We start from the raw sequence: 236,208 nt of genomic DNA on the forward strand, positions 1-236,208 counted from the left end.
ACCCGTTAGGCCCCTTGCATTGAAATAACTGCAGTTTAATTTATTAGTCCTACCTTGTCCCTGCCTGCCCTGACTGTTTGACTCTCTTCTGGTCTCAACTGTACCAGTGTCAGATTGATCTCTTTCCTCACTATCTCCCTTCCTCACCCCCTCCACCCCCCCCCTCCCCCACTTACTAGTTTAAATCCTTCCAAGCAGCTTTAGCAAATCTCCCTGCCAGTATATTAGTCCCCTACTCCAAAAGAGATTCCAATGATCCAAAAATTGTGAATCCTTCTCCCATACACCAGTTCCTCAGCCATGCATCCATTTGCTCTATCCTCCTATTCCTGCCCTTGCTAGCTCATCGCACCAGGAGTAATCCAGATATTACTACTTTCGAGGGCCTCCTTTTTAAATTCCTGCCTAACTCTTTGTAATCACCCTTCAGAATCTCAACTTTTTCCCTTCCTTTGTTGTTGGTTCCAATGTAGACATGACCTCTTGCTGGTCCCTCTCCCCTTTGAGAACATTCTGCACCCTCTCTGAGACATCCTTGATACCAATACCAGCGAAGCAACACACCATTCTGATTTTTCGCTGCTGGCCACAGATACGTCTGTCTGTACCTCGGACAAGAGAATCCCCTAACACAATTGATCTCTTGGAAGCTGACGTACCCCTCATTGCATTAGAGCCAGTCTCAATACCAGAAACATGGCTGTTCATGCTACGTTCCCCTGAGAATCCATCACCCCCTACATTTTCCAAAACAGCATACCTGTTTGAAATGGGTATATCCACAAAAGACTCCTGCACTAGCTGCCTACCTCTCTTACCTTTCCTGTTTGTTAATTTTCCCAGACGCACTCCAATGTCGAGCAATACATGAATTCAAACAGTAAAGGCAGTACCCTGGTCAGTTTCTTTCTCTCTCTCTCCTGCATTTTCTTTAATTATAAGAGATTGGATTGTGTAGATGTGCACAAAGACGTGGGTAACTTCAACAGTAAGTCACTGATGATGCAGCAAAAATAGGAAGTCAAAAAGTGTGGCACTGGAAAAGCACAGCCAGCCAGGTAGCATCCGAGGAACAGGAGAGTCGACAGTTTGAGCATCAGCTCTTCATCAGGAATGACTGATGAAGAGCTTATGCTCGAAACGTCGATTTTCCTGCTGCTCAGATACTGCCAGACTGGCTGTGCTTTTCCAGTGCCACATGTTCTGACTCTGATCTCTAGTATCTGCAGTCCTTACTTTCTCCGAGCAAAAATAGGAAAGCGAGTTATAGGCGGATTTGGGTACAGGAATGGTGAAGGTGTTGGTTCAATTGCGCAGGAGTTTGGTTAGATCGTACCTGGGGTACTGTGTGCAGTTTTAGTCTCCTTTTCTCAGGAAAGATGTTATTCTCAGAGAAGAACTGCGACAAAAGTTCACCAGACTTGTTCCTGGGATGGAAAGACTGTCCTATGAAGAGACATTAGACAAACTGTGTTCTCTCTAATCTCAAAGATTGTGGGTGATTAAAACTTGTAAAATACTTAAAGTGATAGGCGGGGTAATTGCAGGTAAGCTATTTTTCATTGTTGGGAATCTAGAACCAACCATTTTTTATGAAAAGGTCTAAGATGAGAATTTGTTTTACTCAGAGGATTGTGCATTTTTGGAATTCTCCACCGTGGAGGGCTGTGGAAGTTTAGTCTTTGAGTATGTTCGCGGTAGAGATTGATTGATTTCTGATCATCAATGGCATTCAGACTTATGGAAATAAGGTAGATAAGAGGCGTTGAAATTGTTGATCAGCCATGATCATATTAAATTAGAGACAATAAACTGCAGATGCTAGAATCCAAAGTAGACAATCAGGAGGCTGGGAGAACACAGCAAGCCAGGCAGCAGCAGGAGGTGCAGAAGGACCTGAAGAAGGATTACACCCGAAACATCAACTTCTGCACCTCCTGATGCTTCCTGGCTTGCTGTGTTCTCCCAGCCTCCTGCATGGTCATATTAAATGGCAAGGAAGGCACAATGGGCTGAATGGTCTAGTCCAGTTCCTACATTCCTATAATCAGATCCCTCATCTACCTGGCCTCTAAATGCCCTTAATCACATTCCCAAGTGAAATTCTCTTTCTTCACCTATTCTTAGAGACAATTATTGCTTTCTTACCATAATCACACCAGAAAATTTACAACAGTAAAATGAGAGAGCAGGTCATTCATGATGCTTGGTTGTATCCCATCTACATTATTTCAGAAAGTCACATGATGTTTTTACAGAATGACCCTAGGATGTTGCTGAAATGAAAGGGAAGTTTTATGATATATATAACTAGTTCACATTCATGACAGTGAAAGGATACATCAAAAAATAATGGCTGTTAAAATACAGATTTCAAATGTTTTTTTTATTTTTGCAGGGACAGCTGTTCTAATCAGGTCAGAAAATGCAAATACGCAATGCACTCAGGGTAGACAGAAACTGTCAGAAATTCGCAAATGCAAATCCAAGTGACTTCTCCCTTCTGTCAGCACATAAACAAAGAAGGAGGTAGCAAAACATAGAAATATTTCACAGATATTTTAAAAATTATGATAATGTTATCAAAGATTGTAACAAAATCCTTGGCATTTTATTTTGGAATCTTATCACACTGAAGGAGGACACTTGACCCTTGCAATCTGTTTTGGCAATTTAAAAGAGCTGTCTGATTATGAAAATCCCACTTTCCTGCTCTTTCCCCATCGCCCTGCAATTTTCATCATTCAAATATTTATCCAGCTCCCTTTGGAACTTAATGTTGAACCTGCTTCCATCAATTTTCAGTCAATGCATTCCTGATCACAATGACTTGCTGTGTAGGGAAATTTCTCCTGAACTCAATTATGTCAATTTGTCAATTATTATAGTTCCATGCTGTTGTTATTAACTCTTCTTTCACTGGGAACAGTTTCCCTTTCATTAGTCTGTCAAAATCCTTTATAATTTGTTAAAGTATTAACTAATTATAAAAGGGAGGTATCTGATTGAAGGCATTCATGTATGTCACTTAAAGGCCAGGCTAGAGAAGAGCAGAAGATTTCCTTTCCAGTCAATTTATCTGGTAGAATTCATAATCTTTCTTTCACATTTGGCCCCAACAATTAGCAGATTTATTGAACAAATGTTACCATGGAGAAATTCGATAGCACAACCTCTGGGTTTTTAGTTGATGCAAAAAGGCTAGGAGGAACTTCATTTCCACACTCTCCCACATTCCTGCTATTTGTGCATTAATGATGGACAGAACCTCATCAGTGACAATACAAAAATAGATTTTAAAAATTCCTCAAGTTTCAGAAAGGTGAAACCAGACTTTTCATTTATAGTAATCACGATTTGGAGATGTCGGTGTTGGACTGGGGTGTACAAAATTAAAAATCACACAGCACCAGGTTATAGTCCAACAGATTTATTTGGAAGCACACTAGCTTCCAGAGCGCTGTTCTTTCATCAGGTGGTTGATGAAGGAGCAGCGCTCCGAAAGCTAGTGCTTCCAAATAAACCTGTTGGACTATAACCTGGTGCTGTGTGATTTTTAACTTTTATTTATGCCTTTGACTCTTTTAGCAAGAAACAATGGAGCTAACTGGAAATGTGAGGAATGTTGGTTTGCTGTGTTGCTGATTACAGCTGTCGGGCTCCTACACTGCCTGGCAAATTGGTGGAATGCTGGACTGGGAAGGTATGAATCAGGACTTGACTTGCACAATCTCAGGTACATTAATGCTGTCTCATTTACCTTATATTGCTGCTACCAACCACCATGTCACAAGTTAAAGTGAAATTATGGTTAAAATTAGAGAATAAATTAGAGAAAATATATGGTTGGTGGCCTATGGAAAGTTCAACATTACAGATAACTGATACTAAGTGAGAGTTCCTGGATCCAAAGGAAAATATACAATTAGCCATTCCCTACAGCTCATTATAAAAGGAGAGTATAGTGCCAGCAACAAAGTGGGTGAAAAAATCAATAATATGGAACACCAGTTGGGTTAGAGTGGCAGAGTGCTTGGTTTGCTTTGAGGTGAAATAGTCACGATGTTCTCAGACTGTTAACTAATGGAACTCATCATCATAATTAGTAGGTTTAATATCCATTCTCAGTAGCACTTATCCTAATATCCATGGTGATACAAAATGAATCCTTCCATCACAGTGCTGCTCAAATGCATGATCTCATTTTTATTTAAATAGTAACATTTGTCAGGTCTTTTCAAAAATGAGGGAAAACAAGTCAATACAATGGCAGCGTTTTAAATAATAAAGCCATTTTAAACATTAAAGAAAAATCTGGATCAAAGTTGAAACTTGCAGTACAGGTCTTTAAGTTTACTGCCTATCTGATTAAATTTCTAATGATCAAAGTTAAAAAAATCAACAAAATTGACCCCATTTATGTCCTGTGCTATTGTACTGGTGGGGGTTTTGTGGCAGTATCCCTATCTCTGGGCTAGAAGGCGCAGGTTCATGTCCCACCTGCTTCAAGCATATGTTGTAACATGTCTCAACAGGCTGTTTATAAACTAATTGTGTTGTGCTGCTCCATAGCACCTAATAGACCAAGAAGAAACACTTGTGCATCTCACCTCTACCCCATCCCTCCCCACCCCACCACCACCTGAATATCTAACTCCATACACCTCCTCCTTTTTCAATGCTTCTAATGCTGTGCCTGTATACTCTAAACCAAAATGGAATGGAAATTCTGACCTCCAGCTCAGAAAGGCATCAATTAGGCCCAGTAGCAGTTGAGTTGCTCAAATGCAGGACTGCTTCACCCAAGATCAGCTGACAGCAAGTTGTTGTTAAGGAGAATATCGATGGAGAGGAGCAGCTGGCAGTGAAATAGAAGCAGAATACATTGCACTAAAAAAGGTAAATGCATTCTAGTGAGGGAGATAGAGAAACAAGATGGAAGGAGGAAATCATTGATCAGATCCAACATGATTTCAAGTTTTAGTGAAGGTACTAGTTAGAGGAAGCTGGTAATGGGGCACTCTGTGACAAAGGAAAACAAGTATGGATCTGGAAAATGACGTCGGCGTAAAAAGATAATTGTTTCAACTGTGGGAATATCATGTTTCAGTATGTCTACAATCAGGGACTGGTGATGAGGTTGAATTCCTGCTTTGATTAAAGAATAATTGTTATTGGCTCTTGAAGGAGTAGAAGATCACATCAGCAGTTGTATAGGCAGCTTGAAGGTCCTTTTCCTTGAATTACAAATAAACTCCGTCAGAATAAAAAAAGTAGGGACGCGTGGAGTGGGTTTGTGTGCACTTTACAGTATTGCATATAATCCTTGAATTGATACAAGTATTTTAATTGCTGTTTGCTAGCTCCACTGGGGAGAATTGAGCAAAACAGGAGCATTCATGTCACCCTGCTCCTTCTGCTGGTCTTCTTGCAATTGGTGTTATTTAGAACCATTTATTCATTTAATGATAATCTTGCACACTTCAGCAGCACCATAGCATTTACTTCCTCTTCAATACCAGATTTGCATTGAAGTAGAGTGGTAATACATCAAATGGCATCCTTGCTTTATCTACAGGAGCACCAAGTACAAAAGCAAGGAAGTTATGTGAGACTTGTCTAAAACAGTCATTCTTAAGGAAGAGGAGCAGTAGTGGACCATTAAGCCCCTTGAGCCACTCTGCCATTCAGCTAGAGTATGGCCAATCTTCCACCTCAATGCTATTTTCCTGCAGTATCCCTTGATAATTTTAATATCTAAAAACCTAAGAGGTAGTGAGGACTGCAGATGCCGGAGAGTCAGAGTTGATAAAATGTGGCGTTGGAAAAAACACAGCAGGTCAAGCAGCATCCAAGAAGCAGGAGAATCAAGGTTTCAGGCAGAACCGTTCATCAGGACTGGGGAGGGGGAAGAGGGCTGAGAAATAGTTGGTGGGGTGGAGATGGGGGAAAGGGAGGTGGGATGGCGATAGGTGGATGCCGGTAGGAGGTTGTGATAGGTCGGTGGGAATTGTGGAGCAGATAGATGGGAAGAAACATGGACACATAGGTCAGGTCAAAAGGGTGGAGCTGAGTCAGAGGATTGGATCTGGGATGGGGTCAGGGTGGGGGGCGGGGGGGGGCAGGAGATTTGGAAGCTGGTGAATTCAATGTTGAGGCCATCTGGTTGTAGGCTCCTGAGGCAGAAGATGAGTTGTTCCTCCTCCAGTTTGAGGGTGGCCTTGTTTAGGTGGTGGAGGAGGCCCAGAACACACATGTTATTGGGGGACTTGAAATGGTTGGCCACCAGAAGGTGGGGTTGATTGGTGTTTATGGTCTAGAGATGTTCCTTGAACCATTCTGCGATTTTGCCCTCCGTCTCCCCGATGTAAAGGAGACCACATTGAGAATAACAGATGCAATAAATGAAGTTTGAAGATATGCAAGTAAATCTGTGCTGGATTTGGAATTCCTACCCTTTGGACCAACTTTTAATCTGATTGGCTGCCAACTGGGAGAAAAAGATTCAATGAAATCCTGCCATTAAATTCAGCGATATCTCTGTTGTACCTTGATTTCCAGCACAATTCCACAATAAGGGCGCCAAAGAGCCTGATAACATAATTAGTGAAGTAAAGAATAGAGGATTGTGTGAGAAGAGCTGTGTCAGGCTATGATGGACTGTGTACCATGAATCTTATTTCACAATACCCTTCAACTAAAAATAGGAAAATTCAACCCTTAGGCATTATGAACCTGTGCCTCCAATCCCTGGGTCTTAGATTAGTCAGAAGTCTTCCAAATAGGTAAAAAGGTTTAACAGACTACATCCAAACAGAAACTCTGCTGATAAGGATTTACCAGCAATTTGGTCTGGCAATTTATTCTCAAGGAAGTACATTCCTCTGCCTTACTACTGTATCTCTTAACTCCTTCACTGCTACTAAATTAACAGGTGACTTGTAAGGCATCCAGGTCTGAATGAGAAGAAATTTCTTCAAATTAAATATCGGGAAGAACAAAGTTATTGTTTTCTATCCCCACTCCAATTCCATTCCCTAACTACCGACTCCATCCCTCTGACTGGCAACAATTGTAGATAAAACCACACTGTTCCCAACCTCAGTGACACATTTAAATCTGAGATGAACTTCTAAGACATATTCATGCCATTTCTAATACCACTTATTTCCATCTCCACAACACCTTTTGACCACGTCCTTGTTTTAATTCATTTGTTCATTGTCTTTGTCACTTCTATACTTGATAACTCTAACGTACCCTTGATTGGTGTCCCGTATAAATCTGAGTCATCCAAATCTCTGCTGCCCATGTCTTAACATGCAACAAGTATCATTCTCTTATCACTTATTTACTCATTGACATATATTGGCTCCAGCTCAACAATGTCTTAATTTAAAAATCCTTAATTGCATTTTCAGATCACTCCATGTCTTTGTCACTCCTTGTCTTTGCAATACCTATGATCCTCTAACATCAGCATTTTTGTGCATTCCCAATTATAATTGCTTCAGTTACCAAGAACACAAAATTTGGAGTTCTGTCCTTACATCTCTCCAACTCACCACCTCACTTTTCTCTTTTAAGGCAGTTCTTAAAATTTAGCTCTTTTACCAAACGTTTGGCCACCTAGTCTAATACCACCTCTGTGGCATGGTGTTTTACTTTATATTATGAATGCATTGGAAGGTTTCATTTCGTTGAAGGCACTATAACAATATATATTGTATATATAATATATATTATAATTTATCAGAACTTTTTGCATTTAGCAGTATATTCACATGCATTTATTTATAAGTATTGCTTATATGCTGTTGCACCTTTCAATTAAATTGTTCTTGTCGAGGCATGCTTTAATTTCTCTAAAATGTTTGCACCATTATCCTGACACCAAGACCTTGCTTGATCTCTGGCTCAGTTAGGCCTCATTATTAAGTGTGGAGAACCTGAATACTAGTAATTATGTTTTTGAGGTCATTTCCAAAACTACTTACCTTAACAATTTAACACTGCACACTCCCAAACAAAAAAAAATGTTTTCTAATTTACAATAGATTTAGAAGTGAGTAAATTTATGCTAAAATTCTTAGGTGCAGCAGAATCTTAAGGCACTATTGTTTCATACTGATTTATTATTTTGCTTATCAAAAGTAATCACTTTATTGAGACATGTATTGCATTTCCAAATCTTTAATTTAAGAAGAAATCATTAAAAACAGGAAAGCTTTACAGTATATCTTATAAATATACATGTAATGTGCATAAATGATGAATGATGGTTTTAAACTTTAATTTCATAACTCCAGTTATATAAAGACAGACTAAAAGAAACCAAATGGTATGCATTGTGCAGTTTGCACTCTGGAGATTATCTGTGGAATGGTTTCTGTTGTAATATGCAGATGAGGACATTGGATGAGGGCTGAATTGTGATTGGTTGTGATATCCTCCCAGGTTAAAGCATATGCCAACACTCATACTCCAAGCCCACACAGAAAGAATTTTTAATTGAGACAGTTACAGGAGGCGCACTCAAATTCTATGTAAACGGTCATTCTACAGAAATCCTCAAAAATTCGCAAGTGAAGTGTTTTTATGTTGTTGCTGTCTCTAGAGCAGAATAAAATTAACTTTGAAAGACAAAGTTAGTACAATTTTCTCTTAGTGGGCTGTTTGTCTAATTCCACTTTCTGATGATTTTCTGTTTGATTTGACCTTCTACCCTGTTCATGACCCAATCAGTTTTCAAGTAACTCATGGGATTTATGTGCAAAATGTGGCTTTGTCCTGAGAATGTTGATCGTATCAAGATCACAAAGATATCCATGAAGCAAACCTTCTGCATAGACCTTCCCATTAAATTCATAACTTTCCCTCATTTTGATCACTAATATAAGAGGAAGTGGGGGACATAGTGGTAATGTCACTAGACTGGTAGATCCAGGCTAATGTTCTGGGGACATGTGTTGAAATCCCATCATGACAGTTTCTTGTAGAAAAAGTTGGTCTAATGGTAATCACAAAATCACTGTTGTTTTTAATTTAAAAACCTATCTGGCTGACCTTTGTGCCTTAGGCAAGGAATTCTGCATTCTTCACCTGGTCTTCCCTACATGATTGTAAATACTGACCCAGCCAGCAATTCCCACATGAAAGAATTCTTTGAAAAATCTTTCAGGAAAGAAAATCTGCTGTGATTACTGAGTCTAGTCTAATTGTGACTCCAGATTCACAGCAATATAGTTGACTCCTGAAAGGCTATCTGAAAACATCTGGTAAGTTTATCATACTGCTAGAACAAAGAATAAAACCAGATGAACCACACAGGCAGCAGATTTGGATCTGATGAAAATATACCCAGCTCAATCGACCCCAGAAAGTCCTTCTCATGAACATCATGGAACCTGTGCAAAAATGTCCCAACTGTCCCAAAGCTGTCTGTCACACCAGTAAAAGAGTACAATAGCAGGCTTCTCTCAGTGTCATGCTGCAAGAGGACTCAGTGGAGTCTGAGAACTTTATACCATTCGGTCATACACCATGTTACAATGATGACACCTTCAGCATACCTCGTATAAAGATTCCGTACTCAGAAACAGATTTGACAGAGGAGCCTTGAACTTTCCTGCTAGCCGTTTGTACAGTGGGACTGGAAGAAGCTTGCGGCAATGCACCTGCCTAATATTTCAAGAGAACAACTGTAATTACATATGGATGCGCAAACATCCCCCTGAAGTAACTCTAGATCCAAACAGGATTAAGAATTCTATCTGATATTTTGTTTACTCTAATATCGTGTCCCACTATTATCCAGCACATAACAGCTGATCAGCAGCAGGTCTCCCTTCTCCATACCACTTATGTTGTCCAAGGGAAGGGCAGGGCCTATACAGCTTGGCACTAGTGTCATCGCAGGAGTTGCCAGAATGAGGTTAAAGACAACATCGGACTGCCTTAGGGACTCCAGCTCCAGATTTGTCCTCAGGGTTTACTCGCGAAGCCTTTCCCATGAGTGGGTATGAGCAGCGGAGGTTTGAAATCAGAGTCTTCTCTGTCTTAGATGGACTGCCTTCCCAGGTTGATGAGTTCCATCTACCCAATTATAAGCCTGCACTCAATTGGCATAGAGCAAGGCGCCAGGGGTTGCTTTCCACGGAGGGAGAGGCCATCGCGCCTCACTGGATAGCTACCACTTGCCTCAAGCTGGGCAGCCCCAGCCAACTAGTGCTGTCCCACCACAGTCTGCCCGCTCCACTGGGTGTGTTGGGCTTCGGCATACAAGTGGCCCGAGCTGCTGACTATAAGTACTGCACCAAGTACAACAAGAAGACAAAGAAAGAAGCCAGCACTCAGACTAGGATGCTGGAATATACAGACCATGACCACTGGTTTATCGGATGATCTTTGGGAGATCAGCGACACACACAAGACAGCAGAGATTAACAATAAATTGCTGAGACTCCAAGTGGACATTGCAACGCTCCAAGAGACACACCTCACAGAATCGGGAATCCTGTGTGAGAGAGAGTATACCTTTTTCTCGCAGGGGAAGGGCTCAAACAAGACCGGAGAGCATGGTGTTGACTTTGCCGTGAAGAACTCGCTGCTGAAGATGGTAGAGTCTCATGAGAAAGGCATGGAACATGTTTTCTCACTTTGACTCCACACATCCAATGGGCCTGTCAACCTTGTCAGTGCCTATGCCCCAAACCCCTACTCTACACAAGATGCAAAGGAGGAGTTCTACGACCAGCCCTCAATGATAATACAGGGGATCCCAAGTCAGGCATAGTTGCTACTACTTGGCAACTTCAACGCCAGAATCGGCGCTGACCATGACTCCTGGCTAAACTACCTGGGGCGGTATGGGTTAGCCAGTATGAATAACAATGGGCAACAACTGCTCAAGCTTTGCACGCTCCACGAATTGTGTGTTACCAACACTTACTTCCAGATCAAAGCTCAGCACAAAGTGTCTTGCTGCATGGGCAACTGCCAGTCTTGCATACAACTTTGCCCAGGCCTGCACCCTCGAGAGGACACTCCGGTGTCACATCACCGCGATGGCTCAACACAGAAAGTAGCCCCTGCTTACTTTCAGACATTCCCATCCAGTTGAATAAACGTGTGTTTGTGTGTATGTGGTTGTTAGGTTGAAATCTCAGTGTGTCATAACAGCAAGAATTCTGCCCCCTCCACCCACCACCCCATTGACAAGCACGACAAATGGTCTGTCGGTGTTTCTGCACTTCAGAGCACATCAATACAGTAGTACTAATAGCCTTCACACTTTGGCTGAATAGTGAACATGCTAACTGGTGTGGTACAGCTTGGCAAGGCATGAACTCAGTGGATATGAAGTAGGCTCTAAGTTAACAATGGCAAAAAGAGCAAGCAAGCAGTCCTGTGATGCAGTCTGTCCAACCTGTGAGCTGGGTGCCTGTTCCTGTGCACAAACTGTCCTTTCAGTGGCCTTTCAATGCTAGTTGCTGGTGCGCCCTTTAGTGCACTGTCTTTCCTAAGTGAGCAACAAATGGATTGGAGAGCTGCCATGAGGATCCTGACAGGTGGGGAATTCTCATGAATGTCGGATGCATGTGGTATGTGCTCATTAATCATGTGCTGAGATGGTAGTAAACAACACAGAGGCTCCTTCCAGCAAACGGCAAGCTGAAGTTACCAGGTATCCATTCTGACCTCCATGTCAAGACTTTTTGGAGTCTACTTTGCCCACGGTGGGTGGTAGGATGGGAAGTTAAATATTACTGAGATAAGCTATGAGTTTCTTCTGTGTAACGATGGAAAAATTAGGCAGAGTTTTCATTCCTGACCCCTATCCAGTTACTGTCATTCAACTCTATTTTGTACATTCTATTCAGCTGAACAATGCTGCATGTAAGGTTAGCAGACATTCATCTGAAATTAGTATTTACTGTTATAACTGCTGTTGTCAAACAACATCACAGCATCTAATTAAGTTAGATACATAAACTGCTGTGAATCACTCTTGAATAAAGATGTTTTAGCTTCTGTGCTTTTGTGTAAAGAAGCACTGAAAAACAAAAAAATGTTGATTGAGTACACTATGAATTATAGATATCATTAAAATAATTTCTAATGGATGTATAGCTCACTAGTATTTATCATCTAACTTACAAATGACATATATAACCATTTCAACAAGATAGCAAAGTTTAACCTGTGTCTATTCAAAAAAATGCATTTATATAGCACTTTGACAATCTCAGGCCAGCTCAAATTACTTTGTAACCAATGAAATACTTTCAAATGTGGTCACTGTTGTTATGTTAGCAGCGCAGAACAGTAAGACTCCACAAACAGCAATGTAATAATAACCAAATAATATAGTGATAATGATTAGTTGAGATATCATGAGAATCTCCCCTGATCTAATACCTGGAATCTTTTACTTGTATCTTAAAGGGAAGACAAGACCTCAGTTCAGTGTCTCAACTAAATGACTGCATCTCTTCAATATTGCATTGGAGTGGCAGCTTGGTTTTGTGTTTGAAAACCGTGATTTGAAACCAGATCCTTCAGACTCAGAGGAAAGACTGTTGTCACTGAATCACAACTAACCTATGGAAAATAATCCAATGTGAGTCACCACCTTTCCTGTGAGGGAAAACTAAGGCAAGAAAAACTTATTCTCATTTTGCTTTTATTATCTTATTATTATCTTATCTTCTGTTGTTATTATCTCAGCTTTATCAAATTTGAATACGTTCTATCAGATTTCCGTTGTGTAGCTAAAGGTAAGGCAATATCAGTGGTAATTTCATTATTCTAAAGGAATTGATCTTTGGTAGTATTTCATATTCTCAGAGGTTAAGCTGTTGTGGGAGCAAAAAAAAATGAAATAGTTGATACTGAAAGGTGTCAACATTAGGTCTCCATTAACACACTTAGAAAGCAGCACAGTAAGAAGTACTAGTACATTATAGTCTATTTTGGTACATTTATGGTCATTTTTCATATTATTATGCATTAATTTGCAATGTGCAATTCAAATAAAGCTGCACAAGAGTCATTTTTCACATAATTTAAAATCAAATTTTGTACATTCAAGTGAAGAAATTAGATCACAAAATATTCTATTTCAGTGTGTATAATAATATAGTCTATGTCAGATCCAAGAAGAAAACTTGTTCCAGTCTCTGCATGAGTACGTTGTTAATGTGTTCCCAGAGATATCTTCTGTTTGACACTTCTAGAGAAACTGAAAACACTTTTAAAAAGATTTTGAAATGTTACTACCCTATAGTTTGACACATGGAGTGTAAAAGCCATAAAGTAATGTAATCCACTTCAACAGCACAGAAACCATTACAGAATATTGAAGTGGGAAAAGAGCTTGTCTGGAAAAGAGCAAGTCAGGGTTATATAGAATTTATAGAACAAAAACAGGCCATTCAATATTCTGCACCACAATCCTCCAGTTCTATTTACATCAGCTGTCGCTCCTGCCAGGTCCTTCTGTTCCTTAAAGACCATAAAATCATAAGATGGAGAAGCCGAAGTAGACCAGTCAGCCTATTGAGTTTGCTCCACTATTCAATACAGTCATGATTAATCTTCAACTTGACTTTTCTGCCTATTTCTCATAGCTCTTGAAACCCTGTCTGATTTTAAAAAAGCCTCAACAGCCCTCTTAGTAAAGAATTCCACAGATTCACTTCGCTTTGAAACAAGAAATTCTTCCTCACCACTGTCTTGAAGCAATGACCTCTTATTCTGAAATTATGCCTCTGATCCTAGACTCCCTTACAAGGGGAAACAACCTTTTTTCATCTATCCTGTCAAGCCCCCTAAGGATCATGTATGTCTCAATAAGATCACCCCTCATTCTTCGAAATTCCAATGAGTACAGGCTTAAATTACTCTCCTCATGAGACAATCCCTCCATACCTGGGATCAGCCTAGTGAATCTTCTCTGGACTGCTGCCACTGCCATTTTATCTTTGCTTAGCTAAAGGGCCCAGAGATGTTCACAATATTCAGCTGCGGTCTGGTTAGTTGCCTTCATGTATGTTTTAAGTTACCTTAAATGCATCATTGTTGAAGTCAGTATTCTCTAAACCCTAGTTGCTGTGGTGAAAGCATCATAACTTAAACATCAAGCCGCCAGAGATGACTAATAAAAATGGAAGAAAAGATTCATAGTCTGTGGTTAAGATTAGTTAACCTTGTGGACCTGCCATTATTCCTGCAAAACTTTCCTTAAGTAGATTTAATAACAGCAGAAATGACCCATGGTTACATAGGGTTGTACATGATGTCTGGAGAAAGTAGGTTCTATCTTCTGTATTTAATGCTTTGTTACGTTTTTATGTTTCTTTGCATTGCAGTGCTGTTATACATTTGATATCTTGCAAGCCTGCGCTATTAACCAAGTTAACATTTTCAAGTCCAATTTGATCTTCTTCAGAATGAAAGCAGCGTCATTTGGATTTGAAACATTAACGTTATTTGTCTCTTCACTGTTGTTGCCAGCCTTTTCAGTTTGTTCAACACCTTCTCCTTCTTATTCAGGTATCCACCTTCCACGGTCTCTACTTTAGTTTCACTATTTATAGGTTATCTTAAGCTTTATCTTGCGATGACAGTCAGTACATAACTGAGAACCAACATGCAGTAGCTCAAAGCTCTGCATTAGCACAATATGTAAACAGTGCTCATGTACTTGATCATTCGCTCTCTTGATTTAAAAGAAGTTTGCTGGAAAATATTTGTTCAGTTACAGGCTTAGACACAATTCTATGGATGCATCAGTGAAGGTTCTGCGAAAGCACTACTGTGAAGTAATTGCTGCTCCTTTTTAATCTCTGTTGGATCACCTTGACAATTTTCATCTTGTCAGAATCTTTGTAAAAATATCAGCTGAATAGACTCACGCAGGTAGTCACCGTGCCCTTTCAAATTATTTGGTGAGGGAACTCAAAATTCAAACACCAATGCAATGGCTGGGTTTAAAAACCACTGACAAACAAGCTGCTGGTGTTTGCGGATTTCTCGCCTACTACTGGACACCTCCCCACTGCTAGCGTGTCAAACAGTTAAAATCAAGCCCACAAGGATTTTCCTCTCAATAGAGTCAACTGCACAAATCCCCAGCTCACTGCTCCTATAACTGTGTTCTGTTCTGCACAAAATTACCCACAACGTTAACCTTAATTTTGGATTAGGAGATGCCAGTGTTGGACTGGGGTGTACAAAGTTAAAAATCACACAACACCAGGTTATAGTCCAACAGGTTTATTTGGAAGCACTAGTTTTCGGAGCACTGCTCCTTCATAAGGTGGTTGTCAGAACGACAGCCACCTGATGAAGGAGCAGCGCTCCAAAAGCTAGTGCTTCCAAATAAACCTGTTGGACTATAACCTGGTGTTGTGTGATTTTTAACTAAATTTTGATCTTCACTAAAAGGCAAACAGTAAAATAAATAAACAAATGAAAAGAAGCAAAAATAATCGCATTTTTATCTAGCATATTTCATTTCTGGATGAAATTACAGCCAGTTAAGTACTTAAAGTCTAGTCACTATAGGAAAAATGGTGGTCAATTTGTAGACAGTAAACTTTCACAGACAGCAATGAGATTTTGATCAGATAATCCATTTTTGCATTTTATTATCTGTTTATGAAATATGATTGTTGGTGGTTGGCCATGGTGGTTGATTTAATGATATTAATTGAATAAAATTGGTCAGGATACATGGATAACTTCCTTATTCTTCTTTGAAATACAGCCATGATAACTTTTGTTGCCATTTGAGTAGGTATGTAGGGCCCCTGTTTAGTATCTCATCTCAAAGACAGAACTTTAGGCAAACCATTGTTCCTTCAGTACTGCACTGGAACAAAAACTGAAATTGCTGGTGAAACTCAGCACGCCTGGCAGCATATGTGGAGAGCAAGCAGAGTTAGTGTTTCGAGTCAGACCGCATGAAAAGTCAGCAATGAAGAATCAAAAGCATCAGTCATATATTTATGAATTCTGGTTAAAAAAAATGTGACTTTATCATCATAAACCAAAGGTCTTGAGAATATATTGTATGGTGCGAGTGCTCTGCCCAAAGGCGAAAGCCTAGGCTCATTGATGGGCCTGAACCATGATTTAGGCAGTTTTTTGTCAGAAGAAATTTTCTGTAGCCTTCCATTCTTGGGTGCAGCTCAACACTACAGGTCCCAATGTCTCCCTAAGTTAGATCAGGAGCTGAAGCCATGCTGCTGGTATTACAGTCGGTTCTGCTATAACGCATAGAGTCATAGAGATGTACTGTTTCTTCAACGCGAATTGGCTTTAACAAGGTTGAAAAATTTAGACCGTAATGTATAGAATGTGAACCTTCCTGACTTGTATTGGCCATAACACGATTCTGACACCATTAGTTCAAATGGAGTGGTTATTGCGTGATTTTTTTATAACGTGAGATTGCACTAGAATGGAACTGCCATGTTACATCAGAACCAACTGTATTTTTTAGCAACGGTAGCCATCTGACCAACTGAACTAACTGGTCCCATATTGTACATTACATGGCAAAATACATTATTTGACTGACCATGGTTAACACCATTCCTAATTCATTGTATTATGCACTTTAGATTTTTGGTAATGCTCTGCAGCAAATCAATTATTAACTTGCAATAATTAGTGCCTAGTCATCATTCTCAGGATGTCATTGTGCCTCACCTTCCTGAAGGAATCAGTGTGTAACAAGGCACCACCATCAAACATGTAAATGGGTGCAGTTTGAGACTTCCAGGTAATATGATACAACTAGCAGTAGTAAACAGTTTACAACTTATGTTCTCAACTTTATTTAGAATAACCCATTCTCTCTCTAGCTACAATTAAATATCATTTGATAGTATCTGCATTCCATACTCTGGAAATTTTCATTCATTTGCCCTATTGTCTTCACTTTTCTATTGAATCTCAATTCACTATTTGTTCTAATTTAGATTAAAGCAAACTATTTTGTCATCTGCTTAATAATAAAGATATCGATAGACACCAAAAAGTTCTGTCAGCACCTAACCAGTGTCATGCATTGAAGTGCGTCCTATTATATCCATATATTTTTAACTTATTAGAATTATTTATTGTGGGCAAGACAAAGCTGTTCAAAGTAATACAGGATACACCCACAAATTGAGAAACTGAAGGTAAAACACTGACAACAATAAAATGGAAAGTTTGTATCATTGTGTGAATTAGGTTACTGAAGGCTAAATTATATTGTTTACCCTAAAACACAAAGTAGGCAGAGAATGTCAATCTGTTTTGCATAAATGTCCAATCAATTTTGAAGTCTTTTTTGACGTTCCTGTGGGTTATTTAAGGATGAGTGAGAATTCGAAAAGGTCAATGAGTAGTCAGTATTAAAATATGAGTATCAGTGATGGGTGTGAACCCTAACAACGTTGAATGTTCTTCTGAATTATTATTAGTTGTTAGCTCCACTTCTTTCTTTAAAAAATAGCTTTTAGACTAGATAACAATTATATGAAGTGAAAGTTGTTGGTTGCAGATATATGTCGGGAACTTTGAGGAAAAGAAGTCTTGACATTTTATTAGTTTATTTACCACAAGATTTCAGAAGAGGAACACAAAATGAAGTGAAGAAGGCGTTTGGTATGCTTTCCTTTATTGGTCAGAGTATTGAGTACAGGAGTTGGGAGGTCATGTTGCGGCTATATAGGACATTGGTTAGGCCGCTGTTGGAACATTGTGTGCAATGCTGGTCTCCTTCCTATCGGAAAGATGTTGTGAAACTTGAATGGGTTCAGAAAAGATTTACAGGGATGTTGCCAGGGTTGGAGGATTTGAGCTATAGGGAGAGGCTGAGCAGGCTGGGGCTGTTTTCCCTGGAGTGTCGGAGGCTGAGGGGTAACCTTATCGAGGTTTACAAAATTATGAATGGCATGGATAGGGTAAACAGGCAAAGTCTTTTCCCTGGGATTGGGGAGTCCTGAACTAGAGAGCATAGGTTTAGGGTGAGAGGAGAAAGAGACCCTAAAAGAGACCTAAGGGCAACTTTTTCACACAGAGGTTGGTACATGTATGAATGAGCTGCTAGAGGAAGTGGTGGTAGCTGGTACAATTGCAACATTTAAGAGGCATTTGGATGGATATATGAATAGAAAGGGTTTGGAGGGATATGGGCCGGTTGCGGCAGGTGGATCTAGATTGGGTTGGGATAGCTGGTCGGCATGGACGGGTTGGACCGAAGGGTCTGTCTCCATGCTGTACAACTCTGTGACTCTATGTATCTTTGGCATTTGTAAATTTTTTTCACAATCCCTTAGTGAACTCATCAAGATCACAAAGCATTTCACACATGGAGTGATTATCCATAACACAAAAATAGCAGCTATGTATACACAGATGTAGTCCCTGATATCAGTTAGCAGCAACAGGCCACAGTAATCATTTGTGCATGAATTGCTGATGGCACCAGGTTGGAGGTGGGGTTGGGAGGGTGGGGGATTGGTGGGAGGAGGGGAGCTGAGGTAGAGGCAGGCACTGATGATGTACAGCTTCCTCTTCCTGGGGCGTCTGGGGAGTAGGTCTCCTCAGCCCGCCCTTCTCTGTTCTCGCCCTGACACTTGGCCCTCTCAAGCCCTGTGCTGTCTGAAGAGGGATCCTGCCCCTAGCTGGAAGGCCATGCCTGGGGAGGGGATAGGGCTGCTGCTGCACTTGATGCACTCACAACCTATAGCTTTCCTTACTTTCACTGTCAAAGAAGGAATGATCCACCTTCTGTTCCTGGTTTGTGTTGCTATCCTAGGAATGCCACTCTAACAGTGACAATATCAGGCTTCAGTGTTGGACCTGCCTTTTGAAGGCCTCACAATTTGACACTCATCACTGATAATCAATGCAGGAAATGATTCAGGCTGCTAAGTCTTAAATTCTTCTTTTGATTGTACACACTTCAGGCAGCTGTTTGAGAGTGGCTGTTGCTTTCCACTGCTCCTGAGTTTAGACCATTAAATATTGCTCATAGTACTGCAGATGTAATCTCACCAGCACCTTGTATGGTTGCAGTAAGATTTCTCTACTCTTATACTCCAACTATCTTAAAATAAGGGCCAACATTAGCCTTCCTGAATACTTTCTCCTTTCCAAAATGAGTAACTTCAGATGTTTGTATCACTCTTACAAGCTGCCTTTCCACCTTTGTGGTGTCTGCAAATTTACTTACAGTACATTCGCTTCCTTCCTCCAACTCATTAATCGATATGGTTAACAGTTGCAATCCCATCCCTGTGGAACCCCATTGGTCACAGATCACCAGTATGAAAAGGAACATTTATCCACATTACTTGTTTCCTGCCATTAGCCCATTCTCTATCTATGTAAATATACTACCTCTAATACACTACCTCTTCACACATATGTGTTCAATGCATCACCAAGAGGTTGCATTTTCAGCAATTATAGCCTTTTGAATATTCTTTTTCCAAATGGCATGATGCTCACCAACCACAACTTACGCATGTATTCCAGCCATCAGTCTTGCTAGCCACAATGTGAACGTTTCATACCAGTTTCATTCATGATATTAAGCCAGAGTTTTGTTGACAAGATAATGGCTGATGGTGCTCAGTGCCATTTATGCTTCATTTGTACAGAAATTTAACTAAGAAGATGAGTGGTCAAATGCAAATATCCTACAGTTGCATTGTTCTATCAATACCTTTTTTATGAATGACAGTGTGTTCTCTATTTCACCGCTGAAATACTTTTGAATGTGAAATTTGCACCACAGAAGCAAATAAATCCATCACAGGTATTTAGGGCTTGTAATTAGCAGTGCAACTATGCATTGATGTAGTTAATTATGATCACTTTGTTCATCATCAACTACTTCAAGTATGTAGGCTTGTTCATTCAGATTTTGGAGTTTTTGAGGGAAATTCTAAAAATGTCAAATTTAAACTTTTTTTTAGAGCTATTCCTCTTGTTTCATTTTATTCTCAATTCAATCTTCTTTCTCCCTAAATATTTCTCTTTTTCTACCTGATTTAATTTTAAATACGACCTTTTAATTTACCCTCCTGCTTAGTTATTCTGCTTTATTGATTAAACCTCATTGATTTTGTAGAGACCTTTATAGATCTCAGATCCCAGTTGTTCTGTTACCTTCACTGCACTATTGCAGGTTCACACATTAAATAACTTTGTGGATTAAATTCTCTGAGCTAGAAGTTAAAGGGAAATGTCTACCCAATAGAACACGCTGTTTGATGTATATTACAGTGATATTTAGTCCATTATCTGCTCAGAAACACTGACTATTTCCACAGGGAAATGGAAAATCTTCTTCAAGCACATTGAAAGTAACACATGGGGATTTCCACAAAAAAATTAAATGTGACTGAGTTGTGCTGTTTTCGTAACCTTTTCTTTCAACAAAATGTTATTCAGAAGGCTATTATTTTGCATCTTGTGAAGTCCTCTCATGTTTAAAATTTAGTAAGTGCATAACTAAGGGCAAACTCAAGTAGTTGATTTATGTCAATTTTTTTTTACCTTGTAATCAAAAAAAGTAAAAAAAAAAAAATTGTCACAGGCAAATATTGCATAAAGTAGTGGTTCTTGATGGGTTGATGTTCAAGTTGCATTGACTCCACACATTTTATTGAAGTCTCTTTTTGAATGTGAAATTTGCACCACAGAAGCAAATAAATCCATCACAGGTATTTAGGGCTTGTAATTAGTAGTGAAACTATGCATTGACAGTAGTAAATAAGGAGTTCTGCTTGAGATTTTGCAGGGAGAAGATGTATCTATACCAATTCCCTAAAGTCCTCGTAATCGTGTCCAACTAAATATAGTTGTACTTATTGCAATCATGCAACAAATCTTCTTAGTAACTAAGGATAGTGTAGCACTGCATGGTGACATATATCCCACTGCTAATCATAAAATGAGCACAATTTAAAACAAGGACAAACAGTGAGCTACACCTGTATCCACCATCACTAAAGAGGTGTCAAGTGGTACCAGGTACCAGGAGTGATTATCTTGAAAATGTGACATCTTTGCAGTGATGTGAATCTGACCCCCATTAGAAGGAGAAGAACTCCAGAAGATGCAGAAAGGAAAGAAAATCAGCATGTACATTTAACACTTTAAGAGTGTTATTGCTTTAAGAAGAGTTAGATGGTCAGTCAGCAGCTGAAATATGATTACTGACAGAGACAGACTGCAGCAGCCATGAAAGTCGTAAAACAGCAAGTTCAGCACTCCAAATACAAAGTTTCACCAATAATTTTGCAAAGGGGACAGACTAAAAGACAGTGTATTTGGGAAAGACAGAAAAGCCAGCCCCCCCATAGGAAAAATCAGAGGCTGATTTTTATTCATTTGCGGGATGTGGACATTTATGACTAGGTCAGCGTTTATTGCGCTTACCTAATTGCTGTTGAGAAGGTGGTGGTAAGCTGCCTTCTTAAATCACTGCAGCACATTTGCTGTAAGTACACCCACAATGCAATAAAGGAGAGAGTTTTAAGATTTTTGACCTAATAACAATTAAAGAACCCCGATATAGTTCCAAGACGATGATGTGGAGATGTATCATTGTAGAAAAGACTGTTGTTACTCTATTGCTGCTTTACTTAAGTGGTGCACAAGGACATTGTGGATTGATTAGCTTTGCACTTTTACTGCTTCATTGTATCTCAGTTAAATATCTGTTTTTAAAGCCCAATAATTCATCATGTGTGAAAGCTGTTACAACTAGTCCATGGGCAAGGATCCTCAATTCATTATGGTTTTAGATGACACACCCCAGAAATGATTATGCTCCCAGGTTAAGCAGGAGGTACTAGATCTCCTTCTTTATCCAGATACATCCCACTCATTTCAGTTAGTCATAACCAAGCTAACTTAACACATAAATCCCTTCCCACATGGATAAATTTCCAAATTTCATTGTATTTATACTTTGAAAGGAACCAATTTAACCAAGCTCCTGAGGTTTAAAGATGGATAGTTTATTAGGTACTAAAATGTACCGATGAATAATAAAAAAACAACAAACTTGCATATGGATTAGAAATGAGAAGTGAGACAACACATAGCAGTTAAGATAAAAAGATATACAAATCAGTCTTTGGGTTCTGTGTGAGGAATAGAGGGCGGATCATAGTTGAGTTAAGTTGGGTGATTTTGGTAGCTCTGATTTCAACAATTGAGCTGTTTGTCTGGATCTTACTGGTTCTGCAAGTTAGCAAAAGGGAGTTGTCCTGTTTCCTTTTCAACAGTGCTTTGTTGGTTTATGACTTGCTTCTTGCAAGCAGCAAGAGAAACTTTCTTCTTCTACCTTTGCCAGAGCAGAGGTGCATATTAAATGATCTTAGCAGCTGTAACCTTTGAAGCTTACACTAGCCCATAGAGCACCGTACTATCACATCAACGCCAAGACTGCAGTTGTATATTTTAACCTCTTCTCATGTGTATTCCTGGAAATGGAAAATGCAAACATATCTTTCACAGAAATTGTTTCTTTCACCTCATATCATGTCCACTGTCTGGGACATAATTCTCAGGAGATAGTATTTGCTGAGGTGATAATCGACCTCCATTATTTCTGCAACAGTAGGACATGATACTTCCGTTTTTGAATTGTGACTCTTCCTTTGAGGTGTTTCTGCCTGAAGTTCATTGACACTTTCTAGGTGCGACATTCGATACATTCTCTCAGGACTGAATATAATCCTGCTGGAATTTTCCCGATAGTCACAGAATTATAGAATTATATTCTCAGAATTTACATTCCATGCCACTTTGGCTTGTAGTCCTTTACATTATGCTCTTTCACAGAAAGATCATCTTACTTACAAGTTCAGCATGTCTGTCAGTAATTCCAGGCCTGCTGTTGTGACAAACAAAATAGATGTGTGAGCTAATCTTCTACAATAATGGAGCTGCAAAATACACAATGCATTATGCTACCAGTTTTTATTTTGATATATTTAATATAGAATCCCGACAGTATAGAAACAGACAATTCAGCTCATTGACTCCACACCTACCATTCAAAGAGCATTACACCCAGACCCAACCCATCCCTGTATTTCCCATGGCTAAAAACCTAACGTGTACATCTTTGGACTCCAGGAGGAATCTGGAGCACCCAGAGGAAACAAACACAGACTCTGGAGAATGTGCAAAGTCACCCAAGGGTGGAATCGAGCGCAGGTCCCTGGCACTGACAATGCTAACCACTGAGCCACCATGGCACCCAATATGTGGAAGTAATGCTTGTCCAAGAGCTTAATGCACCTACGTAATAGCAAAATGAATACTGTAATTAATACAAAGAAATGAGGAAAACATTCTCCACAAATAAGATGCCATAAGTAACAGCCTCAGGAATTGTTGTTAAATTTGGTATTCTCTGGAGGTAAACTTTGAGGAAGTGATGTTGTCTGTGATACTAGGTAAACTACATTAATACTCTCTGGCATGTCAACCTTGATTATGAACTTAAGCATTTTATGGAGCTTAGACACACACATAAAAATGCTCCAACCCATGTTGACTTGACATACAAGAAAATTGTGTGGCATGGCAGACACAATATAAATGACAAAGAAATGGGCATATCTGGTTAAATTTAGCTTTCCCCTGATGGCTAACCAAATGAACAGCCTAGCTCATGGGTGAAATGAAGACACTAGTGGATAAAGGCCCTAACAAGAACCCTTGTGAATGACAGATCACAAATTGGGAAGAAAAGGGATCAACAATTGGGATTCAGTAAGGAAGCAATTGGTTGGGGTGGTTGTGGTGAAATTTGCAAAAAAGAAGAGGATGAACAGTCAACAATTAGGATGGAAAGGAAGAATTAAACTCATTAGGAATTGGAAGAGCTGGATGGAGGAGAAGATTAGCAGTCAGCAAAGTAATTATTCAAGACATTTGCAATCAGGTGGTCTCAGAGTAGATTAGAGATCAGAACTGGGGGAAGTCAAAAGCTTTCTTGGGGGCTGTGGAGGGGGAGAAGTCCTGTTCCACCGGGCCCACACAGAGTGGTGAAAAAGATACTTACATTTTGAAGCCAAAATTTCCCACTTGACTTCACTGTTCACAGCCAACTTCAAATTAGAACTCTAGCTGCACTGGATGAGGCTAATTTAAAAAATGAGTGTCTCGCCTCTAAGGAACACTTAGATGCTCTGACAAACAGAGGAGGAGGTGCCGGATGTCTTGAAATGTATAAAAGTGGATAAGTCCCCAGTACCTGATCAGGTGTAGCTAAAGAAAAGATTGTTGGACCCCTTGCTGAGATATTTGTATCTTCGATAGTCATAGGTGAGGTGCCGAAAGACTGGAGGTTGGCTAACGTGGTACTACTACTTAAGAAAGGTGGTAAGGAAAAGCCAGGGAGCTATAGACTGGTGAGCCTGACGTTGGTGGGGGAAAGTTGTTGGAGGGAATCCTGAGGGACAGGATTCACATGTATCTGGAAAAGCAAGGACTGATTAGGGATAGTCAGCATGGCTTTGTGTGTGGAAAATCATGTCTCATGAACTTGATTGAGTTTTTTGAAAAAGTAGCAAAGAGGATTGATGAGGGCAGAGTGGTGGACATGACTTCAGTAAGGCATTCGCCAAGGTTCCCCATGGGAGACTGATTAGCAAGGTTAGATCTCATGGAATACAGAGAGAACTAGCCATTTGGACTAGAGGGTGGTGGTGGAGGGTTGCTTTTCACATTGGAGGCCTGTGACCAGTAGAGTGCCACAAAGATCAGTGTTAGGTCCACATCTTTTTGTTATTTATATAAATGATTTGGATGTGAACATAGGAGGTACAGTTAGTAAGTTTGCAGATGACACCAAAGTAGGAGGTGTAGTAGACAGCGAAGAATGTTACCTCAATGTACAATGGGATCTTGATCAGATGGGCCAATGGGCTGAGGAGTGGCAGATGGAGTTTAATTTTGATAAATGTGAGCTGCTGCATTTTGGAAAAGCAAATCATAGCAGGACTTATACACTTAATGGTAATGTTGCTGAACAAAGAGACTTTGGAGTGCAGGTTCAGAGTTCCTTGAAAGTAGAGTCGCAGGTTGATAGATAGTGAAGAAGGCATTTGGTGTGCTGTCCTTTATTGGTCAGAGTATTGAGTTCAGGAGTTGGGAGGTAATGTTGAGGCTGTACAGGACATTGGTTAGACCACTTCTGGAATATTGTGTGCAATTCTGATCTCCTTCCTATTGCAAGGATGTTGTGAAGCTTGAAAGGGTTCAGAAAGGATTTACAAGGATGTTGGTTGAAACTTTATTGCTGGAACAGCACAGCAGGTCAGGCAGCATCCAGGGAACAGGAGATTCGACGTTTCGGGCACAGGCCCTTCTTCAGGACCTGTGCCCGAAACGTCGAATCTCCTGTTCCCTGGATGCTGCCTGACCTGCTGTGCTGTTCCAGCAATAAAGTTTCAACTTTGATCTCCAGCATCTGCAGACCTCACTTTCTCCTTTACAAGGATGTTGCCAGGGTTGGAGGATTTGGGCTATAGGGAGAGGCTGAATAGGCTGGGACTGTTTACCCTGGCATGTCGGAGGTTGAGGGTTGACCTTATAGAGGTTTATAAAATCATGACAGGCATGGATAGGATCGATAGACAAAGTCTTTTCCCTGGTGTGGGGGAGTCCAGAACTAGAGGGCATAGGTTTAGGGTGAGAGGGGAAAGATATAAAAGAGACCTAAGGGGCAACTTTTTCACACAGAGGGTGGTGCGTGTATGGAATGAGCTGCCAGAGGAAGTGGTGGAGGCTGGTACCATTGCAAAATTTAAAGGGCATCTGCATGAGTATATGAATAGGAAGGGCTTGGAGGGATATGGGCCAGGTGCTGGCAAATGGGTCTAGATTGGGTTAGTATATCTGGTCAGCATGGACAAGTTGGACTGAAGGGTCTGTTTCCATGCTGTACTTCTCTATGACTCTATTCACCTCAGTAACCATGACTGGTGAGGTAGAGTATTGGAGTCATGTTTCAAGCTGTTCAATTTAGAATGCCTCACTGATTCTTTCTCTCACCTACCTTGAGAAATAACCAAGTGACCCTTATCTCTCATGGGTATTCTCCAACGCTGTCCATTCCATTCTTTATTTTAAGCTTTTGAAGTTCAGTTGTGGCTTCTTCTCATTGCTACTTTCTGATTTTCATCCTTTTTCACTTAGGTAACTTTGCCGATTGCTTTATGAAACTTGACACTTCACCTTGATTATCATAATGTAAGGAAAGGAAGAAACTATCCTCAAGTTATCAATGCTGCAATAATAGGTGAATTGCTTTTAAACGTAGAAAGTATTTGAACAGGAAGGGATCCATGTTAATCTGAAGAAGTGACCAGGTTATAAGCAACAGTTGGTTTGTTAAATGAGAATTCTCTGAGGAAGTAATCAGCTAGATAAAGTGAATAATCTAATGGGTGGAATTTACATCAACCTTTGGAAGACAATTGCTAGAGCTCCACCATTTAGAGTTTTTGGGCTATTTAGGCTCCTGGAATTGATGGCAAGGCTTACAATGCATTCGGATAGTGCACTGGAAACAAAGTCCTGGTCTTCTTGGAGTAATCACAAAAGTCCAATCTATCTGATTTCTGTACTGCAAATTACTATTTATCACAAGGAATTAGAATTTGGCTACAGGTAAAATGTTATATACTGTCAGCATATAACACTTAATTAAAGCTCTACTACATTTATAGATGCCCCTTACATACAGACAAACAAACAGATAGGTTATGGTTAAAGGGGAAAGACTGGAAAGATAGTTCAGTGGTGTTTGTTCCCAAGTTCTATTGTTAAGGTGATCCATATGACACTTCCATTGGCTAGCGCATTGCCTCATCGTCTTTCTCCAGATGTTTCCACTGGTTGATAAGAGACACAAGGTGGCCAATTCACTTGTGAAAAGTCTCTGACTCATTAGGTTTACAATGAGCTTTTATAGCTGAGAACAAGGAAATCGCTCCCAGTCTGGACAAAGTCAGAAGTCATACAACACCAGGTTATAGTCCAACAGATGTAGTGTGATTGGTGTTGTGTGACTTCTGAGTTTGTCCACCCTAGTCCAGTAGTGGCATCTCCACGATCTAGGGAAGAGTTGAACACTTCTCTCTTTCTCTCCCTCTCTCTCGCTCTCTCTCTCTCGCTCTGTCATTCCCAGCTCCAATCAATTCAATGGTGTGAGAACCAATCACACAGTGTTTGGCAGGCAAAACATCTCTGTCATTGACAACTGGTCACTAGTCCATACATCAGTCAATTGCTATTCCAGCAAAGGCTGCATCTGAACATCCGCTCAGCTTGAAATCATCTGCACCTCAAAATCCAATTACTGCTATTCAAATAGTTGTTGGAATGATGCCTGTCATTAGTGTTAAATTATTTGCTTTCAAAACTGCAGTCAATCATTCTAAAAATGCTTTTTTAAATATTTTTTTCATTTCAATCCACACTCTTAAAAACACAAAAGGAATAGACATAGTCCATACACAAGTTAGTTAGGTCAATTGTAACTAGTTTAATAGAAGTGGTAGGAAAATCTATCATTGAAGAAGCAGTAACTAAAATATTCTTTACTAATTATTAGAAGTCTTTCAGAACTGACTAAATAAGGATAATGCATTAGGTGTAAAGGTCCTGCATTCTTTAGAACTTCCTTGATTTCATTCTATTGAATTCAACAGAATTAAAATAAGGTGAGAAGGATAAAGGATATGTGATCAAGTCACATTACCATCCAAACTGTGTAAATGGAAATCTTCCGAGAGGCTTAATTGAATTCAAACAAATGTTTCACAGATTTCCTCATTTCAAGCAGACTAGCAAGGGAGCATAAAATTCAGAGCGGATAATTTGGCTGAATAGATTGAGGTCTAGCATGACACTAGATGACAGGGTGCGAGCCCTGGGAAACATCACTATAAACCACCCTCGGGCTACCAACAGCAACCATTAACTACTCCTGTCTATTTCCTGTCACTCAGCCAGTTTTGTATCCATTTTGTTACTGTCCCATTTATTCTATGAATTCTAACTTTTCTCACAAATCTGTGGTGTGGTCTGGTATCAAATGCCTTGTAGGATTCCATGCATACCCCATCAACAGCCTCATATCAACCCACTGTTACCTTGTCAAAATACTCAAGTAAGTTACTTAAACATCATTTCCCCTTATCAAATCCATGAAATTTCCTGAATGAATCTAAATTTGTCCACATGACTATTAATATTGTCCTAAATTATTGTTTCTAGAAGTCGTTGTATCACCTGATCCTGGGCCCTTGTTATATTAACTTAACCCACGCAGTAGGATTTTATAATCTGCCAGTTTTACGTCCCAGCTGACTGAATTCTGCATTGTAGATTATGTTATAACTACACCCAATGGTAGCTTGTTTAATTCCCATTCTTAAATGTCGGTAAGTAATAAAAGAACACAGTTTATCTTTCAAGACACTTGAATCATTCAGATGGGAAGAAATTTGTGGCTGCATTAATGCAGTGATATGTTTTTGGGCAAGGACAAGGTTAGCTGTCAAGTTTAAATGATAAGGCATCACGACTGGATAAGATGTATCCCAAGTATAATGAGAATGGTAGATGGGAAATTACAGAGACACATTTTCCTTAGATTTAATTGTGTCGGAGGTAAACTGCAAACATTACAAAGTTAATAAGCACCTCTTCCACAGGACATTTAGCAAGTGGAATAAACTCCCAACAGAAAAAGAAATTGGAATGACATGCATTGAGAATCAGTATAGATGGTCATGGAGATATTTAACAACATTACTTTTCTTATTTTTCTCACTGGAAGTTGGGAAACGTAAATTAAAGATCTCTCAAGCAAAGGATCAAGAGATGGTGGAAAGGAAGTCCATGATCGAGCAACTGTAGAAGAATTCTTATCGAACACACTTGCATCAGGTTTTGCATGGCTTTGTATATTTTTGATACTTTTGTACATTGTTTGACTGATGTCTTGAGAAAGTAGAGGTTCCCACCCATATTTCCCTATCAAAGATTATCTGGGAAATGGAGCTTTGTCTTTGCTTCCAAATCCATACAACTCTGTGGCTGATCTTTAGAATTATCTGGAAGAATATACAGTTGGCAGTTTACAAGCCATATATCGGATTTCACCAATATTAGCCTGAGATCAGAAACAACAAGATAACTGAAATACTAGATCTTGAGAACTGAGGTTCAAAGTGACACAGCCTCTTTCAAAATAAAGATTACAGGAAACATTTTCCACTTTTATTAATTATTAAATCTCAAGAGGAATATTTGTATCTTCTAATAATTAACTCCTTCATGAAGGAAGGGCATAAATTTTAGGTTGGGAATGGAATCAATCTAAGCAAAAAACTTTCTGGAATGTGGTCATTCTTGTCATGCTATGATGAAGGAAGATGGTCTAAAGAGAATAGTTTGTTAAAATCAATGGTGAACATATAGAGATTAAAAGGATTTTTGGCTTTTTAAAAATGTTTTTGGAGATTGGGGAATGTTTACAAGAAGTTGTCCCTTGAGAAATTAAATTGACAAGATAGACTGCATATGGTCAATGGAAAGAGTTATTTTGATGGGTCTATTGCTTTTGCCATTATGCTTTTTTCTTAACTCTTCAAAGGTGTTAGCCTAGAAATGCTATAGTGCTATACCCTATTTTCAGATGTTCCATGTGTACCTATGTCTTCAATAAAGTGGGCAGCAAATGTTATTATAAAATTGGAACCATGAAATCTGTCATATTAATATAGGCAACCACCACAAATCTGAAACAGATATTATTCCCTTTGTATATTAGAATAAGAATAAGGGGCCTAATACCTGCTTAAGTTTTCACCCATACTCTCTCACACCTCACATATCAGCACTGGAGAAAACTAGCTCTGTGGGCAATCTCTGGGAATAGATAACCAGTTGCAAGTTTGTTTGTCTTTGAACCACAGTGACTCTACAATCATGTTTACATCTAGTCTTGCATCTCTTTGGAGATAGCAATGAGTTTTACCTAATGCCAAAGTAAGGACTTAAACTAATGTAACACATTAGTGCCAGCTATTTATATCCCTCCACTTATATGCCTTCACTATCATGACTGTCACACTCTCCCAATAACCACCACAAATATCCTTGATAATTCTCTACACTACTCATCCTCCTGGTCACTCAATTCCTCTTTTTGAGGACTTAATTGAGGGTTGAGACCAGTGATGCAAAAAATCAAATATTTGAGGCCTTTCCTTTGACAAGCTTCCTTGAAGTCTGTCCTATTAATGTCTGCGATTTGCTAGATCAAAATGATAATGAGGGCTGCCGCCCAACATAAGGGTGTGCCTTGGACTTAGCTTTTTAGACTGGTCTCCCTGCTATAGGAAGGATGTTCTGAAACTTGAAAGGGTTCAGAAAGGATTTACAAGGATGTTGCCAGGATTGAAGGGTTTGAGTTATAGGGAGAGACTGAAAAGACTGGGGCTATTTTCCCTGGAGTGTCGGACACTGAGGGGTGGCCTTACCGAGGTTTATAAAGGGTAAATAAACAAGGCCTTTTCCAAGGGGTGAGGAAGTCCAAAACTGGATGGCATAGGTTTAAGGTGAGAGGGGAAAGATTTCAAAGGGATTTAAGCGACAACTTATTCACACAGAAGGTGGTGCAAGTATGGAATGAGCTGCCTGCGTAAGTGTGGAGGCTGATACCATTACAACATATAAAAGGCATCTGGATAGGTATATGAAGAGAAAGGGTTTAGGGGCCAAATGCTGGCAAATTGGACTAGATTTATTAGGATATTTGGTTGGCATGAACAAGTTGGACTGAAGGGTCTGTTTTCATGTTGTACTTCTCTATGAATCTATGACTCTACACACCTCCATATATGCTTATTTTGCACTTGTGCTATCTGTTACTTCTCTGTATACTTTCTTCATCCTAATACTCCTAGTAATTTCACAGCTATACAAATGATCAATCTGAGTCAGTTTAGATTAGAATAAGTTTTAAACAACGGAAAAATTGCTGTGGAAAACAAATGGATTTGTTTAATGTAAAACTTCAAATTCATTTCAATGCCAATAATGTATAATTTTGATTACAGGCATTAATTCAAAAGTCTGGATATTATACATAATCAAGAAACCTAAATATTATTTTGATTAAGCTACAGCTACTGCAAACTACATAAATTTTCACCTCCTATTCTGCCATTTACTAAATACCATTTGTAATTTTACCATTGGTGGCAAATTTTAAATTTATATATTCTGAGTCTATGAAAAATGACAACTAAAAGAACACTTACAAATTGGTAATTTTTTTGCAGACTACCTGAGGTTAATGTCCCTTGTAATTATCATTCCATTTCCATGCGTAATGTCAGCAAACATTATTCCCTTTGCTTGTTACAGCATGTTAAAGGTATGGCAGTGTTTTATTTGCATACAAGATTAGAAATAGGCAGACTTTACAAAGACTAGCAAACACTTCTGCCCCTTCAGACCAGCAGCTACTTCCTGGCTGCGGGGATGATAAAATCTCAGAACACCGGTCGGAAAGTTGCATCACTCTTAAATTTCCTTTGAAGACACATTAGCAACAGCATTGGCAGAGGATTCAGTTGTTGCACAAGCAGCATGAGATGAACTTCATTTTATTGTTTGCACTATTGCATGAGCGATGAGATACCAACAAAATGCAACATTTCAGCCCACGGATAATATGGGAACATTAGAGGGATTCAAAAAAACTCGGTGAGTTAAAATTAGCTTGTACTTCCTTATCTTGCAATCGTATTTGTAGCTATTTTAATCCCACAGCTCAAGAAAAAGTTAAAAATCACACAACACCAGGTTATAGTCCAATAGGTTTATTTGGAAGCACTAGCTTTCAGAGTGCTGCTCCTTCATCGGGTGGTTCTGGAGAATAAGATCATAAGACACTGAATTTAAAGCAAACGTTACAGCGTAATGCAACTAAAATTACATATTGAAAAAGATCTGGATTGTTTGTCAAGTCTTTCATCTTTTAGAATGAACATGTTGGTTTCAGTTCTTTCATATGTAAATCCCAGAACTTTTTTTAAAGTTACATTCTCAAGTGAAATTTAACAATAGATGCCATGTGGTCTCAGATAATGCACTGATGATGTGAGGTGCCCTGCGTGAGGTTTAATGTGCCTCAATGTTCAGACTGACTCTATTTCTAAAAAAGGGATTTACAGAATCTTACATGGATTCATGCAGTTTTGAGCAAAATAAAATATTATTCTGCAAGTACAAATTCACCCCACAAACTTATATGTGTGTGTTGCATGTTGATGTGTGTGTGGGGGGCAGTTTAAGTGTCTATGAGAGAGTGTGTATATGTGTATATGTGTATGTATGTGAGTGTAAAGGGGTAAAAGTCTGTGAGGTGAGTATGTGTGTGTGAGAGAGAGTGAGGGAGACAGTGTGTAGTGCAGTGGGGTAACCTTGACATGAACCCAAGGTCCCATGGGTACCAAACTCGGCTATCAGCCTCTGCTCGGCCACTTTGCATTTCTGGAAAAGGGTTATCTTTGTTATGGCTAGTTTTACTCTTTGATGATGATAACATTCTTGAACTGCTTCAAATTGCATTTCATCTTTTCATTTTGTCACATAAGTAGAATTTTTATTCTACAACAATATTCCTGTTGTAGACTTTTCATTTAATTTCATTAATTGCAGTCAAAAACAGTTTTCATCTAATGTAGAAACAGGAATAGGCCATTTTGCCCATCAAGCCTATTTATTAAACCATGGTTTCACTGTATCATGATAAAAACTACATCTCCTTGGTTCCATAACTCTTAACACCCTTGCCCAACAAAAATGGATCAATTTCAATTTTGAATTTTGCAATTGTGCTAGTGTCAGCAGCTTTTTTAGGACGGGCATTCTGTGTATCTTGATAATTTAATGGTTCAGAAAATGCAAATGCTGCAAAGAATTTTATGTTGTTTACTATTTTAATCCACTGCATACCTGAAAGGCTGACATAGAGAGTTATGCTGAGAGGCTAAACTCAAATCAGACAATTTGCCATATTCAGAATTATTAGAATAGTTTTTTAGGGATGTGGAATTTACATTGATTTTAAAGGAGCCTGAACTGCAAATGACTTGTCCCCAATCCCCTTACCTCAAAAGAGAGACTCGTGGGAGTTTTCCCATTTTGAGATAGAACAATTGTGGATTTGGAGGTACAGTGATTTGCAGACTACACAACTGGACTTATTTTTAAATACTGTTTCAGCCTTATAACCTCAGTTGCTTGAGATTAAAACATTTTTAAAGTAACTCTACCTTTAATAGTATAAAGTATTCCTGCAAGTGGCGGCTCCGTAACTGAGTTTTCACAACCTGCTGATATTTGAAAACTTTATATTTTCACCAATTTAAACTTCTGAACCTTAAAATCAATGTTTATTCTTGGGGTCACTCAACATTAGGAAGTACTGTTTGATATGAATTATGTTCTTAAACTTATATAGAGGCATGTTTCATATCAATGAACATTCTAATGATTGGCCACTGACCTGAAACATTAACTCATTTATTCTCTCCGCAAATGCTACCAGACCTGTTGATTATGTCCAGCATTTTCTGTCTTTAGTTTAAAACAAATTCATTTCTGAGTGTTAATAAGATCAATGCTTTTCTCATTGTTAGTATGTGGTTGACTTTGCTAATTTACATACTATTTCAGTGTTGTAATCAGAGTTCAGCCTTCATTATAAAACATCTTGCTAAACTTGTTTGGTAGTTTCATTTTCTCTGGAATTGACGTAAATGATGTCCACAGTGTATTCTTCAAATCTATACCTTAACTAACAGGTGGTGTTTTGCGAGGGCACCAGTTTTTCCACAAGTCTATCATAAATAATTCTTTCACATGTTACTGCAAACAATGTGAACTGTATCTTCAATCAATACATTTAAAATTAGGCCAAGGGTTTTTCCCATCTCCTTTCCAACCCCATCTGTATTCTTTCCTGATGTTTAATGCCTATAAGTGAAATGGAGCTCATCAGTGCAGGTGCCGACAGAACTTTAATTTCATTTTTTAATTTTTGAATCCAAACTGAAACTGACAAAAAGCAAAGGTTACAAACTGATAGTAGGAGTTATTTTGGAGATTGTGATGTGTTCCTTGCTTTACTGTTCATATATTTTCCGAGGATCTGGGGGAGGTTGCTTCTTAAATTGCTAATGTAACTATGTACATATTTGGGGATCTGGACCAATTAATTAAATGAGCTAACAAATTGTGTCGATTTGACAGGTTAGGAGATATGTGAAGAGTGAAGCCATTGGATTTATGGAAGTCATTTTATTTTAACTACGTAACACTTTTGCAAAGTCAACCACATTCTAACAATGAGAAAAGCATTTATGTTATTAACACTCAGAAATGAATCTTTTCTAAACTAACGACAGAAAATGCAGGACATAATCAACAGGTCTGGTAGCATTTACAGAGAGAATGAACAGTTTAATGTTTCAGGTCAGTGGCCAGTCATCAGAATGTTCATTGATATGAAACATGCCTCTATGTAGGTGCAGACCTGCCGAGTATTTTCATCATTTTCTATTTGCATTTGTGATTTACAGCATCTACAGTACTTTTCTGTTGTATTAATGAAGCTGTCTCCACTGGGCCTTAAATATGGAAGCATTAACAATGTAGACAAACACAAGTGTTTACCTTGGGTTGCTAGCACAGAATAACATTATAAAATTAGCAATTGCTTTGCAAGTAACAAATCTGTGGATAGACTCGAGGTAAATGTAATTACTGTTGCATCACATAGCTCTTTTTTAATGATTAATGAACTAGGCATCTGGTATGATTGTGACTGAACAAAATAAAGATAGATAAAAATAGATATCCTCTAATCCTTTAGAAGAACACAGCAGTTGGTAACTTTACGCTGTAATAGTAGATGAGGAAGACCATTTGGTTCAGCACAATGAATCCATCCAAAGAACTTCTAATTTTTGGCACATTTCTAAAACAAAATTCCAATGTTTTTACTTTCTCTGCTTTAGCTACAAGTTTCTTCATGTAGATCACTCATCATGTGAAGAAATACCTGATAACTATTTTAAAAGTGTCCTTCTCCGTTTAAACTTGTGCTTATTAAATCTAACGTTGCATCGTTTAGCCCACATACATAACCTATCCAGTTCAGTCTGCATTTTATAAGTTGCTTCTTCTAATTGGATGGCATCTACAATTTTGAAGATCTAGAGCAAATATGATTATTTTTCATAACATTTATGAATCCAGTTCATTTATGTAAATTAGAAATAGTACTGGTCACAGCAGCCAGGCCTAATACATGATTCCCCAACTATAGCAAAACTCACTAATGAATATTTCTTTCCTATTCTTTAAGTAGCTTCTAATTTGTTATCAGGGTTTTCCACAAGCCAGTGATACACAAGAAGCCATAACTGGGTGAGTGCAGATATCTTCAGGGTTGAAAGGTTGAAAGAGTTTGTAAGAGAAAAGCAAAGGATGAGGCCAAGGAAAAATTTGAAAGCAAATATGAGAAGTTTTAAATCTCCTATATAATTAATTTGATTTAGTTTTCACTCATTTCTTGAAATTTAACTCTGTTGTTATACACAAAGCTCCTGATCTCCACATCATGCTGACATTTATAAGTCTGTGATTGTGCAACAGTGGTACATTTTCCATTTCCTGGGTTACTTACAAATACTAAATCAAAGCTAACATTGTCTGTTATGGCTTTTTCTTCACACACTGGGTTATGAAGTAAGGGGGATCTTTTAAATTCTTTTATTATTGAAACCTAGTTGTTATAAACTGATGGTACATGTTAAACAAATACTTTGAAAGTTTATTGCTCATCTTTGGAGAACAAGAACAAACTTGCAGAACCTCATGCAATTAAGTAAGTTGGGGCATGGTCCAGGCTTATGAAAGCATACATAGTCTGGAAACAAAGTACACCTGAAAGTGTTTTCAACCTTCCTTATTCCATGTATTCATATTTCTTTACCATCTGTTCCTCACACTGAGGAATACGTGTTCATAGATGTAAATGTTACTGGCAGTTAATACAAGCTTTTGTCTAAGGACAGTACTGCCCCTGGTGTTTGACTAACAGAATAGAAAATAAGAACGTTTCAGCATGCCTAAAACATTGAAATAAAATAAGAAATTCAGTTGTTAAACATCTGAAACAAAAACAGATGAAACATTTTCTCCCCACAGATGCTGTCAGATCTGCTGTGTTCCTCCAGCAATTTCTGTTTTTGCCTAAAAGGTCAATTGTTTTGGAAGTGGAAACCCAAAGCTATACCATTGACAGAATGTGACATTTCTCTATTGAAATGTTTTGGATGACAGGTCGGGCTTCAATCTTCTACACTTGCAGTGTACTACAGTGCTACCACTGGTCTTTGTTCCACTTTCAGTTAGAGGCGTCAAAGCTCCAGGTTAAATCCAGGGCACTGCTTTCAGAAATCCTGGAGAAATATGTTTGCCATTTCAATATAAGAAGGTTATTTCAATTTTATTTGTAAGCTTTCACTTTTTCAGATGTAAACATTTTGAATATGGTTACATAGGATGTTTGTCTGACCAAAAATACATTCTATCTGGTAACAGCTTCTTCACTTTCTAATTGGTGAGATAGACAATGTGTCATTCGGATAGATCTTGTTGGCAACCAGCTGTTGGAGTTGTAGGACAGACAGTCATGTGATGATATCTGCAGCAGTAGGTCCAGTCCAAATTGGGAACCCTAGTTTCAGCAATAATGGATGAACTACTGCCTTTGAGGACAATGTCCTTTACCCCCTATCCCATCTACCCATGCACCCAATCCCCATCATCCCATGATTACAAAAGGCCAACTTAGAAATGCAAACCATTAGTCTTTCTGCTGCAAGTAGGCTGGGCTCATCCACCATCATTGGCTTGCATGTGGCCTTGCCCAGCCAGACTGAAGTCAGTTTTGAGAAATGAAGGCTGTTGTTGAAAATCATGCACACAAATTAACCCACGACATTCCCATCTCTGAAATCTCCTCTCATCCACAAGATTCCAAGTGCCTGCATATCTATTTCTGGCTTCATCAGCCTCTCTGATGCTAACCGCTCAACCATTACATAACTGCAAACCTCATGGAGATGGTTAATAACGATGTTTGACAAAAAATGTTCTACCTGGTAACAGCATCTTTACTTTCTAATGGGAGAGAAAGACAGTGTGCCATTAGGGTAGGTGTTGCTGGCAACCAGCTGTTGGAGTAGCTGTGAAGTTCTTGTGCATAGGGAGCATCCCTGCCTCTGCATTGGAAGCCTGTGACTTAAATTCCAGTTCCAAGATTGGTTCACCACAGAAAGACCATTCCTGACACAGTTCAAACAGGTTGATAATCAGCCAGTTAACCCTTATTACACTTGCCCACTATTTCCCAAAGCGAAAAAAGTTCACATGAAGATACAGTACAAATTGGTCACTGTTGCCTCTGACCTAAGCTCTGGAATTCCCTCTGCAAACCTCTCCAACTCTCAGTCTCTTTTCTTTCTTGAACCTCCTTTAAAACTCCCTGACCAAACTTTTGGTAATTTACTTTGATTTCTCTTTATGCGTTTTGATGTTAAATTTTATTTGATAATGCTCCTATAAAGTATTTTGCAACATTTTGCTACAGGTGTTACATAAATACAATTTTTTTTTGTTATTGAAATGTTGAAACTGTAATATTAGTTACTTTTAAACAAAAGCAACATGTTGCAGAAGTCTGAAATAAAAACATGGCATATTGGAAGTTTTAGCAGGGCAGGCAACATTCATGACGAATGATGACTGTCAGAATTGATTATGCTTCTCTGCCTTTAGAGGCTGCCTGTCCTGCTAAGAGCTTTCATCAATTTTATGTTTTTAATTTTTTTTAAATCTCTTTTCGCATTTCTTTAAGGATAGTACAGATATGAGACTGTAGAGCAGTGTTTCCCAAATATTTTCCCACTGTGAGCTATTTTAATGCCTCAGACTTTATATGGCCCCACAGTAATAATTTGTAGGGTATGCGAATAATAAAGCAGGAGATGACGAGGATGGTAGATAATAAAAACGATCTTTTGTGGGCTTTTTATGCAGCAGCTATTGGGCCTATGAGCAGTGTACTAGTTTACACCCTTCAACAAGAAAGCAAGGATTTAAACGCGATTTGCAGTTGTCAGAAACCAGTTCAAGCTCTAAGGCAATCGTTGTTACCTCTGAAGTCACAACCCCAATATCTTGTCTTGCCATTTCACTAGAGGTTGTGACCCACAGTTCAGGGAGCTCTGTTGTTCAAAATCTTATTATTCTAAATATTAATTCCAATGCTGAGCACAAATAAAGGTAAAAGGGCTAATAAAATGACATTTCTTGATTTTGGTACACTTTATCATTAGTTTTAAAGCTATAGCTATATGCACTAAGTATTAGCTGCCCATTTTTAAAACAGGTAACTAATCAAGAGATGCAAATATGTCTGTTCTTTGATGTGCCTCTATATAGGTTCATAGAGATGTACAGCACGCAAACAGACCCTTTGGTCCAATTCATCCATGCTGACTAGATATCCTAAATTAATCTAGTCTCATTTGCCAGCACTTGGCCCATATACCTGTAAACCCTTCCCATTCACACCCATCCAGATGCCTTTTAAATGTTGTAATTGTACCAGCCTCCACCACTTCCTCTGGCAGCTCATTCCATACATGCACCAGACTTTGCGTGAGTAAGTTGTCCCTTAGGTCTCTTTTATATCTGGCCCCTCTCACCCTAAACCTGTGCCCTCTAGTTCTGGACTCCCCCACCTCAGGGAAAAGACCTTGTCTATTTACCCTATCCATACCCCTCAAGATTTTATAAACCTCTATAAGGTCACCCCTCAGCCTCCAACATTCCAGGGAAAATGCTTCAGTTGTTAGAGGGTGCATCTGACTATAAATTTGGTATTTAGCAAATTTAAAGGGGTTGAAATTTGACTTCGGTAGGAATGCAACATGAGGGATATTGCGTCTGCCATTCATTATATGCCCTGCACAATATTTAATTCTATTGATGTCAATGATTTCTCATGGAGCCATGACTACTTGTAGAAATGTTGACTTTCCCAAGTAACATACAGCTCCCAAAGTACCTGAAAACTTTTGAGGGAGAAATTTGTCTGCATGGCATTGCTAGACTACCTTGATTCTGCCATGGTTCACAAAGATAGGTCTATGGTACCGCTAACTTCATGGAATTGAGATAAGTCTGCATAGCATCACTAGAAGCACGAATACATGGGCAAATGTCTACTGCTTGACATGGAAAATTTAGTTCAGTACTCATTACTTATTCATGTCATAAATATATGAACATTTGAACTGAAGAAATAGGAGCATGGGTTGGCCTTTCAGCTCTTTGAGCCTGTTCCACCATTCAATGAGATCCTGGCTGATCTTCGAATGCAACATTATTTTCCTGCGCTATACCCGTATCCCTTCATGGCTTTAGTATGTAGAAAGCTGATTAGAGTTCTTAGTCCTGAATATAGTCAATGATTGAGCCTCTGCAGCCTGATGGAGCAGAAAATTCAAACAATTTATCACCCTATAAGTAAAGAATTTCCTCTTTATCTCAATCTTAAATGCACTGCTCTTTATTCTAAATCTGTGACCCATCATTCTCTATCCCCAGCCAGGGGAAATATCCTTTTTATATCTATCTTGCTGATCCTTGTTAGAATTTTGTATGTTTGAATGAGTACACCTCTCAATCTATTAAACCCCAGAGAAAAGAGGCTCAGTCTGTTAAATTGTTTCTCATAGCACAATTCCTTTATCCCAGGAATTACTTGTTAAACCTTTGTTGTACTCCCTCTATGCAAAGTATATCTTTCGTTAAGTAAGACAATCAAAACTGCACACAGCACTCCGGGTGTGATCTCACCAAGACTCTCTATAATTATATATGGTACACAGCTTTATATATACTCAAATTCTCCTGTATTACAATGATGAAAGATTGTGTTGGTTATGAAAGAATTCTCAGCTAATATTGTCAATGTCCACATTTAAATCTAGGATTTACAAACATGTACTACCTAACATATCAAAGGTATTATGTAAATTTTGCATCTTAAACACTGGTCAAAATATCGGAATATCAATTTAGAACCTTTAACGTGAATTTGAACACTTAATAAATAAAGATTTCCAAAAAACGTTGTTGTAAACTATATATTGTGAATTCCTTTAAATCAGCAATTCCAGTTCTGCATCTTAAAATGTACAATGCATATAAAATCATTTATACAAATTACATATGTATTTAAAAAAAATTTAAATTAACATCTGTTAATTTTTAAAAGTGGCATTGGACACTGTCTCTCTTGTACATTCTGTAGGAATATTAAATTCCAGCTAACAAAGAAAACTTTATAATTTAGCTGAATTGTAAAAATCAGTTCCATGCCATGAATCATTTACATCAAAAATATATGTTTTTTAGATAGTAAATTCTGCAAGTAATTAATGTAATTATACAGTAAATAAGGGTCTCTTCTATATAATCATGTGCATTGTGGGTGTGAGACATATCATTCTATCTTTTCCATGGCCATTTGGTTTGAAACAACATGCCTGTGTTCACAGGCTACAGTGAACTTTTTTTCCAAAGAGGTTGTATTTGCATATGAAATGCTGCCTCCACAATGTGTGTTATTTGCTTCAGTTGCCAATGGATGATGGCTCCTACCAGTCCACCTCGAGGGGGTTTTGCTTTAATACTCTGTGCTGTGCCCTGATGGTATACTCATGTGAGATTCAGCTGAGCAATCTGACACTTCTCCAACTGCTGTTTCATCTTCCAGGAAATCCCAACAAGAATGCACAAACCTTGAAGTTGCCACTGTTCCTAGGCAGAGAAACTACAGCATATCTGGCCTAAACCTTGCTCAGGTCACTCGGGTGAGCGTAATGATGTCCCTGGGACATCTAGCTAAAGGGGCTAGCCTGGACGACCTAATTGAGACCTGCATTCAGTCCTTTGGTAAGATTTTCTTTCCTTACTGTAGAGTACATTGTTGTAGATTGGAACCTCACGGTAGGTCTTTTCCCTCAATAACAGCTATAGCAGCTATTTTTCATTTAACAATTGTTTCATCATTTTGCTGAGTTACACATTTAAATAAGCATGTTTTTACTTTGTGATTTTGACAGGTTTCGTCTCAGTTTTCTGAATATGCTACCCATCACAAAATGTTTAACAATTTTGACAGAACAGCTGCATAGTGATTATAAAATGCCATAATGTAATTTTAAGACACAATTTTAATTGTAGAAGACCTGGAATTATCACATCTAGTTAACACAGAATGACTGCATAATATGGGGAGTTTTAAAAAATACGTTAGTGGGCAAAATACTTAACTGCATGGATGCATGGTGAAAATGTTTTTTTAATTCTAAACAATAGGAACAACTAGAATGCTTAAAAATACATCTTTAAAACCAGAACATAATTATTTCACCTTATTCAAAGATTGCAGTAAAAAAGGTTTATTATCAATATTCCTTCTGTGCTATCACGTTTTAATAAATTATTTTCGATATGCAGGGTTGTAATTGACAGCTCATGAGACTCAAACAATTTATGTTGCTTGAGACCTGTGAATGCATTGTGCAGTGACAAAATTCATCTTTATTTCTGAGGAAAGTAATACGAACTGGTACTGCTCAGAAAATAAATCCACATGTATCTTCCTTCACCTTTGTAAATACCTGGATGAGAGAATAAGGTTGACCAGACTGAAGCTGGTGTGTGCCACGAGTCTGAGGAAATACAGTATTCTCTTTGACTAACTTGCAGAGTTCATCTTTCACATTCATTTTGCAGAGGTCTGTCAACTCAATCAGCTTCCTGTCACTGTTAATAATGGGCTAGCCTTAAATAGATTAGCCGCGGAAAAATACACGCATAAGTAATTATCAAACATCTTGTCCATAGATTTTCTGCAGGGCATTGTAAAGCAGTTTATTTCCACTAGCCTCAATGATGGCCATTAAGCCTCAAATCTTTTATAAGAACACTACACAGGATAGTATTAATTGTTCCAGACTTTGTTGACGAGTTTAATTGTACCTGAAAATCACATGATGAGTTGTATGTATTCTATCTTATTTAAATATTCTTTTATATGAAAACCTTGTCTCGTTGTCTCTGAATAATACCTCCAGTCTCAATGGTTAGATGAAGCAGAAGGTGTCAACTTCTAGTGCGGAGTTTGGATTACACAACCAGGGTTTGGAAACAATCCAATACCGATTTTGTGTCTGTAAACCGTTAACATTTGCGCTACTGCTCTGCCAAGAAAAAGATTACAAGATCTTGCTGTTACTGAATTATCTTATTTCAAGCCTCTCATCTATATCAATCTTGGTACATATATTTTGCTGTGCAAATAAAGTTAAAGAATATTGATCCTTTATTCAATCTTTATTATAAACCTCTCAGTTTAATGGAAAGTTTTAAAAAAACACTGAAAATACCTTGCATTTTAAATTATTTCATGGTTTGATAGATTCATGTACATGTATGCAAGATGTTACCAGTATCTTAACTATATAACATAAGTTATTTCCTTGTACTGCTTGAATGTTAATACAAGTTATATTCATCATCTTTCTAATGTGTCGAGACTATTTCATAGACCGTCAGCATATGTGAAACAAAATCAAATTTCTGAAATAGCCATCATGTTCAAGTTGCTGGTTAGTATCAGGTTGTAATACCCTTCATACAATAACAATATCAGTTGTGAATTACTTTTTCGAAGCCAACACATTTCAATGCCTTTTTTCAAGCATCCTCAGGATGTAACATTGATGTATAGTAGGTTTATAGTTGTGCTTTGTCAATTACATACATACTGCTTCACATCAGATTGTCAGGAACCACTGTCACCTAGATTGCTTTCTCTACACTAAAATTATTTCTGTTTATGATGTTTACAATTTTTGGAGAAGCCATCCTTCTCCAATATCCCTCTCTGTTTATGTAATCGGCAGGTTACTGCCAAACTATTTTGGCCAACTATGGCTATTGCCTCTCCTTCAACTACAATAGGCTGGTTACACCATCATATGTTACAAGTTCTCAAAAATCCTTTGATTTCCCTTGGTATGGACTTGTTCAAAGAGGAAAATTTGGCTTTGGCGAAAGAGACTGCAAAGCACAGGGAATATCAAATGCTATGTTATGTAGCTATTATCACTTTCAATAGGATGGCACTCTTCAATTGCCCACTTGCCCTCCTCTTCCTCCTTCCACCATTGTGGCATCCAAACTCACCTTGGAAGACAGGATTAAATTCCATCCAAAAATTCAACCCAACTAGTGTTCATGCTTCACATGGACCTCATCCCATTTAGTTATCCGTCCTCACTTTAACTTCATATTACACTATTCTCTTCTTCCCTCCTTTGCATCAATTCTTGCTTTAAATATACCAATTGTGACTGCATGCAACTTTCTAAATGGCAACTAGCTCCACATTCTGTGGTTCTCTATGTAAATGCTATTGTTTATTCAATCCATTAGTCAATATTTTAAATTTATAATCCCTTCTTTGGGTTAACTCACAAATTGTATCAATTTCTATGGATATACCGAACTGAGTTCCTTCATTAGTTTTAACACTTCGTCCAGATATCATCTTCTATGATCTGTGATAGAATCTGTGCTTTCAAATTTTGTAAGTCTTGAGACAGACCTGAAATGAAAACAGAAATTGAAAAGACAAACAGAGAAGGGAACATAACCTCCCATGCATCTAAGAAAAAAAACTGAAATTTAGATTTGGAAACCAAAACTTCCAGACAGATTGAAACTGGTTGAGAATATGTAAGCCATCCAAGCTTGGTCATAGCAAGTGATGAGTCCTCTGGTGCAGTCCAAGTAAGCTGAAGAAGACAGAGTCAACAGTAAGAAACTGAGACTAAGTTGGTGTAGCTGATTCTGTTACTTGAAAATAACATTGATGGATGTACACCATCCAAGATGTGTTGAGGTTCTAGAGATGTCTGCCATTTGTGGTAGAGATCATTCCCATGGAAGCTAAGTTGGTTGTGTGCTGTTGTTGTCTTGAAACCAGGCTCCACTGTGGAAAAATAACTTAATTCACAGAAACATAGAATCCGTACAGTGTGGAAGCAGGCCATTTGGCCCATTGAATCAACACAAGCCATCCGAGGAGCATCCCACCAAGACTCAACCCATCCACACAACCTCACATTTATCATGGCTAATGCACATAGCCTGCACATCAATGGGCACTGTGGCCAATCTACCTAACCTGAGCACCTTTGGACTATGGGAGGAAACACACATAGACACAGGGAGAACATGAAAACTCCACACAGACAATCGCCCAAGGGCGTAATTGAATCCAGATCACTGGTGCTGTGAGGCAGCAGTGCTAATCACTGAGCCACCATGCCACTGTGATTCCTCACAAGGAAGACAGAGTTTGAAGAAATTGTGACTGAACAAATTATATATTTGCTTTGTGGACCTCTGATCATTTGTAAGATCTGACATAGTTACATTTCCCATTTAGTGTGTAATTTATAGTTTATAATTGACCATAATTCACCGTTAATTCATGTTTAACTTCTGTTTATTCCAGGTTTTAGAGCATAGGTTTTATTTCATCTTCATTCATGGCATGTGTGTGACACTGGCTAGGCCAAAATTACTACCTATTCTGAGAGGCCCTTGAGAAGGTGGTGGTATGCTGTTTTATTGAACCACTACAATCCATTTGCTGTAGGTAAAGCCACAGAGGGAGTTCCAGGATTTTGAACAAATGACACTGAAGCAAGTTTGTAGATATGACATCAGTGAAGTGAATTGCTTTGTCCTGGATCATGTCAAGCTCCTTGAGTGTTGTTGGAGTTGCACTCATCCTGGCACCTCCTGATTTGTGCCTTGTACATTATTGGGAGTCAAGGGGGAGTTACTAGGTGCAGGATTCACAGCTCTGACCTGCTCTTGCAGCAACAGCACTTAGAAAGCAGATTCGCTTCAGTTTCTGATCAATGATAACCCTACGATTTGATCGTAGAGGATTCAATGCCACTGAATGTTAAGCAGTGATAGTTAAATTATCCCTTATTAGGAATGGTCGTTGCTTGGCATTTTTATGATGTGAATGTCACTTGCCACTTGACAGTCTAAGCATACACATTGTCCACATGTTGTGCATTTGGACATGGACTGCTTCAGTGTCAGAGGTGTCACAAATTGTATTAAACATTGCACAGTCATCAGCAAAAATCCTCACTTCTGACCTTATGATGGAGGGAAAGTTATTGATGAAGCAGCTGAAGATGTTGGGCCTAGGACACTACCCTGAAGAACTCTTGCAGAAATGTCCTTGAGGTGAGATGACTGGCTTCCAACAACCACAGTTATCTTCCAATGTGCCAGCTACGACCCCAATCAGTGGGGAGTTTTCCCATTGAATCCAGTTTTGCTAGGGTTCCTTGGTGCGACATTTGATCAAATACAGCCTTAATGTCAAGGGCAGTTGCTCTCACCTTACCTCTGGAAGTCAGCTGTTTTGTCCATGTTTGAACCAAGGCTGTCATGAGGCCAGGAGCTGAGTGACCCTCGCAGAACTCAAACTGAGCATTAAAAGAGCAGGCTGCTGCTAAACAAGTTCTGCTTCATAGCACTGTTTGATATACCTTCCATCACTTTACTGATGAGTGAAGGTAGACTAATTGATCAGAGAGCGTGGTGCTGGAAAAGCACAGCAGGTCAGGCAGCATCCGAGGAGCAGGAGAGTCAACATTTCGGGCAAATGCCCTTCATCAAAAGCCTTTCCTGATGAAGGACTTTTGCCCGAATCATAGACTCTCCTACTCCTCGGATGCTGCCCGACCTGCTGTGCTTTTCCAGCACCATGCTGTCAACTCTAGTCTCCAGCATCTGCAGTCCTCACTTTCTCCTGGCAATTAATCAGGTCATATTTGTTCTGCTTTTTGTGTACAGGAAATATCTAGGAAATGTTCCAAACTGTTGAGTGGATACTAGTGTTGTTGCTGTACTGGAACAGTTTGGAGCACATGCCTTCAATCCTATTGCCAGAATGTTGTTGGGGTCCATTGCGTTTACAATATCTGATACTTTAGCCAATTCTTGTTGTCACATGGAGTGAATAGACGATTGTAAGATTGGCATCACTATTGCCTCTGTAGGATAGTATTTAGAGTTTGTATTGTTTGTCTTTTGTGTAGTATCATAAAAATTCTTCTGTTTTAAGCCATGATATCTTGTGATTTCATTCTTTTAGTAAATAAAACTGGGATTCTGGATTTCATTTTTCTAAAAGTTGCTTCTGCTGTAATCATAGCAATTCAGAGAATGATGCAGCATAGGAGACCACTCACATTGGTGCTGATTCCTCATAATCCTGAAAATGTTTACCCTTCAATTTTTTGTCAAGTTCTTATTATTATTATTGCATCTAATTCCATCACTCTTGCAAGACATTCTAGATTAAGACAACTCTTTTTTTAAGCAAGCAATCTTCTCATCTTGCATCTGGATGTATTATCAATCCTTAAATTAGTTTGTCTTCTTTTCCATAGACAAATCCCAGTTGGTTTACTGCTCAAAGCTTACTGATAGCTGCATTCTTTCAGATCTCATAGCATCTTTGTAAATCCTTTTCGTAAATCCTTTCCAGTGCTTCAATATCTTGCGTTTTTAATTACCAGTTAGTTCTTTCTAATGAAAATAATTCTTAGTCAGCTCTTTTAAAATCAAGTCGGAATATTAAAAAAACTAAATTATATTATATATAAAAGCATGCAGCTCTGTTCAGCTTAAAACAACAATGCAACCATTGCCGGTATGAATTGAGAATTCTGGAGATTCATCAAAGTACTGTATATCTGAAAGTCTTTTCTTTTCGAAAAGAACCATAACCATATTAATTACATTATTTACATTGTTAAACTGATAAAAACATAATTCATAATTACACCACAACAAGAAATGCTCCAGCAGGAATCTGCTATAAATGTCAATAGAAGTTTTGCATGACCTTGAATCATATTGTTTAAATTATCAAAGATAAGCTAACAATCCTACTTTCTTGTTCAAAAATAAGAAAGCTTGTGCTTTATGCTTAGTTTTGTTTGAAGTTGCAATTTCTTCAAGCTTAAATAATAACATTTCTAAAGTCGTGATTCTACCGTTAGCAACCATTAAACTATGGGTGTGATTTGTTGATTATTTCTCCCCTTCCCACCTGAAAATAACAGGACTTTACAGTAAAATTGTAATAAGTCAAATTCAGATCACCCAAAACTCTGGTTATGATGAAGTTGTCAGCATTCCTCCAGTACGATATGAAATCCAATGGAAAATTCCCAAGATCAGCTGTCATTCTGGACAAGGAACCTATAGATTAGCTGCACTCACTCGTGCCTAACATATGACCACACTACTCAACTGGAATGAGTTAGGTCACATGAAAGTACAAAATCAGCAAGTATCGATTAACATGTGAGAAAGGTAAAAATGTGTTGATCAGAGACAAAGTTGGGTTAATACATAGTTCAATGCAAAGTTTAATTGCTATGCTCCAACCTATAGCTTGTCTTAACTCTGCACAGCTGAGCATTATTTTAAACTGCACCACCAGTAATAATTGAAAAGGTGTATGAATTACTTCCTGGTTACTGACTGGATTATTTCTTCCAGATACTGGTGTAATGTTAGCCATTTCTAAAGCTTCAGTTATATAGGTAAAGAACAAATGTTGAAGTTGCATTAAGCTCTGCCCATTCTTGATATATCTTTAAATCAAGAATCAGGTCTAGTTTGAAGGTCCTAATGGTGAATGATACGTCATTTCTCGCTCATAATAGCCTTAAGAGATCATGCCTAACTAACTAGTAAGTTCTATCTGCTGCTGTCATGCAATAAACTGTCTCTTGTTATGTGAGGCAAATGGCTCTTCTTGTTAGGACTCACCAATAGTCCATCCTCTGTCATTGATAATTAGATAGGCTCTTAGACTCAGCATAGAAAATTGCTGGGGTGCTGAGTGCTCACAGAGGGAAGATGAGGTTAAGATGGCTATTTTGTCAGAGCAATCTTCTTAGTTCATCTTCTGTGAGAGTTAAAATATGAGAAATCTTTGCTTTATTGTCGTGACTGAAATCTGTCAGCTGCTGTAACATCAAAACATGGTAAGGTTTGTAATTTCCAAAGCTGTCAAGATGACTGTGGCTCTTAACCTTTTGTGTTTTTGACTTCTAGACTGCTGCTAGAGATGTAAGCAGTATATTGTAGTTGCAGTACATTGATGCATAAAGGGGGTCACTGAGGTTCTATTTACAAACAGAAATAGCTTCATATGATTCCTTTTTGACGGAGATACAAAGAGAGTGAACATAAGGATTTTGAATAAATTCAAGGCTTCTCCGTTGTGCAATTATCTGTGTGTACATTGTCCTCCAGATGCCTCATGTCAATTCTGCCATTTCCTGAACTGAGACGAACTACATTCCTTCATTGTGTAACTGCTGGGTGAATACAGCAAATAATCATGTGGGTGAATATCTGTTGTATCCTGGCAGTAGTCACGATTTCTTCATATCATGGCTGCCCTCTACATCAATGGTATTTAACCATTACAGCATGATAAAAGGTGGCTAACTGGGTCAAGAGATGCCATGGAACATGATTCTGGCCTGGAACTCATGTAGTTTTGTACAATGCACCTACAATGGAAACCATGCCGTAACAAGTGGGATTATAAAGGATCACTCAATGCTTCTACTGTTTGGATCATTCTGATTCTTGCAGCACTCAGGAGAGATAAAATCATGGTTTGCATTATTACATTGCACAACCTGCCCATTCAGTGGAATAACCCTTGATGAGTGTATGAAAACACTGACCTTCTTATTACAGTGTTAGGCATTCCTCCAAGCGGCTGGGACTGCACATATCCAGGTGGCAAACCTGGGCCAGGCTAGCATGGTCTGCTGTTGTGGCCTCCAGTGCTGCTACTGAGATCTAAGGGGCAACTTTTTCATACACAGGGTGGTACAGGTATGGAATGAGCTGCCAGAGGAAGTGGTGGAGGCTAGTACAATTGCAATATTTAAGAGGCATTTGGATGGGTATATGAATAGGAAGGATTTTGAGGGATATGGGCCAGGTGCTAGCAGATGGGACTAGATTGGGTTGGGATATCTGGTCGGCATGGACAGGTTGGGCCAAAGGATCTGTTTCCATGCTGTACCTCTCTATGATTCTATGACTCTATTTAGCCCAGTATATGTCAATGTGTCTTTCACGATATTCATATTCATTCAAACTCATGATATCTTTGTACCTGACATCCAGGCATAAAGGTGTCAGATACCTTTTTACTTAGGATCATTTGAAGTATGACGTGCTAGAAGCATGCCCTTCTGCTATAGCCACATAATCAATTGCCAGTCGAGACGCTGATGTGCCTGTTAATATTGTGTCTGTGTACAGTAGCTATCTGTAATGAACATCTGTTGAACCTTTCAACACCATGTTGTTTACATCTAGTTTCCTACGTTACATAAACATTGTCACATCGGATAAAGACACATTGTGGGAAGCAAAACCAACATGAACTTAACAATGAAAGATAGCAAAAATATCAATTTGGAGGAAATGGTGTCCCAGCATCCTATCTGGTAGTATGACCCTCTCCCAAAACCTCATACTCAACTGAGGCGGAGTGTCCAGAATATATTCACACTTCTAAAATATCCCATCATACTCACATTCAAAAGAGGAAACTTATCAATGATCATACAGCCACCATGGGTGGCACGGTGGCACAGTGGTTAGCACTGCTGCCTCACAGCGCCTGAGACCCGGGTTCAATTCCCACCTCAGGCAACTCTCTGTGTGGAGTTTGCATATTCTCCACGTGTCTGCGTGGGTTTCCTCCGGGTGCTCCGGTTTCCTTCCACAGTCCAAAAATACCTAGTTTAGGTGAATTGGCCATGCCAAATTGCCCGTAGTGTTAGGTGAAGGGGTAAATGTAGGAGAATGGGTCTGGGTGGGTTACGCTTCGGCGAGTTGGTGTGGACTTGTTGGGCCGAAGGACCTGTTTCCACACTGTAAGTAATCTAATCAAATGGCTTCAAGAAAGGTCTTTTACCCAAGGTAGGGAAGTCCAGAATTAGTGGGCATAGATTTAAGGTGACAGGAGAAAGATTTAAAAGGGCCGAGGATGGTGTATGTATGGAATGAGCTGCCAGAGGAGATAGTGGAGGCTGTTTCAGTTACAATATTTAAAAGGTATATGAATTGGAAAGGTTTAAGAGAGATATAAGCCAAGTGCTGGCAAATGGGACTGGATCAATTTAGGATATCTGGTCAGCATGGACAATTGGAATGAAGGGTCTTTTTCCATGCTGTACATCTCTGTAACTCTAAGTCATTAAATTTAATGCATATATGAAATATTGCCGAGCAAATAGCGCGTATATGAATAAATCAAATGGCAGACTATTTAGTAGAAACATAAAAGCTTACAAAACTTGTAGAAAAGGGAAAGACCATTCTGCCACTGTGTCTGTGCTAGCTAACCTCAGCTATCCATTCTAATTCCATTTTCTAGTCGCTTTATAGGATAAAATAATTCAAACGTATATCATATTTTAAATACAATGCTTGTTTCTCCCTCTACCACCTTTTCAGACAGTCCAATCTCTGAAATCTAAACATGCACCTCTTTCTGTAGCATGGCAGAATAATATTGGCAATAGCTTAGCCTCAGGTCCAAAAATTAATTGGAAAATTTTAAAAAGAGAAGAAACTGCCTAGTGTTGCTACCTCCTCATATTACAATTAAGTCAGCAATTTGAAGCTGTAGAATTAGCACAGCGTCTGTCAATAAATATGTCCAATAGTTCACACCTTCGAGAAAAGGACATAATCCTTAATTGTTGACACAGTGAGTTGTAGTACTTAATTGAGGAGCTGAGTGAGGTCAGGTCGATTCTCTCCTTAAATTGGGGGAGAGGCCTTTGCCATAACTGGCCTTAAATCTGGTTTAAGATTGAAATGTAACATCAAATTAAGATGTAATAAAATTGTTCTTTTATATCCAGAATATCGAAGTGTGCTGTGTCATTGCATTAACTAATACTGTGTTACTACATTCTTGATTTTGATTACTGTTAATATCACGCAATATATGTTTATTTAAGCTTGCAAGTTGAAAGTTGAATATCAAAGATTGGTTTTAATGAGGTCAGGAGCTGAACTGAGCACTGTTGAACAGGTTGTTGATGTAAAAGTGCTGCTATATTGACAGCTCTATCAATGGTATCTTCCGTCCATTTGCTAATGATTGAGAATATAATTTGCCACATTGCTTTTGTCTCACTTTTGGTGGATAGCATATACTTGCAAAATGTTCCACATTTTCAAGTAGATATGGCATAGCTAGGTCTGGAGCCCAGGTTTTAAAGACCTATAGCTTTTGCAGTATCCAATGCCTTCAAACATTTCAGATCATGTGGAGTGAATCAAAATGACTGTAGGATGGCATCTGTGATGATGGGCACCTCAAGAGGAGACCAAGATGGTTTATCCACTTGGTACTTTTTGCTGAAGGTGGTTGAAAGTTCCTCAGTCTTGTATTTTAAATTGATATGCTTGGCTTCACTGATCATTGACGTCGAGATATTTGTAGAATCAGTTGTTCACAATTAAATATGGTTTGATCTGCTTCATTAATTTTGGAGCTGCTTACCTTTGTCTATAGCATACTGCTTCCATTGTTTTGCACTGTATAAGCTATGTTGTACCAGCCACTCTATTTTAGGTGGGCCTCATGTTGTTCCTGACATGCTCTCCTGCATTCCTCATGGAATAAGAATTGAGTGCTGGCTTGAAGGTAACAGTGAAATGAAGGCTATGCCATGTGATTACCAATCATGGTTGAAAACATTTCTGTTCCTGATGATGGCCTCCAGCATCTCATTGATGCCCAGATAAGAACTATAAGAAAATGGGTACTGCAGATGCTGGAATTTAGAGTCAAGATTAGAGTGGTGCTGGAAAAGCACAACAGGTCAGGGAGCATCTGAGGAGCAGAAAAATTGACATTTCAGGCAAAAGCCCTTCCTGATGAAGGGCTTTTGCCCGAAACTTTGATTTTCCTGTTCATCAGATTCTGCCTGCCCTGCTGTGCTTTTCCAGCACCACTCTAATCTTGACTCATTTAAATTGGACTTAGTCTTCACAAGATTCTGCAGTATTCACCCCTACCGATACAGTCATAGCCATCATAGTTGTGTTTTTACTCATTCATGGAATATGGGCAATGTTGACTAGACCACCAGCTACTGTTGATTCCTAAATGTATCATGGTGAGCCATTTTCTTGAATTACACAGTCCTTGGATATAGATATACCACATTGCTGTTAGGAATGGATTCTAGGATTTTACTAAGCGACTATGCAGGAATGATGATATGGTCCCAAGTGAGGATGGTGTGTGGCTTTCAGGGGAACTTGTAGGTGGTAAGGTCTCCATAAACCTGCTGTCCTTGTCCTTCTTGGTTACATGTTTGGAAGGTGATATTAAAGGTCCCTTGCTGAGTTTCTGCAATACGTCTTGAAGGTGGAATACACTGCCAACAGTTCTGAAAGGAGCGAATTCTGACAGTGGTGAATAGGATGCCAATCGAGCGAGCTGCTTTGTCCCAGATGGTGTCAAGCTTCTTGAGTGTTGTTGGAGCCACATTCATCAAGGAAGTGGGGAATATTCCAACAGATTACTGACTTCTCCCTTGTAGATGGTGAACAGGCTCGGGAGTCAGGAGGTGAGTTACTTGCCTCAGGATTCTTACGGTCTGATCTTCTCTTACAACAAGACTTGGACAATATCAAGGCTTGGGCTGACAAGTGCCAAGTAACATTGGCACTACCCAAGTGCTGCCTGACCTGCTGTGCTTTTCCAGTACCACACTCTCGACTCTGATCTCCAGCATCTGCAGTCCTCATTCTCTCCTAAATGCCAGGCCATGACCATCATGAGTAGATCACAATCTAACCACCAGGCCTTGACATTCAATGGTGTTACCATCAATGAATCAACCACTATCAACTTCCTGGGGTGTACCAATGACCAGAAACTCACATAAACACAGTAGCTACAATAGCAGGTCAGAGGCTAGGAATACTGCGGTGAGTGACTCACCTCGTGACTCCCCAAAAGCCCATCCATCAAGGCACAAGTCAGGAGTGTGATAGAATACTCCCCACCTGCCCAGATGGGTACAATTCCAACAACACTCAAGAAACTTGACACTATTCGGACAAAGCAGCCCACTCCATTGGTACTACATGCACAAGCAGCCACTCCTTCCATCACCGATGCTCAGTAGCTGCAGTTTGTATTATCTATAAGATGCACTGCAGAATTCACCAAAGATTCTCAGACATCACCTTCCAAACCCACAGCCACTCCCATCGAGAAGGACAACAGCAGCAGACACATGGAAACATGGGAACATGACACCTTCAACATTCCCTCCAAGCCACTGATCATCCTAACTTGCAAATGTATCGCTATTCCTTCACTGTCGCTGGGTTAAAATCCTGGAATTCCTTCCTTAAAGGCATTATGGGTCAACTCACAGCAGGTGGACTGCAGCTGTTCAAGAAAGCAGTTTACCACCATCTTCTCAAGAGCAACTAGGGACAGGCAATAAATGCTAGCCAGCCAGCAATGCTCACATCTCATAAATGAATAATAATTTTAAAAAAGCCTCCATATTTCTTTCTTTCTGGTCAATGGTAACTCACAATATGTTAATAGTGGGGGAATTCAATGATGCCTTGAATGTTAAGGGGTGAAGCTTAGATTCTATTTTGTTGAACATGGTCATTGTCTGGCACCTTTGTGATGCAAGTACCACTTGCCACTTATCAAACCAAACCTGGGTGCTGTCCAGGTCTTACTGCATTTGGCCATAGACTGCTTCAGTATCTGAGGAATTACAAATGGTGCTGAACATTGTGCAATCATTACAAACATCCCCATTTCTGACCTGATGAGGAGGGAGGGTCATTGATGAAGCAGCTGAAAAAGATTGGGCTTAGGACGCTTTCCTGAGGAACTCCTGCAGAGGTATCCCGAAGCTAAGATGATTAACTTCCAATAACTCCAACTTCTTTTGTGCAAAGTATGACTTCAACCAGCAGGGAATTTCCTCCTGTTTCCTGGTAGCTCCAGTTTTTGAAGGGTCCTTGATAGCATACATGCAGCCTTGATATCAAGGGCAGCTATTCTGACACATCTGCTGTAGTTCAACTCTTTTCTCCAAGGCTGTAAAGAGGTCAGGAGCTGACTGGCACAGGCAGGACCCAAATTGAATATCAGTGGTCAGATCATTGCTCAGCAAGTGTCGCTTGATAACACTATCAATTACCCTTCCATCACCTTGCTGATGATTGAGAGTTGACTAAAGGGGTAGCAGTTGGACTGGTTGAATTTGACCTCCTTTCCATGTCTAGAACATGCCTGGAATATGTTTCATATTAGTCGGTAGATGCCAATGTTGTAGCAGTGCTGGAAGTGCTCGGCTAGGGGTGTAGCTAGTTCTGGAGCACAAGTGTTCAATGCAATTTATGTTGCAATGTTTTTGGAATGTAAAAGCTTTGTAATTCATGTCCTTTATCCATTTCTAGATGTCAATTAGAGTTAATTGAATTGGTTGAAAACTAATACCTCTGATGCTGGGGATCTTTGGAAGAGGTAGAAATGAATCATCTAATCAGCACTTCTGGCTGAAGGTGGATGCAAGTTCTTCAGCCTTGTCTCTTGCACTAATTTGCTGGGCTCACCCATCATTTAGAATGGAAGTATTTGTGTAATTTAATTCCTTCTGTTAGTTGTATAATTGTCTACAAACAGTGGGAACCTTAAATGGCAGGATTTCAAATCTTACATCTGATTTGTTTACCCTTGACTTTTACATATTTGTTCCATTGTTTCATATGTAAATAGACCTGTACTGTAACTTCACCAGGTTGGTACCCCTTTTATCAATGAGCAGGGCCCTAACCTAATAATGCCCTCTTGCACACTCCCCGAACTAGACTTGATCTTCTGGTGTCGTGGAAATGACAGAGAAGAGGATATGCCAGTTAAAAGCTTAGATATTGTGGTTGAATACAATGCTTGTTTAACGGATGGCCCACAGTGCCCCGTGGATGCCCAGTTTGGAATCACTAGATGTGTTTAAGATCTGTGCTATTTAGCACAGTAGTAGTGGCATCCTGATGGAGGATGTCCTCAATATGATGATAGAACATTTTCTGCAATAGGACTATGATCACTCCTGTCAATATGGACATGCAGATTTGTAAACATGAGATCAAGTAGATTTTTTTGCCTCTTATTTGTTCCCACACCACCTTCCACGGACCCAAGTCCAACAGCTATGTCCTTTAGGACTCCATTAGTCCAGTCACTTCTAGTCCTATCGAGATACTCATGGTTATGGATTTTAAAATCAATCACATAGATTACATTCTGTTTCTTTGCTAAGCTAAGTGCTTCATCCAGCTGCAGTTCAACATGAGGATCACTGATTCATTAGCTGAAGGGTGGGCCAGATGGGTAGTCTGTGGTACTCAACAAGAGGTTTCCTTGTTCATATTTGAGCTGATACAATTTTACAGGGTTCAGAGTGAATGTTGAGGACTCCCAGGACAATTCCTGCCTGATTGAATATCACTTGCTGTCACTTCTAATGCCCTGATGGTGGGACAGGACATCAAATGATGATGTGGGCGTCTAGGACAATATACATAAGATATGATTTCATGAGTATTACTGTATCAGGCTGTTGGTTGACTCATCTGTTCAATCATTCTCATGATTTTGGCACAGCCCCAGGTATAAGTTAGGAGTACTTTGCACGGTTGAATGCCTAAATTTGCCATTATTGTGTCTGGTGACTAGATTGATGCTCGATAACCTGTCAAATTTAATTCCTTCCTTTAGACTTTGTATCAGTTTGATACAACTGAGTGGATTGCTAGGCCACATCAGAAGTCATTTAAGAGTCAATCACATAGATGTGGGTCTAGAGGTAAGCTTAGCAGATTTCCTCCTCTAAGGGACAGATGAGCTTTTACAACAATTTACAAAGTCTAAATGGTCGTCATTAAGCTAATATTAATCTCGGATTTTTATTGAATCCCCGGACACTATGGACAATTTTAGCATGGTAATTTCCACCTAATCTGCATATCTTTGGATTGTGGGAGGAAACCCATGCATACACAGGGAGAACATGCAAACTGCACATGGACAGACACCCAAGGGCTAGAATCGAACCTGGCTCCTTGGTGCTGTGAGGCAGCAGTGCTAACCACCGAGCCATCATTTCAACCCACCCATGGGGTCAGTTAAGTTTTTCCCACCTGTTGGCTCTCTCACCACCTGCTATAGACCCAGTCTTTCAGATGCATCCTTTCGGACTCAGTCAGCTGAGTCAGCAATGCTACTAAGCTAGTGGTGATGGCCATTGAAGTTCCCCAACCAGAATACATTCTGTGCCCATATTATCTTCAGTGCTTCTTCTAAGTGGTGCTCAACATGGAAGAATTTTGATTCATCAGCTATGAGGTGGTGCAAAGTGGCATTCAGTGGGATCCATATTTGACTTTTGGAATGAGAATTCATGGGGACGAGAATCAATGTTGAAGATTCCCAGAGTAATTCCTTCCACTAAATACCAGTGTGCTACTATTTGTGCAGGTTATCCTGTCACTGAGACAGAATACTCCCAGGCATGACAATGATGATGTCTGAATGGTTTGGTATGAATGTAAGGAATGGTTTGGTTAGTGTGACTACGTCAGGCAGTTCGTTAACTAGTCTGCTGGACAGCTCTTCTCCAATTTTGGGACAAGCCTCCATAAGGTTAATAGGACTTTGTTGACAGGGTTGACAATGTTGACAGCATTGGTGTGTTGTTCTTGTTTCTGGTGCTTAAAGTTATAGAGTGACAGAAACAGACTCTTCAATCCAATTCATCCGTGTCGATCAGACATCCCAATCTGATGTAGTCCCATTTGCCAGCATTTGTCCAATATCCCTCTATATCTTTCCTATCCATGTACCCATCCAAATTTCTTTTAAATGTTGTAATTCTACACAGTTCAACCTCTGATAACTTGTTCCATACACGCACCACCCTCTGTGTGCAAAAGTTGTAAATTCCACCAGCCTTGGTGAACCTGTGTCTCCAGAGGATTAAACTGGGTCGTTGGATTATTACAACTAATGAGCTGGCTAGCTCATCTGGCCAGATGGCTAGTGTCTGCAGATATGATTTCAATTCCATCCAAGGTGGATGAGGGCTGTACCTTCTTGTCCTGTTTCTAGAAGTAGAAAGCACTGATGAACCACCATTGAAATGACCAACAAACTAAATCAGGATGATATGTCAATAAGTCAAGGGAATTACCCTTAGACAAAGTACACATAACATGAATATTATTGCTACACCGCCATCCCATCAAATATATCTGGCAAAGGCTTTAAATAACTCATCGCTAACATACAAAGGAATCATGGTGCTGGGCATTGGATGATATTAAGACCTGCGTGTTTGATCATAATTAGTTAATTCTGCCAACACATTGCCAAAATTCACAAGCCGCCTCATTGTGTGATGTAGATGAATTTTCCAATGAAATGCAAAAGCGTGTGATCTTAATGGTGTCATAAACTATTGGGAGTGAAAGATCTATTAAGAACACTCATGTATTTTCTTTTTATATTCAGTTTGTGTTACTAAAGTCAGATTGGCTCTTTGTGCACCACAGAACCCTGCTGCAGCATGCATTTTCTTGTCATTTCAGTTTCATAGTTTAAAATGTGTAATGTAGATAGAAAGATAAAAAGCTTCTATCACGAGCATTTTACAGACTTGCAAGATTGTTTATCTCACGAGCAGTTCATAACTGATCTGCAAATTGTTTTGCTGTGATTTTGCAGTCAGTTTTAACAGTAGTAAAAGCAGTTTATAACCAGCACTACCTCTTCAACATTTATCTCTTCCCGTATCTCTCTCTTACTGGTTATATGCTGTCAAACTGCTTGTCTAATGTTCAACTCGGGGATGAGTTGCAATTCTTTAGCAAACTTTTGGGAAGACTGAAATCATCTTTAGCTCTTACCACAAAAAATTGAAGCATTCTGGGATTACTTAGGACAATGTGGAATCTTAAATCCCAAAGTCACCCTTTTGTTTCAGGCACATCAATAAGAAGGAGCTGGGAAATGCTGACATTAGTCTCTATGATGACCTCCAGATGAATGCAAAATAAGTGTTTCATCTATTTTTGCACATCCACAGCAAACCCCAAATATATATGCAAATGGATCTTCCAGACGTGCTTTAGTATTCTGAGTAGCACCCATTAAAGGAGCAATACAATTGTAAGTTGCTGTTGCTCTTGGCCAAGTGTCAGTGGCACTTTTAATGAAATCAAGATAAATTGAATTTAAGTGAAACATAGAACTTAAATCTAGTCCATCACTTGAACTATCTGGGAACAATGCTTTGAAGAGCCTTAGTTGATAAGGGTAAAGAGTTAAGGAGAAACAAAATGACTGACTGATAAATACATAGATTTGAAGAGGAAAGCTTTCCTGCTGTGCTGCTACACATCAGAGCTACCCTTAGAAGTCCTGGGTTCAAGCCACCTTTGGAAATTGAGACGTACACAGGTTCCAGTCGCTACTTATTTGTGGGAATAATGCACTACTTGGCCTAACACACGCAGAGCCTAAATGTCACATCTCCAAATGAAGCTTCTGAGTAGTGTACCCTGCTTTGATGTATCCAGCTCTTTGAGAGGAGGGATCAATAATGTTTGACAGAAGAGACCTACATCACGCACACTCTGAACTTTAACAGCAAGTTGATGATTGCATACATTTTGGCCATTAGAATGCCAAGACTATCTTTGTTTAAAACGTAAGAGTAAACCATACAGTGTAATGAACAAGCCTTTAGATCTTTAACAGTAAACTTGAATTCTCGTTTTAGTGCATTCTGCTTTCTGCATGAGTAATTTTCATGGGTAAGCCAATCTAGCCACAGACAGCAGCTATTTATTCTATCTATATTTTAGTGGTTTATTTGACAGAACATGTGGCTTAGTTCCAATTACTAAGTGCAGGTATAAATTCATTAAGACACACAAAATTGTTCATATATGTACCGAAATTTAAACAAGTGTTGTCTCATCTAAAAATGCCATTGCATGTAACAAAACTATATTAAGCAACCAAAAAAAGAAATATATTCCTACGCCCAGTTCATGCTGTTTCTGTTTGTTCAGCCAAGCAAAAACGAAATTTTACATCTTCCTTTCCCCATGTTTAGCTGTTTCGGTGCAGTCCCCAGCATACCATATTTTGTGAACAACTAATGTTGCTGCTCCACTCAGCACACCCCAGAGCGTTTTGGTAATAATTTTGAGGGATTGGCTGACAATAACTTATATTGCAATCCCACAACGGACTAAATGATAATTATTGTTGACAATAATGCTCCTGTCATGTAATGTTGGGGAGAAAATAATATATTTCCCCTCAAAAGAAACATATCTCAAATTTTTCTTCATATATTTTGATTAGCATGGTGGAAGATTATAAAGAAACAGTATTGGGGTGTCTGTGCATGCCTGACTGTGCCTGCACGTGCACTTATGTGGAAAAACTGGGAATATTGTATCGGTAAAAAACAGCAAGTTACTGTGCAATGTGTATCATTCACAGACAGCAGTGTCCAAATTAGAATGGAGAGACCAGTGATTAAGACAGTTGCCGAACAACTCCCAGCATATCGGATTTTCTCCATTTTGAGCATTTACTATTTAGATGTAGCAGAGACTTCTGCCAAAGTGAGACAGGGAAAAGACCTGCATATTAGAGGCCTATGTTGAAATTAAGAGCATGATACAATTTAATTACAAGATATTTTAGTATCATTAATTGTCAGAGTGCTAACCTTCAATCATGTTTCTGGGCTAGAAAAATGCATTGAAAATGAAGTAATTTTTCCATTTTTGATATCGTTTACTAACAACAAGGAACAAAAATGTTTCCTTAGATTCCATGAGGAACCTTTGGACCAACATTATACAGGGTAGTATAATTCAATACAACAGAGGAACAGGCTCTTTGGCCCACCTACTCCTTATTTAGACCTGCTACTTATTGCCCATGCACAGTTTCTATTCCTCTTTTGCCTATTATTGATGTGACTATCAAGATACGCTTTAAACATTGCTAATGGGTTTTAAGCCTACTGCACCTGATATTCATAGGCTGTCTCCCATCCAAGTACTAACCAGGTGTAAGTCTGCTTAGCTTCTAAGGTGAGACAAGATCGAGAGTTCTTTTTCAGATTAATATGACTGTATGCATTGCCTTACATTTCCAACTCATCCTTCTGAAGAACATAACTGTCTGACAGGAGCAATTCGTTTTTGTCCTTGATGCTGACCTTGGGTCACCCAAAGCTAGCATCTGTCACCGAGCACCAGCTCAGACAGGATATGGGCCCATTCCAGGGCAAATCTGGCCAGAGCTGGTTTCCCTTGACCTTGGACATCACCCATCTGACTTCTGCCAGGTGTTAAAGTCAGGCCAGTTCAAAATAACCCCATAATTGCTCTATCCCCACCTATGAGATGTAACTGGAGTCAGGATAATTCACTGTTAGATATATGCTGCATTTGGTCAAGCTGTCCAAGCGAATACTATCATATTTGTAATTGCTGCAGACATGGCCTTGTTCATTCTACTGGAGGAGAAAGTGAGGTCTGCAGATGCTGGAGATCAGAGATGGAAATGTGTTGCTGGAAAAGCGCAGCAGGTCAGGCAGCATCTAGGGAACAGGAGAATCGACGTTTCGGGCATTAGCCCTTCTTCAGGAAGGGCTAATGCCCGAAACGTCGATTCTCCTGTTCCCTAGATGCTGCCTGACCTGCTGCGCTTTTCCAGCAACACATTTCCATCTCATTCTACTGGAGAGCAAGCCCTCAAGCATCTTATTACTATTCGGAAAAAGTGACACTGCATATCAAATGGGGTTAAGATTGTTTGTGGTATATGTCAGTTAGAACACAGGACTTATACAATTAATAGTAGGACCCTGGGGAGTGTTGCCGAACAAAGAGACCTAGATAATTCCCTGAAAGTGAAGTCACAGGTAGACAGGGTGGTGAAAAAAGCATTTGGCACACTTGCCTTTGTTGGTCAGAACATTGAATGTAGATGTTGGGATACCATGTTGTGGCTGAAAAGGACATTGGTGAGACGACTTTTAGAATACTGCGTACAATTCTGGTCACTCTTCTATAGGAATGATGTTGGTAAACTTGTTTGCAGAAAAGATTTACAATGATGTTACCAAGACTGGAGAGTTTGTGTTATATGAAGAGGCTGAATAGGCTGGGGCTTTTTTCTCTGGAGCATTGGAGTGAAGGATGAGTTTATAGAAGTTTATAAAATCATGGGGGGGCATAGAAAAGGTAAATAACCAAGGTCTTTTCCCCAGGTATAGGGGAAACCTAAAGAGCATAGATTTAAGTGAGAGGGGAAAGATTTAAAAGGGACCTGACAGGTAACTTCTTCATACAGAGGGCGGTCTGTGTGTAGAATGAGCTGCCAGAGGAAGTGATGGAAACAGGTATAATTACAATATTTAAAAGTCATCTGGATTGCTATACAAAGAGGAAGGGTTCAGAGGGAGATGGACCAAATGCTGGCAAATGGGTCTAGGTCAGATTGCAATGTCTCATTGGCGCGGATGAGCTGGACCAAAGGGTCTGTTTCCATGCTGTATGATTTTATGACTCCAAGACTGATAAGTTTGCCTGGAATTAATAAAGTATGATGCAAATTCAAATATTTTCCTCCACGTCACACAAATCAGACATCTCCCCATGACCAACAAATACATACTTGCAAGCTGTCACTGCATTGCCAGCTTTGTGTAGTCATTAGCCAATTGAAGCCTTTAAATACCATAAAGGACAACTATCCCATGCTGCAAGACGTTTTCCCTGTATAGGCAAATCCTTGCACATCCTTGACCTGACCAAATCAAGTATACTATCTTCCTTGATTTATGTGGTGTCTAATCTCAGCCTTTGTGTGCCAATAATCCAATGTGCAAAATTTACCCTCTGAAATTTCTTTGTAACATAGTTATACCATTTATTGGGTGTTTTGTAGACATGTCTGTTTCTCTGATTGAAAACAAAAGTTAACAACACGAACATTAACAAATATTTTCTCATAAAATGCTTACCTTTATGAAATCCTTTCCTTTGCAAACATTTTATTGAATAATGACTTTTTGGCAAATTGGCAATCAATTCCCAAGAAGGTCTGAAAAATGTTGTTGATTAGTCAAGCCTTGCTGTATCAAAGTTTCCAAAATTAACTTTGATCCTATTTCTAAATATTTTGAACATTATTTTGTTGGCATTTCTGGAAGAAAAGAAAACAACTGTTTCAATTGCTGATTAATGTTATTTCTTGTTTGTAAAACACTGAGAAAGTAACAAAAATAGTCAAGAGTTTCAAAAGGGATCCAGAATCTAAAGAATTTAAATTCTATTAAGTGGTGTTTTAAGTACATAGCTATATGCTCTATGTTTACACAGTTGTTTATTTTAAGTAGATTAATTTAAGTAAATTACCTCAGGGAGAACATTTATGCAAGTATGTTAATCAGTGCACTCAAAACCATATTCAGCAAAATGGCCAGCTTATAAGTATGCAAAGTCAACTTCCCTCCGAACACAGAATTGGGTGTGACTCTTAGTGGTTGAAATGGCAACTGGGGCTCAGTGAAGAGAATTGGATTAGGCACTGGGATAAGGTGCTATCACTATCCAGAAAGCATGACCCCATGATCACAACACCTTCGAAAGAAGAAGCAGTGAGGAAAGAAAATGAAAATTAGTGAAGAAACTTACAAATTTAAATCTGTAGATTTGAAAACAGCTTGAATACATTTGAATTTGATATAAAATGATATACTGAATAAAAAAATGGTGACAATCAGGCATTGTTCAAGCTGATGTTATATAACAAAGGCAGAAATTATTTGTAATATACTTGTACTTTAAAATGTTATATTATAATCACATGAGATTTCCCATTACAAAGTACACGATTTATGTCTTGGTACCTGAAAAACATTCACTGTCCAGTCATTATACCAATCGCACTGATGTGTTCCTAAATGGTGTTCAAAAACAATTTTATCTGCACATCGATTGTCAGTACACTGATGAGATAACTACCTTCACAATCTATGGTCTATAAATGTAAACTAGCATACACTTTCAGATTTAATTCTGAGCAAAATGCATCCTAAGTGGCACATTGACAATAGTTCTGGTTACCATAGCAGCTTGTTTTTTTTGTGTGACTACAATACTTGAGAATGCAAAGTGCTTTACACAATTGCAGTTCTTTCAAATTTTCAGCAACAGCCTCAGCTGAATTACACCAAAGTTCAGCTTCTATGAACCTGGAAAGACATGGGGAGAGTTTGCGTGCCTTTTGCGGAACTGCAAGTCCCACACCAATGTTCAGAACAGGAGCCAGCTAGAAGTTTCATCTGAATGATGAGAGGGGAACAAAATGGCAATTGGTAAATGTTACCATGGTAATAAAAAGCAGCCATTCAAGCAACACACTGTGGCCTATACCATTACAGAGAATGTTATTCAGAACAACAAAAAATGAAATTGAAATTTCAAGAGGGAAAAAACTAAATTTGCATATCCATCCCTTGCACCAAATTGTGAGCTTTGCTATTCAATAGAATTATAGAAGTGGTTTTGAATAGACACTGTTTTATTAAAAAGGGGACTATTTGGAGCATTTGCCACTAATGGAACATTCCCATCTTTTCGTAATAGCAGCTTTTTAAAAATCACTCACAGCAGTACAAGATAATAAAGAGCATATAGGTCATCACATGAACAGTTTAGCATTTTATTTTGCTTCCAAGCATAAAATCAATTATGTTTTTGTTTATTGTTTTATTTTGCTGCACTTGGCACTAGTTTTATATTTTATGTACTGGGACTTTATGAAAAATGGGTTCACAATTAGTGTTCTAAGTTTGTCCCTTGGTTACTTCTGTTCAAAAGAAACCAAGTATCAAATTATAGTGCTCAACTGTCTTTAGCAACCATTGGCAGACTTTGAGGAAGACTGGCCCCCTGTAGGCTCTGAGGAATAACGGAGCCATGTAGACCAACAAGTTTCAGAATTAGTTCCTTGGTCTGCACCAAAATAATTGATTGTAGTCAAGGAATAGTGATGGGAGAGTTTGCACGTGTGCGACAATACCCGAAAAAATGACTTGCTTGTACTCATCATCAAATGGTACAAATTAATTATAAAAACTTGCATCTCAGCAAGAGTCAGCATTTTAAGAAAGGAAGGCGAATCTAACCTGAAGCAGCAATTGCTATGCATAAGTTATTGCACTTAGTAATAATAACATCAGTGGTTATTCACAGCTCTTTCCCTCATTACTGTCATTCCTTTATTGAATACCGAGATGATATTAACTTGGTCTGGCACTGGGTAATAATGTTCACGTTAATGTTAATAGCATGGGTTCATTCCCATTCTGGCTAAGGTAGACTCAAGTCCTGCCTCCTTACCCTGCCCTGGGGAGTGGAAGGCACAGGCAAACCACTGCTGAAAAAACTTGCCAATTATTGGGGTCAGGACAAAGCAGGAGCCAGAAATGAACCAAAGACCGACCTTCAGGCAAAGCGTTCATGAAATGGAATTAACTTGCTCAGACTGGTGACAAAATTGTAAGAGACACCCTGATCAGCATAAAAATGACAATATATATTTGTTTTTATCACACATGAGGCCAGTTGGGATGACAGCTAGTTTCTTTTTTGCTGATATCAGACCTACTGGATTTCAGACATCAGCCAGAAAAGCTGTCGTTGGGAACATTATTCCAAATATGGATGATTACTCTTCACTGCAGAGATCAAAGAAAACATTCTCACAACCAGACACAATCACTAATCAGTTGGTGACTGTTTCAACAGTAATTCCTTTTCAAAATTGCTTTCCCTGATTACTACAGGGGTGAACATGGCCATTGATTTCAAAATGGTGGCTATGATGTGTCTGCATACTCCTGGTGCAAGTTGTGCCAGCCATCATTAGCACCCTCAGAGGGAATATGGCAGAAAAATGCAGAGAAGGGAGACCATTATGTCAATCAGTATTTACTGTACTGCCATTATGGAATTCAATATTCCAGCAAACACCCTGTATTTAATCACACAATGCTGAACATAGGTAGAACACCCAACTCCAGCTATTTAAAGGAAGCATCATTGTTTTTTTCCAGATTTGTCGCTGATTGATTTCTTCTGGCTGTTGCAACAATTGTGCAAATGTTTGATGCTTTTCAGTGTCATTTAAAGTTATTGAAAGTCTACTGGGAGTGAAGTGGCAGGTGCTGAAGAATCTGACCCTGATCTTAATGCTTCTGTAGAAACTAATTGTTCCAAAATACGGCTGTAGGAGTATGTATTGCTTTCGGAATACAGCATGACAGGGAAAATGAGCAGATGCTGGACAGAGTGGCAAAAACCACTGGAAGAGAAAGGAGGAGAACAGAGAAGGAGGAGAAGACGGGTTCTCACTAGGAGACACAGGGATTCTCCTACCTAAGCAATAACAAGAAATCATGTGAGATATGTGTATAGACATCCTCTGATCTATGGGTCACAATTACACTCTAGAGAAGGGGAAAAAAACTCAGTCAGTGAATAATTATGCAGTGTGTTCCTTCCAGCCTGGAAATATTTGTAGCATCTCCAAATTTTTTGTCCACCAGTGGATAAGGGAGGCCAACATTGATCTCTATTCAAAGAAAGCCAAGTTCATTTCGCTTTTCCTTGTCAGGGAACAGCTAGTAGGGTGATCAGACAGCTTCATGAAGACTTCCCCATTGATAAACTGCACATCACTTTGTGGGGGCAGAACTTAAATCTGAATGCCAAAGGGCCTTCACTCCCGGTTGGTGTCTGGCCATGCATAGTAAATCGGCTAGCTCAGTGCCTGTTACATGGCAGCAGTGTTGTCTGCGGTAGTCCACTGTGCCATCTATTTTCAAGGTACCATGGCAGACCAAAGGGTGGTCACTGGATAGCAAGGATATCAGTTCACCATGAAGATTGTTCATGTGCATTCCATGGAAAGCCAAGCTGTCACATGAAGTGTGCTAGAGTGAATCACTAGGAAGATAAAATACCATTTCTGCTGCCTGGGTTGTCTGGGAGGAGCAGTGCAGTGTCTGACAGCATAGGTGTTAAAATTTAATGGTCTGTTGTTTGCTGTACAACATCATCATCTGGACAATATAACCCCTGCCACCAGCTATATAGCAAGCAGCTTAAGAGCGGCAGAAATTCAGCACAGCTAGATTGTCCATGAACAACTCTACTGACTTTATGCCAGTGACATGCCCTCTAATTCCCTATTTGCCAACATGCACACACTTTATCTTCCCTAAATCACTGGTCATCATAGCATCAATGTAGTGACAATGCAAAAATAAAAGTCAACTTCAAATCAAATCTATAAATTGAATCACTTTGCATAAAGAGATGCACTTAATGACAGGTAATAGCATAAATAGTAGGAAAGCGTCATGAAAATAGCCACTATTTCCACTGCTGGAGAAGCTGGACCCCAAATTCAATGCAAAGCCCATTACCAAATTAGCGCCAATATTACTTGACATTGTAGGCTTCCTCGTAAGCCAACTTATACATAAAGCATGTTGTCGTGTGTGGCCACCATCCTTCTGAGTTCTGAAGAAAAGTTATGTTGGAGTCAAAATATTGACTTTGTTCCTGTTTCCACAAATGCTGTCAGACTTGCTGAATTTTTCCAAAACTTTATATTTTTATTTCAGATCTTGAGCATCCTCAGTGTTTTGCTTCTATTATCCTTCTTCTGTATTCTGCCCCAATGAGTGTCTATGTTCTCTGCAGCAGAACTTGTGTGCCACTCCTGACAAATTACTGGCCATATGGCCCTTTCTATCCTTTCCACATTCCCCAGCCAGCCTCCTAGGTGCCCTATGTCTCACTACATACAGATACCACCTCAAGGTTATCCTGTAAAGTATTTGCAGTGTCAATATCAGAGGAGATGGTCAGTGTGATGGTGAATGACTGACAGTATTTCTTCAACTTCCCTACCTTTCTGCTCTCCCACTACTGCAACAGATGCAGATTAATCCTGTAATCCAATTCGAGCACCTAGTTTCGACAGGTCCTAAATTTACCCACAGAAATCTTTAAAATTCTATAAAACTATTCCCCATGTATTTCAGCATTACATTTACAATGGGAGAGCAATCAATCATGGTTAGTTGGTTAACAGTAAATTACATGTAATAACATTACCAATTAGAAATTTAAAATATTGTATTAAACAAATGACAAGTTGCAATGACCTTTATAAAGCTGCGGTATTCTATCCTCTTCTCAGTTCTTACTTCAATTATGTTCCATTTCTTAAAGGCAGGCTATGGAGAATAACATCAGAAAATTCCTGGAACTTATCGAGCAAAACTATTTATGAAAGTATGCAAAATTGACATTTGGCCGATTCCCAGTAAAGTTCAGCCCAATGTATCCACTAATGAGGGATTTGGAATGTTCTTTAATTGTCTGACATTTGGAAATTTGAAGAAACAATCAGTGACTGGGATGATGTCATCTCCATTCCTGGTGATTTTGGATTGGGGAACTGAAAAGTTGCTCAGAAGGGAAGGGGGGATAGGAGTAGAGCATTCGTCATGGGAGACTCCATTGTTAGGGGGACAGATAGGAGATTCTGTGGGAATGTGAGAGGTTCACAGTTGGTATATTGCCTCCCAGGTGCCAGGGTCCGCAATGCCTCAGATCGTGTTTTCAGGGTCCTTAACGGGAAGGGGAGCAGCTCCAAGTGGTGGTCCACATAGGTACCAATGTCATAGGTAGGAAAAGGGATGGGGATGTAAGGCAGAAATTCAGGGAGCTTGGGTGGAAGCTTAGAGATAGAACAAACAGAGTTGTTATCTCTGGTTTGTTTCCCGTGCCTTGTGTGAGCCAGGCGAGGAATAGGGAGAGAGAGCAGTTGAATACATAGGATGGTGCAGGAGGGAGGGATTCAGATACCTGGATAATTGGGGCTCAATCTGGGGTAGTTTGGACCTCTACAAATGGGATGGTCTACACCTGAACCAGAGGGGTACCAATATCCTGGAGAGAAATTTGCTAATGCGCTTTGGGAGAGTTTAAACTAATTCAGCAGGTGTCTGGGAACCTGAAGTGTAGCTCCAGTGTACAGGAGGTTGAGAGTGGTGAGGTCATAAATATGGCTTCAAGATCGCAGGAGCGCACCAGCAGACAGGAAGGTGGTTTGAAGTGTTTCTACGTCAATGCCAGGAGCATCAGGAATAAGGTGGATGAATTTGCAGCATGGGTTGATACCTGGGACTTTGATGTTGTGGCCATTTCAAAGACATGGATAAAGAAGGGGCAGGAATGGTTGTTCTAGGTTCCGGGATTTAGATGTTTCAGTAAGAACAGAGAAGGTAGTAAAAGAGGACAGTATTACAGTGGCAGAAAGGGCGTTTGATGAGGACTTGTCCACTGAGGTAGTATGGGCTAAGGTTAGAAACAGGAAAGGAGAGGTCACCTTGTTGGGGGCTTTCCATAGGCCTCCAAATAGTTCCAGAGATGTGGAGGAAAGGATTGCAAAGATGTTTCAGGATAGGAGCAAGAGTAACAGGGTAGTTGTTATGGGGGACTTTAACCTTCCAAATATTGACTGGAGACGCTATGGTTTGAGTACTTTAGATGAGTAAGTTTTTGTCCAGTGTGTGCAGGAAGGTTTCCTGACACAGTATGTAGATAGGCCAACAAGAGGCAAGGCCACATTGGATTTAGTACTGGGTAATGAACCAGGCCAGGTTTTAGATTTGGAGCTAGGTGAGCACTTTGGTGATAGTGACACAATTCAGTTACGTTTACTTTAGTGATGGAAAGGGATAGGTATATACCACAGGACAAGAGTTATAGCTGGGGGAAAGACAATTATGATGCGATTAGGCAAGATTTAGGATGCATGGGATGGGGAAGGAAACTGCAGGGGATGGGCACGAGTGAAATGTGGAACTTGTTCAAGGAACAGCTACTGCATGCCCTTGATAAGTACGTACCTGTCAGGTCGAGAGGAAATGGTCGAGCAAGGGAACTGTGGTTTACTAAAGAAGTTGAATCTCTTTTCAAGGTGAAGAAAGAGGCTTCTGTAAAGAGAGATGTGAAGGCTCTGTTAGGGTATTTGAGAGTTACAAGTTAGCCAGAAGGACCTAAAGAGAGAGCTAAGAAGAGCCAGACAGGAACATGAGAAGTCTTTGACAGGTAGGATTAAGGAAAACCCTAAAGCTTTCCATAGGTATGTCAGGAATAAAAGAATAACTCGGGTAGGATTAGGGCCAGTCAAGGACAGTAGTGGGAAATTGTGCATGGAGACCAAGGAGATAGGAGAGATGCTAAATGAATATTTTTTGTCAGTATTCACAGAGGCAAAAAACAATGTTGTCAAGGAGAATACTGAGATACAGGCTATTAGACTGGACAGGATTAAGGTTCATAAGGAGGATTTGTTAGCAATTGTGGAAAGTATGAAAATAGATAAGTCCCCTGGGCTGGATTCTCTGGGAAGCTAGGGAGGAGATTGCAGAGCCTTGGCTTTCATCTTTATGTCGTCATTGTCTACAGGAATAGTGCCAGAAGACTGGAGGATATCAAATGTTGTCCCCGTGTTCAAGAAGGGGAGTTGAGATGATCCGAGTAATTATAGACCAGTGAGCCTTACATCAGTTGTGATTAAAGTTTTGGAAAGGATTGTAAGAGATAGGATTTATAATCATCTATAAAAGAATAATTTGATTAGGGATAGACAACATGGTTTTGAGAAGGGTAGGTCGTGATTCACAAACCTCACTGAGTTCTTTGAGAAGGTAACTAAACAGGTGGATGAGGGTAAAGCGGATGGTGTGATGTGTATGTATTTCAGTAAAGCGTTCGATACGGTTCCCCATGGTAGGCTATTGCAGAAAATACAGAGGCATGGGATTGAGGGTGATTTAGCAGTTTGGATCAGAAATTGGCTAGCTGTAAGAAGACAGAGGGGTGGTGGTTGATCGGAAATGTTCATCCTGGAGTTCAGTTACTAGTGGTGTACCGCAAAGATCTGTTTTGTTGCCACTGCTGTTTGTCATTTTTATAAATGACCTGGATGAGGACATAAAAGTCTGAGTTAGTAAATTTGCAGATGAAACAAAAGTCAGTGAGTTGTGAACAGTGAGGAAGGATTTTGCAGGTTACAGAGGGACATAGATAAACTACAGAGCTGGGCTGAGAGGTGGCAAATAGAGTTTAATGCAGAAAAGTGTAAGGTAATTCACTTTGGAAGGAGTAACAGGAATACAGAGTACTGGGCTAATGGTAAGATTCTTGGTAGTGTGGATGAACAGAGAGATCTCGGTGTCCATGTGCATAGATCCCTGAAAGTTGCTACCCTGGTTGATAGGGATGGTAAGAAGGCATATGATATGTTAACTTTTATTGATAGAGGGATTGAGTTTTGCAGCCACAATGTCATGCTGCAGCTGTACAAAACTCTGGTGCGGCCGCACTTGGAGTATTGCGTAAACAGGTAGTTCTGGTCACTACATTATCGGAAAGATGAGGAAGCATTGGAAAGGGTGCAGAGGAGATTTACCAGGATGTTGTCTGGTACGGAGGGAAGGTCTTATGAGGAAAGGCTGAGTGACTTAATGCTGTTTTCGTTAGAGAAAAGAAGGTCAAGAGGTGTCTTATTAGAGACATACAAGATGATCAGAGAGTTAGATAGGATGGGCAGTGAGAACCTTTTCCCTCGGATGATCATGGCTGGCACAAGGGGACATAGCTTTAAATTGAGGGGTCATAGATATAGGACAGATAACGGAGATAGTTTCTTTACTCAGAGAGTAGTAAGGGCATGGAGCGCCCTGCCTGCAACAGTAGACTCACTAATTTTAAAGGTAAATAAATGGTTATTGGATAAATATATGGATGATCATGAAATAGTGTAGGTTAGATTGGTTTCACAGGTCGGTGCAACATCAAGGGCTGAAGGACATGTACTGTGCTGTACTGTTTTATGTTCTATGAAAGATCACATGTAGAGCAGCAGCTCATCTGGGAGGCCTCACCTTCAGCGCAAGATGGGCCAGATGAATCAAAGTCAGATCAGTGCTTTTAGTTCAATTAATTCAGTCAAATAATTAATTTGCCTTGATTTAGGCAAAGTTGAAGACGTAAGATAAATGTCATACACATCTTCACTAACGTTTCAATACCACCATTAATCTTTGGCCAGTAGATCAAATCATGTGTGAATTGTTTCATTTGCTCTAAGTTCAAATTGTTGCAACTATACCAAGAATCCATGTCCTGGAAAACAGCTTCAGGAACAAATACTTCTGATAATATGAAGGTAATGTTTCTCAAGGTACTAAGCTCCTTTATTGGTCAGAGTATTGAGTACAGGAGTTGGGAGGTCATGTTGTGGCTATACAGAACATTGGTTAGGCCACTTTTGGAATATTGCATGCAATTCTGGTCTCCTTCCTGTGTTGTGAAACTTGAAAGGATGTTGTGAAACTTGAAAGGGTTCAGAAAAGATTTACAAGGATGTTGCCAAGGTTGGTGAATATGAGCTATAGGGAGAGTTTGAATAAGCTGGAGGCTGAGCATTGGAGCTGAGGGGTGACCTTATAGAGGTTTATAAAATCATGAGGGGCATGGATAGGATAAATAGACAAAGTCTTTTTTTTTGGTGGAGTCCAGGTCTAGAAGGCATAGGTTTAGGGTGAGAGGAGAAACATATAAAAGAGATCTAAGGAGCAACTTTCTCATGCAGAGGGTGGTATTTGTATGGAATGAGCTGCCAGTGGAAGTGGTGGAGTACAATTGCAGCATTTAAAAGGAATCTGGATGGGTATATGAATAGGAAGGGTTTGGAAGGATATGGGGTGGGTGCTGGCAGGTGGGACTAGATTGGGTTGGAATATCTGGTCGGCATGGACAAGTTGGACCTAAAGGTCTGTTTCTGTGCTGTACATCTCTATGACTCTCTGACTCTATTACTCTGCACAAGTCAGAACAGATTCTGAAAACTGAATATATAGCACTAGAAAAATGGCCTAACCATCATTCACCTGGCATTACTTGCTGTTGAAAATTAAACCTTTCAGATGAGATAGTCATTGGTGACTGAAGGTTCTGATTATGCTCTTCTTTGGTTCTGTCTGTTGCCACTACAGTAATTCCAGTGGCAATATGTGTGCACTGAGGCACACTTCCGGTCATTTTTCCGTAAGCTGTTCGAAAAAAGGTTAATTGAATGATAGCTTCTGAAAACAGTTATTTAATAGCATTCTGAAGGGGTAAATTCCAGGATACCCTGGCTAGTGCATATTCATGTTTGGTGTTCATCTTAGAGAAGAAATGTGAACTCAGGATCCAATTGCTCCCGTGTTCGAATCTTATGTGGGCAATTATTTAGAGAGAGAGGTTTAGACATCTCAGATTTAGACATCGCCTAATTGTATCATCTTGTTTAGTATGCATGTATACCCGTTTGTTTGGACGATGCCATTGTGTTCCATGCCATCCACCTAGCATTTAAGCTTTTCTTGTATGTGGTCGCAACACTTTCTGTTTTTTAAAGGAATATTATTGTGGAAGAATCACTAAATACTCTATTAAAAATTTACCAGGAGACGCCGAAAATCCTTCATGAAATTAAACTTTAATCTTGCAAAATCAAAGCTGCGGGAGCCAGCAAAATGTCTGCCTGACTGCCCACAATCTCTTTGTTCTTCTGCAATTTATAGAGTTATTCTTCCTGCGCTTATCTGATGGCATTACCATACCCAATCATGCTGGCTCGCTTTGCCTTTCTAAACTAGTCTGTCACACTAGTTTCCTCGATCATATTTAACCTATCACATTACAACACCATCATCTTCAGCATTAGCTCATCTCCCAGTGGTTTAACTAACCCATCACAGTGCACTACCATTATCTGTTACTGGATCCCTGTAACATGATCCCGGGCATGCATTGCAACACTAAGTTAACCACATAACTGCCAGGATAACTTCCATAATATCATCTCTATGAGGGCAATGTGGCATTGCCTTTAAAACTTCCTATGGCATTTAACCTATCTCACTACTATTGTTACAAAGTCTGACTGACTCAATGTCCATATTTTTGGATTCTTCTGATGTATTGAGTACTTTGGTGATCTCACAGATCATCAAAATATTGATATCCATGCATGCTGGAGGACCTGACTCTGCTGGTCTGCTTTGTGTCAATTATATGTTTCTGGTTTCCATGCTGAATTGCTACAGCTGAACTGCAGTGTTAGTCTACCAAAGCAATGGCGGATGATACATAGCATGCAGTTAATTTAGCAGCTAACAGATGCATAATGATCCTGTTAGAAATCCTTCAAAATTTTCCATTCTGAAGAAGTCATACTAGATTCGAAACATTAACTCTATTTCTCTCCATAGATGCTGCCAGACCTGCTGAGTTTCTCCAGCATTCTACATGAGTAGTTGCTGCAAAATTATGCAGATATTTGCACTAGCTCCTTTGTCAATCTTGGCTTTGAGTCTACATTTGCCAATTTTCTTTAGGTGAATGATGTTGATTGTGGAAAAGTTTATTGTTGGTTGTCTTTCTCCAAATAATGTGATATTTTCACAATGTGGAAGGCCTGTTTGATCTCTAGTTGGAAGTTGCTACACACTAGGTTTTGACTCATCTGTTTTGCTGTGAACTTTGTATATTGCCTTATGTTTACACAATTGTCTGGTGCATTCCTTGCTGCAGTTCTGCTTTGCCTCTACCCTGTTGAGATCTGTTGTAGTCTCTGGTTATGTCTTTGCAGCCAGATTTCTTGCAACAGTAGATCTAATGACTTTTTGTATCCTCCTTGCAAAGATGTTGAAATGCATGAGAACTTTGTGGTCAATGCAACAGAGTTTGCTTGCTTTTTGTGGCCAGGCTAATGTGTCAATACTGTACCTGCACCTAATGCTTACAGATACTCTTGTCTGACTACAATGACTTTGTATTTTCTGTTATCTGCTAGTGGTAAATTAATGCAGGCCTTTTGTTTTCTTTCTCCACAAGGTCTTAGGGCAATGTTTCAAAATCAGCATTAAGACCATCACCAACTCCATTACCCACTACATATCGACACAGACATCAAGTTGCTGCAGATATGCAAGAAAGTAGATGTGTGATTCTTAACTTTGTCCACCCCAGTCCAACACCGGCTCCTCCACATACATCATCATTACCCACTCTGACAGTTCAGCATTTGAAAAATCACTTTCAATGCCCTAGTTACAGCACCTGCTCACAATTGATTTGTAGTCTTATGGGGTGCGGTTGAAAACATCAGTTTTTTTTGAACAGCACAAATAGATGCTATCAACAGTGAAGCAAAACAATACTGTATGTAAAGCACATATAACTTGCATTAACAAAACTGTTGATCTTTAAAAGCAGAAGCATGACAACTAGGATAATTATAATCATGCACTTACGAGGATATTTTTCTTATTGCTTTAGAACAGACCTGCAGTTTTGAGAGAAATCTGTATGACTTTTTAAGTTACTAATCTGTTCTTGAACACTAATTACAGAGTAAAGCCGAGTATTTAGAATTGGAAAAATGTACTGTCCTTTATTTTCAGGTACCTCAGATGTTAAAAACAAAAACAAAAAAGTGTGTTAATTTTAATAAAATCCTAGGCACTGCACTCTTCAGTTTGATTGCAAAAAGAGAAATACCATGTCCTACCACAAGTCACGTGGCATCACTTATGCAACAGTGACAACCAATTCACTCCCACACTGTGATACGCAGGTTTCCACTAACTCTCCATTAAGCTGTGCAAACAGTATCCTAGCCAACTTGACAAAAGCAGCAAGTTTTATTTATACTTTTATATAGATGAACCACCAGTAGTCAGCTTCAAGACTCTAAACACTTTAAATTTCAAATAATGTTCAACAATGACACAATTCTACATATAATGGCTTTTTTTGCTGCACTCCATAACTCTTTTATATCTTGTGTGTGGCAATATAAGATAGCCATTTTTTGCATTTATTGACAACTTCCAGTTACCCTGAGGGAATTAATATTCACATTGGAGAGATTGAAGTGTTATTACACCTGCGAATTGAACCTAGGCCTTCTGGCTCAGAGAAGGGATGTTACCATTGTGCCACAAGAGCCCGTTGCAACATCTTTGTATACTGAATAAGACTGTTAACTAATTATTGCAAATTGAGACCATGCCAATCAATTCATCACTGTTCTCATACTGATCCAATTAATTTACCTTGACATTTTAAACATATACTTTGTTGTTACAGTGCTGAAAGGACAATAATTTTATGAAATAATATTTGTTATGTATTTAGTTAAGAGTTTCACACAGAGTGGTGGTGCGTGAATGGAACGTGTTGCCAGAGGAAGTGGTGGAGGCTGGTATAAGTGTAACATTTAAAAGGCACATGGATAGATACATGAATTAGAACATGTTTAGAGGAACATGGACCAAATGCTAGCAAATGGGCATAGGTCAGTTTAAGATATCTGATCAGCACGAAGGAGTTGGACCGAAGGGTCTTTTTTCCATGCTGTGTAACTCTACGACTCTAAATATACAATCTGATGTTGGAAACCTAAAGAAAATCTTGTTACTGGTACTTACACGTGGCATGAACATGATGGAGATGCTTCACAACTTTTCTTGCTCCCCAAGTAAAAACGTCTCTCAAAGTTCCTCAAAACGGTTATAATTAGATTGCCTACTTGATAATTGCTGAGGTCAAGCATGCACGCCTAGATTGATATACCCCCCCGCAACACCCAATCAAAGAAATCACCATCAATCAATGTCCTTTGGTTCTTGATCTTTCTGCCAACCACTTTTTCCCCAAGGAGAACATTCCTGGATTCTACAATCTGTTTTTGCGAACCAAAGTTTCTCATCCCTTGAATCGTTCCTTAAATCCTTTCTGCATCCACTCCAAAAACCACACATTTTTCCTGTAGTGGCTAAGACTGGACACAGCATGCTAGGTTGTGGCTGAAACAGTGTTTGTAAAAGTTCATCATAACTTCCTTCCTTCCTTTTGTACTCTGTGCCTCTATTTAAAAGCCCCAAGTTCCTCTTCATCATTCTCTTCTGTTGCCCTGCTACCTTCAATAATTTGCACATATGTACCCTCAAGTTCCTCTTCTTCTGGAGCTCCTTTTGTATTTCCTGTACTTTATATTACATTTGTGTGGCGTGAATGATGAAAGGCACCAGTTCACATTTCTCTGCAGAACCTATAGTTACCATATATCCACTCATTACAATTCTGTTTTTGACTTTTTGAAATCTATCAATATGTTCATAGATGTTTACAGCATAGAAGGAGGCCAATCAACCCATCATGTCTACCTTAATCAATAAAAATCTGACTAAATTAATTCCATTTTTCAGTTTTTGGCACATTGCCCTGGAGGCTATGGCAATGCAAGTAAATATCTAAATATCGCTTAAATGTTATGAGAGTTTCTGACTCAACCATTCTTTCAGGCAATGAGTTCCAGACTCCACTATCTGAGTGAAAAAACTTTCTTTTCATCTCTCCTTTTGCCTCTTACCTTAAATCTATGCCGCCTAGTTATTGACCCCTCTACTAATGGGGAAAATGCCTTCCTATCCATACCATCAATATCTCTCATGATCTTATACAGTTCTATCAGATCCCTTCTCAGCCTTCACTGCTCCAAGGAAAGCAACTCCAATCTATCCAATCTTTCTTCATAGCAACATTCTGGTAAATCTTCTCTGCACCCTCTCTGGTGCAGTCACATTGTCTTATAATATGGCAACCAGAACTGCACACAGCACTTCACTTGTCGCCTAACCAGCATTTCATACAGTTCCGGCATAATCTATTCCTGTATTTTGCATTCTCATATTGGCTGATAAAGAAAGTATCCATGATCCCTTCTTAACCATCTTATCTACCTGTCCTGTTACCTTCAGGGATCTCTGGGTTGCACATCAATGTCCTTCTGATCTTCAATACTTTCGAGGGTCTTAACTTCAAAATATAATCCCTCATCATGTTAGGCCTTATCCAAATGCATTACTTCACAGTTTTCGACATTGAATTCAATTTGCTACTGCTCTGCCCAGCTAACCAATCCAGTAAAATGCTCCTACACTTTGAGCACATACGTTTTAAAGATCAAGTAAACGCTGATCAGCTCGGTAATGCTCTGAGGCTGTGTCTGTAAATTATCTGATCAACTTTATTTGGAGGGATTTAATTATTAGGCCAGGAAGTGTTTTTTCCTGAAAGTAGTGGCAGCAAATATGCTTAGGAAACTCAAATTACAGTGCAGACAATGGCTAATTCTTTCAGAATGGAATCATTAACTAAAAGAACATCAGGGAATATAATTACTGGATGAACCTATGAAGTTGAATTGGTGCATTGAGATAAATGCAGAAATGCTAAACTATTGCTACTTTAGAGTTTCTTGCAATGGGATTGAAAATGTTTGAACATTGACAAAAGGCATCACTTAAGCATTCCTTTGTACTTTTGGCATATTAAACTTCCTGAATACATGTTGATAATGAGGACAGGACTTGTACACTTAATGGTAAGGACTGGAGAGTGTTGCTGAACAAAGAGACCTTGAGTGCAGGTTCGTAGTTCTTTGAAAGTGGAGTTGCAGTTGGATAGGATAGTGAAGAAGGCATTTGGTATGCTTGCCATTATGTGCAATTCTGGTCTCCCTCCTCTTGGAAGTATGTTGTGAAACATGAAAGGGTTCAGAAAAAATTTACAAGGATGTCGCCAGGGTTGGAGGACTTGAACTATGCGAAGAGGCTGAATAGCTCGGGCTGTTTTTCCCTGGAGTGACAGAGACTTAGGGATGATCTTATAGAGGTTTATAAAATCATGAAGCGTATAGATAGGTTTACAGTGAGAGGGGAAAGATTCAAAAGGGACTTAAGCATCACACAGAGTGTGGTGTGTGTATGGAATGAACTGCCTGAGGAAGTGGTGGAGGCTGGTACAATTACAACATTTAAAAGGTATCTGGATGGGTATATGAATAAGCAGGCTTTAGAGGGATATGGGCCAAGTGCTGACAAATGGGACTAGATTAATTTAGGAGATCTGGTCAGCATGGATTAGTTGGACTGAAGAATCTGTCTATGTGCTATACATTTCTATGACTCTATAACTCTTCTTTTGGGCATTAGGCAATTGCCATAAAGTTTTTCCATTCATTCATGTATTTGGTGACCCAACAGAGAGCCCCTGGCATGGATTGAGGATTGGCTGTCTGACAGAAGGCAGAGAATTGGGATAAAAGATTCTTTTTCAGAATGGCAGCCGGTGACAAGCGGTGTCCCGTAGGGTCCAGTGTTGGGCTGCAGCTGTTCACTTTATGTATTAATAATCTGGATGAAGAGATTGGGGGGATTCTGGTGAAGTTTGCCGATGATACGAAGTTAGGTGGACAGGCAGGTAGTACTGAGGAGGTGGGGAGGCTGCAGAAAGATTTAGACAATTTAGGAGAGTGGTCCAGGAAACGGCTGATGAAATTCAATGTGAGCAAGAGCGAGTTCTTGCACTTTGGAAAAAGGAATACAGGCATGGACTATTTTCTAAACGGTGAGAAAATTCATAAAGCCAAAGTACAAAGGGACCTGGGAGTGCCAGTCCAGGATTCTCTAAAGGTTAACTTGTAGGCTGAGTCCATGATTAAGAAAGCGAATGTAATGTTGTCAGTTATCTCAAGAGGGTTGGAATATAAAAGCAGCAATGTGCTTCTGACACTTTATAAGGCTCTAATTAGGCCCCATTTAGAATACTATGTCCAGTTTTGGGCCCCACACCTCAGGAAGGACATACTGGCACTGGAGCATGTCCAGCGGAGATTCACATAGATGATCCCTGGAATAGTAGGCCTAACATACGATGAATGGTTCAGGATCCTTGGATTGTATTCATTAGAGTTTAGAAAGTTGAGGGCAGATCTAATAGAAACTTACAAGATAATGCATGGCTTAGAAAGGGTGGGCGCTGGGAAATTGTTTCCGTGAGATTGGGCTATTAGCCTTAGAATTAGAGAGGGTCAATTTCAAATGGAAATGGGGATACATTTCTTCAGCCAGAGAGTGGTGGGCCTGTGGAATTCATTGCCACAGAGCGCAGTGGAGGCCAGGATGTTAAATGTCTTCAAGGCAGAGGTTGATAAATTCTTGAACTCGCAAGGAATTAAAGGCTGCAAGAGAGTGCGCGTAATTGTGGAGTTGAAATGCCCATCAGCAATGATTATATGGTGGAATGGACTTGATGGGCCAAATGGCCTTACTTCCACTCCTATGTCTTATGGTCTTATTAAAATACAGTTTTAATATATGATTTGTGAAATTATTTCTTAAGTATAATGCTTGTACAATACCTTACAAATCTGTATTATTAATTATCAATTCAAGACTGCATGTCTTTCCACAATCGCAGCAGCTACTAGGAGGCAAATACAGAAGGGAACTATGAGGGGTTCATTTGCTTGCTCATCCCTTTCCAGTTAACTGGGTTGGAAAAAGCACCACTTAATGATATGCCTGGTCACGGAGGACAGCCAGCACTGGCTATTTCATGTGACAAGTCAACCCATGGGACATAAGCACATGATGCTTATGTATATGTTGTGTAACAACAATTGTCTGAGTGACTAGTATAACATTCGAATTTCACAGCTGAACATTTGCTTCCCTAATACATATTCTATATAATCATGTGAAATTCATGGTTAACCCTTACTCTGCCAAATTACAAAGTGTCCCATGTTATTTAATGCACAGAAGCAAGCCATTTGGCCCACCTAGAAAAGCATAATAAGACTTGTGAATGGTGCATATTGGTCCAACTCATCTTGTATACCCCAAAATGGCACTCTGGTACAACCAGTATGTCATTTTCAAAGTATTGCTGCCTTTTATTTCCCTCTTGTTAAGTTGCTTATACTATACACAAGTTTCCTCCCATCCTTCTTTGTTTAATCCCATCAGTTGTTATAAATAAACTGGACCATTATAAATTCACCATAGAAATTACCTTTAAACTAAATTTGGAGTAATTAACCACCTTCTAAAATATTATTGAAGATACTGTAAAACTCACTTCACAAATTGCAACTTAACACATGTATTGAGTTTTTACATAACTGTGATATATTGGTCAACTGATCTGTTATCCAACCTCTTCTCATGTCTAGCCTTCCCTCTCCTCCCTGCCTCCTTGACTGGACCTAATCAGTCCATCTCCCTTCTCACCTATCTGCTCCACTGTTTCCACTGACTAACTGTAACAACCATCAAACCTCATTCACCTTTCATCATCTCACCTACCTTTCTCCCAGCCCCCATTTATCTCTCAGCTCCACTCCCCCTCCACAGTCCTGAAGAAAGGTCCCGACTGAAATGTCGACTTTCCTGCTCTTCCGATGCTGCATGAGCTGCTGTGCCTTTCCACTTTTTATCGACTTTTATCCAACCAGCTGGTCAGTCGTGTTCTACTGACTTTGTTAGAAGTTCTAACTTTTTTAACAATACAGGAAGATTTGTTTGGTCAGATAATTCATCACATAAACCAAGCGGTGCTTTTTAAAGAACATTTTGCTACTATTGATTTGATCTTATATTTTACATTGGACAAAGCTACACTCAGTTGGATTGGCCCTTGATATGGTACTTTTGTGCCAGCTCTAATAAATTGTTTAAATTCTGCAAGTTAAAACTATTCAAATGAGTCAATGTAGTCAACATTCAACTCCTGTGCCATCTCCAGATCTTGCATCTGTGCCAAAGCAGCAAAGCAGACTATTTGATGACATGGTGTTGTGCCAATATTTAAGAAAACATATATTTTTAAAAATTGATAGACAAGGGGATCAAAGGTTATGGTTGGAGGATGGGTGGTATGGACATAGACAGAAAAGTAGGAATTGAGTGTACAACCAAATCAGATGTGATCTTATTGAATGACTGAGCAGTTTTGAAGGGCTGACTGCCCTAATTCTGCTCACAGGTCCTATGTTCCTCTGTTTAATAGCGTTAAAATAGTGTAAAACAAGATGCCAATTCATTGCCTGACTGTTTTGTCCTACCGGCATTGATTGGTTCTCACCTCTGACTGCTGAGCTTGGCAAATAAAATGTTTCACTATTGAAAAGTGCAACATTCTCCAAACTGCTTCTACATGAAATCATTAGAATGTACTGAGTCTTGAAAAAAATCAGCCAAATGCACGCGGTTAAATTCCAAGACATTACTACTTCAGGTAAATAGAAGTATTTGCCAAAGTAAGTTTTTTTAAGTCAGAGGTTAACAATTGGTATCCAATTCCTGTAACTTTCTTCCTTCTGACAGATGCAGATGGGAACCTATGTCGAAGCAGCTACTTGTTGCAAGTTATACTGACTATGCATCGCTTCAATGTGTCGTCCACAGAGCTGCTGCAGAAACTCATCACACTATATCCTTTTGCTACAATATCACTTTATGTGTCACCACTGAAATGTAACAAAATGTCTGGATGGTAAGCCAGTCATGTCATACAGGAAACTGGGTAACAGAATAAGATAAAATAAAAAATCTGTTGGTAAATACACTTTTCAAAACAAAATAAAAACAAACTGTTACCTCGTTGCTTGATGATGTACAATACAAGAGCCACTTGATAGTGAAAGTTCAATTTCATTAGTTGGTTTGTGTTTTACTCGTATCACTTTTAAATGTTGTTCTAGTGCATCTGTATTGAAATAACGCTATTAATGTTTTATGTTAAGGCATTTTTTCAAAAATAATCATTAATTTTATCTTTGTGTTGATGAAAATTATATGAGTTTATGTTTAAGGATTTTATGTAAATGTTTTCTGTGTTTGGTAGAAAAGCAAATTTTCTTAGTAGATTAACAAAAGTTAAAATAAAAACAATAAAAAAAGAGTTATGCAGTCATGTTAAACCAATATGAAAAATTCTGTCCTAAAATAAAACAAAGAACTGCGAATGCTGGAAATCTGAGACAGAGCAGAAATTGCTGGAGAAACTCAGCAGGTCTGGCAGCATCTGTGGAAAGAAAGTAGAGTCAATGATTCAGGTTCAGAGACCATTCTTCAAATCCACAGATCAGTAGTTTTAAAGAAGGGTCACTGGATCTGAATCATTGACTCTGCTTTCTTGGTACAGATGCTGCCGGACCTGTTGAGTTTCTCCAGCAATTTCTGTTTTTGTCATAATACTTACATGTGATCTCGTCAATGGTCTATGCAAATTTAATAAAATATCTTGCATCTCAATTCTATCCTTGTGGAACTGGAGCTTGGGGCTGAATTTTGCCAGAAAATCAGCTGTCATTTTTGTCCCATTACACCGAGGGTTTCTCTCACTGTAACCTAGCAAGGTTTTCATGTTATCATCCCAAACTCACCTTATTAATAAAGTAACGCACTCCAATGGTGCTCTGCTTGTCTGATATTAACTTGATTCTCCCTGTCAGTGTAGACAGAATTACTTGACATTTCTGGGTGAAATAGCTGCACAGAGGCCAGTCTCCTGTCACCAGGTCACACTTTATTGACATATGGAAAGTCCTTGACACTGATCTAGTTCGCTCAGAGCTAACTCTCAGGGTAAACTGAATCTCTGACAATCCTGTTTATATCTGTCAGTCAGGGCTTCCTTATGTACCAGATTAAGAATGCCGATCAGTACACTGGGAACTCCCAGGACTCCAGTGCAAATGCCATATTTAAAAGGCCACTGTTCAAACCCAGTCAAGCACTGGCAGGCTCGTGCTGGCCTGCATGGTTTGTGACGTTTGCCCTGGACACAACAGATAATGCGAAAATGGCATCCTGTTTTGTGAGCACAGACTTTGGAAGTCCTGCTAGACTGGATGGTGCAGAGCAGGGCCATCCTATTCCCCCAAGACTGACTAAGGAGGTCACAACACCAGACCCTGCCAGGCTGTTCTGGGCTTTCCACCTGGGTCGGTGTGGTCTCAACCATTCACCAGGAATGTCCAGCAATGCTGCAAAAATATCAGTGACCTTCTGTAATCCATCAGGGTAAGTGGCAATCAATATCTTCTCTTTGTGACCTGACACTCTCACTACCTCTGTGACACTGCACTCAGCTCCTACTGAGGCTCATGCCCTACCACTCTCAACAAATACCAGCCCAGCAGTATTGCAGTGAGGAGTGCCTGTGCTTCAAAGTGCAGCACTGACATATGAACGTGTGCTGGAAGTGGTTCACAGATGTGCTATGATAAGGCAGTGAGGCATGTACCTGTCACATGGCAAAGTCTGTGGATGTGGCCTGCATGCAGCCACTGCTGACAAAGTGTGCCCTGAGATGTTGATGCCTTGTGTCCAAGATGAAGTTCCAGAGGAGCAGGTGGAGAGCTGGAATCCTGCCAGTTACTGCTGTAACTTTCATGTCACAAATTCTTGGCATCTAGTTTCTGTTCTTTGGTAGAATGAGAAACTGCGTATTAAAGTGACATATTCAGTTAATGAGTGATCATCTACAGTAATAGCACTCTCCCTGTTCACTATTGGGAATCTTATTTCAACATTCAACACTTGGTTGGAAAATGGGACTTTTTAATCTCCATACCTAGAAAGGCCTCGCTGGATATCTCATCCGATTTTCCCATGCTTCTCACGATAGCCCCTGTTGGTCAGGGACTGAGAAGATTCTGTCCTTCTCATTTGTTTCATTTGCTTTAACTTAACCAGAGGGGCAACCAGAGTGAACTGCATATCTGCACTCCAAAATCTCTTTTTATTCCTTTACCCTATTCTGGCACCCTATTCCACAGAGTATGTGGCCTCTTTATTCTACCTATCGAAGTATATAATCTTATATTTATCAAAGTGGAAATTAATTTGCGAACTGCAAGGATATTACTGGCTTCTTGTAATTTGTCATAGCCTTCTTCAGTTGTAATTAAACCTCCCAGTCTCCACAATTTGGTATAATCTACAAAATGTTAAGTTGTATTTCTAATTCCCAAGTCAAATAATTTGTGTGAATTTAAAACAGCAATGATCCCTGCACAAATCTACTTGTAACATCATTTCCATCATCTGCCAGACAAAATCTGAAAAGTTTTATTTTCTGTTTTTTACCCCTTTTACTTCCCAGAATTTTGCTTCTCCCTGATCATGTGCTTTGAGCTTCATCATGTTTGTCATATGTAATGTTTTGTCAAAGTCTTCTTATATTTTCATAGTTGCACATGAAGTCAGTTCATGATGACTGTCTTTCTGCTGGTTCCAGTATAGCTTTGATGTTGTCAGTTCCAGAAATTCCTCTATTCTTTAAGTTTGTATCATTCATTGTAACATAAATGTTATATGAAATACAGGAAAAAATAGATAATGCAGAGGTTTATAATTCAATCTGTTCACCTCTGAGATCGTGCTTTGAATGACCTAACCAATAGGATTAAAACCATCACTCGTCAAGCGTATTATTAAGGATGAGATTGTAGAGTACTTGGAAGTGCAGGGTAAAACAGGGCTGAGTCAGCACAGCTTCATCAAAGGGAGGTCGTGCCTGAAAATCTGTTTGAATTCTTTGAGGAGGTAATGAGCAAGTTGGACAAAGGACACCCTGTGGACGTAATCTATTTGGATTTCCAGAAGGCTTTTGACAAGGTGGCATAGAGGAAGTTGCTAAATAAGATGAGGCCATGGTGTTAGGGGCAAGATTCCAGGTTGGATGGAGAATTGCCTTGACTGGCAGAAGACAGAGAGTGAGGGATAAAGGGATCTTTGTTTCAGGATGGCCTAGTGGAGTTCCGCTGAGGTCAGTTTTGGGACCACTACTATTCACATTACATATTAATGATCTGGATGAAGGAACTGAGGCCATTGTTGCTAAGATTAAGCTAACACAATTGAGGAAGTGGACAGGTTGCAGAAGGACTTGAAGAGTGGGTAAAGAAGTGGTAGATAGAATACAATATGGGAAAGTGTGAAGTTATGCACTTTGATAGGAAGAATAGAGGCATAGACTATTTTCCAAATGGGGTAAAGCTTTGGAAATCTGAAGCCCAAAGTGACCTGGGAGTCCTAGTTCATGATCCTGTTAATATTAACATGCAGATTCAGTTGACAGTTAGGAAGATAAATACAATATTAGCATTCATTTCAAGAGGGCTAGAATACAAGAGCAGAGATGTACTGCTGAGGCTGTATAGGCTCTGATCAGATGTCATTTGGAATATTGTGAGCAGTTTTAGGCTCCGTATCTAAGGAAGGATGCGCTGACATTGGAGGAGGTTCAAAGGATCATTACCAGCATGAAGGGCTTGTCATATGCAGAACAGATGGTTACTCTCCATCTGGTTTTTAGAATGATGAGGGGAATCTTATTGAAACTTAAAGAATACTGGAAGGCCTAGATAGAATAGATGTGGAGAACACGTTTCCACTAATAAGAGAGACCAGGTCTCAAGGGCACAGCCCCAGAGTAAAAGGACGATCCTTGAGAACTGATATGAGAAGGAATTTCTTCAGTCAGACGGTAGTTAATCTGTTGAATATATTGCTGCAAAAGGCTGCGACCAAGTCATTGAGTGTATTTAAGACAGAAAGGTTCTTGATCAATAAGGGATCAAGGGTTACGGGGAGAAGGCAGGAGAATGGAGTTGAGAAGTATATCAGTCATGATCGACTGGCAGAGCAGACTTGTTGGGCTGAATGATCTAATTCTGTTACTAGATCTTATGGTTTTATAGCTCTGTGTGGACTGCAAAACGTTTCACATGAAAACAGTTCACTCGGTCTCCATCCAGTTCATTGTACATGTATTCGGACTGAAAGCACATATGCAACCATGTTCAAGTTAATATTAAACTTTCAATTGTGTCAGAGAAATAAGAGGGATATTAGTCTCAGCTCAAGATAATGAGAGCCTTATAGATCATTTGATCCATTCTATAGTGATAATGAGATCTGACATAATTAAATGGGGGAGAAAACACCTAATAATAAAAAACAACCGAATGTGTCTGGTTTCAATTTTAGAAACTTCTAAACACCTCACTCAAATATCGGCCTGCCTCTGCCAAATCTGTCTGGGTGACAATTCGACAGAAGCCTCACAATGGAGGCAGCAGTGTTAAAATCTTCATATTGTGAAAATTATATTGTGTCGTAATATTTCTGACTGTGAGTAATAGAGGATTTTTAACATGCACTTGCCAGAAGGATATCCATTATCACTAACTCCTGTTTCTGTAAACTCTTAAATGAGTACATACATATTCTGCAATGTTTCTCATTTCTGGCCAGTTGAAACCTTGTTCAAAAATAGACCATAATCAATGAAATAACCCAATGGTTAAAATAACCTAGGCAACAAAAGCCACTTCAGAAGACCATGAGCCATTATGATAATCAGTCTGCAATCCCTCAGAATGAATAGCAGGCTTGTAGTGAGATGAAAAGCTCCACAGATACTTGAAGAGGACACAGCCATGAACCAATTAATAATGAAGTGTTTAGTATGAGCAATAGCACAGGATATTAATTTAAATTACACACATCATGTTAAAAACAGATATTGATTTCCCTGTTGTTCTCTTTCTCAGTTACAAGGGGAAATAAACTCACAGTGCAGATATTTTCAACTGTCCTAGAAGACATACAAAATCTTAATCTATTTTTGTCCCTATAGGTAATGTGATTTAGTCAAATTATTGGATTGTTTTGTGATATTGTACTTTCATCATTGTAATATCTTAAACTTCTGAAGGCAAATCTTAGAACCCCCAGTTTTTGTCAACCCCATTTCCCCACACCTCAACTGCAGCATTTTAAGCTTTTGTGATTCTCCTATGACTAATATCTCCCTCCAATCACACACAAGTGATTCTTACTGTTTTTGAGTCTGCACAACACCATGAACATCAGCCAAGGTAGTACTATAGCACCTTTACCATATTCCTTTACGCCCAATGTCCAAAAATGGACACATGTCATTTGAGACTCCCATTGTGATCACACAGACAGTAACACAAACTCGACAAACTTAATCCTAACGCTAACCAAATTGATCATCAACTCCTTTTCAGCTTAGAGACACAAGGTTAGTTCCACCATTGCCCAGTTGAAACCCAGCTCACACCATAACTGGAGCCTTCCTGTTCTATTGAACTTAGCTTGGCAATGCTTTTGCCTATTAAATAGAGTCATACAGCATGGAAACAGACCCTTCAGTCCAACTTGTCTGCGCTGACCAGACATCCCAATCTGTCCTAATCACATTTGCCAGCATTTGGCGCATATTCCTCTAAAGCTTTCCCATTCATATACCCATCCAGTATGTCATCATTTTACCTGCCTCCACCACTTTATGACAATACTTTGACTTTAAGAGGTGTATTTTGTTTGTTTTTTTTCATAAAGAAAGGTTGAAACAGAGGTGTTAAGCAGTCTTCTCAAAGCAGTTTTTTTAGATTACTTACAGTGTGGAAACAGGCCCTTTGGCCCAACAAGTCGACATCAACCCACCGGAGCGCAACCCACCCAGACCCATTCCCCTACATTTACCCCTTCACCTAACACTATGGGCAATTTAGCATGGCCAATTCACCTAACCTGCACAATTTTGGACTGTGGGAGGAAACCAGAGCAAATCCACGCAGACACGGGGAGAATGTGCAAAGTCCACACAGACAGTCGCCTGAGGTGGGAATTGAACCCAGGTCTCTGGCACTATGAGGCAGCAGTGCTAACCACTGAGCCACCATGCCGCCCATTTTGTGAGGCTTTGGGTTTTTTTTTTTAAGTTGAAACAATAGAAGCAGCCTGATGGATGGGAACAAGTTCCCACAGAACCAGGATTTTTATTTTAGCTTTCTGCTGTTGCTGGAGTCTTTAAACTGGCCGCGGAAGCTCTTATTCCTCTCTCTAATACAGCTAAAAGCTGGGGTACCCTTCCTGCTGCTAGAATTGACTGTGAGACAATGTATTTGCCTTTGCCAAGGGTGTGTTTATGGGATGTTGCTATATTGGAACAGTTAATTAGTAGTAGTTTAAATATATATATGTATATATATAAATTTGTTAAGCATTTCGGTAAAGTTACAATTAAAACAATTCTTTTCTTTTACTTTTCTTTAATGTATTTTAATGAAGTGTAAAAATAAAGTGTGTTTTGCCTAAAGTTAAAAAGTTTGCCCAATCAAATTGCACCTGGAACACAATGCCTTGCACTTACTTTTAAATTAAGACAAAGTTAAGGTCTAGGCTATCTTCTTAATATATTTTTGAGGGGGTTTGATCTGGTGCGTAACAACTTCCTCTGGCAGCTCTTTCTATAGACACAGCACCCTCTGCATGGAAAATCTTATCTGTCAGGTCCGTTCTAAATCTCTATCTCTTACCTTAAACTACGCTGTCTAGTTTTGGACTCCCCAACCATAGGAAAAAGAACTTGTCTGCCCACCCTATCTGTGCCCCTCATGATTTTTAGAAACCTCCATAAGGCCAGCTGTCAGCTTCCAACAACCAGGGAAAACAGCCCCTGCCTATTTAGCGTCTTCCTATAACTCAAACCTTTCAACCCTGACAACGTCCTTGCAAATCTTTTCTGCACCCTATCAAGTTTAACAACATTCTTCCTATAGAGGGGCAACCAGGATTGTATGCAGTATTCCAAAAGTATTTACCAAAAAACTGAATAGGGCAGCTTAAAAATATAATCCATCATGAACAACAAAAATTAAAGGTAAGCTGCTTGCTTAGGCCATGAAAACTAGTTTGTAAATAGGAAAGTTTACCAATGCTAGTAATGAGCAAGCCTCATTCTGAGTGAATATTTAAATAGTGTTCAAAGCAAATTTTAGTAATTTGGGTGTATAATACAAGAGTTTGCGATATTTCTGGCATTGGCATTTGTTGTGCTTTTCTTGCTTGAAGATGTTTTGCACCCTAATGCTCCACTTAATTCTAGATGAGATGTTGCAATAATGACTTATTGCTCAACTTCCTGACCAACAAGGCAGGGGGAAAGCAGATCAAATGCACCACTGAATAAAAATAAAGTCTTAAAGACAAATTCAATCTGACCAACTATGCAAGTAAATAAATGCCGCACTCTCATTAGACTTCATGAATTTTTGATCAGCATGTATAACTGATAATGGTACATGATTTCTGCCAGATCTGCCATTGCTACCTGGTAAAATATTGTATTTTGTTTAATGACTGTTTTAAGTACATCTTAAAATTACAAATAATTGCTTCTACTACATTCACCATTGGAGACCTGAAACTGCACTATAGCTCATGGATGGTTATGATAATGTAATCTATAGTAAACAATAAATTGTTATATTATTCAGCAATGACCCTACAGAAGTCATTCATATTGGACTCAGCTGAATATAAATAACAATTGTTGGACACTCAGATGAAAACACTTTTCCTTAATGGTGACCTACATATCAGAATGCTTTAGAGCAAAACTGTGCTGCAGCTTGCCTGAAGGTCTGTTACTTTATAAGGTGAGGCTTTTCCTGGAAGTAGTAACCACATCTATGAAAAGACAAGAAGCAAAGTGACTACCTGCAGAAGCGGCACAGCTCATTTTCGACTCAGTTGGAAATAATGTGGTTTAGTTTTGCAAATGCTTTATTGAAAATAAGCGAAGCTGTTTTTCTGTATGTGCAGTCTAAACTTTCATGTTTTTTTTAATTTGAAGTTTACTTGAGAAATGTTATTTTAATGTAGGTGCAACGTAGCACTAATATCACATGACAGACCAGCAAGTAGTCTTAAAAGTGTAAGAGCTAAAAACCTAGTTGATCAGTTTCAAGTTGTCCTTATAGGTATATGTGTGAGGAAGGTTGCAAGTGTTAAACTGATGTTTGATCACGGAATCATATAATTTACAGTGCACTTAGAGGTCATTAGGCTCATCATTCTCTTTGAAGATGCAAATAATTGCTCTTTCTTTTTGCTTTAAGTATAAAGTATATGCTGGAAAGCTGCAAGGTATAATTTTCAAATTCACGTTTCCCAGTTAATAACACTACAACTCTGTTGAGGGTTGTTTTTGTGAATGCTCCAAGAGACTTCATTTAGAAGCTGCATTGCTTGGTGCTTTGTGCATTTGCTGGAAATTAAGTTATTTAAGATTGCAGCAGGCACTTAATATTAAGTGTATTACAGATAATGAAATATGTTGAATAACATCAATAAAGCACATTTTTCATGAGGAAATGAGCCCAATATAATCAACGGGCTATTGAAAAAAAGGAAAATGCAATCTTATCTCCAGTTAGCAATACTTTCATATAACGATTTTGTTGCCACAGAAAATGCGTGCAATAATAAGCAGGTACAAATTCCTTTCAGATTTTAAGTAGATCTAAATTAGGTCAGACAGCTGTATTCAGACTATGAACTGCAGTTCTGCTTGTTTCAAACACAGCCACAAATGCTATGCCATGTAATATCTGAGGCAGACTGCAGAATCAATGGCCTGATTAAGTAATTCAAATTAATGTCCCAAAGTGTGGAGGCTAGAGGCACATTCTTAATAGTGAAAGGATGACATAGTAATTTGTGTAAAAGATGGTTTATATATAAAAACATCAAAAATCAGCTTAGCGTCTGACTCCAAACCACACTCAAATGCAAAAACTGTCTGATACTACAACCACTGTGTTATTCACATCATGTCAGTCGTTGTGTAACACCTGTTTAATTTTATGTCAAGTTAAAGACGTTCAGTTAGGTGAGAGTAATGTGGTGCTGGCAATATTAACCTTTTCTTCAGTCCTGTATCACACAATGTAGGCAATATTCAGAAAAATAATGCTGGTGATGTTCTAGACTAGAATCTGAAATATACTTGGACTCATAAAGCCGATGTTGCAGAGTTATTTTCTGGTATAAATTAGATTAGATTAGATTAGATTAGATTAGATTAGATTACTTACAGTGTGGAAACAGGCCCTTCGGCCCAACAAGTCCACACCGACCCTCCGAAGAACAACCCATCCAGACCCATTCCCCTACATTTATCCCTTCACCTAACACTACGGGCAATTTAGCATGGCCAATTCACCTAGCCTGCACATCTTTAGATCGTGGGAGGAAACCGGAGCACCCGGAGGAATCCCACGCAGACACGGGGAGAATGTGCAAACTCCACACAGGCAGTTGCCCGAGGCAGGATTTGAACCAGGTCTCAGGCGCTATGAGGCAGCAGTGGTATTGTTTTTAGTGAGAGGTGTTTCAATAGGACACATCAAAGAAACACTCTACACATTGGTAAAAGAATCCATATATTTGATTATATGATGACTTAATGAGAAGAGTTTTCTGATAGTCAGGGCCTACTATTCCACAAGAGGACAAAATGTATAAATATATAAAATCTCAGAGATGACCAAAATGTTCAATGACCCTGACTGACTGCTGCTCAGGACAGAAGTAATCACACCATGTTACTTCAGTTATGAGAAATCAAATAAAAATCACAATTTATTGTAACACATGTAACATTAACAGAAACATAAAAGGGAAGGACTTCTAATTCATGCAACTTAAAATAAACTCCTTCAAAACCCCAAACACAAACACACTTACACATGCACACACATACTTTCTCACTCTCTTTCTCTTTCTCTTTTTCTCTCTCTCTCTCTCACACACACACACACTTTAATCACATTTAAAACAGACAATAGAAAACAGTTTAACACATATACTGTGGGTGGAAAGGAATATAGATATATACTATATGGAACAAAATTTGAAAAAAATTATAAGTCCAGACCACAAAGTGGAACATTTTTACTCACACTGCTCAAGATTTTTATAATGAAGAGATGGTATTATCTGGAAATAGATACTTGTCCTCCGATTTGATGATTGATCAGGTGGATATTTTTGTTTTCTTTGAAGCATTTTTCAGTTTTCTGTTTATTTTCCTAGCACAGTTGGGAGTGGGGTGGTTGGTGGAGGAGCGGGCTGTGATTGGCAAGAAGAGGAGAGAGAGAGAGAGAGAAAAGGATGCTTTCAGTCTGCAGGCACTGGACATTGTCCACTTTCTTCTGTTCTTGGCATGTACAGCTGTTTTTAACAAACTGAAATTCAACAGATCAGCGGGCTGTTTAACTCAAAGATTCTTCGTGCCATTCAGTCTCAAATGGTTCCTCTTTTTGCATTCAAAATGAAACATAGTATTGCACAGCTCAACAATATGAAACAATTGATTTTCAATTTGCAAAATGTACTTTTTTTTCAGTTATGGCAGTCCAGCTTCCATTTCAGCTTACAGTTCCAAAAAATGAAAATATGTGACCTCACAATACAGTAAACAAATTCTTATTTCCGTTATATTGAAAGTTGCATGGTTTATTTTGCAGATACTGGATAAAAGAGTTCTGGATAATGTTTAAAATGGACAAAGCTCTTTCAGAAACAATGGAAAGCTTTCAGGAACTGGTCAGAAGGAATGGCGAAGAGTCACATTCCCAGTTCATTGACACATCACAAATGTAAGAAAAGAAGTTTGCATTCAATTTCTCTAAGACATAAGTACATTAGAAGGACTGTTCTAATTAGCACTCGAAGAATTATGTTTGTTTTAAGAATATTTGTACATGAATGGAGGTGAGGCATGAGGGAACATTTGGGGAAAATTTCAATGCAATCTTTTTCAAACATAGGCTCAGGTTTATGCCAGAATTGAGTGCCTCTCTGTTGTGGTGAAAGTAACTGGACTTGGCTTGGAATTTGAGCATGTACAGTTTACAGAGGTAGCTCACACTACTCCTGGTCAGGCAGGTGTCTGAAGTGTGCAAATAATATCAGGTGAAAGCAGTGCTGAAAGCTTGTGCATTTTACTGGATTGCTAATATTTTGGACAGGTATAACATCTAGGGTGTAGGTTTGCTCGCTGAGCTGTAGGTTTGATATCCAGATTTTCCATTACCTAGCTAGGTAACATCATCAGTGGCGACCTCCAAGTGAGGCGAAGCTGTTGTCTCCTGCTTTCTATTTATATCTTTCTCCTGGATGGGGTTCCTGGGGTTTGTGGTGATGTCATTTCCTGTTCGTTTTTTGAGGGGTTGATAGATGGCATCTAGATCTATGTGTTTGTTTATGGCGTTGTGGTTGGAGTGCCAGGCCTCTAGGAATTCTCTGGCATGTCTTTGCTTAGCCTGTCCCAGGATAGATGTGTTGTCCCAGTCGAAATGGTGGTTTTTTTCATCCGTGTGTAGGGCTATGAGGGAGAGAGGGTCGTGTCTTTTTGTGGCTAGCTGGTGTTCATGTATCCTGGTGGCTAACTTTCTTCCTGTTTGTCCTACGTAGTGTTTGTGGCAGTCCTTGCATGGTATAACATCTCTTTAGATCTTGTCCTGGGACAACTTTGGGAGAGATAAGCTGTTATTCAGAGGAGATAAAGCATCCTTTAGAAGCGGTGAGGCACTTCTTTGAGAGATCACTATGCTTTGGTTTAATAACTCACCCAAAAAATTATACTTCAGAGAATGTCCATACCGTCAGTACTGCACTATCACATATTTAGGGATTTAGTCTATGTTCTCAATTTAGTTGTTTATTTGATGTAATAAAGATATGGAAATAGTGATGGATTATAATGTACAGATCTCTTAACAGTAATCATTTTCATTGTTAAAGAATTCATGAAGTCACCTATTAATGATGAGAAGTGACTTGAGCTAAGACTGATGATTCCATGTGCTATGCTGCTCTTATGGACTAAAGCCTGCATTATTCTGCCCTCATGGAGTCTATCTATCATAGATTGATACTCTTCTCTGTAGCCTTCAGACTTAGCCCCGAAGGCTAAGTTGCTTTCCCAGTTAAGGACATCTCTCTAGGGCTGGAGAGGAAATAGGAGAGGATGGGCAGGATTGTTGTTATACACATTGATACCAACTACATTGATATGATTAGAAAGGAAATTCTGTTGAAAAATTTGAACAGTTAGGATTTAAAAGGTTGAACAGTTAGGATTTAAAAGGTGGCCTTCCAATGTAATAATTTCTGGATCAGCACTTGAGCCATGGACAAGCTGGTATTGGGCAAGTAAAGACAAGGAGTTAAATGCATTGCTCAGACTGTTATAGGGAGGAATGGACTTGAGCACATGCAGCACTTGCACTCATACTGTGGTAGATGGGAGACGTTGACCAGATGTAATTTGAACTGTGATGGGATCAGTGTCCTGGTGAATTGGTTAAATAGAACTGCAGAGAAGGCTTTAAACTAATTGGAGGTAAGGGGAAAGAAGTCCTGAAGGTATTTAATTACTGATACTTAGAGTGGGACAAGAAGTGATAGAGTGTAGAAACATTTTAAAAAGCGGTCAAAGGAGAAAAAATGTTTTTTTTAAAAAAAGAGGCAAAATTAATGGCTCTCTATTGAAATGTTTTAGTATTTGGAGCAAAATAAATGAATTAATAGCACAAATAGAGGTTAATGAGTATGACTTTATAGCCATTATGGAGTTAAAGCTAGGAACTAAATAATCAGGGATATATCACTTTTCAAAAGGATAGACAGGAAGCGAAAGTTAATGGGCTTGCTTTGTTAGATGAAATAGATATAATAGCAAGATCTGATGCAATAGCAAGGTAAGGAAGATTAGAAACCATATGGGCAGAGATAAGAAATAACAAGGGGAAGAAGACACTGTTGGAAATGGTCCATATGCCTCTAAACAGTAGCTATGTTGTAGAGCTTTTCCTATGGCGGTTGTTCGGCGAAAAGGTTTAGCTTATACAGTAGTTCTCTCACTCTCTCATAAACAGTGGTGTTACAGTAGTCACTTCCCAATCTATAAAAACCATTCCAGAATCTGTGAAACTTTAAAGGACTCCTCATACACTACTACTGGTAGCAGTGATATGAAAAACACAACAAGGTGGTCAGAGATCTACAGATATCAATGTAGATATTTCAATGGAACAAAATACGATATTGATCTAAGAAATGGGGAGAAGAGACAAAGGTATTTCAGTAACGTAGTGCTGATAAGAGAACAGATTCTTGAAACCACATAACAGGTAATGGGACACTCCAATACGTGTCTCATCCTGTTTGACAAATATGTTTGAATGGACTGTCTGGACATCTTTACATTTATTTGGCAGCAATACACGTGATTGGTCACGGAAAATCACACAACGGATAAAACCAAACTGTAGCAAAAAGCGAAAAGTTTCTCTCCTGTTTGATCACTTGGAGCCAGGAGAGCTGGCTGAACACCTAACCTACCTCGAGTTCAAGTCCTTCCGGAGGATCTCTGTAAGTATGCCATTAACTGTATTGAGATATTGGAGGGAAAGTACTCAGATCAGAATACTGTCTTAAAATGATCTCTCTATTTTACATTACTGAGTGAGATAAAACACTTCTTCAATTTACTCATTTAAGACTCAAACACTTACAGATAAATTGCAAAGTAGAAAATTGTGATGGATACTGAAATGATTGATGATGTGTGGGAAATCATTAAATTCTGACAAAGCAGACAACACCAGCGCAGCAGTAAGAGAAATGATCCTGGACTTCCATTTATCATGCATTCAAATTCAATCAATCACACTAGGAAAGTACCTCTTCCTAACTTATATTTGAATTTCAAGGATTGATTCATAGTGGGGTTTCTAAATTCCAACCTGAATGTCCAGTGACCATTTCACCTTTATGAATTTGTGTTGATAATGTATTTGTCCAAAACAGTTTGAGTAATACTAAAATAGTTAAAAATTCATCCAGAAAATACAATGTTATCATGGCATTTTTGTTTTGCTTCCCCCAAACCCCGAATACGTTTCTCCTTATAGAATGCAATCAGCTACATTTGGGAGAATCTTCGGTCCATTGTGTTCATGTCGGGTCTCAGGAAAAACAATTCAGCTCATCCATGCCTCTTTCTTTTCCCTGATTCTTTTCTCTATTCATTTCAATATCCAGTTACCAGTGAAAAGTCAGAATGGAATTTGTCCTCACCCCATTGCCTTTATTCACTGAATGGCAGGTGGAACTCTGACATTGTATTCTGAGATGTATAGGTTAGATTTGACGCTACCATGTACTGGGCATTCCACACTTGAATCTGCAAATGAAATCAATCTGACATTGGCACTAATTACACAACGCCTTTCATGTTCTTGCCTTACTGTGACTCTAAAAGTAGCTTTGGGATATTGAAAGTTGCCATTGTCCTCGAGGACAATTGTCTGCTCTCTTATTAAAAAGAGACAACTGTGGTGTGTCTAAACTAAGGATCACCACACTTCAGACAAGGGGGTGAGACTGAGAAGATGGAACCCATGCTGTCTGTATCATTCAACCTTGCAAAACAACTAACTGATCCCTGACACTCATCCAAGAATGATTTTGCCTTTCATGTCCTCAGGTCAACCCAAAACAATGGCAGCCAATCAAGTAATTTCTCATTTAATTGTTCTAATGTAGGAGCCATGGTAGTTAACCTGTGCATGTTAAGATCTGCAAACAATAAAGGAATAAATGACCAACTCTTTCACGTATTGCTGAGAGAGAAATGTGAGGCAGGACTTTGGGAGAATTCCCCACCTGTTCTTTAAGCAAAGCCTTAGGAACTTTCATGTTCGCCTGAGAGTTAGCAGATGGTTTCACATCTCATTTGAAAAACAGTCCTCTAGTACTGCACTGAAACAGTCTATTACATTTTGTGTTTAGGGCTTACAAATCTCTTAAATGGAGCTTGTACCTGCAGCCTTTTGAGTCAATGCTCTATTGCTGCCACTGAACAACAGTGGACACTTAGCATATTACACTTGTCCCTCCATAACAACATAGAAATGCTATTACATGCAAGGCATCACTTATACCTTCAGTACTGCCTTTGGAGGTAGTTTATGGTGCATTATTGGTGACAGTCTCTCCCTAATAAAAAAGATAACAGAGGCAAAGGTGCTGGACATCTTTTTTTTCTCATTGCTGGTTGTAAGAGAGCTCAAGCATTTAATTATTGTATCTTTTAAATATTCTTGAGCTGTATAGATCTGTTTGTCACATACAGGACCATCCCTCTATCATAAGTCAGAAGTGCTGAAGATTGCACAATGTTCATGTCCAAGTACAACAAGACATGACAATATCCAGGCTTGCGCTGATAAGTGGCAAATAATGTTTGTGCTACACAAATGTCAGACATTGACCATCTCCAATGAAAGAGAATTTAGCCATCATCCCTTAGCATTCAATGGTACCACCATCACCAACAACACCCTAGGGGTTACCATTAATCAGAAACAAAACCGGTCTAGCCATATAAAATTAATGCCTTTAAGGGCAGTTTGGAGGCTAAGAATCTTGCATTTAGTAACTGATATTCTGACTCCCTCAAACCAATCCACAAGGCCAAAGGCAGGAGTGTGATCAAATCTTCACCAATTGCCTGAATAGGTACAACTTCAACAACACTCAAGAAGCTTGGCACAATCCTGGATAAAGTAGCATACTTGACCAGCACCACATCCTGCGACATCTACTCCCTCAACCACTGATGCTCAGTAGCGTCAGTGTGTACCATCTATGAGATGTACTGCAGAAGTGCACCATGGGTCCTTGGAGAGCACCTTCCAAATCCATGATTACTACCATTTCGATAGCAGATACATGGGAACTCCACCCACCTGAAATTTTCTGTCCAAGCCATTCACCCTTCAGATTTGTAAGTATATCACCATCTCTTCAGTACCATTGGTCAAAATCCTACAACTCATTCCTAATAGTTCTGTGGGTCTACATACACCAAATTAACTGCAGCAATTCGAAAAGGCAGCTCACCATCACCTTGCCAAAGGCAACTAGGGATGGGCAATAAATGCTGGCTCAGTCAGCAATGCCATACATTCTATAAATTAATTAAAGCATACAGAAAGATCTATTGTCAACCAAATTGATGTGAATTCAATAATTGTGCAATTCAATTAAAAGCTGTTCTGCAACATAAAGGCAGCTTAAGGTGAACCAGGAAATTAATGAATAGAAAATAGAGTATAACCAGGACTTATTTTATCCAGTTTTCAGATTATCAGAATTATGTGTTGACTGGCTGTGTAAAGGACAATCCCACGATGGAACGTTCTGTTGCTTTGTGTAATGGCATTTCACAGTGGGTCCAGCTTATGGTTCTCAGCAGACCAACACCACAGTTACGGGCTGAAGTCTTCACCAAGTTTATTTGTGTGGCTCAGGTACGGATGGCACTAGTTCCTCTTGACAAATAGGCAGCTTGTGTTGTTTGGTCATCTTTATTGTCATAGTAAATTTGAAGCAGAAGAATTAAAATTTGCTTTATCCGTATTTTGGCCATATATCACATAGTCTGACATAGTGTAATGTTTCAATTACAGCTGCAATGTTACTCAATGTCATTTGTTCTAATTTTTGGAATAAATTGGCGATTCACACTGAATCAGAAACCCGTGCAACTTTAAGAACCAAGTACAAAATGTAAAATTATAAAAAAATTCTGTCCAAACAAAGATTTCAACAAAAAGATAAAAGATTAAATTGTCACTGGGTCATAATTATAACTTAGCAAGGGAATTTTTCTTTAAGATTACACACTCAGGGAAATATGTACTCTTAAGTATTTCAATAGATTATATATTTTAGTGTTTTGAATCCAGGTGGAGGTGTTAATTATGGGTTGCAATGCAGTAGATTTGAATCTTATTGTTGTGCCATTATTCTTGTTTGATTTAGAAGGCATTGTCATCTTACCTTCTCTACAGAAACTCCAGCAGCTTCAGAACTTTAATACACTAATGGCAGTGGTTGGAGGTTTGTGTCATAGCTCAATTTCCAGACTCAAAGAAACAAGCACCTGTGTCCCTCATGATGTTCATAAGGTTAGTGTTTTCCTTCAGTGTTATAAACTGATCTTCTTGTGACATTGTAAGGCTTCATGCAACTGTTTTGCGGAACATTGCAAATCTGACTGCCACAACATAATTCCCCTAAATCTCTTTTGCTCAACTGTGACTCAAGCTGGGGTGTAGTTCCATAGGCAGCAGCGCTCTTCGGTATTTTGAGGTTGTGTTCATGTATGAGCCAAACAATGCATACAGTGGGGAACTGGACTGTGGGAGGCATTTCCAACAAGCTCAATGACATTGTCCCCAAATACCCATAGACATGGAGCTTCCAGATGCAGTCACTAAACAATGATCAGGAGTAGGGGGTACTGCCTAATTTTCACCTTCCGGCTCAGAGTTATGGAGGTCAATTTTTGTGGTCTCTACTGTCACCCAAGGTGACATTTCTTCAATATCATGGAAATGAAATTTCAGGAGGCCAACAACTTTTTTTCAAAGGAAAACAAGAACAGCAAATATTCTGGCCCTCTGTAGTTGTCAGGTTCCCATCTGTGGCAAGTGTAATATCGTTGGTCCATTTTGGCATAAAATAATATTCCACAGCCTGTATATGTCTTAGAAGCTGTCAGTCAGTTGGAAACAAATAAGCAAAGCAAGAACTAAGAAACAAAGATTGTATCTTGATTTGAATGCACAGTTTGGCTGTTCTAGGTAATATATAGAGTACAAACAGCATTATATATGGAATCAATGTGTAGGTGAAAAGATAGATTCAATGATCTTTCTGTGTTTTTCTGTGCAATTAAACTTTAGTATGTGTAAAAACAATCATCAAATCATATATCCTCTATGAAAACTGATATTTAAGATTTAGTGGTATTCATTTTCTATGATTTACAGTTTCAAGCCATCCCTTTTCAACAGGACATTACAATATAGATTGAAGAATAAAAAATGACACTCACAATGAAGGCAACTTGATTTTTATTTTATTCAAATGATTACTATGTATTCAGAAAAGGTTCCCTTACTAGCTACCTCCCCAAATGGTAGGCAGAATTTAATGTAATTGACATGATTTCAGCACATGGATTGGAGAGCCAGTGGGAAATCCTGCCTCACTTCTGAGGGGTAGGCCTGACCTCTCAGATATTTAACGGGATTCGGAATCCTATGGATGTAAATGCTGCTCACTAAAAGAGGCCAGAAACCAAACATAACGGACAGTGCCTTTGGCAGTAGTGTGTGCTCTTGGTTTTGAACTGAGGGAGACTGTCAGAATCAGCAAAAGACATAGTTCACAATTGAGTAAGGGTGGGAAGAGGTCATGAGAATAGGGTGCATGGAAATCAGAGATAAGGGCAAGGAGCAACCACTATCCCACCTTACGCTATCTTTCATGATTGAACACTAAGTGCTGAGGAACCCTTGTTATCTCCCTTTGCCTCCCCAAAACAGCGGATTCTTGCAGGATGAAAGCCAAAACCTGTTTGGCAGAGTTACATGGGCCCACAATCAACAGAAAAGGTATAAAATACCAACTTAACATGGTGCTGGCTAAATGCTGATGACTTATATGATAATGAATTTCCATGCCTTTATTTAATTCTATGTTTTCATTGGGCATGTATACTCTACAGCTGTCAAAAGGAAACTTAGTTGGAAGATAAATGATTCATTTTAAGCAAAAACATTCAGAAGCGCTTGTCTGTAACTTTGGGTTTTTCCAATGTAGGTGATGAATGAAATGACTGAGCTGCTCTCGTCCAGTGGAAACTACAACAACTACCGACGTGTGTACAGTGAATGCACAGACTTCAAGATCCCTATTCTGGGTGTCCACCTGAAAGATCTTATCTCACTACACGAAGCCTTGCCAGATTGTGTTGAAGACAACAAAATTAATGTACACAAATTGCAGACTCTCTACAATCACATCAACGAGCTTGTGCAGCTTCAGAACACTGCACCCCCATTAGATGCGAACAAGGACCTAGTGCACTTGCTCACAGTATGTCTGCCTGTACTCTGATAGTTGTTTGTCTCAGTTTTCGATTCCTAAGGGCAACCATTGGTAGAAGCGTGAAAGTGGCACCCCAAATGTTGGGGCATTTAGGTCTCAGAAATGGCAGGAAAACTGTAGCTAAAGCATACACAAGTGACATGAATTCAGCACCTTGACACAGTTTACAACAAAAAGCATCCTTTCATAAATGCAAGCTGCTTTTGAAAATGCTGAATAATACTATTTCTACAGACAGTATGAAAGAATGGTTCTAGAAAAAGTACAAATAATGCTGATTTATTAAGAGAAGCCCACAATTTGGATAAAATAGTTCCAATCCTCAAAAACAAAATATAAATCTACCATTTCCAGTATCTTATTCTGTACGAATCCTGAGATTGATGCCAATATATTGATGCTAGACCATACATTCATATTATAAAATATCAACATTGTGATTAGTCAGACTGATCACAAGCCCAGCAGAAATGAAACTCTTGATCAACCTACTGTTTTCATTATTAGAAAACTTCTGTCTGGATTTCTAAATTGCCCATCTCTTTGTATGATAGTCCCACATTAAGGTGTGCAAACTAAAATTTTAAGGAGGTGTCATCTTCAGACAATTCCTTTTATTTAACTATTTGAGAGGATAAAATTAAATTTTACAACTCAAATTAAAGCAAGTTAGCAAGTCACTTTCACAATCAACATGAGGAAATATTGATGAACTTGTTAAAATCAGAAAACCATTTCCTTCTGTGATCTGTGTAAAGTGCTTGACAAACAATAAATTGAATATTTTAAGAAAAACAACTCTATTATAATATAGAATAAATGCAATTTAACCTCACTACATTATTTCCCTTGTGCTTCTATACACTGTATTTAATTGAAGAGGAACTCTGGAAAGGTGCTCCCTGAAAGTTGGTGAAATTAAATTGATAAGCATTAATCTGAATACACTATTCCAGCAAACATTATTTTCAGTAGGTTCACTTAACCTGCAACCCCATCCTTTGTACTGGCGCCTCCATTCATTGGAGGTTTCATGATTGAATTTGAAGCAGAGATCTTGTGAAATCTGCCAGAAGCCTGTTATAAAGTCATTATTAGGTGAAATTATAAAAATTCAAATAGTGTTCTTCATCTGCAGAGTCTTATTAGAGATTATTACCCTCTGGGCAGCCTCATTAGGACATGCACAATAGAATGCATGTAGTGACAATAAATCAAAATATTCGCTAATGCCCAAACACTTCAGACTAGGACCAAGGTAAATTGTACTTTGAAAATTAATATTCAAAGCATAATTTATCAATGTTACCTGTCTATTAATTGACAAAAATCAATATTAAGTACATTATGATAGTCATGCTTATAAAGTCAATATTTTGTGGAATAACTTCTCCTGTCACAAAGTGTTGATCAAAGCTCGGGCACCACTTTCCAAGGTGAAGGTAAACATGAGAATATAAGCTGTCACCAGACATCTGTACATATCTTGGCTGTCTGCTCAATTGCAGCATTGCTGTGAAGTTGGGTGGTGTCACTACTTGCCTGTTTACATGGTGCACAGTTCTGGGATGGGGTGGGAGCAAGAGGAGAAAGAAATGGATGCTCATTCATGTCTGGATACTATGAGAAAATTGCTCATGGTGAATAATGTAACAAGTGACAGTTTAGCTTTCTCACAGGGATTAAGAATATAAGACATAGGAGCAGGAAAATGCTGCTTGGACCTTCAAATATGCCCCACTGATCATGGCTGGTATGCCCCAGGTCTCAACTCCTATTTCATGCCAACTCTTCATGGCCCTCAACTCCCTGATATATCAAAAATCTATCACCTCTTTAAATGTTTTGAGTGATCTAGCCTCCAAAACTCCTTGGGGAAAAGAATTCCATACATTTGCTAACTTCTAAGAGATCAAATTCCTTTGCATGTCAGTTTTAAGTGAATGTTCCCTAATTCCCCTACTAGTGGAAATATCTTCTCAACATCCACTCTGTGAAGCCACTTCAGAACCTGGTATATTTCAATAAGATTACCACTCATTCTGCTGAATGGTAATGAATAAAAGTCTAACCAGTGTGCTCCCTGATGTTTTTTGGCTGTGTGGACCTTGGAGGTCAATGCACAACAGTGACACCTGAATCAGGAATTCAAAGCCACATTTGCCATAACTGGACCCTTGGAGTGGCTGCAAGAATGCAGCTTAGATGGAATGCTGGTCCTAACCTGTTTAGCTACTCTTGATAACAGCCTCTCACAAATCAACATAGTGGATTGCGTTTGAACTGCCTCCAATGCCAAGTAAATCCTTTTTTAATTATGGGGCGCAAGACTGTACAGTACTTCAGATGCAGCCTCACCAACACCCTGGTAGCAAGACTTTACTATTTTTATCTCCAAACAATAAAGGCCAAAATTCCATTTGCTTCCTGAATTAGTTGACTTTTCATGCACAAGGACACTCAGACCCCTTTGTGCAGGAACTTTTTTGGAGTCTCTCACCATTTAAAGAAGAGCCTGCCCTTTTAGATTTTTCCAAGCAAAGTGCATGACTTCACACTTCTATGCATTAAACTCTATCTGCCAAATTCATGCCCCCTCACTCAACCTATCTATATCAGATTCCTCATGTCCTCATCACAATATGCCACTCCACACATTTTTGTATCATCAGCAAATTGGGATACATTGAAAGGATATTGGAGCGGGAGGGGGAGGATCCAGTTGTTGTGGTCCACGTTGGTACCAACAACATAGGCAAGACTAGGGTGGAGGACCTGTTTGGGCATTACGAAGCACTAGGCAGGAAATTGAAGCACAGGTCCTCAAGGGTCATAATCTCCGGATTACTGCCCGAGCCACGTGGCAACTGGCATAGGGACAAGAAAATTAGGCAAGTAAACACGTGGCTAAGGGATTGGTGTGGGAAAGAGGGATTCCACTTCATGGGGCATTGGCATCAGTTTTGGAACAGGGGGGATCTGTACCGTTGGGACGGTCTCCACCTGAACCGATCAGGTACCAATGTTCTAGCGAAGAGGATAAATAGGGTGGTCAGTAGGACCTTAAACTTCTGAGTTGGGGGGAAGGGAAAGTGAAAGCGACAGGGAGTATGGAGGTAAATGGCAAGATAAGCAGCAGGATAGCATGTTTCCAGGCGGATTTAAAATTGAGGCAGACTGAGAATGCAGTAAAAAGCAAGGATAACTTAGGACATATGACTTCCAACATCTCTAATGATAAGGAAGTTAGCATTAAGGCACTTTACCTGAATGCTCGTAGCATTCATAACAAAGCCGATGAACTAATGGCACAGATAATAGTGAATGATTATGATGTAGTAGGCATCACAGAGACTTGGTTACAGGGGGGGTCAGGACTGGCAGTTAAACCTCCATGGTTTTTCAACTTATCGAAAAGACAGAGAGGTGGGCAGAGGGGGGTTGCCTTGTTAGTTAAGAACAAAATTAAATCTATGGTATTGAATGACATAGCGTCGGATGATGTGGAGTCTGTGTGGGTGGAATTGAGGAACCACAAAGGCAAAAAAAACATAATTGGAGTTGTGTATAGACCTCCTAACAGTGGTCAGGACCAGGGACGCAACATGTACCGGGAAATAGAGAAGGCATGTCAGAAAGGCAAGGTTACATTGATCATGGGAGACTTCAATATGCAGGTGGACTGGGTAAATAATGTTGCTAGTGGATCTAAAGAAAGGGAATTCATGGAATGCTTACAGGATGGCTTTTTGGAACAGCTTGTCATGGAGCCCACAAGAGAGCAGGCTATTCTGGACCTAGTGCTTTGCAATGAACCAGACTCTATAAAAGATCTTAAAGTAAGGGAACCCTTAGGAAGTAGCGACCATAATATGATAGAGTTCAGTCTGGAGTTTGAAAGGGAGAAGGCAAAATCAGATGTAATGGTGTTACAGTTGAATAAAGGTAATTATGCGGGCATGAGAGAGGAACTGACTAAAATAGACTGGAAGCAGAGGCTAACCGGGAAGACAGTAGAGCAAAAATGGCAGGAGTTTGTAGGTATAATTGAGGACACTGTACAGAGGTTCATTCCCAAGAAAAGAAAGATTAACCGGGGAGGGATTAGACAACCTTGGCTGACAAAGGAAGTCAGGAAATGCATTAAAGGAAAAGAGAGATCCTATAAAGTGGCTAAGAACAGTGGGAAATCAGAAGATTGGGAAGGATACAAAAGCAAACAGAGGATAACAAAGAGTGTAATAAGAAATGAGAGGATCAAATATGAAGGTAGGCTAGCCAGTAATATTAGAAATAATAGTAAAAGTTTCTTTCAGTACATAAGAAACAAACGACAGGCAAAAGTAGACATTGGGCCACTTCAAACTGATGCAGGAAGCCTAGTGATGGGAGATAAGGAAATAGCAGGAGAACTTAACAAGTACTTTGCGTCAGTTTTCACAGTGGAAGACATGAGCAATATCCCAAAAATTAAAGGGTGTCACGGGGCTGAGTTGAGTATGGTTGCCATTACGAAAGAAATAGTGCTAGAAAAGTTAAAAAGTCTTAAAATTGATAAATCTCCTGGCCCCGATGGGATACACCCTAGAGTTCTGAGAGAGGTGGCTGAGGAAATAGCAGAGGCAATGGTTGAGATCTTTCAAGAGTCACTGGAGTCAGGAAAGGTCCCGGATGATTGGAAGATGGCTGTTGTAACCCCCTTGTTCAAGTAAGGATCAAGGCAAAAGATGGAAAATTATAGGCCAATCAGCTTAACCTCGGTTGTTGGTAAAATTCTAGAATCCATCATTAAGGATGAGGTTTCTAAATTCTTGGAAGAGCAGAGTCTGATTAGAACAAGTCAACATGGATTTAGTAAAGGGAGGTCATGCCTGACAAACCTGTTGGAATTTTTTGAAGAGGTAACAAGTAGGTTAGACCAGGGAAACCCAGTGGATGTGGTCTATCTAGACTTTCAAAAGGCCTTTGATAAGGTGCCACACGGGAGGCTGCTGAGCAAGGTGAGGGCCCATGGTGTTCGAGGTGAGCTGCTGGGATGGATTGAGGATTGGCTGTCTAACAGAAGGCAGAGAGTTGGGATAAAAGGTTCTTTTTCAGAATGGCAGCCGGTGACGAGCGGTGTCCCGCAGGGTTCGGTGCTGGGGCCACAGCTGTTCGCATTATATATTAATGATTTGGATGAGGGAACCGGGGGCATTCTAGCGAAGTTTGCCGATGATACGAAGTTAGGTGGACAGGCAGGTAGTACTGAGGAAGTGGGGAGGCTACAGAAGGATCTAGACAGGTTGGGAGAGTGGTCCAGGAAATGGCTGCTAGAATTTAACGTGAGCAAGTGCGAGGTCTTGCACTTTGGCAAAAAGAATAAAAGCATAGACTACTTTCTAAATGGTGAGAAAATTAATAAAGCCAAAGCACAAAGAGATCTGGGAGTGCTAGTCGAGGATTCTCTAAAGGTAAACATGCAGGTTGAGTCCGTGATTAAGAAAGCGAATGCAATGTTGTCTCTTATCTCAAGAGGGTTGGAATATAAAAGCAGAGATGTACTACTAAGACTTTATAAAGCTCTGGTTAGGCCCCATTTGGAGTACTGTGTCCAGTTTTGGTCCCCACACCTCAGGAAGGACACACTGGCACTGGAACGTGTCCAGCGGAGATTCACACGGATGATCCCTGGAATGACAGGTCTAACATATGAGGAACGGCTGAGGATACTGGGATTGTATTCATTGGAGTTTAGAAGATTAAGGGGAGACTTAATAGAGACGTACAAAATAATACATGGCTTGGAAAAGGTGGATGCTAGGAAATTGTTTCAGTTAAACGAGGAGACTAGGACCCGTGGACACAGCCTTAGAATTAGAGGGGGTCATTTCAGAACAGAAATGCGGAGACATTTCTTCAGCCAGAGAGTGGTGGGCCTGTGGAATTCATTGCCACGGAGTGCAGTGGAAGCCGGGACGCTAAATGTCTTCAAGGCCGAGATTGATAGATTCTTGTTGTCTAGAGGAATTAAGGGCTACGGGGAGAACGCTGGTAAGTGGAGCTGAAATGCGCATCAGCCATGATTGAATGGCGGAGTGGACTCGATGGGCCGAATGGCCTTACTTCCACTCCTATGTCTTATGGTCTTATGGTCTAACCCTCTCTATTGGAGAACAGTCACATACCTAACAGCTATTGTGCAATAAGCACTTGTTAACCAGTAAAGTTATTGCATACTCATACTGGACAATAATTTACTGTTTGCTTTGTCTGCTTATGATGTGTTTTACCAGTGATCCATCAGGAATATTTTCATGCTAAACACAATGTCTCTAGTCATTTAAAAGTCGTGAGGGACCATGCCAATGGCCAGAGTCTAATCTCCACTTCTGAACTCATTCCTTGCTAATTTCAAGTGGTATAGCAATAGAGTCAGTACAATTGGCTGCTCAACTTCTGAATTCGGAAACGGTATTCTATCAGTCATGGTCTTGAACCCCTGCATTTGTGAATAGTGCTGAAGAAAGGATAAGGCATTCCTGCAGTCAGCCCATTGACCCTCCATTGTCACTACTCATATGAATAATACTCACAAGGGTAAGTTTCTAATGACTTTGGACAAAATGTCTTTGAAGCCATACTCCAATGAGGTAGTAATAAGAGAAATGAGAAGATTGTAAGAGAATCAAAGGTTTCACCCTGATTGAGATCTATTTCTGAAAAATTCCGCATCTAGATTCTATAAAAAAGGAGCATTTGGTGCAGTCAATTGAAGCGTGACTCCAACAACGATCATTCTATCATAAGCCATCAGTAACCACGGTTACTGGTGTTTTCTGTCGTTATTCAGTATGATTGGAGTAATTGGTAATCATTAAGTCATTAATTAAAATGAACAAGTATAACATTTCTAAATTAGTAGATCTGTCAGTTTACAATAAAAGGTTCATGTCAAAAATGAGTCATTTATAGAGTGAAGTGAGTTAGGACTAAAACATGTGTTTGAAACTGCTTATGTAACAACATATGTAATTTACGTATTCTGCATTATTTCAGCTTTCTTTGGACCTCTACTATTCAGAAGATGAGATTTATGAGCTTTCGTATGCCCGTGAGCCAAGGAATAACAAAGTTCCTGTAAGGCAGTTTTTTCAAACTATTGCTATCGCATGACCCTGATTTTCCCACTAAATGCCATGTTATGTCATCCATTATTGCTGTCTGGAACTGTGATCACTTTGTCAGAATAATCAATTACATTTCATTAAAAAGTGCAGATGGAAAAATTTTAAAAGACGATGAAATTCGGTTACACTCAAATCAAATGGCCTCTGGTTCCGAAGAAGTTAGTAATTGATTTCTGTATGAATGCAATTTTTAAGTATCCAAGATCTTTAAATGTAAGAAAAGTCATACAGTTTGGAAGTTGAACTAAAACTTAGAACACAAACTCATCTCAGCATTTATAAATATTATTTTGTCAGAAATAATCCCAACTGATACGCTAACATGGTCTTAACTGAGCCATTTTAGATTTATCTGCAAAATATTTGAATTTAACAAAATATAGAGTGAATCATTTTAACTTTGAATAGTATTCAAAGTTATCAGTATTACAAGTGACTAATAGCATAAAACAGACAATATCCTATCAGTCAATGGTAAGGTTACTCACAGATAACTTAAACATCAGATGGTCTGACTGTACATAATGCCACAATACGATGGGCCTTCTGTGTGATGTGCAACATGTTTTCCTGTCCTTTATGGTTGCTCCACATTAAGCCTTTTTAGGACAATTCACCAACTCTCTGTTTTGAAATGTGTCGTCTACAAAGCAAAATGGAATGATCATGTGCGGAAATGGTTTTGCATAACTATCTGACAGTTTATCCTCTTCCTTAGAAATTTTCTCCTTGATGTAATTATTGGTATAACTGATGTGCAAAGGTAATACTAGATATGTTTTAGATATGTTTTGTATTAAAAGGATCAGCTATGGGTGTATGGGGAAACAGTTGCAAAAGTCCACTAACGATGCTGATCCTTTGAGTCTTTGTGTGGGGTATTTATATGCATAGCTTCCCCATCTGGTTGGGAGGTGAGCAATAAATCATATCACAAGGAACTAATGTTGAGTCCTGTATTCTGCTAGTTTTATTGCAAATTAATTTTGAGACCGTCTGTTGAATAATATATGTGCGTCTATTAGTGCAGTGGCCTCAGTTCCAGAACTTATGAAATGAAATCCCAGTATTTTGCCCTTACTTATTGGCCTTATTCAGCTGTGTTATTACTTTTAGTGATTTGTATATCCCTACCTTCGATCTCTCTGCTTCTCTACCCTACCTCAACACATTTTCAAAGGAGTTGTGACCGCCATTCTCTTCCAATCAAAATGTATCACTTCACGATCATCTGTTGAAAGCTTGTATCAATTCCATGTTCATTCTGCAAAGCTCTTTGTGTCTTCCTGCACTTTTCACTGTATTCCTCTGCATTTATTACACACTTCAATTTGGTATTGTCCATGAATTTTGAAGTTTTATTTGACACCCCAATTCCAAATCACCTAAATAAATATCTACTTTTTGCAAGCCTACTGCCAGTTTTCTGTTTAGTAGCTAGCTTGCTCTCTGAACTGCTTCTTGTCCCCAATTCCAAGGATCTGACCTTTGTCATCAGTTTACATTATGAAACCTTATTAAATTCCTTCTGAAAATTCAAATATTATGTCCACAGTATTAGACTTATATACCCTTTTGTTACTTATTCAAATAAATTAGATAATTCAATATTTGTTCAAGTTCAAACTTCCATTTAGAAGCTGTCTCCTTGTTCTTGTATTTTCACTTGGTGAATGTTTTCCTATTATAATGTAAAAAAAATTGAAAGAACTGAGGATGCTGGAAATCAGAAACAAAAACAAATTTCTGGAAAAATTCAGCAGGTCCAGCAGCATCTGTGAAGAGAAAGCAGAGTTAAGGTTTCAGGTCCAGTGACCTTTCTTAAAAACTGAGCCAATGTAAAAATTCAAGGCACATGTGTATCTTTAGCTGCAAAGAAAGACTTCTTTGAAAACATGCCATGAACCTTTGTAACATGTAATTTCAAGAATAGCCACAAATAACTGTCTATATCCACAGCAAAGCAACATATAATATGTCTATTTCCCTTGTAAATGTTGAGGCAAAGCAATTATTCAATACTTCCAGCATTTCAAAGCGATTACCTATGAATTGATCATTTATAGAGTCATAGAAAAGTGCAGAACAAAAACAGACCCTTCGGTCCAACTCGTCCATGCCAACCAGATATCCCAACTGAATCTATTCTCACTCGCCAGCACCCAGCCCATATCCAAACAAATCTTTCCTATTCATATACCCATCCAGATGCCTTTTAAATGTTTCAATTGTACCAGCCTCCACCACTTCCTCTGGCAGCTCATCCCGTACCATACCACCCTATGCGTGAAAAGGTTGCCTCTAAGGTCTCTTTTATATCTTTCCCCTCTCACCCTCAACCTATGCCCCCTAGTTCTGGACTCCCCTACCCCAGGGAAAAGACTGTGTCTATTTATTCTATCCACGCACCTCAACATTTTATAAAATTCTATGAGGTCACCCCTCAGCCTCTGACGCTCCAGGGAAAACAGCCCAGCCTGTTCAGCCTCTCCCTAAAGCTCAAATCCTCCAATCCAGGCAACATCCTTGTAAATCTTTTCTGAACCTTTTCAAGTTTCACAATAACTTTCCGATAGGAAGGAGACCAGAAGTGCATGCAATGTTCCAGAAGTGGCCTCGCCAATGTCCTGTACAGCCACAACATGACATCCCAACTCCTGTACTCAATACTGTGACCAATAAAGGAAAGCATACCAAACGCCTTCTTCACTATCCTATCTACCTGTGACTCCACTTTCAAGGAGCTATGAACCTGCACTCCAAGGTCTCTTTGTTCAGCAATACTCCCTAGGACCTTACCATTAAGTTATTAAGTCCTGCTTGTAACTAAAAGTAAACTTGTTCTTGTCCAGATTTTCTCTTGTTACTTATGTATAGAAGAATAATTTACCTTCTTTTCACATTCCTTGATAATAATTTCTTTATTAAATTAGAAACTATTGCAAGATAAATATAACTAAAATATGATGTGTATTGTATGAAGGAAAATCTGCTTTTTTTATTCAATGAATGTCTTAACCCAGTTAGAATAGGCAAGTCACAATAAGCTGTGCAGCTTGGCACAAGTGACTTAAATTAGGTTCTTATTCAGTTACTAATGCAGAAAACAAATTGTGTTCAAAATTCTATTGATTGTATAAATTGCTGACTGACTAAAGTATCCAACTGCAATATCAACATTTGAAAATAATGTGTTTTACTCATGGATGGAAGTAACCAATTGCTGTTTATGATTGTACCATTTAGCCAGCAACTCCTTGTAAGCCACCTGTAGTAGCAGACTGGGCCTCTGGAGTCTCAACAAAGCCTGATCCCAAGACGATCAGTAAGCATGTTCAACGCATGGTTGACGTAAGTTTTTTCCTGCTGTCAATACTGTGTCATATATTTAATTCTAGCTTTCTTTTCATTTTATTGCAACCAGCGAGAAAACCCTCCATTATATTTCTTCACAAGCATTTATCCTCCAAAAGTGTTAGATTTTTATTAACAGAGCATATTGAACAGAAAGAATGTTTAAGATTTATAGAGTCATAGAGTCATAGAGATGTACAGCACAGAAACAGACCCCTTGGTCCAACTCTTCCATGCTAACCAGATATCCCAACCCAATCTCGTCCCACCTGCCAGCACCCGGCCCATATCCCTCCAAACTCTTCCTATTCACATACCCATCCTTTTAAATGCCTTTTAAATGTTGCAATTGTACCAGCCTCCACCACTTTCTCTGGCAGCTCATTCCATACACGTACCACCCTCTGCGTGAAAATGTTGCCCCTTTGTTCTCTTTTATATCTTTCCCCTCTCACTCTAAACCTATGCCCTCTAGTTCTGGATTCCCCGACCCCAGGGAAAAGACTTTGCCTATTTACCCTATCCATGCCCTTCATAATTTTGTAAACCTCTATAAGGTCACCCCTCAGCCTCCGACGCTCCAGAGAAAACAGCCCCAGCCTGTTCAGCCTCTCCCCATAGCTCAAATCCTCCAACCCTGGCAACATCCTTGTAGATCTTTTCTGAACCCTTTCAAGTTTGACAACATCTTTCCGATAGGAAGGACACCAGAATTGCACACAATATTCCAACAGTGGCCTAACCAACGTCCTGTATAGCCGCAACATGACCTCTTGCAGTCTAAGGATGCACTGAGCATTACAGAAGAAGAAACAGACCATGAATTCTAAACATCTGAAGCTTGATTTTCCTGTAGACTTTTGAACTCAACTGGCAAACTCAAATGAGTAGATGCACTGTGTGAGAAATAATCACTCATTATGATTTACCCAATGCAGCCGATTAATGACCAGAGTGTGGGCATGCCATACAATTAAGAAATACAAGTGGACTTTAGAGGCTGACTAGACATTCCAACTTGAAAGAAGTGGTAGGTTTCCATGCTATATGAAGCTGGGCCACTGCTTCATGTAGTGGAGGGTGCCCTACAATAGATGTTACACACAGTTAGGCTTGTAAGCATACCTGAAGCTTCTGACCTCTGACCTGTTGCATGGAGGTCCAATCAGCTAAATTGCCCCCACTGTTGCAGAAGCTAGAGGCCCTTACTGAGCTGGATTGGTTATACCCAGTGTGTGTAAGGGGCAGCTATGCCTTCCTTCATCACCCTCCAGGAAAGCACATTTATATTTGATATTGTTATCACCTGCGTGTCTCTGCTTCTGCCCCCGTGGTTGTTGAAACTTTACATGAAACTCAAATTTTTATCACACTTTCATGCTTTGCTTGGAAAAGGGTAGGAATTTGTGGAAGGATTCAATGTAATGATACAAGCCTTCCTTTTATAGATACATATGCTGGAGAATTTTAATGTGTTGGTATGCATTTGTTGTAGAGAACAACCATATTCACTGAACACAAGGATTCTGCTGGATGCCAATCCAGAATTCATTTAATTGCTTCTGTATCTATTGATTGTGTTTTTTTTTAAAAATCAAGCTTTTCTACAAGAATAAAAAAAATGCACTTTTGATTTTGGTTTTGACAAAAGCAAATGGCTATTGGCTGAACACTTCACTCCACTGCCATTGCATAAAAATTGTACAATACAGTCCCTAGCAAGAATACTACTTATGTATCTATAGATATATATGTTATATGTTCACTACATATATAACAAATATATCTAGAAAGCTACAGTGAGAAGTGTTTTATCACCAAAATTCAGCGCCATTTTGAGTTTCAAAAAGAATAAAAAGTAATACATAAATAGAGTTAATCTTGTACCAATAACTAAACTTCAAAACAGCAAGGTACATAGTAATTATCTCTAACACAGTGGATTTGCAACAATGAGCAATTAAGGATAGGCTTTAGCCACTTTTTGATGTTTGAAAGCTGAATGTATGATAACATTTACTTCAACAAAAGCTCTGTATTTGTTCAAGTGATTGACTTCACTACATTCTAAACAAAAAGTTTAAACATTTTAATTTTGCAAGAAGTATGTGAGAAGGTGGTACATTAATGCTTCTTGATGTGATCTGTCATGAGTTTTCAGTGGAATCCCCACCCTCAATGAGTTACATCGGAGTTAGTAATTTGAAGTCAGGTGGAGTACAAATAGCAACAGAATATTATGGTTCAGAAGTACAGGGCCTTATGACACTCAATAGTTCAGAGATATCTTGATGAAATTAGATACCAATTTTCAAAGGGAAATTAGTGTAATAGGGACAGAATTAGATAAGGCGAAAGTGAGGACTGCAGATGCTGGAGATCAGAGTCAAGATTAGAGTAGTGCTGGAAAAGCCCAGCAGGTCAGGCAGCATCCGAGGAGCAGGAAAGTTGATGTTTCGGGCAAAAACCCTTCATCAGGAATGATGCAGGGAGCCTCCGGGGTGGAGAGATAGATGTGCATCCTTTCTAATTTACATGAACATAATTACTAGTACAACTCATGAACCCATTTCTGTTGTTTGACCATTTGTTATGTTATTCATTTGCTTATCCAATGCAGTCTGTCTTTAAAAATTACGACCATGATCAGGATGGCTATATTTCCCAAGAGGAGTTTGAAAAGATCGCTGCAAGTTTTCCATTTTCCTTCTGCGTTATGGACAAAGATTGGTGAGTACAGCAATGTCAGTCAGGGCAGTACAAAATATTTCAATGAAGCAACAGCAAGTAGCAGAACAGACTATAAGTAAATATGCATCTTGGATTGAAGGGCATTGAGAAAGACACTGCCACCTCGCTGGTTTAAATTTATTTGTTTCCTACACACAGTGAAATCATATGGAACAGAGAAGGCCATTTTGCCCAGTAAGCCTTTGCCATGAATTATTTATCTAATTAGACATATTCCCTCGCTCTTTTCCTAAGAGCTCTGCCGATTCCCTTTTGAAAATTGGACCTGAGTTTCTGGCTTAATCTTTTCTTTTCTTCCCTTTGTTTTGCCTTTCATGTCAAATGTAGCATAACGTTTTTATTTATTTTCTCTACCTAAGGTTTGCACCTATGATGATGCTATATTAGATTAGATTCCCTACAGTGTGGAAACAGGCCGGTTGACCCAACAAATCCACACCAGCCCTCCCACACAGACACGGGGAGAATGCGCAAACTGCACATAGACAGTCAGCCAAGGCTGGAATCAAACCCGTGTCCCTGGTGCTGTGAGGCAGCAGTGCTAACCACTGAACCACTGTGCCACCCAAGATGTTTGCAACATTGTACATTTTTCACTGTCCTCCTGTTCTTTTGCAACTTCAGGGCATGTGACAAAAAATTTAAATTCCACTTCTAATTTCAAGTTTGATTCTAATTTACTTTATCTCCCCCTCCATTGTAATTGTTAATTTTTAATCCTTAAATTTCACTGTTGAACAGGATAGAGTCCAGTATGCATCCCAATCCCAGTTGCCCCATTGTAAATTTACACATGTAGCAATTTGAAGTGTAAGCATAGCTTAAAACTGAATGAGGAAGGAAAAGCAACCAACTCACAGACCATGCCATGAAATCCTCCCTCTGCAAATTCTATCCCATTGAAACCAACTACATACATCCCAGATCATAGCTTGCTGAGTTAAATTCTCCTCTAATACCTGCCTGAAACATAACTCTGTTTCTCTTCTGCCCTGCTGAACATTTCCAGCATTTTGTATTTTTAATCTCCTCTTTCTCCCACGTGTGCTTTTGTCAATTGCAATACATGCATGCAGTTTTGGTCACCTTATCTGAGGAAGGATATTCTGGCTAGTGAAGGAGTGCAAGAAAGGTTTACCATACTGACTCCTGGGATTACAGGACTAACGTATGAAGAGAGACTGGATTGGTTGGGTCTGTATTCACTGGAGATTCAAAAATTTCATAGAAATGTATAAGGTTCTAAGGCCAAGACAGTGTAAACACAGGAAGAATGTTCCCAAAAGAGTCTAGAAACAAGGCTCACGAACAAAGGATATGGATAGGCCATTCTGGACTGAAATGAGGAAAGATTTCTTCAATCAGAGAGTGGTGAGCATGTGGAATTCTCTGCCACAGAAAGCGGTTCAGGCCAAAACTTTGAATGTTTTCAAGAAGAAGTTAAATGTAGCTCTTAGAGCTGAAGGATTAGAGGGCATGAGACAAAGATGGAAACAGGGTACTGAATTGGAAGATCAGCCATGATCACGTTAAAAGGTGCAGCAGGCTCCAAAGGCTGCTCCTATCCTCCAACTTTCTATAGAATCGTTCATCCTTAGTGTGGCAGCAGGTTATTCAGCCCATCGAGTCCACCCCGACCTTTTAAGAGCATCCCACCCAGACCCACCCCATACCCCATCCCTATTACCCTACATTTTCCATGGCTAATGCACCTAGTCTGCATGGCCCCAGACACTATGGACAATTTAGCATGGCCATTCCACCCTAACCTGCACAGCTTTGGACTGTGGAAGGAAACAAGGATCTGGAGGAAAAGCACACAGATACAGGGAGAATGCGCAAGCTCCACACAAACTGTCACCTGACAGAGAATCAAACCCGGGTCCCTGGTGCTGTGAGGCAGTAGTGCTGGCTACGGAGTCACCATGCCACCCTGTGTACCTTCTGGGTATTGACTTGCTTGCCAGTGGAAACTATTTTTCCCTAACTCCTGATCAACATTCTTCATAACTTTGAATACTTTTATGAATACTTACATAAAATCTCCCCTTTGCTCTGTTTCTTCTAAGGAAAACAATCACAGTTTATTTATGCTTTCCATCCTTGTAGTTAGTTCTAAGTTTGTTGTGCTCGAACATCTAAAATTGAGATGATTTATGCATCTGATCCTTCTGTCATTTTCTGCTCCACAAAATTACAAAGTATTAACTTCAAAAAAAACCACAGATATAGACATGACTCATCAATTCCACAAACTTTGCTGCAAATAATTCTTAGTCTACAAAAATGAACCAATTTATATGCATAGCAACAGAAAGACATACTAAATTAACAAAGGTCTAGTTGACTAGTTAACATCAACCAACTCATACATCGCAGAGGATAGAATATTTTGCAGGGGCACATTTCTTATTGGTTTGTAATTGTAATGCTTAACACTAGAGAAATATACTATAGTTAGCAGAATGTTCTGTGCTCATACATCGATTATTAGTCTAAGAACAAAGACATTCTCTTTTATTTGGCACCAGTGAAAGAAAAATATATCTGGCAGAAAATCTTTAAAACGTATTTCAAGTTGTAATCAGTCAACAAATCATCACTGCACAGACCAATGTAATCAAAAGTGCACTTAAAAGGATTTTCTAATATTCTCTTTATGTAGATGTACCTCTTGCGGCAGCTCCCTCAATGCGTTCCCTAGTGTCCGAGAACATAGCCCATTCACAATGTATGAGCAGCTGTTGAAAAGGCAGTACAGATTTGTGCTGCAGACATTGTCAGTTTTGGAGGAGGAACTGTGCGGGTTAACATTGCTCATAAAAGCCAGCAATGTTGTTATTGTAATCTGAAATCTAAGTCTACCCATGGCCAGGCACCATACCAATATGTTATATATGCACTTTTGTTTGCTACCAATGATGTTGCACCTCCATCACTGTTGGAGGATAACATAAAACTCCTGAGGTGGAACTCCAAGCTCCTTGGGCACAAGTATGATTTCATTCATTTTACACAGCACCCTTCAAAGTTAGGTGAAAGTGGGGACTGCCGATGCTGGAGGTCAGAGTCAAAAAGTGTGGTGCTGGAAAAGCACAACAGGTCAGGCAGCATCCAAGGAGCAGGAGAGTTGATGTTTTAAGCAAGACATTCCTGATGAAGAGCTTATACTGAAAACATCGATTCTCCTGCTCCTTGGATACTGCCTGGCTGGCTGTCCTTTTCCAGCACCACACTTTTCACCCATCAAAGTTAGTAATGACTGTACCAATGAAAGTTACAAATGTAACTGAAGTTTCTTTGCTATCATAAAAGAACATCTGAAATATAGAATATAGAACATTACAGCGCAGTACAGGCCCTTCAGCCCTCGATGTTGCACTGATCTGTGAAACCAATCTGAAGCTCATCTAACCTACGCTATTCCATTTTCATTCATATATATATCCAATGGCCATTTAAATGCCCTTAAAGTTGGCAAGTCTGTTACTGTTGCAGGCTATGCGTTCCACACTCATACTACTCTCTGAGTAAAGAAACTACCTCTGACATCTGTCCTATACCTATATAGTCGCCTCAAGTCCCTCAGCTTTTCCTCGTAAGACTTCCACTCCATACCAGGCAACATCCTGGTAAATCTCCTCTGAACCCTTTCCAAAGCGTCCCCATCCTTCCTATAATGTGGTGACCAGAACTGCACGCCAAGTGCAGCTGCACCAGAACTTTGTACAGCTGCAGCATGACCTCATGGTTCCGAAATTCAATCCCTCTATTAATAAAAGCTAACAAACTGCATACCTTCTTAAAATGCAATATTGAAGTGCATATCTTTGATATTTACTGAGATTGTCCTAAAATCACTAGTGTGCAGTGCTTGAATATCATAATAAACCGTCACTAAATTACAGATTTGCCCAAGGAAGAATTGTTTGATTGTATTCACTACTGATATGAATTTGTTAAAATGTTATGTAAAATAGTGTGTAGTGATCTCTGCAGAATAAATTATTTATGTTTCCATTAATGAATGATAAAGATAATAAAGATTTAAATGGTAACCTATTCTCTATCAGTTACCAATTTACCTGAATATGTTTTATAGAGTTCCTATTGTATTTATGTCATTCCAAGTTTGTATAAGATCTTTAGCAATGAAGGATTCTCATTTTACAGTGAAGGTCTAATAAGCAGAGAAGAAATTACAGCCTACTTCATGAGATCCAGCTCCATCTTCTCGAAATCAGTCCTCGGCTTTCTGCATAATTTCCAGGAGACAACATATCTGAAACCAACTTTCTGTGACAACTGTGCTGGATTTGTAAGTTGATTTAACCTATAGTCTCCCAGCTTGTAAGATGTCACTGAGCAACTGTTGATGACTGAAAAAAATGCTATAAATATTTTATCTGAATGTAGTCTGAAAAATAATAAGGAGTTATAGATGATAGCTTTACTATTCATTGGTGTAATGGCCATAATAGGTTATTGTCTGTGCTACTGTCCTAGTAATCCAGAGGTCAAATCACACCATGACATCGAGTCATCAAATCATACAGCATGGAAACAGACCCTTCGGTCCAGCCAGTCCATGCCAAATATAATCCCAAACTAAACAAGTCCCACCTGCCTGCTCCTGGCCCATACCCTTCCAAACCTTTCCTATTCATGTATCTATCCAAATGTCTTTATAACATTGTTATTGTACCCACATCCACTACTTTCTCGGGAAGTTCATCCACATGTGAACCACCCCCATGTAAAAAATTTGCCTCTTACGTCTTTTTAAAATCTCTCTCCTTTCACTTTAAAAATTTGCCTTCTACTCTTGATATTCCCCATCCTAGAGAAAAGACAACTACCATTAATACTGCATTATTTTATAAACTTTTATCAGATTGCCTGTCAACCTCCTACACTCTAGTGAAAAAAGTGCCAGCCTATCCAGTCTTTCTTTACAACTCAAACCTTCCATACCTGGCATCTCTTCTGAACCCTTCCCAGCTGGGTAATAGCCTTCCTATAACTGGGCAACCAGAATTGGTCACAGTATTCCAGAAGAGGTCTCATCAATGTTCTGTACAACCTCAACATGACTTCCAAACTCCTCTACTCAAAGCATTGAGCAATGAAGGCAAGCATGCCAAATACCTTTTTAACCACCTTGTCTATTTGTGATGCAAACTTCAAAGAATTATGTACCTGGATCCCTAGATCCGTCTGTTCTACAACATGATCCAAGGTCCTACCACTAATTGTATAAGCCCTAACCTTGTTTGCTGTACCAAAATGCAATACCTCACATTTATTCAGATTGAACGCCATCTGCCATTTTTCAGCCCATTGACCCATTTGATCAAGATCCGTTTGTAATCTTAGAAAACCTTCTTCACTGTCTACAATGCTACCAATTTTGGTGTCAGTCCGAAAATTTATGAACAATGCCTTCTATGTTCTCATCCAAACCATTCATATAAATGAGAAACAAAAGTGGATCCAGAACCGATCCCTGTGGAACACCACTGGTGACAAGTCTCCAGTCTAAAAAGCAACCCTCCACCACCACTTTCTGTCTCCTGCCATTTATGTATCCAGTTGGCAAGTTTACCCTGAATCCCATGTGACCTAACTTAACAATTAGCCAACCATGTGGAACCTTGTCAAAGGCTTTTCCAAAATCCAAATAAATAACGTCTATTGCTCTGCCATCATCAATCATTTTAGTAACTTTTTCAAAAAACTAACTCAAGTTTGTGAGACACGATTTTCCTCACGCAAAACCATGCTGACTATCTTTAATGAATTTTTGCCTCTCTAAGTGTCCATAAATCCCATCTTTTATTGTCGCCTCCACAATTTACCCACAACCGATGTCAGACTCACAGGTCTAAAGTTCCCCACTTTTTCCTTACAAACTTTCTTAAACAAAGGTACAACACTAGCCACCCTCCAGTCAGCAGGTACCTCACCCGTAGTTATAGATGATGCAAATATTTCTGCAAGAGGTCTTGTAATTTCCTCTCTTACTTCCCACAATGTTCTGAGGTACATTAGATCAGGTCCAAGAGATTTATCCACTTTTATATTCTCTAAATTCTCCGAACTTTCTCCTGTGTAATGTGAACTGTTTTTAAAACATCAAAGTTTATTTCTCTCCATTTCTTTCTGCACAGTAAAAATTAGTGCTAAATATTCATTTAGTATCTTTCCCATCTCCTGGGGTTCAACACAAAGATGACCTCCTTGATCTTTAAGAAGCCCTACCCTCTGTCTAGTTATCCTCTTGCTCTTAGTGTATTTGTAGAATCTCTTTGGATTATCCTTAACTTTATCTGCAGTGCTATCTCATTTCCCTTCTTTGCCTTCCTAATTTCTCTCTTAAGAATGCCCCTACATTCTTTATATTGATAAGAAATTCAATTGAACCAAGTTGTCTATTTCTAAAATAAGACTTTCTTTTCTTGACTAGAACCTCAATATTTTTATTCATCAATTTTGTTCCTTTATCTTACTAGCCATACCCTTCACTCTAACATGAACAAAATGCCTCTGAACTCTCATCATCACATTCTTGAATACCTCCCACTTGTCAGACATTTTTTTTAACCTGTGAACAGTCTACTCCAATCAACTTTTGAAAGTTCTTATCTCATACCATTAAAAGTTACCTTACTCCAATTAGGGAATTGAACTGAATAAATCTGGTAATTTGTGGATATCATTTGACAATGATCAGAAGAGCTGCCTGATTGTTGGATAAACCCAACTGGATGAACTTCAGGGTAGGAAATTGTCCATCTCTACCCTTTAGGTTCTTGCGCCAAAGCTATAATTTTGAGATTTAATGTCCTCAGAGTCAACAGGGATGGGCAAAGCATCACTTCAAGAACAACAAGCCTTTCAGTTTCTTTTTATTTTTCTGAAAAATGTTAAATGTGCTCAAGTCTGTCAAATTGTATACTTTCAAAATTAAAATAATGTCCTTTTTTTCAGATCTGGGGTGTTATAAAACAAGGGTACAGATGCAGAGGTAAATGGTGTTATAAAATAATTATATTTAATAACTGTATTAATTGTTATCATACGTTTGGTAAACTAATTTAGATAGATCAGTGAATTTGCTAGATTAATGGATTTACAATTGCAATTATACAAACTCATTTTTACTATTTCTGATAGCTTTATACAGTTAATAGTATGTGCTTTATCACCTAATCCAGATTGTATCTAAATGATGTTCATCCAGAAATCAACATTTTGCTTAAGAACTTATTGAAACCAAACAATGTGCAACTTCTAACCTTTTGCATACTTTTAAACAGGTGTAAATAATGAGAAGTGGTGATCATGATCTAACCATAATGCGTAGTCTGTTAACCAACAACTTAATATAAACACTCAACTACCAAACATTAAAATGTTTCCTTAATCAGATTTGTTTCATTTGTGAAATTATAAATAACTTAAGACTCTTAAAAAGGTATTTAAAAGCCATTTAAGACTTTCAATGAATTGAATAGTGAATTTTAAGTTAGAAAGCGTATGTCTTTTACACTCCTATTATTCTAGGCTGAATACATTCAGCTAATCGTTTGAAAATCCTTCCTTTGTTTATGTATGTGAAGAATATAACAATTTGGATGAGTGGCCAAACAAAGTACATTGACCTAAGAGAAATCATAGAGATGCTGTAAATGTTGGCATAAGAGCTTGTGGTGGTGGGCTGTAAAAATATTAAAATGTATGTTCACACTGATGTATTTTGAAAACATTGTTTACATTATAGCATTAGGAGTCAGCAACCCATAACAGACTGATGAGATGAAAGTATTTTTCTGTTATCTGAAAAGATCCCATGTAAAATAAGATTATGTGGTCTCAACCCAATTCCTAAAATGTGTGACTTTACTGTGTAGAACCATTTCCATTAATGCACTTAACAAGATGTTAACAACACTTAAGGCTGGGAAGTCAATGGAGAAGCCAGCTAGCAACTAATGTGTGAAAGACATCCTAATAATGCTCTGAAAATAATTTTGGAAGGAGCCTTCTTTACAAGGCTTCAACATTCAAGAGGGCATGAGAGATTAAAAAATTAGAGACATACTTTTGGGAGGGAGTTTGTATGTAAAAAGGATTACAAGCTTACAGATGTTGAGATTGTGAAATTATCTTTAAATTAGCATGTAAACCATCTGAAGTAGAACAATTAATTTACAAAAAATGCAATAATCTTTTCTAAAGTTGTATGCAATGTTATGGGACTAGAAGAACCATTTATATTGTTATATTTGCTCAGGTTAACACATCAAGCTTTACAAAGATCAAACTGCTCTTTTCTACCACCTGAGAATGAAAGATTGGAATTGCTGCATTAAATCTTCCAATTGCTGAATATTTTAATACACAAAATTTTAACCGTATTTCAACCTTATTGCACAGAGCATTTTGTGAGTTACCACTGATGTCAAATTTGATAGCCATTTCATTTTGATGCCCACAATATGATGCATTTCTGATTGCAGATTGTGGTATGAACTGTCACAAACAGTGTCGAGACTTGGTGGTGCTGGAATGCAAAAATAAAGCCAAGACCACAGATGCCAGTCAAACCTCAAGCTCCTCTGCTCCTGCACTTTGCTCTGCAGAAACCAAAGGCCTAAATATTGGTAATATTACTCTTTCCATTGAATTGTACTGTTAAACTTTTTGAAAATTGTAACCTTTTCTAAATATTAATATATTGAGGATAAAAAACATTAACATTGATTGAAATATTAGATGCATATCTTTGAGTACTGATTATTCCTGGTGCTTGACAGAATTTAAGTACTTTCGTTTGTTAAACACTTTCAAAAAATATTTGAGAAGGTTTAAATGATGGATATTATATAGAAGATAAAAAGCAATCATCTTTCTTATTATTTTCTTTCTTGTTATGTTTTATATTATCTTTGAAATTATTTGAGTAATCTAACATATAAGTTAATATATATCAATATATGTATAATTTATATAATCTTAATGGCTTTTCTGTCTATCTTGCCCTTCCAAAACACAAACTAGCACTAGCCAAGAAAATAAGTTTGTGGGTGTCTTACTCCTAGTTCTCTGTCCGTGTCATTAAGAACCCAGTTTCTATGAGATAGATAAAATTGATTATTTTCCTAGTCTAATTTTACTTCCTATTTTACTTACCTAAACATTTAAAAGATCACTGCAGCAATGCAACAGGCTTTGGGAATCTATCAGTATTGTAAAGGCAGCATGAGCCTCTTTTATTTATCTTGTCATCATGTACATCTGAGTACTCTGAGGGGTACGAGATAGAATCACCCTTCAACAATTGCCCATAGTTATGGTTCAGTGAACGGTAGAGATAATGGCTTGAGATAATGCTCACAAATTTGAGACTTCTTATCTCATAAATTGTCAACAAATGTGAGAGAACAGCATCTTTACCACCCTCTCAACCAGTTTGGGAAAACTCCTTCCTTATTACAGGAACAAAGAAATTGCTGAATCAGAAAAGACCAAAGCCAAACTAGTTGACCTTTTATTGTCCTGTTAGATGAATGATACAACAATAATGCAATTGCTGATTAACCAAATCTATACCACAAATGAAAACAGACCACAGATAACAAATTTCAACACATTGGAGTATTTTGTGGAAATGATTTTTGCACTATATCTGTACTTTTTCAGAACTAATCAGCCTAAGAGCGCTTTTTTTGTTCTTAATTTGAGTGTGGATAATCTTGGAATTGTCGAGCAATAGTAACATGAATCAGTGAAAGTTAAGCTTCAATAGTCAAAATGGAGTATGAAAGAACTGCACATATATGATGCCCTCTTTTATTTACTCTTAGGATGTGAATGTTGTTGGCTGTGCCAGTATTTATTCCACATCCCTAACAGATAATGTTGAGCTGCCTTCTTGAACTCTACATATTCATCCACTCCTGCTAGAGATGGAGTTGCAGGATTTTGATCCAGTGACAGTAAAGCAACAGTAATATAACTCCAAATCAGGATGGTATGTGAGTTGGAGAGGTCATGACGTTTCTATTATCTGCTATATTTGCCCTTCTAGATGGTAGTGTTCATGGGTTTAGAAGGTGCTGACAAAGGAGCCTTGGTAGCTTACTGCAGTAGGTGTTGTAGCTGGGATGTACTGCTGCAACTATGTATTGGTGATGCACAGAGTGAAGTTTGAGAGTGGTGAATAGGGAACTGATCAAGTGGGATGCTTTATCCTGGATTGTTGTTGGAGATGTGTTTATTCAGGTAAATGGAGAGTATTTAATTGTAGTCTTGACTTGTACGTTGTAGATGATGGACAGACATTGGAACATCAGGAGGTGGGTTACTTGCCATAGAATTCCCAATATTCTTGTATCCACAGGATTTATATGGCTGGTCCTGTTCAATGTCTGGTCAATGGTAAACCATAGAATGTTGACAATGGGAAATTTTTTGGTACTAGTGACGTTGAATTTCAGGGGAAGATGGTTAGATTTCCTTTTCTTGGAGGGGCCATTGCCTGGAATTAGTGTGGCACAAATTTACTTGCCTTGTACTATGCCCAACCCTAAATGCTGTCCAGATCTTTATGCATACAGACTCGATCTGCCTCAGCATCTAAGGTGTTGCAAAACATTTTTGAAAGGCTTTGAAATCATCCACAAACATGCACACTTTTGACATTATTTTTGAAGGAAAGTCATGCATACAAAATGCTAAAGGTGTTTTGCATAAGGCATTACCTGGACTGATATCCCAGGGATTGTGATAATTAACTTCCAACAACAATAACCATACTCCTTTGTGTTTGATATGACCTGTAGAATCCTGAAGAAGGGTCCTCCCCGAAACATCGACTCTCTTGTTCCTCGGATACTGCCTGACCTGCTGTGCCTTCTCCAGCACCATGCTTTATCAACTCTGATATGACCTCTGGAGAGTTTTCCCCCCCAATTCCCATTAACCTCAAATTTATTATGGTTTCTTGTTCCATATTTGATCAAATGCTAAATTGATGTCAAGGACAACATACTATTGTTACTAATGAAAGTTCATTCTTTTGATTTTTGGATCAAGATAATAATGAGGTCTGCCCAGCAGAACACAAACTGAGCATCAGTGAGCAGGGTTATTGCTGAATGATAGTGCTATTAATGATATGTTCCATCACTTCATTGTAGATTGTGAGTAGAGTTGGACTTGTTAAAAGGCATTTGTCTTAATCACAGTCAATTGATCTATACTATAAAATGGTTGACATGGGAAGGGGGGTAATGGTGGGCATTTCATTTTTATTTTAAATGTGTTTTTGCATGGGGGCACCCCTGAGAAGATAATATCCTTCATAATTTATTCACCCATACTACAAAAACCATCCTCTTTGTCTCCTTCCGGCTCCCCTTCCTGAGGTGCCAAAATATCTCAGCCCAAAACTACCCAATTTAGCTCACTATGAAATCTATCAGGCCTCCATTGTGGGCTTGCATGGACTGTATGAGCTGCCAACCAGAAGGCAGGACTTCCTCTAGAAGTAGAGTCTCTATGTTATGTCTGTGGTTTGGTTAATTTCTGGGCCTGTCAGCCAACTGTCAACTTTCTTCTAACAGTGGCTTGGCAGTGAGCTGTTTATATTTTTCCCCAGAACTCTATGCACCTTGCCTTTTGCACTAATATGCTGCATTCTTCCATCGTTGGAGATAAGCATGTTTTTGGAGCATCCTCCTCCAGTTACCTGTCCACAACCATTCACTACTAGATTTGACAGAATTGCAGAGTTCTGATGTGATTCTTTGTGTGAGAAATTATTTAACTGCCTAGAGCATGTTGCATCCACAGTTTAACTTATTTGTAGTCCTGTATGCATCTCATCTTCAGGTATGCCTGGTGCTGCTCCTGCCATGCTGTCCTACACTGTTCCTTGAATCAAGGCTGATCCTCTGGTTTGATGGTAATAGCACAGTGGCTGAAAACAAGCATACATACAGCATACAAATGAAACGCAGGAGTAGGTCATATGACTCCTCGTGCCTGGTCCACCATTCAATAAGGTCATGGCTGATCAGATTGTGGCCTCAATTCTACCTTTCTGCCTGCCCCTACTATTCTTAAACATCCTTGTTAGTTCGATCTCCATATTAGTTAGATCTATCTACCTCTGCCTTAAAAAATATTCAATGGCCTTCCATCTACCACACTGTGGGAAAAAAGTTCCAAAGACTCATGTATGACCTTGGGATAAAAATCTTGTTGTTGCATCTTAAATTAGGAATTCCTTATTTTAAAGAATGTCCCTTGTTCTAGTTTCTCCCACAAAGGGAAACATCTTTTCAGCATTTACTCTGTCATGCCCCTTCAGGATCTTATGTGTTTCACTAAGATCATCTCACATTCTTCTTATCCCTAGTGAATACACACAAACTTCCCTCATAAGATAGCTCCTCATCAGCAAAGTAAAACATCTTTGAACTATCTCTACAGCGATTATGACCTTTCTTAAATAAGTCCAAAACTGTGTAGAGTTATACAATTCTGCTGCTGATGGCCCATGGATGCAATTCATTGATTTTCAGGTTTTAAGTTACAATAGGGAGGTGCTGTCCTGTCTTTACAGTGAGGTCATGCTCTCTTGTATGTGGTACTACCACCATGCTAAATGTTATAGGCACAGAACAGATGATCTATCAACTTAAAACTGAATTAAAAATCACACACCACAAGATTATAGTCCAACAGGGTTATTTGGAAGTACAAGCTTTCGAAGCACTGTTCCTTCGTCAGGTAGCTAGTGACGAAGGAGCAGCACTCTGAAAGCTTGTACTTCCCAAATAAACCTGTTGGACTATAACCTGGTGTTGTGTGATTTTTAATTCAGTTTTAAGTTGATAGATCATCTGTTCTGTGCCTATAACATTTAGCATGGTGGTAGTACCACATACAAGAGAGCATGACCTCACTGTAAAGACAGGACATCATCTCCACAAGGATTACACAGTGTTTAGATCTGCCAATGCTATCATGGATAGATGGATCTGTGATAGGTACAGTGGAGAGGATAAGGTCAAATAAGTTTCTCCCATCACGTTGGTTCCTTAATGACCCGCCATTGACTTAGATTTCCTTTAAGACTTGACAAGTAGTGGTGCTATTGATCTACTTTTGGTGATATGCATTAAACCTGCACACCTCGAGTACGTTGTGCCTTTGACACTCTTAGCGCTTGTTCTAAGTGGTGTTCATCCTGGAGGAGCACAAATTCATCAACTGAGGAAGGCCGGTAGGTGATGATCAGCAAGAGGGGTTGAACCTGATTCCATGAGATATGATGAAGTTCAGAGCCAATGTTGAGGCCTGCCAGGGATACTCCCTCCTGACTGTATGTCACTGTGCTGCCACCTCTGGTGGAACAGGGACATATGCATATGATGGCAATGTCTGAACTTAATCATACTCATGGAATAATATCTAGTAGACAATATCAGGCTGTTAATTGATTAGCCCAAGGGACAGCTCTCCCAATTTTGGCACGAGCCCACGGATGTCAGGAAGATTTTTCAGAGTCAACTGGGGCAGATGCATCTTTAGTAAAGCAAAGAGCTATGGATCATGGAAATCTGAAACAAAAACAAGAAGTGCTGTAGAAAATCGGCATGTCTAGCCGCATCTGTGGAGAGAAAAGCAGAGTTAAGTCAACAGGCCCTTTGTCAGAATGGCTCTGAAGAAAGATCACCAGACTGAAAATGTTAATTCTGCTTTCTCTCCACGGATGCTGCCAAACCTACTAATTTTCTCTAGCACTTTCTGTTTTTGTTCCAGATGTGTTTTGTTGTTTCTGGCACCTAAGCTGATGTCAATATTATTTGATTTTTCTGAACTGTGTGATGCAACTGAGTGCCATACTGGGCCACTTCTGAGGGCAGTTGACTGTCAGTCACAGTGCTGTGGGTCTGGAGTCACATGTAAACTATGTCAGGTAGCGGTTGTAGATTTCTTCCCCCTGAAGGACATTAGTTTCTAACAATTGGATAATTTAATGATCATTATTATTGAAACTAGTATTTTATTCTAGATTCATCATTCAATTGAATTTAAATTCAATGACTGGTTGTAATGGCAGGATTTTAACTTCAACTTACAAGTGCGCTCCCTAGGATTAGCGCAAAACCAGACATCTAATTCCAAACCAACATTTAATTAAGGAGGGAAGATGGAGTAAATACATCACAGGGAAAATCAACAGAGCTTCTCTTGTTGGATTCATCCATTTGGAATTTGGCATACACTTTGCCTCCACTCACCCACCTTGAACTGCCCACCTGCATCCGTCTCTGGAGTCCATACTGAGAGTGTTATTTCATAAAATTATCCCATAGCGTGAAAGTGTTCAGCTCTGAGTCATAGGATTGTGGGTTCAAATATCACTCCAAGACATCACAGAATTGAATCTGTTACTCAGCGTGATACTGAGGGAGTGTTGCATTGATGGCATGTAGTGACGTCCATAAGAAAATAAGGAACAGGAGATGTCAGCTACACAGTTCCACAAGCCTGTTTTCTGCTGTTCAATAAAATCATGGTGCATCTTTTGCCAAAGTAAAGTACTATAAAGGCTGTGGGTAGATGAAATATAAACAGAAAACATTGTAAATAATAATGAATTCTGACAATATTCACGATGCTTCAGGTCAAAGAACTTTGATTGGAATTAGAAAATGTTAGATGTATAACAGGTTTTAAGCAGGTGAAGAGGAAGCTAAATAGTTGGGGTTAAGTAATCAAATAAATGATAACAGTCAAAGGCAGGAAAGATTAAACGATAAAAAGAAAAGCAAAACAAGGTCATAATAAGACAAGTAGAGTCATGGGTTTGAAAGCAACTTGCCAAGGAGCCTTGATTAATTTCTGCACTGCATCTTGTATATGATACACACTGCTGTCACTGTTGGTGATGAAGTAGGGGAGTATTGAAGGTGGTGGAAGGAGCTCCAGGGTTGTGGGCTGTGTTGTCCCAGATGGTATCAGCGTTCTTGAGCATTGCTGGAGCTTGATTCATTCGGGCAAGTGGGGTTTTTCCATCACATTCCTGACTTGTATGTTGTAAATACTCAACAGACAACAGGGAAGCAGGAGGTGAGTTACTCACTGCAAAGTTAAGACCATAAGACCATAGGTTATAGGAGCAGAACCAAGTTATATGGCCCATCAAGTCTATCCCAATATTCAATCATGGCTGATATATTTCTCAACCCCAGTCTCCTGCCTGCTTCCCATCATCCTTGATCCTCTTACCAATCAAGAAATTATCTATCTCTGTCTTAAATATACGCAATGACTTAGCCTCCATAGCCTTCTGTGGCAATGGGTTCCACAGATTCACCACCCTCTATTCCTCGCCTCTTACTTGCTCGTGTATACATGGCTGGTTAGGTCAGTTCCTGATCAATAGAAAGCTCTAATGATGTTAACACTGGGGAATTCAGCCATTGAAAATGAAGGGGCAATGGTTAGATTCTCTCATGGAATTGTTTGTTGCCAGGTATTTGTGTAGTATCAACCTGGTCTGAATATTGTCCTGTTGCATATGGATATAGACTGTTTCGGTGTTGAAGGTGACAGGTTTGGTGCTAAACATTCCAATCATCAGTGAACATCCCACCCCTGACCTTATGATGGAGGGAAGGGCATCGTTGGAGCAGCTGAAGATGGTTGTGCTGAGGATGCCACATCTGAGTAACTCCTACAGGGATGTCCTGAGACTGTAATGATTAACTGCCAACAACTACAGCCACCTTACTTTGTATTAGGTATGACTCCAACCAGCAGATAACCTTCACCCCAATTTCCATTGATTCCAGTTTTGTTTGGGCTTTTAGATGACATGCTCTTTTAAATATTGCCTTGAAACCAAGGGTAGTCATTCTCACCATTTCAGTTCCACTCTTTTGTCCATGTAATGAGGTGAGGAGCTGACCCTCTCAGAACCCAAAATGAGCATTAGACAGCAAGTTATTCCTTTGAAAGTGCCACTTGATAGTCCTGTTGACAATCTTTCCCATAACTTCACTAATGATTGAGTGTAGACTGACAGGGCAGAAATTTCCGTTTGTACTGTTTTAAGTACAGAGGATATACCTGGGTAAATTTCCACCTTGGTGATTAAAACCTGGTATTGTCACTATGTGGGAATAGCCAGGACACAGGTAATTGTGGAGTATAAGTCTTCAATACTGTTGCTGAAATATTATTGGGACCCTCAGCCTTTGCAGCAACCAGTGCATTCAACTGTTTCTTGATATCATTTGGAATGAATCTGGTTGAAACTTGGCACCTGTCACACTGGGAATCTCTGAATGAGGCCAAAAAGGATCATCCACTCACCACTTCTGGCTGAAGATGAATGCAAATATACAGCCTTTTTTTCTGCACTGAGATGACGGACTCCCCCAAGGATGAGCATGCCGTACTTGTGAAGTCATAGTGTCTACTACCTAGATGATGCACTGCAGAAATACACCAAATCCTTAGACACTTCCTCCCAAGCCCACAAACACTTCCATCTAGAAGGACAAAGGCAACAGGTACATGGCAATACTACTACCTGCAAGTTCCCCTCCAAGCCATTCACCATCATGACTTGCAAATACATTGACATTCCTTTACTGTCACTGGGACAAAATCCTGCACTTGGCTCCCTCAGGTCATTGTGGGTCTCCCTACAGCATGAACTGCAGTGGTTCAGGAAGGCAACTCACCACCACTTTCAAGGGCAACAAGCAATTGGCAATAAAGGCTGGCTCAGCCATTGACACCCACGTCCCACAAGTGAATACAAAATGTGCTGTGACCATGATTTTAGAATAAGAGATCAAAGTAAATACAACCCACTGAGAATGGGTTAAGAGTCAGGTGACTATTCTCAGGTGAAGGTTGCTTCACTCGAGTGAGGGGAAGCTGCAGTGCTCAGATGAGGGATGGGGTTGCAGTGCTCAGGTGAAGGGCAGGGTGAGATATTTGGGCCAGGAGCAGTACTGGGGTCTGTGACCTCTGTCCTTGCCCTTAACTATGAGTAGCAGATTCACAAAAGCTGAGCAGTGGTGTTCCACAAGGATCAGTATTGCAATCGTTATCATTCAACATTTACACCAATGGCGGACTCAAGGATTGGCAGCACATTCCCAAAATTAGGAAATGACACCAAGTTTGTTAGAAAAGTGCGGATGTCATGACAAAATGCAAAACACTGTTAATAAACTTGCAGAACAATTCTCTACATAGATATGTTCAGGGTCATTTAAATTGATAAGAAAAATAAGCAGACCACATTCTGCTTATAAAATAAGAACATTTGATTGGAAAATGGCAGAGAACTAGGCGAGAGATGTACAAATTATTAACCAGCATCACAAGATCATGAGGCCATAAAAAAAATTCAAATAAAGAAAGGTAATTTCTATAGAAGTTGGAACTTGTCTCAAGCCACTAAAGCTCATTACCACCTCCTCACAGCTATGTAGGGATGGGCAATGACATTGGAAAGAACTAAAGTATCGTGCACAATATTAGAAGGTGCAATAAAGATTTAAAAGGATAATACTAGAATGCTCAAGGAGACAATGATGACACTGCACTAGTATCCATAACCCCAAACTAATTTTCTGGCGATATGCCAGATAATACATTTTTAATTCAAAGAAAATCTGGAATAAAATGCTGTCCTAATAGCAACCATGCAACCATCTTATGCCATTTCGGGAAGGATATCTGCCATTCTTACCTAGTCTAATCTACGTGTGACTCCAGATGCACAGGAATGTGTTTGATTCTTAAGTGTCCTCTATGCAATTAGTGATGGGTAATACTGGATGGTCGAGACAACAACACCCACATCTTATGAACTTTTTTAAAAAAAATCTATCAGCAAATTCAACAGATTATTTCCTCTAGAAAACTTTAAGACTGAAGGGTCACCTTTAAGAGGTAGTTCGAGTTATGAAAGGCTAGATTTAGACAAGGTGTTTCCACATGTTAAGAGACCAAAACTAGGCTCCATATATAGTCATTAATAAATCCAACATGAAATTCAGCATAAATATCTCTACTCAGATATTTCTTTGAATGGTACTTATAAGTAGTCAAGGTACAAAGATGCATTTCTGAGGAAGCTAGATAAGCAGACAATGAAAAAAGTAACAGAAAATAATGCTGATAAAATGTTGGGGAGAGGTTTGAGGAGACTCATGTAGACCGTAAACAGTGACAAAGATCAGTTAGGCTGAATGGCTTGTTCCTTTGCTGTACAATTTAAATAATTCAATGCAATCCATACCTTGTCTTTTCTAAATTGGATACCCATCAAGGTCACTTATCTCCTGGAAACTATACATGTGATAATAAAAAGATTTATTTGCAGTAATCACTTGTAGTTCATACATTTTATATTTCAGTTAGTTGAGAAATGTTCTCACAATGTTCACATTAATATTTTTGCAGGAAATGAAGATGGACCATTTACATACTTCAATGAGGAAGTGCATAATGATACTGAACGCAAAGACCGCACTATTGTACTAATGGGGGGCTCAGCCCAGAAGATCTCAGTAAGATTGAAGCCTGTTGTAATGCACAAGGCCACACAGACTGATATAACTGGCTCAGACACAGATACCACTGGAAATCAAGCAACATCTTTGGGAAGAATGAAGACATCAGATACATCCCTGTTATCCCCAAACATACTTCCATTGTGTCCAAGTCCTCTTCCAACTCGTAGAAGACCCTGTGTGAAATGGGAAAATATGGCATCATTTCACAAACCTAAAAATGACGACTTTAGCAAGGAGCATCGATTATATCAACTAGAAAAGGTACAAATCCAGTTTCATTTTAGAGCATTAATCACAGGGGACAATACAATAGGCACTTAAAAGACAAAGTAAAATCTGGATGATGTTTTGCTTTATGTGGCATATTGTTTTTAAAGTTATATTGTTAAATATAAACCTCAATATTTACATCTAAAACACTATTTTTAAAAAACAAAATCAGAAGACCAGCAAGTCATTGCATGGATTTCAGTGACCTGGAGAGGATAATATATCCTGGAGCAGCTCTAAGGGCTGGCAAACATGGGAGCCAATCCACTGGAAAATATATAGTAGGAGCTGGGAACAACATTTTTCTTTATTCTTTCATTGGATGTGGGTGTTAAAGGCAAGGCCAGCATTTGTCGTCTGTTCTTAATTGACCTTGACGTGAGAGACTAGCTTGGCCATTTCAGAAGGCAGTTAAGAGTCAACCACATTACTGTGGGATTGCAGTCACGTATAGAACAGACTAAGAAGGATTGCAGTTTTCCTTCCCTAAAGGGCAATAGTGAAACAAGTGGGCTTTTAACAGAATTGGTGATACATTCATGAGACTTCATGGTTGAGACTACCTTTCAATTCCATATTTAAGACTTGAATTGAAATTCCACCAACTACCATGGACATTACTAGTCCAATGATATTGTCATTTCAAACCATCTTCCCTGAAGAAATATTCCTTTTCATCCTTAGGGTTTTTCTTCCTTTTACAGTCCAGTTTTTTTTGCATTTAAGTACTTTGCTTCTCATTAATAAAGTAGCTTCACAATGTAAAGTGCCCAGTTATAATTTCACATCAAAGAAGATTTATTAATGCACTCCATTCACATAGTTGTAGGACTTTGTACAGACCAACATCTTACAAATTTAGTGTGAAATGATTGGTAGATGTTCAGAATATGTGGTATTTTCAATTGGGGATTGCTGGCTATGGAGCAGAAGCTGACCAATGTTTTCTTTTCCGTGGTAAAATGATTCTGGGGACAGTTCCAGCTCTCCTGATGTTGCCCCAGCTCCTGAGTATAGTATAATGGGAATGAATATGTTAATGATGAAGTTGTACATACATGAAGTTGTAATGCTGACATCAAGAGCAAGTGTAATTCAGATTTTGAGAAGAGATGATCAGAAGAACTGCACTGGAGAGCTAGAGTCAGTATTTTCAATATTAAATGTGATTGAACTCCTGAAGGTCAGACAACAGTCACTTTTAGATCTTGTAAATAGAGAACTGCAGCAAACCCAAGTAGGGACAGTCTAGCTAAATACAGCAGTCTCAAGAGTGCATTTCAGATTCTCAGTTCCCAGGTTCCTGGGGAGGCAAAGATGTAGCGGCGTAGTTATAGAGTCAGTGTCATACAGCATGGAAACAGAACCTTCAGTCCAACTCATCCATGCTGATCAGATAATCCAATCTGACCTAGTCAGTATTTAACCCATATCCCTCAAAGCTCTTCCTATTTATATACCCATCCAGATGACTTATAATTGTATCCGGCTCCACCACTTCTTCTGGCAGCTCATTGCAAAAACAATGGAATCGAATGAAAAAAAGACATTTCAGTCATTATCTATGAGTGCTGGTCCTGAACAAAGGAGTATTGAGTGGGAGCCAGTATTGAATCTGAGCCAGAAGTATTGAGCCTGAGCTTGGAGACCTGGGCCTACGCTAGGAGTGTGGGCCCTGTGCTAGGTGGATTTGTATTGAGCTAGGAGTACCAGCCTAAGCTAGGTGTACTGAGCCTGACGTAGGATTATTGGTACTGAGCTAGGAGTATCGGGCCTGAACTAGGTGTATTGGTACTGAACTAAGAGTGCTGGGCTACAGCTAGAAATATTGGGCCTGAGATGAAACCAGTGGATCTGAGCCAGAAGTGCTAGGCCAGAGTTATATGTATTGAGACTGAGCTCAAAGTATTAGGTATGAACTTGGTGTGCTGGGCCTGAGCTGGCACATTGGGCTTCAGCAGGGAAGTATTTGGACTGAGCCTGGAATATTAGCATTGAACGAAGACCTGCACTGGGAATGCTGGGCTTGAGGTAGGACCAATTGGTCTGCACTAGGAGTGTATTGAAATATTACAGGAAATGCTGGAAATACAACAGGTCTGGCAACAAAAAAGAGAGAGAAATAAAGTTAATAGTACAGGTTAGTGACCCATCAACAAAATGTCAAAACATTCCACTCCCAATTATTATCATGATTTCACTTTAACACAAGGCATCTAATCAAATAATTGAAACGTCATTGGATGAGTAATCCAGACGCACAAGTGATGTTCTGGGGACGTGTGTATAAACCTCACGACACACAAATGTTGGCACTTGAACACAAAAAGTCTGAAATTAAAAGTCTCTTGATGGCCGTGAAATCATTGTCAGTAAAACTCATTGTGTTCACAAAATGCCTTTTAGGGAAGAAAATCCGTTGTCATTACCTTGCCTGTGAATGACTCAAACTCAACAGCCGTGTGGTTGACTCTCAATTGTCTTCTGAAACGGCCTAGCAATCCACTCAGTTGTATCAAACTGCTCCAGAGTCTCAAAGAATTGGACTGCCGGGCATCAATCTAGGAACTAGAAATGGCAATGGCAAACTCAGCCCCTGACACCCCTGCCAAATCAATACTGGGCATTCATGAGCTGCTGTGGGCCATCAGCAGCAGACCTATGCTCAACCACAATCTGTAACCTCATAGCTTGGCATATTACCCATTCAACCATTACCATCAATGATGTGGCAGTGCTGATGTTGGATTGACGTGGACAAAGTTAGAAATCACCCATCACCAGGTTATAGTCCAACAGGTTTATTTGGAAGTACTAGCTTTCAGAGTGCTGCTCCTTCATCAGGTAGCTAGTGAGGCAGAATCATAATATACAGAATTTATAGTAAAAGATCACAGTGTCATGCAATTAAAACAATATATAGAACAAACCTAAATTGCTGTTAAGTCTTTTATCTTTTAGAATGAGTTGCAGGTTTTGGTTCATTAATATTCTTACATACTCACACGCCCACGCAAAACCTCTCTCATTCACACGCTCTCTCTCAGACACACACACATACACCCCCCACACTCACACCCACGTACGCACCCTCTCACAGGCTTATACCCCGTCACATTCACGCACACACTCAACCAAGCATGCACACACACAAACACCCACTCTCTCTCATGCACACTCCCACTCACATGCACATACTCACATTCTCTCTCTCACACACACACACACACATATAAGTCTATAGGGTGAATTTGCATTTGTAGAATTGTATTTTCAGATACACTCTAGTTTTGCTCAAAAAAAGCACACAACCTGCATAACATTGCATAAATTCAGACTTTGGAAATAGAACCAGTCTGCCTCAAGATTGGGATACAGACAGACTCTAACTTCACATCTTTAATACATTGTCTGAGTTGTGATGTCACTTTTATTTTATAAAACCTTAAGTTATCTCAAGAATGTGACTTAAAAAAAGTTCTGGGATTTACATGTTAATGAACCGAAACCTGCAACCCACTCTAAAAGATGAAAGACTTAACAGCCATCTAGGTTTGTTCAATTATATCATTTTAATGACATGACACTGTGATCTTTTGCTATAAATTCTGTCCCACTAGGTACCTGATGAAGGAACAGCGCTCTGAAAGCTAGTGCTTCCAAATAAACCTGCTGGACTATAATCTGGTGTTGAGTGATTTTTAAGTATTACCATCTAGTCAGGGGATCACCCTTGGTTCAATGAAGAGTGTAGGAGAGCATGCCATGAGCAGCACTAGGTATGCCTATAAATGAGGTGTCAACCTGGTGAAGCTATAACACCTTTATGCCAAACAACATATGCAGCAAATGATAGATAGAGCTAAGTGAGCCCACAATCAATGTTCCGATCTAAGCTCTGCAGTCCTGTCACATTTAGTCGTGAATGGTGGTGGACAATTAAACAACTCACAGGAGAGGGAGGTGCCACAGTTATCCTGATGAGGGAACCAGCACGTCAATGCAAAAGATAAGGCTGAAGTATTCATAACAATCTTCAGCCAAGAAGTGCTGAATGGAATATCCATCTTGGCTCCCTCTAGAGGTCCCAGCATCACAGATGCTCACCTTCAATTCAATCCCCATAATATCAAGAAATGGCTGAAAGCACTGGACACTGCAAGTGCTATGAGCTCTGACAGTAATCTGGAAATAATACTGAAGATTTGTGCTTTTGAACTTGCCAATCTGTTCCAGTACAGCTACGTCTACTGAAAAATATGGAAAATTTCCCAGATATGTCCTGTGCATTGAAAGCACGAAGATCCAATCCAGCCAATTATCACCCCACTGGTCTACTCTCAATCATCAGCAAAGTGATGGAAGGTGTCATCAACAGAGTTATTAAGTAGCACTTTCTTAGCACCAATCTGCTCATTGAAGACCATAAGACAAAGCAGCAGAATAAGGCCTCCTCTACCATTCGATCAAGATAGATGTTTCTCAACTCCATTCTCCTGCTTCGCCCCATAACCCTTGATCCTTTCCCAATCAAAAAGTTACTTATCTCTGTCTCAAATCTGTTCAATGACTTGGCCTCCACAGCCTTCTGTGCCAAAGAGTTCCACAGATTCAGCACCCTCTGGCTGAAGAAACTCCCCCTCATCTTAGTTCTAAAGGGTCATCTGTTCAATCTGAGGCTGTGCCCTTGGGTCCTAGTCTATCCTATTATTGGAAACATCTTCTTCCAGGTCCATTCTATCCAAACCTCTCAATATTATGTAAGTTTAAATCAGATCCCCTCTCATCTTTCTAAACTCCATTGAGTACAGACCAGAGTCCTCAACTGTTCCTTATATGGCAAGCCCTTCATCCCCGGAATAATTCTTGCAAACGTTTTGTGGACCTGCTCCAACACAAGCACATCCTTTCCTAATTACGGGACTCAAAGCTGCTCACAATATTCGAACACGGTCAGACCAGAGCCTTATACAGCCTCAGCAATACAATCCTGAACTTGCATTCTAACCCACTTGAAATGAATGTATCAACCTAACCACCAATTGAACCTGCACAGTAATCTTAAGAGAATCCTGAACTAGGACTCTGAAGTCACAGATTTCTGAAGCCTTTCCCTGTTTAGAAAACAGTCTATGCTTCTATTCTTGCAACCAAAGTGTATAACCTCACACTTTCCCACATTGTATTCCATCTGCCACCTCTTTATCCACTCTTCTCACCTGTTCAGGTCCTTCCAAGCACTTTCCTCTTTCTTATCAATCTCTGCCCCTTCAAATATCTATGTGTTATCTGCAAATGTGGCAACAATGCCCTCAGTTCCTTTGTCCAGGTCATTAATATATGGTGTGAATTGCTGTGGTCCCAACATGGACTGCTGCAGAACTCCACCAGTAAAATGGATTGTCTCACAGACACTTCTCCAGTAGGAACATCAAGAGAAAACCTTGAGACAGAGTAACAAGGAGAGATGTACTGCAGCTTTCAAACCCAGTTTCAAGGCCCCAGCAACTGCCACTGAAAAGCTAAAACTAAAAATCCGGGTTCTGCAGGAAGTTCACTCCACCCGCTCAGGCTGCTTCTATTGTTCTGAATTTAGGAAAAAAAACCCAAGGCCCCATAAGCTATTTATTTTATGGGATTTGAAACAGACTGCTCAGCACCTTTGTCTCAACTTTTATTCTTAAAAAAAAAATCCATGCGATAGTATCATCACAAAAGCTTAAACAAAAGAATGAACAATTTGTTAATAATACGGTAGCTTTAACAGAACAACGTTTTGTGTGTGGATGAACTGAAATGAATTGGTAGCTACTGGTACAGTTACAAGATTTTAAAGACCTTTGGATAGGTACATGAATAGGAAAGGTCTAGAGGGATATGGGCCTAATACAGGCAAGTGGGACAAGTTTAGTTTGGAAAACTTGGTCAGCATGGACGAGTTGAACCGAAGGATCTGTTTCCATGCTGTATGACTCTATGACTCTCATCACTTGCTGCCATCCTGAAAAAGACTCTTTTCTTCACTGTCTGCTTTCTGCCAATCAAACAATTCTCTATCCATGTCAGTACCTTGTCCCTAAAACTATGGGCTCTTATTTAGCATCATTCTGTGCGGCACTACGTCAAAGGCCTTCTGGAAATCAAAATAGACCACATCCACCGGCTCTCCTTTGTCTAAATTATCAAAGAATTCTAACAGATTTGTCAGGTATGATCTCCCCTCGACAAAGCCATGCTGACTCAGCCCTATTTTACCATGCACTTCCAAGTACTTTGCAATCTCATCCTTAATAATGAACTTTCGCCTAGTCTAAAATCTTACATCAGACTGAGGGCAGGCTACCCAGCCCATAGTTTCCTATCTTCTACCTTCATCACTTTTTAAACGGGTGTGTTACATTAGCCATTTTCCAGTTCTCTGGGACCTTCCCTGACTGCAGTAATTCCTGAAAGATCACCCCACACAACCTCCTCAGCTATATCCTTCAGAACTCTGGTGTAGTCCAACTGGTCTGGGTGATTTATCCACCTTCAGACCTCAGTCCTGGTTCTGCTAAGGCCATTCAGCTTCTGAACTCAAGACAGTGTTGGTTCAAACATGGACAAAATAGGTGAATTCCAGAGGAGAGGTGAGTGTGACTGCCCTTGACATCAAGGCTACACTTGACCGAATGTAGTATCAAGGAACCCTAGCAAATTTGGAGTCATTGGGTATCAGGGGGAAAGTCTCCATTGGTTTGAGTTATGCCTGGTACCAAGGAAGGTGGTTGTGATTGTCGGTGGTCAATAACCTCAACTCCAGGACATCTCTTAGTTGTTCCTGAGGGCAATGACCTAGGTCTAAGCAGCTTCAGCTGCTTCAGCAATACCTTTCCTTCCATAATAAGGTCAGAAGTGGGGATGTTCGCTAATGTCAGTACAATGCTCAGCACCATTCAGGACTCCTCAGTACTGAAGCAGTAGCAAAACCTGCACAATATTCAGGACTGGCCAATAAGTAGTAAGTAGCAAGTAACATTTATGCCACACAAGTTCCAGGCAATGATCACCCCCAACAAGACAGAATCTAACCATCTCCCACTGACCTTCAATGGCAATACTATTGCAGAATTTTCCACTAATAACATTCTGGGGATTACCATCAACCAGAAGCTGAACTGACTAACTATATAAGACTGTGACTACAAGCACAGGTCAGAGGCTCAGAGTTCTTCAGTAAGTAACTGACCTCCTGCCTCCCCAAAGCCTATTCATAATTTACAAGGCATAAGTCAGGAGGATAATTTGAATAAACGAGGTAAAAACAAGGACTGCAGATGCTGGAAACCACGTTGGAAGGGAAATTGCGGTCTCTGAAGCAGGAGGCCATCTGGTGTGTTGTGTGGTGGAACTGGTCCTCCTGGGAGCAGATACGGTGGAGGAGGAGGAATTGGGAATACGGGATGGTATTTTTGCAAGAGGTAAGGTGGGAAGAGGTATAATCAAGGTAGCCGTGGGAGTCGGTTGGTTTGTAAAAAATGTCAATGCCAAGTCAGTCGTCATTAATGGAGATGGAGAGGTCCAGGAAGGGGAGGGAGGTGTCAGAGATGGTCCAGGTGAATTTAAGGTCGGGTGGAATGTTTTGGTGAAGTTGATGAAGGAGGTTGAGCAATTCATCAACTTCACCAACACATTCCACCCCGACCTTAAATTCACCTGGACCATCTCTGATACCTCCCTGCCCTTCCTGGATCTCTCCAACTCCATTAGAGACTGCAATTTCCCTTCCCACATGGTTAAAGATGTCTTCCAATGCATCTCATCCACATCCTGCCCCTCCGCCCTCAAACCCCACTCCTCCAACCGTAACAAGGACAGAACCCTCCTGGTGCTCACCTTCCACCCTACCAACCTTCACATAAACCACACCATCTGACGACATTTCTGCCCCCTCCAAACAGACACCACCACCAGGGATATATTCCCCTCCCCACCCATTTCCACTTTCCACAAAGACCGTTCCTTCTGTGACTACCTGGTCAGGTTCACTCCCCCCAACAACCCACCCTCCTGTCCTGGCACCTTCCCCTGCCACCGCAGGAATTGCAAAACTTGTGCCCACACCTCCTCCCTCACCTCCATCCAAGGCCCCAAAGGAGCCTTACACATCCATCACAGTTTCATCTGCAATCCACCAATATCATTTATTGTATCCGTTGCTCCCGATGCGGTCTCCTCTACATTGGGAAGACTGGACGTCTCCTAGCAGAGCGCTTTAGGGAACATATCCAGGACACCCGAACCAATCAACCCCACCGCCCTGTGGCCCAACATTTCAACTCTCCCTCCCACTCTGCCAAGGACATGCAGGTTCTGGGCTTCCTCCACCGCCGATCCCTCACCACCCGACGCCTGGGGGAAGAACGCCTCATCTTCCGCCTCGGAACACTTCAACCCCATGGCATCAATGTGAATTTCACCAGTTTCCTCATTTCCCCTTCCCCCACCACACCCCAGCTCCAGCCTTCCAGCTCAGCACCGCCCTCATGACCTGTCCTACCTGCCTATCTTCCTTTCCACCTATCCACTCCACCCTCCTCTCTGACTTATCACCTTCATCCCCACCCCCATTTACCCATTGTATTCTTTGCTACCTTCCCCCACCCTCCTCCCTGACCTATCACCTCCATCTTCACCCCCATTCACCTATTGTACTCTATGCAATTTCTCCCCACCCTGAACCTCCACTCATTTATCTCTCCACTCTGTAGGCACTCTGCCTCTATTCCTGATGAAGGGCTTTTGCCCGAAACATCAATTTTCCTGCTCCTCGGATGCTGCCTGACCTACTGTGCTTTTCCAGCACCACCCTAATTCGAATAAACCACCAGTTGCTTGGATGAGTGCACTTCCAACAACACTCAAGAAGCTTGACAGATCCTGAACAAAATAACCTACTTGTTTGGCATCACATCCACAAATATTCACTCCCTCCACCAATAATGTTCATTGGCAGCAATGTGTGCCCTCCACAAAAGTCTATGCAGAAATTCACAAAGGCTTCTTAGACTACACTTTCCAAACCCATGGCTACTTCCATCCAGAAGGACAACAGCAGTAGATACATGGGAACACCATCACCTACCAGCTCTCCCCAAGCCTCTCATCATCCTGACTTGGAAATATAGTGCCATTCATTCAGTATCGTTGGGTTAAAATTCCAGAACTCCTTCCCTAACAGAATTAAAGGCATACCTACACCAAATGCATTGCAGTGATCAAGAAGACAGCTTAACACTCTAAAGGGAATTAGCGATTGCAATAAATGCTGGCTCAGTTAACAATGACAACATCCAATGAATTAATCTTAAAAATAACCTATTTCAAGACAGTTGAGGATACAATCAGAGATCTTCCAAGTCCATTCTGACTGAGACAGTGTACTCACCAATACATCAGAGTGAGCCCTAGTAGTTTTCTATTTAATAATAAACTCTTCAGCCATGAAGCACTTAAATAACATTTTGTGGATATAAAATTTGAAGAGACATTTGGTTGGATCATCATTGATCTATATTGGAACCCTATTTATTTGTTTTATTCTACATTCATTGTATCTTATTATTACTTAAGAAGAAAATTTAAATTTGCATTTATATTTTCATTGTGTGAGATCCAGCCTTCCACAAAGCTTTTTGTGGATAAGTGATTGCTGATTTCAACCATAACTGGACTTTTGATTTTAAGATTATGTTCTACTGTGCTGAGATATCATGGCCAGAGGAATCAGTTACTCCATATCTAGCCTTATAACTTCTCTGATTATTCTGAGTATCTCCATTAAATCATCCTTCAAGCATCTAAACTCAAGGGAATAAAAGCCAAGTTTATGCAGTTTGTTTTCTTAATTTAGCCTTTTAAATGTGATGATAGTATGAAGATTTCACAAGGATGGAAAAGTCAGTTGAAATTTGGTTCACATTTGACTGGCCATTAAAATAAATTTATACAAGAATATAAACTTAGTTACAATGTTATTATACAAATTCTCATCTTTTCAAATACAATCTTATACTTAATATTATATCAGCACATATGAGATTGCTTTCTACAAGGCTAAGTTTGGAGTGTTACAATAAGCATGACACAATGGGTTTTTGTGGGCAGTGTCTGTACATGATCTGTTGAATCCAACAAATTAAACATCTGAAAGTTTATAATTATAGCTTCTCTGTTCTTTTGCTGATTTAGGAAAGAACTCTACTTCAAGAAGAGAAAGAAAAGTTACACATTGAAAATACAAGCCTGCAAACAAAGTTATTAGAGGCACAGCAAGAAATTAAGGCCCTTACAGAACAACTAGATTTATTCCGAAAGCATATGATTATGGAACCAAGAATCTCTTCACTGACACAAGAATAAAATGTAATATATGTAATTCATAACAAGTATTTCTGTACAGTACTGGGATCTCAAGAAAATGTTGAAAATGTGAGAATGTTTGTGAAAATTGGTGGATATTTTCCACATTATTTAATTGTGTTTTCTCTTCAATAACAACCTGTACCTAGTTTTTAAACAGTGATATAGAAGCAAGCATTAGTACAAACACTAGTCACTTTTAATAATAAATTCCTTCAATTCATGAAGAATCAAGTGCACCCCTTGAGCAGCAGATTAAGATTGGACATTGATTAAAGAAAATAACAATTTTGTAGAGTTACACATGGGGTTAACCTGAAATTTTGCATTAGTGTAAAACAGTCAAAAAGATGCACAATCCATGATTGACTTTTACATGGAAAAGGTGAATTAGTGATAGGTCTCCAATGTCACAACTTTATACTACTGCTAAAACAATGTTACTTCTGATTTGTTTTAAACATAAATGTGACTTGGCGGAGATGGCCATTTCAAATGTGTGTGTGTATTTTAAATAAATACAATGACTTGCACGCACATTTTTGATAGCATAAAGTTTATACAGAACATATATTCATTATTCTAAAATAAAAGTTCTCAGAAGGAATCTTTTTAAAAATATGTTGTATTATTAGAATTCACAGTATATTTCTAACATTCCCCTAATAAGTGAGAGGAAGATGTTACCAATACTATCATTTTGTTCCTCACATTTAGTGCCAATTTTAATGTAAGGCTCAGACTCTGTTGTAAAGGTTCTGTTGAAGTAATTACATTACTTACTCCAAAGATCTGATCACAGTCACCAAAACACCTTTAGCCAAGGAAGATTTTGGAGAACTATTTTCACACTATGCTCATCTACAGAACAATGGCAACAGCATTTCAAAATAATTTATTCTGTGAGAGGTATTAGCAACATCAGGAAAGGCACTCTGTAAATACAAGGACATTTTTTCCTTTTACCCAGAAAGCTCCTTGAAAATAAAAGGATGCTATACCTTTATAAGTGTTAAGCGTCTTAAATAAAGAATCATCACAATGATTTTACTGAAAGCTTTTGTTACAAGGCAAATCATCAATCTATACCAATGAATTGCATCCCTCCCTGCCTTTCCACTTAAACCTAATAAAACATACAGACCTAATCAAGTCATCAAAGATAAATCACAATGAATTGAGAGTCACCCCAGAATCACTCAGAAGCCTCTATCTTTAGCCCTAGAAGTGTCAGAGCTATTATGAGGGAAGCTCAGCTAATGGTATACAATAACTTCAGTTTTTTTATGGGCATTTAAAGCCACTTCAGGCACACATATAAAGCACGCATATTCAGAGGTAAGGTTGTGACCTTAAATTCAGCACTTTTTAAAAAAAAGAAATTCAGATTTCTAGCATCTGCAGTATTTTAATTTTGTATTGTTGTAGCCATATTCAGTTCAGAACTGAGTGAATGATCAAATTTAAGTTGTTAAATCCAAAAGTGTACAGTAGCACATACATGTGGCATATTCAGTCGTAAATCAAATATTTCATGCACAGATGCCTATAAATGAAGACTCTGTATTTTGAACCAGAATATACATATTGTGTTTGATTATGCTGCATTGTTACAAAACCACAGTGTGAAATTTCTGCATGTTATACCTCTCTCTGGTAGTTAGCCCCAATCCAATCTCATTCATACAAGCTACAAGCTTTAAACAGGTATATTGCATCTTAGTCTAAAAATACTCATGAATGTTTGTAATGCCGATGTAAACATTATTGAAAGCACCCTGTAGTATAGTCCCAAATCTGATGGGCACATCAATTAAGAAGTTGTCCTTAGCTTTGAGAATTAAATGGGCATATAATTCAGTGTAAACTGCTGAGAGGTTTGATTTGAAAGAGAGCAAATGTCACTTTTATCTGCTGACATCAACTCGGGTAAGGGCACAGGGTGTTAAGATAAGAGACCTGTAAATAGCTGAAATATATTATTTTGTTTCTGTTTTCTAAGTATGAACTATACTGCAGCCACATTTCTTTCCACTATCTGAATAAACCAATACTTCACTCTGTGTGTATTACAAATTATATTAGCTTATGTTATTCAGTCTGCATTGCAGTAAATTAAATTGACATTTGGAGAGTGTAAGTCACTTGTATATTCAGGCTTAACTTAAAATGTATATTTAAGATTGTCAGATCAGGTACTGTAAATGTTAGTAGAAATTTTACTCAAATCTTTATGTAAAATGAAAAGCAGTAAGATGGCATTCACATTGAATTCACATTGAATCACCCCTTAAAGACCCAAGGAGCTTTAAGGCTCTGTTAAGTGACTTCTTTTGATATAAAATAAGCAAGTAGTTGTGCTTTCTAGTGCATGTATATATGTATAATTGTACAATACATTTTTGTTTCTGTAACTTGACTCGTTTGTGATGGTTAAGTAATCTGTAGCATGATGTAATAATTAAGATTGATTCTTTTGTTTAACATAGCAAACATTAAATAATACATTTCAAAAAATATATTCTACTCCAGTCTGATATTATTTCAGTGTGAACCTGTGGCCAAATGGACTGCAATTCTTTTCTGGCAGTCGCCTACAAGGTATGATTACCCGTCAAAGTATCTGGATAATAGCTGTAGTCTTCCACAGAGCCCACCCAATTTAAAATGGTTAAGCACAGTTCTGGTTGGATACAATTAACTAATTGATGTCAAATGTTGACTAGCTTGGATGAACTAAAGTGTTATAAACTGAAATGGAAGGGTAGAATATTTACAATCTCACAGACCATTAAGGTGAATGTTTGAAAAGTCTTTTGACATCAAGGCAGTTTGTGCATGCAAACTCAGGCTTGCCCTGGTGATTTGTCACCAATCCTCGGAATACTTGCAGGGAAGTAACCAACCTGTTTTGTAACTAACCTGTTCAGAGATGTTATTATGCATCACTTGGCCAAGTGGGATTTGAACACAGTTCTTCTGGTTCAGATTACTACCACAACACTACAAGGAGGGAATGTTTACAATGCCATCTGAACAGGTGGCATTGCAAGTCGTGTATGTTAATTGTAAAAGTGGCAGTAAGCTCAGCTGATGTTTGGATTATTGAGTTGTGGTTTTTGATTTGAATTATTACTGTCACACGTACAGTGAATTTTGTATAGATACATTTAAAAGTATTGTATGCTGAGACAAATCATACCTTACATGTGCATCAGGGTAATAGAACAGATTGCAAAATATAGTATTACAGCTACAGAGAAAATGCAGAGAAAGATCAATATATGAGAGATCCATTCATATGTCTGATAACAGCGGGGAAGTTCAAATCTGTTCAAACAAGTTTTCAAACCTTTAAACAGTTCTGAGGAAGGATCGCTGGACCTGAATGTTAACTCTGATTTCTCTCCACAGATGCTGCTAGACCTGCTACACTTTGTTTCTGATTTCCAGCATCTTTCGATTTTTGTTCAATTGGATTGATCCAGATTTCCTGTGAATATATGTAGTGATTCACAGTGCATTTGCCAGGGTAAAACCATAAAAAAACTTCCTAAATCCGGTAGTAACACATAAAAACATCATATTCTCTTTTGTTTTTCAATATACAGACACCTGATCCCAGCAGTTATGGATTGGCAGAAATATATCTTATTTCCCCCCCTCAGACTGCAGGTTAATATAATAAGTCTGCTGAAATAGTGGTTTGTAGCCATCTATACCAGTAAGAAAAATGTCCCAAAGCCTGTCATAAATATATCCTCTAAATGGAGGTTGTGTAGTCAAGTTGAATATCAAAAATCTTATGCTAAATAGAAATGTGAACATTAATATGAAGCGAAATAAAAGGGCAGATCCACCCAGGTGATCAGAAGTTCTTTACTCTTGGGTGGGAACTCAGCGAAGTAAGTACAAACACATCAGGGAGTGGCAGCTGCTGACAACCACAAGGAAGGATCATCAATATTAAGGTAAACAGAATAGCTTGTTATATCACAGCACTTGGAGGCCAAATGTTTCCTTGTATGGCCCCAAGGAATAAAAATAGCTGTCTGGCTAGACTGCTTGTAGGTTCCTGCTCTCAGCAGACTTGGCCTAGTGGGAAAAGTCTTTTTGCTCTGCTCAGGTTTTAATCACAGATTGGACACATGACTTCATCTGAGCCCAATTTTCACATTTAAAGTAGACTTTGCTGACTTGGGGGGTAGGTCACTGCTGTCTGCAATTTTAAATTGCACCTTTTTACATTGGAATGAGAAAAGAATTATTACTCCCTACCTGAGGTGCCAGTGTGTTAGGGTCAGATTCTTTTTGGAGAATATATAATTTGTTTGCCTAAAAAGGTTGAAGAAAGTTTGGGAGTGAAAATGCAGCATAGCACATTTGGTTTTGCTCTCTCCTTTAACTGAAAGATAACTCTATTCCCACTGTGGATGCTTGAGGTAATTGGCATTAAATAGATAAAGAGGGAGACATTTGTAATGAACATACAGTTCTTTGACGCAATGGTTGTGTTCTTGTACAGCCCCACATTATAGAAAAATTGTGCTTTAGAAACAGCACTTAAAATGTTGGTGATGTAATTGCATTACAGCCAACACACATTTTAAAAGTTCGAGCTTAATAAAACGGTGTTCCCAATTTGTCAATCGTGTTACAGCGAATCAGTGTTAATGAAATGTATGTTATAGCAGATGACCTGTACTGTTGTGTATTAAACTGAGTAAGACTAACACATGCCCAGCTGCAGACAACCATTAATGGACTATCTTCTCTCCCATGACAGAGAACGCAATATAGGAACATGCTCAAAACTTGCAGTAGCTTACACATCTTCACTTGAAAAAAAAGTGTAGCAATTTACATTTTATTGTATTGTATATAGGCCCCCTAAATGCAGGATGACTAAACCAACATCAATAACTTGTCTGTTGCACACTTACATTTATTGCAATCGCAGTGAAAATGTATGTGATCAATACCAGTCATTAACATGTACCAACCAATACATGTTTAATAAAAATATAATGACTTGATAAGAATTAATTAAAAGATAACCTATTTCTTTTTCCTTTCAACACACTTCCAATTAACCTATCTGGTTTCTTACTATGTCTGAAATTTGAATTTGACAACCCACTTAATAATTGGAACTGTAATGTTAATTGCTTGTCTTAATCAAAGCCCCTTTACTAGGCCAGGACATTCAGTGATACAGCAAACTCTCAGTGTCATTATGACTTTCCCTTTTCAATGGTAGAATAATATGAACTGTAGGTTTCTCATGCTCTCACTTCATAGAATTATAGAATCTCTACAGTGTGGAAACAGGCCATTCAGCCCATTGAGTCCACACCGCCCTTCCAAACAGCATCCCATCCAGACCCACCCCATTCCTAACCCTGCATTTCCCATGACTAATCCACTTCTAGCCTGCACATTCTTGGACACTGTGCAATTTAGCATGACCAATCCACCTAACCTGTATATCTTTGGATTGTGGGAGGAAACTGGAACACCCAGAAGAAACCCACGCAGGGATGGGGACAATGTGCAAAGCACACAAAGGCACCTGAGGGTGGAATCGAACCCGGTTCCCTGGCATTGTGAGGCAGCAGGCTAACTACTGAGTTGCACGTCAGATGCTTTGTCAAATGCTCCCACAAAGCTGGAGGTGACCTAACTACTGGCAAGTTGATTGATGGGAGAATCAAACAATAGCTAGATCAATGGTGAATAACTGCACTGGGATATTCAAACCAATCTTAAAGGATTTTAAAAACTACCTCATTTTAGGATCTGAATATTTATATATTCACCATAGTTTAAATGACTGATCCAGGCAGCAATGGTGGTAATGTCACTTGACCTGTACACTAAAGGTCCACACTAATTTCCAGGGAACACAAATTCAATTGCAGAATTTGAATTCAATCCATAAAACCTGGAAATGAAACCTTGTCACAGCAATGGTCACCATAATGCGATAATTGATTTTTAGAAATGTTGTGTAAGCTGTGGAACCAACCCCTAAGCAGCTAATAGTTGGGGTAGAGAGCTGCTACTTGATAGATATTTTAATGAATTTACTCAGACATGTTTGTACACACCACAAGGTAGGTTAGACTTGAACACAAGCCATCTGGCTGAAAGGTACATGACCACAAGAGCCCTTTATAACTTGGCAGAGATAAAGACAAACATAGTCAGCAGGATTGCAAACCATATGGGGAGGCTCTGGGGATTTTTAATCCATCACCTAAATCTCTCGGCCATAACCACCAGCCTAATCAACCTTCCTATACTAAGTCTGTTTGCTTAACATTGGTGGAGTATAAACTATTAGTGACTCGTAACAACAAGTTTTCTATCAGAACAATTTGTAGTTTTTACATGATAGCAATAAATACAGGTTATATTGGCTACTTAGACATTATAATTCAGAATATCAGGAGGCACTGATGACATTTTTATTGTCATAAGGATTGTGAGATAGACTTTATGAGATTGGATGGAGCTTGGTGGAGTCTTAAACATTATCCCTTTCAGAACCCATGACAGTGAAAAAGCATATGGTTCGTTTAATGTCCTTTAGGGACACAAATCTATCGCTTATAGCTCACGTTGTCTATATGTGACTCCCATCCTACAGCAATGGGGTCCACTCCAAATTGACCTCTGATATATTCCAGTCATTCACTCAGCACAAGGATAATTAAGGATGGGCAACAAATGCTAGCCTTAGCAGTGACACCAGTGAAAGAATTTCTTTTAAAAAAAATCAGAGATAAAAACAACAGTCTTTGGTCAATTAAGCAATGATATGCCTCACTTGATTGAGTTTTTACATCTCTGAAGCATAACAACACCCAGATGATAACTTGGAACCCCTCTACCAGACGTTGCAATGATTTGAGCATAATAACTGTGGAATTTCTTTAATGAGTTTGTTTGATGACTAAGGTAAATTGCTGCTGTTCTTGAAATTATTTCTGTGGAGATATTTTCCACTACAGCTGGAGGAAATATAACTGTTATTGTGTAACATTGCTTTTGAATGTGTACATATTAATGACATTCAAATTAGACAGAGGAAAAACTGTCCATCCATTTGGAATGTAAAATTCTCATCCATGTTTACAAATCCCTTCATGAACTTAGTTCTTCCCATCTCTGTAATCTCCTACAGCCAAAAAAATCCTCGGACATATTTGTACTCATTTAATTCTGGTAGATCTCCTGGTCAATTTCACCATGAAATTTTCAATAGCTCCCACAGCAAAAGATCAGAATGTGGGTCTCAATTATACATTTGCAGCATCAATTAAGACCTTGTCTCCTCCCTCAGGTGTTTTGTACCTGCTCAGCCTTATGTGCCATGCTCCCGTTCTGAAGCAAGTACCTGCCAAATTCTGCTACCAACCACGAGAACAAACAACTGGAACTGCCAACAACAAATGCACCTCTGCTCACACAGAGAAAGCCGGAAATCAGGCACTGGGGAACTTGACCACTGTTCTGGCAATTTCCATTGCTCTGACATTGGTTCTTTATTTTGGAAAGTCCTGTGTCTTTCCTGGCTTTTCATGGCGCATGAGAACGTTATTCTTGCCTTTTGAGCATCTTTAATTGCTTCCCCATTGATGATTGTGCCACCTATCCATCTGCCTCGCCTCTCTCTCTTTTACGACACTCCTTAAAATCTCTTTCTTCATGTCTGGGAATTGATCAATGGTTCAATCTTGAATTTTGCTTATGACATTGACAGCATAACGTTTGGATTGAGGAGGAATAGGACTTAATATGTAGCCTTAATTTGAAACGCATCCCCATTGCGACATCCACCTAATGGAAATGTGGGAGGAACAAAGGTTTAAAATTGTCCAACCCACTACTTTCCTGGCTATCATCCCAGATGAAGCCATGAAAGAGCTTCCCCTGTAAAATGTAATTGGAAATTTAAACAACATTCAAGTGTTGCATCTTGATGTCTTTGGCTGCTGGCCAAATAAGCATTAAAGTTGTATAATTTTTTGTGCAGGAGAGAAAGGGCAGAAATGAGCCTTCTCACTGTCACCCCTCCCCCATCACCTCTAAAAGTCCTCGGATTCCATAACATGTTGATCTAGTTGGAGTTGCTAAGCACACATATTTCCATTGAGGAGAAAGTGAGGTCTGCAGATGCTGGAGATCAGAGCTGGAAATGTGTTGCTGGAAAAGCGCAGCAGGTCAGACAGCATCCAGGGAACAGGAGAATCGACGTTTCGGGCACAAGCCCTTCTTCAGGAATGGGGAACGTTTGTCCAGCAGGCTAAGATAAAAGGTAGGGAGGAGGGACTTGGGGGAGGGGCGTCGGAAATGTGATAGGTGGAAAGAGGTCAAGGTGAGGGTGATAGGTCAGACTGGGGTGGGGGCGGAGAGGTCGGGAAGAAGATCTCCGGTTAGGAAGGCGGTGCTGAATTTGATGGATTTGACTGAGACAGGGTGGGGGGAGGGGAAATGAGGAAACTGGTGAAATCCGAGTTCACCAGTTTCCTCATTCCCCCTCCCCCCACCCTGTCTCAGTCAAATCCATCAAATTCAGCACCGCCTTCCTAACCTGAGATCTTCTTCCCGACCTCTCCGCCCCCACCCCAGTCTGACCTATCACCCTCACCTTGACCTCTTTCCACCTATCACATTTCCGACGCCCCTCCCCCCTACCTTTTATCTTAGCCTGCTGGACAAACTTTCCCCATTCCTGAAGAAGGGCTTGTGCCCGAAACGTCGATTCTCCTGTTCCCTGGATGTCGTCTGACCTGCTGCGCTTTTCCAGCAACACATTTCCAGCACATATTTCCATTGACTGCCGGGACTACTCCTACAGGAATGAAGACTCCTGCTAATACGTTTTGATTGTCACCCACCCTTCAGGCAGTCAACCTGGCGGTGTCTGTAAAACTGGTAGGACCACCATGTTCCTGATCTTGCTGGGAGTTTGTCAACTACAAACAGACTCTCAGCCATCCCACCCTACTGTTAATACTGTCAATCGTTTTTTGGGAAAACAAGTTGTTTAGAGGTCTATTCGAGGAATGGGAGATGAGTTTAATTTTTTTACCTCCTCTGGAGTGCATCATGTGAGTAATTGCCTTATGATTAGAAACTGCCCCTTCCACCAATCATCAGACTGAATGGGGAAGAGAGTCATCTCAGTGTTGTTCTCACATGGATCATTACCAGCTCAGAACTACTGTGTGCGCCTCAGAAATATGTGATGTAAGAAACAAAAAAAATTAAAAACAATCTACTCTTCAGAAGCTGATTTGCTCTACATTGTTGTGACCAGATGAGAAATAATTGACACTTTTTAACCAGTCATCAAATTGATGGATTTAATCCACAAACTTGAATACTTCAGCCCTTAAGGCTGACTTAGGGTAGTTCCCTCACCAGAGAGGGTTGCTTTTAGTCTCCTGTCTCAGTTTGCGCTGTTTCAATTAGAACTCTCTTTCTGGGGCTTCTGTTACATCCTAACTTTCATATGTGTGTGTATGAGTGTGTGTGTCTCCCTCTCTTTCTGTCCATTACATTCTTGGAATTCTCTTGCCTCATTTCTCTGGAATTCTAATTCCAGTCTCCGTTGCTCCAGTTTCAATTTGCCTGTTTCCTTACCCGCAGTTTCTACCTGTTGATATTTTACCACGCATTTCACAATTTCTGTTTGCCTGGCCTTCCTCTTCTGTCCTATACAAAAAAATTAAACAATTGTCATTTCTTCCATGAACAATTTGGGAGTTCCTAAGTGATTTCTTTCCATTCTATTAAAGCATTGACATTAAACGTGGACATCTTAAAGCACTGACAATGCTAAAATTTTTCTTTTTTTTTAAAACAGTAGCTTTTGAAGAAAGAACTAGTTTCCTCCCATATCCAATTCTGCTGTTTGCCAGTGATAACATCATGGATTGAGCCTCTCAGTTTCTAACAACAAGTTGAGGAGGGGTGATTGAATCCCCTTATTCAACAACCTATGAATATTTTATTTAAGCATATAACCATTACACTCCAATTAAATCTAACCAATCAAATCAGAAGGGGAGCGGTTGATGGGAAATATTCATCCTGGAGTTCAGTTACTAATGGTGTACCACAAGGATCTGTTTTGGGGCCTCTGCTGTTTTTTCATTTTTATAAATGACCTGGATGAGGGCATAGAAGGATGGGTTATTAAATTTGCGTGTGACACTAAAGTTGTGAATAGTGCAGAAGAATAGTGTCGGTTACAGAGGGGCATAGATAAGCTGCAGAGCTGGGCTGAGAGGTGGCAAATAGAGTTTAATACGGAAAAGCATGAGGCGATTCACTTTGCATGGAGCAACAGGAATGCAGAGTACTGGGCTAATAGTAATTTCTAGGTTTGCTCAAGTGAGTGCGCCATATTTTACTACCTACTAAAACTTAAAATAATGCATTATAGACATCTTACAGGAAGGTATTGATAAATACCATTTAAAGTTCTTGGAGTCCTTGAGCTATGAGGGTGAAACCCGAGTCCACATATTCCTCAAGTGTTGAAGTTTATGCATGTTGTTGAGAGGGACAGATCTTGTTTATAAATCCTTTTTCCTTGACTCTTAAGAAGCAGCTATTGATATATGTCCATTTGTATATTCCTGAATCTGTCCCTCTCTTTTCTCCAAGCTGAAAAACCCAGTGGTTTGATTCTCCTTGTCAATATTCAAAGACGAATTCTCATGATTGTTCTGAGCCATCTATCTTTTCTTGGTGCATTCTATTTCTTTGTAATACCACTGCAGTTTCTATACTTCCTTTCATGATGTCCCCCACCAATCCCCACGCTATTTTCTGGCCTAGTGAGATTTGCTGTGGCATATCTTCTCTCTTTGTTCTGGGAATAGGAAATTGTTTGACATTCCCTGGAATACTAACATCATCAGATGGATGTTCCGCGCCTTCTTTGTCCTCCACAGTTAAATTGTTAAATCTGTGGGATAAAGCAATAATTTTATAATCATCTAGAGAGGAATAAGTTGGTTAGGGATAGTCAACATGGTTTTGTGATGGGGGTGTCGTGCCTTGCAAATCTTATTGAATTCTTTCAGAAGGTGACCAAACAGGTGGATGAGGGTAAAGCGGTTGATGTGGGTGTAAATGGATTTCAGTAAGGCGTTTGATAAGGCTCCCCACAGTAGCCTGTTACACAAAATACAGAGGCATGGGATTGAGTGTGATTTAGCGGTTTGGATCAGAAATTGGCTAGTTGAAAGAAGACAGAGGGTGATGGTTGATGGGAAATGTTCATCCTGGAGTTCAGTTACTAGCGGTGTACCGCAAGGATCTGTTTTGGCGTCTCTGCTGTTGTCATTTTTATAAATGACCTGGATGAGGGCGTAGAAGGATGGGTTATTAAATTTGCAGATGATACTAAAGTTGTGGATAGTGCAGAAGAAGTGTCGGTTACAAAAAGACAGATAAACTGCAGAGCTGGGCTGAGAGGCAGCAAATGGAGTTTAATGTGGAAAAGTGTGAGGTGATTCACTTTGCAAGGAGCAACAGGAATAGAGAGTACTGGGCTAATGGTAAGATTCTTGATAGTGTAGGTGAGCAGGGAGATCTCGGTATCCAGGTACATAGATCCTTGAAAGTTGCCAGCCAGGTTGATAGAGTTGTTAAGAAGGCGTACAGTGTGTTAACATTTAGTAGTAGAGGGATTGAGTTTCAGAACCATGAGATCATGCTGCAGCTGTACAAAACTCTGGTGCGCCCACACTTGGAACATCTGGTCACCGCATTATAGGAGGGAAGCTTTGGAAAGGGTTCAGAGGAGATTTACTAGGATGTTTCCTGATATGAAGGAAAGGTCTGAAGAGGAAAGGCTGAGGCTGTTTTTGTTAGAGAAGAAGGTTGAGAGGTGACTTAACTGAGACATAGAAGATAATCAGAGGGTTATATAGGGTGGACAGTGAGAACCTTTTTCCTCAGATGGTGATGGTTAGCAGGAGGGGACATAGCTTTATATGGAGGGGTCATAGATATAGGAAAGATGTCAGAGGTAGTTTCTTTACTCAGTAGTAGGGGCGTGGAATGCACTGCCTGCAATGGTAGTAGACTTGCCAACTTTAAGGGCATTTAAATGGTCATTGGACAGGCATCTGGACGAGAATTGAATAGTGTAGATTAGATGGGCTTCAGATTGTTGCACCAACCTGTGAAACCATAGAGGGCCGAAAGGCCTGTACTGCGCTGTAATGTTCTATGTTCATCATCAATTGTTATAAGAATCCATCTAGGTCATTAATGCTGTTTAGGTAAGAAAATCTCCTATCCTTGCCTCCAGTTTACATTAGATTCCAGTATAAAACATCTACTTGGTTGACTCTAACTGCCCTCTGCAATGGGCTCAGCAAGCTACTTAGTTCATGCACAATTTAAGGTGTGCAACAAATACTGATTTTACCACTGAGGCCCGTATCCCATAAAAGAATAAAACAAAGTTATACTCTCTCCTGGAGTAGTTAAAAGGCTTCTATCACTACATTGCTTTTGGGAGTGGGACTGGCAGAATACAGGGTCTGGTTAGGAAACACACCAATTCTGTTCACTGCACAGCCAATGGTAAGCTTGCCTGCACGAGAGTTCTCTGATGCCCTGTGCAAATGGAAAATGCTGGACAAGACTAATTTTAATTTGGATATCTGTAAGGAACTACTTTGAAGGGGACTGCTCAGATTTTAGAGTCTTGTCAAATCAGCCTAGCCAGTTCCTTTTCTTTTAAAGTATATTTTTTACTGAAAAATAGATTTTTAAAAACATTACAACAAATACAAAACAATACAATTCAAAACAATACAAAGAAAAAACATAAAAAAAACCCAACCTGCCCTCATGTATGAATGTATAAATATATATAGAAAAACATATTAAAATCCCAACTATTTAACTAAATAAATAATAACCAAACTAATAAATAGTAATAACTCAACTCAGCCAACACTCATACGTTCACAGTTCCTCCTTCCTGGATAGTGGACTTGTAAAGCAGAACTGTTACTTATCAGTTCCTTTAAGCGACAAACAGGCCACCAAAGCACTGAAGGTGTCACCTAGACAGGGTGCGAAATGTCTGCAAATCAACTTGCCAGCTCAGCAAACATACCCACAACCACAAGAACACCAAGTTCCCACCAAGTCTAGGATTGGTCAGACCAATAGTACTAAAAATGGTGCAGACATCGAACTTTATTAGTTCAATAACCCTACCTCCAGAATTTGTGAAAGGATTTTGGCATGGGCAAATGAGTAAGGAGAAGTCCCGTACATTTCTATGACTCTAAGTCCCAATCTCTGGTGTTTTGGAGGCCCAGAAACCAGACTACAACTTCAGGTTTTCACATCTCTCCAACAGATTATTTGTATCTGAGACCGGAGCAGGAATCTGACCGTTGCCAGAGCAACGGAATATGCAGCTCATATCAGTAAAGAACACACATGACTAAAAATAACTGCAAGCCCAGTCCCTTATAGTAACAAGTCACAGTGATGTCAGCTCAGAGCTACAAAATAAAGCTGAGAAAAGAGTGGTAGCAGAGAAGAATGTCCTTGCTAAGTGTTTTTGTATATTATTATTACTGAATTTTACAATGTAATCAAACTCATCGTGTGGAATGATAAGATGTCAATCCATGAGTCCACTCATTCATGTAAATGTTTGCAGCTCCAAGAGCACCTTCAGTTTGAGGTAAGGAATGATAGTCTAATGGAGTAGGAGGCAAAGAAAGCAAACCCAGATTACCACTTTGTTAGCTGCTATTCAAGAGGCATAGAGAAGCAAGAAGTACTGACAGTTTTTAAAAACATCAAAATAGAATTTCACCTTGGTGGTGGCCTTTGGCAGAGCTGAAAACCGAGGATGTTTTTTAAAAAAAAATCGGATGAAGCAACTGCTTAGTGAACGGGACGAAATGCAATGTGGATACACAGCATACAATAAAACACAAGTAGGGAAATAGCCCAGCACTCAGCCTTTCGACACTGACAAAGGGATTGCGTGGTTGCAGATGGTTATCAGGTCAGATTGCAGGTTACCAGTCGTATAAAAACAATCAGCAATACAGCCGAAAGGCATAAAGAGTAAGGATTGATGCGACTTTCAAAGCCTATGCTAGTTACTGTATCTGAGCTGCATGTTGGATCGTATGAAGTTGCAACAAACACAACAGCTCTATCATTATTTCCTTGGTGAATTACAGCCTATCCATACAGGCTTTGCACTAATTCAGTTAAATTAACCTCTGCTGGTTTTTACAGTTGTGAAGATAATGGTAGGTGGGCTTAGTGCTTGACATCCCTTTGTAATAGAGTCATAGAGATGTACAGCACGAAAACAGATCCTTTGGTCCAACTCACCCATTGCGACCAGATATCCCAACCCAATCTAGTCACACCTACCAGCACCCGGCCCATATCCCTCTACACCTTTCCTATCCGTATACCCATCTAGATACCTTTTAAATGTTGCAATTGTACCAGTCTCCACCACATCCTCTGGCAACTCATTCCATACACGTACCACCCTCTGCGTGAAAAAGTTGTCCCTTAGGTCTCTTTTATATCTTTCCCCTCTCACCCTAAACCTATGCCCTCTAGGTTTGGACTCCCCGACCCCAGGGCTCCCACTTTCTCATATAAACATTAATATTGTATAAATTTAAGAACAGATTTTCCTAGGATTTATCAATTTACATTTAGATAATGCCTTCAACATAAAGTCTCTCTTGTATACTATCATGTGTTTAATGGGAAGAAAATTGGCCCAGTAAAGAGTGATTAATTCCTCAGACTATCTTGCAGATAACCGAACATCAACAATATATAAAATACAAGAACAAGGAGTAGATGACATGTTACACCATTTAATAAGATCATGGTTAATTTCATTATAACTTCAAATCAACATTCCTGCCTGCTCCTGATAAGCTAGGACAGCACAGTGGCTCAGTGTTGAGCACTGCTGCCTCATAGCTACCAGGGTCCCAGGTTAGATTCCAGCCTGTGTGGAGACTGCACATTCTCCCAGTGTCTATGTGGGTTTCCTCCGGGTGCTCCGGTTTCCTCCCACAGTCCAAAGATGTGCAGGCCAGGTGAATTGGCTATGCTCAATTGCCCACAGTGTTAGATGCATTAGCCAGAGGGGGGTGGGTTACTCTTCAGATGGTCGGTGTGGACTGGTTGGGCCGAATTAGATTCCACTGAAGGGAATCTAATCTAATCTTTCAACTTCTGTTATCTCTACCTTAAAAATAAAGGAAGAGTCTGCTTTACAACAGAAAAACAAAACCAATGTAAAAGTCCTTTGTGAAACCTACGGAATGTTATAGCTGCAAAGTGTCAGGATCATTTCAAACAGGGGGAATGTCACAACAAGAAGAGCTAACAAGAGGGGCTACTTTCCCTTTCTCCTCTTGCAGATGTGTTTTATCCTAGAGAGAATACACAAAAAATGTTTAAAACTGTCCTTTTGTCTGGATACTATTGTGTGTGAACTAGTCTGTTGTGATAGCCACAGCTTTGAGAACAACCATTTAAAGCACCTGTGCTCTTCAGGTAACATAAAAGGGAAAACTCTCTTTAATTGCTGGGATTCAGTCACTGTCAAAAGGAATCAGAACAGAAGAATTTCAGCCAGCCTTCAAAACTAAGAATCTCAAAATTGACTGCTTAGCTGCCTAAATCATTGCCATCGCTGTCATCCAAGAATAGTCACAACGTCTCTGTATCTGCCCTTCATGATGGATTCAGAGAATGATTAATTTCTTTTTAACTTTTATTTCTTATCTCTAATTTATGTGCATGTGCAATACATTACTACTTGTTTCCATGTTTCAGAATTAATAAACCTACTTATTTTGTTAATTCAAAGACATCTGGTTAAATTGGTCCCTTTTGAAACATCATTCGGGTCCGAAAGAAAAGTAACCAAAAAGGAAGGAATCTTTTTCAAATTGCAACCAACTGAGAGGGATAAGTGAACAAAGGGATGTCAGTTCATCTCTCCTTGCCCAGGTACTTAATAATTTGGGATATCCCATCTCAAACTGTAATTGGAGAGCCTTGCCAGTGTCTGGTTATAACCCCAGGAAGAGAATTCCAAAGACTCTCAGCTATGAGAAAAGAATTTCACCTCATCTCTTAAATGGGCAGCACCTTATTTTTAAACAGTGACTCCTCATTCTAGATTCTTCGTTTAGAGGGGAACATCCTCTCTGTCCTTGAGATGATCTCTCAGGATCTTGTATGTTTTAATCAAGTTGCTTAGGTAATTCTCCCATTCCAGGTATTAGTCTGGTAAATCTTCCCTGAATAGCTTTTAACATATTTATGTCCTTCTTTAAAATAAGTGGCTAATTTTGCACATTCTCCTCAAGATGCAGACTCAATGCTCTGTATAACTGAAGCATATTATCCTTGCTTTTGTATTGACTCACCCTTGCAATGAATTATATATTCTCAGCTTCCTTAATTCCTCACCACACCTGCATACCAGCCTGTGAATCACACACGAGGATCCCCGATTCTCAGATCTACAAGCTCACACTATTTCCATAATATATTTCTTTATTCCTCCTGCCAAAATGGACAATTTTATATCTTCCAAAGAATTATATTCTGTTTGCCACATCTTTGTTCACTCGTTTAACTTTCAAGGCTATGTGTCTAGTATGGGAAAGTGAGACCAGGTGAGGGTAACAGGATATTTTGGCTTTTCAGACTTAAATGTGCTGAAAGGCTTCTTCAGTACTGTAATAATTTTATCTATAACCCTTCGTAGTCTCATGTCCACTCCACATACTTATTTTTCTACCTGCCTTTATGTCATTAGCAAACTTGGCAACCCTACCTTCCATCCCTTCAACCAGATGTTTATACAAGTTGTAAACAACTGAGGTTCCAGCACTGATTTTACTGGCACACCACTCACTCCACCTTGCCAAGCTGAAAAAGAATCATTTATGCCTACTCTGCATGCCAAATCTTCTGTTCATGCCAATATTACCGCCTACACCATGAGCTTTCATGCTTCACAATTACCTTTGATATGTCCTTTTATCAAATGTCTGCTGGAAAATAAGTATAGTTCTTCCATCAGTTTCCCTGCATGTGTGGCCTCCACACAATTTCCCTTCAGAAAACCATGTTGACTCTGCCTGATTATTGTTGAATAATTTGCTGTTATAACTTCTTCAATAACAGTTTCCAACACTTTCTCTATAACAGATTTTAAATTAACTGGCCTGTAGTTTGCTTTCTAACTCCTGATTTTGATTGCAGGAGTTACACTTGCTATCTTCCAGTCCTTTCCTGAATCGATGGAGTTGTGGGAAATTAAAACAAATGCATCAACTTTTTCCATTAGGCACTTATATTAAGAGGAGAAAGTGAGGACTGCAGATGCTGGAGATCAGAGCTGAAAATGTGTTGATGGAAAAGCGCAGCAGGTCAGGCAGCATCCAAGGAACAGGAGAATCGACGTTTTGGGCATAAGCCCTTCTTCAGGAATTCCTGAAGGGCTTATGCCCGAAACGTTGATTTTCCTGTTCCTTGGATGCTGCCTGACCTGCTGCGCTTTTCCAGCAACACATTTTCAGCACTTATATTAAGACACCAGAATGAAGTCCATGAGAATGTAGGCACTTGTCAACTGACAGTTCAGATTACTTAAAGTGCATAATGGCTAGAAATGTTCCTATTTCTTACAAAGGCTTATGAATGCCAGCATAATTGGTAATGTTCAATTAGCTCATAGTGTAACTATTAGCACAATCAAGGTTGTTCAGTAAGTTCACAGCAACGTCTCATGTTAAACAGTACGTTCTGCGCTTTGCCAGGACCAGACAGTTAAGTAGTCAGTACTCTACTGTGTAGCCTATTCTGATCAATCAAAAGGATTGATTTTGATATGACCTGCCAACTGTATCTGGCATCACTGCAACGCTGAAACTCATATACCATATCACTCATATCTGACCAGCAGAATGCCTTTTTGGCTCAATAGGAGCATCCTGTTAAAGACAAATACCACCCATATGGCTACTGAATAGTAGCACTGTGAAACAGCTAACTACTTGCTCAAATATTATCAAATGCAACTCCACAACTGGACAGAGTATGCTGAACATTTCAGAATTCCAATAACAATAATTTGAGCTCAAAATAAATTAATAAAATAAAAAGCTTCTAAAGCATTGATGTAATATTACAGTTAAAATGCTAATAAAGAAAACAATGTTTAAATAAAAATCAAATATCTTCCAGTAGTTAGAAGTATGCATTTTTTTTCATCTTTGGTGACAACTTGAATGTATTATAACTGATTTGGAGGTGCCATTGTTGGACTGGGATTTACAAACTTAAAAAAAAATCGCACAACACCAGGTTATAGTCCAACAGGTTTATTTGGAAGCACTAGCTTTCGGAGCGCTGCTCCTTCTTCAGGTGGGAAGGAGCAGCGCTTTGAAAGCTAGTGCTTCCAAGTAAACCTGTTGAACTATAACGTTGTGATTTTAACGTTTTATAACTGAAAAAAGTGACAGGAGCTCCCTCTAATGGTTGATTTAACAGCTACATTCCATGCATGGTGTCATAATTTTAAACCTGTTAAAAAGCACCCCCTGCACTGGCAGGGGATACATTCCAGGACCTAGTGCGCAAGGCCGAAATCACAGATAGGAGCTAATCCGTTAATTTAAAATAGCAAATTTACCTTCCCGGTAGCCTCCTGGTGCCTGGTTCTGGAACATTTCCTTTTTACTGTTCAGGCCACAGGCAACCATGGGTAACTGAAACACCGGAAAATGATTTCACAGACATGGGGGTTATCCTGTATTCCACAGCAACATTATAAAATTAGATAAAACACTGAAGTACTTAAGGAGATGCCCGGGCCAATGTTCAAGAGCATGGTCAAGGAGGTAGGATTTTAAGGAGTGTTTTAAGAGACCAAAGTGGAGGTAGAGCTGCTTTAGGGACAGTATTTGAGGAACAATATGGATTTGTTTTGCAATCATTCATGGTATGAGGGTTTTGATGTCTCAGCCAGCATTTGTTGCCCATCCCAAAGAGCAGTTAAGAATCAATCACATTGTTGTGGGTCTGGAGTCACATGCAGGCCAGATCAGGTAAGGATGACAATTTTCTCCCCCAAAAAGGACATTAATGAACCAGATGGGTTTTTATAATAATTGACAGTGGTTTCATGGTCATTAGACTCAATTCCTGATTTTTATTGAACTCAAATTCTACCATTTGCCATGGTGAGATCCCAATCTGGGTCCCGAGAACATTACTTGAGTTTCTGGATTAATATCTCAACGATAAACCCACGAGGCCACCTTCTCCCCAAAAAATAAGAGATATCGCAATGACTGCATAGGGGAGGGATCACATGACATTTGTCTCTCTCTCCCCCTTTCCTTTCAACTGGTATTCAGTTCTGATTACTGGAGAATGATAGTTCCCCTGGGAGTGCAGCCAAATTGAAACTCTCATTGATGGTTCAGCTGCACAGTTGAGTAGTGGGGTGGGGATCAGATAGGACAGGTTAGAAAAAGAGGAAAAGCAACATCTGTAGTGACAGGCATAGAGAAGCATTTCATCAGCTGTAGATATTAATTCAAGATGATGGATGACAGAACAATTAGTGGGTGAGGTTTAAAAAAACAAGTCAGTCAATATGGGTTGAACTGAAGAGCAAAATAGATACAAATCAAACTGGTAGTGGGGTATAACAGATTCCTAAATTGTCATCTAGAACAGTAAATCTCAAGAGGTGCAAACACAACAAAACTGAAATAAAAGGGCATTTCAGCTATCCCATTATTAACTGGGACATAGTGTGAAAGACAGTTGTGGGCAGAATGCTTAATGAAAGTTATCCAGAATGCATTTTACCAATATATAGCAATTCCAACATGACACAGGACAACTGGGGACTAAGTGTTAGTTTTGAGGACAAAGCTGGCAAATGGAAGCGATCTTAATGAGCATAAACCAAAAGGAGAAAAGTACTCAACTGAGGCAAGTCTAATTTTGCGGAGCTTCTCCAGTACATTGTGTTTTGTTCCAAAGCAAGTATATCCCATGAAACAGGGTGAGACAAACAACTCCAGAGTTCCATGGAGGTCAAGGAGTGTAAAAGGAAAGCATATGACAAATACCATAAACTTAACACTTCAGAAAGCCTAGAGGAACATAGAAGTGTTGGCATAAACATATAAAGTTAGGAAGTCAAGTACAAAGCATGTTCAAATACCAGTAAATAAAATCAAGGAAAATAAAGCTTTTAAAAAAAAAAGGCACTAAATAACAAAATGGTAACCAAAAAAAGGGTCTATTAAAGAACTCAAGGATAGATCGTGTTGTTTGGAAGGAAATTAGTAGTTTTAATGATTACTTTGTATTCTGTTTTCGCATAGACATGACAAATGTTGCAATCTGGGAGGAATATATTAGATTAAGTGTCATAATGATATAAAATAAGCATTATTGATTTTATAGATTTGTTTATCCAATTCAATACCTAGAATTTTCATGGCCTGAAACAGCTTTAAAAAAAGCAGCAAAACACTATCTTAAAATGACCAAAGGCTTCACCTTGGGAAACCAAGATGGGTTAGACCATAGTAACCCCAGCTAAAATTAACATTTTACAAAAGACAATGAAATCAGCCAGCAAGATCCCATGGGAAGTGTAAAAAGGCCCTAATCTACTGTTTTGATTTATATCTTCAGATGAATCGTCACATATTGGACAATAGGCTTCTTAATTGTAGGCCAGATTCTAAAAACAACTTTGCAGATGGAAAATACAGGCTCATTTGTATTTCAAGAAGGTGCTTTGGCAAAGAGCAAAGATGAAACTAAGGATGCAACACTGATGACAGGCCAAGAACTCACTCTCACTCTCTCAAACAAAAAAAAAGCTCCTGGTGACATTACTACTGCACACACTCGAGTAAAAGCCGATCCACTATTTTTGACCAAAAATCTGGAATTTTCCATACATCTCCTGTAGAAGTCGACCCAAGCTCTTCAGGCAACAGATCAACATTTAAGAATCAAGGTGTTATCCTGTACATAAATGTTATGATGAGGAAATGAACTTTTTTTGTGATATTAGGTGTTTTGATGCACAATTCACACCAACATTAGGGTACAGATTTCTTAAGTTCATTATTGAACGAACACTATAATTAGTGTGACACGAAATTTACCGCACCACCATTTCCTGTATTAGACACACCTATATACACTTAATTCACTATAAGCACCATGTAGTTGTTGACAACTTCTCACAGATACAATGGTCAGTGAGACTGTATGAGAGTCAAATGTCTAATTTTTTTAAATCTGAAATTAAAATGCTAGTTTGAAAAACAAAAACAGTAGGCAATAGAAAACGGAGGGAAATGGAAGAATTGGCTGCGAACGTTTGAAATGCATCAGGTCTGAGTCAGTGGAAACCTCCCCTAGTGTGTACCTCAGTCCCCCTGTAGCACTCATGGAATTACCTTAACTTTTTTTTTCTTTATTCGTTTAGAGATCAATTAGGCTTCTGCTCATATGGTATCTTGAACCGTACCATGAATTTCAGCCCCTCACTAGTTGTATCCATGTAATACTCTACCTTAAAGATTTAACCTTAAAGATTGCCTAAATAATTCAGCAATTACACTGGTATACACTATAATGAAAAAGAAACACATTAGAAGTTAAAAGGATAACTACAATATTTCCTGTCATCAACTAAACAACTGGAATGTCAGGTTAAAACCTTGCACCTCAACAATGCCCTATCAACTTTAAACAGTGTTCCTTTCCCTCCCTGGACACAATACTTTTTTGAGACACTGAATGGATGCCAGTCACTTGGCCTTGGTGTCTTTATTATTTTTTTCTCAGGTTTGGCTGATGATAAACATGCTCCCTTGCTCTCTCTCATGATTGACTCCTTACTTCAAGAGTAGAAACTACTTAAGTACTTTGCAATTAGGAAGAGATCTAGCCCAGTGTTTAAAAAAATAAATGTATGTTACAGACAACTGTGGAGGGTGAAAAGAGGGCAACTGATTCACTCCTCCTCTCCTGATCAAAACAACAGAAAGAGAGAAAGTTATTGGGAGATTTAACTCTCCAAGACCAGGTGAAATTTATCCTAGGCTAATGGAAACAAGACAATAACAAAGCTTTTGGATATTTTCCAATCCTATGGATGCAGATGTTGAGCTGGAGAACTGCAGAGTCGCACAAGAAGGCCATACAAAATCCAAGTATTTCTTAATGTCTTTTTTATTCACTACATGTCTAAAATTTTTCCATTAAAAAAAAAATTGACTGGTCACAGCTCTTCAGAACCTTCCAACATTTCCAAAGTAAAACACTTTCATAATCACATTCTCATAGAAAAAGCAAGTTTCAACAATTAACATGTAAAAAAAAGATTTTTGTTACAGTAGTAAACAGTTTCTAGATCTTATATCTATGAGCAGTCTTAAAAAAGTCTTCAATTATCTACCTTAAAAAGGACATCATGGTGCCTTTCTTTCTCAATTGAATAGATAAAATAATCAATTTACAGTTGCAGGTTCAACATTCACACTCTACTATAGTGACAAATGAATGTAACTACAGGAGTTCATTCTTATACAAGCATCACAAATAGATTGCAATACCCATTCAGTACCGTCTATATCCTCCTCTTCCATAGTTTCCCATATCTCCATAGCCACCTCTTCCTCCATAACCACCTCTTCCTCCATAACCACCTCCACTTCCATGACCACCACCTCCACCCCAACCACCACCTTGGCCTCCTCCACCCCCACCCCAGCCGCCACCCTGGCCACCCCCACCCCCCCAGCCTCCACCCTGACCACCCCCACCCCAGCCTCCACCTTGGCCACCCCCACCCCAGCCTCCGCCCTGACCACCTCTCCCTCCACCACCCCTGCCACCTCCCTGGCCACCACCCCAACCACCTCCACCACGCCCCCCACCTCGCCCTCCATCTTGTCTCTTCTGCCACGGTGGCATCTCTGGTGGTGGTGCTTCTATCTCAGACGGCCGACCTCCTCGATCTGGCACTCTTCCCATCAAGACCTGTCAAAGAAAACCACAATGTGGGGTCAAAGCAGCAAAGCACGTTTCTTTTAAAAACTGACCATTTGCTGACCTTTACAGATAATATGTTCTCACAGAGATTTACCAACTTGGAATGGAATATAAACGAGAAAAGAACTACAGCCACATTGTGGCCTTCCATTAAGAATGAGGGAAGCTACACAATAAGCCACGAGAACTGGTACAAAACCCTATGGCCGGAAATGTGTTATTTGTTAAAGGATAGTTGCATGTTTTAGCACTAGAGCTTTAGCTTTGAAGAACTAATTGTCAACTATTTGTACAATTACCAAGCCTCATCAAGTGACTTTACTGACAGAAGATGAGGTAGAGTTTTACAAGAATTTAATTCCTTCCAGTCAAACCTCTTCACCTATTATTTTGTGTAATTTATTTTTAAAAGAGTCAAGTGCCAAAAATATTTAGTCATTATATACTTTTGAGCCAAGACGAGAAACAAATTGATAGTCTAAGGAATGCACATGATAGGCAACTGAAGGAAAATGCCATACCCGCAGAAGCAGAAGTAACTCGGCCAAACTTGGGACACATTAACACATCAAAACACTGATAATCTCCCCAACCTCAAAAACTTAATTCACACATCAAAGGGCAGTGTTTCAAAATGCTTCAAACACACAGTTTTCTTTAAAGTGCGATATCTAAATGCAGTAGCATTCTACTTCAATCAAGAAGAGTTATCAGTTTAAAAAAAAAACTTATTCCTAGATATATTAAGAGAGATGAAGGGTTGATCAGCACACTGGGCAAGCTCACCACAACATGTGAATGCAACCAACCATCCAAGCTGTATTCAAAGCCTGCCAGTTTTGGCACTGAGGCAAAACTACCACAACAACATCAAGAGCAAACTTAAATCAATTTAGTGTAAGTGTTCCAAATCAGAAAGAAATACAGACTCACTTTCATAGGAATGCAATTTTTTTAATGCATGTTTTTCTCCACTTACTTGGACGAGATAGATAAAAACAAAAAGGTAGAGAAGGAGAAGCAGCAAATTGTCTACCAATGACTAGAATTACAAAATCTACGAAAGCATCCAAGTTGCTATAGGTTTGATGTTATAGAAGTTTAGGTATACAGTAAGATCCAATGCAGTCTTTACCTTTGGTGATTAAAATGAAAATATTCTTTAAGTATCATGTTGGCACTATACACTAAAACAGCCGTCTAGACCTTGATGTTCAACTTGCTTATCTAACACTCTGCTCAAACCTTTTGGCAACACTCTTATCAATGTTAGTGCTTACACACTATGCTCTCCTGAACATAAACATATGTTTACAACATGCTAATAAATATTCATCTGAAACATTAACTGACATTTTTCTTTTCAAATGTGGATGGAAGGCAAGCTTCCATTCTGCACTTCATCAAAAATATAATTATATTCAGAATGCCTTACAATGTGATGTGCTACTTTGCATGTTTGTGCAATACATCAGAAATGGTGTGTTAGGCCCCCACTCCCAGGCCCCAGAAAAGCCAGTGCAAGCTGGTTACTCATTCAGCTGCAAGAGTTTTGCTGCTGAGAGAAGCAATTTTCATCCAAAGCTCAGACAATTAGATGCAGTAAAGTAGTTTGAAACTACTTTGATCCAGATGTAGGGAGAATGGCATAAAAAAACCCAAATATAATGAAAATGCTAATCAATCATTTATCAATTCATTTAAATTAATCGATGATAAATTGATAAATGAACTACTTTGTGTATTCATTTGCTGCCTGCCTGTACCTATAATGATCAGTGTTAAAACTGTAAAATAGGGTCAAAGCTGCAACTGGAAGCCAAAGAGATGCAAGTCTTAATTTTATAATATTCATATTTTGATTATAGTAGGAATTGCATTTACAAGCAACTTACTAATTGTATCCGTGGAATAGATATGAAATTCTCATGGTGTTCAGAGTATTTTCTATTTAAAGAATGGCCAAACATTCTCTTCTGTTAACCTTTCCGTGTCTGGAAGAAGGAACTATCAGATGTAGAGTACTTTTCCTGACAATGCAAGCTATCACCAGAAATATTATTAGTCCAGTAACAAAACCACTAATACTTTGAATTCCTTCAGTTGACTGTCATTGTACTAAACAGAGACTTCAGTTTTTTAATGATCCTTTGAGCGATGTCACCAGGAATATCTTAAAGGTCCAACCGTTGTAGCAAATTTGTGGGACGGGCTCTGGACAATGTGCTGTTATAACAGGCGAAGGATGACCATGTCCCTCACTCACTCTGGAGGAGGAGGAATGTTGCACGGGCAAAGTGGCCCAGTCATCATTGTTCAATATATCACCAAAATCTGACCAGCCAACCAGTCAAGATCATGTGGACAATGACAGCATTCCACAATCCTCATATTAAACAAAACCATGCATGTGTTTTTACTAGGGTCCATTTGCCAACTCCTGTGATAATGGAGAATTGGTAAAGAAAGGATTGCAAGCCTGAAACTCTCCAGCAAAGTCAGTTATACTTGACATCTATGTCCAAACTATCAACTTCCAGCATCATTTTCATCAGAATCGATTTGATCAGAACTATGCCAAAATATGGAATCTCCTAGTTGATTATCTGGATCACAAATCAAGAATTTCAACAGTTCATGGCTCAGGCCAAATAAAATTCAGATGATAAAAAGGAGAGCCAACAATATGTTTTTAAAGCCATGAGGGTCATCAATGGGGTCATCAAATGGACAAAATCTCTTTTGTTCACAGGATGGCATTTATCTGAAGGATGATAATTTCACCCGTCAACACAGGAAAGAGCAACTGATCAACTGATCTAAGATGGCAGTGATCAGAAAGGTCTGCTTTGCTGAGTTCTGCATCACACTCAAGCAAAGTGGTACTTTAACCATCCCTCCTCCCCCCACTTAAGCCATTTTAGTAAAATTTGACATTAAAACAGTTTCAGAACCTTTACTAATTCCATTTTGTAGAGTAGAGATGACAAAACATAGAAAAGGATCGAATAAGTCCCAACATGTGGGACACCAGCCACAGACACCGAGTATGACCACAGCTGCGACTCCCTCTGCTGGTTCGTTGGACCAATTACTTACCAGACCTTGGTTGCAGAGTTTAAGAAGCTGCGGGAAGTGATTGAGGCTTCGATTAAAGGAAAGTTCTGAAGTAGGTTGGACCCAATCTCAGCTATGTTTCAGGAACATGAGCAGCAGCTTGAAGGCCTTGGAAAGAGAATGGAGGAGGTCGAACACTGGACCACAGTATGAGAGACCATGATCAATTCCTCAAACGAGTGGATCCAGGCCCTTGAAAAACAGGTCAGTATCTTAACTGAGCGAGTTGACGACCTTGAAAATAGAGGTAGGAGGAAGAACGCCTGTATTGTTGGGCTGCCAGAGGGAGCAGAAGGCAGTCAGCTAGTGAGTTTTTTGAAAGCTGGTTACCACGATTCCTTTGCTTAGAGGCTGAAGTAGGCCGGGTTAAGATCGAGACAGCTCAGAGCTGTGGTGCGGAGGTCAGGTTCAGACCAACTCCCTCGCCTGGTCCTAATGCAATTCCACAGTTATAGGGACAAGCAAAAAGCTCTGGAAGCCTCCAGAACACAAGGAAGGGATCCGCAGGCCTTAATTCATGAGGCTCCAAGATTATGTTTTTCCAGAACTTTTCTGTGGCAGTGGTTCAAAAAAGGAAGCCCTTTGATGATATTAAGAGAAGACTGAGGGACTTTGGATTCAGTATTGTGCAAGGTATCCAGCAGTGCTTCATTTTACTTACAACGTTCATTTGAATCCTCAGAAAAAAAAACCGAAAAACTTTCTGGACTCTTTAAACTAGGTTGGATAGTTTAACTTACATGGACAATAATGCTTTTCCCTTTTCTTAAAGAAAGTGTTGTTGGATTTTTTTCTGATACTAATCAGCATTAATGTATACACAGGAACCTCAATTATCCGGCATTCGATTATCCGAATTTTGGATTATTCGGACAAGATCGCAAGGTCCCGATGCTTGGCTAAACTGTGTTATCCTGCATTTGATTATCCAAACATTTGGATATCCGAACAACATGCTCCCACCCATGTCTTTCAGATAATTAAAGATTCCTCTGTAGTTGGGGAGGAGTGGAGTACTTACTTTTAACTTCTTTGTTAATGTAGCTATTTTCTTTCTTTTGCTCGAGTTTGGGGTGCAGCTCAAGCTGGAAGGGGTGACAATGGCGAGGGGATGTGTAGGCGCCCCTTGTGGGCAATAGGTAAATTCACTCATTGGATGCCTTTGGTACTATTTATTTTGTTTCTTTTTTTGGTTTTTCTGTGTATATTTTCTTCAAAATTTTTAAAATTTATTAGTTGTAGTAGTTTTAGTTTGTGTAGCTTTTAGACTCTATGGGTCTTTTTTCATTGATGCTCAACGATTTCCAAGTCGAGTTCTTCCTCTCAGGAGTTCAAAATGTCGTTGCAGAGGGTTATGGTTAATGGCGCAGTGTACCTGGAACTTTAAGGGCAGCCATTTGCCAGTTGAGAGGAAAAAGGTACTTTCTAGTCTTAAAAAAGAGAGGGTGGACATTGCCTATGGCAGGAGACACACCTTAGTGATAAAGAGCATTTGCAGTGTGGGTTTGATCAGATGCATTTCTCTCTTTTAATACTAGGAGTAGGGGATTGGCCATACTTGTTAGAAAGAATTTAAATTACTAGATGATATTAAAGATGAGCAAGCGCAGTTCGTAATCCTTAAAGTCTTGATATATGGGGAAAGAGTATTATATTTTGAATGTTTATTGTCCTCGGCATACCCCTTAAATTCCTGATAGATATATTTTTCAAACCGAGTATTTTTGCATAGTGGCACATTATTACGGGTGGAGATTTTAACCATCTTATGGATCCCACAGTGGACAGAATGCACAAAGGTCTCTGAATACTCTCTTTGCAGCTGAGAAGGCATATTTTGAGAGACCAACAGTGGCTAAGTCGCAGCAGCTTACAATGCTTCAGTCTACTTTGAATTCCATGCTCACGTAGAAAGAAACTCATTTTTGCGAAACAAAGGTTGTTTGATCATGGTGATAGGCCGGGCAAGTATGTAGTATATCTTGCCAGAGAGAGAAAAAAAAAAAGCCCTCCCTCCATTACCTCAATCAGGGAATGGACTGGAACTCTTATCAGCGATTCTAAAAAGACCAACGCTGCATTTTGGAGATTTTACTCAATCAGATCAGTCCAAAATGTTGTGAGGATGGGTAGGCTAAGATAGAGTCTTTTAAGAACTTGGAACTTCCAGGTGTGACTTCCAAGCAGGCGTCTTTCCTGAAAACTCCTTTAACAGTGCAGCAAGTACAGGAGGCTGTGTAGCTGCTTCAGAGCGGAAAGGTGCCTGGCCCTGATTGTCTTCCGAGTGAATTCCACAAAGAGTTTCTAATTATATTGTCAGGTTGATGCTTAACATATACAGTTACTCATACAGTCACGACCACCTCCCGCCATCCTTGAGGGGCTAATATTTATCTTATTCTTAACAAAGGGAAAAACTCAGAGGACTGTGCTTCCTACAGGCCCATCTCCCTTTTAAATTCCAATTTTAAAATCTTGTCCAAGAATCTTGCACTAAGGTTGGAAATTGTGTTGCTTTCCACAGTTAAAGAGGACCAGACAGGTTTTATAAAGGGCTGCAGATCCTCCAACAATGTCAGGAGGCTACTTAATACAATCCAAGCCTGTCAGCAATAATCTGTGCAGGGATTACTGATCTCCCTGGAGAAGGCATTTGATCGGGTCGAGTGGCCATATCTTTTCTATACTCTGGAATGGTTTGGTCGAGGTGAAGCCTTTATTAGATGGGTACGGGTCCTTTATAGCAATCCTCTAGCCACGGTTCTCATTATGGTGTGAGATCTAATAATTTTCATATAGGTAGGGGCTGTTGGCAAGGTTGTCCTCCCTCCCCATTGCTTTTTACATACCTCTGCCAGCGGATCAATCACCAATCTGTAGGGATCCTTAAAAGAGCTGCCCCAGAAATGAGATCAAAATCACATAAGATCACATTGTATGTGGATTATGTTCTTATTTTTTTGTCGAACCCTGTAGTTTCAGTACCTCATCTGATACAATGTATCAGATCACCAAATCATTTGGTGCCTTTTCAGGCTGAAAGATTAACTTTTCTAAATTGGAGGCTATGCCTATGGGGGATCTTAGAAGGATACCCAACATCAAGGGCAAATCACGATTTCCCTTTAAATGGTCACTTCCACCATCTTGGTTAGGCTGAGTAGACCTCATTAAAATGAATATCCTTCCTTGTTGGTTATACCCTACACAAATGCATCCTTTGATCTTTCAAAGGCAAAACTTCTGGAGACTTAATGGCTGGTTTAGCTCCATTATCTGGCATCATAGGTGGTCCCTGATCGAGCTAGTCAAATTGCAACAACTGCATAGATTTGGGGTGGGGGCGGGGGTGGGGAGTGGACCTCCTGGACATTAGAAGATACCAACTGAGCTCCCTTTTATCTTTTGAGAGTGACTGGGTCTGTGAGGACCCACGTCAATATGGTTAACTATTGAGGCTTCTCAGGTAAAATGCCCCCTTATTAGCCTGCTGTTCTTCGACAAAATGAGGATAGTTATGGAATGTCGTCATAATCCAATAATTATTAATACCATAAAAGTATGGAGCACAATGCAGCAGAGCAAGGGCAATCTATTCAAACCTATCCACCACTATAGTTGGTATGCTGGGTTTTAAGCCAGGGGTGATGGATCCTGGGTTTAAACTCGAAGCAGCTAGGGGCATTTCCCATTTGGGTAATTTATTTGAGGGGGAAAACACTGATGTGCTTTGATCAAATAACTCCTAAGTATGGATTATCTAGTAGAGACCTTTCTCCTTTTTTTCCAAATTAGGGACTTTATTTAAAAAAGGAACTACACCTTTAACCAACTCTTACAGATCATATATTGAGATGAGGGTGCTTTATGTTACAAGCACTCTCTCAGTTGGCGCTCTATCTGTTGGGGCATGGCCCCTCAGATGAGGCTGAGCGGCTTTATGAGGTCTGGGAGAGAGAGGTGGGGTTGAGATCTTCTGAGACATGGGAGGACATTTGTGAAAAACACTAGAAAGATTTTGATCTGTAATAGGAACCATGCCATGCAATTGAAGATCCTTTATAGGACCCATCTAGCCCCAGATCACGCCTCAAAATTTAAGGTGGGAGTATCCTCAGTGTAAAATAAGCATGGATAATCTCAATCATTGTTTGTGGTCATACTGAAGGATTGTGGTAGGAGTAACAGAGGGGGTCTCGGGGCCTAAAGTTAAGGTGAACCCAGTCTCCCTTCTCCTGGGCGGCCCAATTTATCTTCTTTATGCTCATGGGAAAAAAAACATCCTTACTTTCTGTGCAAGGAAAGACGTTCTGAAGTGTTGGGTGCCTGAAAAACCACCGCACCTGTCAGGTTGCCATAAGCTAGTCGTGCAGCATATCCCGCTGGATTTTCTCAACTACAGTGCATCAAAAATAGAATTTTTATATAAATCATAGCAACCCTTTTTGGATTACCTGGATGCAGACTTGTCTTCCACTCTAATTAGATCTTTTGTATAGCCATGAGGATTTGATTTAGTAAATCTATTACCGAGAGGAAGAATTTTGAATAAATGACTGCGCAATAAGATTGAGAGCTATTGTTTTATTATGCGGTGAAGTTTGATTTATTATTCCTATTCGTTTGTTTAATTTGTTGTGGTGTGTATATGCACACATATAGTTTTGTTCTGTCTTTTTTTTCTTTGAGTAGCATTGTTGATTTATTGTAATTTTTTTAAAAAAACCTTTTCCAACAGAAATATCTAGAAAAAGACTGATCAACTGTGAACGCAATATGGCAGCTGACAATTTCTAGGCTACATCTACAAGCTGCAGTAACATCTATGGGTATATTACAATCAGAAAGCTGTAGCAAACAATCAAATGGATGAAAAACAACAAAATCCAAAGTCCTGCATGGTATTCCAGGTAAGTTGGTGGCTTTTTGCTCACATCATTACTAAATGCATTAATCCTGTGCACGAGACAGGAAAAAGAATTCCTTCAAATGCCCAGATTTCACGAATGTCACAATTGTAAAAATCTTCAAGAAAGGAGATAGTTTCCACAGTATGATTTATCAAGGTATTTCCCTCTTAGGAAAAAACCCTGACACTCATTCACCTGAATCACTTACTTCCTGTGAGTGAAGAAATTCTCCCAGAGACAGTATGCTTTAGATTTCCCAGAGGAATCACTGTCGTGGTATGCATTATCTACAAATCTAAGAAAAACGTCAATACCACCACCAGAAACCGTTCGCAGCATTCACCAACCAAAAGCATTTGACTCAGTACATTGTGAGGCTGTGTATATTATGCTCCAAAGACAGGATGTCCAACAAACTTCAACACAATCCTGCAATTGTTTCAATGATGATTTGATTGCATTTGTGCAAGATCTGAAACTTTCAAACCCAGACCAGAATCAGCAAGACTGCAAAATAGCACAGATACCATATGTAATCTGACAGTGGCTATTCTTCAAGGACCAAACGCCCTCTATTGAAAGCATTAGTGAACCCCTTTACTCTGAGTTGTCATAACTAAAATGACCATGTTACTGATGACTTCACTGTTGTTTCCCACTCTGCATTAGACTCAAGCCTTTTTCTATCCTTCTATTCTACTTAGAACAGTGCAGCACAGTATAGGTCGTTCTGCCCTCTATGTTGTGCCAACCTTTTAATCTTATTCTAAGATCAGACTAACCTACATACCCTTCATTGTACCATCATCCACGTGCCTATTCAAGAGTTGCTTAAATGTCCCTTGTGTATGTGGGTGGTGGGTGCGTGAGTGCACTGCCAGCAGTGGTGGTAAAGAACCTACATCTGACATCTCCCCTAAACCTTCCTCCAAACACCTTAAAATTATGCCCCCTCGCGATAGCTATTTCTGCCCTAGGAAAAGTCTCTGGCTATCCACTCTATACCTCTCATCATCTTGTACACCTTTATCAAGTCACTTCTCATCCTTCTTCATTCCAATGAGAAAAGCCATAACACCCTCAAAACTTTCTTCATACGACAAATCTCTGCATCCTCTCTAAAGCTTCCACAACCATTTTAAAATAAGGCGGCCAGAACGGAGCAAAATATTCCAAGTGTGGTCTAACCAGAGCTCTATAGAACTGCAGCATAACCTCATGGGTCTTACAACTCAATCCCCCTGCTAATGAAAGCCAACATACCATAGACCTTCTTGACAACCCTATCAACTTGGGTGGTAACTTTGAGGGATCTATGGACATCATAGAGATATACAGCATGGAAACAGATCCTTCGGTCTGTGCCGACCAGATATCCCAACCCAATCTAGTCCCACCTACCAGCACCCGGCCCATATCCCTCCAAACCCTTCCTATTCATATACCCTTCCAAATTCCTCTTAAATGTTGCAATTGTACCAGCCTCCACCACATCCTCTGGCAGCTCATTCCATACACGTACCACCCTCTGCGTGAAAAAGTTGCTCCTTAGCTCTCTTTTATATCTTTCCCCTCTCACCCTCCAGTTCTGGACTCCCCGACCCCAGGGAAAAGATTTTGTCTATTTATCCTATCCATGCCCCTCTATAAACCTCTATAAAGGTCACCACTCGATGCCAAGATCCCCCTGTTCCTCCACAGTGCCTAGAATCCTGACTTTAACTCTGTATTCTGCATTCAAATTTGACCTTCCAAAATGAATCACTTCACAAGTTTCCATCTGCCACTTATCAGCCCAGTTCTGCATCCTGTCAATGTCTTGTTGCAAACTACAACAGCCCTCTACACTATCTACCAATCCACCAATCTTCATGTCAGCAGCAAAATTACTAACCCACCCTTCCACTTCCTCATCCAAATCATTTATGAAAATCACAAAGAGCAAAGAGCAGAGGTCCCAAAACTGATCCCTGCGGAATACCACTGGTTGCCAAACTCCAGGTGGAATACTTTCAGTATTCTCCTGTGGTCTTCTATGGGCCAGCAAATCTGTATCCAGACAACCAGATTTCCCTGTATCCCGTGCCTCCTTACTTTTTTGAATGAGCCTACCATGGGAAACCTTATCAAATGCCTTCCTAAAATCCATGTATATAGCCGCAGAAACAAAACTTAACTCACATAAAGCCATACAAATGAAGCCCCTGCACTGTACAGGTTCAACGCAACCACTCCCTAAAATCTACTTAGCAGTAATAAATATAACAATACCAACAACATCCACAGACTATGAACAAACAAAATGTCATGGGAAATTACAATGTAAAACTGAAACTGCCTTTTGAATTGAATGACTCCACAGCACCATCTACAGTAATGCATCATTTTATATATGCAGTCAATTTCCAAATTAAAAGGTCATGTTTAAATCAAAAACCCTACCTTATTAATGGCGCAGGATGTCAGTTCTCTTAAGGAACCACTGCTGGTCTTCAAAATCCTGGATAAATCCTCACGGGCTGCCAAGAGGTGTGCCAGTGTTACAGTAGATCCCTGGGACAAAGTGTGCCTTTTTGGTTGATACACCTTTGCCATATTATCTGTATTTGCCTAAAAAGTAAAACTCCATTATTCTTGTTTTAATTCACATATTTTCTTCGCAATAAGGATAGGACTCCTTTCCAGTATATTAACACTAATTGTTCTGTTCAGTGGGAAGGCTGACCAGTTAAACTGGAAACAACTTACATACAATTTCGATAAGAACAACATATTTTATTGATCAGATTTTACAGATGACCATGATATCCCAACCGAGAGGTGTAATTTAAATTGACAGACTGGACCTCAGCAAAGCCTGAATTATTGTTTCTCCATATGTAGAGGTGGACAAAAGACTGAAACTTACAATTCCAAAGGTGCTCCTTGGTGTGGATAAGAAATATACTGAAAAGATTTGAGTAGAGAATGAGAGAGCAGAATCCAAGTCTGGGTAACCACTACATATTTGCAATTGAATAGCAAAGTAAATTTTCCAATTGAAGCAATCGGGGAAAAAAAAAGGATTGACTTTTTCAGGTGGGGTTGTACTACAAATTTTTCAGGATATCAGTATCTACTGAAAGGATCAATGTGGTGTTGAAAACATCCATACACACTAGGTCACCACACAGGAAATGGATTTCAAGGAAGCAGTGAACCTTTTATGACCACGTGGTAACAAGGGCAATTGTAAAATAATGAGAGCGAGATTAAGGAGGCAAAACCAAATACAACCTCAACCCCCTCAGGTATAAAAATCCATGGCACTATTTCAAAGAAATGACTTGAGTTCTGGTCATTTCTCATACATCCAACAAATATTAACAGATGATTCTGGTGATCATTTACTTCGCTGGTATTTGAGAGACCTTGCAACTGCAAAACTGCCTCCTCTATTTATAACAGAAAGGACTATATTTTTAAAATACTTAATAGGCCCCAAGTTCGAAAAGTATTGCCCGATATTCCTGAGGTCAGTAAAAGCATGCGTTGCCGTTGTTATTGGAGGTGATAATGTAGTAGCAAAAATGCAGAGGTGAATTGTCAGCTTGTTGATGGAAGCATTTGAAGAGTGTTCTTGGTCTCATGAATAAGCATGTGTGCAATAAAAGAAAATGCTGTGACTCACTCATACTTTGTCTCAGAATATCATTTAAAGGGATAAAAACCTCAGAAATATGCAGCCAAATGAAGTTAGACAAACCAAATTAGCTTAGAAGATTTTCAATATTTTGTTAAAATGGCATCACGTCGAAGTAGTGTAACCAAGAAATTGTTAAGGAAACAGAATGAGTGGAAACTAAGAGATAAAAGACACTTTAAAAGTTTCTCTGGGTATGTAAAATGATTAATGAAAGTAAACACGAGTGCATTAGGAGTTGTAGAAAACAAAAATTCTCGAAACAGTGGGAAACCCAGGGTCCATGTAAATGAGAAACCTAACAAAGGTGAGTAAAGAACTAGTACAGGTGAAATTAATGGGTCAAAAGGTGAGAAATCCCCTTGATCCAATAGCCTAATTAAAGGGCTTTTATTAAAAAAAATTGCTACAAGAGATAGTGGATGCATTGTTTTTGATCTTCCAGATTTCCCTAAATTCTATATGTTTCCTTGGATTGCAAGGTAACAAACCTTTCAGGACTTGTGGTAGTGTGATGTAATCCAGATTCAAGTCCCACCTGCTCCAGAAACATCTTTGAAAGTTGCCACTCAGGTGGATAGAGCTTGTAAGAAGGTCTATGGTGTATTAGCATTCATTAGCAGAGGGATTGAATTCAAGAGTCGTGAAGTGATGTTGCAGCTGTACAGGACCTTGGTTAGGCCACATTTGGAGTACTGTGTGCAGTTCTGGTCGCCTCACTTTAGGAAAGATGTGGAAGCTTTGGAGAGGGTGCAGAGAAGATTTACCAGGATGTTGCCTGGAATGGAGAATAGGTCGTACGAGGATAGGTTGAGAGTGCTAGGCCTTTTCTGATTGGAACGGCGAAGGATGAGGGGTGACTTGATAGAGGTTTATAAGATGATCAGGGGAGTAGACAGTCAGAAACTCTCCCCCCCGAGTACAACAGAGTGTTACAAGGGGACATAAATTTAAGAGAAGGGTGGAAGGTATAGGGGGGATGTCAGGGGTAGGTTCTTTGCCCAGAGAGTGGTGGGGGCATGGAATGCGCCACCTGTGGGAGTGGCAGAGTCAGAATCATTGGCGACCTTTAAGCGGCAATTGGATAAGTACATGGATGGGTGCTTAAGCTTGGACAAATGCTCAGCACAACATCGTGGGCCGAAGGGGTGTTCTGTGCTGTATTGTTCTATGTTCTATCTCCATAAAATCATGCCATAGATTGATGAGATAATATCAAAAAAAAAGATCTTCAACAAGTAGGGAGAAAGAATATATGCACCTAGAGAAAGGTCAATTAACTGGACTTCATAAGTGTAGGAAGAAAGTCAGATTATTATTAGGAGCGTGTCAGCAGAGTACTTGGGAAAATCATAATACAATTAGACTTAGTTTGTGTGGATTTATAAAAAGGGAAGAGTATTTGACAAATCATTGAGAGCTTTTCTTTTTGGAGGTTGAAGAAGTTTTTTTTTAAAATAGCAAGACCAGGAAATGTATCCCGAGACACCTCAATGCCATTGTATACAAAACACAGTTCACATGGGTACAGCAAGCAATTAGGAAAGCAAATATTATGTTAGTCTTAATTATAAAATGGATTGGACTATCACCACCTGATGTGCTGAATGGAATCCCTTGGTAATATGAAATATTCATTCAACACCAACTTACAATACACATTATATCAAGCAGCAGTGCAAATTCTTAATCTTAGGTGACACTTCACAGAATATTGTTTGCAACCCTTTAATCATCTTGGGCAGACAACTCACCAGTATCCAGATGATTAGTCAATATCTCATCACTGCAATGTGTAAAATGCATTGCAGGATAATGATAGCACTTAGGGAAATAGCAGAGGCAGAACGCAACAAACAATGAGAGGAATGCATTTGCCCACAGTCTCGCACATTGTTGTCGTTACACAGAATAGTAGGAGAATAATTTTAAAAAAGGAGAAAGGAATATGATAAAGACACACACTGCTTGACTACATATCTTCAAAACCTGACCTGCGTGCTCTTTTCCAGAGTGGCCTACTAAGCCAGTCACTCTCACTGGGGAAACATGAAGCCAGAGAATAACTCCTCCCTCCAAATTTTCCTACCCCATCCAATGTTAGGAATCATGGATTTTGCCTAAAACTTTAGACTGGTCCTGAGATTCCAGTAAAAGGTTGAAACTAAACATCAGAAACACAACTTAAATTCAGTTTCAAAGTAAGCGTCAACACGCATATATTTATAACTTAGTCAGAAGGCAACAATAATAAATTAACCACTCAAATGATAAAATCTTAAAATTTCTTTGCTTTATTTTAACACATTCACTGCCAAGCATTTATTTCATACTTCGATGTTGCTTCAAATCACAGTTTGTTCCTCAGTGCACAGAGTTCCTAAGTTTTTAAAGTCAGAATACAGAGTTTGGGAGGTACAAAAGCAATTTGAAGATAAATTTTATTCTGTATCTTTAGACCCTTACCTTGGCTTTGTCTGACCACCCAAATGACTGGATAGTCACATCTAAACGTTTGATTAACATTCTTCTGCGCACTTCATATTCATTTGTGAGAGCATCATTTATTGCCATGAGCTTTTCCTAGGCAGAAAGAAGGTGGTTACTATCTACTGAGAAACAAATCAAGTTTTATAAAATATCAGTGCACCAGCTGCAAGTTCCAACTTCAGCTCAGCTGAGCTCTTAATCTATCCAAACAGTGATCAAAATTGATTATCAGTTGGCTTTTGTTAAAAACAATGCATGTGATCCTGCCACAATTGCATTTAATAACTATCCTCCGCCCTCAGAAGATGGTCAGTGTTCTTCTTGAACAGCTGCAGTTCTTGTGATGGTACTGTCCCAAAAGGTGTTCTTAAATGGAATTACTTAAAGCTTACAATACATTTAAAATCAAATATTGCACGCAAGTTATTATAAAATATCTTAAAAATAAATCCCAAGGCCTTTACAGATGAGGAAAGACATTCGATCTACTAGAAAGATATTCCATCTTAACATTTTCTATACCATACAATCTTTTAAGTTAGCTCAGTTGGTTAGATGGCTAGCATGTGGTTGATGAAAACAGCAGCAGCATTGGTTCTATTCCTGTTCTGGCTAAATTCCAGACATGTCATTACTGGGCAAGTCAGACTCTGGACTGAAATCTGGTTTGATAGATCAGTTTTCTAAATAAAAAAAAAGTGGCAGTCTTGCATTGAAATATAAGCATGCAATGTTGCAGATTTGGCATCATCATTAAAACAGAAGCTTACTACACAAAAGGAATCCAGCTAAAATAGAAATAAATTCTGCACATATTCCACACTCCAGACTAGATTGTATGCTCTTGCTGATCATTTTGAACACTATTACCAAAATAAAGATTTAAATGATTTACAATTATTTGTGGAAAAGCAGCAACAAAAATAGAATTCAAAGCACCATTGAAAAAAAAAGACACAATGTAATTAAAAGATAGGGAATTAAGAAGATGCAACAGAATCAATAAATAGCACAGATCACAAAAAGGGGTCAAATACAGAACAAAGAATATAACGGCTTCCATTGGCTAGATCAGTTTTAGACTCAAAGCTGCCACTGACCATTACTTTGAGATACCATATACAGGTGCTATAATGGATATCTGTTGCAGTAAAAAAGAGAAAATAACTTTTCAATGTAGGGAGTGATTAAGATCTGGTATACAACTGCTTGAGTACACACTGGAATGAGATTAGTAATGGAAAAATGCTGTTATTTGAAAAAAGGCACAATCTGGAACATTCTGGGGAGAAGGCAGGGAAATGGAACAAAATGACACACTCATTTGGAGAGCTGGTGCAGACATGATGGGCTGAATAGCCTCCTGTCAGTGCAATACTTTTGAGATCCTAAACAAATATCATGGGTACAATAGGTTAGGTGAATTCAAATATAAAATGACCAAAGGAGTGTTATGAAGGTGCAAAGAGTACTGTACCTTTAAGAGCATTGAAGGACTTAGCAAAGACACAGAGTGCTGGAGAATTTACAATGTAACATTTGGTCGAGCAGCTAGCAGTACCTGGACTGCTATGTGAAAAAAAAACAATTCAAATTTGACAATCTTAAATTATGCCCCATACTCCAATCAAGTTTGAATTTGGTATTTTGACAATATTAAAACCAGTGAAATGATTCGATGCTTTGAGGTATAAGACCGGGAAAAATTGACCTGTTGGAAGAGAACTGCCAAAAGACCAGCAGATGTAGGCTACTAGTAAGAACTTTGAGAGGAACCTGCCTGGAGAAGGAGTTTGCACAGGAAAAATAGATTGCCAGTAGCAGTGGTGGACTCTCCCTCTTTATGGGCATTTAAGCGGGCATTGGATAGGTATATGGAGGATAGTGGGTTAATATAGGTTAGGTGGGCTTGGATCAGCGCAACATCGAGGGCCAAAGGGCCTGTACTGCGCTGTATTCTTCTATCTATCTATCTATCTACTCTCCAGGTCGGTGTCAATCTACACCGAAGATTCAACAGCTGGCTGGTTCTGATATGTGAATTTTTCTGTAAATCTTAAAATCGGGGGTTTTAATCAGATCAGTACTGTAGAGGGGAAGGTAAAAGATAGGTTTAGATAAATGAGTTGTAAATAGTTAGCTATTCTCTGTTAGACTTAAAAACTAAAAAGTTGTTAATTTTACTTTAAATAGTGACTTTTGGGATAGTTCTTTGCCTCTCGAATTTTAACAGATTACAGCATGGGTTAAATCATTTCTATGTTGTAGGTTTAAATTAGCAGGGGAGGGGAGGTTTAACCATATGTTAAACAGGAGACCGTGTAAATCTAATTTTTAAAAATCATTTTGATTTCAATACTTGTAAAAAAACAGTTGATTCAGCCTATAATATACAATTGGATTGGAGACAAGAAACCAAAATAAAAAGAGAAGAGCAATGTTTATGGTAATAACTGTGGATTTTTTTTCTCTTGTACAATACTGGGCTCAGTAGTTAAACAACTGTAAATAAAGTATCATAACTTTAGCAAAAATCCTTACAGAAGGTTCATTTTGAAGCCAATATAAAACGCTCATTGTTCTAGCAGGAGTGCAGTGAAGATTAATGTCAGATGTTGCATGTAAGCTTGGCAGAGAAATCAAATCTAGAGTGCTAAAAAAAATTGCTTCACCTTGTTTCAACACATGCTTTTATATTACTTTGAACTGAATCTCAGAACAGTTATGGTACAGAAGGCAGCCATTTGGCCCATCATGTCTGCCCCAGCTCTCCAAATAAGCATCTTGACTTAGTTCCCATAATCCTGCCTTCCCAGTAATCTGCACATTATAAATAATAATCTAACGAGTCTCAATTAAACCTGCTTTCATCACACTTCCAGATATTCCAGGCACTAACAACTCTATGTGAAAAAGTTTCTGTTCAGATCACATTTACTTGCTTTGCAAATCACTTAATCTGTGCCCTCTTGTTCTTGATCCATCTTAGAGTAGAAACAGTTGTTCCCCATCTGCTCTGTCCAGATCTCATGATTTTGAAAACTTAAAACAAATATCCAGTCAAAGAAAAACAGTTCCAACTTCTCAAGATTCATGTTCATAACTGCAATTTCACATCCTGGGACCATTTTTATAAACTTCAACACTCTGTCCAACATATTCACATTTGAAGTGCGATGCCTAGAACTGTGCACAATACTCCAGCTGTAATCTAAATAATTCTGTGCAAGATAAAGCACAAAACCCCTGCTCTTGTAAAACCGAAATCCTGGAGATCAGAAATAAAAACTTGTCAGAGAAACTTAGCATGTCTGGCAGCATTGGTGGAGGGAAACAAATAATAGTTTGCGTTCAATGACAATTCTTGGCAACAAAACAGTTCTGAAGAATAGTCACTGGATTAGAAATGTTAACTCTTTCTCCCTGTTCTAGTGTGCCACTATTAAATTCTGGTATACTGTATATTTCATAAACCAATCTCTCCACTGGCCCTGCACCTTTAATGACTTATGTATATATACACCCAGGCCTCTTCTTGCACACCCTTTAAAGTCTTGCCATTACCTTACTGGACTTCACATAATACCTACTCCCTGTCCATTCCACCAACTTGCTAATGTCCTTTTGAAGTTCAACATTGTCCTCCTCAAGGCATCCAAGTTTTGTAATTTCTGCAAATGTTGAAAAATTGACCCTCTCCTCTAAAACTGAGATCATTAATATAAATTAATGAAACCAGTCCCAATAAAGATCTCAGCGAAATACCACTAAAAACATTTCTTCAGCTTGAAAAACTATTCATCAACCATTACTCCGTTTCCAAGCACATGGCCAGTTTTGTATCTAATCGCTACTGTCCCCTTTATTTCATGAGCTATGAACTGTGAACTGATCTATATTGATATGACAGCAGATCAGATGTGGAAATTGGCATATAATACTGAAGACAGATAAAGCAGAAAATAATAGCCTGGATTGCATTTGATTTGTGGTTTGGTTCCACTTTAGAATAAGTGGAAATGCATCTTTGGGTAACTTGCGCCCAGTTCTGTTATAGGAAGGATCTACTCTACTGATGAGTGAACAAGTAAGTTCCAACAAAACACAGGTTTGAAATGTAGAATACAAAATTAAGTCCACCTATAACTGGTACAGACCATTCCTTCTCTCAGCACATGATTCAAGGTCACCATCCTGTCACTGTAAATGCCATTCTCTCATTACACTACATATTATCCCTCCACCAACTCAAGTAGGATTTTTTTTTCTGAAGTACTTCAAAAAGTTTAATTAGTTTAAAACAATTTACAATTCTGTTTCTCCACCAAGTCCAAATTTCACAGTTCCAATTCTTTGTGGAGTTTGCTCAGCTCTCCTATGTTCTGTTCTTCATCTTGTCATTGTTGTTAAACTGCCATGGACTTCAAATCAGTTCTTTAATTCCATTACTACACTGAGACAGTTAATGGAATCTTCTTATCGTAGAACTCAAAATACTCAAACTCATCTAAAAATCTCTAAATTTCATAAGAGCGCTTTTTTGATTCTCCTAAACATTTGAACAAGATGGGATCATGGCTCTCCTGTTAATCTGTTAGGAATGAGCCTTCAAACGTTTCTAATTTTAGCACACTTCACAACTATGAGGTATCCTGCAGTTTCTCAGAAGCTAATACATTTTGTTATGGCTGATAAAAATACTTCCACTTCTGAAATTAGCAGCAAGTCTGGAGTAACTGCTTGATCAGCCATATCTCTTATGCCTATGAGATATGCAGGAGCTGCAGGAATTCTGATTCATCGTCCTATTGTAGACTTCATCTTTATTTTCAGAAAGAAAAAGTTGAACACATGTGCGTGCACACACATTCATATGGGGGAAAAGCAGCGGACACTCGTTGTGGCAAAATACACTGTAACAAATGTTCCCACTAAGCTACACAGCAGCCAGGAAGCTTCACAGGTGCTGATCAGGGTGCCGAACAGAGCTTCTCTCTGGAAGCTGCTGTCATACAGGGACTTCTGAGATTCACTCAGTGACAGGAAAACGAGGAGGGAATAAAATCAGAAATTGCTGGAAAAACTCAGGTCTGACAACTCTGTTTTCTCTCAAAGAAGCTAACTTTTTGGGTTAAGTGACCCTTCTTCAGAACTGGTTGTAGCTAGGATAAATGTCGATATATACTGAAGATGGGATGGAGCAAATGATAGGTGGATATACAGAGACAGAAAAGCAGTTTGAAAGACAAAAGGAATGCATAAAGGTCAGCCTTGGAGAATGAATAGTTGCTAATGGGTACCACTAGTAGCTGTGTTGTTTTTTGTAGTAGCCCATGTCTGGTGTGCACTGGAACATATAAAATATGTATATGTTTTTGCATAAAATATGTAAATCAGCCTGTACACTAACACAAGATAAATGCAACCCATACAAAGGACAGTGTGTGAAATATGGCCTACTAAAGCTTAGGTAATAATGGTAAGCCCTTCTAGGAACTCAGCCACTAGTGGTACCCATTAACAACTATTCATTCTCCCAGGCTGACATTTACCCATTCTATTCATCTTCCTTCTAGGAAATTTAAGATGGCAGAAGGCTTCTAAACAGAGGAGAAAATGTATGCAGAGGAACCGCGATTATTCAAATACCAATTATCCGAAAACCGGATTATCCGAAGGAGATCTCGAGGTCCCGATAGAAACATTACATCAAAGATGTGCTTTCAACAGTGATCGCGTCTTTCGTTTACAATGATTAAACAGGCACAGTCTCCAAATGACTGACCTCCTGCCCTCTCTTTCACCCCACACATTCCCTGGAGTTCTACAGAGGGGTTTACCCTAAACCACAACACACCTTCCCCAGATAATCTCTCCAACACTGTCCTGTACAGGGCAAACATGGAACCTGTCAAAAGGTTGCAAGAAAAAGTTGTGTGTAGGGCTGTGGCAGTGTTCGCGCGCTATTTGGAGACTTACCCCACAAAGGCAGCTGCAGCTTCAGCAGCAATCTTGTTGTTGGTGTACAGTGTGTCTACCCCAGAGGGTGTTGATGGAGTTGGGGCTGGATCTCACGTGCTGTACGCTACTGCAGTCTCCTGAGCGGGGAGCAGACTTTAAAAAAACTCCAAGCCCCAGAGGAAAGGCATTTAAATCAATTAACCGAATTAACGATTATCCGAACAGAATAGTGCCCGACCACCTTGTTCGGATAATCGAGGTTCCCCTACAAACTTAAGTTCTTTCATTCAGAAACTCTACTACTGCATGTGTACAATTATTTATAAGAGGCCATAACAAAAACTATACATCTGAATGCATGGACACATTCACGTGTCAGTTTTATTCAGTGTAACATGCTCAACTTACTGCCAGACATTTGTAGATTGAATGCCTACTCTATGCAAAATCTAAGCCAACACTTCCATGCATTATGAGTGACACATTATTGGAAGTATCTCTCACATTAAGTTAACCAAGACCTGTCTTCCACGTCAGGGGGTTGTTAATAATGTTATAGCCACTTTTTAAAATCAAATAAAAGAGCAAGAATAAAGACCATCCGGAATAAGGCAGGTGAAATTGCAGCATGGGTTGGTACCTGGGACTTGGATGTTGTGGCAATTTCGGACACATGGATAGAGCAGGGACAGGAATGGTTGTTGCAGATTATGGAATTTAGATGTTACAGTAAGAACGAGAAGATGGTAAAAGAGGGGGAGGTGCGACATGGCATTGTTAGTCAAGGACAGCATTACAGTGGCAGAAAGGATGCATGAGGACTGGTCTACTGAGGTTAGTTAGAAACAGGAAAGGAGAGGTCACCCTGTTGGGAGTTTGCAAAGGCCTCCAAATAGTTCGAGATGTAGAGGAAAGGAAAACCCTAAAGCTTTCTACATGTATATCAGGAAAAAAAAAATTAGAGAAAGATTAAATCAATTATAGTGGCGGGAAATAGTGCGTGGAGTCCGAGGGAAGGGTTAAATGAATACTTTCCGTCAGTATTTACAATGAAAAAGAATGTTGTCAAGGAGAATACGGATATACAGGCCACTAGACTAGACTGGATTGACGTTCGCAGGGAGGTGGTGTCAGCAACTGGGGAAAGTGTGAAAATAGATAAATCCTCTGGGCGAGATGGGACTTATCCTAGGATTCTCTGGGAAGCCAGGGAGAAAATTGCAGACCTTTGGCTTTGATCTTTACGTCATCATTGCCGAAATAAATAGTGCCAGAAGACTGGAGGGTAGCAAATGCCATCCCCTTTTTAAAGGAGGGGAGTCGAGACAACCCTGGTAATTGTAGACCAGTGAGTCTTATTTTGATGTGGGTAAAGTGTTAGAAAAGGTTATAAGAGATAGGATTTATAATTGAGAGAGGAATAAGTTGATTAAAGATAATCAACAGTTTTGTGAAGGATAGGTCGTGCCTCACAAACCTTATTGAGTTCTTTGAGATGGTGACCAAACAGATGGATGATGGGTGTATATGGATTTCAGTAAGGCGTTTGATAAGGTTCCCCACTGTAGGCTATTACACAAAATATGGAGGCATGGGAGGGGGTGATTTCGCGATTTGAATCAGAAATTGGCTAGGTGTAAACCGACAGATGGTGGTGGTTGATGGAAAATGTTCATTCTGGAGTTCAGCTGCTAGTGGTGTACTGCAAGGATGTGCTTTGGGGCCACTGCTGTTTGTCATTTTCATAAATGATCTGCATGAAAGCATAGAAGGATGGGTTAGTAAACTTGAGGATGATACAAATGTCGGTGGAGTTGTGCTGAAGGATGTTGCAGGTTACAGAGGGACATAGATAAGCTGCAGAGCTGGGCTGAGAGGTGGCAAATGGAGCTAATGTGGAAAAGTCTGAGGTGATTCACTTTGGATGGAGCAAGAGAAATATAGAGTGCTGGGCTAATGTTAAGATTCTAGGTAGTGTAGATGAGCAGAGAGATCGCAGTGTGCATGTACATAGATCCCTGAAAGAAGCCACCCAGGTTGATAGGGTTGTTAAGGCATACACTGTGATAGCTTTTATTAATAGAGGATTTGAGTTTTGGAACCATGAAATCATGCTGCAGCTGTACAAAACTCGAGTACGGCTGCACTTGTAATATTGCATATGCCTCTGGTCACTGCATCATAGGAAGGATGTGGAAGCTTTGGAAAGGGTTCAGAGGAGATTTACTAGGATATTGCCTAGTAAAGGGAATGTATGGAGGGACGGTCTTATGGAGGAAAGGCTGTTTTCCTTACGTGAGGGTTGATAGGTGACTTAATTGAGACATAAGATAATCAGAAGGCTGGATAGGGTGCACTGTGAGAGCCATTTTCCCCTATCATGAGGGGACATAGCTTTAAATTGAGGGGTGATAGACATAGATCAGATGTCAGAGGTAGTTCTTTACTCAGTACTAGGAGCGTGGAATGCACTGCCTGCAACAGTAGTAGACTTGCCAACTTTAAGGGCATTTAAATAGTCATTGGATAAACATGGATGAAAATGGAATAGTGTAGAATAGGCTTTAGATTTACCTGTGGAACCAACACACAGCCACCACCGAAGGGCCTGTACTACGCTGTAATGTTCTATATTCTATTAGGCGTCTCTCCTGATATCCAGTCAGGATGAATCGATCAATCACAACCACCAAAAGCAGATTCATTGCTCAATGTTAATCACATTTGTGGAACTTCACTGTACACAATTTGGCTTTTGAGATATAGCTGTGCAGAATGCATCTGGTTGGCTATAAAACAGTTTCAAATACCCTGAGAATGTGAAAAGCACTAGAATCTGTATTATTATTTCTCCTTTTTTAGTTCAACCATGAAAGACAGTTTGCCATGTGCAGTAATCTTAAAATAACCAAACTTCCAGTGTCAGAAGTGTGTGGTATCGCAGGATATAACTGTCCCTGCATATTAAGTCAAACTTGACACTCTGACCTGTTTGCGCTGAACCCTGAATGCTTAATTAAGTGTTGCTGAATTTTAAAAAGGCATAAACTGAGGCTGTATTGTCATACCGGCTTATTGGCAACTTGAAGATAAAACCTTCAATACATAAGTGGTGGCACTTGCCACGCAACTGTGATCTATTTGGAGGTTAAACAAATCTCAAAGCTTTATGCAAAGAGGACAGTTAACACCATCAAGTGGTGCACTAAACATTCCTTCCTGAAATATCACCATCAAAAACCACATTTAAAAAGATCATTTATCTCATTGTTGATTCAAAGATATTCTGCATACAAGGTAGATACACAATGTTTACCTACACAATAGCTACAACAGTTTATTGAGGAATCTGTCTCTTACCCAGTGGTCAGGGGTTAATGTTAGCTTTAGCAAGGGCTCTCCCATGTGTTTTTCGGGAACCTTGGAAGTGATATTTTTCACCTAGAAGAACGGGATATATTCAGAAGTGGTTCAAGTGGAGCAAATACGCATTACAACGCGAGAATGACAAGCTGTAGCACCAACCTTTTCCTCCAGAATCTTAAATAAATGTGCATCAGCAGCACCAGATACAGGGCAGGGCACACTCAACGTTGCACAAATAGATCTAATTTCTTGCCGAACTTCTTCATTGCCTTCAGTTTTAGACACTGGAGGAGATTTAGAGTGAAGGATCCTAGCAGTTTGAAGCTCAGATGATAAGTATACTGGGAAACAAACAAATACAACAAAATTTTGTTTATCTGTATATGTTAAACATATACGTAGTTAAACTTAAAAACACATTGGGTAAAGGAAATTAGCTTTATTTATAATCCAATTATTTGCATTTATCAATCATTTTATACATTAAAGTTACAAAGACCTTATTAGATAAGGCTGGCCAATCTTTCTACAGGAGACAAACGGCTCCAAAAAATTCTGTTCATTGTCACAATTATATTTCCAGCACAATAAAACGTCTACCTTTAGCAGAGGAGAGCATAGTTTAAAAAAAAGCATCATGCTAAAATAATTGAAAAAGCAATTCTAAGCAATGTTTACTTCAAAATCTGTTTTAAAGGATGGTCATTGAACCTGAAACATTAACTTTGCTTACTCTACACAGATGGCACCAGACATGTTGTTCCTCCAACAATTTGTTTTCTTTTTAGACTTTCAGAATCTGCAGTTCTTTAATTTATTCAGACCTAGTTGCTTTTGAACTAAGCATTTACAGAGGAACCTTGATTATCCGAACATTAATTATCCAAATACCGCATTATCTGAAGGAGATCTAGAGGTCCTAATAGAAACATTACATCAAAGACGTAATTCCAACACTGATTGCGCCTTTTGTTTACGGTGATTAAAAGTGAACTTGGGAGGGATCCAAGATGGCGGCGACCCAGTAAGACTGAGTCTATAGTGCTCCTCCCAAGACTTGGGCACAGTGGGTCACCTACCCCCTACCAAGCTCACCAAATCATTTATAAATCATTTATAATAGTTTAGTAACTCAATTAGTTGTGTAATATTACATTTAAGCAACTTAATCCTAAGTTAAAATGACTAAAGGGAAGGGAGCCCGCAGCTCTCAGCAAGCAGGAACCCCTCCTCCACACTCTCCAGCTGCAGCAGAGGCGTCCACAGCCGCCCCGGGGGACTTACCTACAGTAGCAAGTCTTGCAGAAATGCTTTCCAAGCTTGACTCGAAGATCGATGCCTTCATCGTCGAATCCATAAATCGTTGGGAGTCGCTCTCGGCCGCGCTGCAGAAGCACGACCGTGAAATTGAAGAAATTCAACGCTGAGTCGGAGGGGCAGAGCTAAAGGCCGCGACCTCCGAAAATACCGCTCAATCGGCCGTGGATCAGGTCCGGACTCTCGAGCAGCGAGTCCGGACCTTGGAAAATCATATTGACGACCTCGATAATCGAGGTCGTCGAAAAAATATTCGTTTGCTGGGCCTTCCCGAACGGGAAGAGGAAGGCCAGCTTACAGCATTCCTGGAGCAGTGGCTGCCACAACTTTTAAATCTGCAAGCTGGATCAGGCCAGGTAAGGGTGGAATGGGCCTACTGGATAGCAATACGCGGGCCCGGCTCGAACCAGCGCCCACGCCCGGTCCTGTTCCGGCTGCAGAGCTACAGGGAGAGGCAGATACTCCTAGAAGCCTCTAGAAATCTCGGAAAAGACCCCCAAGCTATGATCTACAAAGGATCCAAGATCATGCTATTTCAGGACTTTTCCCCGGCTCTGGTTCGAAAGAGGAAGGCATTCGACGAGGCGAAGAAGCGTTTAAGGGACTTAAATGTTCAGTACTCCTTACGCTACCCAGCGATGTTACGCTTTAACCATGAAGGATCCGTATATAACTTTGGATCACCAGAAAAGGCCAAGGAATTCTTGGACTCTCTTAGATAAACTGTAGGACATAATGGATGTTGGTCTGCCTTCCCCCCCCCCCCCCACTTTGGTTTATATCCCCTCCCTTTTTTTTTCTTACCTTACTGCTTAATATTATCATGGGGGGTGGGGAGAGGGATTTGATTTTCTCCCCCCCCCCTTGGAGTTGTTTTCTGTTATTATTTTATGTATATATGAGGGATGTATGTATATATGTGTGTGTGTATGTATGTATATATATATCTATGTGTATGTGTATGTATATATATGTATATATATATATATATATATATAAGCTGGGGGATTTGGTTAATGTTGGTGGGGGGAGGTGGTTACCTTATTCGATTTTACCTCTGTCTTTAGGAGCGGGGTTGTTTTTCCCTTCGTTATTTTGTATTATCATATTTGATTATTATTTGTTGAACTGGTAATTTTATAGTTATATGTTTATATATGGTATTAACATTACCAAATATACCCAGGTGTTGGTAGGGGTGGGGGTGGGGTGCTCACTGTTAACTCTAGCTTTGTATTATATTTGAATTTTTCTCATTTTATTGAGGAGTGCCTGGGTCAAGGGTGGGGCATTGGTTGGGAGAGGATATGAGGGATTTTTGGAGAGGAAATGACGCCCCCTGGGAACAAGGGGGAAAGTCTCCACTTAGATACGTTTTATATTTTTTTTATTTAGAAATAGTTTTTTACTGTATTGTTGTGGGTGTATTAAAGAGGCTTTATTTTTGTAAATTTTACATGTTCCATGCTCGGGATGTTCTGGATAGGGTTCCCCCTCCCGAGGGGTCTCGGATTGGCCCAGAGGATTATGGTTGATCAGTCGGTTAAGTGGTGCACCTGGAATGTCAAGGGGAGTAATTCGCCACTCGAAAGGAAGAAAATATTATCAAATCTTAAGAAGGAAAGAGTTGATATAGCTCTCCTACAGGAGACACACCTGTCAGATAAAGAACACTTGAAATTACGACAGGGCGGATCAGGCCTTTTTTTCTTCTTTTAGCTCAAAAAGCAGGGGAGTTGTTATTCTTGTTCGGAAGAATTTCCCTTTCAAAATCCTAAAGCAGATAAAAGACGAATCTGGACGATATATCTTGATTAAAGCCCTCATAAATGGAGAGGAATATGGGATTTTAAATTTGTACTGCCCCCCGGCACACCCCTTTAAATTTATAACGGAAGCCTTTTCAAAATTGATGGCTTTTGATAGGGGGAGACTTTAATTGTATTATGGATCCAGAAATAGACAGGATTCCCAAGAGTACTGCAGGAGTATCTCCCAGATCTAGACAATTGATGGATCTGAACAAAGAATTAGGATTAGTAGATGTATGGAGATGTCTTCATCCACAGGGTAGAGATTTTTCTTTCTACTCTAATCCACATAAATGTCATACCAGAATTGATATGTTTTTTGCCCCCTCGATTTTTTTAAATTCCATATCATCCTGTAAAATAGGTAATTTAGCAATTTCTGACCACGCTGCTGTATATATGGAAACTAAGGCGAGGAACAGTGGGACATCCCCTCGGCATTGGCGTATGGACCCCTTCTTAATGAAAGATAGTAAATTTGTAAAGTACTTCTCTCAAGAATTTAAAACTTTTTTAGAAATTAATTCAGGTACAGCTAGCAACCCGTCAATGATGTGGGAGACCATCAAAGCTTACACGCGAGGCTTGATCATTTCCTACTCAGCGACCCAGAAGAAATTAAAGGGAGATCAACAGCGTCTGCTTGAAGGCCGTTTAAAAGCGGCTGAAACAGCATACACTGATAGACCTTCTATTATTAAATTGCAAAGGATTACAGCTCTTAGGACAGCTCTAAATACTACACTTACTCAAATGGCTAAGAGGGAAATATTATTTGCAAAGCAAAGGTTATATGAATATGGCGACAAACCGGGTAGATACTTAGCATTTCTTGCAAAGAAAAAAAAGGCCCCTCAGACTATTATGTCTATCAAGGAAAGTACGGGTATTTTGACTCATGATCATAAAAAGATTAATGCGACCTTTAGAGAATTCTATTCTGAGTTATATAAATCACAGGATTGTGAAGATAGGACGAAGAGGATGCAGTCATTTTTTAAAAATTTGACTTTTCCAGACCTAACTCCGGAACAAGTATCGGTCCTAAATGCTCCTCTTACACCCCAAGAAATAGTTGATGCAATTAGGTACCTTCAAAATGGTAAGGCGCCGGGCCCAGATGGCTTTCAAGCTGAATTCTATAAAGAATTTACAGAAATACTGGTTGGTCCACTTATGGACATGTATAACTATGCATACAGTCAGGGCTGTCTCCCGCCTTCGCTGAAAGAGGCAAATATCTCTCTTATCCTTAAAAAAGGAAAGGACCCAGAAGATTGTACATCATACAGACCAATATCCTTGCTAAATGTAGATTTTAAAATCCTCTCTAAAACGTTAGCACTGAGATTAGAAAGGATACTGCCACATATTATAAAGGAGGATCAGACGGGGTTTATTAAGGGCCGTAGATCATCCAATAATGTTAGAAGGGCTCTGAATATGATTCAAGCTTGTCATCAGGGAAAGATACCAGGAGTAGTGGTTTCATTAGACGCGGAAAAGGCATTTGATAGGTCGAATGGTCATATTTGTTTTACACATTGGAGAGGTTTGGTGTTGGACAGGTGTTTACCAAATGGATCTCAACATTGTATAGTGATCCCAAAGCAGTTGTGGTTACCAATGGATTAGGCTCGGATAGCTTCAGTGTGGGTAGGGGCTGCCGTCAGGGATGTCCCCTCTCGCCATTGTTATTCACGCTAATAATTGAACCACTAGCAGAAGCTATACGAGCTGATCCTAATATAGTGGCCCCAAGGATTGGTACAGGTAAACATAAAATTACCCTTTATGCAGATGATGTTCTTCTATTCCTCAGTAACCCTTTGATGTTCATACCTCGCTTAATCCAAGTTATTAATACATTTAGTGCATTCTCAGGCTATAAAATTAATTTTTCAAAATCGGAGGCTATGCCAATGGGTGGCCTTGCTGTGATACCCCGCTTAGCGGACGGTTCCCTTTTTCCCTTTCGCTGGTCCCTGGAGGGTTTTTTATATTTAGGCATTTTTATTACTCCAGTATTTGGTCAGTTGTATAAGGCTAATTTTGTGTATTTATTGGAAAGGATAAAGGCAGGACCTCCAGCGATGGGGAGACCTGCCAATTTCCTGGTTGGGTAGAATAGCATTAATCAAAATGAATATCCTGCCCCGTCTCCTATATCCTATGAGAATGCTTCCGGTGATGCTGCCGAGGACGGCTTTATGTAAATTATACGGCTGGCTGAGTTCCTTTATCTGGAATCATAGGCGGCCCCTCATTAAGCTGAAGAAGCTACAGCTTCCACAGGCAAGGGGTGGATTGGACTTCCCAGATTTTAGGAAATATCAATTAAGTTTCCTATTACGTTACATAGCTGATTGGGTCTTGTCTGATCCACAATCAATCTGGTTGGACATCGAGGCTTCTCAAGTAAAATACCCACTTATTAACCTTTTATTCTCAGACAAGAGAAAAATCATTACAGATCACAGTAAAAACCCTATAATACTGAATACAATCAAGGCTTGGAATATAATGCGGCAAAATGAGGGTAATTCACATAAAACATCCCCCTATGCACCGATAGTGGGAGCATGGGGATTCCAACCGGGGTTAACAGATGCCACTTTTAAACTCTGGAGATGCAGGGGTATCTCATGTCTCGGGGATTTATTTAAAGATGGGGTCCTGATGTCTTTCGGACAGCTGCGTCAGAAATTCGGATTACCCAATGGAGACCTCTTTCGATACTTCCAAATTCGAGATTATATACAGAAGAAGACTACGTTATTAGATAGTCTTTATAAATCCGATAGAGAATGTAGTGTCCTACGAGCAGTGGGGGTATCTTCCGTCAGTAATATTTATCATTTACTACATGATGAAGTATCGGGAGATATGGATAATCTGCTTAAAACATGGGATCAGGATCTGGGACTAGAAATCTCCACAGAAACGTGGAATGATATCTGGGAAAATGCTAGAAGAATTACTATTTGTAACAGAACCCAGGCTATCCAGCTGAAGATTCTTCATAGGGCCCATATAGCACCGGTTCGATTGGCAAAATTTAAGGCAGGAGCATCTCCAATGTGTCCTAAATGCAAAATAGAGGTGGGCACTCTTGTACATTGCTTATGGACCTGTCATAAGATCCGTAGATATTGGACTAAAGTAGCAAGTACCCTGACAGAAATTTTAGGAACGGAAATAAAAGTGGACCCCGTATCTCTCCTCTTGGGCTTTTCGAACTTTCCCTCCCTGGACACATACGGGAAGAGACTATTTTCTATTCTTTCTTTCTGTGCAAGGAAAAATATTTTGATGAACTGGGTGGCGGAGGGCCCCCCTGGACTTTCAAATTGGCACAGACTAATTATGGAATGTATTCCCCTTGACTTCCTTACAAATATGGTGCACCGAAAGACCGAATTATTTTATAAAATATGGCAGCCCTTTTTGAATTACATAAATACAGATATTTCGGCTATCCTAACAAGGGCTTTTATTTAATTGAGATTACAAACCTGGCTGGTCCGCGGCCCCTCGGGGGAGGAATCCCGCACGAATACGGGTTTTATCATATCTGATGCTAACACATCCCGAGCATGTAAGAGACTTAAATATACACCCTGGTTAGTTGTAGGTTAGATTAGTAGATAGTTGAGTTTTGTTTGTTTTTTTTTCTTTTCGGTTTTTTTTGTTGTTTTGTTTTTTTTTTGTTTTTTTTTGTCAAATTTTGGCTATTGTATATTTGAGCTAATTGTATATCAATGTTTATATCTGAGAGTTTTGTTTATTTTTGTAAACTTGTAAAAATGTTAAATTTCTAATAAAAATATCTATTAAAAAAAAGTGAACTTGGCTTACTGAAATGCTGTCGAGAACTGTCCTGGACATCGATGGGGACCCAGGCACCCAGTCCGAATGACTGACCTCTCATCCCCTCAGAAAGCTCACAGAAACATAGGATCATAGCTACTGAGGTTGGGTGTGGGGAAGGGGGTGCAGAACCCTTGCTACCAGAAAAAAGAAGGTCAAGCGAATACCCAGTATTCAGGGACAATTACTTCCCTAAATTGTTAGTCAAAGCACGGATTAAGCAAATGAGTACTATGGAGGAACATAAGCTTTTGCTACCTTCGTCAAAAATGTCACAGCTTCTGTAACATGGGATGGAGAGGACACCTTGTGGTGAATGATGGTAAGTCAGATGGTCTCAAAACACGAAAGATTAAAAGAGACTCAGTTTGGCAATATTGCTACTTGTAAAGCTTACTGTACATTTGTCCTTCTGTGCTGTAAAATTTGCTGCTTCCACTTTAATATTTCTTTGCAATATGTTAGAAGCAATTCTACTGATTAAGTACAATAAAAGATTCCACTAACAATTCCTGCAAATTGTATAGAATTCTTATGACTGATAGTTTCCATCTACCAAGCTACCATTCAACTTACAAAGAAGTTTTAAGCAGTCTTCTTTCTTTCTTAGTCTTTCTTTGAAGTCTCCAGTGAGAAGTGATGAGAAAGGGCACAACATCTCTTTCAAGAAGCCATTAATCTCCAGCAGAAAGCTTTCTGTATCATCAGCACCTTAAAAAAAAAGCAAGGCAAGCAGAACTGAAAAGGTACTCAAAGAGAACATTTATTGTCAAAAAACAGAGTCCATCCATGAAAAGGTATGATGTTCTAGGTTACTTATCTCCCATACCTAAGCCAAAGCACCATCACCAATGCAACATATCACACAAGAATTCAAAACTCATTTGGAAATGGTGATAGTTTCTTAAAAAGTCCGATTCCTACTTGTACCCTTAAATTTGGTTACAAATCTTCAGATCGCATTTTATTAACTGATCTAATCCAATTACTAATACATACATCCCTAACATTTCTTCAAATGAAATTTGATAAATCATATTTTTCCTGTACTGAAGTGAGCTATAGTTATTTAAACTGAAAACATACAGCTAAAAATATGACTTTCATTGACTCAAATCACAGGAAGAAACGTAGCAGTCTGAATTTAATTCAGTGAAAATGATTAACATTTTCATACTGCTGTCTAGACTCTTAAATGGTTTTACAGTTAACTCTAATTACTCCCAATTATTAACCATTCTGCATGCCCTGGCTAGGAATCTCAAATTTCTATCCACTTTCGTATTTTGATGAATGCTTGAAAACCCAATAATTTAAACTTAATTTCAAAGTTTAACAAGTTGATATTATCTAATACTAATTGACTTTTAATAGAGATTCACATAAGAGGGTGACACTGTCAAATACATCATAGGGTGGAATTTTCTCAGTCTAGAATGATGTGGTCAAAGGTGATAAAGTTCAGAAAATATGGCAAGAGAAAAAAAGTCTCAACACTGAGAAAAACAAAATCCAATTCTTCCCTTATGGTTTTAAAAACTGGATACAAATCTTCAACTTTGCAAGAAGTGAGAGCTGTATTTGCATTTGTTATTTGATAATGTGATGTTGATCTCATCTCACGCAGCTCACAATGCTCTCAAGCTCCACTGAAACAGTAGATATCACCAATTCACAACTTGAAAACCAGAATGGTTACCTCGATGCTGACATGGACTGGTCTCTTGCCTGGCTGTCCAGGTTGGCCAGCACTCCCCAAAATCTTATTTGAAGTGACCGCCTGCACTCTCCAGCAACAGAAGTCAGCATTGTCAAAGGCATCAGCACATCACATCATTGTTGCACACCTCAAACTAAACTTGGAATATAGCTCAGCACCTCAAAACTGCACTTTGGAGCTCATCAACATCTTAGGTTGCAATTTTGCTGCCAGGCCACTGTGCATGTAGGAAAATGTACCTAGCTCATGCATCAGAACAAGTTGTATTGTTTCAGAGCTGTTAGGTAAAAACAATGACTGCAGATGCTGGAAACTGTTAGTTTGCTTTCTTAACTATCACTCAGATACTCACAACAGCTTTGTAATATCTTTTTACCTAACGTCCCTTCATTCATAAGTGAATGCTCAGAGTGAACTGCATTGCCTTTGAGCACAGAAAGTCTGGCACATTATTATTGTTGTCAGCACCAACAGCTTTTTTGTTGGCTGTGTATGGCATTGTGCCACGTCTTATAGCATATGGACACACCACCACCTGGTAGTTCTCCTCCAAGCCACTCACCATCCTGACTTGGAAGCTTATCAATATTCCTTTACTGTCACTGGGTCAAAACCTTGGAATTTCCTCCCTAAAAGCATTGTGCTGTAGACAGATGCACAGTCATAGAATAGATTGCAGCAGTTCAAGAAGGCAGCTCACCACACCTCAAGCGCAGCTCGGAACAATCAATAAATGCTGACCCAGCCAGTGACAGCCACATCCCATGAGGTGGGGTGGTAAATAGTGAGATGGAAAGCTTTTGAGTACAGGCATGTATATATAGAATCACAGATAAAACTCGTCCATGCCAATCAGATATCCCAACCCAACCTAGTCCCAACTGTTAGCACCCAGCCCATATTCCTCCAAATCCTTCCTATTTATATACCCATCCAAATGCCTTTTAAAATGTATCTGTACCAGCCTCCACCACTTCCTCTGGCAGCTCATTCCGTACATCCTCTGTGAAAAAGTTGCTCCTTAGGTCCCTTCTATATCTTTCCCCTCTCACCCTAAACCTATGCCCTCTAGTTCTGGACTCCCCAACTCCAGGAAAAAGACTTTGTCTACTTATCCTATCCATGCCCCTCATGATTTTATAAACCTCTATAACGTCACCCCTCAGCCTCCGACGCTCCAGGGAAAACAACTCCAGCCTGTCCCTATAGCTCAAATCCTCCAACCCTGGCAACATCCTTACAAATCTTTTCTGAACCCTTTCAGGTTTCACAGCATCTTCCCAATAGGAAGGAGACCAGAACTGCACGCAATATTCCAAAAGTGGCCTAACCAATGTTCTGTATAGCCGCAACACAACCTCCCTACACCTCTATTCAATACTCTGACCAATAAAAGGAAAGCATACCAAACACCTTCTTCACTATGCTATCTGCCCGTGACTCCATTTTCAAGGAGTTATGAACATGCACTCCAAGATCTCTGCTCAGCAACACTCCCTAGGACCTTATCATTAAGTGTATAAGTCCTGTTAAGATTTGCTTCCCACATTTATCTAAATTAAACTCCATCTGCCACTCCTCAGCCCACTGGCCCATCTGATCAAGATCCCATTGTAATCTGAGGTAACTTTCTTCGCTGTCCACTACACCTCCAATTTTGGTGTCATCTGCAAAACTTACTAACTATACCTCTTATGCTCAAAACATTTATATAAATGACGAAAAGTAGCAGACACAATGCAAATCCTTGTGGCACTCCACTGGTCACAGGCCTCCAGTCTGAAAAACAACCCTCCACCACCATTCTCTGTCTTCTACCTTTGAGCCAGTTCTGTATCCAAATGGCTAGTTCTCCTTGTACTTCATTGATCTAACCTTACTAACCAGTCTACCACGAGGAACCTTGTCGAGCGCCTTACTGAAGTCCATACAGATCACATCTACAGCTCTGTCCTCATCAATTCTCTGTTACTTTGTCAAAAACTCAATTACAATTTGAGAGACATGATTTCCCACACACAAAGCCATGTTGACTATCCCCAATCAGTCCTTGCCTTTCCAAATACACGTACATCCTGTCCCTCAGGATTCCCTCCAACAACTTGCCCACCACCAGCATCAGGCTCACTGGTCTATAGTTCTCTGGCTGGTCCTTACCACCTTTCTTAAATAGTGGACCACGTTAGCCAACCTCCAGTCTTCCTGCACCTCACCTGTCACCATCGATAATACAAATATCTCAGCAGGGGCCCAGTAACCACTTCAGTAGCTTCCTCCAGAGTTCTAGGGTACACCTGATCACGTCCTGGCGATTTATGCACCTTTATACGTTTCAACACATCCAGCACTTCATCCTTTGCAATATGGACATTTTTCAAGATGTCACCATCTATTTCCCTACATTCTATACCTTCCATGTTCTTTTCCACAGTAAACACTGACGCATAATACTCGTTTAGTAATTCCCCCCAACTCCTGCGGTTCCACACAAAGGCTGCCTTGCTGTCCTTTGTGGGGCCTATTGTCTCCCTAGTTACCCTTTTGTCCTTGATGTATTTGTTAAAACCTTTTAGATTCTCCTTCACCCTATCTGCCAAAGCTATCTCATGTCCCCTTTTTTCCCTCCTGATTTCCCTTAAGTATACTCCTACTGCCTTTATACACTTCTAAGGATTCACTCAATCTATCTTGTCTATACTGATATATGCTTCTCTCTTTTTCTTAACCCACTCACTCAATTTCTTCTGATCAGTGGCAAATGGAATTCAACCTAATTGAGTGTGAACTGATGCACTTGAGCAGGACAAACAAGGAAATAATGAATGGCAGGACCTTCAGAAGCATCAAGGATCAGAGGGACATTGGTATGCACGCCCAGCATCCCTTAAGGTAGCAAGGCTGGAAGATGAAGTAGTTAATGTATATGGGATATTTGCCTTTATTAGCCAAGGCATATAGTTTAAAAGTTGGGAAACTGTATAAAACATTGGTTAGGCCATAGCTAGAGCATTGTGTGCAGTTCTGGAATCCATTTTACAGGAAGGATGTAATTCCACTGGACAGTGTGCAGAGAATTACCAGATGCTCCCAGGGATGGAGAGTTTTAGTTATGAAGAGTGATTGGAGAGCCTAGCACTGTTTCCCTTGGGGCTGGGATCAATGACTAGGGAACATAGAGAAAGGTAAGGGGCAGGAGGTTTATTTCTTACAGAGGGTGGTGGCAATCTGAAACCCTGCCTGTGTGGGTGGTAAAAGCAAAACCTTCATAAGTATTTGGATATGCACTTCCAATGCCAAGGCATTGGGCTAAGTGTTGGAAAATGGGATAATAATAGTTAGGTAGTTGTTTTTAAATCAGCACAGGCTGGGCTGAAGGGTTTTCTTTTACTGTAGACATCTTTCCAGCTGCTCTGAGGTATCAGGTAAATCACTTGCCCTTCAACTCTCAACTGTGTCTGTAGAAGATACCATCGATTACCCAATTATTCAATTTTGTATATTAATAGATTTCCAACCTGCACCCTAACTTACCACATAAGTGGGATTCTACTGAAAACAGAAAATTGAAAAGATATTTTGCTTATTGTAGTAACAAGTTTAAAACTCACTTCAGCTAACTGATGTTAACAGAATGTTAAATAATCAAGCCACCTTCCACATGCACTTAGACTGACCAACCATAATCTCTTGGATAACTTTCTACTGAAAAATATGGTACAATTTGGCTAAAATGAATTGAACTGCTCAGTTATAAACTAAATTACAAGGAGCATTAAACCACTGTAACACAAGTTCTTAGCTATGCTTTCACATCTAATGATTTGCAAATATTCTCAGTGACAGTATATTCAAGCTAATTCTGAGTATATTCTGAGAAACATTTCAGAGAAATCTTCAAGACTGAGGAAAAATCTGATTCCATGACAACTTTCTTTCACACAGGAGCGGAAGAAAAGGAAACATTGTGTTCAAACAATAGAAGTTCTTATAATAAACTGCACTTACTGGTAGTAGAATTTATACATTCTTCCAAATTACACAACAGTTTAATCTGTGATGATAACCACACACAAAGTTCAGTAAATTCTGAAGAGGACGGCCCCATCTCAACTGCTTTCAAAAGAGCATCCTCTTCTAACAAGGGTCCATTGTATCTGCATCATAAAAAAAGGTCTGTGTAACTATTATTAGAAATTGAAAGTGTTATTAAAACAACAGCTGGGTAAAATCTTGGAACTTCCTTCCCAACAGCATTGTGGGTACATCTAAGCACATGGGCTAGAGCAGTTCATAAAGACAGCTCATGATCATTACGTCAAGTGCAATTAAGGATAGGCAGTCAATGCTAACTTGCATGCCATTAAAGAAAGAAAAGCTAATGTAAGCAACCAAACTATGAGCCAGTAGCATCACTAGAATCAGGGAGATATGCACCAATAAAACAGACCCTTCAATCCAACTCATCTAGGCCAATAGATGTTCTAAGTTAACCTCACGCCATTTGCCAGCATTTGGCCTTTATCCCTCTAAACCATCTACTCATATACCCAGAATAGTTGTAACTGTACCAGCCTCTATCATCTTGTCTGGCAGCTCATTCCATACATGCACCACCCTCTGCATGAAAAAGTTGTCCCTTAAGTCCCTTGTAAATCTTTCCTCTTTCACCTTAAACATGTGTCATCCAGTTTTGGACTCTCCAACCCTGGGGAAAAGACCTTGGCTACTGACCTTATCCATGCCCCTCATGATTTTATAGGCCTCTACTGTATACCATTCCTTAGCCTCCAAGACTCCAAGGAAAATAGCCCCAGCCTATTCAGCTGCATGCGTAGCTCAAACCCTCCAATGCTGGCAACATCCTTGTAAATCTTTTCTGCACCCATTCAGGTTTCTCAACATCTTTTACACAGCAGGGAGATCAGAATTGAACACAGTATTCCAAAAGGTGGCCTAACCAATGTCTTGTACGACTGCAAAATGATCTCCTAACTCCTATACTCAATGTACTGACCAATAGAGTCAAGTGTTCCAAATGCCTTCTTCACTACACTGTGACTACACTTTCAAGAAACTAGGAATTTGCATTTCAAGGCCTCTTTGTTTGGCAACACAATCCAGCACCTTACCATTAAGTGTATAAGTCCTGCCCTGGTTTGCCCAACCAAATTACAGCACTTCACATTTACCTAAATTAACCTCCATCTGCCACTCCTGGGACCATTTGCCCGCCTCATCAAGGTCCTGTTGTACTCAGAGGTAATCTTCTTTGCTGTCCCAACACCAATTTTGGTGGCATCTGCAAACTTAATAGTACCCCCTACATTCACATGCAAATCATTTTTATAAAATGATAAAAAAAAGCCAACACTAATCCTTGCAGCACTCACTCGTCACAGACTTCTAGCCCAAAGAGCAACTCTCCACCACCACCCTGTCTCCTACCGCCGAGCCAATTTTGCTTCCAAATGGTTAGTTCTCCCTGTATTTCATGTGGTCTAACCTTGCTAATCAGTTTACAATGCAGAGCCTTGCCTTGCCTTACTAAAGCCTATGTAGACAACATCCAACAGTCTGCCTTGAATCTTCCTAGACACTCCTGCGAAAAAAAATTAAGTTAATGAGACATGACTTTCGATGCACAAAGCCATGATGAGTATCCCTAATCAGTCCTTGCCTTTCCAAATACATGTAAATCTTGTTCCTCAGAATCCCCACCATAGACATCAGGCTCACCAGTCTATAGTTCCCCAGCTTTTCCTTTCCATCTTTCTTAAATAATGGCATGCTCTGGCATCTCACCCATAGCGATCAATGATACAAGTATCTCAGCAAAGGGCCCAACAATCATTTCCCCTTGCTTCCACAAAGTTCTAGGGTGCTGCACCACCATATGCCATACTGACGGGACTTGACAGCCCTCCTGCATATAATGTAGCTGTCCCACGTTGCTTGCCACGATGTCAGCCTTTGTCCCATATCTTTGATTTCGGCAATTGCATCTACTCTCTCCTCTCCCAAAGTGTGAGCTGCACCACCTGATCTATATGACCGACAATAGCACCAACACACAACTCCCTACCCCCTACCCCTTCCATTCTTATGGTCCAAGTGTCACCAGTACTACTCCATGGGAGAAGCACTGACTGGGTGAAGGTGAAGTGTGTGGGGTGAAGATGATCTGGAGTAGGGGAGGTGCTGGTGGTGGTAGTCAGGGGGATGGGTAGAGGAGGTGGTGGTGTTGGGGCAGCAAGGTGTTGCTGGTGGTAGTTGTGGGGCAAGGCAAAAGTGTTGCTGGTGGTAGTTGTGGGGCAAGGTGGTGGTGGTAGTGGGGGAAGAAGGGAAAGGTGAGAGAGTTGGTGATACCGAGGGGGTGAGATGGTAGTTGTGGGGGTAGGTGGGGGGGCAAGTGGAGGGGAGAGGGGGAGCTGGTAATAGTGGGGGGGGGGGGGAAGAGGGGGAGGTGAGAGAGAGGAGAGGGAGAGTTGGGGAGGGGGAAGGGTGGGGGGTAGTGGGAGAGTTGGTGAAACTGTGCAGGGAGGGGAGGTGCTTGTAACGAGAGGGGGAGCTCTCCCCGTGGTTGGGGCAGTATGAGTGAATGACCACAGTGGGTCCCTGTGCTGGAAGCCCACCCCCTCCCCATTCATTCCCCTGCAGCAACAGGACAGGGAGAACCCATCTCACCACCTCGCTCCTCTGGTTTTTTTTAAAACTAAGAGAGTAAGAAGACCTAATAAACCCTTCGGCGGCAGATCGGATGCTGGACCCTGCAGGAAAAGGCGGCTCACCCCAGGGCTTCCAGCGTGTCCAGGACATCCCCCTCCAAGGCCATGGTGACACAGGGTAAGGGTAAGGGCCCACAGCAAGCCCGAGGCCAAGGCCCCGACCAGTCGATCGGCACACAGCAGCCTCAACACGGGATCAGCTCAGGCGCCACTAGGCCCCTCTCTCGGTGTATTTGCCGATGCCGCTGCTTTCAAACCTCCTCCCGCTCCTTTTGTTGCAGAAGGAAACGTCAAGAGGCGCCTCCACCTCCTCGCTTGGAAAATAAACCCCACTAAAGCCCTGCTCGACATCCACAAGCAGCGCCGCCCTGCTGGCCGGCCCTCCGAAGCACGTGCATGAAGACCAATCATAGTTTAAATCAACATATACTTCACAGGGGGCTAACACCTTCAACATATTGTCTAGCAATCACCATTGTTAACAGCTAACCCGAGAATGCAACTTTTTTTAAAAAAAGTTTTGTGATTTACACATGAAAGAAGTGAAACTGACATGGTATTCTAACAGATGAAAGGCTTAATAGACAATCGATTTTTCAATGTATAATTTCAGTTACATCACACTGTAAATTTTTGCTATAAATTCTGTTAGGATTGAGCCCTCCACTACCACCTGATGAAGGAGCGATGCTACGAAAGCTAGTGTGCTTTCAATTAAACCTGTTGAACTATAACCTGGTGTGTGATTTTTTTAACTTTATACTTCATATAGTCCGAGAAATGTAAATCAAGGAACCAGACCCTTCGGGCCACCTGGTCCATGCCAACGGATATCTTAAATGAATCTGGTCCCATTTGCTAGTATTTGGCCCGTGCCCCTGTACACCCTTCCTATTTCATGTACCCATTCAGATGCCTTTTTAAATGTAATCATACCAGTAGCGGGGCTCAGGCCTCTGGCACGGAGCCTGTCTCCGTTACTCAGAAGGGAAGGGTGGAGAAGAGCAGAGCAATAGTAATTGGGGACTCAATAGTTCGGGGCACAGATAGGCGGTTTTGTGGGAACGAGAGAGACTCACGTTTGGTATGTTGCCTCCCAGGTGCAAGGGTACGTGACGTCTCTGATCGTGTTTTCCGGGTCCTTAAGGGGGAGGGGGAGCAGCCCGAAGTCGTGGTCCACATTGGCACCAATGACATAGGTAGGAGGAGCGCTGAGGATGTTAGACAGGCTTTCAGGGAGCTAGGTTGGAAGCTCAGAGTTAGAACAAACAGAGTTGTTGTCTCTGGTTTGTTACCCGTGCCACGTGATAGAGACTCGAGGAATAGGGAGAGAGAACAGTTAAATGCGTGGCTACAGGGATGGTGCAGGAGGGAGGGATTCCGGTATTTGGATAACTGGGGTTCTTTCTGGGGAAGGTGGGACCTGTATAAACAGGATGGTCTGCACCTGAACCAGAGGGGCACCAGTATCCTTGGTGGGAGGTTTGCTAGTGCTCTTGGGGGGTGTTTAAACTAACTCTGCAGGGGCATGGGAACCCAGACTGTAGCTTTAGGGTGCAGGACCTGGAGTGTAGGGAGGTTAGGAACATGGCATCATTTTCAAAGGAGGGTGCCTGTAAACAGGAAAGTGGCTTGAAGTGTGTATACTTCAATGCAAGAAGTATACGAAATAAGGTAGGTGAACTTGCAGCGTGGGTTGGTACCTGGGACTTCGATGTTGTGGCTATTACGGAGACATGGGTAGAACAGGGACAGGATTGGCTGTTGCAAGTTCCAGGGTTTAAATGTTTTAGTAGGGTCAGAGGTGGGGGCAAAAGAGGGGGAGGTGTGGCATTGCTTGTCAAAGATAGTATTACAGCTGTGGAAAGGACGATGGATGAAGACTCGCCATCAGAGGTAGTTTGGGCTGAGGTTAGGAATAGGAAAGGTGAGGTCACCCTGTTAGGAGTTTTTTACAGGCCCCCTAGTAGTCCTAGAAACGTAGAAGAAAGGATTGCGAGGATGATTCAAGAGAAGAGTGAAAGTAATAGGGTGGTTGTTATGGGGGACTTTAACTTTCCTGATATTGATTGGGAAGGCTATAGCTCAAGTTCGTTAGATAGGTCAGTGTTTGTCCAATGTGTGCAGGAGGGTTTCCTGACACAATATGTAGATAGGCCAACAAGAGGTGAGGCCATACTGGATTTGGTTCTGGGTAATGAACCAGGTCAGGTGTTAGAATTAGAGGTAGGTGAGCACTTTGGGGACAGTGACCATAATTCGGTGACTTTTACTCTAGTGATGGAGAGGGATAAGAGTGCACTACAGGGTAAGAGTTATAGCTGGGGGCAGGGAAATTATGATGCGGTGAGGCATGACTTAGGATGTGTGGCCTGGAAAAGTAAGCTTCAAGGCAAGGGTGTAATTGATATGTGGAGCTTGTTCAAGGAGCAACTATTGAGTGTCCTTGATAAGTATGTACCCGTCAGGCAGGGAGGAAATGGTCGTGTGAGGGAGCCGTGGTTTAATAAGTGTGGATGAGCAGAAAGATCTTGGTGTCCATGTACACAAATCTTTGAAAGTTGCCACCCAGGTAAATAGTGCGGTGAAGAAGGCATATGGCGTACTGGCTTTTATTGGTAGAGGAATTGAGTTCCGGAGTACTGAGGTAATGTTGCAGTTGTATAAGACTCTGGTGCGGCCGCATCTGGAGTATTGTGTGCAGTTTTGGTCCCCATACTATAGGAAGGATGTGGAGGCACTGGAACGGGTGCAGAGGAGGTTTACCAGGATGTTGCCTGGTATGGTAGGAAGATCGTATGAGGAAAGGCTGAGGCACTTGGGGCTGTTTTCCTTGGAGAAAAGAAGGTTTAGGGGTGACTTGATAGAGGTGTACAAGATGATTAGGGGTTTAGATAGGGTCAACAGTGAGAATCTTTTTCTACGTATGGAGTCAGCTATTACAAGGGGGCATAGCTTTAAATTAAGGGGGGGTAGGTATAGGACAGATGTTAGGGGTAGATTCTTTACTCAGCGAGTCGTGAGTTCATGGAATGCCCTGCCAGTAGCAGTGGTAGACTCTCCTTCATTATGGGCATTTAAACGTGCATTGGATAGGCATATGGAGGATAGTGGGCTAGTGTAGTTTAGGTGGGCTTGGATCGGCGCAACATCGAGGGCCAAAGGGCCTGTACTGCGCTGTATTCTTCTATGTTCTATCTTCTATGTTCCACCTCACTCTGTACATGCACCACCCTCTGCATGGAAAAGTTTCCCCTGAGGTCCCTTTTATATCTTTCCCCTCCCACCTTAAACTTATGCCCTCCACTTCTGGACTCCCCCACCCCGCCATAGAGTCATACAGCATAGAAACAGACCCTTCGCTCTAACTCATCTGTGCCAACCAGACATCCCAATTGACCTTGTCACATTTGCCATCATTTAGCCCATATCTCTGTAAACCCTTCCTAATCATATACCCATCCAGATGGTTTTTAAATGTTCTAATTGTACCCACCTTTCCCATTTCCTCTGGCAATTGTTCCATACACCCACTGTATGTAAAAGTTACACCTCAGATCCTTTAAATCTTTCCCCTGTCACCTTAAACCTATGCCTTCTAATTTTGGACTCCCTCATCCTCGGAAAAATACTTTGGCTCTTCACCCTATCCATGCCCCTCATGATTTTATAAGCCTCTGTAAGATCACTCCTCGGTCTCCGACACTCCAGAGAAAAAAGCCCCAGCCTCTTCAGCTTTTCCCTATAACTCAAATGCTCCAGACCCAGCAACATTCTTGTAAATCTTTGCTGCACCCTCTCAAGTTTAACAACCAGACTTCAAGCTAAACATTTCTTAGAAACACATTTCAGAGAAATCTTCAGGATCGAGGAGCAATCTCATCTCATGGTAATTTTTTTAAATATAGGAGTGAATGAGAAGGAAGCATAGTGTTTAAGCAGTAGAAGTTCTGATAATAGACTACACTACTGGTAGTTGAATTTACACATTATTCCAAATTACACAACAGTTTAATCTGTGATGATAACCACTCACAAAAGTCAGTAAATTCTGAAGAGGACTGCCCCATGTCAACTGCTTTCAAAAGAGCATCTTCTTCTAACAAAGATCCATTGTACCTACACCAAAGGCAACCAGAATTCTATGTGTAGTTGATAAATGCCCTAGTCATTGTCCTGTACAGCCGGAAGATAATGTCCCAACTCCTATACTCAACGTGCTGACCAATGAACACAAGCATGCCAAATGCCTTCTTCACCAGCCTGTCTACCTGCAACTCCATTTTCAAGGAACTGTGCACCTGCATCCCTCAGTCTTTTTGTTCAGTAACACTCCCAGGGCCCTTCCATTAATTGTATGAGTCCTGCTCTGATTTGCCCTACCAAAATGCAACACCTCATTTATTTAGAGTCATAGAGATATACAGCATGGAAACGGATTCTTCAGTCCAACTCGCCCATATCAACCAGATATCCTAAATAAATCTAGTCCCATTTGCCAGCATTTGGCCCATATCCTTCTAAACCCTTCTATTCATGTACCCATCCAGATGCCTTTTAAATGTTGTAATTGTACCAGCCTCCACGACTTCCTCTAGCAGCTCATTCCATACATGCACCATGCACAAAAAAATTGCCTTTTAGACCCTTTTAAATCTGTCCCCTGTCCCCTTAAACCTATGCCAACTAATTTTGGACTTTCTCACCCCAAGAAAAGATCTTCTCTATTTAACATATCTATGCTCCTCATGATTTTATAAACCTGTACAAGGTCACGCCTCAGCCTCTAATGCTTCAGGGAAAATAACTCTAGCCTATTTAGCTTCTCCCTTAAAATCCATCTGTCACTTATTGATCCATTGACCCATCTGATCGAGGACCCATTGTATTCTGACATAATCTTCTTCATCGTTCATTACACAACCTATTTTGGTGTCATCTGCTGACTTACTAACATTGTGAGATATTGTGTTATGAGATATTGTGTTATAGGCTATCTTTATTAACTCACTCACTAGCTTGCAATATTCATTAATACAGGGTTCCCATTCATTCATTCATAACCCTTTACTAACCCATCATTTACTATAACACGGTTTCATTCATTCATTCATAAAACTGCAGTTCTATATTTTCCAAATTTAAACAAACCCTTTCAAACCCATCACTGCATTCCTACACCTTATCACCCCGCTACAAGCAGTGTTTACCTCAGTATCTCCATCAAGTCTTCATGAAATATTATAATATTAATCAGCCCTCACCACGCATCCCACACAGAACAAAACCATCCCCGTCAAGTCTCCATGACACATTATAATATTAAGCAGCCCTTACCAGCCATCTCCTGGACCTGAATAAATTAAGTACGTGTTAATTATCTTTTAACTGGGCCATTATCCCTTTAAGACAAAACAGCGCTTGCATGAAATTGCATGAATGAATATAATTCAGTTTAATAATCAGTTTAATATTCTTTATTCTTTTATGATGATTTCTAATTTATTTAGAGCATATGGGCCTGGTATTTTTACTAACGTTTCTTAATTTAAAAGACAAAAGGGCTAACACCTCCTAATTGGGCTGAGGAGTAGCAGGTGGAGTTTAATTTAGATAAATTGAGGTGCTGCAGTTTGGGAAAGCAAATCTTAGCAGGACTTATACATTTAATGGTAAGGTCCAAGGGAGTGTTGCTAAACAAAGAGACCTTGGAGTGCAGGTTCATAGCTCCTTGAAAGTAGAGTCAGAGAATAGTGAAGAAGGTGTTCCGTATGCTTTCCTTTATTGGTCAGAGTATTGAGTATAGGAGTTGGAAGGTCATTTTGCAGCAGTACAGGATGTTGGTTAGGCTACTTTTGGAATATTATATGCAATTCTGGTGTCCTTCTATCTGAAGGATGTTGTGAAACGTGAAAGGGTTCAGGAAAGATTTACAAGAATGTTGTCAGGGTTGGCGGATTTGAGCAATAGGGAGAGGTGGGCTGTTGGAAGCTGAGAGGTGACCTTATAAAAGTTTTTAAAATCATGAGGGGCATGGATAGGATAAATAGACAAATTCATTTCCCTGGGGTGGGGGAATCCAAAACTCGAGGGCATAGTGTGAGAGGGGAAAGATATAAAAGGGACCTCAGGGCAACTTTTTCACACACAGGATGGTGTGTGTTTGGAATGAGTTACCAGAGGAAGTGGTGGAGGCTGGCGCAATTACACCATTTAAAAGGCATCTGGATAGGTATATGAATAGGAAGGGTTTGGGGGGATATGGGCCAGGTACTGGCAAATGGGATTAGATTAAGTTGGGATCTCTGGTCAGCATGGACGAGTTGGACTGAAAGGGTCTGTTTCCATGCAGTACTTCTCTATGACTCTATGACTCTATAATTATGCAAGCAGACCTGACAGACATCCCATCAGAAGTAGCTGCCAGCATTAAGCACATTTTAACCCATCTCCTGTCTCCCAGGACAGAAGCCCTTTAAACCTTTATGTACTATAGATAAAAAATGTAACACCACAGTAATGAGATTTTAATATATGCTAGAACTGTGTATAAAGGGTTCTTGTAAGAACTGTATTTCGCGATTCTATTACCGCCTCAAACTTGTGCTGTGATTGCTGAATAAAAGAGGTTATTTTTGCTACTCACCAATTTTGATCATTATTTGAACATGCCTCCACACCATGCATCCCATATTCACATCCAAATCATTTATATAAATTATCAAAAACAGGGCATCCAGCACTGATCCTTGTGGCATACAGGTTACAGCCCTCCAGTCCAAAAAGGAACCCTCTATCACCACCCTCTGTCTCCTACCTTCAAGCTAATTTTGTATCCAGTTTGGCTGTAGCGACATAGAATATAGAAGTGGGAGTGTGTCACTGCACTCTTCAAGTCTGGTCTCTCAATCAATATATTCATGGATGATCATCTAAAGCCATTGTTATGGACTAGACTAGATCCTCTCAAAAATATATTAATAAGATAGTTTAGACCCTAACTTTTTCTTATTTTAAAGGTAAGTGTAAGATGCAGCATCCCAGATGCAATTCTATTAGGCATAGTGTGAGAGGGGAAAGATATAAAAGGGACCAGATCTGAGGCAAAACATGCTTTTTTCATCTACTCCAGTGAAGTACAACAGAAGAAAGAATAAAGAAATTGGAATAATTTAACTCTATTGGAAAACTTAACAGAATAATAACACAGTAGCCATTACTAATTATCTGTTCCAACAGAATAACATCTCATAATCCCTTGGCAAAAGGCAAATTCAAAAAACAGATTGTCTCGCATGCAACTCCAGCAGCAGCAAGAGAACACCCAAATTTTAGCCGTAATAAAGAAAGGGAAAAATAGTTTCTACTTCTTCAAAACCTCAGCAGCACCGGCTACTACTGAAAACTTAAAAAAAAAACTAAAAATCCTAGTTCTATGAGAACTTGAACACACCCATTCAGGCTGTTTCTTTTGTTCCAACTTAAAAGTAAAATCCAAGGCCTCACTAGCTCTGTATTTTATGAGTTTTCAATAAGAGGTCTATTTTGTCCTGGTTTTATTATAAAGAAATGTTTTAAGACAGAGGTGATGAGATGTCTAAAGTCATAGTATTGTCACACCGCACCCTGTTCCTGCTTTCACCGCATCCCCTTTGATCCCTTTAGCCCTAAGAAGCATATCCAACTCTTTGAAAACATTCAATGTTTTGACCTCGATCATTTTGTGTTTCAGAGAATTCCATAATCACTCTAGGTAAAGAAATTTCTTCTCACTTCAGTCCTAAATGGCATTCCCCATTTCTTTAAATTGTGAAACCTGATTCTGGGCTCTCTAGTCAACAAGGACATTCTTTATGCATTTATCCTCTCTGGTTCTCATAGAATTTTATGGGCAGACAATGAGTCAAACACCTGCCTTTGTTCACTTTGTGAATGATTTTAATCTGATGAAGCATATCAACATATTTTAAGTTAAAAATCACACAACACCAGGTTATCGTCCAACAGGTTTATTTGGAAGCATTACCTTTCGGACCGTCGCTCCTTTATCAGGTGGTTGTGGAATATAAGATTGTAAGACTCAGAATTTATAGCAAAAGTTTACAGTGTGATGCAGCTGAAATCATATATTGAAAAAGACCCAGATTGTTTGTTAAGTCTCTCGTCTTTTAGAATGACCATGTTGGTTTCAGTTCTTTCATATGTAAATCCCAGAACCTTTTTCAAAGTTACGTTCTCAAGTGAACTTTAACAATAGGTGCCATGCCAGCTCAGATAATGCATTGAAGGTGTGAGGTGCCTGTGCAAGGCACCGCGCAACAATCAACAGACAGATTGTTCCCTCCCAGTTGGAGAACACTTCAGTGGTCTGGGACAGTCGACCTCGGACCTTCAGGTGACCATCCTCCAAGGCGGACTTCAGGACAGGCAACAACGCAAAGTGGCCGAGCAGAGACTGATAGCCAAGTTGGGTACCTATGGAAATGGCCTCCACCGGGACCTTGGGTTCACGGCACACTACTTGTGTAAGGCTGTCTGTGCCCCAATGTTCAGATTGATTCTATTTCTAAAAAAGAGATTTATAGACTCTTACATGGATTCATGCAGTTTTTCAGAAAAATAAAATGTAATTCTGCACGTACAAATTCACCCCACAAACTTATATGTGTGTGTACGCGCACATGTTCGGGGGGGGAGAGGGGGGGTATGAGTGTGAGAGAGTTTGCGTATGTGTATGTGTGTGAATCTGAGATTAAAGGGGTATAAGTCTGTGAGAGGGTGCGTGTTTTTGTGCGAGTGTGGGAGTGTATGTGTGAGCGTATGAGAGAGAGCTTGTATTGTGTGTGTGCGACAGAGAGAGTGTGTGTAGTGAAGTGGGCTCACCTGTAGTGTGCCGTGAACCCAAGGTCCCGGTTGAGGCCATCTCCATAGGTACCCAACTTGGCTATCAGTCTCTGCTCGGCCACTTTGCGTTGTTGCCTGTCCTGAAGTCCGCCTTGGAGGATGGTCACCTGAAGGTCCGAGGTCGACTGTCCCGGACCACTGAAGTGTTCTCCAACTGGGAGGGAACACTCTGTTGATTGTTGTGCGGTGTCCATTCATCCATTGTTACAGTCCCTGCTTGGTCTCATCAATGTACCATGCCTCAGGACATCCTTGCCTGCAGCGCATGAGATAGACAACATTGGCCGAGCACCTGCCGCATACGTAGTTGGTGGTGTCCCCACGCATAATGGTGGTATCCATGTTGACACTCTGACACGTCTTGCAGTGTCTGTTGTGACAGAGTTGTATGGTATTGTCCTGAAAGCTGGGCAGTTTGCTGCAAACAATGGTCTGTTTGAGGTTTGGTGGTTGTTTAAAGGCAAGAAGTAGGGAAGGTCTCGGCGAGGTGCCCATCCTCGGCGAGGTGCCCATTGATAACGTGTTGCAGGCTGTGAAGAACATTGCATAGATCTTTGGCTCCTGGGAAGTACTGGACAATGAAGAGTACCCTGTCAGTTGTAGCTTGTGTCTGTCTCCTGAATAGGTCATTATGGTTTCTCGCTGAGGCACATTGGAACTGGTAGTTGATGAGTTGAGTATCATTCGCAGTTCTTATGAGGGCATCCTTGAATATTTCCATGTGGCCGTCATGTTCCTCCTCATCTGAACAAATCCTGTGTAGGCGTAGGGCTTGTCCGTAGGGGATGGCTGTTTTAATATGTTTCAGGTGGAAGCTGAAGAAGGTTATCTGTGGGTTTGCAGTAGATGAAGGAGCTGAGGTGCCCATCCTTGATGGAGATGCATGTGTCCAAGAATGAGACAGACATTGAAGAGTTTTCCATGGTGGGATAAAACTCGTTGATATCACTGTGTAGCTGTGTCAGTAACTCCTCGCTAGAGATCCAGAAGGAGAAAATGTCGTCAATATATCTGGTGTATTGTGTTGGTTGGAGGTCCTGTGCAGAAAAGAAGTCTTATTTAAACCTGTGCATGAAGATGTTGGCATACTGGGGTGCAAATTTGGTCTCCATGGTTGTTCCGTGTGTCTGGATGAAAAAGTATTTGTCAAAGGTGAAAACGTTGTGGTGGAGGATAAAACGGATGAATTGTAGGACGGTGCTCGGAGATTGGCAATTTTGGTGTTGAGTACTGAGGCTACTGCTGCAAATCCATCATCGTGGGGGATGCTGGCGTAGAGTGCTAAAATGTCCATTTTGATGAGGAATGTTCCCGGTTCGACTGGTCCGTGGATGCTGAGTTTCTGTAAGAAATCTGTCATGCCTCGACAGAAGCTGGGGGTCCCCTGTACAATGGGTTTCAAGATGCATTCGACATAGCCAGAGAGGTTCTCACACAGGGTCCCATTGCCTGATACAAAGGGACGTCCTAGTGGGTTGGCTTTGTATATCTTCAGAAGGCAGTCGAAGTCGCCTACATGAGAAGTATGTGGGATGAGGGCGCATAGGGAACTCTGAAGGACTGAATCCAAAGTCCTGATCAATGTGTTTAGTTCACGGGTGGGCTCTTTGGTCGGATCGGCTGATAGTTGCCTGTAGTGTTCCTGGTTGTTCAGTTGTCGGTACACATCCTTGCAGTAATCTGTTCTATTCTGAATGACAATGGCTTCTCCTTTATCTGGTGGTTTGATGACAATGTTGTAATTGGTTTTGTGGATATGGCTGATGAATCTGGCATTTATATATTTCCTGATGGTTTGAGCACACATGTTAAGCCCAGGGCAGTGGCCCTCCGATGGGGTCCAAATTGACTCCTTCTTTGGTTGATCCCTGTGATGACTGTTTTGGTTCCTCAGTGGGCTCAGTGGGATCACTGCTGGCATCGTGAAAGAATTCCCGAAGTCTCATACATCTGATGAATTCTTCCATGTCTGCTGCAAGACCCATGGGGTCATTTTGATGGTGGGGCAGAAATTGAGACTCCTGCTAAGAACTTCAATCTCTTCCGGTTGAAGGATAGGGTTTGATAAGTTGATGATCGACTTCCCCGTGCTGATAGCATTTTCCACTGTGGTGCCAGGGCAGGTTTGGCTAGTGCTGGTTGTGATGCCAAATTTTTCCAGTTTCTTGTTCTTGATGTGCATGTACATGGTGTAGTTTTGCCCCCTTGCCTGTTTGGCAGTGTTCTGTAACTGCACTGCTGTATCCTGAGTGCAGGCTGAGAGTGTGGACTCCAACTTAATTTTAAGGTTGTGGCGCTTGCTGTAGAGTTTGTGCACAAGATGATTGAGGAGTTTACAAGTGGTGCGGTGGCAAAGTCTCACTCCTAGTGACCCCACTGCACTACACACACACACTCTTTTTGTCTCTCTCTCTCTGTCTCTGTCTCACACACACACACTCTCTCTCTCCTGAACGCCCACACATATGCACCCTCTCACAGACTAATACCCCTTTCACTCACTCTCGCACACATACATACACTCTCTCACAGACACTCAAAGATGGAAAATTATAGGCCAATTAGCCTAACCTCGGTTGTTGGTAAAATTCTAGAATCCATCATTAAGGATGAGGTTTCTAAATTCTTGGAAGAGCAGGGTCGGATTAGAACAAGTCAACATGGATTTAGTAAGGGGATGTCGTGCCTGAAAAACCTGTTGGAATTCTTTGAAGTGGTAACAGGTAGGTTAGACCAAGGAAACCCAGTGGTCTATCTAGACTTCCAAAAGGCCTTTGATAAGGTGCCACACGGGAGGCTGCTGAGCAAGGTGAGGGCCCATGGTGTTCGAGGTGAGCTACTGGTATGATTAGATTACATTAGATTACTTACAGTGTGGAAACAGGCCCTTCAGCCCAACAAGTCCACACCGACTCGCCGAAGCGTAACCCACCCAGACCCATTCCCCTACATTTACCCCTTCACCTAACACTACGGGCAATTTAGCAAGGCCAATTTGCCTAACCTGCAAGTTTTTTTTTGGATTGTGGGAGGAAACCGGAGCACCCGGAGGAAACCCACGCAGACACAGGGAGAATGTGCAAACTCCACACAGTCAGTCGCCTGAGGCGGGAATTGAACCCGGGTCTCTGGCGCTGTGAGGCAACAGTGCTAACCACTGTGCCACCGTGCTGCCCACATGGATTGAGGATTGGCTGTCTGACAGAAGGCAGAGAGTTGGGATAAAAGTTTCTTTTTCGGAATGGCAGCCGGTGACAAGCAGGGTTCAGTGTTGGGGCCGCAGCTGTTCGCATTATATATTAATGATCTGGACTGAGAGCATTCTAACGAAGTTTGCCGATGATACAAAGTTAGGTGGACAGGCAGGTAGTACTGAGGAAGTGGGGAGGCTGCAGAAGGATCTAGACAGTTTGGGAGAGTGGTCCAGGAAATGGCTGATGAAATTCAATGTGAGCAAATGCGAGGTCTTGCACATTGGAAAAAAGAATACAGACATGGATGATTTTCTAAATGCTGAGAAAAATCATAAAGCCAAAGTACAAAGGGATCTGGGAGTGCTAGTCCAGGATTCTCTAAAGGTAAACATGCAGGTTGAGTCCGTGATTAAGAAAGTGAATGCAATGTTGTCATTTATCTCAAGAGGGTTGGAATATAAAAGCACTGTTGTGCTACTGAGACTTTATAAAGTTCTGGTTAGGCCCCATTTGGAGTACTGTGTCCAGTTTTGGTCTCCACACCTTAGGAAGGACATACTGGCACTGGAGCATTCACACGGAGATTCACACGGATGATCTCTGGAATGGTAGGTCTAACATACAAGGAATGGCTGAGGATCCTGGGATTGTATTCATTGGAGTTTAGAAGATTAAGGGGAGATCTAATAGAAACTTACAAGATAATACATGGTTTGGAAAGGGTGGACGCTAGGAAATTGTTTCCGTTCGGCGAGGAGACTAGGACCCGCGGACACAGCCTTAGAATTAGAGGGGGTCAATTCAGAACAGAATTTCTTCAGCCAGAGAGTGGTGGGCCTGTGGAATTCATTGCCACAGAGTGCAGTGGAGGCTGGGACCCTCTATGTCTTCAAGGCAGAGATTGATAAATTCTTGATGTCACAAGGAATTAAGGGCTACGGGGAGAATGCGGGTAAGTGTAGTTGAAATGCCCATCAGCCATGATTGAATGGCGGAGTGGACTCGATGGGCCGAATGGCCTTACTTCCACTCCTATATCTTATGGTCTTATGGTCTTATATTGATCCCCTACACACACACACACACACACACAAAATTATGGGTTTGTGGGATGAATTTGTACTTGCAGAATTGCATTTTATTTTGCTGGAAAACTGCATGAATCTACTCAAGATTCCATAAATCCTTTTTTTAGAAATAGAATCAATCTGAACACTGGGGCACAGACAGCCTTACAAAGGGCACCTCTCACTTTCAATGCATTATCCGAGCTGGCGTGGCACCTATTGTTAAAGTTCACTTGAGAATGTAACTTTGAAAAAGGCTCTGGGATTTACATATGAAAGAACTGAAACCAACACGGTCATTCTAAAAGATAACAGACATAACACACAATTCAGGTCTTTTTCAATATATGATTTCAGTTGCATCACACTATAAAGTTTTGCTATAAATTCTGTATTTTACGATCTTATACTCCACAACCACCTGATGAAGGAGCAGTGCTCTGAAAGCTAATGCCTCCAAATAAATCTGTTGGACTATAACTTGGTGTTGTGTGAATTTTAACTTGTACACCCCAGTTCAACACCAGCATCTCCAAATCATATTTTAAAGGAATATTATATGAGGTGCATATAAGGCAGATGACCAAAAACCTGATTTCAGAAGTGGATTTTAAGGGGTGTCTGAAAGAAGAAACGGAAGCCGGAGGGAATTTCCAGAGTTTCGGGTCTAGGCAATTGAAGGTGAAGCAATTAAAGTTAGGACTGCAAATGAGGGCAGGCTTAGAGGAGCACAGTTATCTCAGATTATTGTGATGTTGGATGCGATTACACCATTAGGGAGTGGTAAGGCCATGTAGGGATTTGAAATTAAGGATGCAAAACAAGATATTAAAAGAAAGATTTTTGTTTGTATTGCACTTCGCACAAACACCATATGTCTCCAAATTATTTTACAACCAATGGAGTACTTTTGGAATTGTAGTCAGTGTTGTAATGTATGCTATGTGGCAGTCAATTTGTAGACAGCAGATCTCATAAGTAGAATGTGATATGTTGGCCACACAATCAGTTTTTGGCGTGGTGTTAACTGACAGATAAACATTAGGCAGAACACCAGGGACAACCCACTTTCTCTTCAAAATTTGCCATGGAATCTCCTACATTCTCCTGAGATTGCAGCTGGAACCCTTCCAGTTGAAGGGTTTTTTGCCCAAAACGTCAATTTTCCTGCTCCTTTGTTGCTGCCTGACCTGCGCTTTTCCAGTACCACACTCTCGACGGCTGGAGTCTCAGTTTAATGTCTCATCCAAAAGGCAGTCCCTCTAACAGTGCAACAATCCCTGAGTATTGCTCTGGAGTATCTACTCTGATTTTTGTGCTCAAGCCATAGAGTAAAACTTGAACCCAGAATCTTTTAACTCAGAGGTAAATGTGTCAACAAAAGCGTGGCAGCTAACATACTGGATAATAAAAACACATTTTGGAAGTAATCCATCCTGAGAAATCCCAAAGGATTTTTAAAAAATGCAAAGTATGCTTGCACTGGAGAATAATGTTCCCCCCTTTTCCCCATCCCATGTCAGACCATTTCCAGGTGAGGAAGCTGCAAATAACATACACATAGTCCCAGTATTTCCCATTTCCCACATCAGCCATCCATCCAGCAAATTAATTGAAGGAGATTTTAGAGCCAGCATTTTCTTAGTGGCCTAAGTCTATCAGAATGTACATATCCTAAGGGTGATCATTACTCAGAATGGACTTCCAGATCCTGGAGCCAAATATCTGGTATTTTTAAAACTAGAATAATTGAATGGTACAGCAGAGAAAGTGACCATTCTGTCCATTGTGCCACTGCTGATGCATTGAAAAAGATATTCAATTAGTCCTATTCAGCTGCTAGTTTTTCATGGACCTAATTAAGAACCAAACAGGTAGTGCCCTATCTATTTGGACTAAGTATACTGGCTAGCTTGATGTAGATATGCGACGTCTACCTTTGCTGTAAATGCCTTTATCTGCAGTCTGTAGGAGTCATTAATCACACATCACTTAGAATATGGTGCCAGAGTGGAGCAGCTGAACATCTATGGATTTTCAGAGCTGTAAAATATTCAGTTGCTGAAAGAAGCAGCAAGAGAAAAGTTTCAGAAAAGAGTGTCCCTTTGAATTACTGAGTGAGTCAAAATAGCTGTGCATCTTCTGTTCTTTGCTGCTGTGGAAATGAAAGGAGGCATGAGATTAAATTGGATTTTTTTCTCTCTCAGAGGCAAAACTATGAAATAGTAATAGAATTCATCTAGAAACCTAAGCATACAAGAGCTGTAACCCTGCTATCAGCCCTGGAGAAAGAGGGCTGTCCTGCAGTCGAGATCTCATTGAGGAACAGAAAAGCCAGACAAGAGAGATTTTGAAGACATATTTGAAACTTCATACTAATGTTATTATGAACAGTATTCAAAATCTGAAGTCAAGGGGAAACAGGGACTATTGGTTATACATGAAATTGATCCAAATTGAATTTTGTGTTTGGATAATTGAAAGATGATCTCATCTGTGATAGGATGGTCTGAGGTAAAAGAGATACCACAGTGACAGCACTTTTGATGAGAGAGGAGAAATGTTTTCTTAAGAAAGCTGCTGAAATGAGTGAAAGCTCAGAGTATCAATCATCAGCTGGAGAATAGATAAGACTTTGCATTACACAAAGAGACACTTTGGACTGAATGAAAAATTAAATTGATGAAAATGAAGAAGTATTTGCAGAAGTGCCAATGGAAAGATCAAGGCTGGAAGGCAGGAAGTAAATATTGCAGAGGGCATCACATGAAAGAAAAGTAAGCATGTTCAGCTTGGGGAAAGTAGTGCTCTAACTGTAAGAAGCTGAATCACTTTGCCAGCAAGTACTTAGTGAGAAAGAAGGAAAACAAGGCTATAAAGATGGCTGCTTGAAAAATGTCAACCAATGATTCTGATGAATCATTTTACACAATATAATAAGTTGGTGTCATCACATTTTAAGATGATAAAAGATTGTGACTATTAGAGTGATGACTGTAAAAGGAAAGCAATAGATGTCAGATAGACTGTTGCTTCATGCAACATCATAATAGAGTCATAGAGTCATAGAGATGTACAGCATGGAAACAGACCCTTCGATCCAACTCGTCCAAGCCGACAGATATTCCAATCCAATCTAGTCCCACCTGCCAGCACCCGGCCCATATCCCTCCAAACCCTTCCTATTCATACACTCATCCAGATGCCTTTTAAATGTTGCAATCATAATACCATCCACCACTTCCTCTGGCAGCTCATTCCATATACATACCACCCTCTGTGTGAAAAAGTTGTCCCTGAGGTCTCTTTTATATCTTTCCCCTCTCACCCTAAATCTATGCCCTTTAGTTCTGGACTTCCCAATCCCTGGGAAGAGACTGTGTCTATTTATCCTATCCCTCATGATTTTATAAATCTCTATAAGGTCACTCCTCAGTCTTCGATGCTCCAAGGAAGGCAGGCCCACCCTATTCAACCTCTCCCTATTGCTCAAATCCTCCAGCCCTGGCAACATCCTTGTACATCTTTTCTGAACTCTTTCAAGTTTCACAACATCATTCCGATAGGAAGGAGATCAGAATTGCAACATTCCAAAAGTGGCCAAACCAATGTCCTGTACAGCCGTAACATGACCTCCCAACACCTGTACTCAATACTCTGACCCATAAAGGAAAGCATACCAAACACCTTCTTCACTATCCTATCGACCTACGACTCCACTTTCAAGGAGCTATGAATCTGTACTCAAGGTCTCTTTCTTCAGCAACACTCCCTAGGACATTACCATTAAGTGTATAAGTCCTGCTAAGATTTGCTTTCCCAAAATACAGCACCTCGCATCTCCATCTGCCACTCCTCAGCCCATTGGCCCATCTGATCAAGGTCCCGTTGTAATCTGAGGTAATCTTCTTCACTGTCCACTGCACTTCCAATTTTGGTGTCACCTATGCAGTCCAAAGATCTGCGGGTTTTGTGAATTGGCCAAGATAAATTGCCTATATTGTTCAGGGATGTGTAGATTAGGTGTATTATTCAGGGGTAAATATAGTGTAGCTGAATGGGCCTGAGTGGGTAACTCTTCGGGGGGGTTGGTGTGGACTTGTTGGGCCGAAGGACTTGTTTCCACACTGTAGGGATTCTGATCCTGCTTCTGATTCATCTGCAAACTTACTAACTATATCTTTTTATGCTCACATCTAAATCATCAATATAAATAATGAAAAGTAGTGGACCCAGCGCCGATCCTTGTGCCATTCCACTGGTCACAGGCCTCCAGTCTGAAACACAATCCTCCAACACCATCCTCTGTCTTCCACCTTTGAGCGAGTTCTGTCTCCAAATGGATTTCTCCCTGTATTCCATGAGATCTAACCTTGCTAACCAGTCTCCCATGGGGAACCTTGTCGAACGCCTTACTGAAGTCCATATAAATCACATCTATCATTCTGCCCTCATCAATCCTCTTTGTTGCTTCCTCAAAAAACTCAATCAAGTTTGTGAAACATGATTTCCCATGCATAAAGCCATGTTGACTATTGCTGATCAGTCCTTGCCTTTCCAAATAAAGTGCATCCTGTCCCTTAGGATTCCCTCCAACAACTTGCCCACCACCAATGCCAGGTTCACTGGTCTATAGTTCCCTGGCTTGTTCTTACCACCCTTCTTAGACAGTGGCATCACGTTAGCCAACCTTCAGTCTTCCAGCACCTCACCTGTGATTATCGATGGTACAAGTATCTCAGTAAGAGGCCCAGCAATCACTTCCCTAACTTCCCCCAAGGTTCTAGGATACATCTGAACAGGTCCGGGGGATTTAACCACTTTTATGTGTTTCATAAGACCATAAGACCATAAGACATAGGAGTGGAAGTAAGGCCATTCGGCCCATCGAGTCCACTCCGCCATTCAGTCATGGCTGATGTGCATTTCAGCTCCACTTACCAGCATTCTCCCCATAGCCCTTAATTCCTCGAGACAACAAGAATCTATCAATCTCGGCCTTGAAGACATTTAGCGTCCCGGCTTCCACTGCACTCCGTGGCAATGAATTCCACAGGCCCACCACTCTCTGGCTGAAGAAATGTCTCCGCATTTCTGTTCTGAAATGACCCCCTCTAATTCTAAGGCTGTGTCCACGGGTCCTAGTCTCCTCGTTTAACTGAAACAATTTCCTAGCATCTACCTTTTCCAAGCCATGTATTATTTTGTACGTCTCTATTAAGTCTCCCCTTAATCTTCTAAACTCCAACGAATACAATCCCAGTATCCTCAGCCGTTCCTCATATGTTAGACCTGTCATTCCAGGGATCATCCATGTGAATCTCCGCTGGACACGTTCCAGTGCCAGTATGTCCTTCCTGAGGTGTGGGGACCAAAACTGGACACAGTACTCCAAATGGGGCCTAACCAGAGCTTTATAAAGTCTTAGTAGTACATCTCTGCTTTTATATTCCAACCCTCTTGAGATAAGAGACAACCAGCACTTCCTCCTTTGTAATATGGACTTTTTTCAAGATGTCACCATCTATTTCCCTACATTCTATATCTTTCATGTCCTTTTCCTCAGTAAACACTGACTCAAAATACGCATTTAGTAACTCCCCCATCTCCTGCGGCTCCACACAGGATTTCTGCAAAGTGGCCTAGTTTGCGACCCAAAAATAAAACCATTGAAAGTAAGATCGAGGCAATATGATAAAACTAAATTCATGCCAAGGGGAAACATTCAGCTGAAATCCCAATGCAATGGGAGGACTGAACATTTGGAGTTCTAGATTGTGGTTAAGCAAAATCTGCTCACTTCTTGATTGAAGTGAGCCTAAAACCTTGGTGTGCTGCTTTTTTGTTATTTCCCCAGGCTCAATCTCTAAAGCACCCAAGTTCATTTCAGCCATTCTCTTCCTTTTTATATATTTAAATAAGCTCCTCACGTTCTTTTGCCAATACTTGTTAGTTCACTTTCAAGATTTATTTTTTACATGTTTAATATTTTGTGGTCATCTTTTGTTGGATTTGAAACTTTCCTAATCTTTTGGCTTACCACACATCTTTTGTACATTATATGTATTTTGTTTCAATTTGATACTTTCCTTAACTTTCTTGGTTAACCATGGTTGGCTACCACTTTTTGACATACTTCTTCCTCACTGGGAAATATGCTTGTTGTGAGTCTTAAATATTTTCTTAACAACCTGCCATTGTTCCTCAATCTTTTTTTCTCCAGCAAACTGCACTTATTTAAGTTTAACACAGTTGTTTACAATCCAAGTTTCTCACCCTCAAACTGAATGGTAAACCTTACTGTGTTGTGGTCACTGTTTCCTAGGGGATTCTTTTACTGTAAGATAATTTATTCCATTTGCCTCATTACACCTACCAGATCTAAAATAGTCTGATCCCTGGTTGGATTCACATTTTATTGTTCTTGCAAACTGCTCCGAATACACATAATTTCTTTCTTGTGGCTACTTTGTCAATTTGATTTGCCCAATCAACATAAAGTTTGAAGTCACCCAATATTAATGCACTGCTTTTTTTACATGCCCTCATTATCTCCTCATTTATTCCCTGTCCTACAACATCACAATTTTTAACTGTCTATAGACTACTATACCAATGTTTTCTTTTCCATGTTATTTATTTCTTCTGCAAATATGGATTCAACACTCTTTGATTTTAGATCGTTTCTTGCTAACATACTTTAATATGCATTAATAAAGCTACCTCACCTCCCTTTCCTGTCCTTTAAACAGTCACATATCCCTGAATATTCAGTTCTCAGCTTTGATCTCCTTGTAACCATGGTTCTGTAATGGTTATATCATTGTCACCATTAACCTCTAATTGTACAATTAATTCAAGTAAAGACCCACTAATTTTGACCTTTTAGCATTTCTCCTCCTTTGACCCTATTTGTTACTGTTTTTGAAGTTTGTACACTGTGTTATGTCCTGTCCCATCTGGTATTACTATCCAAATAGCTGCCCTACAATGTAGCCACATCTCTTTGCTTTGTAAGTCCACACTTCCCCTCTCCTAAATCCTCTCATACTCTAATTACTTTGAAGCCCTCTGTACAGTCCTTGTTAGTTGTTTTGCCAGGAGACTAGTTGCAGCACGGTTCAAGTGAAGCAGTAACAGCTCCCTTCTATTCCTGTACTGGTGACAGTGCTCTATGTACTGAAACCCATTCCTCCTACACCAAACAATGAGCCACAAGTTTAACTCCTTGACTTTATTTACCCTGTGTCAGTTTGACAGTTGCTCAGATAGTAATCCCAAGACTATTATTTTTGAATTTACCTCTGTGTTTTAATATATTTTGCTCCAACTCTTAACGTTGTTGGTTTCAGTTTGAAGATAACAATTTGATCCCTCCCCATCCACTCCAAGTTCCTCTCTAGCATTGATGAGATGTTGATAACCTTGGATTTAGGCAGGCAAGTCAGGCTTTAGGATTCATGCTCAAGCTGCAGAGAACTGTATTTATCCCCTAATTATATTGTTTATGTTCTTTTATACCCCAACACACTTTTTTCCTTCCCACATATTAATGACTTCTTGTTCTACAGTGCCATTGTCAGTTCTCTCATCCTCTTTGCAGTACTCACTCTCATCCACATAACTAGCAAGAACCTTGTAACTGTTGGACAATTTCAGGGGCTGACGATCTTCCAGGTTCCCAGGCTTGCCTCACCTGCAGTCACACCCTCCTGTGCCTGACCATAGACCGAATTTGAATGATTTCCTGGACTAAAGTCTCCCAGTAATCTTCCACTTCCCAGCGCAGACTGCAGTTCCTGAAGCTGCAGACATTGTAATAGATGCTTGTGGCATGGAAGATCCTGGTGTCCAGCAGCTCTCATATTATCCATCCTGATCACTATTGTATTTTCTTTACTTTATTAACTAATTACTCCAGAATCCCTGCTCTTTGCACTTTATTGTATTTATTTAAAAAAACAGAATATCAATCTTAAACTTAAAAAGCTATTAAAGATAGAGTTAAAAAAAGGCTAAAGGCCAAAACACAAACTGAAGACCTTACTTTTATTTTAAAGACTAGAAATATTCACCACCCCTGGAATTCAGACAGCATCCGAGGAGCTTCGAAATCGAAGTTTTGGGCAAAAGCCCTTCACCTTTATTCCTGATGAAGGGCTTTTGCCCGAAACGTCGATTTCGAAGCTCCTCGGATGCTGCCTGAATTGCTGTGCTCTTCCAGCACCACTGATCCAGAATCTGGTTTCCAGCATCTGCAGTCATTGTTTTTACCTTATTCACCACCCCTACTAACCAATCAATTGCTCTCTCTCTAGTTGTGTCATGTTATGGGGTTGTGACTTTTATCTTCACCTTCTATCCTCTCCCACTCACTGCTTGTTCAGGAGACTTTACTTCTGGCAGTAAACCTTATGAAAAGTACCTCTTTCCCTCTCCTCCAAATTCCCTCTGTGAACCAATTTGCCAGTTATATTCACTTGACCTTTGTCTTACTCAGACAAAGTCTTCACTTATGCTGATATGGAAATAAACACACCATAATTTGCCAGTTCTTTTGGTTTTGTGCAATCTGCTCTACTTCTAATAGTTTTACACTCCTTTCTAGAATACCTTGAGGGTTGATGAGCATCCTGGATGCTTACCTGCACTTCACGGGCAATGTTGTGAAGAATGCTAATACTCACGTGGACAGGTCTCATCTGGGATGAGGAAACACTTTGGGAACAGGCAACATTATTTGCATGACTGTAAGTCAATCAGTATGGTGTAAACCCTCTACATCTCTGTGGTAGAGATATGTCTCTTGCAAACTAAGATCTGTATGGTACAAGCATGAACTCCATGCAAGTCCATAGAACTCCAAGCTGATGCTCTGGCCATTAAACTTAACAACACTTTATTGGTGCAAAGGGAGCAAAGATATGAAAAATGTCTAAGAAACAAAGTTTCATGGTAATAAAACAAGTATTCCTTTGAGTGCAGTAATGCTTGTGCATCACAACTAACTATTGCTTCTGCGTGTCTGCAAATGTCCATGCAAAATCATTAGTTTCCAAATCTAGCTGCTGTAAGGTTTTCTTTGGCCTGTTTTCTTACTACTGCCATGGCTTCTTCATCATCTTCATGATCAGTTACTCCCGTAGCATCTCTGTCAGACTCCTTCTATTGAATAGTGACTGTCCTGATCAGATCCTCTCTCATTGTATATCACACGAACTCCCGAAAGACCCTAGGGTGGCCACTTTTAATCCTGAAAAATGCCCGGTTTACCTTAGATTGCCCTGGAAGGGTAAGGTGTCTGAAAGATTGGAGCATCTAGTGAAGCTAGCTGTTTTATGCTGCTACTGTTGAACAGCAGGAGAATCGACGTTTCGGGCATAAGCCCTTCATCAGGGCTAATTCCTCATAACAGGTTTATGCCCAAAACATCGATTCTTCTGCTCCTCGGATGCTGCCTGACCTGCTGTGCTTTTCCAGCACCACACTCTTGACTCTGATCTCCAGCATGTGCAGTCCTCACTTTCTACTACGTGGAACAGCAATGCAAGTGGTGTTCGTCACTAATATGATGCTGACATGAAGTTAAAAATAACGTACAATCGCGCAAAAGAGGAACGCAGTATATTAATGTCAGTGTCTATGTTACACCAGGTATATAGGCCATATGCTGTAAAGATTGGCAGAGCATATCAAACAGCATGTTCCTTCGGCTGTTCACAATAAGCAAGGTATGGCGTCTACCCAAACAATTTAAAATTGTCAATCAGTCTTGCCCACAATGTGGCGCACTTAAATATACTGGAACCTACATATTTTAGCACTGTACATAGGCCCCTGTTCTTTGCCAGCAGAAAGAACAGTAATTAATTATTTTATTCAAGTCTTGTAGATTATCAGATACCATGCATATAAAGCTACACTCCTGATTGGGAGGCGGGGAGTGTTGGGTGAAAGAGAAGTTTCTAATTACAGATCCAGAATTATAACACTTCTAAGAAATGCAAAGCATTTAATTTTGGGTGTTACAAGAGACAATTTTGTTTACTTATACAGATTTTGTCTTGGGAGTTGTGATGTGTTCATTTGCTCTCCCTAAGTACAGGCAAGAGAAAGATTCTACCTTGCTTCTTGATCTCAGTTTCTAAGATATTAGTTTATATAAATGTTACTGTTCTGAAGCCCTTCAATACTACAGTCAAAGGAAGCACCTGGAAATGTGAAGTAACAGAACATGAACTGTGAACCTATGCCTTTTGCTCAAGATAAATGCTGAAATTTCTCATGACCAGTAGTACAAGGACTGCTGAGAGACTGAAGGATTCTTGGCTTGAAAATAAAGTTAAGTTTGTCTTTGTTGTAGAACATGAAATCATGTTGCCTCAAGCAACAGGGTCCTCCCCTCCACCGAGTACTGCCAACAGCTGGAATGCGCCAGCAAGCCACAAACTGCACACCACTGTTCAGCTAACACACTACACTTCTTAAGAAGTCATGCCAAACTTCAGTATTGCAACCAGAGTGTTGCCAAACCGAGGAAATCTTTTCTGAGTAAAATTTCCCCAATGCTAAAAGTCAGGGTAACAGCTCCACCCCATTCCCTTTGCCTTGTTACAGTTCAAATCACATTATCTATTAATACTCTATTTGACTCCAGGGTGAGCTTCAAACACATATTCGCTGTCACTAAGACTGCCTACTTCAACCTCTGTAATACTGGAATTCACTGCCTCACCTCCATCTTTCTGCTGCAGAATTTCTCAGCGACACCCTCAGTATCTCCAGCGCTTTCGTAAAGACGATCATGAAAAATCTTGTGACGTATTTGGATTTTGTTCAAGCCTATTTTGATAAACGCTGGTAGATCTCACTCATTCCATCCAGTTGTTGTCATTCTGATGAACGGTGCTGGGTTTTCGGATTGGGCAGCATGAAGATGAGAAATTGGATTGGGTCAAGATGGGTTTATATTAGATTCTCTACAGTATGGAAACAGGCCATTTGGCCTAACAAATTCACACCAACCCTCCAAAGAGTAATCCATCCAAACCCATTCCTCTACCCTATATTTACCCCTAACTAATGCACCTGACACTATGGGCAATTTAGAACGGTCAATTCACCTAACCTGCACATCCTTGGATTGTGGGAGGAAACCAGAGCACCCGGAGGAAACCCACGCAGTTACGGGGAGAATGTGCAAACCCCACACAGTCAGTCTCCCGAGACGGGAATTGAACACTGGTCCCTGGCACTGTGAGCCAGCAGTGCTAACCACTGAGCCATCATGCTGCTCTGGTTCTCAGGGGTACTGGAGATATTGGTGCAGGAAAAGGAAGTGCTCCTTATTAGTCTTCTCTGTTATTAGCACACTATCTAGATAAATGGTGACATGGTGTAGACCTTGCAAAATATACTCCATCATTTGCTGAAAAATGCAGAGGCTGACAACACCCCAAATGATGTGGAGGTGCTGGTGTTGAACTGGGGTGGACAAAGTTAAAAATCACCCAACACCAGGTTATAGTCCAACAGGTTTATTTGGAAGTATAAGCTTTCGGAGCTCTGCTCTGTGAGTGGAGCAGTATCATAGGACACAGAATTTATAGCAAAAGATCATAGTATCAGACAACTGAGGTGATATATTGAACAAACCTAGATTGCTGTTAAGTCTTTCATCTTTTAAATTGGGTTGCAGGTTTTGGTTCATTAATATGCAAATCCCAGAACATCTCCAAGCCACATTCCCGAGATAGCTTAAGATTTTATAAAAAAAAGTGACATCTCAGCTCAGACAATGCATTAAAAGTGTGAGATTAGAGTCTGTATGTACAGTATTCCAATTTGAGTCAGACTGGTTCTGTTTCCAAAGTAGGCATTTATAAATTGTCCCATGGATTGACTGCCTGCAGATTGTGTGTTTTTTGAACAACATAGAATGTATCTGCAAATACAATTCTGCAAATGCAAATTCACCCCAAAGACTTATATGTGTTTGTGATACTATGTCTGCTGCTATGACCTTTTGTTATAAATTCTGTGCCCTATGATCCTGCTCCACTAGCTACATGATAAAGGAGCAGTGCTCTGAAAGCTTGTACTTCCAAATAAATCTGTTGGACTATAACCTGGTGTTGTGTGACTTTTAACAATATCCCTATTGGCAGTCTCGTATATTGATACAAACCCTTATTGGTATTAATTGGAGCATACTTCTGGGAATCCTCACTTAACCACAACTGCAAATATGCATGGCTCATGTTCAGCTTCATGAAGGACAGCTCCCCCCCAAAACCCCCTTCCCCCAACACCCCGTGTCATTTTAACCTGTCTGTATCAGGATAAAGGGACCTAATAGGGGTAGAGATATTTTTTAAAAAGAGTAAAGAGGAAAATAATAAAGTGGAAATGCAATTAATGGCTTTTTGCATGAAGTGACAAAGCATACACATAACTGGACATGCGGAAAATCTCAATTACATAGGCTGGCTAAGTACTATAATTTTGATTGTGGACAGAAATGGGAAAAGGACTGTTTTAAAAACCAAGGAATGTGGAAGTGGTTGCTGCCCTTTTAAAACCAAGCCACTGGCACTTGTATGTGCTGTGTACTCTGTGATTTGTTCAAACAGTGGAGGATGTTTAGCTGCAGATGACCTGGCACCAGAGAATGTGTGCAGAATGAAATTTAGCCAGCAACATGTAGCTGATTAGTATGTGGAGTAGTGACCAGTTATCAATGACAAAGGCCTTTTGCCTGCCAACAGCCATGTGATTGGCTCCCAGGTAGCTTCACAACATGGGGGTGCGATTGAGAGATTCAGAAGCCCTCCATAAAGGAAGTTGCTATCCATTTCTCTGCAGTTCACAGAAAACAAACCTGAAACCTAAAGAAGCCCAAGTTATTTTAGTTCAACTGTTGCTTTTAACCAACAAATCAGAGATCTTATAACATGCAAGCCAAGTGCTCAGTCCTTCCTGCAAGGATGTAAGAAAAATTCAGCGTGAGGGCGAGATCAACAACAGCAAGTCCTGACAAACCATTTGAACTGCTTTCCCAGTTCTTCCCTCCACCAATAACTTGAATGTTTTTGTGACAGAGCGTGTGTCTGTGTGTGCATGCACATATGCATGTGGCTGGGGTGGGGGGCTCGGTCAGTGAGTGGGGGTACGTTTTATAAGGAGCTTAGCGTTTTAAATGGTAGAACTGCGTGGTAGAATTAAGTGCTAGGGGCGGCATGGTGGCTCAGTGGTTAGCACTGTTGCCTTACAGCACCAGGGACTTGGGTTCCATTATATCTTTGGGCACCACTCCCCACCTCTTCCTCCGCTACATTGATGACTGCATTGGCGCCATCTCATGTTCCCGCGAGGAGGTTGAGCAATTCATTAACTTCACCAACACATTCCACCCTGACCTTAAATTTACCTGGACCATCTCTGACACCTCCCTCCCCTTCCTGGACCTCTCCACTTCCATTAATGGCGACCGACTTGACATCGACATTTTGTACAAACCCACCTACTCCCACAGCTACCTGGAAACTACCTCCTGCAAAAATGCCATCCCGTATTCCCAATTCCTTCGCCTCCGCTGTATCTGCTCCCAGGAGGACCAGTTCCACCACAGAACACACCAGATGACCTCCTTCTTTGGAGACCGCAATTTCCCTTCCCACATGGTTAAAGATGCCCTCCAATGCATATCGTCCACATCCCGCACCTCTGCCCTCAGACCCCACCCCAACCATAACAAGGACAGAACGCCCCTGATGCTCACCTTCCACCCGACCAACCTTCGCATAAACCAAATCATCCGCCGACATTTCCGCCACCTCCAAACGAATCCCACCACCAGGGATATATTTCCCTTTCCACCCCTTTCTGCCTTCCGCAAAGACTATTTCCTCTGTGACTACCTGGTCAGGTCCACACCCCCCCTACAACCCACCATCCCATCCTGACACCTTACCCTGCCACCACAGGAATTGCAAAATCTGCGCCCACACCTCCTCCCTCACCTCCATCCAAGGCCCTAAAGGAGCCTTCCACATCCATCAAAGTTTTACCTGCACATCCACTAATATCATTTATTGTATCCGTTGCTCCCGATGCGGTCTCCTCTACATTGGGGAGACTGGATGTCTCCTAGCAGAACGCTTTAGGGAACATCTCTGGGACACCTGCACCAATCAACCACACCACCCTGTGGCCCAACATTTCAACTCCCCCTCCCACTCTGCCGAGGACATGGAGGTCCTGGGCCTCCCTCACCACCTGACATGGAGGTCCTGGGCCTCCCTCACCACCAGAACGCCTCATCTTCCGTCTCAGAACACTTCAACCCCAGGGCATCAGGTGGACTTCACCAGTTTCCTCATTTCCCCTTCCCCCACCTCACCCTAGTTCCAAACTTCCAGCTCAGCTCTGTTCCCATGACCTGTCCTACCTGCCTAAATTCTTTTCCACCTATCCACTCCACCCTCCTCTCTGACCTATCACCTTCATCCCACCTCCATCCACCCATTGTACTCTTTGCTACCTTCCCCCACCCTCCTCCCCCACCTATCCCCTTCATCCCCACCCCCACTCACCTATTGTACTTTCTCCCCACTCCCACCCTCCTCTCATTTATCTCTCCACCCTTCAGCCTCTCTGCCTGTATTCCTGATGAAGGGCTTTTGCCCAAAACGTTGATTTTCCTGCTCCTTGGATGCTGTCTGAACTGCTGTGCTTTTCCAGCGCCACTAATCCAGAAGCGCGACTGTCTGTGTAGAGTTTGCACATTCTCCCTGTTTCTGCATGGGTTTCCTCCCACAATCCAAAGATGTCCAGGTTAGGCGGATCAGCTATGCTAAATTGCCCATAGTGTTCAGGGATGTGTAGATCAGGTGCATTAGTCAGGGTGAAATATAGGGTAATAGGGTAGTGGAATGAGTCTGGGTGGGTTACTCAGCAGAGGGTTGATATGGACTTGTTGGGGAATTGAGGAATTTTGAATCTTTAATTTCTGTGACAACTCCAGGAAGAGCAAAGCTTGACTTCAAGCACTTCCCCAATGAGGCTTATCAGTGTAATTTGTTTGGATGCAAATTCTTATTAGTGAATGGGGAATAGAGGAGAGAAAACAAGAAAGTGCAGAAGTCATAAGGCTTGTCATGGATTCTTGCTGGTATAGGTAGCTAGGCAATTAACCAGTTTTTGTCCAAATTTGGGACAGATAAAGTTGAAAGGTGAAGTCCATAAGTTATTTTACATGCAGAGTATTAGAGCATTCACTAATAGAGGAGATGTCATTGAAATAAAGTTCCAGGAAATGTACTGAAACAGTTGCAGTGTAGAAGATGATAACAAAATTGCAGATCCTCATATGATCCAGAAGCAGCAGAGAGATGAGCTTCAGGCAGGTACAAGATTAGCTCCAGTTAGAAATTGCCGGGGTGGGTGGGTGCGGTGGGGGGGGGGGGGGGGGGGGGGGGTAGTGCAGTTGGGGTTGCTCACAAACCACGGGAACCGCATCAATGACAGGTTTAGCAGAGGACTGAAGTCCCCAGAATACCCATCACGATGGGGAAAAGCTGACATTGATCAGTGTTACTTCAAAAGGTAGTTCCAAGAAAACCTGTGTTCCACAAACTACAGCTCTCGCCACGTCATGAGATCTACATTCAGTTCCATGCAATACACATGCATACTTGATCTCTCTGTTCAAGAGCACTGATTTACTCTCTCAATGTTGTCTTGGTTCACAGATTCATTTCATTGTTTGTCTCATTTGCCATTTAAAATTGTTTTATCTTCCTTTCAGGTGGAATGGATCACAAGCTTAAACATCTCTTAGTTACCATATCTCCTCATATCCTTCTTCACCTTCTTCTGAACCCCTCCCTGCTTTCAATCTCATCTTTATTACCTTTTCATTGTCTCCTCTGATCTTCCAATCTGCATTTAAAGAGCACAGAGTGATTCATATGTAGAATGAACTTCCAGAGCAAGTGGTAGACGCAGGTAGAGTTACAACATTTAAACAACATTTATCTAAGCACATGAAAAAGAAACGTTTGGACAGATATGGGCTAAGTGCAGGCAGGTGGGACTAGTTTAATTTGGATTTATGTTCAGCATAGATTGGCTGGACCGAGGAGTCTGTTTCTGTGTTATATGGTTCTATGATTGTTACATGCTTAAAATCTAGAAGAAAGTTTTGTATCTTGCATTCTCTGATTGTAAGTTGGTTGAACATTCCTTCTTGCCAAGTTTTAAGTCTACGTGCTGTGCAGTAATCATGATGTGCACCCGTGTGAAGCAATCTTGAGTTGACTATCTGAAATGACAGTGCAACAAATGAAATTTGGAGGAGCCAAACTTTTAATGTTGATTGATGCCAAATATAGCCAGCATCCAAACTCTGTGATGCTTCCCTGGAATGACTGTTGGGAGCAATGAGGAGGAAATGGTTTCCCAGCAAAACATAAATGAAACTTCTGGCTATCACCGAGAATGCATAGATACATTAGTAGCGGGCATGAGCAACAGAAAGATTTGTACCCAGCCTTACATGAAGCTTGATAATGAACTTGGTCAGGAAGATGTTTACATTTGCAGATTCACCAGCATCCCATCAATGCACATCCCACTGCTCTCGATGTTTAACCAAGCATGTTTCATCATATGATAAGCACTTACATTTCAGCAGCACCCACACTTCACTTCATATACTTTTCCTCACCACAGGTATGCAACTACCACCACTACTTACCCCAATTCTCAGGATGCATAGTTCTGTTCCTTTTCTCAGGGGGTGGTAAATGGGATCCAAGTCAATGTGTTTGTTGATAGGGTTCTGGTTGGAATACTATGTTTCTAGGAATTCTCGTGAGTGTCTCTGTT

At 40.0% G+C, this 236,208-nt stretch overlaps 2 protein-coding genes across 5 annotated transcripts; one reads left to right on the forward strand and one right to left on the reverse strand.

The window, feature by feature from the left end:
- Positions 1-12,456: 12,456 nt before the first annotated feature.
- Positions 12,457-146,534, forward strand: LOC122553731 (RAS guanyl-releasing protein 1-like). Of its 3 annotated transcripts, none has more exons than XM_087990021.1 (17): positions 12,457-12,657; positions 40,985-41,163; positions 81,909-82,014; positions 90,005-90,067; positions 92,942-93,073; positions 95,699-95,852; positions 98,624-98,797; positions 99,341-99,457; positions 101,160-101,435; positions 108,486-108,566; positions 111,863-111,967; positions 114,591-114,700; positions 118,895-119,039; positions 121,712-121,748; positions 123,244-123,387; positions 133,232-133,605; positions 143,845-146,534. In XM_087990021.1, the coding sequence occupies exons 2-17, from the start codon at positions 41,091-41,093 to the stop codon at positions 144,013-144,015; spliced, it is 2,262 nt and encodes a 753-aa protein (XP_087846147.1). In that variant the 5' UTR covers positions 12,457-12,657; positions 40,985-41,090; the 3' UTR covers positions 144,016-146,534. The 3 variants fall into 3 exon arrangements, with proteins under 3 accessions (XP_087846147.1, XP_043553930.1, XP_043553929.1); XM_043697995.2 differs by lacking the exon at positions 12,457-12,657 and adding an exon at positions 28,867-28,995; XM_043697994.2 differs by lacking the exon at positions 12,457-12,657 and adding an exon at positions 31,616-31,824.
- A 19,810-nt stretch (positions 146,535-166,344) lies between these two features.
- tslig3b (tRNA splicing ligase complex subunit 3B) lies at positions 166,345-206,480 on the reverse strand. 2 transcript variants are annotated; one of them, XM_043697999.2, is made up of 8 exons: positions 206,217-206,479; positions 203,434-203,582; positions 198,285-198,419; positions 190,870-191,051; positions 190,705-190,785; positions 181,360-181,476; positions 177,654-177,821; positions 166,345-167,172 (listed from the first exon to the last, which is right to left on the reverse strand). In XM_043697999.2, exons 1-8 carry the CDS (start codon positions 206,258-206,260, stop codon positions 166,750-166,752), a joined length of 1,299 nt encoding a protein of 432 aa, XP_043553934.2. In that variant the 5' UTR covers positions 206,261-206,479; the 3' UTR covers positions 166,345-166,749. The 2 variants fall into 2 exon arrangements, with proteins under 2 accessions (XP_043553934.2, XP_043553935.2); XM_043698000.2 differs by lacking the exon at positions 203,434-203,582 and having other exon boundaries at positions 206,217-206,480.
- Between the last annotated feature and the right edge of the window lie 29,728 nt (positions 206,481-236,208).

Source organism: Chiloscyllium plagiosum, unplaced genomic scaffold (assembly GCF_037043375.1).
Source record: "Chiloscyllium plagiosum isolate Xiang-an unplaced genomic scaffold, Cpla_swu_hap1 HiC_scaffold_8, whole genome shotgun sequence".
NCBI classification, from domain to species: Eukaryota; Metazoa; Chordata; class Chondrichthyes; order Orectolobiformes; family Hemiscylliidae; genus Chiloscyllium; species Chiloscyllium plagiosum.

Coding starts and splice junctions, on each gene's coding strand:
- LOC122553731 (XM_043697994.2), top strand. CDS start 31,751: ATGAGATACCAACAAAATGCAACATTTCAGCCCACGGATAATATGGGA. Junction 95,853..98,623: donor AGTCCTTCCGGAGGATCTCT/GTAAGTATGCCA, acceptor TATTTTATCCAG/TTTTCAGATTATCAGAATTA. Junction 114,701..118,894: donor TGCGTTATGGACAAAGATTG/GTGAGTACAGCA, acceptor CTCATTTTACAG/TGAAGGTCTAATAAGCAGAG.
- tslig3b (XM_043697999.2), bottom strand. CDS start 206,260: ATGGCCTTGGAGGGGGATGTCCTGGACACGCTGGAAGCCCTGGG. Junction 198,420..203,433: donor ATGTATAAATTCTACTACCA/GTAAGTGCAGTT, acceptor TTTTTTTTTAAG/GTGCTGATGATACAGAAAGC. Junction 190,786..190,869: donor TTAAGATTCTGGAGGAAAAG/GTTGGTGCTACA, acceptor CCGTTCTTCTAG/GTGAAAAATATCACTTCCAA.